Source organism: Mauremys mutica, chromosome 2 (genome assembly GCF_020497125.1).
Source record: "Mauremys mutica isolate MM-2020 ecotype Southern chromosome 2, ASM2049712v1, whole genome shotgun sequence".
Classification (NCBI taxonomy): domain Eukaryota; kingdom Metazoa; phylum Chordata; order Testudines; family Geoemydidae; genus Mauremys; species Mauremys mutica.
In genome coordinates this window covers 81,716,822-81,937,529 of record NC_059073.1, presented here as the reverse complement: position 1 = coordinate 81,937,529, position 220,708 = coordinate 81,716,822, and the positions used below count along the sequence as shown (strand labels likewise).

The following is a 220,708-nucleotide window of genomic DNA, read 5'->3' as shown; positions in this document are numbered from 1 at the left end:
CTTTCGCAGTTTATTATTATGAAGGATTTTGATGCTTATGGGTGACCAGTTTACTAACTCAATGCTGGAGTTAATGTATACTTCATATGTTTGGAGTTAATTGTCTAAAATATGCACAGGTTATAATATCTTTAAGTGAATTATGTCCAAATAATGGACCTCTTAAACATTGTCCAGGTCATGGTATGATTGCAACATTTAGAGAGTACAGTGCCATTCATTTCTAGTACTTAGATTCGTCACGTACCCAGATGTGCATTACAAACAGTTCACCTACCTCTTTAAACAGGTGCAGTTCCTGCACATTGACTTACACAACAGTTAAATCTGTTTGGAGTGAATCTGATACATCATCTGTTTCTCAGTAACTGAAAGCCAATTTATATTGGATTACTTCCAAAATCTGTCAGTTATGTTTTGAGTTGTTTGGTGTGACAGCTTTAATAATTAAAGTTGTTTGTAAAGGTTCCTTACTTGTATTCCCACAAATTGGAAAGGGCTGTGTATTTTATAAGAGGTAGGTGTGTGTGTGTGTGTGAGAGAGAGAGAGAGAGAACCTTTCTAGAAGAAATATCATTTCTGGTGCAATTAGTGAATTATAGCCATTCCCAAGTGTGGAAACTAATAATCTTGCCAATAAGAATAGGGAGAAGATAGAGAAAGGGGAGGAATTCCCATAGAGCTGTGTGAGATTGTGTTTTAATACATTTAATCCTTTGACACCTTGTGAATAGTGATTGGGTGGGGAGGAGGGGTAACTTATAAAAGCAGTTCAGATGACCTGTTACTGCTACAGTGTGCTGAATTGTGCAGGGAAGAGAGATTCTTTTGAAAAACAATAGATCATTTTGGAATTGTCAAGAAGGACGGTAGTAAAGTAAAGGCATAATTCTAAGGAAGGAAAATAGTTCACGAGAGCTGCTCTTTGCCCTGTCTCAAGTCACTTTGATTTTATTGAAGTACACCTCTACCCCGATATAACACTGTCCTCGGGAGCCAAAAAATCTTACTGCGTTATAGGTGAAGCCGCGTTCTATCAAACTTTGCTTTGATCTGCTGAAGTGTGCAGCCCCGCCTCCCGGAGCGCTGCTTTACCGCGTTATATCCGAATTCATGTTATATCGGGTTGTGTTATATCAGGGTAGAGGTGTATGTTCTCTTGCATTCTGGCACCACTACGTATCTTCTAGAATTCTTTCAGACTAATTTGCAGGTTAAATATTTAATTGAACAGACTTGTTGGTATTCTCCAGCAGAGGAAGAAATGCATGAAAACTTCACTTTCATTCCACCTCAGGTTCAATCCAGTCTAGTTCGTTCCTACATGACTCTTTAATGTTTTGAAAAATCTGTTGTTGTTCACCCTCTCCCTTGTCTCACCCTAAATTAGTGTCAGAGGAACACCAAGAGTATGAATCTGCTTGGGCTGCATCTTGGTGATGCTCCTCCATGTCCCACTGCATCAGTTGAAGTCAGCAGTAGAACCTCAGTTACAAACTGACCAGTCAGCCACACACCTCATTTGGAACCAGACGAACACAGGCAGCAGCAGAAACAAAAGGGGAAAAAAGAGGGGGGGGAAACACAGTACAGAACTGTGTTAAACATAAACTACTAAAAAAAGGAAAGTGTTGTTTTTTTTAAATTTTTTGACAAGGTAAGGAAACTTTCTGTGCTTGTTTCATTTAAATTAAGATGGTTAAAAGCAGCATTTTTCTTTGGCCTAGTAAAGTTTCAAAGCTGTATTAAGCCAATGTCCAGTTGTCAGCTTTTGAAAGAACCACCGTAATGTTCTGTTCAGAGTTACGAACAACCTCCATTCCTCAGGTGGTCCTGACTCTGAGGTTCTGCTGTGTTTTTAGTGTCAGGATCAAGGATGAGCTCTCATTCCCCTCCCCCTCCCATGGCTCTGTGTTGTCTGATCCAGGCACAGTGTGACTATAGCTCTCTAATGCAGAGGAAGGAGGGTAGGCAGAAGACCTGCAGCTGCAACATGTCCATATCTAGCTTCCTTTGAACTTTAGTTCTGTACTAACCTAAAAGCAGTGTAAACCCCTGCTCTGTAGAGTGGAGGGGTTGGGGAGGATGTTCTGAAAGGGATCTTCTTGAGTGTTTGACCAGTCCACTCCAGAGCCTTTTTTGGAGCTGCTGAAGTCCAATCATAATTTCTAATCTTTCTCCAGGTGGGTCCTGGTATGAAACCAGGATACCCAGCATGAGTAAGATGTAATTAGCCTAGAATAGCTGCAGGGCAGGTTTGAGTTTTGCAACCCTTTCCAAGGCAGGGAAAATGCCCTGGGCATAGGTAGGTGAAGGCTCACTGGGGACGTGCAGCAGGTTTCCCCTTCCTTTCTGTCATCTGAGTGGTGCAACTGGACAAGCAGAGCACAACCTCTACCCTGACCAAAGAATATACCCCCATCTCCTTAATGAAAAAACATATATTTGGTTCAACTGAAATGGTTGGACACTACTGTTCTCACTGAGCAAGCAGCAGAGGAAGGGAGGGGCTAAGGTCTTGTGTAGATGTAAACTGGCTTGAATCAGTCTTATAGTATCACATTGAAAAACGGATGGTGCCATTTCCTGTAGCAGCCAGAGATGAAGACCCTTTCTGGTTTCCACTGATTGGAAACTGCTTGTCTATACCTGTTCATGGCATGACTGGTGTTTCAAGTTCATAACCTCCAGCTCGGAGATCTTTGTCATTAGAACTCCCAGTTGATGGCTACACCCCAGAGGCTGGGTTACAGACACTGGGAGTTCTGTGTCATGGAGTGCCTAGGGCCAGTTCAGATACTCTTGCCTAACCTTGCTTTTGATGTGTAAGGATGGCCCTGTCACCTAGCAGGTGTGAAAGGTTTGAAAGGACATTTTGGTTTCTGGGAGGATAGAGGGAGAACCCTGAACTGCAGTATTACTAACCCCAAATGTTCAAAAAGGCTAATCCCAAAAATGTCCCATTATGCATGAGATTTTTTTTAAGATTCCAGTGTGGGGGTCACTCTTGATTTTTAAATTTCCCTTTTGCATCCCTCTGTCAATGAATGTGGCCAACTCTGCCGAATTTCTGGAGTAAGATTTTTGGCTCTTGCAGCAGGGGCTCTTGCTGGAATCAAAATGTGATCAGATTAGATGTGTATAAAACGCTGCCTGCTTCTTCCCCACTCCCAAAATTCTGAAACTCTTTTTGTGCCACCTCTAACCCCAGCTCTCCCCCCCCCCCCCCCGGCACACCTGGGCAGTCCACATTCCTCTCCCAGGCCTGGGAGGACAACTACACTAATTTGTCCCTTCCCTGGCCTAGGGTTGCAGGGTGAGGTGGCAGCAACACTAGCAGTGCTGGGCTCTTTCCTCCTTTCTGCTTGAGGCATGGGTGAGTGCTGCTTGGTTCCTGCAGCAGCCCTCATTGACTGGCCGCCTTCCCCACTTCTTAGGGAAGAATAGACAGCAGGGGTTTCCCCTAGGCATGGCTGAAATACATAGGAGGGTTATAGCTTCTCCAGGGTGAGACTGGCTACAGCAGGAGTTAAAAAATCATGTGACTCAATCAAATGGGGGTTTGACAGTACTACATGCAGGCCTGTGTGCAGCTGATTTATTCCTAGTTGAATGGCGTAAAACTTGAGTCTCCCTTTCCTCTGCACTCTAAGGGAGGAGAAGACACACCAGGCCTGATATCAAGTGGGCTTCTTCAGGGAGGGAGTGGAGTGGTTTGCGGGGCTCAAGTCCCCTCTTTGCCTAATGAGGAGCAGGGCCTTGGATGCTGTCAGCGCAGAGCTATGGAGGATGCAGAGACAGTTCTCTGAATCTCGGCGGTTGCAGCTGTTCTACTGTCTATAAATAATTAAATAGGGAGGGGGTGAGAGAGGAGAACTCTAGGCCAAGGCTTAGAGCCCTCCCCTGGGAGGTGGGAGACCTAAACTTACGTCTCCCTGCTTCCATTAATATTTTATATATCGTGGAACAGCCCCAAGAGTAGAGGGAGAGAAGCCTGTCCCTGCATACCCTATAGCACAGGGGCCAGGACACTGACTGAAGAAAGGTGAATGCTGAGTTTTAAATTGCTGCTCATGTGAGGCAGAGGTGGAGAATTAAACCCGGATCTCTGATATCACAGGGCTATGTGCTAGCCACTGGGCTAAAGGTGACTGCGGGGGGGTGTCTTGCTCCTTTTCACTGCAGCCTATTTAAATATTTACGCTGGGTGCTCCAGTGAGTGATGCTGTAGTTCAGTGCGTAGGACGTGGATCTGCATGCCTGGGGGAGGTGGGACAGCTGGGGCTCTGTGTGCCTGGGCCAGTTGCTCAGACATGGTGGAACAGCTTCAAGAGGAGAGACTGAAGGAGCTCTGCTTCAGCCTGTCCCAGAGGTTAGGGGTTAGAGCCCTCATCCACATGGAAGTTCTCTGTTCAAAGCCTCTTCCCTACCCCCAGCGGCTGAAGGTTGTAAGGGGGTGGAAGTGCTGCTCCCCTTCTATCCGAATAGCACCTACTGTATCTTGAGTACAAGTTAAGATGCTTCATTTAAAATTAAATTAAAATGCAGAGCCCTCCAGACCGGTGGCCAGGATCCGGGCCGTGTGAGTGCCATTGAAAATCAGCTCACGGGCTGCCTTTGGCACGCCTGCCATAGGTTACCCACCCCTGATTTATACCATCTTTTTGCAGGGGTGGGGGAGGAAATCCAGGTCACACCCCAGCCCTATACCCAGAGCCATGGTGCCAGCAGCCAGATGGAGCAAGAGGTGAGACTGACATGTGGCTGCAGTTATAACACAACTGCCCTAGCAGCCACTCATGCTCAAGTGAGTGTTGGTCTGGCTGCACTGGGAGACTAAGACTGGGCAAAGCTTGGTGGCTACAGCTATGGCTACACCCCAATAATAAAAAATCCCCGGTGCTGAGTCTTAGAGTTTCAGCCCTATCAGCAGAGGCCTGTTTCCAAGGCTGCTGAGCTAAAACAAGCAGTGCAGCTGTTGGGGGTTCAGAGTCCAGGAACCAGCCCAAGCACCTCCTGTGAGCCCCACAAGCCTCAGGGTTTGAGATGCTCTGCTGTTACTGCAGTGTAGAGAGACCCCCTCAGGTGCACAAATACAAAATGGGAAGTGAGTGCCTAGGAAGGAGTACTGTGGAAAGGGGGGGTGGGAGGGGAATCACAAACTAAATATGAGTCAACACTGGTGCATAAAAAAGCAAGCACCATTTTGGGAGGTATTAGCAGGTGTGTGGCAAGCAGGACATGAGAAGTAATTCTTCTGCTCTATTCCATGCTGGTTAGGCCTCATCTGGAGTATTGGGACCAGTTCTGGGTGCCACATTTCAGGAAAGCTGTGAACAAACTGAAGAAAGTTCAGAGAAGAGCAACAAAAATGATTAATGGTCTAGAAAACATGATCTAGGAGGGAAGATTGAATACACTGGGTTTGTTTAGTCTGGCAAAGAGAGACTGAGGGGGAGACGTAACAGTTTTCAAGTACATAAAAGGTTGTTCCAAGGAGTAGGGAGAAAAAATGTTCTCCTTAACTTCTGAGGCTAGGACAAGAGACGGTGGGCTTAAATGGCAGCAAGGGAGATTTAGATTGGCCATTAGGAAAATTTTTATAACTGTCAGGGGGGTTAAGTCCTGGAATAAATTGCCAAGGGCCATTGTGGAATCTCTATCAGTGAGGTTTTTAAGAGCAGGTTAGACAAACACCCATCAGGGATGGTCTGACACTAGATAATACTTAGTCCTGCCATGAGTGCAGGGGACTGGGCTAGATGAGCTCCCTTCTAGGCCTGTGAATAGGTCCATGTCAAGTCTAGCTGAGGCACATTACAACTTCTGCCTCGCAGATGCCCGAGGTCCTGTGAAAGAGGAAAAGGCTGCAGCTGCTGGTATTCCCCCAGCAGAGCGGCTGTAGCCAATGTTTATCTTTTATTTAGAGTGTAAGGTCTCTGGGGCAGTGACTGGCTTTTTTATGATGGTTGTACAGCACCTACCTGTGGGGGCTGGAGAGATGCTGGTCCATAAGTAGGGCTCCTTGGCTCTGCGCCTATACATGATTGCTAGGCAAAGCGGTTGTGTTGTGGGGCTTCTCTGCTGATGTGTGACTAATGCATGGCTGTTCTAAGTAGGAGGTGTTAGTGACAGACTAGCATTAAACACCTACTCCTTCAGCATAACAAATGGGTGTGGGCATCTCCTGGCCTCAGGGAGCAAGCATCAACCTGGCCTGCAAGTAAATAGGTTACATAAAAAAGACCAGCTAAGTAATTACATACACCCACAGCCAGAGGCAGCAGTAGCCTGTAAACATGCCTGCTTGCCTCTGGGGAAAGGAGGGGAGGGCTTGAAGGGACAGTCAGTCTCATTTGCAAGATCATACACAAGAACATATTTAGCTTTGCCATTGAAGAGCAGAAGACTAACATGCTGTAGCACTGAGGTAGCCCAAAGGATGCTGTGAGACTACATTGTCTAACAAGGCCACCACCCCTACTGCAGCCACAGCCCTCACCCAGCAGCAGTGCCTCGCTGGGAGATGTTCACAGGCGGTGCCCCACCCCAAAAGAACCCTTTGAGTCTCATGCCTCCATCCTTGTTCTCAAACCACCCCTACCTGCTGGGGATGGGAAGCGCATTACTCATCCTCAAGGTTCACAGCAAGATTAAATCTCTCAGCCACAGTCACACACAATGGCTGTGCTAGAGCCAGGAATTAAAACCAGCTCTGCACCCGCCCAGTGCAGGAGCTTAGGCACACGACTCTGCTCTCGCCCACTAGCCAGCAGGGCCTGTGTAGGGTTAAAGAGGCACTTTGGGCCAGCCCTAGAACGCTCTGGCTGGGGCACTAACTAATGGGGCCTGCAGCACGTGTTGCCAGGCAGCACCATGGTGTGCCTGCCCCACTGTCAGAACAATGGGCTGAATCAACAAGGCTGACTTGGTCACAGCGTGGTTGGTCATTATCAACATTCTGGCCTCAGGCTCTAAGAGCAAGCAAAACAAGTACCTATCATTATACAGGGCCTAGCCTGGGTCCAGGGTTGTAGCAGCCGACACATAGCTGGCCATTTCTGCAACACGTTTGTCACTACTTGAGTTTTCCTGCAGTTGCCTGTGCATGGTGGGGCCAGCTGTTACCCCCTCTCCCCTCCCCAAGCCCCTTGGCAACCTCCATATTTACCTAAGCCCCTTTGAAAAGCAGTGGGGGGGCTCCTCACAGCACCTGACCCATGTTCCGTCAGTGAATTGCCTTTCCCTGCTGAGCACTCCAGCAAGTTCTTCAGTGTGTTGTGAGTTTGCAACAACTGGCAGGATACTTTTAGGTGGCAGTATCTGCCCAGGCATTTCCCTGGTGGAAGTTGTATCTGCCATCTACTTACTGATGCCTCCTCCACTCCACAGGAAAGGGCGTTCAGTCATGGTTGGTTTTGCATTTGAGCTCTGACACGCCCTGGCCCTTCACGCAGGTGTATTTGCTGCTAGTGTTCAGTCATTTTACCAGCAGCGCTTATCAGCTCGATTCCACTGGGGGAAAGTGGCTTCCCTCCAACTGTAACATGTACACATAGGGCCAAAGACACCCATGGGCTGGCCTTATCAAATTTCTGCACCCCAAGGCCCTGCTTTCTCTGCTGCAAGTTCCTGCATGCAGCAGCCTGTCTGTGCTCCACCTGTTGAGCTGTAGCATAGATGCCCACACATTTTTTCCATTGTGAACCTTGCCGTCTTTGCCAACACATGTAACAAGCCATTGTTAAGGGATAGTTTGCATCATCAGCTGAGCCCACACCTGGCTTTTTTGGCTTTGACACATGCAGGCGTCACCACAGGTGCTACAGGTTTGGATGTGCGTTGTCTCCTGCTTCAATATAGGAAAGACAGAGCTATAGGCATCGGTGGAGGACTAGCTTTGGGCCTGCTCATGCCCCACTTTAGTTCTCTGCTGCCATTCCTACCACCAACCTCTTTCTGCCAGCATGAATAACTGGTTGTACCACAAAAATAGAACAGGAAACTGCCACCACATGGCAAGGCATAAGCATATTGCACCTGCTCGTTATAGCCAATCTTTTACCTCTAATACATTCTCATGATTGTAAGTATTCACTGTTGCTGCCCCTGCGTTAATCAGCACCAGGTGGCCCAGTACAACTGCCAGCAGCAGCTTTCTGGACCAGCTGACAATACTCCCTAGGTCAGATATTGGGATTTAAAGTTCAAATTAAAGTTGACTGCAGTTACTATTATCCATGTTCAGCCACTGGCTAATGTTGGCACAGAGGGGGGTGGGGGTGTTGAAGTGCATGTGGTGTGCCTCTTGCTGCCCTTTTCCCCATTTTCAAGCATACAGCGAAAATGAGAACACACCCACCCCTATTAAACTTTACAGGTCTAGTACTGTGGGTGCACTGGCCCGAGGCCCTGCAGATAATATAATGGAATACTTTGAGCTCCTTTGATAAAAGGCACTATGTATGCAATGTGCTCTCTGAACATTCATTAGTTAATGGTGGAAATTTTGCCAGTGGCCAAAACCAAAACAACCTTCACTCCATCCCTCTAGTCTTTAACTACACAAAGTTAATGATTCTGTGTGTGAGTGTAAGAGTACATTTTAATTTCAGTTTTCTTTAGATGGGAACTCTGGAAAAAAACTTAGCTCTCCCGCACACCATCTCTCCAGGCAAACTCAACTGGTAGTGACATGGCTTCTGCGCCGACCATTTTAGCTCAGCTCTGCAATCAGGGAAAACTTACTGTACAAACTTGCCCACTATATTTTGCCACAAAACAGTAAAATTCTGTATTTGAAAACTTTTGCTCCTCTCTTTCCCCCCGCCCTCTTACAACCACCATCCAAATCAGCCAAATTGTTGTGTGTGTGGGTGGCACTGTGACAAAATGCTCCCAGGACTCTAAGGTTCACTTCCACTTCCAGTTCCCCTTTCTCACCTTTTTGGATTTGGAATGAGGGACAACTGTTGTTAGTGCTACACTCAAGGCACATGCAAAGGAGAATGGTTGGAGGAGGGCACTGATTTGTAATTTGTAAGGAGAGGGGAAATACTACTACAGTAGGCAGCACCATGTGCCCATTGCCATGACTATCCTTGCTTTTGATGCCTGAAAGTTAGACTGCAGTAACATAGTCGAGGATGAGGTAACCCTTTAAAGCCCTCCGAGAAGTTCAGCTAGTGCAGGAGATAGCATGTTGCTTATTAAGTATTATTTCCCACGGGAAGCACATCTGCACTGCTTGCTCATTGACTTCTACATAACATTTAAGATATTGCTTTTTACCAAAAATACCAAAGTGGTTGGGGTCTGCCTCTTTCCGCAAGGGCAGAGGAGCAATGAGAACAGACCAGAAGTCCAAGCTGCAGCAGAACCGATTCAGCTCTCCTGGCAGTCTGACTGGCCTGGGGCAAATCAGAGGAGTTGTGGGACAACAGAAGTCATGGGGGCTATGTGCCGAAGGAGAGGTGGTTCTTCAAGTGCTTGCTCCTGTCCATACCATTGTAGGTGTGTGTGCTCGTCACATGGATCGGTGCCCAAAGTTTTTCCTCTCAGTGGTATCCATAGGGGATCAGCTCTGGCGCCCTCTGAAGTGGCATGCATATGCTGCAGAATAAGGGGTGATGCTAGTCCCCCCCACCCTCAATTCCTTCTTACCCCAGTGACAGTGCTGGAACATCTCCTTGCCTCAGCAAGCTTACTCTTCTGAACTGCTAATTGCAAACTTCATTGTTTATAGTTCTTAGTTCTCTTAGTGTAGTTTAGTATTAGTGGTAGTCCTGGATGGGACTTAGCTTAGGGATGGGACAGGCCCTGATCCCCACGCTTCAAACCTTGTGACTGTTGCAAGAAGCCCATGCCAGTCCGCAACCCCCACAGTAGCTGCTTAAAGTGCTTGGGGGAAACCCACATTAGCGACCTGTGTTTCAACCCTCGAACCAAAAACGAGTGGGACATTTGCCTCCAAGCGCTCCTTATGGAGTTGGCACTTACATCAGCCCCAGAGGTGTCCCGATCAGACTTCACCCCCATGGCCTCGGTGTGGAGTGTACCGCTGGCAGTGGCCTCGGTCCGGCATCGATCTCCATCCCTGGTACCAGCTGGAAAGCAAAGAAAGGCCAGGAGGGGATGTTCTTCTACGTCTACAAAGAGAAGGGGAGGACCAGAGGAGAGCAAAGGCCCACGAGGGGCAGATCTTCCCCTCCAGGCAGAGGTCGGGCCCCAGCTTCTGTTGACCAGGCTAGCCCACTCCACGACCCGCCCACCACCCCGGGAAATGGCAGAGGCACCCAACACCTGGTGCCATCCACACCAGAGGCCTTTCAGGCCACAAAGGATATTTTGTCTTTACCAGTACTGCCCATGTTGGCTATGGAGGTTCCCCGATCGAGGGGTAAACCTGCCTTGGGACCCTTCCAATGGTCCCCATCATTGTGGCACCACTCCTCACCTCAGGGAGTGCCCCGACACAGCTCGCTCGCTACCAGACCCTGGACACAGGTTGGCCTACCAGCCAGCGTTCCCGGTGTCAGTTCCTGTACTCCAGGCAACAGTCCTTGGGCTCGAGGTGACACTCACCAGTGCGTGGGTGCAGACCCGAAGAAGAATGGCACCTGTCCCCACAGCTTCGGTGCAGGGAGCAACCAGGGTGGGCAGAAGACCTCGGCACTGGCCTGGTCCCTCAGACATGTATCCCCCTCCTCAGGCTCCAACAGTGAGCATTGGGGAAATGGTATTGCCTGCAGGACAATAGGAGACAGTATGGCCTCAGGGCCAGTGGCGAGCCGCATGGCATCGCTGGAGCCACTGGGTGTTTCCCCGACCATCACAGGGCCATAGGTCAGCCTAGGGAGCATCCGACAATCGGTCAGCGATGGCTTCCCAGCCACCCCCTGAATCGGATGCAGGAGTAGAGCGGGCTTCTCAGGGTCCCCCAGCCTCGGCTGAGGCTACCATAATAGAGGCAGCAGAGGTGACAGACCTGCTGATACCTCCCTCATCATCATCATCATCTGATGAGGTGATAACTGGGTCCTATCATCCAGTCTCCCAGAATGATGCCAAGGCTCATCAAGAGCTCTTAAAGAGAGTCACCTGAAACTTGAGGCTGAAGGCTGAGGAGTTGATGGAGCCCTTGGACTTCCTCTTTGATGTTGTAAGTTCAGTAGCCCCAGCTAGGGTGGCATTGCCAGCACACAAGGGAGTGGCAAAGATCACAAAAACAGTGACAGATGCCTTTGTTGTTACTCCCCATCTTCAAGTGGGCAGAGCATAAATGCTATGTTCCTGCTAAGGGGCATGAATATTCGTTCATGCATCCTTCCCCAAGTTCTGTGGTGGTTTCTGCAGTCAATGAGCATTACAGACAGGGCCAACCAGCCGTGACACACAAAAACAAAGAGGCTCGATCTCTTTGGAAGAAAAGTTTACTCAACTTCCAGCCTCCAACTGCGAGTGGCCAACCACCACGCCTTGTTTGGCCGCTATGACTAACATCTGGCAGTCCATCGCCAAGTTCTCAGACTTGCTGCCAGAGGAGCCCAGGAGGGAATTCCTGACTATACTTGAGGAAGGCAAAGCAGTGACAAGGGCAGCCCTCCAAGCGGCCTCAGATGCAGCGGACCAAATCTCGGCCATCTCCATGAGGCGGTTACAGTCATTGGACCTTTCAACAGAGGTTCAGCAGTACATCCAGGACCTCCCATTTGATAGCCTGGTGCTGTTTTCTGAGCAGACATACACAAAACTGCATGGTCTGAAAGACTCCAGGGCAACCCTGCACACTCTGGGCCTGTACACCCCAGGGCCAGTGAGGAACCAATTTAAGCCGCAACAGACCCAGAGGTTTGGAATCCAACCTTGGTCAGAGCCCTTCCGTAAGAAGGGCAAGAGGTATAAGTGCCGGCAAGGTCACCAGCCGGCATCCTCTGCTCTTTCCAGCTCCACCCATAGCCAACAGATGGGTAAGCGGACATTGAGGATGTGTTCGAGGGTGACCTTCCAGCCTGAATCCTGCTACCCTGTTATTTTTTAACTGCCTGTCCCCCTTCCTTCCTGCCTGGGCCTCTATAACATCGGACTGGTGGGTCCTCAGCACAGTAGCAGGGGAATATACCCCCTGATTTATTTCTATCCCTCCCACCCCACTTCCTGTCCCTTTTCAGGGACCCTTCGCATGAGCATATGCTAGCACAGGAGGTGCAGCACCTTCTGCAGGTCGGAGCTGTGGAAGAATTCCTGCTGCATGTAAGGGGCAAAGAGCTTTACTCCCACTAGCCAAGGGGGGGTCTGTGGCCCATCCTAGACCTGAGAGACCTCAACAGATATCTCAAGAAGTTGAAGTTTCGCATGGTCTCCTTGGCCTCCATCATTCCTTCCCTGGATTCAGGAGGCTGGTACGCCACCCATGGTTTGAAGGATGCTTACTTTTGTATATCAATATTCCATGGACACAGGCGTTTCCTGCGCTTTACGGTGGGGACCGCCCACTACTAGTTTGCAGTGCTCCCTTTTGGAGGGGATTAGGAGTTCTCTAGTGCCCATCTCTCTGGAATCAGCGAGGCTGTGTTGTAACATCAGAGGTATGTGAACGAATCCTTAACCCAGTCTTTAAAGATCTAACAAACTCTATAACAGCCAGAACACTCACCCAGCAGCACGTTCCTCCTTTGGAATTGGTGGCAGGTGGTACCACCCCCTACAAGAGCCCACCCTGTTTCTCAAACCACCCCCACCCCAGCTAATTGGGAAGGGGGAGCTCACTGCAGTATTTTATAAATGTAAAAATTAATATGTAGGTGGTTGCAGGGCCACAAGCAGACTTGCCAGGTCTTACAGTTTCTTAAGGAGGGGGCTTCTTTGAGTATATATCCCTATGGGTGTTCCACCATAGGATGAGTGCAGGCCCATGCATGCTTGGCTGGAGAATGCAAAGTAGCATACACTTTGCAGGAGTGAAAGTAACACAGAAAACTTACTGGTACGGGGGCCCAGTTCTGGGGCCCTGGAAGGGGCGTGGCCTCAGGTGGAAGGGGCGGGGCTGGGGGTCAGCTTCCCCCAGCCAGCCCATCCGGCACCACCCGGGGCTCTGGCAACAATTTAAAATAGCCTGGGGCTCCGTCCGCTGCAGCAATAACGGTGGCTGGGAGCCCTGGGCCCTTTTAAATCGCCAGGCCCCAGGGCAACTGCCCCTTTTACTCCCCTGTCGGCGGCCCTGATGTTCGGGTTCCTACTGGCAGGGCAACCGATGGAGGCATGGGGGGGGGGGAGGAGAGGGCAGCAACGTTAAACTGCTGGTACCACTATTTTCCTGTACGCCGTACCAGCCTACTTTCACCCATGACGCTTTGTGTTCTGTGTTGTAATTGAAAGCAATATATTTGAAAATGTAGGAAAACATCCAAAATATTTAATACATTTCAATTGGTATTCTATTGTTTAACTGCAATTAAACCTGCAATTAATCACGATTACTTTTTTTGAGTTAATCGCATGAGTTGACTGCGCTTAATCGACAGCCCTATTTATAACACAACCGTAGTAATTATAAAGGCAGAAGTTTTGCCCTAGCTCCCACACTGAGCCAAAAGGGGCTGGGGGAGGAGACAGGATACTGCTCCTTATCCTACTGCACAGCAGGCTTGGCTGTTCTCCCCTCCCCAGGAGCTGGTTCGAACAGATGGATTTTGCAGCATGGCCTGGTGGTCAATGGGTTCACATTTTGGCCCAGGGTAGGGAGTAAGTGCCCAAGTTAAAGGCTGCTCATGGAGAATCTCATCTCTGCCAGCAGCTCCCAGTGTTAATTGTAAGAAATATCAAGCATTATGGCTACAGTTCCTCTCTGCCCCTCTATCCAGATCTGAGATGAAGCCAGTGTCTGTGTGCCAGATAGCTGGGAGGTGCTGCTCCATAGGAGAGGCAGAGTGTAAAATTCCTTAAACCACTCCCTTGTGGGCACCTCCAGCATGTTTCCTTTCATGGCACACAGTCTCTAATAGGCTTGAGCTTTGATGCCAGGTTCTTGCAGTGCCCTAAGACGTAAACTGTATTTTGGCAGATATCATGAACAATTGCAACATGCACAGCTGCTTGGGCTGCCTTGGGTCTGCCAGCCCCTACTGGACCCAGGCAGAACAGCCCACGCTTGTGTCTGATGAACCTTTAGGCATCCCATTGAACAGAGGTCCTCTTCTGATCTTGGGTCCAACTGTAGTTAAGGAGACCTGGCATCAGTCTTACAGGACTGTGGCTGGAATGCAGAATTATTCAGGCCACAACTCCACTGTCTTCTCAAAGGCCAAAGACTAAATGGCTGTGCACATTCGTGTACTCTTTTAGGGACAATGACTGTTGGAGGGATTCCTAAGAATCACAGGCTGCAAACTTTGATTTGGGAGCTCCAACAGACCTGCCCCAGCCTTGCCAAATTGCTGCCACCTCCAGGCGTAGTTACACTTCACCTGTACCTCTTATACAGGCAAACCTTCCCATAGGAGTTTTGCCTCGCAAGGAATACAAGATAGAGCTTGTAAGGAGGAATTGGTACAGTAGTGCCCAATGCACACCTACCTGAATGAGCCAAGCTGTGTTTTCACATTGTACAGTCAAGAATGTTTAATTTCTAATCCTTGTATCTCTTTAAAAAAATTATTGTAGTGAAGTTCTCAAAGAAAACATGCCACGGAAGGCCCAGATCAGTGCATCAGGAGCAGTACAGAGAGAGCAGCCCACCAGCTTTGCAGCCTGTTTGAAAAGCTCAAGCAGGTACTACTGCAAGCCAGCTATCCACACCTGGAATAGTTACATTTACTGCAGTAGTTAAGGTGTTCGCCATTCCGAGTATATGAAATATTGAGCTAGAGGTAAAGCCCTAACTATGCAGAAGTGCTGTTGGGTGCCCAATATGAGACACCATGAGGCCTGATTTTTCAGAAAGTGTTGGGCATCTGCCCTTGGACAAGCAAGCCCCTTTCAGTTGTATCAAGCTGGGCATCCAGAAAACAGAGGTGCTCACAAATCACTGGACCCTTTGAAAAATCCAGGCCAAAGCTTGGGATGGAATAAATGTCCCTGCTTTAATTGTGCGAATTATCAGTGTAACAAGAATTGATTTTTTTTCCTTCAAGACAGGTAATGACCAGCTGGCTCTTTGGGAAAAGGTTAGCTCCATTGTAAAAATGCATCTTAAAATGGCCAAGTAATTTGCAATGTAATGGGCAAGGGACTTTGGTGCTTAGTAACACACATAGGAAGACAAACACCTTGGTGGGGCTTCCTAAATAATACCTAACCATGTGCGTCTTCATGTCTCAGGTCAGATGGTATCTGCCTTACCAAAGTCATCAGCCTATGTTGCAATAAAATGTATGCGGCATCTATTAGAACCAAGGCCTCTTACTACTCATTGATGAGCTATTATGCAAGAAAATGTTCCTTCCACGTTCCTTGATGAAGCAGAAGCAGGTGTGTTACTTTGATGGTTGAATGAAATAATCTTAACTTTGCCTCAGGATATTTATAACCAAAACATACACAATTATTGCGCCATAAAGCCTGCTTCACTGAGTCTTGCTGATCTTAAAAAAAGAGAAGCTAATGTAATTTAAAAAAAAAAAGAAGACAGACAAGAACACCGAATATAGTTCAGATCTTCAGCAATGCTTCCCTTTGATTTAAATCCTAGGGAAAAAGCCAATGCTGTTGAAACACTGCAAATTAACAAAGCACTGGCCCTGCACATCACCTCTACAAGACAACCAACTCATCAAATACCATTTCTTCTCTGTGCAGAGGCACAGGGGGGAAAAACCATCATGAAAGTGAAATGGTTTCTCTCGCTCCCTGCCACCCTGGAGGCAAATGCCAACTTTTGCTGTTGTAAAAGCTACGGCAAAGCAATCTAAGGAGTTATGGAAGGAAAGCGAATACAACCCATGCTCTGGCAGGCAGAACAAGACAGAGGCATGTTTAATTGATGTGAAAAGAACACAAGGATACAAAGCTGGCATTAAAGGGTAGAGTCTTTTTCTCTTGATGCCAGGCACCCATTTAAAAAGTCTGGCTTACCTGGGCACATCACCAAAGGGCAACATGAAGTCAACAGCCCTATGGTGTTTGTCCTTGGGCAACTGCCAGTAAAACTGGTTTCATCTAGCAGATGTGTGTGCAAGCCGCAGTAATTGGTGTGTTCTTTTCTGTCCCAGATTTATCATCCCACACTGTATTTTCCCATTACCTCCCTTTTTCAATCCCTTTGTTTCTCGACAAAAAAAAATATTTACATTGAAATAAACGAATGGGAAGAGTTTCTAGCTCACATCACACAGAAACACAGATGCAGGGGAAGTCCAAAAGCAGTCAATACTGCACTGACAGCAATTTTAAAGATAACCTGGAAATCGAGGGCTTTTTCTTGTGGGACCTTTTGTAGGAAGAGAAAGGGTTTAAAGCCTAGCTTAGCTACAGCTGCCACTGTAGTTTGAGGATGCAGTGCATCCTGGCCCATAGCTGTGCATCAAACTGCAACGTTCCCCTTCGAGAGCATTTTGGATGGTTTTACCGGCATTTTTTGTGACTGAAGAAAAAACCTACAAATAATGGCATATCCTAGAGTGGTGAGAGGAATTGCTCTGCTCTTCCTCTAACAAGCTTATAAACAATCATGACAGACTGGTGCCAGGTCTACATGGAGAACGCTTTGCCTGTACAGCTACACCAGTACACTATGCTCTTCCCGGGGACACAGCAACCCTGACGAAAGTGAGCTTTTGGCAGTAGAGCTTATTGTCATTTCCCTGAGGAAAATAAGCTGTATGGGGATGGATAAAAGCAAAGTTTTGCTGCTATAGCTGCATCATACCAGGGACTTTTGTGGGCCCAGCTATGTTGGTCACAACTCATGCCTCATTACAACCCTGACTGACCTAGCTGTGCCAGCAAAAGTTTGGAGATCTGGCCTGGGATTAAAAGGAGCAGCGCTGGCTCTAGCATGCAAACAGAAAACTGTTAGGGACAGCACAACACTCAGGGAGCATCTGAGTGAGTAACTGGGCTGGAAGAGACAGCCTTTCCTGGGGCAACTGAGGGTACGTCTACACTACGGGATTATTCCGAATTTACATAAACCGGTTTAACAAAACAGATTGTATAAAATCGAGTGTGCGCGGCCACACTAAACACATTAAATCGGTAGTGTGCGTCCACGGTCCGAGGCTAGCGTCGATTTCTGGAGCATTGCACTGTGGGTAGCTATTCCGTAGCTATCCCATAGTTCCCGCAGCCTCCCCCGCCCCTTGGCATTTCCAGGTTGAGATCCCAGTGCCTGATGGGGCAAAAATCATTGTCGCGGGTGGTTCTGGGTACAGCTTCACCCCTCCCTCCCTGAGCAGCAGACAACCGTTTCGCGCCTTTTTTGCTTGGTGAACTGTGCAGACGCCATAGCACAGCAAGCATGGACCCTGCTCAGCTCAATACCGCAATCGTGAATGTTTTAAACACCGCGCGCACTCTCGTGCAGTCTATGGTGAACCAGGACCTTCAATCCGAGGCGAGGAGGAGGCGGATACGGCAGCACGGCGATGACAGTGATGAGGACGTAGACACAGAATTCTCTCAAACCGCGGGCCCCTGCGCTTTGGAGATCCTGATGGTAATGGGGCAGATTCTATCCATTGAACGCCGATTTTGGGCCCGGGAAACAAGCACTGACTGGTGGGACCGCATTGTGTTGCAGGTGTGGGATGATTCCCAGTGGCTGCGAAACTTTCGCATGCGTAACTTTCATGGAACTTTGTGACTTGCTTGCCCCTGCCCTGAAACACCAGAATACCAAGATGAGAGCAGCCCTCACAGTAGAGAAGCGAGTGGCGATAGCCCTGTGGAAGCTTGCAACGCCAGACAGCTACCGGTCAGTCGGTAATCAATTTGGAGTTGGAAAATCTACTGTGGGGGCTGCTGTGATGCAAGTAGCCAAAGCAATCACTAAGCTGCTGCTACGAAAGGTTGTGACTCTGGGAAACGTGCAGGCCATAGTGGATGGCTTTGCTGCACTGGGATTCCCTAACTGTGGGGGGGCGATAGATGGAACCCATATCCCTATCTTGGCACCGCAGCGCCAGGGCACCCAGTACGTAAACCGGAAGGGGTACTTTTCAATGGTGCTGCAAGCACTGGTGGATCACAAGGGACGTTTCACAAACATCCACGTGGGATGGCCAGGGAGGGTTCATGACGCTCGCGTCTTCAGAAGCACTACTCTGTTTAAATGGATGCAGCAAGGGAATTACTTCCCAGACCAGAAAATAACAGTTGGGGATGTTGAAATGCCTGTCGTTATCCTGGGGGACCCAGCCTACCCCTTGATGCCATGGCTCATGAAGCCATACACAGGCAGCCTGGACAGTGGTCAGGATCTGTTCAATTACAGGCTGAGCAAGTGCAGAATGGTGGTGGAATGTGCATTTGGCCGTTTAAAGGCGCGCTGGCGGACATTACTCACTCGCTCAGACCTCAGCCAAACCAATGTCCCCTATGTTATTACTGCTTGCTGTATTCTCCACAATCTCTGTGAGAGTAAGGGGGAGACCTTTATGGCGGGGTGGGAGGCTGAGGCAAATCACCTGGCCGCTGATTACGCACAGCCAGACACCAGGGAGATTAGAAGAGCACACCAGGAAGCGGTGCGCATCAGAGAAGCTTTGAAAACGAGCTTCATCACTGGCCAGGGTAGGGTGTGACTGCTGTGTTTCTTGATGAACACCCAACCCCCTTGATTGACTCAGTCCCTGTAAGCAACTCCCCCTCCCCCTTCGAGTACAGCTTACTTATGCAAATAAAGTCACTCTCATTTAAAAAGCATGAATTCTTTATTGATTCATTATAAAAAGAGGGAGAGAAGTAAGGGTGTGGTTTGGGAGGAGGATAGGAGGGATGGAGAAGGCCATTAAAAAAATTTCACAGTAATGAGAGCCTTCTGGTTGGGCTGTCCACGGGGGTGGAGTGGGCGGGTGCACGGAGCCTCCCCCCACGCGTTCTTACACGTCTGGGTGAGGAGGATGTGGAACATGGTGAGGGTTGAGGGTGGTTATACAGGGGCTGCAGCGGCACTCTGTAATCCTGCTGCCGTTCCTGAAGCTCCACCAGACGCCGGAGCATGTCAGTTTGATCACGCAGCAGCCCCAGAGTTGCATCCCGCCACCGCTGATCTTCCTGCCGCCACCGCTGATTTTCCTGCCGGTCTTCCTGCCGCCACCTCTCATCTCGGTTGTCCCTCCTGTCCTCACGTTCACTGGCCTCTTTCCTGTAATTTGATACCACGTCCTTCCACTCATTCAGATGAGCTCTTTCATTGCGTGTAACTTCCATCATATCCGAGAACATCTCATCTCGCGTCTTCTTTTTCCTTCGCCTTATCTGTGCTAGCCTTTGGGATGGAGGAGGGATGGTTGAAAAATTTGCAGCTGCATGAGGGAGATAAATATTTAGAAAGATACATTTTACAGAACAATGGTTATACTCTTTCACAGTGAACAGCACTATTCACCTAGCACATGTGATTTCCCTACAAGGTCGCATTTTTCATCTTAATAGTGAGTGCTTGCAGCTCTGGAGTTACAGATCTCACAGACACAGGTCCGGGCATCAGAATTCAGCTTGCATGCGGCCATGGTAAGCCACTGTCTTTCGGCTTCTGTAGTGATTTACCCCTCCCCCCCAACGCATGGCTAATATCACGCTAGCTCCCTGCTAATCAACAACCTTCCCACCCCCCCACCCACTGCGTGGCTGGTAGCTTGGGGAAGATCGCCGGTGACCAAACACAAAAAAGATCATCGGCATTTCACTCCTCCCCTCCCCCCGCTTCGCTACGTGCAGGAAAGGTTTTTTTTAAGCTGCTGCAGTCCACGAACCCAGTAGAAAAATGGCCACCACCCTTACTTAAATTCCTGATTTTTAACCAGGTTATCCTGAACGATATCACTTTGCTGAGGATAACAGAACAAGATAAAGAGCGGATGCTTCTTGAATGCCAGCAGTCACCGGGACCATACGCTGCTATGCTTTGCCACGCAATGATACCTGATTACTTGCTACATGCATGGCGTGGTAAAGTGTCCTACCATGGTGGGCGGAACAAGGCTGCCTTGCCCAGAAACCTTCTGCAAAGGCTTCTGGAGTACCTACAGGAGCGCTTCATCGAGATGTCCCTGGAGGATTTCCTCTCAATCCCCGGACATGTTAAACTTTTCTAAGTAACTATACTGTCTGCGAATGCATCCCAAGTCCTCAGGGCAAATCATTCATTAAAAAAGGCTTGCTTAAAAAACAATGTTTGCTATTTGCAAAGGTACACTCACCAGAGCTCCCTTCCATGGCGTCATTGTCTGGGATAGTTGATTGTGAGGGCTGGGAGGAGGGTAATTCCGTCAGGGTGATAAAAAGCTCCTGGCTGCTGGGGCTCACGGAGTGCTGTGTGCTCTCTGCTAGGTCTTCCTCCTCTTCTTCATCTTCATCTTCCCCGTCTGCATAATCCTCAGCCATGGCAGAGATTACAACCCCCACCTCGGAATCCATGATCAGGGGTGGGGTACTTGTGGCGCAGCCCCCTAAAATTGCATGCAGCTCAGCATAGAAGCAGCATGTTTTTCGACCTGCCCCGGACCTTCCGTTTGCTTCTTTGGTTTTCTGGTAGGCTTGTCTGAGCTCCTTAACTTTCACTCTGCACTGCACTGAGTCCCTGCTGTGGCCTTTATCCGTCATAGCCTTAGAAATTCTTTCAAATACTTTTTCATTTCGTCTTTTGGAACGCAGTTCTGTTAGCACTGAATCCTCTCCCCATATAGCGATCAGATCCAGTACCTCCCGTGCAGTCCATGCTGGGGCTCTTTTTCGATTCTCAGGAGACTGCATGGTTACCTGTGCTGATGAGCTGTACGTGGTCACCTGTGCTGATGAGCTCTCCACGCTGGGGAAGCAGGAAATGAATTTCAAAAGTTCGCGGGGCTTTTCCTGTCTACCTGGCCAGTGCATCCGAGTTCAGAATGCTGTCCAGAGCGGTCACTGGTGCACTGTGGGATACCGCCCGGAGGCCAATACCGTCGATTTGCGGCCACACTAACCCTATTCCGATATGTTAATCCCGATATTAGCGCTACTCCTCTCGTCGGGGAGGAGTACAGAAACCGATTTAAAGAGCCATTAAAATCGATATAAGGTGCCTCCTAGTGTGGACGGTTGTGGCGTTAAATCGGTTTTACGCTCCTAAAACCGATTTAAACGCCTAGTGTAGACCAGGCTTGAGCTCCTAGAAGAAGTTGCGGAAATCATGTCTTACCTTCTCCCCAATCTCTTATTGTGCTATATTTATGTTCAACAATAATTTGGCACGGCATTTACAGAGACTGACAAAGGATACAGCCCCTTCTCTGAAAAGTTAGATCAACATTTCCAGACCAGGACACCTACAGCTAGGCATCTAAAGCCATATTTTGACACCTACTTACATGTGGCCTGATTTCCAAAAATGGTGAACACCCACAAACCTCTTGAAGTCAATGGGAGCTGTAGGTGCTCGTTACCTTTGAAAAATCAGGAGTTAGAAGCCTAATTTTAGCCACACAAGTTGAAAATGTTGGCCTTTACAGTCTAAGAGCCAGATCCTGCTCCCACTCAAATCAGTTATCCACAGGAGTAGAGTGGAGTTCTCTGTTGGCGAACACTAAACCATGATAATAGCAAGAGGTAAGCAAGATGGCACAAGGATTAACATAATAGGATTATGTTAAAGATCCAAGAAGAAAATTGTCCAATTGTACAGGATTAGAAGAGAGAGAGGAGACAAAAGGCAAAAAATGACAAGCGAGCTATTGAAGAAGTGGGATTCCAGGAGGGATTTGAAGGAGAATGGAAGAGGGATGTAATTCCTGAAAGAGGGAGAGGCGCAAGAAAGGCTCCCAGGTGAGTGTGGGAGGAGCCAAATGGAGGAACAACGTGTGGAGAGTGTGCCAAGCATAGAGGGTGAGGAACGACCGGAGATATGAGCAAGGGTGGGGCATTAGAAAGCAGGATGAGGAGTTGGAACATCATGCAAAAGAGACAGGGAGCCAATGAAGGCTCTTGAGGAGGAGCACAGTGGACAGTTATTTTAACAGTAACATGCCTTGGTGGGGAGTGGGAGTCAGAGTAAGGAACATGAGGGTGGAGGGGGAACACAGCTGCCCTTCCTTTGCCAAAAGCAGAGGGAGAACTCTCCTCTTGTGTGACAGGAGCTGGGAGGGTGCAACGTGAAGAATATTTAGAAGTGGGAACATAAGGAAGAGCTGGTGCTTGCTGAGAAGTTTCTGGGGCTCCCAGGCTTCCTGCCAGGGGTGGAGCAGCAGCAATAGCAGGAGGAAGCCTTAAAAAAAGAGCCAGCTTTTCCAGAGGGGCTAAGCCCCTGCCATTCTCATTCAGTTCAATGGGAATTGAGGCTACGCAGCACCTCTTGAGGCTGCTTTAGTTTAGGTTCTACATATGGATTTAGGACCCTAAATTTATGCCCCCAAGTTTGAAAAGTTTGGCCATTGTCTGTTACTGGAGTCTCCAGAGAGAAGCAATACTGGGTCACGTTCTGGGGTGCTATTCAAACCAGTCAGATTGTGTCGCTGCTTCTCTTATAAAAGACGGTTACTCATCTTTGTAACTGTTGTTCTTCGAGATGTGTTGCTCATATCCATTCCAGTTAGGTGTGCGCGCGCCGCGTGCACATTCATCGGAAGACTTTTACCCTAGCAACACTTGGTGGGTCGGCTGGGCGCCCCCTGGAGTGGCGCCACTATGGCACCGGATATATACCCCAGCCGACCCATCCACTCCTCAGTTCCTTCTTGCTGGCTACTCCGACAGTGGGGAAGGATGGTGGGTTTGGAATGGATATGAGCAACACATCTCGAAGAACAACAGTTACAAAGGTGAGTAACCATCTTTTCTTCGAGTGATTGCTCATATCCATTCCAGTTAGGTGATTCCCAAGCCTTACCTAGGTGGTGGGGTCGGAGTGAGATGTGGAAGAGTGCAGAACCGCCGAGCCAAAGGCTGCATCATCTCTAGATTGTTGGACCAGAGTATAGTGCGAAGCAAAGGTGTGGACCGATGACCAGGTAGCTGCGCGACATATGTCCTGGATTGGTACATGGGCCAGGAAGGCGGCTGATGAAGCCTGAGCTCTGGTAGGATGAGCGGTGAGATGGCCCGAGGGAACATGAGCCACGGCATAGCACGTGCGTATGCACACCGTTACCCAAGAGGAGATCCTCTGTGCGGAGACGGGCAGGCCTTTCATCTGGTCAGCCACTGCAACGAAGAGTTGTGGGGATTTTCGGAAGGGCTTTGTCCGATCAATATAAAAAGTGAGCGCCCTACGGACATCTAAGGAGTGTAGCTGCTGCTCCCGTGGGGATGAATGAGGCTTTGGGAAGAAGACCGGAAGGAAGATGTCCTGATTGGTATGGAAGGCTGATACCACCTTAGGGAGGAATGCTGGATGTGGTCGCAACTGTACCTTGTCCTTGTGAAAGACAGTATACGGTGGGTCCACCATAAGAGTTCGAAGTTTGAAGACCCGCCTGGCCGATATAATGGCTACTAGGAAAACTGTCTTCCAGGACAGGTATAGCAGTGAGCAAGTTGCCAATGGCTCTAATGGCGGAATCATAAGCCTGTTTAGAACTAGGTTGAGGTCCCAGGTAGGGGTAGGGTGGCGTACTTGGGGGTAGAGGCGCTCCAGGCCTTTACGAAATCGATTAACTAAGGGGTGGGAAAACACGGAGTGGCCACTCTCTCCTGGATGGAATGTGGAGATGGCCGCCAAGTGCACCCGCAAAGAAGATATCGCCAGGCCCTGCTGCTTGAGGGACCAGAGGTAGTCCAAGATAGTGAGGATGGAGACCTCTGAGGGAGTAGCATTCCGCGTCTCACACCAGCAGGAGAAGCGCTTCCACTTGGCCAGATATGTGGACCGAGTGGAAGGTTTTCTGCTACTCAGGAGAATATGCTGTACCGGAGCGGAGCAGCGTAATTCTGATTTGTCTAGCCACGCAGGAGCCATGCCGTGAGGTGGAGGGCCTGCAGGTCCGAGTGGCAGAGATTGCCGTGATCCTGGGTTATAAGGTCCGGGTGGAGTGGCAGGGTAATTGGGCTGGCTATGGAGAGGTTGAGCAGTGTGGTGTACCAGTGCTGTCTGGGCCACGCTGGCGCGATCATGATTAGATGCGCTCTGTCCTGGCAGAGTTTTAACAGGACTCTGTGAACCAGCGGGAACGGTGGGAAGGCATAGAGCAGTCGGTGCTTCCACGACATGAGGAATGCGTCTGAGATCGATCCCGGCGAAAGACCCTGAAAGGAGCAGAACACTTGGCATTTCCTGTTCGCGCGAGACGCGAATAGGTCTATGGGGGGAAAGCCCCACTTCTGGAAGATCGAATGAATAATGTCTGGTCTTATTGACCATTCGTGACACAGGAAGGATCTGCTCAGCCGATCCGCCAGAGTGTTCCGAATCCCTGGGAGAAAGGACGCTACCAAGTCCATCGAGTGGCCTATGCAGAATTCCCAGAGTCGGATGGACTCCTGACAGAGGGGGGAAGATCGAGTCCCTCCCTGCTTGTTTATATAATACATGGCCGTTGTGTTGTCTGTAAACACTGAGACACAACGGCCGTGCAGATGCTTCTGGAATGCCTGGCACGCCAGGCGGACTGCTCTCAGCTCTCGGACATTTATGTGAAGCACCAGTTCTTGCGATGACCAAAGGCCCTGGGTGCGAAGGTGTCCGAGGTGAGCCCCCCATCCGAGGGATGACACGTCTGTCGTCAGGGATAGTGAGGGTTGAGGTGGATGGAATGGTAACCCTGCGCACACCAGGGAGGGGGTTAGCCACCAGTCGAGGGAGCGTAGGGTGCTCGGTGGAATGGTGACTATTGTGTCTATTGGGTCTCTGCCCGGACGATACACCAAATTGAGCCACGTTTGGAGGGGTTGAAGGCGGAGCCTGGCATATTTGGTCACATAAGTGCGGGCAGCCATGTGACCTAGGAGACCGAGACAGGTGCGAGCCGAGGTCGTGGGGAAGTTCTGCAGACCTCGGATGATTGCTGCCATTGCCTGGAATCGCAGCTGAGGCAGGTAGGCCTTGGCTAGAGTGGAGTCCAGGGTAGCTCCTATGAAGTCTAGCCGTTGAGTGGGGACCAGTGTGGATTTCTCCGTATTGAGCATCAGGCCTAAACATGTAAATAGGTCCCTGACGATGCCTACGTGCTGCATGACTTGCGCCTCAGAGGTCCCCCTGATGAGCCAGTCGTCCAGATACGGGAATACATGAATCCCCCGTCGGCGGAGGTGTGCGGCGACTACGGCCATACACTTTGTGAACACCCTTGGGGCTGTGGAGAGGCCAAAGGGAAGGACCGCAAACTGGAAATGTCCGGAAGCGGTGCCAGGATCTGGAACGGTGCCGAGAGTAGTGAGCCGGTGAACGGGATACTGACCGGTGCCGCGAGTCTGACTGGTACCGTGTAGCGGAACGGTGCCGGGACTGCGAGCGGCGTCGAGAGCGGGACCGCCGTCTGGACCTGGAGCGTCTGCGGGACCGCGATCGTGAGCAGTGCCGGTCTGCTGCGCCGACAGAGAGTGGTCTAATCAAGGCTGGCTTGCCAATCAATTGAATTACCCGCACCGGCGGTGCCGGGGGTGGAGGCAGTGCCAAGTCTGTCAAGGCCATCAGGTCTCTTGCCTCTGAGAACGCTTCCGGCGTGGACGGCATGGTGAGCTCTACCGTGGCAGGTGCCGGGGAGGTCACAGGCGCCGGACTCGACGGCCCTTGTGGGACCGGAATCGGCAGTGACGGCTTAGTGGGTGCCGCGGCGGGTGTTGGCGCCGGGCGGTCTAACCTAGGCGCACTATCTGGCCGCGGTGCGGGCAGTGCTGAGGCAGCAGGAGTCTTGGCTTTCCTTACCCTCGGGGACAGGGAGCGCCGCGGGGCCGACTTCGGTGCCGGTGACGTCCGGTGCCGAGAGGCCTTGGGCATACCGGTACGGTCCGGTGCCGAGGAGGTGCTTCTGCTCTCCGACTGAGCAGCGGTCGGTGCCGAAGATGGAGGGGTCAGAGCCGCCTCCATGAGGAGCTGTTTAAGCCTTATGTCCCGCTCCTTTTTAGTCTGTGGCTTGAAAGCTCTGCAAATGGGGCACTTAGCTGTTAAGTGCGATTCCCCGAGGCACTTCAAACAGGAGTCGTGCGGATCTCCTGTAGGCATTGGCCTGTGGCAGACCGAGCACAGCTTGAAACCCGGTGAGCCGGGCATGTGCTCCGGCACAAGGTGCGGGGAAGGGGCTAATCCCCGAACCCCTCTAACTATATTACTACACTAACTATACTATTAAACAAGTAAATATGACTATCTATCTATCTATATATAAAGAATTATAACTATGTACACAATAACGAACGAGAAACTACGAGTAAGCTAGGGAAGTGGAGGTCAGCTAAGCCACGCTCCACTGTTCCAACGACCGACACGGGCGGTAAGAAGGAACTGAGGGGTGGATGGGTCGGCTGGGGTATATATCCGGTGCTATAGTGGCGCCACTCCAGGGGGCACCCAGCCGACCCACCGAGTGTTGCTAGGGTAAAAGTCTTCCAACGAACGTGCACGCGGCGCGTGCACACCTAACTGGAATGGATCTGAGCAATCACTCGAAGAAGAACCCTGAGTGCCCCAAAATTCTTCTGCTACTCATGGATCTTTGCCTGGGACATGCACACAGCCAGCAGCCAGCTTACACTCTGTGTTCTGTATGCTGTCCAACCCTGATCACAACACACCCACAGCCCCAAACTTTCCCAAACTCATCTGCTCTGCAGTGTCCAGTCCCCTCCTGCAACGCTCAGAAGAAGAAGATCCATTTGCTTCTTTAAAGAGACAAAACCCACCAGTTTGCTGCATTAACTGGAGTTAACGAACATTTGAATTCAAATACAGCACTGTTGGCTTAGATTAAAAGTAAAACAAGTATTGTTAACAAAAGAAGAGAGGATTTTAAGCAAGTTTAAGAGCTAAAGTTGAAATTGTTACAAGCAAATAAGTGAAAATTTGCATCTAAAAGATTAAAACAATCTAGCAAGGTACAGGCTGTCTTTAAGATGGCTTTTCTCACTCAGCAAGATGGTGGCTGCCCCCAGTCAGGATCTCCTCCAGAAGCCACAAAGTGCTGGTTCCTTTGTCTTCTTAAGTGAGAGAGAGAACTTGGGGTTTTTTGCCCCTTTCTTTTATAGTCCAGTGAACCTTTCAGGTGGATTCTAGGTTACCCCTCTAAGTACAGTTTATTCAAGCTGTAGGGAAGCCGACATGAAGTGTGGTGGTGAAGGAAGCTCCGGGCTGTTCTCTTCCCCACATTGGTATTTGCAGGAAACAGAACAATTTGCATTTTAGCAGTCTCCACACTTTGTGTCTTGATGGTCCTGTTTACTGCTTATATGTAAACTGAAGTTAACCCACATTCCTTTGTCTAGTGCAGACCTGTTTACCAACTCCCCTGACGTGCCTGGACTAAGCACACTTTAGCTGTAATTTTAGCACATATCCACAACTTCATACACACTGCATACATATCTCACGCAAGAATATTAATGATCAGCAAGTTATTTGTTTTCGAATGATACCTCACAAGACATATTTTGTACAAGGAGTATTACAACACTGTGTAGGGTGTGAATACCTACATGCTTGGGGTTACTACCGTCTTCTCTGCTTCCCACTTTGCAGGGGCTCAGCTCCAGGGAGTTTAACAAACACAAGCACACATTTTTAGATTTGTAAGTAGGCTGAAATGAGGCAGCTATTTGTTTTGTCCATGGTGGGCAACTTAGCTAATGTGATGCTGAATTCATCTGTTTAATATACCCAGATGCTACAGCAATGAGTGCATAAAAATCATTCAATAAATAACAGAAAAGTAGATTTTTTTTTTTACATTAAAAAAGAAAATGGGAAAAGTAGTGGTTTGCTACTGAACATCAGTTATTTAACATGACGTCTAACTGTAGTAACATTCCATCAACATCCACTATTACTCATGATTCATAAAAAGGTTTATGACTGCGGTGGAGCTGTTATTGCCAAGTCAATTATATACATTTTATAATAATAAATTACATATATTGAACGGAGAATGCTGGCATGTTGATTGCTTGCATTTTTGTAGGGGGAAATGTGGCTCATGGAGTGATTCTTAGGGTACTGAGAACATAGCATCAGAGGATGCTAAATCTGCAGTTATTTTTACTTGGGGAGAGATTGAAAATAAATATTTACTCCTACGTTACCAGCACTTAAAAAACAAACAAAAACCCAAACCAAACAAAAAATCAGAAAGAACAACTAATTGGCCAAACCTTTCTGATTTCTTCTATTCCCTCTTCCTCCTGGACACGTAAGCCCCAGCTCAGCAAGGTACATAAACGTGGACCTAATGTTAGCATCATGAGTAGTCCCATTGACATCAGGACTACTCAAGTGCTTCAGTATTTTGCTGAACTGGGGCCCTATATACTAACTCTAGAAGGTTCTGGCACTAGCGATTCCAGTCAGCTTTCTAAGTCCTCTATCATTCATTCTTCAGTAATGAGAAGTAACTATGAACTACTGTATGTTCTTCAGTTCATAAAACTTCCAGGAGTATTAGCTTCAATATAGTCTCTCACAGGAAATTCAATATTGATAGCTGGCTGCGTGTTTCTAATCTGCAACTATGAAAGATTGTTGTAAAGTCTTAAGGCCCCAACCTTGGTCTCTTTGTCTAGAGGAAAAACAAACCCCAGAGAATGGGAAAGGAAGGCAGAAAAGGAGAAGAAAGTGGGGATGGTTTTGGGAAACTGCAGGACAGTTTGATGCTGCAGCAATGTCCAAAATAGCTTAAAGGTGACTGTACAGGAAGAGACATGTTTGTGTTCCTTTTTGCATCTTTACAATGGACAAGGAAGCTTGAAAGCATGCTTCTGATGGCTTTCCTTTACATACAGAAGGACCAGAGAACTAATAGGATTTAGCTGTGAAACTAAAACTAGAGATTGCAACACATTTTTAGACAGTTTAAAATACTTTGTTTTTGTGGACACCTATTTAACTCCAAATCCCAAGAAGCACTTGGGAGAAAAAGCTCTGAAGGATTCAACAACCGTATCCCTTTGCATGATGACTCAGAAGTCTTCCCCTGCAGATCTCTGCTTCCCCAAGGAGTCCTGCAATCTCCTTTGCTGTTACTGGATTTGGTATGTCTGATATTTCTAAAGCTCCGAAACACAAACAGAATAAACATTTTTAAGGGGGTATATGTGGGAGGGAAGGTCAGGCAGTCAGTATATATTAAAAAGTAAAAAAAAGTCACATTTCTTTTGCAGGTCACTTTTAAAGTCCATTACACACTTTGTTCAAAGTATAGTGAGGTAATGGTCACGCTGAAGACACACATGGTCTGTAGAGCAACATACAAATCTTTGAGAGGAGAGGAGAAAAAAAAAAGGCAAAACTTGATTTGCAACAGAGCAACTTTTCCCAGAAGTCTCTTCTTTCTTGCCTGACATAAATTTAACATGTCTGACTTGTCCCTTTCATCACAACAGGAGACATACATTTACTTTTCCCCTTCTTTAAAGAATGAAGGAATTCAATGCCAGCCACCCCCCGCCCCAGACTCCTAAGCCTGATTTAGATCATTCTGCTTCCTCCCACTATTCTGAGTTAAGGAGAAAGTACATTACTGTCTTTTACTACCGTAAGTTTCATACTTGCACACATCTTTAGCACTCCCAGGCTGCTGACTTGCCATTCCTGTTCAACAACGGACTTCAGTCCATACAAAACACTACTCCCAGAGTTGTCAGTGATTCTCAGTGCTCAGTCCATGCTATTACTGTGCTTAACTCTTTCCATCAGCATCTGCTTATTTTGACAGCTAAGGCCCTATCTGTTTGCATAATATTGCTCGTTTATATCCCCACATGCACTTCATGCTCCTCTGGCTCTGAAGTTCAGTGTGGATTAGAGATCACGGAAAGCTAGGACTAGATGCTGCAGTGTGCTGGGCATGCTGGCCCCCCATCCAACAAAGCACTCAAGCATGTGCTTAATTTTAATGTAAGTCTATAATTAGCTCCACTCTGATGTTCTACATCTGCCTCATTCTCCAAAGTTAGGCATGTGCTTAAGTGTTTTAGTGAATCAGGGCCAGCATGCTCAGCATCTTGCAGGCCCCCAAAGTCTTTTCATGTAAGGCTTTGTGGGTCTTCTCTTGCCCACTTCCATATTGCTCTGTTTAAAAACAGCTCTTGCAATGTGGTTGATTTCTCTAAAGTGGTTGCAAGCTCTGGATTCAGACTACAACTGGCTCATGTAAACTGTTGCTTTACAACACTATACAATGGTACATGGCACCAAATCTTGTCTGGACCCACCTGGACGACCAAGTAGACACTCATGTAGGGTGTGTGTCTGTGTAACCTCACTATATTCCCACCCTTCTTCATTCAGATTGTAAACCATTTGAGGCAAGAGAAAACTGGACAAATGCCAAGTTTTGCCAAAAAAAGTTGTGACATCTGGGACAGAGCTTAAAAAGGGGACTGTCCTGGCCAAAACGGGATGTATGGTCACCCTATCTTTATTTACTGCCCGTGAAGTGGCTTGCATGCTTTGAGCACCATGGCAGACACATTGGCATAGGCAGTGCTCTGGTATTACTGTCCTGGTGCATTAGAGGTCACAATGGTATAAATTCCTAAGTCCTGTCAACACTACTGTATCCATCATTGCTACCATGGTGAATTATGGGTAATTTTTATTGTTCATTTTGTGATCTTGACACTTCCTTGTTCAGATTGTCACTGATTAGCTATCACCAAGCGATATATCTCATAGTCATTAAAAACTAGACCCTTACCACCCAGGGTGATTTACCACAATACTTTTCATTTTAAGATTAGGGAATGCCACCTCTTGTCTATGGAGGGCCTAACACAATTGGGTGTTCTGTAATACAAATCAAGTAAAGCTAAACAGTGAGGTGCGGTAAATATCCAGTTTTTAATGAAACTCACTATAAGAGGCAATGTGTCATTTATCATGCCATTCTAATGAAAATATTCAGCCTAAGATATGGGTGACACTATGTACTAAAGAAAAGAACAACACAGTCAATTATGCGACCAAAAGGGCAGACAGGTCAGGGGATTCCAGAAAGTGGGAAAAGGTAACAAAGTAGTACTCACCTACCTGTAGTCCAGAAACATCTCACTTCTCACCTCCTGGCCACAGCACAGACTCGGGTAGGTGTGTAACACTCTCCTTCAAAGGAGATATTAAGAGGCCTATACAACATAGAATGGAGAATGGGAAAGATACATTTCCTAAGCATTTTACTAAAAACACTTATTTTCCATCAAAATCTGACTATATTCCAGTCCCTTTGATATATCATCTCAGCAGCACTCTTATGCTTGATGGACACATTAACATTAAAAATGTGAGGGCTTAAAATAATTTAATATACAACTTGCAGCAAAGTATTAGAACAGATCAATTTATGTTACAGTATCTTGAAAAAGTCAGCAACGTTCTGTTCACTTTATACAAAAATCCAGGGTGTTTAAATGCATCAGTGATAAAGCGTGAAGAAAACAGAAGTGAGTGGATCTCATTATTTAAACTAGTGCAAGGAACAATTTAACCTAATTAGCTTGGACATACAAAGATTGTCAGTGCTCTTGGGAGTGAATACTGATTTGCTCACAGAAAAGAGACATGGGTCTTTTTTTAAAAATGTTTCTCCAACAAAGGGGAAGATCAGTCAGAAACAAACATGAATGGATCAGACATGTTAAAAACCGAAGTTATATGGAATATACTTGATTTTTCCTAAACATTGTTTCTTTGTACTTCCCTATTAGCCTTCAAAGTACTCAAAGTCCACTGCTCATGCAGTATCTGGCAAACAGCATGGCAGTTTGCCTGAGTTGAAGAAACATTATTGAAGTCTGTATTCACAGGCGACTTTAACATTCTAAGGAAAGCGCTTGGGCTTTTTTTAGCCTGAAAGGATGTCACAAACATGAATAGAATTATAGGCTTGCTCTCCCTAGCCCTCTTTACCTTAGGATAAAATTATACACTTCCAATTACAGGGCCAGTTAAAAATCAATACAAAGGTGGGAAAAAATAGATCATTTTTCTTATGGAAGTAACTGTTTTCATTAATTTTTCATTAGTCCTGCTTTTGTTTTGCTATCCATCATTGGAGGAGCTGGTATGAAGTAGATTACATTTAGGTTATCTTACATGCTTCCAGGATTTAGTAGATATTGCCTGATAAAGCTGCAAGTTTTATGGCTTTAACTTATATTTATCAGTAATGTATCAGAAGAGTACTTTTGGCAGTACTGTTATCGCTGAGCCAACCAGTAGAGTATTTGAAAGTTGCATTGGCTAAGGTTGTTAATATGGTACTCTTTTTAAGCTATACATCCAAACACAGTACTACTGTGAGAAAGATAAGCAGATACTGAAGGACCATGTTAATGTAGAAGTTTAATCCTCATCTTTTTTATTTTGCAATTTCAGATTTTGGATTTTTTTTAAGCTAAAAATCAAGCCATGCCTGGAACAAACATATCTATTAGCACCCATAGCTTTAAAAGACTCCTGTCATTGACAAAAATCAAAACTGAACTGTAATCCCTTTAAGCAGGTATATTTTCCTGGATTTTTTTTTCAGATGGCTAATATGAATTACCAGAACTCTTTCACTTATTATACAGCTTTTTTCCCCCCATGCCACCTTAGTTCTATGGAAGGGAATTGAAATATCATAAATAGAAGATTATAGATACTAATGAAAGAACTGGCCCCGAGGACAAAGATAGAGAACCAAACAGAGGTTATTTAAACATTTTGGTTTTTTGTTTTATAACTGGAACAAGAAAAAAATCCAAGTGAATATGCAAGATTAACACAGTAATTATTTTAAAAATTGAGACCGAAAGGCAGTGGCTATAAAGCATCTATGCCACATTTGAGCAAACCATAAAGTAATACATCATAGTATATCAACGTTCCCAAAATGGTTTTGTATTGCAAATGTAACTGTGAAGGAAACTGAAAGGACAGTGATGGCATGGTGGGTTAGTGCCAGGAACACCCGAGTGTGAATCCTGGCACTGCTACTGCTTTGCTTGCAGCTTCGCACAAATCATTGCTCCCTAATAATTCAGCTTTCCCATCTGTAAGATGAGCATGCTACCACTTACCTCCCTCACAGGCGCGGAGATGTTTAATTAAAGATTTGTACAATCTTCTGAGCAGGTTAAGTATTACTATGGAGTTACCCAAATACACCCAAGCAGAACAAATACAATACAGAGGAAAAGGCAAACAGATTCACAACCAATTTCACCATTTATCTGGCAATAACTGTATTCAATGCAAGACACCAAATACAAATCTGAAATATGTTATTTATTAGGAAATTGTAAGGATTAGTGAAACAGCTGCTACAGATCGAACTAGCATCCCATGTGCGGATTTGTATATCAAGTGTAATTTCTTCTGGATTAATCAATTGAAGCATCAAACATCAATTTATTTGATCCTCAGTAATCCATAAATTTGAATGTAATAGAATGGAAAATCAGAACAAATACAACTAACAGTACATTAAGCTAGAGTGTCAATGTAGACTTTATGTATAGATTAAAAAAAGGTTGACACCCAGATTCAGGTGCGTACTTAACATGTTGCATACCTATAAATTACAGGCTGCTTAATAGTGGTGACTAGGCAAGGTCAGGCATCCAATATTACATATTTTCCTCAGAAAAAAAAATACTGACAAGCTACATAGTAGAACAGAAACAGAAAGACGATTTGGTGTTATAGATGAACTCATTTATCAGTCCCAACTCAGAGTACAGAGACAAATCACATGGATCTTTCTTTCCTCCTCCACCATCCATCCAAGAAAGCTAATCAAAGCTGTGCTCTTAAATGCAATAGAGCTGACCAGTGTAGCTCTGCAAGTGCTCAGCATGACTTGCACGTACAGTTACGGGAGCTGGTCACTTCAGGGCAAATTTTTCATACTAATGGGGAAATAGGAGGCATTGTCAGGAATGCAATGTTTAAACTTTGCTGTGAGAGAAGGTGCGTTTCTCCTACTCTGATCTGATATTAAAATGTAAACTTGTTTTTTAAAAAAAGTTTAAATACAGGATTGTGGTCAACTGATCATTTTGGCCCAGATTCTGACCTCCTACCCCCATTACATAGCACCTTACTCCATGAAATAGTCTAATCAAATCCAAAAGAGATTAATTAAGGTGTAAACTGCTATTCAATGTGAGCAATGGGGAGCAGAATCTGGTTCTTAATAGCTAACTTCAGATTTTCTTTTGATAATTTCTCTTATTTCATGGACATATGGCACAATAACAATAATGTAGTAAACTGCAGGCCAAGAAAGTTATAAAAATATATATATTTACAGAAAACAAAAAGGTATCCAGAATCTCCCACTTTTGCAAAAGAAGAAGAGGGACAATTTCAAAGTGCTAATATTAACATTAAACACTGAAGTTAGTCATTGGCTAATATGAAAACATTGCTCTAGCTCAAGTTACAGCTATAAAATGTTGGGAGGAAACTTTTGTACTATCAATTCAACTATGTATCTTGCATCTGCATTGGAAGAAGGGTGGTGATTTGATTTCAACAGCGTCTATCTCAAATACAGAACATCTTATCCAACATACTCAGTTTATTTCTGGGGGCCTGAATAACCAGCTCAGTGAGGTAATAGCCAAAGACAACACAGAGACTTAATGCAAAGTATTGATTTTGGTGCTGGTGATCCCTGCAGCCCCTCAAGAAATAATAAACCATTCAAAGTGAAGTCTGAGAAAAATCAACTGGTCTAAAGGCCCTGAGGGTTTCTTGGTTTCATTTCCACTGTAAATAAACCGCAGGCAACAAGAATGCCTGCATTCAAATATCAGTTGTCCACTAGAAATGATTCATAATATAGAATTCCTCAGTAAAGAAGTGACAGATTCGAGTAAATTGTTTTATTTCTCTAAAAAATAAACATTGGTCAATAGAATTCCAAGTTCTCTTTTTTAAAAAATGTGGACTTTAAAGTGATAAGTCACTCATGGGAATGCAAAATTTTGTAATTAAAGTATGAATCAATTTGAAAAGGTCTATGGAAAATATTCAGGGTCCACGAACAAGTTATTTCTTTGTAAATTAAAAATCAGCTCATGTTTAGCATAATAATGGGAGCAAGAATAATTGAATGGCTTGGTCAACTTCTATACCTTCGGATGGTCCTCTGTAGCCAGTCAGGCTCCACTGACGTCCCTTCTGGCTTTTATTACATCTTCAGTCATAGGACTTTTCAGCCTATGGATTAACGTCACTGTGCAGCATGACCAACTTAGTCAAATGTCAGTGTGATACAGCCCTCCCTTCCTCCCCCACAAATTGCTTCCCAATTACTCATGCCCCTGCTAGCCAACAATTGAAAATACGAGCCTACTGACTAGTGCAGTTTAAGAGAGACAATTCAGCTTTCTCCTAGATTCATGGCAATGAATCTGGAAAAGAAACTGCAGAATGGAACCGGGCGAAACTCCTGTTATAAGAGGAGTGGGGAACAGAATTACCAAGTACTTTTTGATATGTAGCAATTCTACAAATGTGACTAAAATAGGAACTTAATTGTTTTCCCACCTGACCAAATGGGAGAGAGGATTGATTAGTTCAGTTTAGGGACTCATCAGATCTGGGATTTTCAAGAGTCACTATATATAAAGACTTGCATTACACAGTGTATATTAAGGTTGAATTTGGGAAAGAACTGTACTGGGTTTCAGAAGTGAAACCTTTGAGAGCTACTTGTAAAAATCCAGTGTTAACTTTTCAAAAAGCAACAATGCCGTCACAGTTCTTTGGAAGTCAGAGTTTTCCCTCCCCCTAAGTTTTATTTTAAGGAAGAGTGTGTCACATGGCATTTTCAGAGTACATGCACAGCAGTCCCTTTGATAGTTGCTTAATCAACCTGCCAGACATGTAGAGTTGGAAGCTGGCATTCATTGCAATTTCTTCACTCAGTATAGCTAAATAAAACACACACTGATGGCATAAAATACAGTTATACTAAAAAAAATAGATAAATAAACCTATTGTACATGTAAAAATTATTAGCCTCCAGAAATGAGCTGTCCTTATACTCGTCCTTTCTGTTTCTCTTACTGGATATGTCGCTCATGTGTCTACTGATCAGATTTTCTAAGCAACATTTTAAAGACACATTGTTACAAGCGTGACCTTTGTGTGCACAAAACTAATCTGTTTCCTCTCTAAAATCTATGTTTTGTTTATTCCTGCATCTCATTATTTTGTCTGTGACCTCTTACTCCATAACTACAACATAATTGTAGTGACATTTACATTCAGGGTCTCTGAATGATTTATGACTCAATTCTTAACGAATGAACATTCAGTGAAAGCATATCTGGCCATTCAGGGATTTGGAAAGAGCAGGAAGTTATCTCTGGCTTCAGGGAGCTGAACAGGTATGTTGTACAAAGAGCCACAAAACTTCCATCGGAACAAAACCCAGAAACTTGAAAACATAGTAACAAAAATTTTTTGTAGTAGAATTTAAGATAAAGTGAATTCTTTTGCTGCCTGTTTCCCATCCACCCCAATGATCTCTGTGCTTACACAGACCAGAGGACAGGCAGGTGCACTGTAATAAGCCAGAGGCCCCAGTAGCAACACTACACTCACACAGCCTGGCAGAGAGTTTCCATAACGTATATTCAAGTTTTTCAGATTCAGTCTCAACCGTTTCAGACTACTTTGCACTAATACAAATATCAATCCCTGGGATGTTTCCTACCTCTGTGCAAACTAACAACTAACTTTTTGGGGGGTGGGAGGGAGAAGAACAAGCAATTTATTTATTTTGTAAGAGGAGTACTTACTATTCATCGAAAACAAGCATTTAAAAATGATACAGCTATTTCAAGCTTTTCATAAGTGTATACCTACAGATCAGCAGGAAACTAAAACCTTATAACTGTCTACCCAACTTAGATTTCTGGAGTTCCTCTCCCACACTGCTCCACCCCTCCAGTTCCATGACCTGCTCATTTCAAATCACAATGGGATGCATTGCCAAGAAGATATTAAATATCCCTCCCGCTCCTAAATGTTAATAAAAAACAGAAAAAATGGTTTACTTTTTTCAGTTATCAGAACTATATTAAAAACCTTGTTACATGGAGTATTTACTTTTCACAATGTTTTTTAAATAAATAGCAAGGTCTCACTGAAATGAATGGAATGCCTGCACCATTGATTCAATAGGATTTTCCATAGTAATATACAGTCATATAGTGTAATATTGCATAAAGACATACTTTGGATGAAAGATAATGTGGTTGCTGGTGCGTCTTATGTGATAAAATCATCAACCCATGAACAGTTTGTGCAGTAGTGTCATTTACGCGTTATGTTTACTTTGCAAAGTCTAATTGACATCAACTGGGCACGTGCACAATTGATTTCAATGAAATGTTGCACAATAAGAATAACTTGCAAGATAACTGTGTACAAAGTTACTGCCTAGTAATAAGAATAATAAGGTTGATGGTGTAGCCAAAGGGTCTCACTTCTAGGCAGAAGCTTATTAGCCCTAAACAAGGGAAATTAACAACATTAAAAACAAACATTCTGACTTACAGTCATCAAGGTAATTCAGAGTTACAGCTGCCAACTCCATGTTTAAAAAGGAATGATGTGACTATTATTAGTTATAGGTTTCAGAACATTTACCTGGCATTATTTTCATGACTGAGTTCTCTGGGCCAAACTTTTATTATTATTATTAAGTTTGACCAGTACTGAAAATGGTCCCGTCACAATAGCCTCTTTTCAAACTCAAAGCTTAAAAAACTAGTGTTGAATGTAAACCAGCAATGTAGGGTGCCCCAGGCAGGTTTTCCAATATAGGCCAATGAGAGCATCTATTTCCTGTAACTCACTCTACCATGCCTGGGGATTGCAGCTTGCTTACTGTATGCAAGATAACTTACTATTCTGCAACCTAATAGGACTAGAGGAAGCGTAACAGAGTGAGCTACTGACTGATTATTTTAGTTCAATTTCTTTTGCTTTTGTTGGTTTAATCCACACCTTCATTATTTTAAACAGAGTTTATTGTATCCAATACATTATAAAATTAAAAAAATTGTAGGAAAGCAGCAGATTCAAACTAGAGCAACTCTACTGTAAAGTGTTAATTCTGGTCCCATTGCAAAAAAACCAAAAAACTCAACTCATTTAAAACCAAAAAAAGTAACTTTTCACATGTGTGAGGGCAGACAAAAGTGTGTGACATCTGTACAGACTATGTTTAAAATCTCAGTCAACTAGCTTTCACTGCAATGAATGGATGTTTCCTGAAGTCCTCCTGCCTGGTTACCTCTAAAAAGACACCAACATAACCCCCCAAATGCAAAGAAACTTGAATCAAGACGTACACATGGGACAGTGGATGGATCTCTGGTAATGGAAAATGTATAGGAGTACTTTGTCTCCCCCCGATGGTAATGGCTTGTTTACCGTTAAGTGGGCCTAAAGAAGGCCTAGGACACTTAATGGCTATCACAGCACCAACCTTACCTACCCATTTTCCCCCCCTTCCTTTGTTTGCATTTCCTATCTTTTGACATATAATTACACCTTGAGGTTATTATTATTACTATTCCAAATGCTCCCATATGAATTCAGGTGTGGTCTCTATATTTCATACAAAGGCGTCTTTATTCAATTTTAGTTCCAGGACTTGTTTGGTGTCCAAACTGCACATGTAACGTCCCTTTTTTGCATAAAGAAACATGTCCATTTAGTCCAGAGGCTCTTGCTTTATTCGAATGACGGAGGGTGCACGAGATGTCCTTCTGAGTTCTCGCCTCAGTACGTATTCACTGAATTGGGAAGAGTCCACCCCTCCTCCACATGAGCCAACAATCTCAAATCCTCTTTGCTGCAACCTCTCAAGTACCTGCAAAGAGAGTAAATAAAGGTAAAAATAAACAACAACAAAACCAAGACTGCTACTACTGGTGAAGGATGATCAACTTGCAGTAGCCAAACTGTGACCACCTGTAAACTGTGATCCAGGTGAAGAACAAATAATGCACAGCTTTGCTAACAGACTTTGCTAGAATGTCTTAATTAGATTTCCTTTAAATACCATTGCATTTCCCCCCCCCATTTTCTAATGCATTTTTTAAAAAAAGAGAGGCTACTTACCTTCCAGTAACTCGAGTTCTTCAATTTGTTTTGTCCCTATGGGTGCTCCACCATAGAACGTGCGCATGCCCATGCACTATCAACCAGAGATTTGAATCGACAGTGTCCGCGGGTCTGCACCTGAGCACCTATGCGTCCTTGTGCTTCAGAGTGAAGATACATAGGGAGGAGTGAACCCACTGCTGCTACAGTTCCTTCTCAACTACAGAGTTGGAGACTCTGCAGCTGAAGGGAAGGAGGGCAGGAGGTGAAGCACGACCTCCGGAGCTGAACACCCCTTGGGAAGCCAATAGTACTGAGAGAACCTTCATGAAGACCCATGGGGCCATGGAGAATTAGAAGGGAAGGACATGGTATTGATAGTGTTCTAAGCTGACAATGTAATGTAGAAAACATTTTTGGGAAGGGTGCATAGCAATGTGAAAATACGTCTTGAATGTCAAGGGTAGTAAACCATCCCCCCAGATTCAAGGATGGGATTATGATAGCCAGAGTCACCATTCTCAAGCGCTGCAAAAGAAAGTAGGCGATTAGTGGGCTTTGGAAATGAGGGCTTGTTACTGTTCCCTCTTGTCTTGTGGCAAGTGATCAATAAAATGAGTAAATTTTGAATAGTTGTTGAAGTCATATTTTGGCATCAGGGTGTGACAATTTGTTACTCAAAACTGAAGAGCAGCGGACAAGTGACTCTTCCTGCTGAGGAGGTCTAGGCATTAAGCCTCTTTGTCAGAGGGTGTTAATCTTGAGTGAGTTTGGCGGTTTTTCTTGTTGACTGCATCCACCACAAGGAACCTGAGGGGGTGAGGGAAGAAATACTCCAGCCCTTTCACTCATACATAATATTTTTGTCTGTCCATTTGAAGGTATGTGCAAGAGTGGCAGGGATCTGCCATAATTTACAGGCTAGAAACAAGAGCGCCTTATTAACAGGCAGAACTCTCTTACTTGGGGGTCGGGGAGGGGGACACATGGAATGTCCAGAGAGGGCTGAGATATTGTACCTCCTCTGAGGAGATTTGAAGAGATTCTGCAGGTGGCTTCATTAGGTCCTGGAATACCGTAAAATTGTCTGCATAGGAGGGTGTTGGTGGTAGCAGCATCACCGCACCATTGGGGAGGAGGATTTGTGCGAGGAAGTGTCTCCTCTTCTGCAGGTAGCTCCTGAATGTCCTCCAATATTGAGGAGAAATGTGGTACCAGGGACTGTCACTGCCATGCCAATGGTTGTTGCAGCACCTGTGGGAAGCCCAAACACGGCTTTTTCTGGGCAGGAACCCTATAGAATTGGTGCCCTTAAAAGGTCCAGGGATTCCAATAAGGTGGATAAGGGGAGAGTCCCCAGGGATATTCGTGTTCAAAAAGCCCAGAGTGCCTTCTGGGCTCTGGTGATTTCTTGCTAGGGTACACTTCAAGCAGCGTAGGATGGTAAGTTAAGGAAGAGCCCTGCCCAGACATTTCAGAGTCTGAGGCAGCATCCCATGTCCAGAACTGGAGCTTTTGGTGTTGTTGCCGGAGACAGTGCTGGGGGCTATGAAGGCACTGGAAGATGGGTGAGTACTGGGAGCCCAACTCCTAGCGCAAGATGAAAGGAGGAAATAACTGGCGGACATATCGATATCAGCAGGTAACTTCTCTCAGTGCCCCTTAAGAGGTAAGGAATCCAGTTCCTCTGAGATAAGCAGATCCTTCTGCAAGAAGAACCGCTAGGGTGCCAGAGGCCTCTGGCAATGGACAGTTGGAACTGGGAGTGGCACCGAAACTCTAGCTGGGGACGAGAAGTGGGGGCTGTTGACGTCGGTGATGAAGTGGCCACCGAAATGTTCTCTACGCTCCAAGTGCACGCCACCCAAAGTTAATGGTATTGGAGAGGGAGCAGAGGCTTGAAAGGGCTCTATATGACTTCTTGGAGGGCTTTAGTACCAGTGCCTCAGATTATCCTGAGTCTTTGGATTTAGAGGAGTCCCGATGTCCAGATAGTGCTGGGGAAGGTGCTTATCAGAACTGTCTGCTGGCAGGCTAATCTGAACAGGACCTCTGCTGAGGTGGTACCAAGGCCTCGGTGCCAATGTCTGTTCGAGCCTTGGAGGTACTCATTATGGGACATGAGGTCTCCCTGGGATCCATTCTAAGGAAGTGAACTACCCTTTTTTCTGGAGGTTCTCTCAGAAGAAAGGCTCTCTTCTTAGAATGCTTCATTTCTGAAACAACCTCATCCACTTCTGAAGTACTGGGGGGAGGGGAGGAAGGACTCAGACCTCACAGACCTTAAGGAGTGTGCCCTGAGGAGAAGCTTCAATCTTGCCTCCCTTTCTTTGTGAAACATGCTTTTAATCCCTGTGCATCTTTGCACTTGGATGGGATGGGAGAGTCTTTGGGACACAAAAGACTGCTAGAAAGCTTGTCAGTCTGATTAATTCTATTATAGGTCTCGCAGGATTTGAATCCTGGAGCCACTGGCATACCTCAGAAGTTAAGCGAATGAGAAATGCCAAGGAACCTGGGGTGGAGGTGGTCACAAACACACACAAATTTGTGCAAAATTTAAAAAGGAAAGCAAATATTGAAGCAAAAACAAAACAAATACTGAGTAAATAAAACAACAGAAATAGCTTCCAGGAAGCAGTGGACACCTCAGTTGTTCCGTCTCAAGTGGTTGGCATTTGGGAAGGAACTGGAATGGTGGTGGGTCTGCTCCTCCCTACATACCATTGTTCCAAAGCACAAGATTGTGTAGTGTGCAGGCGCAGACCCATAGAACACTGCTGATTCAAATCTCTGGTTGAGAGAGCAGGGGCGTGCGCACATCTTACAGCGGAGCATCTATAGGGACAGATACTTGAAGAAGAGGAAGAAGATTTACTTCAGAAAAATTATTCCTAATCTGTCTTTAGCTGGACTGACCTCATCTGACATGGTCACTGAGTGTTACATAGATAGCATAGTGATGGGTGAATGGGAGAGGAAAATTTGTAGGCCTAATTTAGAACTTTTTGCAGATACAAAGTATCTGTGTCTAAAGCATTGCATGGGTGCATCTAAATAAAATAACAACAAAGGTATTGATGAAAATTCCAGAACTGAAAGGTACTTTACCTCCAAACACTTGTTGAATATGGTGCAGTTGTTAAAAGAAGAAAATTCCTTACTGTCACCAATCCAGGGGATGAGGGAGATAACACTGCAACTGACTAGTTTATTACAAACTTCCTCTAGATCTGCTAAAATTCATCTCCCAGGGTTCCGCAGCCATTTCATGACAGATATATTTTACACCAAGGCTACTCACTTTATGTACTATTGCTTCTCATTATTTCATAATAAAATGGAAGAAATATCCAAAGAAGAACAAGAAGAAATCAGCATGTTTCCATGGACCGTGAAATAAATATGCTCATTTTCTCAGAAGCAGACACATGTCCTCATTTCTTCACAGAGCACGAAGAAAGAATAGATCTCACATCCAACACAAAGCATATATGGCAACACAACACATGCACCAGGGTGATCCTGATCAAACACAAAAGACTTGACTAACACTGGAGAAGTTGCATAGTTTTCAAAGTAATTTGTTTCAGCAATGTTTGTTCTTTTGCAAGGATGTTTGGAAAAGATACATGTGAAATAATTTGAGGAAGTCAGCCCTAACCTGTGGAACTAAACTTATTCTCACTAGCCACCTCAAAGTCTCCAATTGCTTTTGCCCACTGAAACCTTCTAGAGTTAAGGTAAAGAGAGTCAGTCCATTGGCACAAAATCAATCATTGGTCTACTTTTAAAATGATGCACTCATGACTTCATACCTGAACTGAGTTGAGGTGACAATATCCATTCAATGGAAACCTGATGACATGGGTGGAGTCGTGATTCCAGCCAGCATTGACGGAATTACACATCACGTCGCCAATTTCTGGAAAAACTTCTTCTATCAAAGATTTATCGCCACTCAGTGTAATCCTCTCTCCAAGATCTGGGGCAACACGCACCACCAAGCACTCATAGGACCTTGAAAAACGGCTAGTCTCCCGATCCTGTTTCCACCTTTCCATTTCACCTAGCATGGGCTGGAGCTGAAAATACTTTGCCTCTTCATATAGCAAACTGTAGTCCTGAAAGATATATATTTTACTGTGCACAACTAAATAAGATGCATTGTGAATATACAGTAACTGCTTATGTGTACGGTTATTCTGGCAAAGAGGCTAGGATAGCCTGAGAGTTGAAACCCCTTCCGCACGTTTCATAATTACTACATACACAGTTAAGGAACAAGCAAAAACGGTCTCTTAAAATCTACTGACTGAAATAATACCTAGAAAAAAACTTTTTACCTTCATTTTTTTCTGAAGTGTGTATTATGGACCACATCAGATTGTCACAGTCCACCTTTCTCTAAATTTTTATCCCCATAGTGATGTCATAAAATGACGACCTCATTGAACAGATGGAACAGAACTAAATCAGGATTCAGAAAATCCATCATTAGGATCCATCATGTCTTACAGCAATACTAGCAGGCACAGTAACAGGTATAAGCATGTAAATGAGGATGACGGCAATGTTTTTAAAAGTAAAATAATTCCGATATTTACATAATGATTTGCATATATTACTGCATTTTAAAAATTAAGTATTTTGAATATATCCCTTTTTGTCTACAGTATTGTTTCTGCTATGTTGCCTCAAACACAATAGAAAATGCATTCTGAACCATAGCAAGTATAGAAATTATTTAGAACTGATGCTCTTAAGTTTACTTGCTTCCAAATTTTACATTTCTATTTTGTTGTAGCTATTTTTTTTTTTTTTTTTAGTTTAACGCATGTATTTGGGGAAAAAAGTGTCTGTATGAAGAAAACCAATGTGAGAATCAGGGAAGATAGAGGAATGTAATGACAACAAAGGAGCGGTAGTAACAAGGTCAATATTGCACTGAAATTGAGCAATAGACTTAATGCTTAATAGGCACGTGATAAATGGATAATTGTCCAGCTGCGTTTATAATTAAATGAGAGTCATCAACTAACCCGAGCATCTGTCCTGAAGAGGGAGAGGTATTCGTTTTAAACATGTGTCTTTGTAGAAGACTCAAAATGTGACTGGAAGGGACCTTCTGAACACCACAGTGAATCTGCTGTCAAGAGCTTTTTTTTTTTTTTTTTTAATTTTCAGCAGAGTTATAATATAATTATGTATTAAACTACTCTGCAAGAGTGAACTATTAATGTTATGAAGAAGGCAGCCTTTAGACATCTATGTTACTTAGGTGGGTCTATACTAGTCATGAATAAAAAAGGATAAGTGTGTTGATACCAGAGATTATTCAAAATGTTGCTGCAATACAGCTCTTAAACTGAAACTAATGTTCATTTCACCAGTCAGGCAAATTAATTTTCCTGCTACATAGACAATTATGGCCAGATTTTCCAAAGAGCTCAATATATTACATGCTTTTAAAGATGAACAAAAGGTTACAGAATATTCTAAACTGCTTTCCATGTCACCTTTCCTATCCCATCCTAATGTCATGCATCCTTATGTAAGCTAATGGCGGCACACACTGCATACTCAGATGTACATTCACAGGGAGAAAGGATGAAAAAGATCCCTTCTGAGCCAATCTATGGCCTCCAGCTTGCATTTCACTGACAACCCTCCCCGCACACAGGCAGTTCTAAGATTTTCACAATTTTCATTAAAAGCGCGCTCTCTCTCTCTCAAAAAGCTTAGTCCAGATAAATATCTGGCTTAGATAATGAGGTTGCAAGAACTCACCCTTGATTTCTCAGCTAAGACACTAAGAACTAGTCACATGTGTGTCTCTCAGGGGTTAAGGGAAAATGAAACTCTGCAGTTCACCCATTATACACATTTTAACGTTATTTACTTTTGGCTGTCAGGACTCACACATCACTCTTCCAGTGTCAGCCTGTGATCACAGGACGGAGTCCTTTTAATTGAAGGAGAAGAAGGAGAATTGATAGGGAACCCTCTGCAGAGGTCATACAGTTTAATGCATAAGCATGCATACTATGCTACGGTCAGGAAGGCAAAATTTAGCATTAATACCATTCAAGAAAAGGCCAACAGATGTCAATTTAGTGAGACAAAGCTTATTTCTGCTAAGTGACTAAAAGCATCGTCAAATGCTCCAAAACCCACTCCTGCCTCGTAGACTATTTTAATTACACTCCCAAATTATCTCCTCTGAGGAGGCGAGACATTTGCAGAATAATTTCAAACACACGCAAGTCACTTAAAATCTCACCTTGAAATCATCAGGAATTAGGAGTTTTGATGTTCGTAGAAAATTCAAGATATATCTGAACATTTGCCCATCTCTGTCAATGAAATAGTGCTGCTTGAGACTGTCCAAAACAATGGGCTCTGTGCCATCAAAAAGCCTTCCAATTCTGGAGAGGAAAAGAGGCAAACACCAAGGTCAAATTACAAACCACATTTTAGCCATTAACCACCAACAGCTACTCACCTTGTTACCGAATAAGTAGCCCTGCTACAGAAGAGAAGGGCACCCAACAGCCTGATTTTGCACCCTTTCACACTGAGTTTTCTGCATTCACATGAACAGTTCAATGGCTTCAATGTAGTAGCTCTTTCACCTCAGGAGGATTATTTTTGCACGTAACTACTACTCAGTGTAAAGGCTGCAGATTCTGGCCTTTAAGGAATGTTACTGCTTACCAGGGAGAACTACATAACAGAAATGGAAACTTCAAGACACTTCTGTTAAACTATGTAAAATTAAATACATTATAAAAATAGTAGGTGAGGTGAGATTTCATAGTAGAAATTTAATGTGATTGTAGTAGGTGTCTATTAGCTCTTTCTAAAGTTATGGGCACTTTTGTCCACCTTTAAGCACATGAGATTTGGGAGAGGGAGGGTGTTATCTTTCTGCAACATTAACCTTTACGTCTGAAATTTTCTAGCGTGACCAGACAGCAAATGTGAAAAATTGGGATGGGGGTGGGAGGTAATAGGAACCTATTTAAAAAAAAAAAAGACCCAAAAATCAGGACTGTCCCTATAAAATCGGGGCATCTGTCCACCCTATCTAGGTTTGGTGTCTTAAGATTTTGGGGGGGGGGGTGGAAGGTGTGTAAAGTTTGAGCTAAATCCCTCATGCTGTTTTTGATTTTTTTTCAAAAAGAAAGAGAGAGTGAGTGCACATGTCCATACATTTAATCATTAAAACTCACCTAAGGGCACTTTTGTGAACAGGGCTGTATCAAATATTGCATAAGTCTGAAATATCACATGGACAGTTTTCAAGGAGGAGGTCGTGGCTTTGCTTGATTTGGGATCCCACAATTTTAGAGCCTTGTTGCAATTTGCTATACTGTATTATGCAAATTCTACCTTTTCATTTTCTTAACTGTCATACCAGGGGATGACGCCAATTGAAACAATATTAGTTTCTAATCAGTATAGTTAAATTGGAACAAAAACTCTGTACATCTGGCCAAAATCTCCTTTTCCAATTGGAACATACCACAATGTAAACTACAGAGACTGTTTTCATACTAAAATAGTAATAGAGGGAACAACCCCCGCCCCAACTATTAGAACTCAAATAACTTCCGTTGTTGCATGCAGTGTTGTTTTAGATGTGTTCGTTCCTGGATATTAGAAAGACAAGGTGGGTGAGGTAGTATCTTTAACTGGACTAACGCCTGCTGGTCCAATAAAGAAAAGGTCTGCATAAGCTCAAAAGTGCATGTCTTCCCCAACAGAAGTTGGTCCAATAAAAGATATTTCCTCATTCACCTTGTTTCTCTAGATCACGGGTGGGCAAACTTTTTGGCCTGAGGGCCGCACCGGGTTTTGTAAATTATATGGAGGGCTGGTTGGGGAGGAGGGTCGTGGCTCGGCCCCCACCTCCCATCTGCCCCCCCCATCCAACCCTCCCGTTCCCTGAACCTCCCCCCCCCCAGACCCCCGCCCCATCCACACACCCCTTCTCTCTGTCCCCTGACTGCCCCTGGAACCCTTGCCCCTGACTGCCCCCACCACCCCAGCCAACCCCCTCTCCTTCCTGACTGCCCCCCCCAGGACCCCTGCCCCCATTCAACCCCCTGTTCCTCCCCCCAACCACCCCAACCCCTATCCACACCCCCACCCCGTGCACCACCCCGAACTCCCCTGCCCTCTATCCAACTTCCCATGCTCCCTGCCCCCTTACCGGGCTGCCTGGAGCACTGGTGGCTGGCGGTGCTACAGCCGTGCTGCCTGGCTGGAGCCGGGCCACGCCGCGCAGCACAGAGCACCGGGTCAGGCTGGGCTCTGTAGCTGCGCTGCCCCAGGAGCTCACAGCCCCGCCACCCAGAGCACTGTGCTGGAGCAAGCGAGCTGAGGCTGCGGGGGAGGGAGGACAGCAGGGGAGGGGCTGGTGGCTAGCCTCCCGGGCCAGGAGCTCGGGGGCTGGGCAGGACGGTCCCACGGGCCAGATGTGGCCCACGGGCCATCGTTTGCCCACCTCTGCTCTAGATAATAAATAAGACAGAAACAGAAGCATTTCATGATCATAACCCACATTTAAAATCTGTATCTATTCCATTTCAAAATTATGCAAAGAGCAATAAACTGACTTTAAAATGAATCACATACCAGTACAGAATAAGTAGCAAATACCTCAGTAACATACACTATATTCAGGTTAGGATTCAAACTTAACCTACTCTTTCTGATCAACTTGGGAGATGACAACTTGAGAAAAAACAAAACAAAACAGAGGACCATTAACTTCAGATGGTCATGTAAAATTCTGCAGGAAATGCCCGAGGCTGAGGTAATCATTGTTATTACAGTTGGGTGAATAATTTGTAACAGATAATTTACTGAATGCATTTTGCTTCTCTCTCTTTGAAGAAAGATTGCACGATGGGAATAAAATTAAATTATTGTTTAAAAATTATATTTTAATTTAAAATCAGTTTTCTAATTTAAATTGGATTTTTTAATTTAAAGTAAACACATTTTTCTTTTTTAAATTAACTAATTAAAATTACATTTGAAATTATGGCAAATCTATATTAATGCCTAAACTTATTATAATCTATTAAAATCACAAATTAAATAAAAAAAATATTCAACAGAACACATTTGCTGGCAAAATTTTAAAAAAAGTCAAACCACTGAACTAGTAGAAGCTAAGCACCAGAAACCAGAATTTACCGAAATGCTCAACAAGCTTGTGGTAGCAGTAGCTCTTCTGCAGGCATACAGAGAATATTTTCTTCATTTCAGTTTATTCAACTATTTCAGTTTAATAATTAATTCATTTAAAGTTGAGAAAGCAATTTGGAGCTGAGAAAGCAGGAAAGTGTGCTTTCCTTTTCTAATCTATGAATAAAAACTAGATATGAGAGGGTGAGATCTACTAGTTCTAAAATCTTGAAGGACATGGTGACCAGAAACAAATCAGTTCAGTTTACTAACAAATACTTCCTTTATTTAATACATCAGTTTTAAACACAAAATATGTTTTGATAAACACTTTCCCCCTTCTGTATCCAGCAGATTTAAGGTAGTTTTACTTAATAAAAAAAAAATTAAAATACTGTTTTGCATTTTGATTCAATTTCAGTTTCTACCAAATACAGCTTAGCATAAATCATGAGTAAAACATTTAGTCATTATCTAGTAAATAAGAAATGTGTCATTCACCATCTTTTAACACAATAAAATTGTGAAAGTTAAGAATCTGAATAAAATATTAAGGAATATAATTGCTTGATATAGCGTGCATCCTCCTGGTTAGCAAAAAGTACCACCAATTTAGTTTCAGAGTAGCAGCCGTGTTAGTCTGTATCCGCAAAAAGAACAGGAGTACTTGTGGCACCTTAAAGACTAACAAATTTATTTTAGCATGAGCTTTATTTTAGCAGGAGTCTGTGTGTTCCATTCTATGCATCCGAAGAAGTGAGCTGTAGCTCACGAAAGCTCATGCTAAAATAAATTTGTTAGTCTTTAAGGTGCCACAAGTACTCCTGTTCTTTTCACCAATTTAGTATAAGATCTATATTTAGTTGCAAATCAATATGTTTGAATAATTATAACCAAATGAGAATCAACTTTTGTTTCTGAAAATAGCTACAAAGTACAAATGTAAAGCAAGATTTGATTTAAATCAATCCACCCTGGGCTGCACACAGCAATTTTCTAGTCACAATTATTCAACAAACTTTTTCATGCATTTCATTTACTAAATGGCTCACTATTCAAAAGTTCAAGTTGCGACTGGTCACACAATGTAGATTCCGTTCATTGATTTGATGAGCATAATTTACAACCAAGTTTGTGACTCTTGGCATGAAAGTATATTGGTGAAAATATGCCTTTACAACTCACTTTCATCAGCATTTTGAGCCTGTGACCTTAGTATTCACACTGGAATGCACAGTGTGTTTAAACATGGCTAAGTAGAACTTGTTTTTATCAATCAAACTGATAGTCATAAACAGCTTTTTGAAGAATTATTTTAATTAAATATTTTAAACTGTAAGGTTTTATTTCATTATTAATTGGTTAGGAAATTACACCTGGTAGCAGAGGACAGAATCTGGCCTGCAAAAATGTTAAATACTGACAATGACGACCAAGGATTAGAAACAGAGACCCCGGCTTGATTTTCAGTTCCTAAGTTGAGTCTGACGGGTTAGAAAGGCTATATTATTTACTTAGCACGTTTGATCTACAAGTCTCTTAGAAACAGTAAGCATGGAACCCCAAAGTGCCGTTTTATAATTACTTTCCAGAACAGAACCAGACTTTAATATTAATAGCGTAGGACTGCAAACTCCAGTCAGATATATTTCTGTAAGCATTAACAGATAAAATTTGCAAATTTTTCAACTCCCCTCCCTCAAAAATCAAATCAAGGGAGGGGCTTGTGAGCATTGATCTGATAACGTGTGGAACAGGAGCCACGAACCAGCAACTGCAGCAGTTGTGACTAGAAGGAATGCGCTGTGCTTGAGATCAAGGAAAACTCTCTGTCCCCTTCCTCCTCCCTCTGCATTCTAGCTTCCTTGGAAGCTGAGCAGTAAAAATCTTTGCTGTGTCTTGCTTTGCAGGCACTGCCACCTCCCACGCCACTTCCTGCAGCCCCCATTGGCCTGGAGCGGTGAACCGCGGCCAACGGGAGCCGCGATCGGCCGAACCTGCGGACACGGCAGGTAAACAAACCGGCCCGGCCGCCAGGGGCTTTCCCTGAACAAGCGGTGGACCGGCTTTGAGAACCACTGGCTTAGAGGGCCCCTTCTAATAAGATGGCTTACAGGGGAAGGGGGCAAAGAAGGAACATTTATTTTACAGTCTTGTCAGCCAGGCCTCCTCTGTTAGTGAATGGTAATGGACGGCTCTTCATCCTACACACACTTTAAATATTAGACGTTATCTGCATTCTCCTTGGAAGCTGCTCTGACAACTTCTGCCCAAAGTTATTTGTAATGCGGTAGCATCTAGGCTCCAAAGCAGGATGAAACACTCGTTGTCTAGGCCAGTGGTTCACAAACAGGAGTCCGGGGTCCCCTGGGGGGCTGCGAACAGGTTTCAGGGGATCCACCAAGCAGGGTTGGTATTAGACTTGCTGGGGCCAAACCCCGAAAACCAAAGCCCCACCACATGGGGCTGAAGCCCGGTGACCCAAGGCCCACCACCCGAAGCCTGAGCAACTTAGCTTTGCTGGGTCCCATGTGGCATGGGAACTTAGCTTCACAGGGTCCCCTCTGGCTCTTATATGCAGAAAAACAATAGTTATGAGCCGTGGAGTTTTTATAGCATGTTGGGGGGGAGGGGGGCGCTCCCGCAGCCACCCTAAGTCTCATAACAGAAATTGGAAATTTTACTGTAAAGTAGTAATTAAAATTACACACACACACACACACACACACACACACACACAACATTAAATACAGAAAGAGTATAAGTAAGCCAAGAGCCATCCTTTAACAATGCTGTGAAGTTTTTGCACCTAAGGTTTTGAATGTAATAGTGTTTGAATAAACTAACTCTCCTTCACCCATAATGCAGCTTCTCCTTCTGTTTGGTCTGACATTGAAATTATAATGCTTAAATGATATCAGTCTGCTGGCATGAAACACGATTGTGAAGTCATGTTTATTATAATTTCACTTCCAAAGAAAGATTGGAAGATATGGTTTCCTCCCCACGCTCCCTGACAACCTTGGTTTAAAAACACACAGATGATGACCAGCAAAGATAGCAAAAATATTATGACAAATTTATAACAGATGAATGGATTTCAAAATACGAAAGTGGTTTGAAGGTAGCTTGCAAAGCAAGTTGATAATAATATACAGATATACAAATAGCAAGGATAAAGGGTAAAAAAGCTGTAGTACATTTAGAGGAAAATGTGCTTAAAATATATTTAATTAACAGTTAGACTGGAATTTTCTGTATATAAGGAAAATTAACATCCCTGGGGTTGAAAAGGTGACCTCCAAAGAGCAATAGTTAATGTCTCTGGCTTTAAGTATCAAATTCCACAGTCAGCAAACTATTGCTTCTAAGGCTGAAAAAAAAATAACTACTCTAAAACTCAACTTCAATCAGAGAATGTTATTTTAAGAGCCTAAAACAGGTACTATTATTTTTGGAAAGGAAGGATGGGACACAGAAGAGACCAATCTTTTACTCTAGTACATACTTTAGAGGACATTTCCCCCATAAACAAGCACACAACAGAATTTTCAGTCTGATTCTCGAAAGAAAATCCAGACATTTGAGCAATGGAAGGTGACATTACTAAAAGGAACACCTGTCTTCTTCAAAAAACAACCCCCAGTTTGGCTGTCAAATCAAAAGCCTCGCTGATACCCTGCCTGCAGAAAAATTATAAAAAAATTGATTTTCTGCTAGTGTCTTGTGCCTCAGTAGAGAATTCAAGGAAGAAGAAAAAACGGCCAGTGCTAATGAAAAACAGCGTATTCCACAGATTAAGAACATAAGAACATAAGAAAGGCCGTACCGGGTCAGACCAAAGGTCCATCTAGCCCAGTATCTGTCTACCGACAGTGGCCAATGCCAGGTTCCCCAGAGGGAGTGAACCTAACAGGCAATGATCAAGTGATCTCTCTCCTGCCATCCATCTCCATCCTCTGACGAACAGAGGCTAGGGACACCATTCTTACCCATCCTGGCTAATAGCCATTTATGGACTTAGCCACCATGAATTTATCCAGTCCCCAATATTTCCTAATATGTATAAATAACATAATATAATCCTGCTGATTGATGATTAAAGACTTCACTGGATTACAGGTGGCAAAAATTCCTCTATTCTAGATAGAAACATAGGCTGAAACAGGAGCAAATACTGATTGTCTACAAGTATTTGGATCATTACATTACTTTTGCTCTAAAGTAGAATGAAAACAAAACAAGGACAGCAAAAAGAAAGTATGACGTGCAAGTTTATTACTGAATATATTTTTGTTTCCACTGACACTATTAACTAAAAAACAAATAAATCAATCTGACTGGAAATTTTATATGTACTATTTTATAGGTAGCAGCGAAGATTATTATGACAAAACAATAAGGGAAAAAATTATTTCTTTTGTGTATTTCACAAAAAATTTTTATATAGTCATCATCACTGTTTCCCCTTTCCTTTGTAACTTGCACAGAGAATGGGGAAGAGGGAAAACTGCAAGTCAGAAATGCGACTGTTTGAGCCACAAAACTGGCAGGCAGAATCCACAGGCAGGTGAATACAATGAACTACTTGCAACTCTTTTACAAACTGACTAGATCTCAAGCTGACGGTGTCCCTTTACCACAGGTTTTCCCTTCAGAGCCTATTTTCTCCTTTTGCTTGCTCCAGCAATGAAGTAATAGTCCTGTGTTTATGACACCACAGCATGCTGATGGCACTGACAGAGAAATGCACAGCTAGACTATTTAAGTTTGGTACAACCATATGATCCTGAGTTTTTAGCTGTTTTACAGTGGACTGCTTTCAGATTAACAATCTGCTTTTCATCTCACAGACCTTGTGTGAGACATTTCCAGAATCACTGAATGCAAAGGGAGATTTGTTTCAATCTGCATGACAAAGTTGCCATGTAAACATGATACAACCACAGAAATGTGTATTTTTCAGTGACAAAATATACAACATAACTTTAACCAACCAGATAGTCAGTTGTAACCCTCACTGTGAATACTAAGCGAACCCTTTCTATTTTAATCATCTCTGCCTCTCTATGTATAACTGAAAGTTAAGTTTGAGAGTCCTGGAGATCTCCTTGGAATAGATAGGTCTTACATTATTAGATCGACTAAATCTTAATAGAAGAGGCGTGAATGCAATGAGTATAAAGAGACAGAGTAGTGAGGGAACAGTGTATTAAAACTAGCTATCCTAGAGAGGAAGTTTTTATAAAGAAGCCAGCAGAGAGCAAGCAAGCATTAGGTACAGCAAGTCAATTACGGATAGGAAAGGAGTATTAAACAATGAGATACATGGGTGCTGCCTCACTCCCTGGCTTGAAGTGGTTTCCATTATATATAGGGCTTACAGTTTGTTTCAATGGCTCTCAGCACCCCCACTATACAAATTGTTCCAGCACCCCTGCTGAGATATATAAGAAAACGTTATAGGGAAAACTCAGGGGGAGTTTTTAAAGAATTCTCTACAGAGACATCTTGCTAAAGAATATAAGGGCATAGAATACTTTACACAAACATTTTAGGATTGGTATATAAATGTGGAAGCAAAAGTAGTATGAAAATCAAAGGTCAACTTTAATTCTCATTAAAAACTGAGATAGATGAAAGGGGCAAGTAGTCTTACACGCAGAGTATAATTTGTAAGCACCAGATTGGGAGATCTGAAATGATGAGCAAGGTGGAATCATTAGGGGACACATTAGAGACAATAAAATGAAACAAGGCATTTGCTATAAGCTGCCTTATCACAAGCAGCACCTACAGGAGACAAAACGCAAACAAAAAAGTTTTATAAAATGAACTAGCAGAACTAACCCACATGGACAAACTGTCACATTAATTGGAAAAAGAATAAATTGAGCAACACATTTGTAATCACAACAGAAGAATGCTCCGTATCCTAGAGAGAGAACAGAAAAGAAGGAATTTTTCATTAGTTGTGGGTAATAAAGACAAGACTGGAGAGGTAGAGGTGAGCAAGTAACTAAAAGTTATACAAAATAGAGAAGGAAAGTTGGGACACAAGACTGGAGCAAATGTTGGGGAGAATTCAAGTGGAATAAAGCAATAATGGGAAGAGGCCCCCAAAAAGAAAACTGAAGCACCCTAGTTTCTAGCTGCTTGATAAATAGCTTGTTTTCCTTGATAGGTCAAATTCTTAGTGTCACCGTTTAACACGTGAGCTACCAACGGAGGTGAAAGTAAGCCGGTATGCCCCGGTATGGAGTACTGGCAAAAGCCGGTGCCCCGTACCAGGGCGGCCCAGCTTCCCCAGGCGGCAATTTTAAGGACCTGGGGCTCCCAGCAGTGTCTGGAGCCCCAGGCCCTTTAAATTGCCGCCAGAGCCCTGTTGCTGGAGCTCTGGAGTAGCGGTGGGGCTCCGGGAGTTATTTAAAGGTCCGGGGCTCCCGCTGCCTCTACTGCCCCAGGCGCTTTAAATAGCCGCTGGAGCCCCGCCGCCGCTACCCCAGGGCTCCGGGGGCTATTTAAAGGGCCAGGGCGGTAGAAGCAGGGGCGTCCTGGGCCCTTTAAATAGCCCCCGAAGCCCTGGAATAGCAGTGGCGGAACTCTGGGGGCTATTTAAAGGGCCCGGGGTTCCTGCTGCCTCTACAGCCCCAGGCCTTTAAATAGCCCCTGGAGCCCTGGGTAGCAGCGGCAGCTGGGGGCTCTGGCAACAGTTTAAAGGGCCCGGGGTGGTAGCGGCAGCCGAGCCCTGGGACCTTTACACTGCTGCCGGAGCCCCCGGTTGCTGCTGCTACCCCGGCAGGGGGAGGGCACTTCCCGGTACAGGGCGGGCCGGGGCTGGCTCTGACTTCCCCATCCCCACCCCTTCCGCCTGAGACCCCGCCCCTTCTGTGGGCCAGAGCTGGCCCCAACCCAGCCCCGTACTGGTGAGCCCCTATTTCTACTTTCACCCCTGTCTACCAACCTAGGACACTGACATCACACTGGGCAATAACCACCTAGCTATGCCTTTATTAAGAGCTGAGGCTCTTGATTCAGAAATGTAGATTCAAGCATCAGTGTTGAATGGGGGGGAAGTCCTGCTATGTCAGGCTGTGGCTACACTTAGCACTTCAAAGCGCTGCCGCGGTAGCGCTGCCGCGGCAGCGCTTTGAAGCGCTAAGTGTAGTCAAAGCGCCAGCGCTGGGAGAGAGCTCTCCCAGCGCTGTCCGTACTCCACCTCCCTGTGGGGAATAACAAAAGGACATGGTGGTTGTTACTAAGTTAATAAGAAGCCTCCCTCAAAAGACGGTTACTCACCGTTGTAACTGTTGTTCTTTGAGATGTGTTGCTCCTATCCATTCCATGTAGGTGTGCGCGCCGCGCGTGCACAGCTCTTCGGAACATTTTTAGCCTAGCCCCCTGGAGTGGCGCCGCTATAGCGCTAGTTATATACCCCAGCCGGCCCGTCCGCTCCTCAGTTCCTTCTTGCCGGCTACTCCGACAGTGGGGAAGGAGGGCGGGTCTGGAATGGATAGGAGCAACACATCTCGAAGAACAACAGTTACAACGGTGAGTAACCGTCTTTTCTTCTTCGAGTGATTGCTCCTATGCATTCCATGTAGGTGACTCCCAAGCCTTACCTAGGCGGTGGGGTCGGAGTGAGACGTGGCAGATTGCAAGACTGCAGAGCCGAAGGCTGCATCGTCTCTGGATTGCTGCACCAACGCGTAGTGGGAGGCGAAGGTGTGGACAGAGGACCAGGCGGCCGCTCTACAGATGTCCTGAATGGGGACATGGGCCAGGAAGGCGGCAGACGAGGCGTGCGCTCTCGTAGAGTGAGCGGTAAGACGGTCAGCTGGCACCCCAGCCAGCTCATAGCAAGTTCTGATGCATGCGGTGACCCATGAGGAAATCCTCTGAGAGGAGACCGGCTTGCCTTTCATACGTTCTGCAACCGCTATGAACAGTTGTGGCGAACGCCGGAAGGATTTTGTCTGATGTATGTAGAACGCAAGGGCCCTGCGGACATCCAGGGTGTGCAGCTGTTGATCCCGACACGAGGCATGAGGCTTCGGGAAAAAAATGGGAAGGAAAATGTCCTGATTTACATGGAAGGCTGACACCACCTTAGGGAGGAAGGCCGGGTGAGGCCGAAGCTGGACCTTGTCCGCATGAAAGATGGTGTACGGAGGACCGGCCGTCAGGGCCTGGAGCTCGGAAACTTACCTTGCTGAGGTTATTGCGACGAGAAAAGCTGTTTTCCACGACAGGTGGAGCAGTGAACACGCAGCCATGGGCTCAAAGGGGGGTCCCATGAGCCTGCCCAAGACCAGATTCAGGTCCCAGGGCGGAGTCGGGGCCCGCACTGGCGGGAACAAACGCTCAAGACCCTTGAGGAAGCGGGAAACCGTAGGATCGGAGAAGATGGATCGGTGACCGACGGGTGGCCTGAAGGCCGATATCGCTGCCAGGTGCACCTTTAACGATGAGACCACCAGACCCTGTTCTTTAAGCGACCAGAGGTAGTCCAGTATCGTTGGGATAGGGACGACGAATGGATTCAGATCTTTCTGGTCGCACCATATGGCGAAGCGCTTCCATTTGGAGAGGTAGGTCGAGCGAGTGGAGGGCTTTCTGCTCTCCAGCAGGACCCGCTGGACCGCCACCGAACAGGTCCGCTCCGCGCGGGTCAACCACTCAGGTACCAGGCTGTCAGATGGAGGGAATGCAGGTCCGGGTGGCGGAGCCTGCCGAAGTCCTGCGTTATCAGGTCCGGCCATAAGGGCAGAGGGATGGGATCTCGTACCGATAGCTCGAGCAGCAGAGTGTACCAGTGCTGTCTCGGCCAGGCCGGAGCGACGAGTATGAGGCGGGCTCTGTCCCTCCGAAGCTTGAGAAGCACCCGATGTACGAGCAGGAACGGAGGGAAGGCATACAGTAGGTGACCCGTCCAGGGGTAGAGGAATGCGTCCGACAGGGAGCCCGGGGCGCGACCCTGGAGCGAGCAGAACTGGTGGCACTTCCTGTTCTCTCTGGAGGCGAACAGGTCTATCCGGGGAAACCCCCACCTCCGGAAAATCGTATGAACCACATCTGGGCGGAGGGACCACTCGTGGGTCAGGAACGACCTGCTCAGACGGTCGGCCAGCGTGTTCTGCACCCCTGGAAGATAGGACGCCACTAGGTGAATGGAGTGGGCTATGCAGAAGTCCCACAGTAGCATCGCCTCCGTGCACAGCGGAGAAGATCGGGCTCCACCCTGCTTGTTGACATAAAACATCGCCGTTGTGTTGTCCGTCAACACCGCGATGCAACGCCCCTGGAGACTGGGGCAAAAGGCTTGACAGGCGAGGCGAATCGCTCGGAGCTCTCTGACATTGATATGGAGGGAGAGCTCTCGGGGCGACCAGAGGCCTTGGGTGTGCAGGTCGCCTAGGTGCGCTCCCCACCCCAGCTCTGACGCATCCGTGGTCAGAGTGGCCGATGGTTGAAGAGGGCGGAAAGAGACTCTGGCACACACGACTGCTGGGTCCAGCCACCAAGTGAGCGAAGCGAGTGCTGGCTTCGTGGGCGTGACCACCATATCGATGGAGTCGCGGTGGGGCCGGTACACTGACGTGAGCCAAATTTGAAATGGGCGAAGGTGCAACCTCGCGTACTGAGTGACGAACGTACACGACGCCATGTGGCCTAGAAGGCGGAGGTCGGAACGCACTGTTGTCCGTGGGAAAGCTTGTAGGTCTCGAACTAGAGAGACCAGAGACTGATGCCGAGGTTGGGGCAGGCAGGCCCTGGCCAAATTGGAATCCAGGACCGCACCGATGAACTCCACTCTTTGCGAAGGGGTCAACATCGACTTCTCGGCATTTATCATGAGCCCTAGACGCTGAAACAGGGCTAGGACCGTGGCCATGTGGGACGCCACCAGTTGGCGGGATGGTCCTCGGACTAGCCAGTCGTCGAGATAGGGGTAGACATGTATCTGACGACGGCGGATGGCCGCGGCCACCACTGCCATGCACTTGGTGAATACCCTCGGCGCTGTAGAGAGGCCGAAAGGCAGCACTGTGAATTGGTAGTGCGTATTGTTGACAACGAAGCGCAGGTAGCGCCGATGAGGAGGGTAAATGGTGACATGAAAATACGCGTCCTTCATGTCGAGGGCGGCAAACCAGTCTCCCGGATCCAGGGAGGGAATGATAGTCCCCAGGGTTACCATGCGAAACTTGAGCTTGATAAGGTATTTGTTGAGCTCTCGGAGGTCGAGTATGGGTCGTAGGCCTCCCTTCGCCTTGGGGATTAAGAAATATCGGGAGTAAAATCCCCTGCCTCGCATATCGCTCGGCACCTCCTCTATAGCACCCAATCTCAGCAGAGACTCGACCTCTTGTAGGAGGACTTGCTCGTGAGAGGGGTCCCTGAAGAGGGACGGGGTGGGGGCGAAACAAACTGAAGATGGTAACCAGACTCTACCGTGCGTAGCACCCAGTTGTCCGATATAATCTGGGACCACGCCGGGAGGAAGTGGGAAAGACGATTGAAAAATAACGGGGAAGGATCCAGAGGAGAGACTGATGGGCCGTCCTCGGGCGTCCCATCAAAACGCCTGCTTCGGCCCTTGGGGGGCCTTGGAAGGCGCCTGGGACTGGGTACGCCGATTGCCCGATGGCCTACGGCGGTTTAGTCTGCCCCTGCGTGTATTATCCGGCCGAGACCTGGACTGATTGAACGGCCGAAAGGGCTGCTGCCTGAAAGGCCTCCGTTGTGTCGCAGGCGTATGCATGCCTAGCGTACCGATGGCAATGCGCCCATCCTTAAGGGTCTGTATCCTGGAGTCCGTTTTCTCCGAGAATAAGCCCTTGGTATCGAAGGGCAAGTCTTGCAGAGTATACTGGACCTCTGGCGGCAAGGTGGACGATTGCAGCCAGGAGATCCTTTTCATTGTCACTCCCGATGCCAAGGTCCTGGCTCCGGAGTCTGCAGAGTCCAGTGAGCCCTGAATGGAGGACCTTGTAGCTTTCTTGCCCTCTTCCAGCAAAGCTGAGAACTCCTGCCTGGAGGATGTTGGAACCAACTCCGTAAATTTAGAGAGGGCTACGAAGTTATCGTAAGCATAGCGGGCCAGGAGAACCAACTGATTTGCTATGCGTAGTTGGAGGCCGCCAGCCGAATATACCTTCCGGCCCAACAGGTCCATTCTGCGCGCGTCTTTAGACTTAGGAGCCGGCGCAGGTTGCCCATTTCGCTCCCTGTCATTCACCGACTGTACCACTAGGGAGTCCAGGGTCGGGTGGGTGTACAGGTACTCGTACCCAGTCGGGGGTACCAAGTACTTCCGCTCCACTCCACGGGCAGTGGGAGGGATGGACGCCGGGGACTGCCAAAGTGTGGTGGCATTTTTCTGGATCGTCCGAACAAACGGTAGGGCCACTCGCATGGGGGCCTCCGTTCCGACCACATTAGTGATCGGGTCCTCGTCCTCGATGACCTCCGCTACCGGAAGGTTAACTGCTTGTGCCACCTGACGAAGGAGGTCCTGATGGGCACGTAAGTCAATCGGTGGGGGATCGGATGACGAAGATCCCGCCACCGCCTCGTCGGGCGAGGAAGACGAGGACTGGGCCTGACCAATAGGCAGAGGCTGAGGCTCGTCCATGGGGTGTGAGGTCGCCGTCTCCACGGGATGTTCCGTCTGCACCGGCGGCGGTGGAACCTCAACCGGAGGCGATGGAGGGGGCCTGCTGACGGTGGCTTCCGGCACCCCATGGTCAGAAGGCCCCTGTCGCGGGAGGAAGGGAGTGCCTTGAGCCTCGTGACCTGCCCAGGGGGTCCAGAAACCCCATTGCTGGGGACCCAGGTCTTGTCCTTGTGGGCCCGCGCGGTAATCTGCACCGCTGCCGTCGTGTGAAGCGACCGACGGTTGGCGGGAAGGCCACGGGGGGGCAGAGGAGCTCAGAGACTGCGCCGTCGATGCCACCAGTCTGTCCGTGGACGGTGCCGTGTACCGGTGCCGATCGTCTCGGTGCCGGGAGCGGGACCTTCGACCGCGAGAGTAGCGGGAGGTCGACCGCGATCTCGATCGTCGTCGACGGGAGCGGCTTCGAGAATGGCGTCAGGAGCGGTGCCGGGATCCGGACCTCCCTCGGTGCCGACGGTCCGGAGAGCGGGACCGGGACCTGGAACGCCTCCGGGAGTACGACCGGTACCGCGATGAACAGCGGTACCGGGACTGCGACCGGCGCCGAGAAGGAGAGCGGTACCGTGATGGAGATCGGTGCCGTGACCTTGAACGGCGGGAAGGTGACCGTCTCCGGGATCGAGACCGAGAGCGGGACCTGGATCGCCTCCTATCCCGTTTGTCAGGGGTGGCCGGTCGTACCATGGCCGGTTTACCCACTGACGGAACAGCCCGCAATGGCGGTGCCGGGGGCCGGAGGCTCGGTGCCTCTTTTAGCTCTATGAGCTCCCTCGCCGTCGAGAACGTCTCGGGCGTGGACGGGAGAGGCAGCTCGACCACGGCTTGCACCGGGGAGCGCGGGGGTACCGGACTCGACGGCCCAGCCGGTGCCGGAGTCGACGGTACCGCGGACAGTCCGTGCGCTGTCACGGACGGTGCCGAAGGCGCCGCTGCTGGCTGCTGGACCGATGGTCTCGGCGTAGCAGTCTCTACAGCCTTGGGCTTAGGCTTCCGTTTCCCAGATGGTGAATGGGAACGGTGCCGGGGCTTCGGTGCCGGCTGCTTCTTAACAGTCTCGGTACCGGACCGGCCGGGGACCGCTGGAGCACTCCGCACCAAGGACGACGCCGGAGCCGGAGGAGTCGGCACCGCAGGGGTAAGCGCCGACTCCATAAGGAGCTGCCACAACCTAATGTCCCGCTCCTTTTTAGTTCGCGGCTTGAACGACCTGCAAATGAGGCACTTGTCTGGTCGATGTCCCTCGCCGAGACAACGAAGGCAGGCGTCGTGGTGGTCCCCAACGAGCATATGCCGCTGGCAAGCCGCACAGGGCTTGAATCCCGGTGTCTTTGGCATACGCCCTCACCGGACGGGAAAAGGGGGCTAAGCCCCCCTAATTCCCCCTAATCTAACTACTAACTACTCAACTAACTCAGTTTAACAACTAACTATATACACTAAATACAAACTAGAACCAAGGTGAGCTAGGTAAGTGGAGGACGACAAGCACTCCACAGTTCCAACTGCCGTCACGGGCGGGAAGAAGGAACTGAGGAGCGGACGGGCCAGCTGGGGTATATAACTAGCGCTATAGCGGCGCCACTCCAGGGGGCGCCCAGCCGGCCCACCGGTGTTGCTAGGCTAAAAATGTTCCGAAGAGCCATGCACGCGCGGCGCGCACACCTACATGGAATGCATAGCAGCAATCACTCGAAGAAGAAGTTATATTCTAAGTAACACACTTCAATGGAATTGGATTTGAGTTTAGTAAAATTCTCTTGGCAAGCAGACTATATGTTAAAATTTCTGTGAAATGTTGTTGTAGCCAAGAGAACTTGATTAAAAAAATGTGGCTGGAGAAAGTATTTGCATGATTGATCAGTTTAAGCAATTTTATGAAAAAAATGTTTTGATATGTTTTAAAACCTGAGGAACTTATGAGGCATATTTGCAAGATAACAGATGTTATAGGAGATGTGGACCTTTTATGGTTTTGGTTCTGTTCTTCTCTTCTTTGGATCCAGTGTGCAGGAAACCTGAAAAATTAGTGGGGATGGGGACAGAGCATGAGAGCTGATCATAGATAGCTGAGTATATAGAATGTGCCTCTAGATTACTTACTTGCCTGGTTTATAGAGTAATCGTATATGTTCAGGTTGCATATAATGTATCAGGTTTATGAAACAGAAATTCAGATGGTCAAGTTTGTTGTGAGTATACAGTACAGAGGATGGTAGGGAAACACAAGTGTATATTGTACAATTACTGAAAATCACCAAGCGATTGAGTCACTAACAAATAACATCTCTGTGCTCTGGCTAGCTGAGACTATTCTAGCCTGTGTATTTTAGGATATTGTGCCGCTTTTGCAATCATTGATATTATAACACTGAACTGTGTTTCAGAAATCATATTAAAAAAAAATCTTGGTCCAGTCCCTCTCTCATTTTAGTTCATAAAAAACTTTCCTTTAAAAATGTACACATGACTAACGTCTATTTTTAACTAGCTTCAATTCTTGCACACTTAACTTCTACATTGACTGGGGAGTTAAAATTACTAAAAATGAAAGTTAAGAGAGAGTAACAGTTATCTCTGAATCAGCAAAACCACAAAAAAGGCTAAAATTCAAGAACAGTAGATAATGCAGAGTTAAAATAATGCTTCTCACACAACATACACAGACAACCCTGACGTCTGCCCCTTTCGAGGCGGATATTAAAGAACTGGATGTCACACTGCCTTAGGCAGGAGTTGTGCTGGACACATAAAATGACAACATTGGTAAGGGAGGCTTAAAGAACTTGACTTTCCTTGTTCCTAGTGCCATGCTTCTGTTGACTGGGGCTGCCTAGCCACTCAGCTAGAAATTCCATCTATTACTATTTAAGTAGCAGTTTCCTCTCACTAATCATTGCTTCCTCCTTTCCCCTTCTCTAAAGAGAAGCTTCTACAAATATGGCAAGAATGCACATTCCTTTCCTGTTGTAAGAGTTACACAAACTGTGTCCACAGTTAAACCCATGAGGGTAAGATTTTGCAACCCCTTAGCTCTGTACAATTGATCACAAGCTTGATTTAGCAGTTTATCCTATAGGATTACCCCATACTGGAGGAAAAAAAGCCACCTGCTGAATTAAGGCTGCAGCAAAGCCTCTCACTACCTAGCAGATCAAACCAACAAGAAAAGGAACTTTTAAAATCCTTCCCTGGTTAACAGGGGCGGCTCTAGGATTTCTGCCGCCCCAAGCAGGGCGGCACGCCGCGGGGGTGCTCTAGCGGTCGCCAGTCCTGCAGCTCCGGTGGACCTCCCGCAGACGTGCCTGCGGAGGGTCCGCTGGCCCCGTGGCTCCGGTGGACCTCCCGCAGGCATGCCTGCTGATACTCCACCGGAGCCGCGGGACCAGCGGCCCCTCTGCAGACACGTCTGTGGGAGGTCTACCGGAGCTGTGGTCCCAGCGGACCTTCCACAGGCATTCCTGCGGGAGGTCCGCCGGAGCCGCCTGCTGCCCTCCCGCTGGGACGCCGCCCCAAGCGCGTGCTTGGCGCGCTGGGGTCTGGAGCCGGCCCTGCTGGTTAATTACCAAACCTCTGCTCTAGTACTGGCAAGCAAGCGAAGAGGATATTATTACTCAAAGAATTGTATCTTGTACAGTATAAATTACAACAAAAATTATATACTTCAGCACAAAAATGGCCAACCAGTTTAAAGGTCACGCATTACACAAATTCTTATTACAAGCAGATCTGGAGCACTGGCAGCAACTTATTAAAGTTATCCCATACTTCTCATTATAAGACCCTGTTTTCAGTTGCTCATAATTTTGCCACTTTTAACTATTTAGGCTGAAATTTTCCACACTAGGTGTTTGCCTCCAACTGTTTTTTTTTTGTTTGTTTTTTTTAATTTAATCCATTTCTTCAGCATTTCTGAGAATGAGGCTAGGGAAAAATATGTTAAAGACTCTGGCAAACTTTATTTGAAATGCTCTAGTGCCTGCGAGCTTTGAAGCAAGGAGCTGAAATTTGGCAGGAGTATGGCCTTACTGTCAGGGATGTGCCTTTTGCCATTCTTATGAAAATCCACCCAAATCTGGCCAAGTTGTAAGCCTGGGGTTGGAGAATCATAGTTTGCACCAGCTTAGTAGAAACTGATTTTCAGCAGCTAAAATCTCTGGATTCTGTACTCACTGAGGATGCTCCATCCTCTTACAGCTCCTAGTGCTGACCAGACTGCACATACACCATTCCCACAGAGCAATTGAGCAAGCTCCAGCCCAGGCCTATAAGGGTGAAGCCAGACTTCTCCTAAAATTGCTCCCAGCTACTCCAGGCTGGGATAGGACCAGGCACTGTCCTCCTGTGCTGGCCTCCTTGAAAATAACCACTTCCCACCCCTTCCAGTAGCAGCCACACAGTGCAGAGGAGAACGCCATCTGAGTTGAATGCAGACAGGATGAAAGCTGGATCTGGGGAGAGAGAAAGGAGTAGACTGGGACAAGAAGCCTGGTGAGATGAGGAGCCAGTTGGCTGGTGGTGAGATTGGACAAGAAATGGGAGGGAGGAAGGGAGAGAGGGAAGGAAGGAAGGAGACTGGGACTAGGAACCAATGGGAGGAATGGGGATCAAGGAGTGAGAGGCAGATATGACAAGGAACTGTAGTGCAGGGGGAGAACTTGGACTGCCTGGGCAAAGAGATTGGAACAAGAAGGCAGTGAGGGGGAGACCAAGATGGGATGAGGTCCCCAGGGAGGGAGGGTGAGACTGGAAGCCACTGGTGGAGGAGGAGAGAGACATGTCAGACACTGAGATGAGAAGGGGAACTAGGACTGGCTGGGGAAGGAGACTGACTGTGAGGAGAGGAAGAAGAAACTAAGTCTGGCAGGGAAGACTAGGACACTCTGGGCAAGGAGACTGGCACTGGGATGAGACGCCTGATGAGTAGAGACTGCGACTGACTAGGTGAGGAGAATGGGATTGGGATAAGTGCCACTGGTGGGGAAGTGACAGGACTGGGACTTGGACAAAAAGAGGAAGAAGAGTCTGTGCCCCATAGAACACACTCCCCTCCAGAGCCTGGAATCGAACCCAAAATTCCCGAGTTTCACCATTCCTCCGCTGTCAGCAAATATCTGTGAAACACACTGGCAAAGCATGTCCTCCCCCACTACTGCAGGTCCACACAGAGGATGACAATCTCAGCTACTCTGTTAGTTCAAGTAGCAGAGGTCTGGGCAGTGGATCTAAAGGTTCCAACCTTGCTGATGACCCATGTGGGTGTCAATATGCCGGCACTGGATGCAATTTGTTTTTTTAAAACCTAGGAAAATTATACCACCCCCCAATCCCCAGTTAGAACATTAAGATTGTAAAATCAAACACTCAGAAGTTATAAAATACCAGAATTAAGGATTGTTTGTGCAACCCTAATTGCCCCCGCCCCGTGTGCCTGCATTATGATACAGCGGGGATCAGCAGCCTTTGGCACATGGAAATGGAAGCAGCGCCAGCTGAGGGATGTGCTGGCCACCAGTGGGAGCCGCCCTCGGCCGAACCTGCAGACGTGGCAGGTAAACAAACCGGCCCAGCCCGCCAGGGTGTTTACCCTATTTTGCATACTATTTTTTCCACAGGACCCTGGCCTCCTTCAGTGCACAGCACGGACCTATTCTGGGGATGAATCAGGGGTGTGTAGTGAAGAAAGCTGTTTTCTGTAGGACCCCTATAGAACCCATTGGCCTTCAAAGGAGTCAGTGGATACTGCCCAGAACTCTGCACAGATGAATGACTTCACAAAGGGTCAGAAATAGGCCCCACAATTGCAGAGCGCTGCCCCCTACCCCCTGTCCAGCTTCCTCCTCCTGGAGTGATGGACCGTCATCTTGGCCTGCACTAAGCGGCTGACAAGGAGTCTCACAACTTTGGGGAGCCATGGGTGGGGTGTGCACCAGTGAGATGCGGGGAGAAGTGCACAGCCAGAACCTTAGTAAGCTGAAACAGGATGTAACCTGATGCACCCTACACAGAGGTGCACCAGGGTCTCCCTCTTGCTGTAGAAAGGGCAGGTGCTGAATTAATGAATCGCACCAGGTACACACCTGTGCTCATGGCTCCATAGAGGAAGCGTCAACTAATATCCATGGCAGGTCATTGAACCGGAGTAGAGTACAGACTGGCCCACCCGGGTCCCTCCTCAGGTGGCAGCAGGGCCCACCACTTGATTGGACATGAGGCCAGGGAAACAGGTGGAGTGAAGCACAAGTGTGCACAGATATTTTCTGGGTGCAGTTCTGAGGCAAACCAGCTGGATACTGTTCAGCCAACTTAGGGGGCATGTCAAGTGCGGCTAGGGAGGCTTGCGGGGCAGAGGCCCAATGATGATTTCAGGAAGGTCAGGGGTGAAGGATAGATGGGGAGCACCCTTCCACAGGACCCACTTGAAGAGAAAAAAAAAAAGTAGGGGGAGGCAAGACTGCTCTCACCTCCTCGAGCACATGACAGGGGACAGTGGGGGACACAGGGTGGGCAGCCCTATGCACTGGCTGAGTCCCCCCAGGGCAGGGGGGAAAGAGGTGGGCTCAGTTCCTCTGACTGTAGTCTGGGAGGTCTCAGATTCTGCTAGCACCAGCCAGTACCACCCTGCGGTGCACTAAAGGGGACTCTGCCACCTGCAGAGGCAGAGGCGTGTTGGAGTGAGGTAGGGGACTTCAGGAAGAGAAAGGAGGGTCTCCTTGTTAAGGCAGTTGAATGCTGCACTGGAAAACTGGATTTTATCCTTGCCTGTGCTGTAACATTTGTGTGTGATGCTAAGCATATCACTTAAACTAAACTTTTCACATGTGGCCAGTGATTGTATGTTTTCCATTTTTGGGTATCCAACTTGAGACCCAGGGGCCTGATTTACAGAAATGCTGAGCACTTACAGCTTCAGCTGACATTAGCAGGAGCAGTGCTTTGAATATCTAAAAGTGCTATATAATATTACTTAGACTGAGCAATCACATCCTCATTATCTCATATTGGGCACCTACAATTAATGGACATGTTTTGGCCTTAATTGCTCTCTATCTCAGTTCTCCTTCTGTAAAACAAAAGTTTTACTCTCATCTCACAGAGGTGTCGTGAAGATAAATTAATTAATTGTTAGTAAAGCATTTGGCTTTCTACTGATGAGCACATGAGGAAATTAATAATTCTGTCTTCAGAACAGGGGTTTGAATAGTGTGCAGTAAATAAGGCCTTGGGCCACATAAAGAACGAGAGAGAAAAACAAATATTGAATAGCTGCTTATTAATTGATCACCATCCATTCTATGCACCAATGAAGCAGAAGTCCTACTGAAAAAAAAATAGTATGAGATCAGGTAATTAAAGATTGTGTCATAATGCACACACATAAGGGCACCAAATTAAGGTTGTAAAGGCATCCTTAATACTGGCATTTCCTAACTTTTCAGTGCTTAATTTTGCAACCTTAATGATGTTTTTGATGTACTAGTGTGTATAATTTTATTGAACAAGCTGTAATGTAGTGTACATATTTGTCACCCTTTCTCACACTCTTATAGTGTTCCTTAACTTCTCAGGGCCACAGCATACCAACTCCTACTCATGCTGTACAGCAGCTTACTCTACTAGAGTGTAAACTCTTTGAGGGCAGGAATTACTTCTAGGTAACAGTATCTAAGAAGGGGGGAGGGAGAGGGAAAGGGGAGATATTACTTATACACAAGTAAGCAATAGCAGTTTAAGAGTTTGTCTACACTGTGTATGTACTGCTTTAACTATCTTAGTTTGTACTCATTACAGTGAAATTTACATGCTCCCTAGCAAGGGCACAGCTATGCTGGCATGAAGTTGCATAGATGTGAATAACTTATGCCTGTATGCAGGGTAGCTCTGACTGGGTTTGTCCTAGGATATTAGAGAAGGAAGGTGGGTGAGGCAATATCTTCTATTGGACCAACTGCTGGTTGAGAGAGAGAGAGAGAGTTCTTTGAGCCACACAGAGCTCCTCCTCAGGTCTGGGAAAGGTACTGCCAGCATCAAGTAGTTATGGTGCTGTACGACTGGGACTACAAGCTTTGTGTGGCTCGAAAGCTTCTCTCTCACCCCCAGAAGTTGGTCCAATAAAAGAGATATTACCTCAGCCACCTTATCTAACTTATTCCTGTAAATTTACAGAAATATGCTATACTGATAACTGCATTCACACTAGAGGTTGTACTGCTTTAACTACTTCAGTTTAAAAAAAAAAAAGTCACCCTCCTAACCAAAACTTTTAAGTCAGTACAAAACCTGTGTAGACAAAGCCAAAAAGTTTCCAGACACAGGAAATTCCATGTCAGAACAGGTTATAGAGCAGTTACAAGCAGTAAGTAACAACTAATGCATGCGGTAGAAGTGTTAGTCACACCTGCATCCTGCTTATAGGGGAGGTGATAAATATAATTCTAAAAAGCATATAGGTAAGTGTTTCAGTTGACAAACATACACAAAACAATAGTTTTATTGTTGATTAGGTTAGTTGCTGTCATGTGTATAACCCCTACAGCAGTAGATTTTCCTATTGAACTAAGAAGGTATTTGTGTGGGGGAAGGTGAAGACGGAAGAAAGTTATTTAAAATAGGAAAGAAATGAAGATACAAATTATGAAAGCAGTAACATGATTCATAGAGAAGTTACTGGACAACAGTGAGTGGCCAGATGAGCTGATATCATTAAGGGCTTGTACGCAGGGAGTTTTATTCAGGAAAACTGTTCCACATTTACTCTAGAATAAGAGCATCCACAGATGGCATTAGAGTACTTTATTCCAAATCAACTTTATCCATTTTGAAGCAGATTAACTCAGAATCAGGCACTCTGATTCCAGAATAAGGGTACCCACACAGTCAGGGCCGGCTTTAGGAAGTACGGGGCCCAATTCGAACAGTTTCGATGGGGCCCCGGCAGGGATGACTAAAAAAAACCAAAACAAAACACACCACATGTAAAAAAAACAAACAAACAAACCACGTGGGGCTTGTACTCACCGGACGGTGCTGCGAGTCTTTGGCGGCACTTCGGCGGCAGGTCTTTCACTCGCTCCAGGTCTTCGGCAGCACTGAAGGACTCCACCACCGAAGTGCCACCAAAGACCCAGAGCAAGCGAAGGACCCATCGCCGAAGTGCCGCCAAAGACCCAGAGCGAGTGAAGGACCTGCCGCTGAAGTGCCGCTGGAGACCCGGAGCACCGCCAGGTGAGTAAACATTAAAAAGGCGCCTCTAGCCAGGGAAGGAATTCTCACTGGGCGCGAGGGCCTCTTAGCCGTGGGGCCCGATTCGGGGGAATAGGCCTAAAGCCGGCCCTGCGCACAGTTAATCCAGAATAGTTAATCCATTTTAAATTTACTCTCTACCTTATTCCAGATTAATGTTAATGTGCAGACAAGCCCTATATCTACTGGTCACTCACTAGCTTTCCAGAAAATGCCACATATCAAGTCACTGATTATTACCCTAAAATATGTTTAAAATTTAGGTGGCTCACATGACTTTCAGTAGCTGGAAAACAAGTGTAGTGAAGTATGCATATTAACTACAATACAACATTGTATTTTGATGGACATCAGCATCTGGAAAAAAAGAGAATGGATTTACCTGATAGAAAATGTTAATTTAAATACAAAACAAACAAGCTAGTGGCATTACTAGCTAAGAATCAGTAACATCCCTAAATCTATGCATCCTCTTGCCCTGCAGATCTTGTCCTCAAGACTAAGAACTGATTTTTTTATGCTCTTTCGTAAATCGGCTTTAGCAGAGGCAATTATATAAAAGATTACCAATATGAGTAATATGAGACAAGCCCATTATATTAATCCCATATTTTGTAAGTGTGTGCACTCATTTTTGTGTATGACATGTACACACTTAAACGGGGGACATGAAAGTGCATCAGTATGATCAAAGAGGAGAAACATTATAGGTCAATTGTAATCTAGCAACTAAAAAGGATTAATGAATTTTAAAATGTGAGCACATGGGCCAGGTATTCAGTTATATAGCTCCATTACAGCCTATGGAGTATGTGAATTTACACCAGCCAAGTCCTATATATCTGCTATTTTCTTAGCGGCTGGAAACCTGGCATGACTGAACAGCCAATCACAACCACCTCTAGATTCTAATTTACTAGAGATGCTCGAGTGCTATGCTGAAAGCTGCTTTAAGCAGACTGAAGAATAGTGGTCATGGAGCAATCAGATTGCTGTTTTAACCTATACTATTCCTTGGAAACAAGAGTTAGAGGGGCATTCCAGGTTCTTCCAAATTTTCAGATTAAGAAAACAACTGATTTAACTAGACTTGTATCAAACAAAAGAGATTGTCTAAGGTCTTGTAGACACTGCGGGTTTGCCCAGATCCAAGCTATTTGTGGCTGGATACTGGTGTAGCTGCAATACTGCTAAACCCTCATATATAGACAAGCTAAGCTCAATTTGCACTGGTATGGTTTATCCCAGTTTCAGTCAGGGATAATTTGCATTGGTGCAAGTCTACACTAGGAGTTTATTCTGGTGCACTAATGGCTGGTCATTGATAGTTGGAATATGCAGCAAAACCTGAGCACAGAGAAGGCCTTAGAACAATAAAAATGGTTAAAGAACGTAGAGTAAAGCTTACTCAGAAGCTACAATCTCCTACTAACAGGCAGAAAAAGAAGAACCCCCCCCCCCAAACCTTTGCACCAAAATCAGTGGGAAAAGGTCAGGATTTTGAAGGCCAAATTAGAACTAGGTAAATTTCCAAGAGTTTTCAGGTAAATCAGGTTTGATCTAAAAAAAAACAAAAAAACGTTGTGGTATTTTTACCACTAGATGGTGTCCAGCATTTTCAGAAGATGATAGGATAACCTTGCTCCTGACTTTTTGAGAAATGGTGTTTCCTAGTCTCTGTTCTCCTCCTCTACTTCTTCAGTCTACTCTGCGCAGGTGAGAATCCCAGCCCATCCTTCCTCTTGCCCTGAAGCCTGAACTCTGCACTAAACTCCACGTAGATTTTTGTCTCCACTAGAATAGTAGTAACAAGAAACACTCATGATTCACAAGGAGTGAACAGGCTCCTCATTCAAACACCAACATCAGTTGTGCCACTCCATGAGGCAGCCACACACTCTGAGATATAGGGCAAACCATGAGTTAGTTTTGCTTTTTGCTAACTGCAGTGAAAGTCGAGCGTCAACCAATCATAACAATTGACAAAGCGTCCACTAATCCCTTTCCACAAGCCCCTAGGATACCCAATTCATGTTCCCTATCTTGCTATCTACCTGGAATCTGTTCCCTGACCACCTATCTTCATTTGGTTCTACTCAGTGTCCTTGGTCCACACCGGTTGAAGTACCCTCATCTTCAGTCATCTCTGGTATCCAGTATAGCAGAGAGAAGAATGCCCGATGAGAAGCCCATGTATCAGTGTGCAGCCACTGGGCTGGAGCATGACACCAAAGACTTGATCAACTACTGTGCTGAAGTGAGCAACGCCAATCTCTGGGTCCAGAGAAGTCGCATCTAGCAGCACAATGGCATAGCTCAAACTGCTGGGGACCAATTTGATGAGACAAATGCGTAGGGAGAAGATAAAGGGGCTCAAGGTGAGCTACTAGAAGCCAATGATAACAATTCTGTCCCAGGGAAGTGCTAGTTTTATGAGGAGCTTTACAGCACACTGAGTGGCACCATAAGCATGGATCCCCATTTCAGTCTGTATCTGTGGAGCCAGGAGAGGTGCAAATTCAGAACCTGGTTTTCTGCGAAGGCACAGATCCCCTCAACTGTGAGCATCCAGTCCAGAGAGGAGGACTGCCCAGAAACTCAGGATGGTCTCTTCAGCAACAAGCAATTCAGGGTGGAGGAGTTCCACATGGAAGAACCAGAAGATAGCATCTCAGCTAGGGTCATTAATATAAAGGATGTGCTATAAGTGAGCCGGTGTTGGCCTCTAATCCCAGCTCTCATTTCAGCTGCAGGCAGATGAAGTGTCATTTCCCCATATCCCTCCATTCCTCACTCCCTACCACACTGTTCAATGGGGCAGACAGGCAGGGAGCAGTTTACAGTGGCTGATGATAGCAGTACTTTATTAACAGAAAATCACAGCATAGAATCATAGAGTTAGAAGGGACGGCAAGGGTCAGCTAGTCTAACCCCCTGACAAGATGCAGGATTTGTTCAGTCTAAACCATCCAGGACAGATGGCGATCCAGCCTCCTTTTGAAAACCTCCAATGAAGAAGCTTCCACAACCTCCCTAGGTAGTCTGTTCCATTGTCCTACTGTTCTTACAGTTAGCACAGGGGTTCTCAAACTGGGGGTTGGGACCCCTCAGGGGGTCACAAGGTTATTACGTTGGGGGTCGCGAGCTGTCAGGCTCCAACCCAAACTGTGCTTTGCATCCAGCATTTATAATGGTGTTAAATATATATAAAAAGTGTTTTTAATTTATAAGGAAGGGTCGCACTGAGAGGCTTGCTTTTTGAAAGGGGTCACCAGTACAGAAGTTTGAGAACCACTGAGTTAGCAAGTTTTTCCTGAGATTTAATCTAGATCTGCTATGCTGTAGTTTGAACCCATTGTCTCTTGTCTTGCCCTCTATGGCAAAAAAACAACTTTTCTCCATCTTTTTTATGGCAGCCTTTCAAATATCAATAGACTGCTATCATATACCCCTTATTCTCTTCTTTACCAAACTAACCAGTTCCTTCAGCCATTGCTTGTATGGCTCGCATTCCACCCCTTTGATCATCTGAGTCTTTTGCCTCTGTATCTTTTCTATACATTGGTGACCAAAACTGGACACAGTACTCCAGCTGAGTAGAGTGGTACTATCACCCATGACTTCCATGCTATGAAACTTAAAATTGCATTTTGCTTTTTTTGCAACAGCACCGCATTGATCACATGTTATGGTGGATCACAACCTCAACTCCCAGATCCTTCTCAGCAGCGCTGCTGCCAAGCCAGTTTTCTCCCATTCTGTATTTTTATATTTGTTTGTTTAAGTGTAGCACCTTAATTTGTCTTTGTTGAAGTTAATTTTGTATCTATAGCCCAGTTCTCCAATTTATCAAGATCCCTCTGAATTTTAGCCCTATCCTCCAAACTATGAGTGGGAAGGACGTAAAAATTAAAAAGCCTGCAGCCGCAGTGACAGCCCTGGCAAAATGTAGCCTGTGTTAACACAGTGCTTAAAGGCACTACCAGAACCCCCCAGGGCTGGACAGTACGTAAAGACATGGATACAACCTTTTCACTAGTGTAGTATATCGGATGATGGATTGCAGATCCTATTTTGCTACATTCTTGGGGAGTTATGAAGCCTGACTTTTTCAGTCAGGAGGTCTGTTAGATTTCTGGGTAAGACAAGCCTCTCCTGAACTCACAAACCCACTCCAGTAATTTATCAGCTGAACAACCTGATGGTCTCCACACCAAGGCCTGGAATAACTGCTTTCTCTTCTAGGCTGGGATTTCCATCAGAACCACCTCATTTAAGGGCACAGCAGTCTGGAATAAATTTGTAATAATCACAAAGCTGGTGCTTCCCAACCTTAAGAAGTCTCCCCCATTAAAGCAAATCACACAGCACCATCTTGCCTTCAATCACTCTTAGGCATGTTCCCCTACCATCCTGCACTTCAGTGAGTAGCTTAAAACTGTCTCCTGCCAGGTTGGTGGAAGTCAGAATGATCCTTCATCATCCACGGCTGTAGAGGGTAAGCCAGGTCAACTGAAAGGGGCACAGAAACCGAAGTGAGGATTACCACTAAGAGAGCATAAAGTACCAGCTTGCCTACACTGATTGGACCTCCAGAATACTCAGACATTGTACACTCTACTGTCCTACATAGGTGCCCTCAAATCTGCCACAGTTATCCACAAAGGCCTGCATAATGACAGCAGTATCCTTTCTTGTTTACGTACTCACTTGCTGCAAACAGTGGACGTAGGTTGGGTACATGCATGCCATCAATAGCACCTGTACAGCTCGGGAACCCTTTCTGCTCAAAACCTGCAATTATTTGGGGGATAGTTCATAGTTTAGCTATCCTGGGTTGAAGTTGTAGCAGTAAGTGCACTGCAAAACTTCCAGACTGAGCCAACCATGGAATTGCCAACCACAAGCTGTTTACCCACAGATCTGTAACAATCTGGGCTTGTCAGGTTACACAGGGCAATAGCAACATGGTTCTAGATGGTTATTGCCTCTTAGCTGCTTGTTCTGGTGCTGAAGGGCGAGGGTGAGCTTCTCAAGCAGCTCCAGGAATGTTGTTTTCCCTCACATGGAAGTTCTGGGCCCAATAATTGTCATCCCACATTTGTGTCAGGATGTTCTCCTACCACTCTGCATTTGTCATCCTAGTCCAGAAGCGGTGGTCTGTCATGAAATACAGGGGTGGGAGGTCTGCCATGAAATACAGCCTCAGTCCATGTCTCCCTATCTCCATGGTGCTGACCTTTTCTTCTTCTCCTTGTAACAGCAATCCCTCTGCTGTCCTCTCTGGGCAAAAAGCTGCCTCTTAAACACCTGCCACTATCACTTGACAGGAGCGTCTCCGGAGGCATGCTATAGAAATATGCCTCCATAAAAACCAGAAGCTATGAGTCAGAGATAACAGCACACCAGCTTAGGTCCTACCAAGAAAACAATTTCTTCAACCAAGACCATTTTCACTCAGAATCCCTAAACGAGACAGAGAAATTGTTCCACAATAAGCGGGGAAAGTGAGAACAGACGAACAGTAAGTTGTAGGATATGCACCAAGAAGTCTCTGCATCTCTCACAATTGACCACAGTGCCAATGGGGACTTCACTGCTGTTCTGCAGTGCGGTAATGCTATATCAATTTAGTCATCTTGCTTTAGCCTAACATGTGATTGCACAATTCGAGGCTTCACTTTGAAGACAAAGTCTCATACTTGGCTCCTGCATCCTGATCTTTTTTAAATCCTTCCCAGTCTCTGTAGGAGTGGTTTGGCCTGGTCTAAGAGTACCAAGAAAGCCCAGCGATTAAAGTGAAAAAAATTCAGTAACAAGTTTCATAAGATGGCTTGACTGGAGGGAGCAAAAGAAATGGGTGCAGCTTTACTGGCTAGAAGTATCTACATAAGTTACCTTTCGGCCTGCCTTTTCATGGATTAAAGAGGCAAATCCATTCTCTCTCTCGTTCGTTTTCAAACGTGTTTCTATTGAGAGACATTTCTTAAGAGACTCTCTTGTGGACCACTCATTCTCATAATACTGTTCCTACATCTTTCCCTGTCCCTATGGCAGTGTTTCATTAATACAGACAAATAATATTAGGACTATAATAAGACAAGATGAAAATAAATGTCCACTGATGTGGTCGTGAATGTGCCTCCATTTCACATCCACGCTGTTTACATCATCACCCTAATGGTATTGATTTTATGTTTCTTAGCACTAGATTTCCCTTGCCTGCCTATAGTCCTCACTGCTCCTTTCTCTCTAGGTCTCATGCCAGTTTTGTTCTGGCCTGAATTTCTTTGCTACCTCTCCAATTCTGGTGTCATACAGTTCTTCATGACTGTTACATTTACGTGGAGGAAATATCTTTCTTTGTTGGCTGTTAAGGAGCCAATCAGAGTGCAGAGAGGTGCTCTATTTCTGTCTTCCACATTCTGAGTTTAATTTTTTAAGTAAAACAAAAAACCTGATTAGAAACCCTTAAAAAAAGGTTCTGGACTCAGCTCAGCCAATAGAAGAACCACCGCTTGAAGACAGACCTAATGCAATAGGAGGAGTTCTGAGGGCCACCAGCAGGATTTTGAACATAATGTGAGAACAACTGCCCTATTTCACTTCTACAAAACAGAAGTGTGTTATAAGCATTGGATTTTTGTGTGGTACCAAACATCAGCGTTTTCCATCGGTTCCTGGATCCCTTATATTTGTCACACTTTCAGTGTTTAAGTAGTACACATAGGAAAGGATGAATTGCCTCTGGGATTGATCTTAGATTTTTAATAGAAATAAAACTAAAGTGACTTGGATGCGGTAGTGCCACTGAGGCAGCAGTCAGGCCAGCTGTTCTATTTTCAATCCAATGCTTTTTGCCTTGTAATGGCACCAGCCAGGCAGCAACTTTCAATAACATCCTGTTTAACTTTAACTTTCAGTCAACAGAAGAGAGGAACATGAAACACACCTGAATTAGGCTTTTGTTTCTATTTTTAAAGTAAAAATAGAAACATTTACCTGAACCCAGGCCTCTTCAGCTCTTAGAAAGCAGCAACCATTCAGTTATGGAAAGCTATTCCATTAATCCAAAGAGAAAATCAAAAAGTGATTACAGTTTTGTTGCCGTTAGCTAGCCAGCTAGTAGCCTGATGACTAAAGCTATTAGCTAGAGGCTTGTATGAAAGATGAGCCCCGCCCAAGGCCCACCTTTGTGAGAAGACCAGCTACTGGGATTTGGAAGAATATGGAGATTCTTATCAGGTTTATACCTGCATTACTCCTCTTTTCACATCACCGTCTAATCAGTAGGTGTCTGATAAATTTGAAACTCTCTGTATTCTTCTCTTTGGCTGCTGGAAAGCAGCAGCACTCTTTCCATTCCCTTCCAATTCCTGGGTGTTGGGGTGGGGGAGTTTGGAAAAGGTGTAGATAGGCATCTCTGCTACTTTAGCCCTCCTGCAACTTATCAGCTCCTGTGACCAGAGTCATCTCCACTTCTCTAATATTGCATCCTTTTCACCACTGATTAGGTCTAATACCTGCCTCAGAGCTTTCCTCAGCAGCAATACAGTTTCACAGTAGCAGTAAAAATTGACAAGGTTTTTTTTTGGGGGGGGGGGGGGTCGGAATTATCTCTGAGCAGCAAGATTATGAATTGGTACTATGTATGTCAATGAAGTCACTGGGCCAAGGAAACCATGAGAATGACTCTATAGCTGGGTGGTTAAGGCACTCATGTAGGATGTGGGACACCTAAGTCTCAGCTCCAATGACTATTTATTTATATACAGTGGAACATGTTCAACAACATGAGACCCACATCAAAATATCCCATAGCCAGCTGGATAGAGTGCTCTCCTGTAATATGGGAGTCCCAAATTCAAATCCTTTCTCCACATCAGGCAGAGGGGAGAATTTAACTTAGATCTCCAACATGACAGCGCCCTCACAACTGGACTAAAATGTATAAGGAGGGTATTACCACTTGGGAGGAGGGGGAGACACCATACAGTATTTTTTGGCAAATAAACAACTTGTCAAAATTTTTGTGCCTAGCTCTACTCAGAAGTTACCATCACCATATCATCTCACTCCCACCACCAGTGGCAGATTCTGAATCACGTCACTGCAGATGTAGCCTAAAATTCCATGTCAGAAGTGTATCTCCAATTGCATCTGGAAACTTCTAGTGAGAAGAGAGGCTGAATACTATTTGATGAATATTTGAAAGGCTCTATCATTCATGTCAAAGAGACTATAAAACACTTAACTAGTCTAAGACACTTGAGGGTGTGTGTTATTGGGTAATAACTAATTAGATTTGTTGACAGCATTCTGCCTTTGGAATCATCATGACCAACAATGCTCCCCGGTGCGTATTATTGTGCAGAAAGCAAAACAAACAGACAAAAAAAAAACACCCCACAAAAAAGAAAAAAGAAAAAAAAAGAAAATGAAGATCTTTTCATGCCAATATCTCTGATTAAAGAAGAAAGAAACCCAGAATAGACATATTTATTTTTAGAACAGAATAGTTTTCAAAACTTTCCTTATTGTTTAGGTTGTAGCATGCTAACAACAGCCAGGAAATTCATCGGAGAGGCCTAAATCATAATCCTATATCTAACGCCATAAAACTTTGCCAGCAAGAGCTAAAAATGCAGTGACAGTCAGTTTCCTTTTTTTCTTTCTCTGCTTTATCTTTTATCTATCTTTATCAATTTAATCTTGTAAGGATGCATATGATAAAAATATGAAGGAAAGCAAACAAGGTGTTCTGATCCAACACAACATATGTGTTGTTATAAATACTTAACTATATTTTTCATACTGAAAAGAAATGCTTGTAATGCTTCCGAAACAATTACTGTACATTTCAAACATGTAAAATGTAACATGGTTAATTACAAGAAGAGAACACAGTATCAGCTTTCCAGCTCTCAATTCCCTGCTTTTGTTGAGTTTACCCTACTCACTGTGGCACTATATTTAAGCATATTGCAGTATTTTCTCTGAATTTCACCCTCGAATACCACCTAATTCCTTCTGCAATGTATCGTCAAGAGGATGATGTTTTGATGAAGTATCACACATGGGGCCCTCAAGATAATGAATTCAGTGGAATACGCTTAAAAGATCATTTTTCTCTTCTGTATTGACTGCTCACACTGCTCCAAGACAGGAAGGGTCTTCATTTTTTATGTAAGCTGTAAGGCCCCCAGGATCTCCCAAAGTGTTTAAAAGAAATCAATTTTCAGATGGGTAGAAGGGGCCTAAGAAAGCCTAATGAGCCTGGGCAGCAGTTTTGGAACTCATTCAGCTTGAATCTCAAACAAGTTCAGGCAAGCTTAAACCTACCTTTTAGCCAAGTAGCTCTCCAGCATGGAGAGCCTCTCAGCTCTCAGTATTTGGTACTGTTTAGAACAACGGTTCTCAAACTTTTTTTTTTTCGTGGACCACCTGAAAATTGCTGAGGCTCTTGGAGGACCACTTAATGATCTTTCCAAATGTTGTTTGTACCGTTATATATAAAAACGTATTAACATTTTTGTTCTACAAATAAAAGCACACAACTCATATTTTAATATCAGTAGTCTTACCTTTCTAAGGCAATGAATGTGCCCTCTCTCCCTCGCCACAGCAGCCCCTGAACTGGGGGCTGGGAAGGAGCGGGCATCTCTCCCTGTCTCCCCAGCCACGGCAGCCCCCGAGCTGGGGAGTGGGGGGGGAGCGGGGTCTCTCCCTTTGTCACCTGCCATGGCAGCCCCCGAGCTCTGCCTGGGAAGGAGATGGGTCTCTCCCCCGCCACAGCAGCCACAGAGCTGGGGCTGGGAAGGAGGGGTGTCTCTCCCCAGCAGCCGCCACCCTGGAGCTGGGGAAAGTCACCTCTTTCTCTGGCCGCCACAGCCCTGCGTGCCCCAAATTCTAACACACTAACAAGCTCCATTGTGCTCTAGTAAATACACACCTAAGGTGGGTTTGCAGCCAAGTGCCTTTATATGTTAATAGACCAATAAAATATGCTCCGTCACATTTAATATGATTATGCTTAACTGTTTAGATATTAAAAAAAATCCTATCCTTTCACTATAAAAAAAAAAAAGATAATAGCAGCCATTCTAGCATTTTCTGCAGGGACAGTACAAGCTAAGGAGGGTTAGCTCAGGTAAGTACTTAGATGGAAGATCTTTAAAGCAGTAAGTTTCCAGGTTTGTTACCTCATACTATGGGCTACTTAACAAAACAAAAAACAAAAAACAAAAACAAACAAAGTGTCTATAACAGTCCACCTTCCTTCCCAACCTCCCCAATGCTTGGTTCTTAAAATGACCTAAAAGAGCTCCGTGGACCTCAGGTGATCCAAAGACTGTAGTTTGAGACCATCTCTTTCAACTCTGACTATCTAGTTTCTATAAGAAATAGTGTTGATGATTCAGAAGGTTGACACCTTTTGAACCAGCATGACTGTTAATGCAGAAAGCGTACATGGCACTTTACAAAACGAGCTTTTGTCAAGTCACTGCTCAAAAGCAGCTTACAATGAACAAAACTAAACTAAAGTCTAAAACAAGGAGGTGCTGGACAAAACTGGTGAGGAGATCAGCACAGGAAGCATTCTTGGAACAAGCGGGTTTTCCCAAGTTTTAAGGAGGCCACTGAAGGCGCTTGGTGTATAAGAGATGGGAAGCTGTTCAAGTGCAGGAAACAGCATGAAAGAAGGCACAAAGCAGGGAGGAGATGGAGTAAAATGGAATGCTGGGGAGAGCAGACAATGAAGAATACATGGATCAAGAAGGGGAAGAAGAAGAAATGAGAGCAGAGAAGAAAGCTCATCTTGAAGTCTTGTCCTCCATTGGTTTCCATGACACAGTCCTCTTCTGCCTCTTTAATCAATTTCAGAATCTCCCTTCTCTCCTCATTCCCCCTCCAACTTTCTGTGTGGGTTCTTGGTCCCTCTCTCTTCTGCCTTTATGCCTTATTTCCAGGTAATCTCATCAGCAAACACAAATTCATGTCTATGCTGACAACTCACAGATCTACCTCTCTACTCCAGATCTGTCTGCTGTAAAAACTAAAATCTCAGACCGTTATCTTGTGTCAGCTCAAGATGGTTAAAACAGAGCTTCAAACCCCCAACCCTCCTCATTAGCTCCTCTCTTGATTGTGGACAGAACCACCCTCCTGCCCGTCACTCAGACCCGTAATCTGGGCATCATCGACTCAGAGCTCTCTCTAGGTCCTCACATCCAGACAATGTCTACATCTTGCCGATTCTTTCTGTGTAATATCTTTAAAAATCAAGCCTTTCTAATCCATTCCCACAGCTAAAACTCTCATCAAGTCTCTCATCACCTCACATCTTGATTACTGTAACATCCTTTTCTCTGGCATCAACAAATGCAGTCTTGCACATAGCCATTCAGAACGCTGTTGCAAAGATAATATTCTAGTCATTTCTTTGACTATGTCACCCCCTCTTTGCATCCCTCCATTGGCTTCCTCTCCTCTATTGTATCAAACCACTGTCTTCACTTTCAAGGCCATTCACAGCATACCTCCAGCCTACCTATCGGCTCTCATTCAGTATCATGGGCCTATCAGAAGTGGGAGTCGGCACCATTATGATAAACTCCATAACCCACTTGTTAGATTTTCAAACAAGCACCTTTGGGCTTTCTCCCATGATACACCTTGCTCTTGGGAGGAGCTCCCCATAAACATCTGCAAACCTAGTTCATTATCGTCCTTCAAATCCTTCCTCAAAACTCTCCTTTGCCATGTCTACAAATAACTTGATAGTGGTTAGGTTGCTGGTGTGTTGAGAAACATGCTGACCAATACTGTCTCATTGCTTACTTCTACTACTCTGTCTGTACCTATCTGATGCCTCTTGTTTTGTACTTAGACTGTAAGCTCTTTGTCTTTTTTCTGTTTGTACAGCACCTAGCACAATGAGGTCCTGGTCCATGATTAGGGTTCCTAGGCAGTATAGTACTACAGATGATAATAATAATAATAATAATAATAATAATAATAATAATAATAATGAGATTAAACAAGCAAAGAGATGATACTGTGTATGGCCTTCAGGCAATAGGCTGAATTTGATACAACAAACTACAAAAATTTTTACAGGCTTCTTCAGGCGGGGATCAATGTGGTCAGAGTTGCAGTAGAGGAAGATGAATTTTGCAGTAGTATATTGGACAGGCTTCATTGAAAAGAACTGTATTATAGTAACACACGTTTCTTAGATTTCGAATTCCTTGGAACAGAGACCATCACTCTTAAGTGCTTAGAAAAACTCTAGCACATGGTGCCAACTATGATAAATGAACAGTAATGGGGAGTTCAGAGAGGCAGTGGTCACAGTCATTACAACAAGAAATGGTCACTGCTGGTTTTATCAATATGGATGGGCAAGGAAAGAAGTGGATCATGTTGATGTTACAGAGAAAGAGAGAGAGAACATTGCCTGGGTATGAAGGGAGAAGGACAGAGTGAAAAAGGTCATTGGGAGATGAGATAGTAGAGCTGTCAAAATGGAGATGGAAAAGGGAGTAGGGAAAGAGATGAGAAGTGCAGTTTATCTAAACTGGGCTGAATTAATATCTTGTGTTTAAGGTGTGTTTGTACCTGATAAGTTTGGCCAAATGAACTTGAGATAGAGGTGGGACATCCAGAAAGAAGTGTCAGAGAGAGATGGAGATGTGTGGCTAGACTGGGATGGAAGCTGGGGACAAGAAAAGCGGTAGATATGGAAACCAGCTGCAAGAGGACATAGCTGAAATTATGGAAGCAGAGTGTTGATGGAGAAGAGGGTAGATGGAGAGGAGATGACCAAAGTCGGACCACTGAATGATGACGGGGAAAACAAGTTGTCACCAGAAATGGCCCTGAAGGAAAGGTCAATCAGAAGACCTAGGAGCACACAGCTGAATAACCCCGGGGATTGGGGAAGAACAGCTGATAATATTGTAAGCAGCTAACCAACAAAGTACAACATGAACAGATACGATTCTTAGATTCTGCTAGGAAGGAGTCACTAGTGACCTTGATAAGGGTGGTTTTTGGAACAGAGAAGTAAAAATCCAGATGAAAAAGGGATCAAGACACAAGCTGAAGTAAACCTGGACAGCAGAAATAGGCGGCTGGCGGGGATCAGGAAAAAGATTTTTTCCAGGATGAAGAACAACAGCATGGATGTAAACTATGGAGAGATTACAGAAAAGAGCGAGAGAGAGAGACCCATAGAAGAGTGGGAGAAGAGGATGACACTTGGCACTTCGGGCCCCACGCCTTAGGCGACTTTTTAATTTTAATTTTTTTATTCACCCGGCACCTGCGCGCAGAGGGTGGTGGTGGTCCAGGTCTTCGGCAGCATTTCGGCGGCAGCGGAGGGGGGCAGGGGAAGCGCTGCGGGTCTTTGGCAGCATTTCGGTGGCGGGGGGTCCTTTGCTGCAGCGGAAGACCGGGAGCAGACTCCCCCACTGCCAAAGTGCTGCCAAAGCCCTAGACCGCTGCCAGGTATTCAAATCGGGCCCTGCAGTTCATAAAGCCGGCCCTGATTGGCAGCAAGGGATGGAGCTGAGTGGGCAGACAAAGCAGTTGGAGATGGACAAGGGAAGGAAACCTCAGAGTTGGACACGGGTGAAGAAGGACAGAGTAGAAACTAGGGATAAGGGAGTATGAAGCTAAGACTCTACCTCATTTAAGAAAATAACAAAACGGTAAAGTCAAGGGCACTTGCATACTACAGGAATAGACAACATTCCATTGGCTAGTACCTATGCATTAGAAAGTGTGGTTACCATAAGTCCCTGAACAATCTTCCCACCCCACTTACCCTCTCTTTAAAAAGAGTTCTGCAAAAGGAGTCCCACGAAATAGGAAATGTAAATGGATGCTACTGCAGCAGGAAAGCTGATTACTGCCAGAAAGACACACTCCAGAATTTGGCATCTATAGCCTGAAGCTCCAAACACACCCTATGGGTGGCTGGTGGTGTTGACTCCAAAGGTGGAAGCAGAGTGTGTTTAGATCTGCAATTATATACATAACATATGCCAATTTGCTTACCAACTACACTGCAATTTAGAAAAGACCAATATAACATAAGCCAGTTATGTGGGAGTAAGATCATACGCTAGGACAAATGTACAGAATTTCATGAATACAGAGACTGAATAGCATAGGGGTGTGGTGGCGCAATACAAAATATTTAACCTTGAGATCACTGAAAATACTACTTAGCAGTTATCTGATGACTCTTCAGTGTCTTATGTGAAATCATGAGTCCAGTTCCTAGTGGACCTTCATCACATTTCCTTTCTCTGAGTTAAAAGGGCCACAGAGCCAACCCTCCCTTGTTTTGAGCATTTTGTTGGGCAGTAGGATAAAAAGTCTTATTTGGTTCATTCAAATGGGTTCATAAAGTTATACTGTGCAGTAGGAATGAACAGTTTGTTGCTGTGGGAAAATAATGCAGAAGAAGCTTTGAACTATGCAGGATTAAAGTATTTAGTATAATCATCATAATTCAGCATTCCAATGCTTACCTTTTATAACTATATATTACTGACAATACCAGGTGTATAAGAGGTTGAAAGTATTTTAGATCCAAAATGACAACGAGGAAGGTATGTTTTGCATATTATAATCCTATTGGTTTAAAAAGCATATAGTTTTTTTTAAGCTACGTTTGCACTCCACAAGTTTGACAAGAGTCATCAATTGCTCGTCTCAACTATTGGCTTCTTAATACAGTATTTGCACTTACACACTTGCATGATCTCAAAGCACTTTACAAGGTGGGATTTTCCATTATCTTACATAAAAAGAAAAGAAAAGACTCCATAGTTACATAACATGTCTCAAGTCACAGAGCAGGTCAGCGACAGACTCAACAAATAAACAAGATCGCCAGCTTCTAACCTTTAAGTCATGCTCCCTTCTAAGCCAAAGAACCAGCCAGGAGCCACTTAAAATAAAAGCTAAATAACTAGATGAGCAAATCTGGTTCAGATACACAACCTGAAACTTTGCCAAAAATTTGAATGAAATAAAAAATGTAGAAAGTTAAAAAAAGTTTGACGAGTTTTTTGCCTTCAACAGTCATAGTAGAAAATGCTGAAAAACTATAACCTAGACCATTGCCATGATATTACACGACCTGCTGAAGTCCAGCACTACTGGAAAGCTCATGAGAAAGTCTGATCTTTTCAGAACCAGAAACACTTGTGGTTTGCCAATCACTAAACGTAAGACGACTCCTCAAGTTCTTAGCTATTAAATTGTTGTTGTGATTTAAAACAGCCTACAGACTAGACACATGAATGTTCCCATTCTGCAAAGGGTCACCAAAAGGTTTCATAAATAAAAAAAAAACACAAGTAAATATAGACATCTGTTGAGGTTAATTCTAAAATTTAACCGAAGAGGGGAATGCGGACCAAGATTAAAAAAAAATCCATGTTCACGTTGCAGGAAAATGAAATTGGATGTTGACTGAAAACAGTAGTTTAACATAAACTAAGTTAATTTTTCCCCCTCTCTTTGCTGGCATCTCTTTAAAAATAAAGATTGACATTAGCTAGCATTATCTCATCTTCACCTGAGAGAGAGAGAGAGAGAGAGAGAGAGAACACGAGAACAGTTACCTACCCCATAGCAACTGGGGTTAGAGAGGTGTTGTCCACTCAGACTCTATTCTTGGTATGCATGAGCTCTGTGTACACAAGATTGGATTCTTTTGGTCAGCGGTGTCTGTTGGGACTGCACCTGCCCCATAGAGGTTCTCATGCCTCCTCCATCTGAAGGTATAAAGGATATAGCAGACCCAACCCTTCCTCAGTTCCTTCACCAATATAGAACTTCAGAGCAGGAGGAATCCATAGTAGTGGGGAAGGAGAGTGGTTAATGAAATCCATGTGGACAGCACATCTCAACGAACCACAGATGTTGTAAGGTAAACAACCATTCTTCTTCAAAGTAACTGCTCACATGGATTCCATCCTTGATGACTAACAAGCAGTTATTCATCTGCTTGGAGGTGAGTACTAGGAGCAGATGAATAAAACAATGAATTCAGGACAGTCCTATGAAATGGATACCTGATTTGGAAGCTTCTACCAAACAGTAGTGTTGGTAAGTGTGTAAACTGAGCTTCACAGAGCTTCTCTCTGCAGTAGAGATTTCAGAAATAGGAACATTCTTCAATGGGCAGAAGAGGCTGCTTGCACTCTAGTGAAGAAAGCTCTAACATGGCTAGATAGATTTAACCCAGCTAACTCCGAACATGCTCTTCTACAGCTGAAGATCCACTTAGATAACGTGTGTTAAGATATGGGTTGCCCCATAATGATCAGCAAAGCTCACAGTCTGGACACATTCCTGATTAACTTTGTCCCTCAGGCAGCGCTCTTACTACATGAAGTATGTGATGTTTAGCATTGCCTGGGGTTGAATGAGGCTTGGGAAAGAAAACTGGGAGATAATGGATAGGTTCATATGGAATTTTCAAAACTCTGGACAGAAACTTGGGGTCCCTTATGAAACACTGTATAAGGAGGACCTGCCGTGAGAGATTGAATCTCCCTTACCTTCTTAGCTGATGTCAGCTCAGAGTATAGACTTCATAGTAGTAGAATATAGTATTTATCAAGAAATGGTACAGGGAACAGGTTAAGAGCACAGAGGGAGGTGGAACCCATCAATCTTGTGAGTATTATTTTGAGATCCCAAGAGGAAGGTGTCTCCTGAATTGGGGGGAAAAACACGAAAGGCCCTTAAGGAATATTGCCACTGTAGGATGAGAAAATACTGTGTTGCCTTGGATAAGATGGCAGTGTGCAGATATTGCTGCTAGCTGAACCCTTATGGAACCAACAGAAAGTGCAAATTGTTTCAGAGCTAGGAAATAGTCCAATAGTACTGAAATTGGTGATGTCCAGGGAGACAGCTGGTGTTAAGATACCCAAATAGAAAACCTTTTCCATTTAGCTTTAAGTCAAATCAGGCTGAGGGTATCCTGTTTTGGAACAGAATGTTTTTGAACCTCAGTTGAAGAGCTTCTTCAAAGGATGTCAACCAGCCAAATGTCCAGGATGTCAGATATAAGGAAGTTGGGATGAGGTGTAGGATCTGACAGTTGTTCTAAGAGACTGATGCAGTGGAGAACTGTGTTGAAAGATTCATCATCAGATCTGAATACCAGAACTTCTTGGCCCATGCTGGGATTATCAATCATCAGTCCTTTATCTTGCCTCAGTTTCCACAGAAATCTTTGTATCCTGGAGATTGGCGAAAAGGCAGATATCAATCCAGTGTCCAGCGGGTGAGAAAGGTATCCAGCAGGGATCCTAGGCTTGCCTCCCCCAAACACAATGCCTCACACTTCTTGTTCTGGTCTATGGCAAACAGGTCTATTTCTGGAAGGTCTAACTTCTGAAAAAGTTTTGTAGGATTGCATCTTTGACAGCCCACTTGTGGTTGTCCAAGAACTGTCTGCATATTTGATCTACCCAGGGTGCTCTGATGGCTGGGAAGATACAGAGAGCCACCAATGCGATTTGGACGTGAATGCACCAATTCCAGCACCACATGGCCTCCTGATAGGGCAGAAAAGATCTTTCTCGCTCTTGCCTGTGGGAATAATGCTAGCTGTCATGCTGTCTATCACCACTTGTATTGTGAATACCTAGAGATTGGCAACTGGCTAGAGATACAGGATATTTATGGGAGGCAAACTTCCTGAGGAGACCATAGGCCTTGATTTTCAAATCATCTAGATGCATCCCCGATGCCTGAATAGAAGCATCCATCACGAGAGTCTTGGTAAGTACAGGTGCAGAGAAGAGTACTCTGTTGCACACTGGAAGAGGATCTTTCCACCAGACTAACGAGAGGACTTCTTGTGGGTCTGTGACCACTGTGTCTGTGCAGTGTCTGCTGGGTAAATACACTGATTTCAACCACTTCTATATGGAGCTTGGTGAAGTCTGACAAACTGCAACGCATAGGTGCACGAGCCCATGTGTCCCAGAAGTCGGAGGCATGCTCTCAACGTTTTTGGGTGAGCTTGAAACTGGTTGATGGAGTTCACTATTGTCTGACATTTTTCCTGTGGAAGGTAAGCACTTGCTGATCTGAAGATTAAACCTACTACTATGAAGTCTATACTCTGAGCTGGAGTCAATATAGATTTTTCTTCTCTGTTGACTTTGGGGCTCAGCAAAGCAAAGAATTTGAGAGTTACCTGAATCAAGTTGTTCACCTGTTGGGGTGATTTTCCTCAGGTTAGTAAACTGTCAAGGTACTGATAGGCCTGAATTCTTTGTAGTCTTGGATGAGCTGCCATGATTGCCAAGTACTTGGTGGATAACCTTGCTGTGGAAAAACCCAAAAGGCAGGGATCCTGTACTGTAGCAAAGTTTTTAACAGGCATCTGAAGTATTTCCTGAGGGCTAGACGGATTGAAGTAAGGAAACAGGTATCTTGTAGGTTGAGAGCCATAAACCAGTCCAGAGGCTCTAACAAGAAAATTGTGGAGGCTGGAGTGACCTCTGAACTGGAAATGTTGGATAATGATATTGAGACACTGAAGGTCCAGGATGGGCCACCAATTCCCTTTCTTCTTCTTTAGGATCAGAAAGTAACGAGGCTAAAAATCCCTGCCCTGAAATCTAAGGGCACCTACTCCACTGCTACCAAATGTAGAAGGGAGTCCACTTTTTGTTTTAACGCTCTTGTGAGAAAGGTCCCTAAAAAGGGACAGGAGGAAAGAGATGAGAAGGGACTGGAACTGGATAGCATATCCCTTGCCTACAATCTCCAGGACCCCACCGCCTGAAGCAATCCCAGTCCAAGCTCCCCCAAAATAAGAATCAGTTGCCAAAGGGTAAGCAGTTAGAATGGGGGAAAAAATCCTGTGGTGATTCTATCAGGCTCTCAACGTTAGCATCTAATCTGGTGCTGCTGGGAACCCTAGACTGTGGGGCAGAAGAGGGCCACATATGGTGGAATCTGTGTCTTCCTCAGTGGCTCTAGCTGATAATATTGGGCAAAGGTTCACTGTCTGAAGGATAACTGCTAGCATGTTTGCTTCCTCCTTGAGACTGGAACATAAAGGCCCAAAGAGTGTAGAGTCACCCTTGATTCTTAAGGAACAAAGGATCTGATCCCTTCCAGAGTTAAAGTTTGTTACCTTCAAATGGGGGGTGGGGGTCATCTCAATTGTGTGGATCTCCCTGGGGAACTCCAAAGTCTGACGCCATGATGACCATTGTTACTGTTGTGGCCATAGTAACTGCAGCCCTGTCAGACACATCAAGCATAACCTGCAAGACAGTGCAGGCAGTCAGCTGATCTCTGCCATAATAGTCTTCATCTCTTCCCGGTGTTTGAGAGCTTGTCTTTAAACAAACAACTTATCCCAATTTAAACAGTCACATCTGGAGAGGAGAGTCTGGTGATTCACCACCTGTAGCTGGATGCCAGCTGATGAATACACCTTCCATCCAAAAAGAGTTCCAATTTCTTCAGGCCCTTCTTTCTTCGTGTGGGTTGCTGAGGTCCCTGTTGTTTTGACCTCTCCTGAATAGCAGCCACTACAAGACAACCAAGTGCTGAATGTGAGCAAATATATTCGAATCCCTGGCAAAGAACCTGGTACCTCCTGTCAGCTCATTTCAGAATGGCTGGAATGGATGATTGTGCGTGTCATATGTTTTTCACTGGCCTCAAGAGTCACTCATTTATGGGCATGGTGTGAAAGCATGTAGAATCTCCAAGAGTTTGATGTCATTTTTCTTTAACTACCTCCAGGGGTATACCCGGGGTCTCTGCCATGTGCGTTATGAGATCCTGGAACACCTTGAATTCATTCACTGAGGCAGATGTGGTCATTGCCTCAACTGGGAAAGGAGGAGGAGATCACAAAAGGGATAGTTTTTCCTTCTCCTTGCAGCTGATGCTTTTCCTCACTTTCCTTCTCCTTCCTGTCCAGCATCTCAGGCTGTACCAGCTGCTTTTTTGAAATAGTTAACTCTCTCTGTGGGAAGGGTGATCTAGTCTGAGGGTACGTCTAGACTACCCACCGGATCGGCAGGTAGTGATCGATCTATCGGGGATCGATTTATCACGTCTAGTGTAGACGCAATAAAATCAATCCCTGACTGCTCTGCCGTCGACTCTGGAACTCCACCTCGGCGAGAGGCGGAAGTGGAATCCACGAGGGAGCAGCAGTGGTCGACTCGCCGCCGTCCTCACGGCCAGATAAATCGATGGCCGACTTCAGCTACGAGAGTTGTGTATCTTAGGTCAACGACACCCCCTCCCCGCCCCCCAGTGTAGACCTAGCCTTAGAGACAGTGGATAGTGCAGGTTTTCTGGAGTACTGTTGTGCCATAGGCAGCCAATAGGGCATTAGATAATAAGGATATGAATATTGAAGTGAAGAACACCTGGAGGGTAGCAGGAGAGCTATATCTTTTCCTGATACCTCTCATTGAATCTCTTCCCAACTCTCACTATGCTACCTAGGAAGAGGTAGGAGACTAGTCCCAACTATGCCCAGCAGAGGAGGAGAAAAAGGTGTATTCTTCCTCCCCCCACGACAAGCTATATTGGGAGGACCTTGTGCCCATATGGAGAAGTCACTACTGGAGACAGGATGCCTCTTTAACCTGACATACAGAAGATTTATGAGTTAAAAGAAAAAAAAAAAAAGAAGAAAAGAAAGAAAGCTAGTGGTTTCGATACCACCACCCTCAATCTCTCAAGGAGAGATGACTGATACTGGGCCCACAGTAAGTCACTCTGTCCTATGTATGGTTTAGATACCAAGATAGCTGGTGCTGAGATACTAGGTACCACAAGACATTGTTCCAAAGCTTCAAGTATTGAAGCACTCTTTGTCAACGCCCCTGGTACCAATGCACTCTGCGCTGGGGTCTGTATCAAGAGAAGCACAGTCCACCAATTTAATGGGTACTGTATGTGCTCTCCTTGCAGTTGGTATGGAGGCACAGGCTGTGCCTTTGCAGGCTTCTGGCTCTTAGAAGATTGTACATGAGACAAATCGTGTCTGGTGACTCTCGTGTCTCAATTTGCTAGGTGCCAGAGATGGTGACCTGTGCTTGGCTCATCCCTGGAGCAGTGCTCCTTTCTGCCCCTGTCAGAGGATACAAATACCAAGATAGTGGCAGATGAACAGGGCCTTTGAGGAGATGGGGTTACTCCAGCTGGAATCTCAGCTCTCTGAAGCAATACGGGTATGTGCAAAAAACCAAAACCAAGTTGTGGCAGCAAGTCTCAGAGCTTGGGTCAACTGAGTAGGCTCATGCGATGGGGCCAAAAATAGCAGTGTAGGTAGAGTGTTTCCACCTGGGCTGGAGCCCAGAATCTGAGGCCCACCCTCCCTTGTTTGGTTTCAGAGCCCAGGCTCCAGCCTAAGCAGGAACACATATACTTCTATTTTTTGCCCTGTAGCACAAACCCCATGAGCCTGACTCATTTGACCCAGGCTTTGAGACTCATTGCTGTGTTTTTTACTTTGTTTTGTTTGCAATGTAGATGTACCCTAAGGGAGTGACTATATGACTAAGGCCTGGCTGTAGCCTTCCTCTCGATGTTCAAGGAAGCTTGCATTGATCTGTCAAGGAAGAACAACTTCACGTGAGCTTCCCTGGGTCAGAGTGAGTTTTGAGAAGAATGACATGCCAACATTGCTATTGGATGTGTCTCTCGTCTAGGCAGAGTAGGAGCATCAGTAGCCATCAGGCATAGAAGCATAACGCAAGAGACAGGTCCTGAATCTTGGAGATTTAGCTTCTGCCCTGTTGCTAGTACATGTCTATAGGGCGAAAGTAGGATCTATCCTAATTGAAGCTTATTTAAAAAGCAATAAGTATTTAGCCAATAAGCTATTAACTATACAACTAATTAAATAAAATAACTAGTTAGGATTCTAGCCAACTAACAGTGTGCAAAGAAAGGATGGACACTGCACAGCTTCCATCTCACAGTTATAGGCAATAAGAAGGAACCAAAGGATGGTTAGGCTTTATGCCCTTAGGTGGAGGGGCTGGGTGAGAAGGACATACGAGGGTACTGTAGGTCCAAGCATGGCCACAGGCACTGCTGGCCAAAAAAATCCGATCTTGCGCGCATGTAAGCCCAGAGTGGAATCCACATGGACAATCATTCAGAGAAGATCTGTTGAACCATGTCAGTTTCATGGTTTATTTTGGGGAGATGTGAAACTGGTACCATGTGCCTCCAATAATAAACAAAACACTGGGCATTTAATAAATAAGGTCCACATTTTTACAAGAATCATGCCTTCTCTCTGTTGATTTCTGTTTTCTACCTTAGCCAAAGTAGAGATCAACAGTAACACTAGTTCAAGTTCTGGAATTTTGCCACAAAAAACTGCTAATCCAAGGGACCAGTTATATATGTAAAGTTGAATATCAGGTTCTTGTCAACTGCTGGGGCTAGAATTTAATGTAGTGTATCACTGGAAAGTTTATATTCCCAACTCACCAATAAATATAAAAATAAACGAGTGTGCTGGAAGACGGAGGTATCTGACCTTAAATAAAAATAAAAGTCACATCATGATTACCATCTTATCACCTCACAGCTCTTGACTTGACTTCCAAACTGATTTAGTAATTGCTCTTTTGAGGCTGCCAATGCTAAAATTTGTGTTTTAAACTTTCTAGAAGTGGCTGTGAATCCCCACTATCAAGTAGTTTAATCTGTGTAACTCACTCATCTACTGGTTCAAGAGACATGGACTACTGAAACAACAACAAAAAAAACATTGCAGACTTGAAACAAAAGAGGTTATCATAATGACATGAAACAAGACAGCTGTTACCTAGGGGTTGTGGGGTGTTTTTTTTAAGTCAGTATTTTTATTACATTTTAAATTTATTAAATTCCTGATTCTAACATGTCTGTTACAGCTGTCCCCCTGCTGCATTCCTTTTTTTCCCCTCTCCTTTCTGTTTTTGCTAAGTGGCCGCCCCCCCGGCCATGGAACTGACTAGTCACAGCCTGGCCCTGCTTATAGGAATGGCCTGTGCAGACTAACTGGAGCCATTGCTCTGCCTAGGGAGGGGGCTTCTTGCTTCTTTGTTTGGCTCCTTTGTTCAGACCCGGGCTCGGTGTAGGGGGCGCTGCCCAGAATGCAAGACCTAAAATGGCCAAATAGTTGAGTGTATGAGACATAACCTGTGGCTCAAAAACTTGCCCAGACATGTCCTGTGCAGACCTGACGTCTCCTCTCCTCCCCTCTAACAAGGGGAACCAATAAGAGTTACTGGTGGGAAACTGCCTGAGTTTGCCTTTAAAACCAGACATTTTCTGATCAGACCTCGGAGAAGGTCCTTGCTTTGCCACCTGGTCTGATCAGCTAGGGGTCTTTGGGGGCCCCTCTCCCCGCTCTCGTTTGTTTTTGAGCGTACCCCCATTTTTAAACTCCCCTCCCATGAACAACGAATTTGTGCCTGGAGATCTCCTGATTATTGTAAGTGAATCGAGTCCTCTCTGCGTCCTCTGATGCTGCTGCTGTTCCTGTCTCTGTGCTTGCTGCTGTCCTGGGGATTGGTAAGAACTCCCTCTTGCAAACTCCCCCTATCCTAGCTGCTGGCCTTGTTTCCCCAGCAGACAGACCCAAGCTAACTCCTTGGTCTGTATCTGTAATCTGCTTCTAGCTCCGCAGCGCCTTTGCTGCTAGAAATAAGCCTGTGCCGCTGCTAAGCTGTGCCTTCTGCTGCAGCCACCACTAGTTAACCCCCCCGGCCCCCCCGGGGCTGTACCCTGGGCACACACCACTCTGCCCTCTGGAACTACCCCTAGTATAAGGTGCACCCATTAGGTTAGGTTTAGCCTTTAGTCTAGATAAATTGTAATTTCATTTTGCATAGCTGTGGTTAAGTTAGGTTTAAAAATTGTTTGCATTGTACTCTGTAAGTTAGGCTTAGAGAATTGTTGTATTGTGTTTTGTTACTTGCTAATTTGTGTAGTCTTGTTTAAGTTAGATCATAGATAAAGACCTTGCTGTGTTCTGTATAATTGTGTTTTCCCCCGTTCTCTCCCCCCCCACCCCCCCGGGCTTCCGCAGTCTCTTTGCTGCTTAAACTTACAGCCTGTCTGTTCTCTGTGTCTCCCTGAGTTTAAATCTCCCTCCGCAGCGCCTCTGCCTTTGGTCTCCACTTCACCACGTGCTTCTCTTCCCCTCTCTCTTTTAATCCCTTTCCCCACAGGGTTCACCCCGCTCCTACTGCTGCCAAACCTCAATTGTATTGCTGAAGTCTAGCATAAAACCCCATTGGTTACTTTTTCTCTCTGATACACCTCACATTCTACATTTACACCACTGAGACACATTTTTACCTAGAATTGTTTGCTATTTAACATATTTTATCCATAACTGTTAGTTGGTTATATGCTGTTGTGACACACCCTTTACATAAAAATTGTTAGCTACCTGTTACATTTATACTTCAGTGTTAATTGGTTACCAACTGTATTGTACCCCACTATTGAAACCCCATATACTGTTCACCAAAAGAAACCCCTCCCCAATTGTCTACCTTAACAAACCCCATACCCCTCACTATTGAATTTTCCCTGTTTTTGCATTTTCTTAATAAAGTTTATTTTGCACCCCACCAGTGCAGTAATTATCCCCCAAGATCCCTTACCTGCTGGCAGGGTCATAACATAGGCAGCTGCCATTTCCACTTTCATAAAGTGTTACAATGGCACATTGAACTGAGAGGAGAAAAGATTAAGCTGAAATTCTGTCCCACCATATGATTTTTTATTTTCTTCACTTAAATTCACTGGACCAGCATATTGCCTCTAACTTGGAAACATTAGCTGCATATATTAGCAGAAATGGCTTCTCAAATTTCCTAGAAGAGCAAAAAACAAGAGGAGTGCAAATATTTCTTTAAAGCTTCCATGACTTTATCAATAGCCTGATCCCGAGACATGCGGAATTGTCCCAACTCCACTTCATATGGTTGTTCTGCACTTCCCTAAGAGAGGTTCCCAACAGGGCTAGAACCAGTTTTGCAGACCACTACAAATGCTTTCTGGGTTAAACTTTTCTATACACTGTTCCTGGACCAGGAGAAAAATTTTCAGTTCTTGTTGGATGAATCACACTGCTCGTATTGCTTTTGCCTCGGTCTCCCCCTCCTCAGACACACAAGAGGTAGTGCTCCTTGTTCTGAAAAGAAGTGCCCTATCAAGTGGGTTAAACATTTTATTTTCTGTTTTTCTTTCTTTCCATAAGCATTCTCTTCTCTCTCTCTCTCTCTCTCGGTGCCTTTAGTATGTATTATAATACTATTGTCACTCTAAGACTATAAGCTATATTGCATTAGCAGAGGGAGGGGAAAAGAAGTGTCATTGCAGTGAATTGTATGCTCAAAACAGAACCCTACGCTTTAAAATGGACTGTATGTTATAAAAAAAGGGAAGTACAGCTACAGAACCTGAAGATTTAAAAAAAAAAAAGATAGAAGCAAAGAGCTTAAACTGCTAAATGGTTTAACTGCATAATTGTTCTAAGGGTTCTATTATTGTTGAACTAGATGAACAGTAGGTGTGAAGTGTGACACTTTAGAGCAGTCACGTGACAGGACTGTGATCAGGAAATATGGTAATTTGCAATGCAGAGGGAACTCTATCAAAGCAGAAGCAGTAAATTGACTTGTGCAGTGAATGCACATTTACAGAACTTGTGAAATGCCCCAATTATACCTGTGATTTAAACAGGAGGGATATGATGCCACCAACAAGAAATACTATAGCAGAGGATGCTTGAATAGCCCAGCTGTGATGTTCTGTATAGAACTGGTCCAAAAAAAAATTTAGTCAATGATTTACCGACAAAAAAATGCCCTTTTGCAAAAATTTTCAGTTTTACTGCAGAATTTTCATTTTCTCTGACTCTCCAGCTCCTGGAACTTGTGGCTCAGGTGCACTGTGCAGCCAGAGTTTTTTGGTTCAACAAAAGCTGATTTTTTTTTCTTGAAATCCCTTCCTGTGGCAAAATTCATGTTTTTGATGTTTCATCCCAGTTCAGGACAAAAATGTTGCCAAAACTGAAATGTTTTGTGGAAAGGAATTCCCATTTCTTGGCCAGCTTTAATTATGAACATCCCTTTTGTGCATAGCTCCTTTTTTCTGACTTTGGGGGGGCGACTTTTTATTTCTTTATCTGTTAGAGTGAGGAATTCAAATCTTGTCCATGTAAAGCTCACCAAGAAAGAGTATGTTCAGTGCTCTTAAAAAAAAAAAAAAGACGAATAGACCCCACCCCCACCTCTGCGATGGACCTTTACTCCATTGACATCATATAATTTGTCTGTGGATGTGAAAATTTCCTAGCACTATTTAATACTCATGATCTACAGGGATCCCCAACTCATTAGAGTATAATTGGGGATATAAAAGAAGATTTAGGATTCCACAGATAATTGCAATGGTTTTAAAAATACAAATTATCTAATAAGGTTTTAAGTTAGTGCTATTAGACATAGGTTACAATCTTAACTGTATTTTAAAACTGTGTTGTCTGGGATTACATGTTGACAGTGTGGGAAAGTAAATGTTGCTCAAAATTTTGTTTTCAATTGTATGTACATTTGTAACCATGCCATTAGATTTTTCATATATGAAGTCAGAGAAAATGAGTGCATATTAATGAACTTTATGCAAGGGTTAAGAACATCTGCCTTGGTGCCAACTTTATTTCAGGTCATAAACAAAGGGATTTGTCAAGATGTGTCTTTAGTCTGAGGTACACGGTAGGAGAGGAAGAAAGATCAACCTGCCACCTCCTACCTACTCAGAAACACTAAGCTCATTTTAAAGCAAAGGACAAATCTAATATTTTGAGAATAGAGTTCCATAATGTCTAAGCACAAAACTGAATCAATGAATGGCAAAATACATGCAATGCAATCTTTACAATTACCTGGAGTCAGGGTATTTAGTAAGCGTGGCCAAGCTGCTGGTGTACATGTGCCCACCCACATCAATATGAACTGGTGCGTTGGATTTTGTGAGCTGTGCTGGAGTGGGGATGCCTTGATTGTTCAATGGAGATGCAGGGGATCTAGTGATCAGAGGTCTTGACATATTTGGCCGACTGTCCTGTAAAGAGACAGACATGAGTCAGGAATTTCCTTAAGGCTGCCCGGCTGCCCCAAAGACACAGATGCCCACTGAACAGTGAATAGACACCTATCACTAATCTCATCTTCAGCCTGCAACTTTAATTTTATTACGTCAGAGACTGGTATTAAGTTTTTTCTTTAAAAATATCAGTTCAACTTTTAAACTTAAATATAGTTATGCTGAATAAAGTATAATTATAAAACCCACAAAAAAGAGACATGAAACCATTAGTGTTGAATAAAAAAGGTTGTTTCTGAATACTATTCATTATAAAACTATTCCACATAAAATAGGAATACTCACTTATTTAAGAGCTATACTAATAGTTTTTATAATTTCTGACTCCTTTAAAACAATACACACTTTTTAAAATTAAAAAGCACACAGGATTTGGGTTTCTTTCCAAATCCCACTCATTGCTATGCAGTTAGGACAGATAAATACAAACCCTCAGCTCTTCCATTCTGCAAAGGCTTCTCTTGAATTTCCAATCCACATATCACGAAAACAAAAGAGGAAACACCTGGACTAGCCAACTGTTCATGTACTGTAAAACAATGGGCACCGACAGCCTTTGAGAAAGACATTTTCCATTAAAAATTACACTATAATGACAAGTGCCTCTATGTGACCCAAACAGACTGCTGTTCTGAGCAGCTTCCCAATCCAAAGCAAGCTCCGAAAGTAGAACAGATGCTGATGAAACAAACTTTTAGTCAGAGGAGGAATAAGTGCAGTGCAATCTGTGCATGCAATAGGGTGGGGCAGGGTGAAGTGCTTTGCAGAAGCCAGTAAGGCAGGCTATTTTCAAAGCTCTGGGATTCAAACAGAAACTCGGTCTAGATTTGTTTTGAGACAATTTCACTTCTTACCTACAGGCAGGATACATATTCAGTGGAATCCTATTAATACATGCTGAGAACTAGTAATTATCGAATTTTTCATTTAAAAAATAAGCAAAATAGTGAGAAATCAAAAAACATGCTTTGTTCGTTTGGCAAGTCATTTAGTTATAAAAGGTAATGGATTCTTAATACAGCACTATGATATTAAGTCTTTGAGAAGCAGGGAGAAAGTACAGCTGAGTGCAAGAATTATGGGGTATTCAGATTACTGAGGTTCTTTTGTGTTTAAAAAAATTTATAATTTTTTACATTGCTCTTAAAGACAAACTATAAAGGCAGCGTGAGATAGATACTTCTCTAACTGAAATAATACTTCTCTAACTGTTGCCAATAAATTCAAACACAAGGCTTCTATAAACCATAATATATTTAAACAACTAATTTTCTCTTTCATACACAAAATTGAACTTGGGTCAAATATAGACAAGAGGGGAGGGGATGGAGTAAAAAGTCTGGCTAATTTTTGCTTATAAAATACACCTTAACATTTGCAGAACATCAATCTTAAGAACTAGAATTTCTTAAGGACCTGCTTGCGGCAGAATGAAGACAAGTCCAGACAAGATACCAGATATACACGCTACACAAAACTCTGGCATCTACTATAAATGTGGTGTGGCACAACCACCACCCCAAGATCCTACCGATCTGCATAATGAGATTGGGTTAAAAGTATTCAAAATAAAAAAGGCTACAGGAAAGTAGCTGGAGAAGTGACAGGGAAAGGAAAATGCAAAAATGACACAAACTGGAAATAAATGTGATAATTAATAGCCATGACAGAAGTGAAGAAAAGCACATTAAGTAAGAGCTTTAAAAATTAACTAGAAAAGGTGATTAAAACCAAAAACAAATTCTGTGCGGTGTATGCAATGCACTATATTACCTCCCTTACTAGTATCTTTTTTTGTCCAACACGCATTCCTCTTACAATTTAGCACACTGCAGCTCCATCGAGTCTGAAATAGTTTTTCAATTGGACATATTGTATTGTATATCCTGCCTCGGGGTTCTCAGGAGAAAATGAACAGATTTGCAGGGTTAATAATGTAGTTAGACTGGGACCTCATTTAGCATAACTGTGATAGTGCAAGGTGCACAAATCGTAAAAAAAAGGTACAGCATAACAGACCATTGCAAGGGTGGTAGATTAGAATGTGGAATTACCACAGTTTTTAGTTAAGTCACAAGAGGAATGAAAGTGGTTTCCAGGTGTAAGCTATACCTGGTGTAACCAACTAGGCTATCATTCACAAATAGTTTTTACCTTAAAATTTCATGAAATAAAGATGTTTTCCTACAAAACTTTGCAATCCTGTTTAACTCTAGAGCATTCTTCCTTTCAAGCCACCTGAATCTGTTGTTCCTGAAGAAAGAATGCCCATAATCACAAAATTTAGGTGTTAAATACAACAAAAAGTTAAAATTTACTCCACCCTTAGCTTACTATTTGGCACATCTCACTGACATGTGTAGTTAGCTACAGTTTTAGGGCCACTCTGGAAGAGGACAATATGACTTGCAGTATGGTAGTGCCTAGAGAACTTAAATCAGGATGGGTTCCCATTGTGCTACATGCCACAATAAACCGTTTATAATCTTAATAGGTACAACCCTCAAGCATGACATGAAGCAACACTGTCCAGTGGACAGAGCACAAGACTATTTTAATAACTGTTAAATTGTTCAGAATTAAAAGGGAAATCAGTGCATGCCATGGGAGAAATGAAGATGCAGATCTGATGACCAAGTGACCAGCCCCTTATAATAGTTCCCCAAGAAATATATTACTTGTACTGGATTAATGAATGAGGAATTGAACAATGAAAGGCAAAGGGGTTGACTGGAAAAAATGGTCATAGCCAGAAATTGTTAAGAAAAAGGAAATTATTGATCAAACAAGATGTTAATTTTGGTATTTGTATTGTGTTTGTGCACAATTACAATTCCCATTGTTTAAACTGCTTACAAATACAATTGCGTTTAAAAATAAAACACAAGAGGGGAAAAAACAAGCAGGTGGTAGAAAAGATCTGAGAACACTGTGAGCCTGCCCCCACTTCTGTAGTCTCATGTGGCCATTTCGGACACAATGGGGACACAATGGATGGAACAGTTACTGTTTTAAGACTGGGGATATTTGGACATTGTTCTTGAAGCAGACAACAATTTGGTTTATAAAACTGAGCCCATTCATTACAGGGGGTACTGTTAAGCACAGCTACAGCTCCCCATAGACAGCAGCTCCCATTTTTTTTTATCCTCTCGTCTTTCACTTTATTCTTGTTCCTTAAAGTTTTTTCAATCCTGTTCCAATTTTAAAAGCCAATGCATATTTCAATTATTTTGATTCACTGAAATATTGTTCAACATGCCTATTTCAGATACTTGTGAATTACTGATCAGCAGCAGAGTGTTTGAAGGGATTTCATTCCAGGCACATTTCAAATGGTGACATTGGATCCTAAATCCAGAAACACTTTTTAACTGATATTGGGATCAAAAGCACTACGGAAGCCTAGAATGATAGGCAGATCCATTTTTTATAATTTAGCCAAGTTAAAAAAAATTGCAGTTTACAGTGTGCCTTTAAAGGCTGTGATTGAGAACACTGAAATTAAAAATATTTAAAACAGTTAAGAGTGTTGCTGCTTCCTTGCTGAAATTTACAGGGATCTTCTCAACAAAGGACACTGGGTTGTCCAAGAGTTCCACTAAACATGCTTAGACCTGCCCTTCTCCCTGCTCCTCTGTGCCCACTTCTGCCTGCCTATTCAACAACAGCCTAGGATGTGAAACCGTGCAATTTCTAATCTCTCCTGGGACTTACAGAAGTTCTTGGCAGTGAAAAGTCTTTTCCCCAGGCAGGGGTTTGAGGAGTATACAGAAGGGAGTCCGTGGCTCCCTCTTTCTTCTCCAATTCTTGCTGCTCCCCAACTCCAGAGGGTTTGAGAAAGAGAGGATTTCCCTGGCCCAGATTCAGAAGCAGCAGCAGCCCTTTTGCAGGGATTGGGGAAGAGTGAAGTGAGCTCCCCATCGGGGAAGTACATGGGAGTGATGTCAACATGCTGATACATGACAGAGGAAATGCAATTATCATCCATAAAACAGGGAAGAACTATACACAAAGATTGCCAAATGCATCAAGCTAAACCAACTGAAAGACACCGGTTCCCCTCCATCTTGGGTAATATCCAGACGGAAGCATCATTTACCAGTTGACTGTAAACTCCTTTAAGCAGGAAACTGGAATTATTTTACTCAAGTCAGAAACAAAAATATTATGCATCTCACTGTTAAATTCTGATAGAAACAGACTGAGGTAATTCACTGGGGGGACAGACATCTAGAGATAAAATTCTAGCAGAACCACAGTAGGGATAGATTCAGCATGTCATTTTGAGTATGCCAAACCTAGCTATAATCTAGGTAACATTACACATGTTCCACATATTCTTTGTAAACCTTTATTTTCAGGTCCCTCTGACTTCCTTGAAAATATCATTTGGCCTTCAGTTTCATAAATCTGAGACCTACAGTTGCACTGTCTTGCTGTTAAACACGAACATAGGTAACTTTTTTTTTTAATATTAACCAAGCAGACGATGTTGTCTCTTGTGGGAGAGCTCCACTTGCCAGTAGAGGGACAAAGACAGGAATGGATGGACTGACAGAGCGTTAAGGCTTCCCCACCCTAACGGCTGATCTCCACCAGCCCTGGCTCAGTGAGTCTTTGAGCAGCTCTTCTAGTTTATGCCAATGATATAATGAATCTTATGTAACAAAGCTCTGCTCTGCCATATTCCTCCCTGTCCATTTATTTCACTGGCAGACTCCTATTCCAGGGAAATTCCCTGCTGGCTATTTGTGGCCAGATTCCAGCCCTTTGCACCACAAAGAAGCCAGATATCATTTCAGAATCCAGCCCGAAGTTTCTTTCCATCTGCCATTTTTGTTTTCTTAACTGAAAGAAGTTTCAGTTAAGAAGTTTCAGTTCTTGCATCCGAAGAAGTGGGTATTCACCCACGAAAGCTCATGCTGCAAAACGTCTGTTAGTCTATAAGGTGCCACAGGACTCTTTGCTGCTTCTACAGAACCAGACTAACACGGCTACCCCTCTGATACTTGAAAGAAGTTTGAAGACTTTCAAATTAAGTTTTCCATGGACTTGGTCCTCATTCAAGACAGCTGACTCTGACCCTCTGAAGAAATTTCATTTACAAACAAAACTGTGTTTGGAATTTGCACTAGACTGCACACACAAGTCAGATTTCGCATGATCAAAGGCCATATGGTCAACAGAATTTTGTAGCCATTCTAGAGAAAGCAAAATTTAGATGCACCAGGCATAAGGTGTCAGAGTAAAGACCAACAAATCTGCTATGACTATTCCAAGGATGTCTAAGTGGGGGAAGGACACCTGTAATTTCAAACCATTTATTCTGTTAAAATGCTTATCTCCACTCTTAGCTGGCTTCTACTGTTCTGATGTAAAACTGTGCTTTTGGAGAGATTGGGAGGATGTCTGGTTTGCTTCATCAGTTTGATACTTCTGTATGATACAAACTGCCTGATGCAATAGGTTTCAAGGAGTGTATATTCCCAATGATCTCAATTAAGCTACCACCACCAGCAAGGTAAATGAAGATAAGATTCTGCCAGATACAGCAAGAGAGTCAACATTTGTCAACAGATCTCTCATTCTAAATAGGGATACCACTGTATGAAACAGTTAACATTAAGCGCTTTAAAAAAGTTAGAGCCTCCAGAGAATATCACTTTCAGTATCAAAGACCGACTCAATAGCAGCCTATGGCCACCATAGGTACAAGACACTTTGCCTCTAAGCTCCTGCCATTAGAAACAGCTTTCCTGTAAGTGAGAGAAATTACCCGAGTTTTATATGAAAGAAGATATACAAGACGTTGTGTGCAACACGCTTTTAGAAGTTTTTCTGTTGACAATAGGACTGAAAGTACTGCATGCCTACTAAGGTCAATTTTCCCTTCTAAGCACCTATCACTGATGTCAATGAGTAGCAGTGCTAATCTGAATATCTTGGACAACTGAACTTGTTGTAGCAGGTGCAACTTGCAATTACTTTAATAGATGCTGCACTTCGAAACATCAGGGCTGAATTTAGTCCTTGGTTTTTGGATGCCAGCATTATGTTGTCACTGCAGCAAGACAGTGGACAAAGATTAACAATATTAAAGCTTCTTTCAAGTTCCTCTTAAAAATCCCTTTTCACTCTGTACTTGGAAGAAAATAAAACCCTTCCTCTTAAACAAATAATTTTTTTTTAAAGAATCCTTAAATCAAGGATTTAGATTGCCCTGATTTATCAACTCCAAGTGGAGATTTCTGCCCTAGCAGGAAGTTCCTATTCAATGTTTGTAGTGTCTTCACAAGCAGGGGAATAACAGTCTATTTCATTGATTTAAAAGGGAAGAATTAAAGGTCTGAGTTGTGTTTGTGCATCTTGAATTTCTAGAAAGATCACTAACTTCCTAAACATGGTGTCAAAATTTGATTAAATACTGGTCAGGCTATTCTTGTACTGATCTTATAGTCTTAGCCTGATACTGCTCACCAAGAGGATTAACAAATACCCAAAACAACAAGAGCTACTAATTTTCCCCCTCTCCAAATTAAAATTCTCTTTCTTTGCTGGTACGTGAAGGAAGATTAATACCACTTATAAAAGTCATGTCTGAAGAGTTAGGCATGTCTATTTTTAAAATCCACCTCTGCTATAGAGAAGTCATCTTCTTAGGAGACAAAGGAGATGAGGCAGTATCCTTTACAGAACCAACTTCTGTTGGTAAAAGGAAGAGAAAGCTTTCACTGAGGAAGAGCTCTGTGCAGCTCGAAAGCTTGTCTCTTTCAGGAGCAGAAGAAGCTGGTCCAATGGAATATATTACCTCACCTACCTTGTCTCTTTCATATCCTGGAACCAACACAGCTACAACACTGCAAACTTCTTCTAAAGAATCAGTTAACTGTTCATTTGAACAGGATTTTTTTTTGTAAATAAAAAACCCAGTAGAGTTTTTTTTGTTTTTGTTTTTTTAAAAGCACAACAAAAATATATACAAATCAACTTTGCATGAGAAAATTTCTACTATAGTTTCTGGAGTACCTCCCCTTGGGAGTGTTCCAGAAGACTGTCTACCTCTTTACAAAGCGAGGCTAACACCCATTGTAAAACTGCCAGAGGCACATTAGATGTTTGTTCTCCCCCTAGCACTTTCAGCCTCAGAAGTAGAAGGAACACTGCCAGTTACCATCTCTGCTGAGAAAGCACGAGATACAATTTCACCCTGGGAAAACTGCTGAATGGGGATGTTCTGGAGTGGCATAGGCCTTGCCTGCACAATCCAATGGCTCTTTTGAATCAGAGAGGCCTGAAACAGTGCTGATGAAAAACATAGCATCTCCCTTAAAATCAACCAGGTTCCTGCTTCCCTCTGTACTTAAATATGTTTCGTTAATTTGCCCAGCAATAGAAAGAGATCATTCTAACTCATTTATAGAATATGCATTTTTGGCAGCAGCAAACAAGACATTATCAACTTGAAGTCCATACAATTAAGAAAGGGATTAGCTGTACAGGAGAAACAGTGAAACTTACTATACAGAAAGTGCTGTCAAATGCAAAAATTGACCACACTGGGGGGAAGGAGGGAAATTTTTTTTTAATGTTTCTTGTAACGATTGTTGGTAAAATCTTTTCAGACTGACATGCAATTTTAAGTGGATTATATCCCTTTAATACTCATGGGAATAAAAAAAATCATACAGAAAAAGCAGCAAAGAGTCTTGTGGCACCTTATAGACATGCATGACATGCATCCGACGAAGTGGGTATTCACCCACGAAAGCTCATGCTCCCAAACGTCTGTTAATCTATAAGGTGCCACAAGACTCTTTGCTGCTTTTACAGATCCAGGTTAACACGGCTACCCCTCTGATACATCATACAGAAGGACATTTCTAGCAATAATAATCCAATTACAGAACAACAGAAAGGAAAAAGAATTGATCACAAGTACAGGAAGAAGGTATTTATAATATACATATTTTGAGGTGAAAAAGATAAAACCAGTACCATGAGTAAGCAACTCCAATTCAGAATCCGGTGCAGAATTAAGGAACAGCAGTGTTGAAGAGCAAGCCTGTATTATAAACTACTCATACCAGCATTAATACAACACTACTGTCCATGACCAGAAAGTCTTCTCTGATTAGAGGGTTTTATTATTGTTTCTGGCACCGCCAACCAGATAATGTATAAATATAAAGGAATGCATGATCTCTGTCCCAAAGGAAAATACACTAAGTGGATAAAAAGTGGTGGAAAGGGGATAAAACATAAGTAAAGTGATCAAGATATAGCAAAATCACCACCTTGACAACACTTTTTGTGTGTGGTTTTTTGTTTATTTGAAGTTCTGGTTTGATTGTACAGTTTTGTAACTAGTAAGTGTGTTCTAAATTCAAACTGCATCTTTATGCTTTGATAGTTTGAAAAAAGTTTTGTTTTAACCATGGGACAGTATTCCTGCCTTCATCCCTAAATGTACCACACATATGACTATTAGGGATCGTTTGGGGAATAAAGCAGCAGGGGAGGAGGAAATAGGGTAGAACATAGTTATTGGCTTACAGAACAGAATAATTCTGTGCTTGGCAAGAAGGAGACCATCTGGCATATGAACAAAGAATATTTTATATTTGGTTCATTTGAATCCATTATGTGTAAAAGATACGTTGAGATCCAAGGCTAAGAAATAGAGTTTTGATGATTACTGTTTTCGGATTTCTTTGAGTGGCTATAGGAGCTGCCAAATGGGTATTTGTGTCACATAAGCTAATTTTAGCATTTTTGCCCACAAGGGTGGATTAACCGCAGATCCATATACCCATGCACTATATAAGGGGGCCACTGCTGATCCCATGAAGCTGTGAACAGCTAACTAGTTTAAGGCAGAATTATCTGTCTGAAACTAACTTAGCTACCTAATAATGAGGCATCCTATGAAAATGTCACAGGAAGCTCTTCCCACTCTGGGATTTTATTTGAGAAAGGCTTTTTGTTGATACCATAGAATGATATATCATACACATTTTCTTGAGAAGTGCAGACAACATTTTTATTCTATAGAGAATTGCAGGTGAGATATGCAATCCAAGCACTTCTTGATCTGGTTCATGCTTCTTTGGTTTTAGATACCTTGTGAAAACAGACGAAAGAGATTCTATGTTTGATTACTTAGTGAAGATTTAAAATGGTCAAGCCTGGAGAAGAAACAAGTAGATTGGCATAAGAGAGACATACAAGATAGTGAACAGCATAAAGAAAGTAAATGGGGCATTTCTATTTAACTCCTCTGGTAACTGGCAAGGCAAGGCAAGAAATAGAGAGACTTAAAAACACACAAAAAGACATAACTCATTGCCACAATATTAGAGGGCAAAAGCGAAGGAAGAATCACATGAGGATTAGACAATTTTGAGGAAATCTTAATTTAAAGAAAACCCACAGCAACAGGCAGTACCAACAGGAAGGCTAATGTCAAATGTAAAAACACAAAGATTTAATTAATGTGCCTAATTTAAACTTCCTAGGATCCTCACACTACAGAGCAGAAACCAGCAGCTAGCAGAAGCCAATCACTAACTGGTAGGGGTTAGGAATAAATTCTCAATCTGAGCCAGTTACTCCTTAACTGCCACTTCAGAGGAGCATGCACAAGAAACCCTGAAGCATCTGGTACTGGCCCTTTTCAGGCACAAATTATGGACTCGATGGACAACTGGTCTAAACTGATACAGCAGACATAGGCAAAATTCTCTTTATGTGATAGAATGGTCTTAAGACTTTATAAAAGCTAAACAAAAGTTACATTGAAGCCTTGTCTCATTGATCCGCAACTACCAAAAAAACCACCCTAAAAACAACAGGCCCCCTACTACATGTATTTGAAGTCAGAGTAATCACAATTACATTGGTGCAAAGCTAGCAGTGTATGAATTTCTGCTAGGAGCTGTGCAGGTACAGATTCTCTCCAAAGGTCCAAACCTGACAGCTCTGAACTGCCCTTAGCATCTCTGAAGGAAGACACGCTACAAAAGAATGGGGAAATAGACTGACAGAAGCACTGAAAAATACAGTAATCTTCTTAATACTAAACTTAGGTGCAGATACTAAAATGCACCTGAGCTCCCAGATCCTGCTTAACATAAAAAAATCAATTGTAGTTCTGAGACTGAAAAAAATGACATTTTAAAGGAAGACTGTATACCACATGTGGTAGTTCATTTGTTATCTCTGAAAAATTCTGCTTGCTCTTCAGACATCTCTTTATCCTAGGTGTAATATGAAGCATGCCATACTCTCTCATGGAAAGTAGTTAAAACACAATATATTAATAGGAAAATCAATTACAGTACAGTATCTTCACACAAGTAACTAACTTGAACAGAGGAAATACTTGCCTCACTCTTAGAAAGAAGAGTTTGATATTTCTCTTGCAAAAATACTATGCTATAAATCCATTATAGGTAGGCTGTACCAATATCTACTCCATGTTCATAAATTACAATAGAATGACATGTTCAGACCTGATTTTTCTTTAGTCAAAGTTGGATTTTAATTCTATAAAATGGATGCTTTAAATAAAATAAGGGGAAATTACTTGGCCTGTAATTATGTTTCTTTGAAGCTACCTTACAGGATTCTCAACTCTTGGGTGTCATGCTCCCAGCATGAGAGAGAGAAGAGCTCCCTTCACACTAAGATCTGTCCTCTGAGGTAATGTAGGCCAAGGAACCAACAGTGCCTTCTCTGGAAGGGAGGAGACAGAAAGAGCAGAGACACTGAAGTGCTGCTGCTCCTGCAAGGTGAGGAGGAATCAGAGGCATCAGGTAGTGAAAGAAATGCTGTGAAGCAGAGGGCCTCCTGCAGGAACAGCAGAGCCCTAGGAGAAAGGATGGGAGGGAGGGGATAGTTAATGCTCTGCCCTCTACAAATTAAATCTAATTTGACTGGAAGGTGGGGGGAAGATGTACCAATGGAAACTAAATAAAGGTGAGCGTTCAGGAATTCCCCCCCACACCCCCGTACATATCGTATGCAAGGTATGTAACAATGGCCATAGTTAAGGCTGCACAAGAATTTCCTTTTGAGAAGGCACTCTCTATTTCTTATTACTTTGTTCAACTCATCTTTCAAGCTGAAATTTTTTGTCTCACTCAGCTCAGGAGCAAGTATTTGGAAAGCTTTACATTTAGCAGTAATTCCTAAGTCACAGATTGCTTTTGGTGGTCATGTTTGCCCAAGTTGGTTTTAGACACATTTTGAGCACGTACATTGACTTTTGTTGAATGATATAAAAAAACCTCACAACCATTAAACTAGTGGGAAGCACTAAATGTCATACCACTTTAGTTGGCACTGCCATGCAAAGTAAACATAATTTCTATCACAAGGATTATCTGGAAGGGTATGCATATTCCCCATTTTATATAATATTTGAAGGAACTATGGCATGAGATGTGGCTAATAGAATTTATAAATCCAATCCCAACTAGAAATAGCTACATGGCAACCAGGCCAAGGGGTCTTGTCATCCAGATGTGACAAGAGGCCCTTTTCTTTTGATTCCTCTAGTAATTCAGGAACCAAATATATTTTTATATGGAGGTGTGCCATAGGTAATAAAAACACTGTTGCAGCTAGAGGGGTTAATAGTCACCATACAGCCTGAGCTGCTGCTTGCTGGCTCTGAAAAACCTCTAGGCAGGTTTTCAAAAGTGCTCAACACTTAGCAGCTTCATTGAGAATATCAAGTTCCTGTAAAGTGCACCTCACCGGACCACAAGCAAGAACAAGCTGCCTGGGAATTTCTAGAAGGCTGAGGTAATGGTAGCTGGTGGAATGCAACCAACAGGGGTGGGGAGGTCATCCATAGCCGCTACCTTTGGAGCCAAAGAGATTTAAACAAGGGGAATTATGCACTGGGACCATGAAACCCAATAGAGAACACAGCAAGTATGGAATGCTTAGAGCAGTTTAAGTTACATGGAAAAGCAGAGTTTTATTTAAAAGAATTGAGCAGAACCCCGAATTAGCTATAGCGTATATGTACAAACTGGAATCAGTGGGTCGTGTTTTTCACTGATACGCATGACAAAGAGTCTAATGATTTACTGCAAGCCACTTCCTTCCATCCAAAATCTGGTGCCACTTGGTATCTTTAGCTTAAGAACTTGAGGACCCATTTTCCTTCCCTTCTGGCTTCTTTGCCACTCTGGTGCTTGGTTGTATTATTCCTGTTTTGAGCTAAATTAAATAGGAGAAGCAAAGCTTTAACTCAGTAGTAGTAATAAATGGGGTTAGCCTGGCATTGATCTGTGTAAAGGGGCCAAAGCTAGGACTGCTAGAAGCAAAATGTGGTCAGTGAACTCTACTGCACCAAACACTGACCTGCAGCTGAATTCTTAGCCCAGATTACAACAGCAGACTTGCTTCTCAGAAAAAAGGATATTTCAGGCAGCACATTAGTAAGTGAAACTGTTTTTATAACAGCAGATGGAGGAGACACTAACCACTTAAAAAAAACTAGTATATTTTAGAAAGGTGACTAAGGGCTTGGCTACACTTACAAATTTGCAGCGCTGCAGCAGGGTGTGAAAACACACCCTCTGCAGCGCTGCAAATTGCGGCGCTACAAAGCGCCAGTGTAGTCAGAGCCCCAGCGCTGGGAGCCGCGCTAGCGCTGTCGCTTCAAAGCGCTGCCGCGGCAGCGCTGCCGCGGCAGCGCTTTGAAGTGTAAGTGTAGCCAAAGCCTAAGTAATACAGCACACACCCATGTATCTTGTTCTGCATTTCTGTTGCACTGACCAAACACTAGGACCACACTCCAAAGAAACATCATTATTCTTCATCTTTGATAAATATCTTCAGTAAATGAGTACACCACTGCAGGAGTTAAAAAGCAATTATTTTAAGTGCAGCATGTTTTAAATTTTAATAATTTTGCAGAGTGAGGTAAAACAAATCTCAAAACCCTACAGAACCAGGAGTCTCAAGTTTCCTACAAGGGAAGGTCCTTTTTACATTTATTACTTAAAATTCAGTCAACAACATTTACAGAATGCAGTATTCCCACAATAGTTAAGAAACATGGTCCAGATTAACTTGGTTGCTCTGTGCCACTGTACAATGCAAAGCAGCTGGAGGGTGCTGGTGAATCTGGCCCCATGACCATCAAGTTTAATCAAAGACTACATATATGGTTTAGAACAAGATGCTTCTTACCCACATTGTGCTGTGATCACATCTGAGATCAAACCAAGCGGGGTCAGTCCAGGTCAGTATTTGAATAGAGAATCTAACACCTAGGCACTACAAGAACTGGCACAGGCGAATTGGGTAGTGGTATTCCAAGTCTGTACTGAGTCAAACAGGCATGACATTAGGCATTAGACATGACGCAATATTTCTGGAAAGGCCAATAAATGAGGTATTGGCCCCTTGTAAAGATCCAAAGAATCACCTTTGGCTCTTTAACCTTACAAAATGTGGTCAAATTTGCTGTTCAAACTCCTGTAGGGAACAGTGAAACTGTCAAAAATCACCGTTAGTTTCATACTGATGTTTGGCAAAGCTAAGAGATGATGGCTTGTGGACAACCTTTGAATTCACAGCATTTGTTTTTAGACACAGTACCAAGTACCAGTCAGTGCTCATTTGCATGATTTAGAATTAGAGTCTTAAAGCTCAATCCAACGTCCACTGAAGTCAATAAGGATCTTCCCATTAATTTCAATGGGAGTGGGACAAGGCCTATTGAGAGTTTCTACCAACAATAAAAGGGAGAGAGGGAGAAAAAAAATGTCCCCCAGGGGTCTGTACTGGGACCAGTCCTATACAACGCATTCATAAATGATCTGGAAAAAGGGGCAAACAGCGAGGTGGAAAAATTTGCAGATGATACAAAACTACTCAAGATACTTAAGTCCCAGGCAGACTGCAAAGAGCTACAAAAAGATCTCTCAAATCTGGGTGACTGGGCAACAAAATGGCAGATGAAATTCAGTGCTGATAAATACAAAGTAATTCACATTGGAAAAACATAATTCCAACTAGACCCCATCATTTTACATGTATGAGTAGCTGTTACCACTCAAGAAAGATCTTGCCGTCACTATGGATAGTTCTCTGAAATCATCCACTCAGTGTGCAGCGGCAGCCAAAAAAGCGAACAGAATGTTGGGAATCATTAAAAAAGGAATAGATAGTAAGACAGAAAATATCATATTGCCTCTATATAAATCCATGGTATGCCCACATTTTGAATATTGCGTGCAGATGTGGTCGCCTCATCTCAAAAAAGATACATTGGAATTGGAAAAGGTTCAGAAAAGGGCAACAAAAATGATTAGGGGTATGGAACAGCTTTCATATGATTAATAAGACTGGGATTTAACAGCTTGGAAAAGAGACGACTAAGGGGAGGATATGATAGAGGTCTATAAAATCATGACTGGTGTGGAGAAAGTAAATAAGGAAATGTTATTTACTCCTGCTCATAACACAAGAGCTGGGAGTCACTAAATGAAATTAATAGGCAGCAGGTTTAAAACAAACAAAAGGAAGTATTTCTTCACACAACGCACAGTCAACCTGTGGAACTCTTTGCCAGAGGATGTTGTGAAGGCCAAGACTATAACAGGGTTCAAAAAAAGAACTAGATAAATTCATGGAGGATAGGTCCATCAATGGCTATTAGCCAGAATGGGTAGGGATGGTGTACGTAGCCTCTGTTTGCCAGAAGCTGGGAATGGGTGACAGGGACTGGATCACTTGATGATTACCTATTCATTCTCTCTGAGGCATTTGGCATTGGCCACTGTCGGAAGACAGGATCCTGGGCTAGATGGACCTTTGGTCTGACCCAGTATGGCCGTTCTTATAAAAGACCATACTAGGTCCCAGATGTTTTAATTTTTTAATCAAATCAACAGGTCCTACAAAGTGCTGTCTTTCTCTGATCAATTTTCATATTTTAACACTACGTGCCAATTAACATGAACATTTATTTTAGAATGACAATAGTAAAATACCCAACTATTGTTGAAACCTTATAAGCAAATTGTAACAGTCCTCCTTCTCCATGCTGCCCAGGAAGCCTCATTCCAGCACTATTTTTAAATAAAAATTTTGGAAAAAACAAAACAAAAAATATCCACCACAGGGGGACGGATAGCTCAGTAGGGGGACGGATAGCCTGCTAAACCCAGGGCTTTGAGTTCAATTCTTGAGGGGGCTATTTAGGGATCTAGGGGCAAAAATCTGTCTGGGGATTGGTCCTGCTTTGAGCAGGGGGTTGGACTAGATGACCTCCTGAGGTCCCTTCCAACCCTGATATTCTATGATAGAATATGGGAGGTCAAGTATAAGTTACCTTGAAAAACCATATGGCTCAGATTTGAGACACTTTTGAACTACACTTGAGATATAAAGCTGCAATACTGCACTACACACTTAAATGCCACTTGTTTGACCCTCCTCCTCCAAGCCCATTATGGTTTGGTTCCATTCTTCAGTGGTGTTTTGTGGTAGCTATGTCGTCAGAGCACGGGACATGCGGTTGACACAGGAGTGGAAACAGGCCAACTGATTCATGAGTACTTATATCGACAAAACCAAAAGTTTTTGATTCACTTATATGCTGAATGCCCCTTTTACCTTCTCCACATAGGGAATTCAGATTGTAACCTTACATTTAAATAGTTACATTTATCTGAAGGTCAGTACTCAGCTCCCTTCAAGGGAAGGGGTAACTAATTCAAGAAGTTATGTTAAATTTCGTATTCTGTTAAGCAAATCACATTTTCTTCAATGTTCAATAGCAAGATATTCAATTTCTCAGTTTTGTACACCTGTAACAATGTGGCTCTAAATTACCACAAAACTATTAACTGAAACAGTAACAGCAAAAAGTGTAGGCCAGGAGTTCTCAAACTGGGGGTCGGGACCCCTCAGGGGGTTGTGAGGTTACATGGGGAATCGCGAGCTGTCAACCTCCACCCCAAACCCTGCTTTGCCTCCAGCATTTATAATGATGTTAAATATATTTTTAAAAAGTGTTTTTAATTATAAGGGGGGTCACACTCAAAGGTTTGCTATGTGAAAGGGGTCACCAGTAAAAAAAAGTTTGAGAGCCACTGGTGTAGGCCCTTAAATATTTAATTTCATTTCATTACTTAAAGTAGTACATACACCTCTGCCCCAATATAACGCGACCCATTTAACACAAATTCGGATATAACGCGGTAAAGCAGCGCTCCGGGGGGCAGGGCTGTGCACTCCGGTGGATCAAAGCAAGTTCGATATAACGCGGTAAGATTTTTTTGGCTCCCGAGGACAGAGTTATATCGAGGTAGAGATGTATAACTATATATTTAGTTCACATTAATTCTATAAGCTTTACATATGTAATGAACAGAGGTCAGATACGCATTATATAAAAACATCTTAAGTCTAGCATTTTAATTTCTTTAGTCACCTTCCACATTAAATATTTTCAGAAATATTCTAGGACACATATGAAGCTATAGCAACATACGCAACTAAATGCATGGTCATATGCAACATAAAACTAATGCTATTTCTTCCCCTACTCCAACTATAGAGCTTGGGAAAGGGGGAGGGAGACATGCAGTTTGTATTTCTGTGATAAGTTTGTTAAAGAGAAAGCAGTCATGAAGGAATGCAAGCTCCTAAACATAATTTGAATCCAGCTGCAAACAACGCAGCAGTGTAAGTGTTACTCAAAAAGGCTGGTCAAAACATTACTCCCAGTGAATAAATATGTTCTTGATATGGTAAATTCAGCACAGGATAATTTACCTTTAAAAGAGTCACCTTAATCACACCAATCAATTTAGAAGTGTCCTTAGGAGGGCAATTTTGACAGTGTATTGAACGCCACTTACATGTCTCAATCATGTAATATTAAATAATGAAGATTCAATATTGAAGATTAGTGTTCTTACGTTTTAGTATAGTACCTCTTCTTCTGATATAGCATCAGAAACTTTCCCCATTAAATACTTATATTATTCTTTTAAACTAGAGTTGTATAAGATTGTATAAACAAACAGTAAGGTCTCCCCCCACCCCCATATACTATGTGCCAACATAATTATGTAATACAATGCACAAGGTTTATATACCCCAGATGGAACTCATTAAGGCCAAGTTTTTTGTTGTTTTTTTTAAACTAATGGTTTATCTGGAATTTTGAAATCACCAAGAAATGCCCTTGAAATTACACAAAGAACTGGTCTACACACAAACACATTGAAATAAGCAGATCTGTTCTAATTCATCCTGCATTATTTCAGTGCAAGTTTGTGCATCCTATTTCTATTTATGTTACACTGATTTCTCCCCACGCCCCAAGTTAAGGGTACTTATTTGTGACACAGCCAATCCAATTAAACTTTTCATTGCAATGCACTGTTACAAATAAGTCACATCTACTGTTGGCAAAAAAAAAAAAAAAGATGCTACTCTATTAAAATTGATGCATAAACACAATTTTAAGTGACAAGAAGACTGGAAAAATATAAATAGGAAAATATTTTGAAGGAACCTTGGATACTGTTCCCTAACTAAAGATCTAGACAGAAGCCCAGTTTTAGGCATCACTGAGATCCACAAACTCCCTGCTTGGCTGACGCTTAACCCCAGAGGCACCTACATTTTGACTGTAAAAGTTCTCTAGCATCTAAGTTTCTGCCTCTGAGCATATGCACTGCTGCATCCCTCTACACATCAGGATACCTAAGCTCCAGTGCAATTTTCAAACCAGGGAAAGACAGACACTCCTCCTCCTAATCGGTATGCAGGCCTCAACAAATGGATTGCGCCTCATTCAAAATACTGGCAGCAGTGCAGTCTCCCATATACAACTTTAGCCCAGCAGTTAGAGCACTTACCAGGTATGTGAGAGAGAGCAATTTAATCCCGTTCCTTCCCCTGGCCTGATGAGAAAGGATTTGAACATGGATCTCTAACCTCTCAAGAAAAGTACCTTAACGACCAGACTATGGGACATTTTTGTGTAGGCCTCTCCTGTTGAAGCGGCTGTTCCACTTTGGAGAAATACTTAGAGTGTCATTGGGCCAGAGAAAGAGAGAATGACTCTATAGCCTAGTGTGTATGGCACCCACATAGGGGGTGGAGGGGAAGACACGTGGATTCAAGTCCCTCAGTTCCAATGACAAATTATCCAAAGTGAGATAGTTTCAACAAGAAAGACTGAGGGATCCACCCATCAGAATATTCCATAACCCAGTGGTTAAGACACTTTCCCTGAGAAGTGAGAGACCCCTGTTCAAATCATCTCCCCATCAAGCAGAAGGGGGAGGGAATAGAACTTGGATCTCCCACATGCCAAGAGAGTGCTTTAACAGCTGGGCTAAAATGTTTAAGGTAGGCACCACCATCTCCTCTATTTCTTGCTCTAATGGCTTAGACAACTATGTTGTCTGACTCTAAGGCCATGTCTTCACTACAGAGCTAACCTGGCGCTGCTGCAATCGAAGATTTAGTGAGTCTGGTCAAGACATGCTAAATCAATGGGAGAGCGCACTCCTGTTGATTTCTGTACTCCACTTCCCAAGAAGAGTAAGACAAGTCAGTGAGAGAACATCTCTCATCGATACAGCACGGTGTAGACACCACTGTAAGTGGATCTAGCTATGTTGACTTCAGTTACGTTATTCACGTAACTGAAGTAGCATAGCTTAGATCGATTTACTGCAATAGTGTAGACCTGGCCTTCGAGAGGGATTCCTGGTTGTGGCTGCAAGCAGACATAGGTAACTTCCCTGCAACCCAGATTTAGGTGCCTAACTCCATGAGAGGGGCAGGGATTACAACTCATCCCTCTTGTCAGCATCTGCTATTGGCTATCTTAGGCTGCTTCCCACCTCCTGTGCTGGCTTTTGAGGATCCCAGTCTCAAGTCTCTATCTCTTCCCATTCACTATAGAGAGAGTCTAGGCCAGGGGTCGGCAACCTTTCAGCAGTGGTGTGCCGAGTCTTCATTTATTCACTCTAATTTAAGGTTTTGCGTGCCAGTAATACATTTTAACATTTTTAGAAGGTCTCTTTCTATAAGGCTATAATATATAAACAAACTATTGTTGTATGTAAAGTAAATAAGGTTTTTAAAATGTTTAAGAAGCTTCATTTAAAATTAAATTATAATGCAGAGTCTTCTGGACTGGTTGCCAGGAACCAGGCAGTGTGAGTGTCACTGAAAATCAGCTTGAGTGCCACCTTCGGCACACGTGCCATAGGTTGCCTACCCCTGATCTAGGCACTTAATTCAGGCTTTGTTGATCCCATTGTTGTTCCACTGATTTTCTAGGTGCCTAAAACTAGGTGTTACAACACTGAGCATTGCAACACCTATGTCCCATTGTAGTTCTGGGCCTGAGAAACCAATTGATGCATGAACCCTAAAAAATAAGCAGTAAGAGAACAGGATATTTTAAAATTGCAGAGGATGTGCCAATAAAATTGACAAGGAAGATACTCAAATTTTGCTACCTCTTAAATGGGCTCGTGACCTCTTTGCACAGTAGGCTATACCAGCTGGAACAAACATTCGTGTTCAGTCAAAAGGCAAAAATTGTGATTGAACGAGGCAGGGAATAAATATAAAAAAACCCCTTTATTTGTATATTTGATTTTAATTACTGCAACTTAAATAAATCGTGCATTACCCTGAGTTTCTTACCTGTGGGGAGGGAAGGAACTTTATAATTATTATTAATGAACAAGATACAAACAAAACTAAGTCTAACTATTACAAACCATTTCTATAGTATTATGATGGGTGTGCCAATACAAGGAACTTAAGAAGGTATTAAAATGCTGTTATGACATCTTTAAATAATTTATTCTTCGCTTTTACCCTTTTTGAAGATTCAGCCTCACGTGTATGTCTTAGACCACAGAAAGAAACTAACACATTTGCTCTGTCTACCTCAAGTTCTTTTATGGCACCAATTACTGTAGTATCTGAGCACCTCACAATCTAGCCACACTCCTAAAAGGGAAACCAGAATACTAATGGTAGCAAATACATTACAAGCATTTTTTCATTTGTTTGTTTTAATCTATCAAAATCTGATTTCTAGATGCTAACTTGACTCCTCCGAGTCAGGTTAGAAGGGGCTGGGCACACTGATGTGAAAATATTCTTTGCTCCTTCAAATGTCTTTTATGCTATCTCTGTCTATCTGCCTCTATGGAGACTCATTTACTTCCGCTCTGGAAGGAGTTGCATCCAGCCCTCCTTAGCTGGAAATAGTTTTTGCCCAAGGCAGGAATCAAAGGGGCACAGGGAAACAGCAAAGATTCTGGGGGGCAAGAGGACCTCACTCCAAATCCAGACAAATCCCTAAACTGATCTAATTAAGTGATGAGTGAACAAAAACGGTTATTAAAATCAGGTCAATTACATTTCCGAGATGTCAAAAACAGAGCAGGGAGCAATGATGCATGTTTTTTCCATCACTGCCATCAAAAAGTGTAAGGAAAGAGTTAAGATTTGGTAATTAGTCTTAGACTCCCTTAAAAAAGGGAAGGGAGTCTGCTGTTTTTGAAAGGTATCACACTGACAGTCCAGGAGACCATCAATAGAACAAATACACCATGGGCAGAGCAAGTTTCCTCACACTGCTGTCAGTGTGCCTTGACCTGAAGAAACAGACCTCTAGGGATGAGTGTGGTTTATTCTCTATGCCCATTTAATCCTTTAACTCTCTACCGAGACTGCCATCAAGAGTGACAATTAGTGTCAGTTGCGATGGTTTCTTTTGTAGTGTGTCCACTAGGAACGGAACTAAGACCACTCATTCTTTCACGTACACCACCAAACAGCTTTCTGAATATCTAACTACTTTCAATCACTACATATCTTGACTTGCGTTTGAACCAGCAATTAAGAAGTGAAATGCCAGGAATCCCATTACCAATCTCTTAGACCAGCAGTTCTCAACTGGGGATCAATGTCCCCCTTAGGGGCTGCGAACAGGTTTCAGGGGGTCCACCAAGCAGGGTCAGCATTAGACTCACTGGGACCCAGGGTAGAAAGCTGAAGCCGGAGCCCCGCCGCAGCAGGGCTGAAACCGAACCCCACGCCCAAGCAACTTAGCTTCAAGGGGCCTCCTTTGGCATGGGGCCACGGGCAATTGCCCTGCTTGATACCCTCTAACGCTGGCTCTGGCTTTTATATGTAGAAAAATGGTTATTGTGGCACAGGTGGGCTGTGGAATTTCATAGCATGTTAGGGGGGGGGTCTCAGAAAGAAAAAGGTTGACAACCCCTGTCTTAGACCACATGAATTATTCCAACTTCACCCCAAATGCTTCTAATTTCCTGGTTCTATGAGGAACTCCTACTTTAATCCTAAAACATTAAAAAACAAAGTTTTTACTACATTGTTCACTCTAGTGACAAACAATGCAAGACTCGTCCACTTTTATAGCTTATCATAAAATTTTTAAACTCTATCTTCTATCACAACTAAATGGCATCTTCTACAGCAGAGGTTCTCAACCCTTTTTCTTTCTGAGCCCCTTCCCCCCCAAAACATGCTATAAAAACTCCACTGCCCGCTTATGCCACCACAGTTTTTCTGCATATAAAAGCCAGGACCAGCATTAGTGGGTAGCAAACAGGGCAACTGCCCGGGGCCCCATGTCATAGAGAGCTCTGTGAAGCTAGGTTGCTCAGGCTTCAACTTCAGCCCCACGTAGCAGGGCTTGGGGCCCCAGGCTACAGCCCCATGCAGCGGGGCTTTGGCTTTCTGTCCCGGGCCCCAGAAAGTCTAATGCCGTCCCTGCTTGACGGACCCCCTGAAACCTGCTCATGGCGCCCTCCCGGTTAAGAACCACAATTCTACAGTGACACCTTATTATTTTGCCAGAACACGGTACAGTTGTTTTACATGACTTTACACACAGATCATAAGCACTGTCTGATTTATTACAAACTGTAAATAAAAAAAAAAACAAAAAAAACCCTCGCTTCAATTGCACTTGTAAAATGAGAGTTTAAAAATACATTGAGTCATGCTCTATCTTTGCTTATGGTATGGAGGCAAGTGTGATTTGTAATGAATTTTTATTAAGGACTACAATCTTGAGAAGATGACTTCTCATAACTGAGATAAAAGGAGGGTTAGTTCAGAGTTTAAGAAATGGTTTACAAATAAATTATTAGAAGATTTATACATCATATAGTAGTTATCCTTAAATAATCAGTTTGATAAAAATATTTTATCAAAGATACCACTGTACCAACTGGAAACTAATATTTCCTTAATTCTAAGACTCTGAGTTTGCTTCTCAAGGTACAAATAATCAGAATTCTATATTTAATAACAGAACATACCACTGAAGCATGCAAAGTTGCCACATACTATATAATTGAATGCACAATGAAAATACTGCCTTAAGACAGAATAGCTAGAATACAAAAGAGTTTCTAGAAATAAGCATTAGAAGGAATAATCTAACAACATTAGCATTTCACTAAGAGACACTGGAAGGTGTTTGACAAAAAAAAAAGTGAGCGCTCAAAGAAAATTGCATATCTTTCTTTTCCCTAACACCACTGACTCCATCAGTCCTGCCCCCGCCATACTGTCCCCATCATACAACCCCCCCCCCCCAAATAACAAGTGAAAAAGTTTGTTCAACTATCCAGAAGGAATAAGGCTTACTCTGAAACCAGGAAATCACTGGGTTCTTTTCAGGGATGTTACGAAGCAGCTTGAAGAGTAATGGAATAGATCACCAGTTTATACAGTAGTTTGATCAAAAACATGTTTCCCCTATTTCCTTATGGAGTTTACATTAGATGTGAATGAGAAACTGATCCAGACACCACTTCACAGGAGATATTGCGAGTAGCTTAGGGAAATTAGTTTACTGTGCTTTAGAAGTAAAAACAGTGTTGTCCTTAACTGCCACAAACTACATTATTGAAAATTGATTTCTTATTCTTCAGGCACTTATTCAAGAGCCCAGATTTGAAATAAAACTTTGAAATAAAAAACGTTATGGTGATCCAGTGGTTTAATTTCAGCTTTGTCTCAGGTAGGAGAAGACACTCCTTCAACCACACTTTCACATGGAGGATAGGTACCCAATATTTCAGTTGGTTTTGTGACAGCATCTCCTAACTGCTTTGATAGCTGAAGGAAATAAATCAAATGCAAAACCTATTTCAAGTAATCAATTCACTGTTCAATTTTCCTCTTACGCCTCCACCTTAAAGACAACAATTTGCTCTCTTTCTCCTTCCTCACAACCCATTACTTATCTCTAAATCTTCTCCACACCTTTGTTTCAGGGTATGGTCTACACTACAGGATTATTCCGATTTTACAGAAATCAATTTTTGGAAACAGATTGTATAAAGTCGAGTTCATGCAGCCACACTAAGCACATTAATTCGGTGGTGTGCGTTCATGTACCGAGGCTAGCGTCAACTTCCAGAGCGTTGCACTGTGGGTAGCTATCCCATAGTTCCCGCAGTCTCCCCTGCCCATTGGAATTCTGGGTTGAGATCCCAATGCCTGATGAGGCCAAAAATTTGTCGCGGGTGGATATGGGTAAATGTCGTCAGTCAATCCTCCCTCCGTGAAAGCAATGGCAGACAATCATTTCGTGCCCTTTTCCCTGGATTGCCCGGGCAGAAGCCATAGCACAGCATCCATGGAGCCCATTCAGCCTTTTGTCACTGTCACCGTATGTCTACTGGATGCTGCTGATAGACGCGGTACTGCAGCGCTACACAGTAGCATCCCCTTGCCTTTTGCAAATTAGCAAAAGACTTACCAGCCCTACTGTACCGTCTGCTGCGTTGCAAGTTGGCAATGACGGTTACCGGCCCTACTGTACCGTCTGCTGCTTTGCAAGTTGGCAATGACTGTTACCGGCCCTACTGTACCGTCTGCTGCTGTCATGGGTGCTCCTGCCCGGCCTCAGTGAGGTCGGTCGGGGGCGCCTGGATAAAAATGGGAATGACTCCTCAGGTCATTCGCTTCTTTAAGTTTTGTCTAATGGAGAGTCAGTCTTGCCTAGAATATCAGGCAAGTCTGCCTCTCTGGTTCTTTAGTAAACGGCCACTCCGGGTCAGAGCCCCAGACATCCCGCAGAAATGATGAGCTGCATGCCATTCTAGGGGGTGCCCCTACAACAACCCCACCCGTTGCTTCCCTCCTCCCCCACCCCTCCTGGGCTACCGTGGCAGTTATCCCCCCATTTGTATGATGAAGTAATAAAGAATGCATGAATAAGAAACAACACTGACTTTATTGCAAGCAGAGATCAAAGTGGGGAGGGGAGGGCGGTTGGCTTACAGTGAAGTAGAGTGAACCACCATTCTGCACTTGCTCAGCCTACAGCTGAAAATGGGAATCTGTGATAAGCACTAGGATAGAAGCACAGGCAGGACTGAATCTCCATTTATGTGTGAGCCTTCGGTTGACACTGGTAAAATACAAAAACGTCCCAGGATATGTATGTTGGGAGGCAGTTCTAAAACGGCAGCTTAATTTTTTTATTTGCAGCAAAATGTAGAGGTCTAAGTATCTGATTGTGAGCCCTGGTAGCAAGGAGTAGGCTGGGGTAAGTGCAACCGCACGGTGCTGCTGACTGGGAGAGAAGCCTGAGGCAGAAGCCTCCAGCTGCCATGATATTCCAGGCAGGACTTGAATCTCCATTAGACAAAATGTAAAGAAGAGAATGACCTGGAGTCATTCCCATTTTGCCCAGGCGCCCCCGGCCGACCTTACCAAGGCCAGCCAGGAGCACCCATGGGATGATGATGATGACGGATATCAGTCCTACTGTACCGTCTGCCGTCCGCAAGGCAAGGCAAGGGGATGCTACTGTGTAGCGCTGCAGCACCACGTCTGCCAGCAGCATCCAGTAGACGTACGGTGACAATGAAAAAAGGCAAAAAACGATTTTTTTCCCCTTTGCTTTAGGGGGGGTGGGGGGAGGAAGGTGACGACATATATCCTGAACCACCCGCGACAATGTTTTTGACCCTTCAGGCTTTGGGAGCTCAGCCAAGAATTCAAATGGTTTTCGGAGAGTGCGGGAACTGTGGGATAGCTACAGTCGTCAGTCGCCCCTCCCTCCGTGAGCGTCCATTTGATTCTTTGGCTTTCTGGTACGCTTGTCTCAGCTCCTTAAGTTTCACGCAGCACTGTGTTGAGTCCCTGTTGTGGCCTCTGTCCATCATAGCCTTGGAGATTTTTTCAAATGTTTTGGCATTTCGTCTTTTGGAATGGAGTTCTGATAGAACAGATTCATCTCCCGTACGGTCCATGCTGGAGCTCTTTTTTGATTCTGGGACTGCATGGTCACCTGTGCTGATCAGCGCTCCACGCTGGGCAAACAGGAAATTGAAATTCAAAAGTTTGCGGGGCTTTTCCTGTCTACCTGGCCAGTGCATCCGAGTTCAGATTGCTGTCCAGAGCGGTCACAATGGTGCACTGCAGGATAGCTCCCAGAGGCCAATACTGTAGAACTGCGGCCACACTAACCCTAATTCGAAATGTCAATACTGATTCCAGTGCTACTCCCCTCGTCGGGGAGGAGTACAGATATCGATATTAAGAGCCCTTTATATCGAAGTAAAGGGCTTCGTTGTGTGGATGGGTGCAGGGTTAATTGGGTTTAACGCTGCTAAATTCGAGATAAACTCGCAGTGTAGACCAGGCCTCAGTCTCTGCTCAGTTTATATTTGGCTGATTCACACACTTCTCTTCTCTCTCTTTTCTGGTCATCTTTCTCCTATTATACTCTCACCTCCCCCAACATCACACTTGCACAGATACTCCAGCACATGGTGCTCAACCACAGGATTGTTTTTATGGTTTTTGGGGGTAGCCAGTGACCCAATTCTTTGGACTCTACCAGTAAGTTACCTAATTTAAAATAAAGGGAATGGAGGTTGGAGAAGGAAGAGCAGGAAGGAACTCACAGCGACAAAAATCTCAGCTTTATTTACTGGATTTGTATACATGTTGAAGGTTATTTCAGAGAAAGAAATCTGAGATTAGCATGGAGTCTAAGGATACATCTACACCAGAGGTCGGCAACCTCTGGCACACTGCTCACTAGGGTGAGCACCCTGGCGGGCCGGGCCAGTTTGTTTATCTGCTGCATCGGCAGGTTCGCCCAACTGCGGCTCCCACTGGCCGCGGTTCGCCGTCCCAGGCCAACGGGGGCGACGGGAAGTGGCGCGGGTGAGGGATGTGCTGGCCGCGGCTTCCTGCCACCCCCATTGGCCGGGGAGGGCAAACCGCGGCCAGTGGGAGCCACGATTTGCCGAACCTGCTGACGCGGCAGGTAAACAAACTGACCCAGCCCTGGTGAGCCGCGTGCCAGAGGTTGCTGACGCCTGGTCTACACTCGGGGCCGGCTCTAGCTTTTTGCCGTCTCACGTGGTGAAGCAGAAAAAAAAACCAGATAAAGCCGATCGGCAGCACTTCGGCAGCAGCTCAATCGCGCTGCTTCATTCTTTTGCGGCAATTCGGTGGTGGGTCCTTCACTCCCTCTCTTCCTCTTCGGTGGCACTTCAAAGAGGAACAGAGGACCCGCCACTGAATTGCCGAAGACCCGGACATGCCGCCCCTTTCCATTGGCCGCCCCAAGCACTGCTTCCTTCGCTGGTGCCTGGAGCCGGCCCTGCTACACTACATTTTAAAATCCACAGCAGCAAATCTCAGAGCCCAGATCTACAGACTTGGGCTCACAGAGATCACACTACAGCACTAAAAACAGTATTGTAGATATTGTGGATCAGGCAAGGAAGACCCTCTCTCCCTGGGCTCCACTAGCCCAAGCTGCAGCTTCTACACTGCTGTTTTTAGTGTTGGAGTGTTTGCAGACCTGCGCTCTTACACTCTCTGCCATGGGTTTGAAAATGCAGTGTAGACATATCCTAAAGGCCTCAAAATTCAAAGAACCCAGATCTACAGGTTCCATAACCTTTAATGTAGTGTCACAGAGTTTGGGTCTACATTTGCACTTCTAATATTTCTATTTGTTTGTGTGAGCCAGAACAAAAATCAAGATCATGCTCTTATAGCACTGCAGAAAGACACAGCTAGAAGTAATAAAAATGTACAATCACTGAACTAGGCAAATATAACTACTACATAGGAGGAGCATGTATTGTAAATTGAATGATAAGATGCTATTGTTGTGGAGTCAGTTTTTTGACCATAGCTACACTAACAATTTGTGACTGTCCCCATCTCCCTATTAAATCTTAGCTGCAGATTTCCTAGTTTATCATCAAGGTCACTGACATCGCAACCCACATAAACAAGCTATGAAAGAAACATTCCCCTGCTTTATAGTACTTCAAATATTCGGATAGAGAAGTATGTCCAACCACCAAATTAGCAGTGGAAGTTGGGGGAAGATTTTTAAACAACGATTTGGGCATAGTCTAGTGCAGGGGTCGACAACCTTTCAGAAGTGGTGTGCCAAGCCTTCATTTATTCACTCTAATTTAAGGTTTCACGTGCCAATAATATATTTTAACGTTTTTAGAAGGTCTCTTTCTATAAGTCTATAATATATGAATAAACTATTGTTGTATGCAAAGTAAATAAGGTTTCTAAAATGTATAAGAAGCTTCATTTAAAATTAAATTAAAATGCAGAGCCCCCCGGACCGGTGGCCAGGACCCAGGCGGTGTGAGTGCCACTGAAAATGAGCTCACGTGCCGCCTTTGGCACACGTGCCATAGGTTGCCTACCCCTGGTCTAGTGTAATATCTGATACATCATTTGCGGAACACCTGCGTTCTACCCTTGCAAGAGAACAGACTTCATCTGATGGCTCCGTACCTCTAAATACTATGATCCTAAAAATCTCTAAACAACTGAAATAGTATGCAAAACCAGCTGAAATTTTACAGTCAAATACTGTGCATCACTAACAATTACTACAAATTCTGTGTTCAACGTGTCAGGTCTGGGACACCTTTTGTATTTATAACACTACACGTACCCATTACTTGTCAGGAAGTGAGTATATTTATAGAAATTTAACATTACTATAACTATTCATTTGTCTCAGTTTATATTTTGAAGAAACTGGGCAGGCTACAGTCACATTTTAAAAGGGTTACTAACACCATGTTCCTGAACTGAATTTAAAAAAAAAAAAAAACAGAAACAAAAAAAACCCTGTTCTTTCTGCTAGGTATATTTTTAGTTCCATACACCAGCACAATGCTTGGGTTTAAATAATTAGTGAAAACATTTCTATTTAATATAAGATTTAGTAACATTTTGAAATATATCTAGTTTTAGGTCCAAGCTACTTGATAACAGCAAGTGGGTAGCAGCCTATTTTGACAAATTACATTGCTACTCAGCTATAATGAACCTGGGACACTTCTTAGCTGCTCCTCAACATTCTCTGATTTAGATATTTTTGCAAAATGCTTTAGAATTAATGAAACAGCTTATGTTTAAAGTGCTTTTAATGGAAACAGTCATAACAAATATAATCAGTTGGTGTCACTCATTTTGGAGAGAGATATCAATACAACATATGACTAGACAACTGAATGTTTTAATTTGAGGAAGTATTTTTTGGCCAAGATGACAAAATTGAGAGGCTTTTTTTTTTAAATAATGCATTATTTATGCTGGATATCCAATGGAAGGTAATTTCTAAAGGTTTTTGAACAGATAAAAAATAGGACTGCTTTAAAAATGTACCAAATGCTCAAAAAAAAAAATCCAACAAAAACAGAAAACCTAGGATGAAGAGAAGGAAGCTTTCAGCATGTGTTTAAGTGTCAGATTGGAAGTTCTGTTTATTCACAAAAAAATTCCTTGGCTATACTACAAATACTTTGGATTGCCAGAATTAAACATCTTAAAAATCTAATTTGTTTTATCACTAGATCTACTATTGCTAAAGACAGTGACATGAAAAAAGGTAATAAAGCAGAGTAGTTAGTTTCATTTTTGTTTATAACTGATATCTGGAAAATTTTAATTGTAGGCTCTTGGGCACCATGTTGCAATGTTTGGGTTGCAACCACTAATGGAGAATGTTTGTTTTAAATGTTTCCACTGGAATTATTAAAAAATAAAAGCAGCAAAGAATCCCGTGGCACCTTATAGATTAACAGACGTTTTGCAGCATGAGCTGTCGTGGGTGAATACCCACTTCTTCAGATGCACGTCTGTTAGTCTATAAGGTGCCACAGGATTCTTTGCTGCTTTTACAGATCCAGACTACCACGGCTACCCCTCTGATTCTTAAAAAATAAAATTAACTCATGGAAACACTGGCCTTTAGTTTGACAAAAAGCTTAGTTTTTACATAGCTGTAGGGCCAATTTAGCTTCACAGGGTCCCTTTAACTGCAAAAGGGGACTTTTCATCATCATCTTGCAGCCCCATTTTTGCTGGCTACTATTTGGTGCAACATCACAGCACGTGTTCTGTTGGTGACATCACACTCAGTATAGAACCCCATTGTAAACGAAGCATGTTCTTATATAAAATAATGCTTTAGTGTCTAAAAATTTAGGGTTTGCAATATAGATATTTTAAAAGTCTTTCGAAGCCCGTGAAATAGTATACAGAAAATACTTAGTTATGGGCCTGCTTCAGTGCACAGCAGAGTCCTTGTAGAGTAGGACATCACCAGAAGAACACATGCCGTAGTGTCACCAACTAAAAGCCAACCAACAGAAAAATACAAGATACGTTAAATGTAATGCCCCTATTTCTTTGGTAATTTAGCACATAACATTTAAGTAATTTTAATTTTTATACTCCAAAACAATCTCTGCAAGTCATCTTGTGTCTTCAAATTCTTTATAAAAAGGTCTATTGGAAATGTAGGAAAGAGGGGGAAAAAAATCAGTTATAAACCAGCTATGGGTTCTAGACAGCGCATCCACAAGCAAATTTTAATCAAGACAGATGATACATTATAATAAAATTCTTGTACCAAGATCACAATCACAGTTCACAGAATCAAGTTTAAACCAATAATAAAAATCTTTCCAAAAAAGGTCCCTATAAAAAGTGAGATCTTACGTCTATTACAAACTTTTTAAACAGTAGAATTTCTAAGCCAATGACTTGCAATGAATGGCAGACTCAACAATGATGGGCACTGAAGAAAAAACAAACCTTAATTTTCCATATCAACATATCAAATATTTAATCATTCAGCTCTTGAATTTTATGAAGACAGAGGAGAACCCTTAAACAGGTAACTAATTTGAATATATTCTGCATATTATTATATATATGCCATTCAGTGCCTTTGATTCTTTTAGCCTGTGGGGTTGTCTACTATGACAGCTAAACCCCCATCATTACTTTCCAACTCATCTGCAGAACTATCACTACTAGATGCAACCTCCCCAAACTAGATTTCCTTCTAATTATGCATCAAGACTGTATGTGATAATTACAGCACTTACCATCACTTACACATTGCTAAATAGCATGTGATCCTTCCCTTGTATTACAGCAACCACATGAAAAGTAGCTATTTGTCCCTTATTAAAGAGGCAAAGGAAGGAAGGAAACTACCATACTTATCCTATATTTGAAATACAGCGAAGGCTGGGAGAGAGGGGTTAGGTGTAAAACAACCCAAACCAATCCCCCAAACAAAAACAGATCATCCCAGCTGAATTAAATCCTTGACAACACTGAAAAGTGAAATCCTCTGTTTATGCACAGGTTTGGAAACCTCTTCATTAGGCTAAGCACATCACATTCCACATGCAAAGACAAAAACAAAAAATACCAGGATAGGAAGATCTGAGCTCTCAATGCTTCTTTCCCAGATGCTCTCTCTATAACCCTGCCATAACACTTAGCAATGTACCCATTGTCATCAATAGGTATCACCAATAGGGAAGTTTCCTGTTCTAGAGGATGCTTTTGATAACCCTTAACTACCACAACAGATACTCATGTGCATGGATAGCTTACTAATGAAATTAGATTCCCCCCCACCCAAAAATCAATAACTCAAATCCAAGCCCCCTGTTAGACAACACAGAATGCTATCCATTAAGAGTCTAATAAATATTCTTTAGCCTACCTCTAGCAACTCAAGACCAAACAACAAAAATTTGACACACTGTTCTTCATTCAGACCCACTGTGCTTTTTTGCTATTTTAAGCCACACTGTAAGAGCACATATTTAACATTATCACACAAAGTAAACACATTCATAAAGGTAGTACAAACTTAAGGATAGAATGCCACTGAAAGTTATGGAGAAATCCTATTTGGAATTTCCCCACAAACTCTTAAGGATTCTGAATATGGAAGAGTGATCATGCACAGATTAAATGTAAACATCTTAAAACATGTTGAGGTTATAGATGCACATGAACAAGTTATGTTGTGATTCTCACCGAAATTGTGGTTCAGTCCCCATGTGCATAAGCAGTAGTGTGTGTACTGGAGGGAGGAGGGAGAAGATGAAACCTTACTAGCGAAAGGTTAAAACCAGAAATTCCCTTCCACGTGAACCCTTGTGTCTTGTCTCCCATCTACAGAATATCTCCTATCAGAGCATTGCCCTCCTCCAAACAGACTGCAGAGCTCCAAACTTTGGGACCTCCCTTATAGGATCAGCGGGAGAAACTTCACTCTTATCCTCATAGCTGCTCAGTATTGAAAAGCTACACTCAAATGTTCTTCCTCACCCTACAAGCTACCAGGAGAGGAGGTTGGGAAGAAGACACAATTGTTTCCTTCCTGTACCACTAAAGGATTTTTGGGGTTTAGTGTCATCAGGGAAGTGAGTTCCCTTCCGCCAAAGTTGTGTGTTGTATTTTCTTTTAATAAATAAAACATTATGATATAGCACATGAAAGAAAATAAAGTTATTTTCTAATTAGTGCATTTAATCTTTAACAAAGATGAATTCATGTAGTTTTGTATTAGGTTCCCTTATTTTTAGAAAGGGGGACTGCAATTGAAATAAATGTGCAATGTGAAATTGAACTGTGTTTTCATGTGTTTATGTAATCAACATGTAATTCACATAAACATGGAATGTCTATTTAATTAAAATGCATCTGTCTTGATTACAAAAATGCACAGCTGCAAATAGGTATGCATATTTCTGTGCGTGCATGTGCCCGTGTGTATTACAAGCACCGTGTCTTGGTAATCACAAAGTTTAGTGAAAAGTTATATATTCCATACATAGAAAAGGAGTTCAGTTATTTCTAAAACTAAAAATTGCATTCAAACACATTAGAGGTACTTGCCTTCATTAAGAATTAAGTGTTTGGCACATCTGAAGTTTCAGATTAATTTGTTTGAGTTGTCAGAGTGCAAAGATGCATGCAATATTGTAAAAAACATGAAAGGGGTGTTTTCCATATGGATAGCTGAAAAACAACCAAATGGGATTATATACCTCTCATGTCTGCCCACTATTCCCCCAAAATACGTATAGATTTCATTAGCATTAAAAAAACCTCAGGCACAAGAGAGTGTCCCTCAACCATAATTATATACATTTGCTATCACTAATAAATCTATTTTATATCAGAGACAATTCTGTTACTGACATTTATTCACTGAATCCAAAACATGATAGATAGATATGATACAGATATATATAAATAAAAAATTAACTGGCACAAAGATATGTTACCATATCATTAATTATTTCTTGGGAGGTGGGGGAGTTTTTGCCTTTGTTGTTTCAGAAGCACATAAGGACACCTGGAAGAGAGATGATGAACAAAAGGTCTTCTAAAGTCACTGAAAATCTACAACATAGCTAATTAGGTTCCAGCTTCTAATACAATAGTGGGTGTACCATGGTCTGTTATCAAGTATATAGCCAAGGGCACCAGACAATACAACCCCACATTCAATTTAATTACAGCCCATGGCTTTTGCAGAAGTGGTGTGTTTCAAAGGGTTTAAGCACTCATTTATTTCTAGACCTACATGAAATAAGGCAGCTCACTGTCATACAGACTCACCAATTAGACTGAACAGTTTCTGATCTCTTGCTCTCTGGAAGGAGAACAGTGGGCAACAAGAAGCCTTTTACAGCACAATCCCACAAGCTTTTTTAAAAGCTTTCAGCTTCCTGTAACATTAAAAGTTTGTGCATTTCAGCTTTGATGTTCATAGAACAAGAGTACTGACTTAATCATTTCAGATTCTGTAGAATACTAAAAAGAGCCTTGTCAATGCAACACTCCAGTCATGATGCTCTTTTCTTTCCTTGATTGTATCAAAAAGGTCATCTGTCTGATTTATACAAAACTGATTTCTTGTTGCTTCTTATCAAAGTCTTCTGAAGGCTTGCCCCATGAAAGTCTACAATAGTTTATTTTGACCAAATGGCATGATGCAATTAGCAGAAAAGCCTGGTCAACTCCCCATCAGTAACTCATACTTTTAACGGGGCTGTCGATTAAATCGCAGTTAACTCACATGATTAACAAAAAAAATTAATCGCAATTAAAAATGTATCACGATTAATCACACTGTTAAGCAACAGAATACCTACTGAAATTTATGAAATATTTTTGGATGTTTTTCTACATTTTCAAATATATCAATTTAAATTACAACACAGAATACAAAGTGTGCAGTGCTCACTTTATATTATTTTTTAATACAAATATTTGCACTGTAAAAATGAGAAAAGAAATAGTATTTTTCAGTTTAGCTCATACAAGTCCTGCAATGCAATCTCAAATCATGAAAGTGCAATTTACAAACGTAGTTTTTTTTATTATGTAACTGCACTCAAAAACAAAACAATGTAAAACTTTAGAGCCGACAAGTCCACTCAGTCCTACTTCTTGTTCAGCCAATCGCTAAGACAAACAAGTTTGTTTACATTTATGGGAGATAATGCTGCCCACTTAATTAGTCACCTGAAAGTGAAAACAGGAATTCACATGGCACTGTTGTAGCGGGCATTGCAAGATACACCTCTACCCCGAAATAACGCAGTCCTCAGGAGCAAAAAAAAAAAAATCTCACTGTGTTATAAGTGAGGCCTCCTCTTTGCTTCTCCCTCCCTCCCTCCCAGGCTTGCCTCGCCAATCAGCTGTTTGGCACGGCAAGCCTGGGAGGGAGGAAAAGCAGAGCTGAGCAGCGTGCTTGTGGGAGGAGGCGACGGAGCGGAGGTGAGCTGGGGCGGGGGGCAGTTCCTCTGCGCCCCCCCTGCTTACTATGGCCCCACTACCCCAGCTCACCTCCACTCTGCCTCCTCCCACGAGCACACCGCAGCTCTGCTTCTCCTCCCTCCGAGGCTTGCAGCGCCAAACAGCTGATTGGTGCAGCAAGCCTGGGAGGGAGGAGAAGCGGAGCTGCTGCATGCTCATGGGAGGAGGCAGAGCGGAGGTGAGCTGGGGCGGGGGGGCCCCGGCGAGGGCCGCAGCAAGTAACAGGTGGGCACAGAGGAACCACTTGTGGTAACACGAATTCGGATATAACGAGGTAAAGCAGCCCCGTCCCCCGGAGCGCTGCTTTACCACATTATATCCAAATTTGCATTATATCGGACTGCAGGAATATTTATGTGCCAGATGTGCTAAAGATTCATATGCCTCTTCATGCTTCAGCCATCGTTCCAGAGGACATGCTTCCATGCTGATGACGCTCGTTAAAAAAAATGCATTAGTTAAATTTGTGACTGAACTTCTTGGGGGAGAACTGTATATCCCCTGCAAGTAAAAACAGAGCATTCTGCCATATATTCCATGTTATAGCAGTCTTGGATGATGACCCAGCACATGTTGTTCATTTTAAGAACACTTTCACTGCAAATCTGACAAAATGCAAAGAAGATACCAATGTGAAATTTCTAAAGATAGCTACAGCACTCGACCCAAGATTTAAGAATCTGAAGTGCCTTCCAAAATCCGAGAGGGACGAGGTGTGGAGCATGCTTTCAGAAGTCTTAAAAGAGCAACACTTTGATGCAGAAATTACAGAACTCAAACCACCAAAGAAGAAAATCAACCTTCTGCTGGGGGCATTTGACTCAGATGATGAACATAAAACTATTACACACACACCCATGTTATTTACCGAGCACTCTTCACCCCATTTTTGTGTTCCTGCCTTTGAGGCATGAATCTTGTCTTTGGAGGGGGGGGGTAGGAGGGGTATTAAAATGGTGCCTGGAGTCCCAGGCCCATTGTGCTATGCACTGTATGAACATATACTAAAGCAAGGGCCCTGCTCTGAAGAGCCTACATTCTAAGTAACTTTGTCATCTTATATGCTTGTACAGCACCACGCACGAGACTTTGGTTTTACTATGGTACAAACATAAATGTAAAAGCAAAACAGAATTCTTTTTCCAGTTTTATAGTAGTTATATTTCTAGTTTCAAGAATTAAACTAAGTAGAAAAGTTCTTACCCCAAAATGAACCAAAAACCCCAGACAGTCTTATCAGCTGTGTCTGCTGCATACTTAAGGAGATAAAGTACTTTTCTTCCCCCCCCACTCCCCACCTCTTGCCTTTTCAAAACTTGAAATCAGAACCAGCTTTCTCATTCTGTCAGCATATGGCTTTTCTTTGAAGCATTTAAGGCAATGAAAACTCACATGCTCCGTAACAGAAAGTTGGCCCTGGTTTCAACTTCGAACACTTGCAACATAGAGTGATGACAAATGCAAACACTGCTCATGCTTGAACTATTTTAAGTTTGGTAGGTATATATTTTGCTATTTATGGAATTCTTCAGAAGTACCTAGAACACAACTATGCTACAGAACCACCATAGCAGAAGCTTTTTCTGAAACTATGGGTAATTCTTTTCCCCCTGGCAGAAGCTGGTCTGTTTTCTCAGACCTATTTTTGGCTATTATAACTGTACTAAGTTCAGTATGTATCAAGTCTATAAATCTCAACAGCTACCACATTGCAACATCAAAAGCTTAAACTTCAGCTATTATTCATCTTTCAATAATACTAGAGATGAACAACGGCTAAATTACATCCCTCTGTCATCAACTTCAGCTGAAGTACTGTTCTTAGTGGCAAGAAAATTGCTACACTTCAGAGCAAATAAGGACTGAAGGGAAGGTGGTGGCACGATGGTGCAGTACTATATGTTTAAAATATACTGTATAATGTCTCTCAAGACTGCAACCTAAAGCAATAGCTGGATCAAAATGTGTCAAGATGAACACTTATGTACCTTTCCCTGGCTCAGGAGGAGGCTTCTACAGCAGTTCTGCAAACAGAGCTAGAAGACATCAGGGTTAAGAAGAAAGACGAACCAGCAATGATAATTCGTAAAAATCAAAACCCTTCTCAAATTCTCAACTAAATAAATTAAATAAATCCAGTTAAATACTTTTGTTTCACTCCTCTTTTATACCTTGCTTAAAGTCACTAACGCCATGAAAAATGTACATATACACAGTGTAAACACACTATGTAACCCAGTTTTCATGGTGGGCCAGATTCTGCCACTTACTCACACTTAGTCATACCTTCACACTTAGTCGTACCTTATGCCATTAGGGAGGCAGAATCTGTCCCTTTATGAATAAACTCATAACAGAGGTCAATAAAATCACCAGTCTGCAATTGTCAAGTTGACAAATATTACTGATTTCTTGATAACAATGGACTTCAGTGTCACATCGCTTGAGGAGATCTAATCAGTTAATAAGGCCTAGAAAGTCTTTTTATAAGCAATAATGATGGAGGGCCAGGGCATTTCCTGGGGATTAATGACCAGCTGGGAGAGCTGATGGCTTGAAGCAATGCCTCGGGCCATTAACCCAAGCCAGTCATTAATTTCCCCAGGAAATGCCCTGGACCTTGATCATTATAGCTATATTATACAAAGGTAGCTAAAGGAGAAAAAGTTTAACATTGACTTTCTATTTAAAAAAGGGAGAAAAAAAATCTATCCAACATTTATAAAGCAAAGATATTTTCATTCTGTGATATGTCCCATAAGAAAAAAAAACAAAAACGCACTACTGTTCCAACTGATGCTGGAATGAGCAGTTAACTTCCCCCAACTATCAGTAAGGGTTTAAATTAATCAGTTTTGTAAAGAAAGCACTTCAGAAGTGAGTGTGTAGTTTGTTCACCATTAAATGAGCTAAACAAGGATGAATTGGATGTTCCCATATAATTACATCAAAATCCATGCTAACATTGTCACTGAGTGCTCATTTTCTTTCTTGATAAGGTCAAGAAAGAAGACATCCTGTCTCTCTTAAAATCTACTTTATATATTTCTGTCTTAATAGCCTGGCTTTTTGTCTGTAATTATCATTAGTATTAAAAAAAAGATGTAGAGCACTTAAACTTCTCCTTAGGTAAACTTTATGTAAGCATTGTAATAAGTATTAGAAATTTCAAGGTAAGGCCTGGTATCAAACCATACAGTATTATGACCCAAGGAGAACTACATTAATTAAGATGAATAAAGTGGCCTATCTTGATAAAAGTAAAAGTGTGTTTATTCATACACATCTGTCTATCAAGCTCAGTTGCCTTATTCCGTCTCTTCCTTACTCATGTACACAGAGCTACTCTAAACTAAGATACCTTAAAAGTTTTAAAAAAATCTTTCCAAGTCATAAGCCAATGAATGGGTAAGTTTACGGTTAAAAATATAGTAAAGAGAGTTAGCTTATATCTGAAATAATAAGCTAAACAAAAACACTTTTTGCTTCATCATCAACCCTCTAAGCTATTCAAAGACACCAGATATACACAGCAGGAGATCAAACTACAGTACTGCACTCAAGTGACCAAAAATCCCCACTAGTAAGGAGAGGTCACATGTATTTTAGACAACATAAATACTATAATTCACAGAAAGATTCTTTTTTCAATTAGCCTTCAGGCTGGCTGATTAGCTGACAAACAGTTTGAAAGGGTCAGTTTGTCCAGAACTGGTATTTCCACTTTGGAAACCGCTCAGGCATGTCATATACCTGTGTTCACTGAACAGTGCTCTTTCAGGCCTATGACTGAGATGATTATTGCTTGACACCAGAATGTCAGAGGGTTTTTTTGTAATCACCTAACATTCAAAGTATTGCCCGAAACACGGAGTGCAACATAACTGAGGAAAGTTTTACAAATTTAGTTAGAATGAATTCCTACTTCCAACTCAACAGTAAAAGTGCTCTTCAGTATATCTTTTAATTAAGTATCCTAAGGTAACTTTGGGTTTAAACACACACAAAAAAATACCCTACACCAACAGGAAAGGATTGGGGAAAGGGGGCATGTGTACAGGTGGAAAGGTTGTTGATGCATACACCAAGACCTATACCTATTCAATGGTTTTGACAAGGCTACTTTGCTTACATGAAACATACCTACCCAATCTGATCTCATTCCACAGCTACACTATGGTTAACTCAAGGAATTATGCTGTTACTATATATTTTTACATTATGGGACACGGTCTACTTTGATGCAATGGTAACTAATGCAACTGTGCAAATAAAGCCAATTTACCTTTTTTAAAGAATGGTTGCCAGGAAACAGAGCTTTTTTAATAAACACACAAGATGAATGCAACTGTCACATTAACTCTCTTGCAAACTTCTACAGTTTAAAATTACACCCTCCTGACTAAGGCATAATTGAGTATTTTCTTGGCTGTTTCCTGCATTTATGAGGTTATTTAAACAACTCATTAGCACATCAAGAACACCATGCATATTAATTATCTTTCAAATTCTTATTTAATAAATTTGACTTGATTTACATAACTCTCCGTCTACTGTAAAAAGAACAGGAGCCTGCACAGTCCATTTACTAATCCTATTATTCTGGGACCACAATTCTAAACTTTTGCTTAGCAGTGATTTGGGATTTCATACTTCCTTCTTCTTACAAAGAAAGTGATTAACTCTAAGCTTGCTGTAAGTCACAGAGAGCCCAAACTTGCAGCTAACACCAGTGCAGTTACTTAGAGAACTCTGGGAAAAGAGGGGGCGGGGGGAGGGAGGGGGGAGAGGAGAGCACGGAAGTTTAGTAACTTGCAACAAGACTATTTCATGCCTGTACAGTGAGACTTGCACTAGAGGGCCAAAGAGGCAGCAGCTGCCTGTCTGAAGTGCGGCCGCTCTGGGACTGCTGCCAGGGTGTGCAGTGTGCTTTGGTCCTTGCAAAAGGGGTCTGGTGTTGGCTGGAGCAGGCGGGGGAGGGTTTGGGAAGCGAAGAGGGGGTTGTGTATAGAGATGGGTCGGTTTTCTTGTTACCTGTGCGGGGGAAACAATTGCAGGTGAAACTACTGTGGGTGAGTTGGTGCTTCTGTGCCCATTGGCTTCGGGGAGGAGGAGAGGCAGGGGGTCGTGTTTCACTGACACCACCACCACGGAGGCAGCGGCAGTAGCAGCGTCCAGGGGCTCGGCGGGGCGGAGGCAGAGTCTTTTGGGGGACGAGGAGGGGCCGCAAGCATCCCCCCCGGCCGCGGCCGCCCCAGTGTACACAGCCTCGTAGAGGGAGCGCTTGGCCGGGGTCAGAGCGGCCGCTTCTGCCTTCACGTGGGGGACGTCGCTGTCTTTGGGGAGGATGTAGGTGTTGGCGGGGGCGGGCGGGGGCCGGTGCCGGTGCCCGCCGTTGAGGATGGCCTGGGCGGCGGTGTAGCAGCCCCCTGCCGCCCCGGCGGGGTGCGGGTGGTGCCCGCCCAGCTTGGTGCCGATGCCAGCGATGCTGTTGAGGGTAGCGATGGAGACGGCGCCGATGCAGTGGTTGGTGTAAGTCTTGGAGAGCTTGGCCGCCTTGGAGAGCATCTGCATGCGGGTGCCCAGCAGGTTCTTGCCGATGGCCTTGTTCTCGTACCAGGTGACATCGCCCTCGCTGCAGTGGTCCCGCGGCCGCTGGAAGAAGGCCTTGCACAGCGGGTTGCGCTTGGCCAGGTACTTGACGAAGCTGGAGTAGGGGCAGAACTCGGTGCCCGTCTCGTACATGCGGGGCAGGTTCTCCTCGTCGCTGCTCTCCGCCCGCTTCTTGCTCCAGGAGGAGGAGCGCGACTTGTGGTAGGGTCCCAGGGACTTGAAGTAGACGAACTTGCGGCCGTCCTCGTCCATGGCCAGCCCGAAGGAGTCCTCCTCCAGCTCGCGCTGGTTCTCGCGGCCCCGCGTGCAAAAGTACATGCAGGTCTCGAACCAGACCTTGTTGAGCAGCCCGAAGGGGCTCTGCGTGCTGAACACGCTGCAGGTGTACAGCTTGCGCAGGTCCGCCCGCGTGATGGCTTGTTTCTGCACCACCGGCCCCGCGCCCTGCTCCTCCAGCTTGCGGATCACCGCCGCCAGCGTCAGGTTGGCGGCGCGCAGCTCCGGGTCCTTGGTCAGGTCCAGGGTGCGGCAGTAGGGCGGCTCGTTGAGGTAGCGGTTGAGGGAGCTGCGGATGCTGATGAGCGAGGACTTGGAGTAGAGCTGGCCGCTCTTGGAGCGGGCCTCGGCGTAGAAGGAGCGCAGCACCCGGCACAGCGCCCCCTTGTCCATGGTCTCGAAGTCCGGGCTCTGGGACTTCTCGCTCAGGTACTCCCGGAAGATGCGCACCGCGTAGCGGGTGGCCAGCCGGGTGTTCTCGCTCAGCCGGGCCCGCTCGGGGCGCTGCAGCAGCAGGTCGGTCTCCGGGTCCGAGTCCTCCGCGCCCCGGGCGCTAGCGGGGACTGGGGCGCCCCCCACTGCTGCTGCCCCGATGCCGCCGCCACAGCCGCCTCCAAGGCGGCCGCCACCGCCGCCGCAAGAGGAGTCCAGCCCGCCACTGCCCCGGTCCATACTGATCATAAGGACCGGCTCGGGCTCCAGCGGCTCCTCCTCGCCGTCCCACTCCAGCCCCATTTCCTCCTCCTCCTCCTCCTCCTCTTCCTCGTCCAGTAGCAGGAGCCCCCCATCGGCGCCGTCCTCCTCGTCCCCCGTTATCTGCACCTCCTGGATCTCATCGTCGTCCTCCCCGTCCTCGTCCTCCCCCGCGCTGCAGTAGTGGTGGGGGCGGTGGGTGCCGCCGCGGCCCGGCGGCCGGTCCCCCCCATTGTTCTCCCCGCCGCCGCTGCTGCCGGTGTTCCAGTCGCCGCCGCTGCCAGGCATTCTCGCCATATTGCCGTCTCCCTGCCAGTCCTCGGGCAGGGCGCATGCGCTATATTGGACCGCAGCGCTGGAGAGCTTTTGTGTTTAATGACCTTCAGCTACCGGGAGGCAAAGCTGGGCTCTTAAAGGGGCCGCGCGCTCCCAGCGGCGGCGGGGGCTGCCGCGCGGCGGGAAAGGGAAGGGAGAGCGGCGGGGGGGCAGGGAAGGGAGGCATGCGGCGGTGCGCGGTAGAGGAGGGGGGACACCAGCGGAGCGAGCGCCGGCCTCAGCACCTAGGCTGGGGGAGCTACTTACCCTCACTCCCTGCCGGGCAGCCCGCGGGCTCTAAGTGATGCCTGGAGAGCAGCACAGCGGCCCCCGGCCCCTCATCGCCGCCCTAGAGCCCGGGGGTCCCGCCCCGTGCTGGGCGCCCGAGCAGCCTCCCGAGCGGGTAAGGAAGGGAGAGCGCGGGGAAGCCTGCTCCCCGCCAGCCCCGCGGTGCAGCGAGAGCGGCAGCAGGTGAGGCAAAGGGGGGCAGGCACCGCACACGGGCGGCTCGGCTCCTCCCTGCCTCGCCGCTCTCCCAAGCCCCCAGCAGCAGCAGCAGCGTGTAACTCACTCTCGGACTCCGGCGGGAGTGAAACTTCGTGGCATCACTTCAGCCTGGCTCCCCCTTGCCCTCGGAGCCGCTTCGGCCCAGGCTCGGGTTCCTTGACACTACAGCGGCCGGGGAGCAGAGGCCCGGCAGGCGCAGAGGCAGAGCTGGCTGTGCAGGCAGTAGGTACAGGTCCCGCTCAAAGTCCTTCCCTAGACCGAGCTGCTCTCCCCCCACTGCTCGCTGAAAACCGGCTCGCAGCCTGGCTGTGTCGGGCTTTGCAAACAGCCCGCTTGTTTCCTGCCTTCTTGTTAAGACACCAGCAAGTAGCACAGGAAGCCGCCGGGGCTAGGAAAACCCACACAACACTCCGCAGGCAAGAAGGAGTCCAGATCTATCCGGACCGCGGGGACAGGCAGCTGCACACACGCAAAGCACCGCGTCAGATTGCAGAGCACAGGCACCAACATTTTCCTGCACTGCAGCTTTGCAAAAAGCCTGAAACTTATTTTCAGCGTCATCATTTTAAAACTAGATCCCACAATGGCAAAATCCACCAGTTTGGTACCCTCTAAGCAGCTCCGAGTCGTGCTCGGTTTTCCACTTCTATCATTCCTTCTTTCTGATGACATGTTGAAGATTTCACAATCTTATCTCCCTGTTATTCTGGTTATTTTTCTCCCTCCCTCTCCCTTTTGTTTTCTACATTGTAAGCTTTCAAAAACTTTGTCAAAGCAGCACGAAAAACATAAGCAGCATTTTTTTTTTACAACCACCACCCCTCCCCCAACAATATGGAAAGGAAATGATCAGAAACCTTAAACACCATCACTACTTAATATCACAAATCCGGATAGATTAATTGAGGTTTACTCGGTGCTTTTGCTCCTCCCCTATCCTCTTCACTGACCAAAAATACCCTTCCCCCACCCTTTTCTGTAGTTGGTGTATTTTCAACTAGAACAAAGGTGGGAAGGAATCATGTGAAGACACAGACAAGTCAGAACAAGTACCAGAATAGGCCAGCTATGATTCATAGATAAAAGGGGAGTCTGTGGATATTGTGATCCACAAAGGTGATGGAAAGTTATTGACATTCCCCAGGTGAACTTTGTTTTTATAATAAGGGGTTGGTTGTAGAGCTATTTTGTTAAACCAGAGCACCTCTTTCTGAGATGGCACAAATGTCAGAAAGAACCCATAACATTTTAACTCTAATAATAATTTTCATTTGTTTTAAAATGCCCACCTCAGTCTGTTTGCAAGAGTCTATCACCCTGTTGGCTTACCACTAATAATCCTCTCTTTTATAAACAGGTAATGTCTGGAGCCTTGGTAGGGGGCAGTTTATATGGAGTTCAGTTCAGCAGCACAATGATCCATAAAAACTATGGATGAATAATACAAAGCTAGTCTAAGAGGCAAAATCTGAAGGGGGGGGTGTGTGCACATTCTTTAGTAATAAGCCAAGATGGTGTTTTGTGTGTGCTTCACCACCAGAAATATTCAGCAGGCCAAATGATGCTTCCAATTACAGTTGTGCGACTGTATTGCCTTCACTTGGGCTGCATAGATAAAACAGAGGGCATAATTTGAACAAAATGGAGATCCTATTACAGGGCTACCTGTCTAACTTAGTTAACAGTTCTGTTAATCAGTCAGAAAAAAAAATCCATTATTTTCTTATGCTGCTGTGTTTTTGCAGTAATGAGAGGAAAAATTTAAAAAAGTCAGAGAAACTGAATACTCAGAGAAAGCAGATCTGTCTAATAAAGTTTTGGTCACTTTTTAGACTACAAATTCACTTTTACAGACTTTTTAGCCTATTTCTAGTTCTATTTCACTGCATGTAACACATACATTTATATTAGAGAATTACTGTGGGATGAGCGCCCCCCCCCCAAAAAAAAAGATTACCATTATTATATTCTCTGACCAGAACTCTCTTTATGCTCAACGGAAAGCTGTTTTTCAGCCCACCCTCCCAAAATAAATTTGCACCTCCCCTAACAGGTTAGTTACACGCATGTATGGTGCAGTTCAGTTTATATTTCATCAGTAAGAATTTTCTAACTCCAGCTAAATATTTGTAGACAAAGCTTGATATTTCTCACTGTACTACTAAGTTCAAATAGGGTAGCATGTTCCTGATACAGATTCAGATTCAAATACAAATTTAAGTTCCTCCTCCACTCCACCTCTAGTACTGTGGGAGTTTTGTTGGCTGTTGAACAGTTTGCTGCTATTTTTTGTTAGTTTTATAAATTGAAAAATATTTGCCCTAAGCTGCTACTATGGGCAGTCATTGCACCTGAAATCAATCTTAATTGCAAAATTGATGATTGGTGATTAAAGCAGGCATACTAATCTGTAGGAAATTCTTTAATGCTGAGAACCAAGGATTTTTAATCTTTAAGCCTTCTAAAACAATTTTCAGTTTAAGTAATCCATATGAGTCACAGACCAGACAGCCAGTTATTTTACACAAGGCTAAGCTTCAGTATAGCCACTCGAGGAGGAACACATACCTGAAGCTCGCCCAAGCGATAGCACTCTTTCTGCTGCTCTAAAATTATTAATGATAATTGCAATAGAGACAAATTATGTAGAATTGATGTGCAAATTTTAGAGCAGATTAGACAAATTTGAAATAAGCACAACATGATGCTACAGAAAAAGCGCTTAACTACCATGCCCGAAATATAATTGAAAGGAGTATTGTGTTACACCAGAGTAATTACACAGGAGTCAAAGAAGTTACTGTGCTTACACTAATGTAACAGAGCAGAGTATTAAAGGCAGTCATCATATAGGGAGATTTTTTTTTACTATCCAAATAATCTCCTATCATCTGCTATTTGCAGCCCAGTTCTGAGCCAAAATCTAGGAGACTGTACACTGAGGAAGACTAAGTCAGAACAGACATTTACAAAGCTGAGACACTATGCTATGGATAAGACCTGAAAGACACAATGAGAAATTCTTCACCTTCGAAAAACTCAGTCTCAAGGTGATCTGTGAGTGTCCTAGAATTTATTTTTAAATGTATTTCTCATATGTGCTAAAAATGATTAGCTAATTAACAACTGACTTCCATTTTTAAAAATTGTTACTTTTATTGTACAGGAGGATCACAGAAAACATGAATGCATGTATCTTTAAAAAAAAAATCAGTACCCCTGAGGGCAAAAGGAAATAAAACTTATTTTTAAAATTTAAAAAAAAAAAAGCCATCAGCTTGACAGCTTCTATGTCTGGATGTTCTTTCAATCATTGATTCCTGATTACAGGAAATATACAATGTTGAGAGACCTGGAGTTGCATGTGGAGTCAAGTACATAATGAGTAAGTAAGTAAAAGAACTTTGAGTGAGGTTGGAGAGGAGAAAGGACACACCGGGCAACCTTAATATAAACATCACTATACATTTTAGATACCTCAACAAACAGGAGGGAATTTGGAAAACAAAAATAGTTTATAAGGGATTGTAATTGGGGAGAAATTAACAGTTCATCTTGAATATCAGGTAAGAAGTCTTCTTGGAGGTCAGACTTAGCCTACACATGTGTATCCCAAAAGAACTGGAAGCCCTATTGCTCAAGACATTTAAAACTAGATTGGACTGTAGAAAATAATTCTACATTGCCCAACCCTCTTTGCCAAAGTCATCTAATTCTAACTGTCATGGTATTACTTAAACCCTAATCAACGCATCTACTCCACCTTCCATAGAGCTCAAAGCCCCAGTTCTGCAATGAGCACTGTGAACATTACAGGACTGGGGCCTATTCTAACATAAGCCCTATGCACACTGATAAAATAAGGTATATTCCAAGCAGCATTAAACACATTTTAACGAACAGGATGTTAAACACCAAGTAACACTATCAAAGTACCTGCCCCATTGATGTTCACCACTGGCCTCAGTTTCCCTTTTTTCCAATCCCCTTAAATATTCATATGCCACAGAACTAGTATTCCAAATTAAGATCTCCTCTCTGGGTTCTGATTTATCAATGGTTTTACACTAAAGGTATTCAACTCTTTACCCTTGTATCCAGCTCCCCAGCCCTTTGAGGCCTTTTATCACAGCTTCCTGCTAGTCTTGCTCCTGTCCCGATCCCTCTGCACAGGCAGCTCACCAGTTCCACAATTCTTCCCCAGGCAGCTATCTTTTTGTAGGCTGCTGTGAAAATCTTTTCCAGTTCCTAATCTCCTTCAACCTGAACTCAGTCTACTTCTTATATAGTCCTAGTAGGTAGTCACCAGTCCCCATTATTCTTCCTGGTCATGTGTCCCTTCTAGTCAGGTGCTTCATGGGGATTTTCCCAAGAGCTAAAAATACCCAGAAGTCCATCCTTAAAAGGCCAAGTGGTGTAATGGACATGCTAAACCTATTTGAGCCCTCTGTAGTGGATTCCATTTATGGAAACACCAAAATTTTCCCCCTTAACAGAGGCTGGGGAGAAACAGAACACAAGGATGACCTAAGTGGCTTGTGGAAATGAAGAACAAAACCAGAGTGGGGGTGAGGAGATCAAGGTTCAGAATGAGGGATTTGGAAGGGGTCATTGAGAAGACACCCACTATTACCAAAAAAAGGGTGCCATCAAACACCACCCAGAAGAATTCTGCCCAGAGGTGCAATCCAACTAGTGTAAGGGAATAGGTCCCTCCTGCACTGAGAAATGGCTGTTTTGGGAACTGCTAAAATGACCCTATTTAATCCTTGAGAAGAAGTGAGTTCCTCCCAGAAAAAAACAAATGATCATCCCTGAAGGGAAGGAAGAGGTTGCAAAACAAAACAATCAAAAAAATCATCCAGGATCAACTACATATGGAGGACAAATAATGCAAAAACAGCGATGGGATTGAGGTTACAGAGTAAAAACAAGGAATTTAGAGGACACTGAACAAAGAACCACAATGCCCACCACTCAGAGAGCAAGTCCTAGGAGTCAGAGGATGCTACCCAGAGAAACTCTGCTTGAATATATGAACAAACAGGTGACAGGAAACAGGGCCCACAGTCACAGATAATCCACCCCCTTGTCTAGCTTCCTCTTCCTGGATTAATGGGACGCCATCTTGGACAATGCTAGAAGCAGAGTGATGAAGTCTCTGGACTTTGTGGGACCACAGATAGGATGTACACAAATAAGGGGTGTGGGGATATGCAGAAAAACTTTAATAAAAGATTGTGGAAGAGGCAGAAAAGGGCCTGCGTACTCCAGAGTCTCCCTCTGACTGCAAAAAGGCCAAGTGTTGAGGACTCCATGAACCAAACCAAAAACCACATACATGGGTCACAGCTCCATGGAACAGCCACCAACCCATATTCCTGGCAGGCTATGGAACTAAGGTGGAATGCACACTGGCTCACCATGGATCCTCTCCTTTGGAAGGTAGTAACAGGTCCGGTCACTAGGCATCTGGGTGGGGTACGAGGGTGAGGAAATGCATGGTATGGAACTATGTGCATAGAGTAGTTTAGGAGGCATGGTTCATTGACAGACTGTCTGGATGTCATTAAGCCAGCTCTGATAGTGCGCTAGAGGGAGCCACTGGAACAGGCACAATGTGATGCATGTACGCAGTAGAGCAGTGGTTTTCAAACTTGTTTTTGGAGACCCAGTTGAAGAAAGTTGATGCCCATGACCCAATGGAGCTGGGGATGAGGGGTTTGGAGTGTGGGAGGGGGCTCTAGGCTGGGGCAGTGGGTTGGAGTGCAGGAGGGGGTTGGGGCCAGGCCTGAGGTGTTTGGGGTGCAGAAAGGGCTCTGGGTTTGACGGGGGACTCAGGCTGGGGCAGAGGGTTGTGGCGCAGGCTTACCTCCAGCTGCTCCTGGTCAGTGGAGCAGCTGAGGTGCAGAGCCACTGCGTCCCGGAAGCGGCCAGCAGCAGGTCTGGCTCCTAGGTGGAGGCGGGAGCAGCACATGGAGGCCTTTGCCTCCCCACCTAGGAGGCCCACTTCTGGGGCACAGCACGGTGTCAGAACAGGTAGGGACTAGCCTGCCTTAGCTGGGCGGCACCACCGATGGGACTTAACAGCCCGGTCAGTGGTGCTGACCAGAGCTGCCGTGACCCCGTGCCTTCCATTCTGTGACAACCCACAGTTTGAAACCACTGGTCTACACATTTAACATTGAGAGAATTAAAAAAATGTTGTGTTTAAAAAAAAAAAGTTAAGACTTTGAGATGCTTCTATTTTCAGCTGTAAAAGAAGGGGATGCATTTTTGCTCCCAAAAATACAGAAGAGCTATACTCTGGGTCTCTTGAGCCATTTGAAGTAATGTTTTATTGGTGCATTCCCATTTATAGAAGTTTTAGCAGCTTTTTCAGAAGTTGTTTGAGGTTACTATGGAATGCATTATTATTTAATGTTTAAGTAAATATTAGTATTTCAGCTTATATTTTTCTTTGGTTCTGTGATGCTGACTGCAATTTAAAACAGCTAGCTGGTTTCTAGTATATGATAACAGTTTGTTTAGTAATTATAAAGCGGTTGTCTTTGTTTTGTTGTGCACTTTAAGAGTTCCTTTTGTGGTGTCATTGTTGTGAGGAGTGCACCACTAAGTAGTGTTGCCAACTTTCTAGTCACACAAAACTGAACACCCTAGCTCTGCCCTTTCCCCAAGCCCATGCCCCTACCCTGCCCCCACTGACTATATTTCCCCTCCCTCAGTGGCTCGCTCTCCCCGACTCTCACTCACTTTCACTGGGCTGGGGCTCTAACTGGGGGGTGTGGGCTCCAGGGTGGGGCCAGAACTGAGGGACTCAGGGTATAGGAGAAGGCTCCCGCTAGAGATGAGAAGTTTGGGGTGCAGGAGGGGGCTCCAGGCTGAGGGATTTGGAATGTGGGGGAGACCTGCTGGCCGCTTCAGGGGCACAGCACAGTGCCAGGAAAGGTAGGGACTAGCCTGCCTTAGCCCTGCAGCACTGCCAACCAGACTTTTAATGGCCTTGTCAGCGTTGCTGACCAGAGCTGCCAGGGTCCCTTTTCAACTGGGCATTCCAGTCAAAAACCGGGGTATGGAACAGCTTTCATATGAGGAGAGATTAATAAGACTGAGACTTTTCAACTTGGAAAAGAGATGACTAAGGGGGGATATGATAGAGGTCTATAAAATCATGACTGGTGTGGAGAAAGTGAACAAGGAAGTGTTATTTACTCCTTCTCATAATACAAGAGCTAGAGGTCACCAAATGAAATTAATAGGCAGCAGGTTTAAAACAAACAAAAGGAAGTATCCCCCCCCACACACACACTGCCCAGTCAACCTGTCGAACACTTTGCCAGAGGATGTTGTGAAAGCCAAGACTATAACAGGCTTTAAAAAAAAAAACCACCTAGATAAGTTCCTGGAGGACTGGTCCATCAATGGCTATTAGCCAGGATGGGCAGGGATGGTGTACCTAGCCTCTGTTTGCCAGAAGCTGGGAATGGATCACTTGATGATTACCTGTTCTGTTCATTCCCTCTGGGGCACCCAGCATTGGCCACTGTTGGAAGACAGGATAGTGGGCTAAATGGACTTTTGATCTGACCCAGTATGGCTGTTCCGTTCTTAAAGTTCTTTAACTTGCTTGAAAACCGCTCCTCACATTTCTGTAGACACATTTTAACCCCTTTAAAATTGAATCAGCTCAGATGATACACAAAACATTGTCCTTAAAAATTGCTGTAGCTTCCCTCAGACTGATTTAGCACAGAAAATGTAGATATGGATTGTCATGACTGACATTCAAATACAATTATTTAGTTTCTTTTTTCTGTCTTAGCTTCATTTAGTATTGTTTTGACAAAGTAGGTTTATATAATTCCTGCACCTACATCTGCTCTTGGCCAACTCAAGAAGTTTCTGGCATCATAATAGTGGAATGACAATTAATATTGCCTTCTCACTGCAATGTCAGATATATAAATTTCTAGTTATGCTACAAGATTTACACACACAAACTATATTAGTAGAGTATGCATCAAGGATTACACCAGGATATAAAGTTTATCCTTTGAAAGGGAAAAAAGCATAGCCCCTTATTGAGCAAGAATAAACTGCATATCCTTTTTGCTGTCCACAATATAATATTTTATTCATATCACTAAAAGTTTTAGACTATTAGTGTTAGGCAGTATATTAATGGGAATGAAAATGAGCAGAATAGTTTATCTGCCATCACAATTTGGTTTGGCTGGCACTTGAGAGGGACTATGACATTATGTTGGTGTATATAACTATTCATGTGAAGTTTATGGTGAGATCTGGTCAGAATTTCAGTGCTTGAGTTTTAAAAGGCAGAAGCCAGGATGTAAGACAGATCTTAAGGCATGTAAGATGCAGCTGAAATATATTCTATGTTATTTAGGTTAAAGGCTCAAGACAGAAAAAAAACCCAACTGAAACAGTTCTACATTTTTAAGTAAAGAAATCACAGAGAGAGACTGAGCGCACGCACTTCTGCTAAAAGCAGAAGAAAAGGAAGACTTGCTGATCGTTGCAAGTGCATTTTTGTTGAGCATATGGTATGTTTAAAAAAGCATAGTAAATTATATTTTTTAATATGCAACCCTGTTCAGACATCTGTTTCATCATCAGTAAGCTGCCCCTTGTTTTAGTTAGCTGCTTGCTCATCGGAGTGAAAGATTAAGGGCCTGATCCAAAGCCAATCAAGATCAGTGGGAGTGGGGTTTTTTTCATTTGAACATCACAATTTAGGTTCCTTTTACGACATTTAAATTGCTGATAAAATAAATAAATTAAAAAAAAAGACTCACATTAGTTTGGCTAGCCAAACTATCTCAGAGCCATCATTTTGCACATTCCAGGGCTGAAATTGTTATAGAAGTATTTGATAGCGGAGTCCTTGGTTCTTAGGACTTCTGAGCTTTGTTAAAACAAGCAAACAACAACAAAAAAAACAAGGTCACAATTAAAATGTACAAGTGCACAATCTCTCCATGAGCAGCCTTGGAAAATGGTTATCAAGTTATTTCAAATATTTTTCTCCAAGTTAATGTGGCAGTTACCCCATTGTGGAGCTGTTCCTACAATTTAGCTTATTTATTTGTGTACTGTCAATTTCTTTCTTTCAGAATGGTGTCAAAGCACCCACTGCACAGAAAAACAAGTTACAAAAATCAAAGCCCCAGTGTAGCAGGATATAAAAGTGTGAAATTCAGGCCCATTGCTTTCATTCTGGTTTTAATGATCATAAAAACCTGCTGTAGGGCAGGACTAATCTGCCAGAAAATTATTATTGAGCCCTGGTAACTCAGTTGTATGTGAAGACTTAAAAATGTTGTTTCTTGTGCCAACTGAATGTTCTACAAGAACTTCGTGTGGTGTCCTGCACCTGGCTGAGAAATATGAAGCATTACACTGTATAGGAAAGGAAGTGTATTAATTCCTAGGCAGCTATAAACAATTTAACCACCTCTGTCCCAACAACCTGACATTTTATATCAGTCTGGTTTTCCAAATTTAAGTAAAGTTTCCCAGGGAATGGATGGTTTTGCAAATTCATAAAATGACAGATAAAACCTTTTTTCACTGGTATGAATGCGGCCCATGCAGTAACATCCATGACAGCGTTGCCAACCCTTAAGTCTCACAATTGTGTGTTTCTCGTAAAGCTCCATATGCTGGAATCAAGAAATTGCATGAAAATTTTAACTTGACTTTTGTTTAAATTGAAGCTTCTAGCTCTCATGGCTGCAGAGACAACCTTGAAAATGTGAAGTGAGTGCACCCTAAAGGCAAAGAAAAAGAACCCACATTTTTAAAAAAAAAGCCCTCGTGATTTTTGAATGCTTGGGGTTGGTAATGCTGTGGTCAAACGATACGAGGCCAGTGTGAAATAAATTGTTGGTTTGGGCCTATTTCCTAATGGATAGGTCCCCACATCACAAATAGACATCTTGGCAACTTTGTTGACAGTCTCAGAAAAGGGGTCAAAGAGAATGAACTGCTTTTGGCCTCAGAAGGTTTAGGACCAGATTTTCAAGAGTGCCTAGCCCCAATTAGTGGATGCTAAGACCTCTGTAGCCAATACTTTCATTTTGGCACCTAAATGAAGTGGCCAGTTTTTCCACAAAGACTCATCTCCCAGTAGTTACCAGTTTTTTCCAGATGGGATCTAACAGTTAGTGGGTGCAAAGCTCTTTTGAAAACCTGGACCTCAGTCATTTAGGCACCTTGGCAGAACAGCATGAGAACACTTGCAGAGATTTACCTATTTCTCTGTCTTAGTACTTGTATCTAGTATTATTCACCTGGTTACCTTTAACAAAAAAACCTCAAAACTTATTTTTTTTCATTTCTTCTCAGGGAGGCCTATTTGATATTGATATCTTCAAAAAGTTTAAAAAATAAACTAAATCCAACAGTGTCTGAATGTTTATGGAAGCTTAGTAATATGCATAGCGCAGAGATAGAATTAGTTTTGAAAGCAAAGCAGCCATAAAAGACTCCCTCAAAAGACCAGAATTAGTTTGGGATGATTTAGAGATGGGCAAAACTCTTGCATCTCAAAATAGGAACTAGCTTGAGTTTGTTCATCTCTCCTTCCCAAATGAGCTTGTCAGATCCAAGACAGTTAGGGTTTGTTTTTTAAATAGCTGCTTGACTCCTACTGAATTGTTCTGATTAAGTCAAGGGAGAAGGCTCCTCACTACACCACTGAATATACCAGGGAAAACCTAACATTCCTTTGATGTAATTAGTAATTAACATTCCATTGGCAGCAAATCAATTTTCACATGCACTTCCTAGCTTTGGTCACATCTGAAATAATACAAGAAGAGAATTCTCATGTCATATTTTGGCTCAAACAAGGAAGCAGTGCACATCTCATGAGCAAGCTTGTTCTTTATGGTTTTTGTAATCATCCCCACCTGAGGGGGTTGCTGAAGTGCTGTGGCACACTATCCCTTTTTAGTACTTAGAGTGTCAAGTGTACCACAACTCAGAGGCACCTCAGTGTCATCTGGGGGGTCCCAATAAGCATTCAGACACATGACTGGACTAGGGCTGGAGAAAAGGTTGCCATTAGCTTCGTTTCCCCTCTTAGTTCATTTCAGCCCTAGAGGTACTTGGGTATCTTGCAGGTCCCCTGGCCAGGGCTAAGGACTGCCCAACATATTATTTGTGGCCCCTTCATGTTGCTGTTCCACTTTTACACAGCTCCACATCTAGGTCGGGAGGAGCTTTTCTAGCTCCTTACCCACTGGCTTTCAAACATAACTACCTTGAAATACCACACTGCCTCAGCGAATCACTCTTGACCAACTGTCGTCCCAACTGCCAAAGAATGTTTTCCTTTTCTGCCAACCTGTGACTGCTCAGCAGATTCATCACAGCTCACTCTTGTACAGTTTTTTTCGTGCACATCATTTTCTTCCAGCATGCCACTATTTCAGCAAGTACAGAGGGGTTCATTGCTAGATAATCACATTAACAACATGGCAGAACTACATAGGCAGCTCCCATATTCAAGAGGAAAAAAATGCTTTTTATAAAGGAACGAGCAGTCATTGCTCAAGGCACTAGTTGGAACAGATCAATAACGGCTCTCCTTCACGCTGCAAAATACATTTATAAAATGCCTATATGTGGGGGGGCGGGAGGGAGGTAGATGTTAGCTTTTTGTATGGTCTCACCATGAACACAAAGTTCATGGAGGAGCTCTCAAAATCCAAGGACAGAGAGCATCACTTCCCTCTCTAATAAGCCAGAGAATCATACTATCTTCTTTTGTCATACTTTAATTTTAGCACAGGTATTCTGAACTGGACACCACATTTGTAGGCAGAGGACTGCTATATCTAGAGCAGGCTAACATGTTTTCTATTAAAAAGTGTCAACCAAAAAATCATTTAAAACAAAACAACTTTAAAAAAAAAACTGGGGGAAAAAAATCTATATTTAATTTTTAGTTTCAAAATCATGGGAAAATGTCCACCTTTTCTCACTGTTTTTAGTTTCCTCCTCTCACCCCCCCTTCACACTGGAAAATGTGATACAAAGTTTTTAAAAAGTTAAGTGAGAGAAAGTAACACTTTTTCTTCTACTTTTCAACTGGAAAGAAGGGAAAAGTGGTGATAGGGGAAAAAAACAATTTTTCACTCCCGCCTTTCCCCCCCCCCGAAAAAGGTGGTCACAAAAATAATAATAAAAGGAGAGAGAAAGTTGGAGAAAATCCACACACACACACACACTTCCCCCCACTCCTTTTTCCCCCCCAACCTTTTCCAATGGGAGGGGGGAAAAGGAAGAGATGTTAGAGGAGGGAATAATAATAAATAATTATAATTTGACAACAGAAACAAAGTGAAGATGAAAATTTTCATTTAATTTTTTAATTCTTTTCATCAAAAAAATCAAATGCTCAAATTTTTAATTTTTTCCACCAAAATAAAATTAGAAATTGAATAATCTTATCAGGCAAATCTGTGTATGGTACAGTGATAATCTCCATTCACCATGTGGCTCTGTTTTTTGACCAAAGTCAGTAATATAGGCCAAACCTCTGCAGAGTAGCTGGTTGAAACGACATTAACAAACAAGTCTTCACTGATGTAACAGACAAACCAGCACTTGATTTGCCATCCAGTCATCCTCAGAGACCCATTCCTTCCAATAAAAGACATTAATTTCTATTCCTTCTCAAAAAGGACAATGTATCAAAAATCAAATCCCAGTCATCTGGTACCTATTCATGCTGGGGTGGGCTTATGTTTAGGAACTTTTGCCCACTTTTTAGAACTGGAGTAAAAAAGAACCTCCAAAAGTAACACAATGTGGAGTAGTTGGTCAAGAAAGAATCAGGCACTGTATAGCCAGCAATACCTGTAGCGGAGAACACATGCAATGGTGCAATTCAGTTTCCTACACCGTGTTAAAAAAAGACTTCTCCAAGTTCTCCTGAAATCCTATTCAAATAAAAAATGACAAGAAATTGACATTAGTATAGATATTAATGATGTAATCAATCAGTTTTGAAAGAGATTTGCTGGATAATGAAGTGGCTAGGTTTTTCACATGGGCATTACAGACCTACTGCTGATGACTGCAAACCAACACTTCATGAACAAGTCAAAAAAAAGAAAAACCCAAACAAAATCCCCTGGATCCAAATCTCCAAGAATACTCTCTAGCCCAGTGATTAGGGCACACCTGCAGAGAGAGAGCTGACCCAAGTTCAAATTCCTTCTCCACATCAGGCGGAGCAGGGAATTGAACTCTGGGCCTCTCACAACCCAGCTGAGTGGCCCCACCCCTTTCTGCTCCTCCTGCTGCCATTTTAGACAAGAGAGTTGCTTTAGTTCAAACAGGAATTATTTGGTCAGAGTCCTGTGGATGTGTTTTACAGGAGGTCCCTTCTGACTTTGGAATCTATGAATCTGTGGAAAAATTCTCTGTTCTAATAGGACCCATTCTTTCCTAGCCCCACAAGAAACACCACATCTTTCCATCCTCAGGTACATAGTATTGATCAGCTAATACAACCCAAAAAGGGGTATTCCACCTCAGATGTTTGCAGTCGTCTGAGAACTATGATCCATGCTATGCTGTTTATATTCACTGCAAAATGCATAAGCCTTCAGGGAAAATCATTGATAATCTGGGCACAGAGCTAAATGCTTTCCAGTAAAATCAGCCATATCAAATATTTGGCTTTGTTTCTTCAGAGGTTAGACTGGGAAACACGAGACTCCCTCTTGCTCTGCACAGTCATAGCACAACAACTACTTTTTTTAGGTCGTTGGCATTAAGCCTCAATAATACTGGTACTGCTGCTGCTCTAACAATATCTGTATCACTTTCATGCCAGAATTTACCATTCCACAGATGAGAGATTTGTTTACTAGAGGTTTTCCAAAAGGGGCAAATACTCTAAAAATCATCCAACCATATATTTCTAAACTGAACAATACTGGAAAATGATGGCTCTTGACCTGTGGAAAACTCAACTGTTGCAGAATATGGCGTCCAAAGGCTTTCAGTGTAGCTGTGCAATATAGTTTAGCGTGCGCAGCTCCATGCTTTCCATTTCTCACTCTAAATAATCACAAGATACTCTAGATAAAAACAAGTCACTATTTTCCCTCAGCTTCTCTCCGTCATTCTAACTATAACCACAATGGAGCAGGGTTGGAAAGGACACAGGACCTCTATTCCTCAGGCCTCAGAAAGTCAGTGTGGGGGTTGGGTTAGCCAGGAGCGACCATGAGAGCCAGTGACAGTAAGAGGCAGGTAGCTGAAGGGAGCCTGTGGTAGCTGGAGGGGCTGGGGGTTGTTGAGGAGGCAAGGGATTGGAGTGGGGCTTGGAGATTGATAGACTGAAAATAAGTGTTACGAGATTCTAGAACAGCTTTTCCCATTCTGTCCCTGCCTCCCATTTGTCTTCCTTCTTATGTCCCTATCCCCTTTCAACCCATGCTACTCATTCTGCCCCCCAGTCTGCCCATTTCACCTTCCAACTGCTCCCTGACCCGCAGATCCACCAGGGGAGCATAAAATGGAGGAAGAGGCAGCCTGGCTTCTTGCAGTTTCTCTATCACTCTATCTCTGTCCTCTAATGGACAAGAGGGAACACCATGGGAGAATTCTTACAGCCCTGCTGGATGTACACCTCTACCTCGATATAACGCTGTCCTCGGGAGCCAAAACATCTTACCGTGTTATATCAAACTTGCCTTGATCCACCGGACTGCGCAGCCCCGCCCCCCTGGAGCACAGCTTTACCACATTACATCTGAATTTGTGTTATATCAGGTTGCGTTATATCGAGGTAGAGGTGTATGACATTCCTGCGGCAGGGAGACACAACAGGGCTGCCAGATGCATGTGTCTCACCCGAGATGCGTGCCACTTAGCAGCATTGTCTTAGGTCCAAATCCTGGTTCCACAAGCAAAGCCTAGGTAAAGGAGATTTGCTAGCAAAAACTACCAGTGCCCAACTTGCTGGCTTGTAGTGATTCCTCCTTTTCTGCACCCCTCTTCAGCATCTGTACAGTTTCTGCTAGCAAGACTATTTTGTTTTGGCTTTGCCTGTAGAACCAAGATTTGGACCTTAGACAGGGCTCTCAAGCAGCGCACATCCAACATGACTCATGCCTTATCATGCCTTGGCAACCTTATCCAGTCGAGTAATTTTGCCCCAAAAGGGGATGGAGGACAATAGGAAGATCCCTCCAAAAGCACCATAAGTCCACCCTGCCTCCCTTCACTGCCACCCTAAAAGAGTTTCAGCACCACCAGTTTCTATCTGTCTGTCCGAATTGAAGGAAAAACAAACAAACAAACATCTCCCAAGCATTTACTGTGGCCTTCTCCTGCCTTTCCTCTGATGGTGCCATCTTTAACTGGCTCCTGTTTTGCATGGCAGCACTCTTCAGATAACTTGCTAAGTTCTCACCTTCCCACTAAATGCCCAGGCTCCTCTCTTTCCCCTTCCAGACTTCTACATGAAGGCCTTCCAGGCTCCTCTACTTCCCACCAATTCCTTTGGAGATCCTCCTACCAGTCTCTCCTCAGTCTTCCTCAGACTCACCTCATTCTCTTTCACCCCCCAAACACCTACAACTCTCCTCCTTCTGCAATAGTGGAATCTTTTGGAAGGAGGCTGCAACTGCAGTTTGCTCCTGCTTAGTGAGCATAGCTGCTAAACACACATTAGGCATGGGTTGTCATGGAAAGAAAAGACAGGGAGGGGTGAGAGAGAGAGAGAGAATCCACTGAGCTGTTGCTCAATGTACCATCAGACTTTACTCTTCTCTCCTCCTGTGTCGTCTCTTCCCACACCCCAACAACCAGCCAAAACTTGGTGGAAGAACACTGTTGTCCACAACCAATTTGAAAGTTGTGAAAAGGAGATATTCCCCCATTCCATCACCCAGCATAAATCTATATCCCTGTTGCACCTCCTCACGTCCCTGCTTGAATGTCACAACAGCTGGCTACTCCAGTGCCCCAATGGCAACTTTGGGCTCAGAGAGCCAGTTGAATAGACACTGCTGGTGTGTATGGGAAAGAGATGATGCAGCCCATAGTCTCCCCTTTTTCTGTGGGCTACATCATTTGAATACAGGTGTACAGACCCACCTGCCAAGTCCTTTCCAAGCCACACTTCAGCCTCCCTACCATGGCAAATGGCATAAAGCCACTGCAAGAGGTCTAGTCAGGGATAGGCATATCACTGCATCACCTCTTTAGTCCTGGTTCCCCTAACCCTATGAAGCAGAACTGCATAGGGTGGTGGCAGCAGGGCCGGCTCCAGGCACCAGCTTATCAAGCAGGTGCTTGGGGCGGCAACTCCAGAGCGGGGCGGCACTTTAAGGTATTCGGCGGCAAGTCCCTCACTCCCACTCGGAGTGAAGGATCTCCTCCTGAATTGCCACAGATTGCGGCTTTTTTTTTTTTTTGGCTGCTTGGGGCGGCAAAACCCCTGGAGCCGGCCCTGGGTGGCGGTGCTGCTGGGGGACCTGACCCTTAGAACTGTTCTAAATATTGCCAGCCTCAAGCATTCAAATATGAGTCAGACCCAAAGAAATCATGAGATTGGCTTAAAAATCATAACTTTAAAAAAAATACATTTTGGGTTTTTGTTTTACTAGGTTGCATCTACTTCAAGTTTTTCCCTGAACCCATGAGAGCTAAAAAAAACCTCACCTTCCTTTAAGTAAATCTGAGATGCTCTTGATTCTAGGGGCTGGGGCTCTAAGAAGTATACCCAAAATCATAAGATTCGATAAAAATCATGAGAGCTGGCAACACTGAACACCACTCTCTTCCCTCCCAAGGCTAAAATTCTTCACCATAGACATTCCTCATCTTTATGATAGTCTAGTCAAACAGTGAGATGCTCTGAAAAGCATAGGGTGAGTTCCTATGTTTTAACACTGCTACGTTGACAAGAAGCCAACTGGGTGCATTTCTTCCTCCTGCAGCAAACTGGGTTAGCTGAGAGCTTGACGGAATGAGAATAGCAGGTTTTTTAAGTACTGCTTCAGCACTTGTATTGCCACCACCAATCAGATATCAGAAGCAACACACACTATGGGAAGTGTATGTAATCTAGACAGGCCCATGCAGACCAGAAGTAGGGAGCGAAAAGGAGTACTGTATGTGAGGGGAAAGGAGACAGAGAAGAAATCCATTCCCAGGAACTTTTTGAAACACTGACTTCAATTTCCTGCATTTTAGAAAAATCAAGTTGCTTCAAAACAAATTTTTATTAAAAAAAATGGAATTCTGTGCTAGGATAACTTACCAGAGGCAAGTTATGTTCTGTTAATTGCCTTGCACCAAAGCCACAAGTCTCCAAATGCCCTTGCACGTTTCTCATCAAACAAGCACACATACAAAGATCAACATTCAAGCTGTCATCAGAACTGTCAAAACCACCCATAAAACCAAGACAGGTTAGCTCCTTCTCTTTCATAGAAACACTGGTCTCTCATTCCCCTGCGTCCGATCATCTGCCAGGGCTTCGGAAAGTCTGTTGAGCTGCCACTCTCTGTCTGCCCTTGCTTGAAGACAGGGAGTGGGCTCCAGGGACAGCCCATCAGGACCGAGCATACACAGTATTCACACACTGCAAGTCATTAATGAAATTGAGTAGTACCAGACCCAGGACTGACCCCATGAGACCCCACTACATATGCCCTCCCCATTTGAGAGTGAATCATGGATAACTACTCTGAGTTTAGTCTTTCAGCCAGTTGTGCACCCACTTGATAGTAATTTCATCTGGACTGCATTTCCTTAGTTTGCTTATGAGAACATCATGTAGGATGGTGTCAAAAACCTTACTAAAAATCGAGATATAAATGTCCAACTCCAGTCCACAAGCAGTTTTCCCAACTCTGCATCCTTCTATATTACAGTATGCTCTGGACCAGTCTCAGGCCTGGTCTACACTTAATTTTACTGACTTTTTTTTTTTTTTTAACCAATGCAGTAATACTGGTATAATACTTAGCGTGGACACTGCTATACCACTATAAAGGGGACATATCTGTATAGCTTGTTCCTCTTCCCATATGGAAATAACTACACTGATATACATACTTCTACACTGCTATAATTGCCACCACATTGGAGGGGAGGGAGCCGGGAGGTCATACCACTGTAACTATACTGGTATAAAACTTTCTAGTGTAGACAAGGCCTTAGAATCTTAGAGAGACTCCCACCTTGAGAAATGAGCTTGAGACTTCAAACATCTAGGTTATAAAAATATTCTGTGCAAAATATACATACATGCAGATCAATATTCACACACACAAAATCCCTTCCATTTCAGTAATGTTCGATTCTGACAGAACTCCATACAAGCTAGGGAAGGTTTAGGTCACACTTACAACAATAACATAGGCAGTGTGTCTGGGTAATGAGATCCAGTTTCCACAAAGATTTCTGCATTCTCACATGCCTTTGTTTCTGAAGTCAGTTAATCATTAATATGGATTAACTCCTGTGCCCTATGGACACTTTACTAGGGTATTAATAACATGCAAGGATATACAGATATGCAGTGAGATTTTTAAAAGTCTCTAAATTTTTAAAGACTGTGCATAATGATAAAAGTCAAAGGCCCTATGGAATATTAAATGCATACAATTCTGGTATTGCTGACAAAAATCAGCATATTCTTCTTACATGAAGTTTCTTGATATTTTAGGCCATGCATATAATATAGTAGATCCACACAAACGTGTAAATGAATGGAAATATAATAAAGCAGTGTGGTAGGGTGACAGCCCATCCCAAATTGGGTGGACGGTCCCCAAATGCAGAGTTCAGCCCAGAACCAGGGCTTGAATGATTCCAAGACAGCATTTGTCCAAGATTCCCTGCAGCCCCACTCTGCACTCCTGCCTGAGCCTCAGGGTAGGGTTGCCAACTTTTTAATCCCACAAAACTGAACACCCTAGTCCTGCCCCTTCCCCTGAGGCCACGCCCCCTTCCCTGCCCCTTCCTCGAGGCCCTTCCCCCCCATTCACTACCTTTCCCCCTCCTTTGGTGGCTCGCTCTCCTGCACCCTCACTCACTTTCACTGGGCTGGGGCAGGGGGTTGGGGTGTGGGAGGGGGTGAGGGGTGCAGGAGGGGGCTGTGAGTTGAGGCGGGGGTTGGGGTGCAGGGGGTGAGGGCTCCATCTGGGGGTGCAGGCTCTGGAGTGGGGCCAGGGATGAGGGGTTGGGGGGGGGGGTGCTCAGGGCTGAAGGTTACCTCCGGTGGCTCCCGGTCAGCAGCACAGCAGGGGGACTAAGGCAGGCTTCATGCCTGTCCTGGCACCGCAGAGCACCCCAGAAGCAGCCAACAGGTGGCTCTGCATACTGCTCTCACGTGCCGGCACCGCCCCCACAGCTCCCATTGGCTGCGGTTCTGGCCAGTGGGAGTGCAGAGCCAGGGCTCAGGGCGGGGGCAGTGCCCAGAGCCCTGTGGGGCCCCGCCACCCACCTTAGCACCGCAGCACTGCCAACCAGACTTTTAATGACCATCAGCAGTGCTGACCAGAGCCACCTGGGTCCCTTTTCAACTGGGTGTTCTGGTCAAAAACTGGACACCTGGTCATCTTAGCTCAGCAGCAGCCCCAGCCTCTTGCCAGTGTGTGTGTGTGTGTGGGGTGGGGGGGGGGGAGGTTGGGGGAAGATGATGGGAGGGAGGGGCCTGAGGTAAGCCTTAGCTCCCTTTTGCACCAAGGCCCCGCCCCCTGCTCCGCCTCTCCCCCAAGGCCCCAGCCAGGCCAGAACTAGAAGCCGTAGTCAGGCAGTAGTAAGAGCCACCCAGGGAGATTGGGCCAAGCCCCAGACCCTACAGCTGCCCATGGCAGTGCACCCCAGGGGGTGGGGACACAGGCCGGTGGCTGCTCTTGGGCACCCTGGCCCCCCACCTGGGGCAGGTACAGAGTCCAGAGCACCCACAGTGGCCCAGGTTCCCAATGGGGCTCTTACCACTGCTTGGCTCCAGCTGCCCGCCTGGCCAGGGCTTTGGAGGAAGAGAAGGAGCAAGGGAGGGGCTCCTGCATGTGTCTCACTTTTGCCTTTTGAAAAGATGGTCACCCTAAGCGTAGACTGTGATTAAGGTGAGACTTGGGGCTGGATTCTGCTCTTACTGATGTCAATGAGTGTGAGAGAAGCTGAATAACAGCATGTTGAATTAGATTCTATCCCCTCCTCTGCCACAAATACTTGCACAATGCTGAACAAGTCACTTAAACCAAAACATTTTACAGGTGGCCATTAACTGTATGTTAATTGTGCAGCTGTCCCACTGTGGATAAATAGCTGTAGATTAATTGGAGCAGGGGGACTGGAGCCTAAGTCTAGGTGAGCACTAACCACTAGGCTATAGAATCACTGTTACTTGCTCTCTGGCCCAATAGCTCTTTAATTTTTTATCCAACATGAAACAGCTTCAACAGTAGAGACTAAGGCAACCCCACATCAGAATATGCTGTATCCCAGTGGCTAGAGCACTTACCTGAGAGATGGCAGATCCCTCCACCTGAACAGAAAGGCTTTGAACAGGGGAGACTTGAACTGCAGTCTTCCATATCCCAGATGAGTTCCCTAACCACTGGACTAAAAGACATGAGGGAGGTCATCCTTATCACCACCAGCCCCCTCTTTTGTGAGAGCTTGCATATGGGGGCCCAATCCAATAAGTGGGCTCCAATCTTCCCAGTTCATGCATCATACCGAGGCTTAAGAGTCTGGACACCTAGAGGGAGGCAGCAGCAGACATAACCAGAGGCAGAAACATAGGCACCTAGGGAATTTTACTGCAAAAATTTAGGTGCTGAGAGAGTTTAGGTGCCTACCAGGTTCAGCAGCAGCTGAGTAGGGGTTTTGTGAATTCCAATAGTGCCTGACTCTGTGATTTAGGCACTTAAGTACCTTTGGGAATCTAGCCCTAGATCTGCAACAACATATCCCACAAGACACAATGCTGGAACAATTTGTATAGTGAGGGTGCTGAGAGCCATTGAACCAGACTGTAAACCTTGTATATGAGGGAAACCACTTAAAGCCAGGGGGTGCAGTAGCACCTCCCACACCCCTAGTTCCTACACCTATGACAAGACAGATTCCAGACAATATTCACAAGGACTCAAGCCCCAGGCAAATCCTCGGACAACTGTTAGATTTTGTCTGTGTGACTGTTAAGTAACATGCATCCATGAGGCCTATCTGGACAGACACTGGTGCAAGGCTCACTAAGAATAGTGCGCCAGTCCCCCTAGCCAAGTCTCTGTCCCTTGTGAGGTTGTCGTCTCTCTTATGATTGGTGAAACCAAAACATGCTTGCAAAGACACCTCCTTCATTTCAGCTCCATCATTTGTTGTACCCATGATGGATGCTTCAAAACTTCAAGGGAGCTCAGATGGCTCAACTCACAATTCAAAGCCTCTGGACATGGGTGGAGACCAATCTCCATATAAATACTCTAATTCAAGGCAATCTAGCCTGCAAGGGACTCCTACCTCATCTGAAGTACAGTTCTGTTCAGATTTTAAGTGGACAATACAATTGTCCTCTAATATTATTTCAGCTAACAGACATGCTGAGCAGTTCAGCCATTCCAAAGCTTTATAGCCTCTCAGCATAGGTATGTCTATCACTACATTACAAATGCAGCAGCTCTCCATTTTCCAGGGAAAGAATGTCTTTGCAGAAAGCACATCACCTAGCATGAGTGGTCTCTCCAAATCACTAGCTACCATTCTGTTCCTGAGGTGGGGAACCCCTCTGGTGGGCCTCTTTGGCATGGAACACAAAACTAAACACAACCTAATCGGATCCAAAGGCAAGAGTCATCTGGGACATCCAACAGATTCATTCCTCTTGGACAATAGCCAGATGTTTCTATGTGTCTTCCTGCCAACTCCTCTCATCATCAGGATACTGAGGAAGATCAGACAGGATGACCAACATGGTGGAAGGACGTAGGTAGGTTATGCATGCAATCCCAGGAACTGCTATCCGAGTCCTGATGTTTTGCGCACAACACCTACAGTATGGATTCATGCAAGCAGTAAAAAAGTTACTGTGATAATAGTTATTTTCTATGATAGGTTACTGATACTACATGGGTGAGTGTGTCAATACCATCCATCTGTTGTAACTGAGTAGATATTTGGGCAGGGTTGCTGAAAGGGACTCATTTATGTTTGTTTCTATCTTAATCTGCAGGAACTACAGGGTCAGTCTAGTAACGAGTTCATATTTGTCTTTTTAACATACTCTATATACGTATTAAAAAAAAATCAGTAAACTTCACAGAGCGGGGGGGTCTTCCATGCTAAAATGGAGAGACTTTGTTCCCATTTTCTTTTTTAGGCAGTTTAGTGGATAGAGCTCTGGTCTGGGAATCAGGAGACCTAGGTTGTCTTCCTGGCTCTGCCACTGACTTGCTTGGTGACCAAGGACAAGTCACTTCACTGTGCCTCAGCTTGTGCCTGTCTTTCTGTAAAATGGGGATAATGACAGATACCTCTCCTTTGCAAAGTGCTTTGAGATCTGCTGATGAGAAGTGACATCTAACAGCAAGGTTGTATTATTATTTTGTTCTTACTGTGTTCTGATGCCCAAACAATGTATGGTTCTACCTGGATAACATTGGTAAAAGTGGTGTCCACATAGATTATTGCCAGAGTTCAGACAGGAGGACATGCACAACTCAGTCCTAGTTCCTGCTGCTATTAAAGTCCATGGCAAAATTTGCATGGCATTCAGTGGAGCAGGACTGGGTCCTACAGTTTTGTCTTGTTGCCCCTTTGGCCTGAGCAGGTAGCCAATATTCAGGGTCTTGCAGGATTGTTTCTCTTGGAGGGGAAAAAAAAGGATGATGTGAGACAAGTGTATTAACAATAACTTTCATCATAGCCTGTAAAGGTGCACATGAGAAAAGTTCCTCCAGTCATGCACTACACTCTCCCTTATATTTCATGGGCTTCTCTGCAGGGCACAGCATGTTGGCATGGTCATTGATTAGAAATTTAGTGTTCAATAGTCTTGGTCCATTAGAACTTTCAAATGCTGCAGCAGAGCAGCTGCACCACTATAGCGCTTATTGAAGTCGCTATCTATGCCAACCAGAGAGCTTCTCCTGTTGGCGTAGGTATTCCACCTCCCCGAGAGGCAGTAGCTTTGTTGATGTCAGAAGTCCTCCCGTCGACATAGCGCTGTCTATATCAGGGGCTAGGTCGGTATACCTGCATTGCTCAGGGATTTTCCACACCCTTGAGCAACGTAGTTATACTGACATAAGTCTGTAGTGTAGTCCAAGCCACCAAAATACTTTGAAATTGAACAGAGGGAAGTATAGATCAGTGCACAATCTGAAAAGACCAAAAGGTAGCACAGTGTCCCCCTGAGTAGTTAAAGAACTACAAAATCTAAACAGGGAATATAATCTTAGAAAAAATAATTTTGTTAATAGGAGCGTAAACTTTAATTATAGGGGACCTAGTGGTCCACTATAATATTACCCACTAGAATTAGAGGGGGGTTCTAGGAATTATCTCCTCTTCAGTTGTATGTGTGATTTGATATGCATTAGTGTTAGTCAGGTTTTGATTTTAACATGTGAAATAAAACCCACATGCTGTATGTGGAAGCACAGTTCAATCTAATGTCTCACCATTGTGATTTGTGTTGTTGCAAGCCTCCTCATTTTAGTTTTTCCTTCTCTAAATAATTTCCCCCCTACAATTTCCATTGGTGAGCTTTGGACCTTGAAATTCTGATTCTGTAGCCTGCAATAAGATCAGTATTTTGAACTCTGATTATTCACAAGCAACCTGTAATCCTCACATCCCACAAACATCATATTTGCTGCAAGATTAAAGGAGCTCATTCTGTGCTTTAATCATATCCTATTCCTTCCCATAAACTAGCATTTCTCCTAATTCATGCTTCCTCTCAAATTCTTTCTTGGCCAGAACATTAAAGATTTCATGTTAGCACATTTTTACATGAAAATATTTGTTAGCAGCAGAATAAACCTTCCAGTAGAAATGTGACTACTGTGGGAGCAAGGATTTAAAAAAAAAAGCCATTGGAATAGGAAAAGTAGCCTCTGAATTGGAAAGTCTCCATAGGGGGACAATGTGTAGGGCTCAATCCTGTTCGCTTTGAAATCCATGGCATCTTTGCCATTGGCTAGTAGGAGGTAAGATCAAGCTCATAACAATGAACTGGAAATCTGCAGGGAGGTTATCCTTTACCAGATGGATTTCTGACTTCATTATTGCACTGACATGGAACATAAAATACATATCATGAGAACAAACTAGGTTTTCACAAACAGCACATGAACTTTACTTCAAAGTCATAAAATGTATACAAGCTCTTCTCCCTGGTTACTAGAATCTTACACCCTGGAATTATTTTGACAATATTTGCAAGTTTATTCAACAAATCTAATATAGTTGCATTGGTTTATAGCTCCATGTTTTGTTGTTTTGGAGATCAGTAAACAATTAAAAACAAGTCACATTTAAAAAATCAACTAACTTTCTGATTGTTTTACCACCACCAATTAGTGGTTCCCAGGCTTCTTTTTGTGTGAAATCTCCTAGATCCTTAGGATGGCTTTGGGTAAGGGCAACCCCTCTCCCCCCCCCCCCCAACGCACCTCCACTCACACCATATCCTGATGCAGTTGTGGTCCTCTCTCCTTTTTTGGTTCATTTTCTCACTTCCACTTGTTCTCTATTTCCTGATCTTTTCTATGCATTTTTCCTTCCCCACTTTCTCTCATTCTTATGTTTGACAACTTTTATAGTCTTCTCTCTCTCCCATTAGCACCAATCCCTTCCTCTGTTCATCAGAAGGCTACACACTGCTTCTTCTAGTGTATGGAGTCTGATGGCACAATGAATTAGATGCTGGGTAAGTGATGTAGCCACTTACATGGCAGCATCATGCGGAGACATCAAGCACATCCATCCACCAAGATGCTAAAGAGGGCAGTCCATAACCAAATGGCACGCTGTTTGTTCTTGAGCTCCAAGGGGCAGGAAAGGAAGCTTAAGCAGTCCCAACAGTAAAGATGTAAGTTAAACTGCCTGCGACAATGTATCCAGTTGTAACGAAGAAGGATCTTTTGGTTCATGTGGCTGTTCTAAGGGGTTCTAAGAGCTAATTCAGAGAGACTAGGGGACAAAAGTCTAAGTAGTCCAACTACTAAGAAATGAGTTATTGATCTAACCACAGGTTGCTGCTGATCCTTGGAAAGGTTGTGTATGATGTACTGTCTGAGAGGCTCAACTATTTCAGAAAAGGGGCATCTTGACTTTAGCTGGTGTTTTTGGTGGGGCTTTAAGATGCAATCATGAAGTAAGCCATCTTGATAGCTGACTGTGCAATAATGCAGCCAGAGTCCTGACTTCATGCCTAATAGCTTGGGGAGCAATGCCACTCAGCCTTCTGGTCCTGGCATGCTGCTGAAGATGGGTGGCATCCATTGAACTGAGTGAATTATAGTAAGCTCTTGCCCTGAGTGGCATCTGTGTCCAGGAGATCCACAGGTAAGTTATGAAGTGGGTAAGATATATATTTACTTGTATCAGTTTTCAATTTGCTGACATTCCATTGTACTAAATGTCCTCTTGGTGAGAATGTCAACTGTTTCTTTAAATCTATAACAAAGTCAGATTTGGGGGTGGGAGGGTGCGTGTGAAGGGGTGAGTTCTGGACCGAAGTTTTTCAGAAAAGCAGAGTGCTTTTGGGATAATACTAGTTTCCATATTTTAATAAAGTTCATGGTCAGAAGAAAGCTACTCTTTAGAAAGCTTGCCCATTGTTACCCCACCCCTGTTGTGGTGTTCTAGGAAAGATAAAATGAAGTGCACCTCAACACCATTTTTTATTTTGTACATATTTGTATGTCCCCCCCCTTACAGTCTCCTCCTCGCTAACCTTAACAGCCCCAATATTTAGACTTCCATCTGAGTATTCCTGTGCTTCTAATTTTTTGGGTGGTGCCTCTTAGGTGCAGCACAGCACTCGCAGTCCAGAGGGAGAGCCCTGTGAGAAAAGTGCCAGTGCACTTTTGGTACTTCTGGCACAGAAGTACTGGCATGCCCCCAAAAGTGCTACAACCATTTGAGCCCTGGCTTTAAGCTACCTTTGTACCCTCCCAATCCTAGGCTGCTCCAGGGACTGGAGAGGCTCCCAGCATCACTTAGACAACTCTGGGGCCTAAGTCACAGCAGCCACCCCAGGCTGCCCTGGGAGATGCAGTGCTATTCAGAATCTCCACAGCCCTGCCAGCAGCACTCCCCCTCCCACCTGCAGCCAGGTGCTGGCAGGTCCCCTACGCCAGAGCTTGCAAGAGGTGCTTGGAAGGCAGCCTAACAGTTGTCTACCTGCACCTAAGAAATCCTCCCCCAGCTGGAACCTTGGCTTTGAGAGCCTCTTTATGCCCATCTTCCCTCTGCTCCGCAACCCCTCCCCACCCATGGCACTCCAGCCCCTTAACCTGGCTCAGTGGGGCTGGAGCAGGTATAAGGATCTCACTCCAGGTGAGAGCATATAGTTGAACTAAATTGAACTATTTTCTATCCCATTCTTTATATGCCTTCATGTTTTGTTTGCTTCCCCCCACCCCAAGGAGAGGTTTTAATTGATTTGTTTACAATGATGCCCAGGTCTTTCCCTCATTCAGTACAGTTTTTTTAGAACCCAGTAACATGTAGGAATAGTTCAAATTATTTCTACTTGTCTGTATTACATTGCATTTGTAGACACTGAATTCCACTGTGCTCCTTCACCAAGCTTTGTTAGGTTCCTTTGAAATTATCCAGTTTTCTCTGGTCTTGACTAAATAATGATGTCTCATTTGCAAAATTTGTCACCTCACCATTCAGATATTTAATAAATATATTAAAAATTAGTCCTAGAATACACTTTTTTGGATGTCCATCTAAAGAATTTATAACTCCATAATTATTTCCAACCAATTTTCCTAGTCAAAAAGATTAGCACCTTCGTAAAAGACAACATTTGTCGTCCTCCTCCCATTCTCTCATACAGCAAGATAATGGATTTTAATGAGAGAGAGAGAGAACAATTTTGTTAGCAACTACCAGCCACTTCATTCCTAAATTTCTTCAGACTCTTTGGTGAATGTCCCTGGCGCTGGATGTCTTGGTACTTTATCATTGTGATCCTCCACTTCCTCTTCCAACACCTCAATCTTAGACAGGGCCCCATTTTTATTATCTGAATAGAGCTGGTATGGGGTGGGTATCTTCCCAGCATCCTCCCTGCTTAAGACCAAAGCAAAGAAATAATTTAGCCTCTGCAATGTCCTTGTCAACTTTAATTGCACCCTTCAGTCTCATCTAGTCTAGCAGACCCACCAATTCTCTTGAAAATATATATATTTTTTAAAAACTTATTTTATGTATTTGGCTATTTGCTCTTGAAAATTTCCACCTATATTTCCTACTTCCAATTTTACATTTTTCCTGCCTTAGTTTATGTTCCTTCCTGTGCCAAGGCTAAATTTCCATTTCCTGAAGGTCACTTGTTTGGTTCATCACACTGTTTGTTTGGTCTTGCCTTTCTGCTTCCTTTTTGGTTTCAGGGTATGCATACCTTCTGTGACACAATTATGGTATGCTTAAGTAGTTCCATGCTGAGGCCAAGGGTTTTATTAAAAAAAAAAAAAGCTAGTTTCCTCCTCTTGCCAAAACCATCTCTTTCCTCCAAACCCAGGGCATTTATTGGTTTATATTTTTACTTCAATACAGTGCAGGTGTTAGTTGTCATGCTTCTCTTCCTGCCCCAAAAGGCTTTCACTGGGTCCTACTTTGTCTATTTGGCTTTTTTCTTTTCTTTAATACTAGCCCAGACACAAGACTCTGAAGTTTCAGTTGTTTGTCACAGTTGCATTTCACACAGACAGCAAATGCAACCTTAAGCAAAGGTCTTTGCAGGGCATTTAGGGGGGAAATGACAAGTTATTTGGTGCTGAAACATGCTTCACAAAGGTCAAGGACACTAGCAGGATTCTAGAAAAGAGCTGGATGTGTTATCAAGCTGACATGCTCCAGGGAGAAAGTGGAAAACAAGAGAGAAAAGTCTTGGTTTAAAGCCTAAAAACACCACATGCTTTGTTTTATCATCTCACAGCTATTTTAGGACAAACCACTTTAATCAGTTTAAAAACCAGGTGCACAGCATTTAAACCTGGAGAGAGAAAACAAGTATTGAGAGAAAAATGCCAAAAGCTTGAGAGAAAGGGGTTGAGAAGGATGGGAGGATCTTTTCCTGTTCCCATTGAGGCCAATGAGAGCAGAGGGACCTGAAGTGGAAAGAGAGAATAAAGACTAGGATCTGAACACGAGCAAGGTGTTTCGATTTGGAGGCTGAGGACTGACAGCTTTACTAAGTGAGAGACTGAAGGATTGAGGCTCTAGAGCTGCAACCTACCAGATCACTATGCATGTACACTCACTGACTTCACTGGGGCTAGGGACAGGGTTTGCCTGCTTGTGGCCTGCAGAAGTGGAGGATGAGGGGCCATCTGCTCTGATACAGCTGTAGGCTTGGAATCAGAGTTGGGGGAGAGAGGAAGAAACAAAGCCACTTTTTTGTACTATATCCTGTGTGGTCCAACAGCATGCATAAGGAAGGAAACGTTACATTCAAATTAGCTGTTTTACTGGGAATCCATGACAGGGAAACATCACAGATTATTTAAAATTACTCTGTGCCCTAAAATGTATATATACACATTTCTGAATATACCCAGCAACTGACCCTTGGAAGCCTGTGTAAAAGAGCTTCAAACTATCTTAACTATACCAAAAGAAATAAAAACATGCCTGCTAGGGCTGAAAAATCACTTTGGCAATAGATGACTTTTAAATTTATGTCAGAAAATGTTTGGAAGGCATAATTTTAAAGTGTTAGGGAAATGTGTGTGATAACTGCTTGGGTGAAAGAGCAAATGTAGTCCATGGTTAGATTTACATAATAGTCACAGCAAGTAGTGAGAGGCTGGCAGAGCCAGCTGCCCATCAAGTGGGGGCAAAGGGAAGCATAGATCTAAGCTTTGAAAATCTGATAGAGTCCATTGATTTTCACAGGAAATGTTACACACACACACCCACCAAGCAGCTTCATCTGTAGTGGAGGTGGGAGGATAAGAAAAAAAAAACACCACACCACTGGCTTCCACTGCTAAACAGTGCAGTCCAACCTCCTCTTCTTTTAGAGTTGCAGAGAAGAAACCAGCCTTGGGGCCAGTTCTGATACCCTTAATCATAGAAGTAGTCCTACTGACTTCGTCAGGCTCATGTGAAAAATCTTGCAGGATTGGGCCCCTCCTTAGCATGCACAGAACAAAGACCAAACAAACCAGTACGTGTGGGGGGTGGAGGGGTGAGATATAACCCAACTAAACAGGATCTGAAAGCAGTGCCACTTGGAATTTTTTTGTGAGTGCTACAGGAGAAGAGAGGTGCCAAGGAAGAAGGGAAAGGAGAGAATAGGCAAATATAGAGTAGGTGAGATACAAAATTTTGGTCATACTTGAGATATTCAAGTCTCACATTAAAAATGAGGTTGTGAACCCCTTTTGTTGTCCCTAGCATCCAACTAGTTTGGTCATCTCTAATAGTGCTTTTGAAGAGCTTGATGTTAATTAGTCAGTCTATTTAAACTAGGGACAAGCCAGCAGTCCTTATGGCCTCATCCTGCAACCTACTAAGCAGGAATGGGAGTGGAGGGTACTTAGCACCTTACAGGATTGGGCCCTGTGCTACTGTATAGGGGATCAAACTACTCCATATTTCACTCCTAGCAGGACTTAAATGGGGGCTCTCTTAGGACACATTAAAATAACAACAGGTTTCAGAGTAGCAGCCGTGTTAGTCTGTATCTGCAAAAAGAACAGGAGTACTTGTGGCACCTTAGAGACTAACAAATTTATTTTAGCATGAGCTTTCGTGAGCTACAGCTCACTTCTAAGTCTACTTGTCCTGTCCAATTTGTAATTCAGATTTTCCATTTGATGTTCACCATAAACACCAAAGAGAAAATGACCTGACTCAACGTATTTGGAACCTAATGTTGCAATAGTGTAACCAATACAAAACATTCCTATGACATACTATCAAAGAGTTAAAAATTGCACACCTCAACAGCCAAACACACAACTGCATCTTGGAAAAACAAATTAAATTACTATATTTCATATGCTGCACTTCTATAGCCCCTTCCACCCACCCAATGATCAAACAGCACTTTACATTAATTAAGCCTCAACACCCATATGTATAAATTATTATCCCCTTGTACAAATGGGGAAACAGAGGTACACAGCAGTTAAGCAATAAGCCCATGGTCACATAGCAGGAGATCTGGGAATAGAACTTTTGGCTCCCAGTGATGTGCTTTAGCCACAAGACTATCCTTAAGTCTCCTTCCCAGTGATGGCTTTTGAACTAGCTTTAAAAAAAGATCCAATGAGATCCAGTGAGAGGAGGAGTGATAGATAACTAGATTAGATAGCTAGAGGCAATAAAAGTGATTAGAAATGTGTAGGGGGGTTTCTAAACAGAGAAAGATTAAGACTAGAACTATTTTATTGGGAAAGAAGAGTAAAAGAGGACAAAATTGAGGTACATAAAATAATAAATGGTCTGAACAAGGAGAAACCAGATGCCTTTAATAATAGGAGGAGTAGAGGGCACCTGATCGAATTTAAAAAAAAGGCATTAGCATTTAAATGAGTAAGAGGTTTAGTTTATCTATACATAAACTGTGCATTTACATCTGTATTATATTATTGAGGCAAATAGCTTATTAAGATTTTAAAATAATGTAAGGTTCATGTGAATCTGCAGTTACACTAGCTGGAATAATAGAATAAATGAATTACCACCTAACTCTTACAAAACACTTTTCATCCATAGAGTTCCAAGTGCTTTACATTTTACTGATGGGAAAACTGGGGCACAGGGGGAAAGTAACTTGTCCAAGGTCACGAGCAGAACCAGGAATAGAATCCAGGTATCCTGAGTCCCAGTCCAGTGGGAGAGCTAGGGGATTACACAGCCCTTTCCCTCAGCTTTTCACAAGATCCCTTCTATACCTTCTTTCACATGGCCCCCTATATTTGGTACAACCTTCCTGACATCATCCACAAGACCCTACAAGGTCCAGCCAGTCTCATATTTCAGACCATACTGATCACAACTTGGATCAGGAAGAAGTTTCCCTCATTACTATCTTGGCTCATGACACTATAGTGCAAAAGAGCCACTATGGTAGTGTAGAGAAAGCCACATTGGAACCTTCTCTCACAAGTGGCACAAGAATCCTTCTCAAATGGAATAAATGCCTCTCTGTGAGCAAGTTATAGCTATGTTTCAACTCAAATGGAGGCTCTTCCTTAAACACTCTGGTCATCTGGAATGTTGGGATAGGCAGCATATAGTTCTATACACATTTAAGAGCAAGAGCTAAATTAATATAGAGAATTTTAGCCCAGGAATAAATCACATACATACCAAACTCCACTTTGCACTATGGAGAAACCCTCTCTAAGCCTGGAATCTTCTCCTATAGCTACCAGCTCTTGCTTGAAGGCATCCAGCCCTATTTCTGAATGCCTAATTGGATGATGAGCCTCACCTGCTCTGAGTACTCCAGGTTCAACAGATAACTCAGGCCCAGATCCACAAAGGGATTTAGGTACTACTGCTATACACAAAACATCCACTCAGCTACTACCTAACCCTGTAGTCACCTAAATTCACTAGGTGCATTTCCCTTGTAAAAGTTCCCTAGGCATCTCTGTTTCTGCCAGTGACCATGCATACTGCTGCCTCAGGTAAGCATCTGAGCCCCTATTTCACACCTAAGCCCCAGCTCAATCTTTAAACCAGGTGAAGATAGGCACTGCCCTGCCTATCTCACCTGCAGGTGTGCTCAGAGCTTACCTAACTCCACCCAAAACAGGGGAGGAGACTCAGGAACTCATCTGGGATGTGGGAGATCCCAATTCAGTGCTTAATTTGTAATGAAAGAGGTGCAGAGGCTCAAGAAATTTTTTTACATTCAGAATTGATGCAGCAAGTCTAGAGGTGCTCAGCCCTGGCACAAATTAAGCACTGTCCCAATTCACTACTCCCTTCTGCCTGTTCAAATCCCTTCTCAGCGGGCAGAAAGGGAAACTGAAACAGGGTCTCCCATATCCTGGATGAGTACGTTAAAACCACTGAGCTAAAGATAAGAGAGCACCCTCTCCAGCCCTAGCTGTATGTGGAGGTAGGCATGCACATAAGCTGCTTTTGCAAGAATGGCTGAGGCACCTGACTCAAGGAGAGCATTGCCAGTTGTGGACAGTAAGCATTGCCAGTTGTTTCTTTTCAGCTTTGACTTAAGTACTTAGCTTGGTGACAGGGGTGGGACTTATGACTCATCCCTCTCATTGGTATCTCCCATCAGCTGTCTTAAGCAGCTCCATGCCTCTTGTGCTGGCTTTTGTGGATGCCACTCTCAGGCACCTGTCTCTCCCTATGCATAGTATAGGGAGCTTAGGTGCCTAACACGGGGTTTGTGGATTCTAGTGATTTTCAAGGCACCTATAAGTTAGGCATTGCAACACCTAAGTCCCTTTTGACATTTGGGTCTCAGCTGTTTTCTCTCACATCCACAGAACTGAAAGAACTGCTCACACACATACACACACACACACAGCTTCTTTTCAGTCCACACAAAACAGAGCCACTAAACTCATTTTCCTTGCTTGCCAATTTGATTGGGTAACTTCCATCTTGGAACCTCTCAGCTGGCTCCCCATCTGCCATTGCATATTAAAATTTTAACCACCCAGAAGGCTCTACGTAACTGTCCCCATCCTGATCCTGATCCCTTGTCAAGCTTCAGGTTGCTCCCTGTCTCCTCTGCCCTGCCAATGTTCATAGCTTTGTTTACCCCTTTCTCAGCTTTCCCATGCTTCTCTATGCCTTCTTCCACGTGGCCTCCTATGTTTGGTACAACTTTTCTGACATCATCCAGATTTAAATCCCTCTTAAAAACCCTCTGTGCCATGCTGCTTATAGTGAATCAAGCTGCCATATATAAATTAGGCTTTGTCTGCCTTTTATTGTTCCCCTTCCCTTTTCCTCTTGCCTCTGGTAAATTGTCTGTCTACTTGTTAGTCCAAGAGGTCCTTGGAACAGGGACCATCTGTCTTCACTGTTTGGAAAGTGCCTGGTATACAGTGGGCACATAGTGAGTTAAAATATGTTTTGAGGCATTCAAGCTTGGTCACTGATAGAGGCAAAATGTCAGATTAGAGATGGATCATTGATCTATTCTGGTAGGACAATTTACATAAACCTCTAGTTCAATTCACATGGAGAAATAAAGCTGCTCTGACTCTACAATATTGCTTTACCCTAATTTTGAGCTCCTCTAGTAAGCCCTAAAAGTCTTGGCCTCTGAGGATTATCAATATTTTCAATGTCTGCTACTCCTCCCTTCTTTCCCCTCCCTGCCTCTGGCAACACTGGTTCCTGAGCAGCAGCGGTTATTATTATTAATTACTTGTTGAGTGCCAGCAGTATGCTCTGCTTCATGCACAACAATGAGAAGGCTTGGGCCCTTCCTCAAAAGAGTTTATAATCTAGTTTTACAAATAAACCAGTTCTCACAGAGAGCATACCAGGTGATCAGTAGATCAAAGGGAAGTTCCGGCTGCTGAAGGTTTGGGAGGCTGGGGCAAGAGACTTTTTGTTTATATTTCTTGATTAAATCTTTATTCATTTTTTACAGAGTAAGATGGAAATGAAAAGAATACAGACAAATAAACCAAAGAAACATCAAATAACATAACTATGTAATCAACAGTAATGTTATATTGCAAGAAGGAAGACAGAAAGAAAAAAGTCTAGAAGAAAATAAAGATCCTATCAATGGGGCAGATTGCAAACCTCTTGCATTGGTGAGCACACGTTCACCAAAGCAGTTCTCTTTATTTTAGTGGTAGTGCTGATCAGTATTTTTTTTGTTGTTGTTTGTTTTTTTTACAGTGAAAAATGTAGACAAGTGTTCCTGTTTTCATCAAATTCTCTTTGAAATTGTTTGGGTTGGTGCCTAAATGAAATTTAAAACCGGAGAATTTTGGGGGGTTACGAAAAATTGTGGTTTTCAGTTTGATGAAAACCCAAAACGTTTATTTGAAAAATGGACATTTTTCATGAAAATTTGTTTTGTTAAAGAAGGTATTTTCCATTCACAGAATGGTTTGATAGATAACTTTGACCAGTTCTATTGAGTGAGACTGCTCAGGTGAGTAACTTCTCACCAATATAAGGGGTTCACCATGTGGCCCTGTATATTTATTTTGTGTAACACTTCTTTGTTGAGTAGCCTAGGTTTTACAGACTTGCACGAAGAAGAATATTTTAAGGCTGTAAACATCCCACAATGAGCTCACAATGCCACATCTTTTGGATTTCATGACAGAAGGCATTCTTTGAAACTTTATAAATAATGTTATTGATAGGAAGGAATTAGCTGTGGGACTTATACAGTGTTACTTCACCGTGTCTCTCCATTTCTACATCACTTAAAACTGACTTAACTGACAGAAAACAGTTTGGCCCAGATCTTTGGAGGTATTAGGCACTTCACTCCCATTGATATTAATGAGTTAAACATCCAAATACCTTTGATAATATGGGATTACTTTTGTCAGTAATAACGCCCCAATTTTCAAATAGGTTGCTCTGTCCTAGATAACCTAACAACTGTTGGAGAACTCAACTGATACCTTGAGGTCCTGATCCAAAGTCTACTGAAATCCATATTCTCAAAGGTTTGAGACTCAGACTGAAAGAGCCACTTGATTGTCACAATTCTGGATATAAGCGAGAATCCCCTTCCCCATCACATGGAGGTGATTATGCATTGCAGTTTTAATTTAGTTTTTAAAGGCCCCTATCCAGAAGGTGTATTAATTCCCATTCAAGTTTGTTCAGTATAGCGGGGAGGAAAGACCAAGAGGCATAGAAGAATGTCAGCATTAGAGAGTTTTCTCCTTCATAATAGACTTGAACTGCACACGCATCACCTATCTACATAGCTGCATTTCCAATAATGTGCTAACCATCTCTAGCTCCTAACTTTTGCTGTAAACTGGAGTATCCATATGAACAGTATTCAGAAAAAGGATATTAGGTGAGCGATTTATTCTGCATTGGCTCACAGCAACTGAACAGGCATCAAAAGCAAATTTGGGTCAATCTGATATAGAGTGTTAATTGATTTTTTGAATCAAAAGCATGATTAAAATTAATACTACAAAACCTAAACATGTTAGTATTGTATTAGCATACATCATATATGCAAAACTGGCTTATGACATTCATAAGCTTGCCTTTTAATTTTAAGGTATCAGTTTAAAAAAGGAACCAGTTACAGCTTTTTCTCTCTCTATATATATAAATATACACACAATCATATCACCAGAGAAGTAGAGCAATGAATATTACTTATAAATTGCACAAACAGCAAAGCAGATAAAATTAAAATAAAATGAAGATGTGCATTTTATCTGTTTTTCTTCCAAACTGCAAAAGTGAGATTATATTCTACAGAAAGTAGGACAATATATATTTTAATATAGTAAGGCAAATTAATTCTTGGTGCAACTGCACAGAAGTCAATGGAATTATCTCAGAGCTTAGTTTTACCCAATTGTAAAGATAACAAAATAAAATGCAGACCAACAGAAAAGATTTATTAAACTAAGAATTGTGTTTTTTGAAAACACTCCCCTCCCTCCTTAAATTTGTTTCCTGGAAGGAGATCCAACTTGGCTATACTGCAACTGTACATCAGGGTTCCAAAATAAGGCATCTTTGCAAATAGTCACTTCTGATTGGCATCTGGGAGCAGAGCAGTTGCACACATTGCAAGTGAGGCAGTGTTGTTTACTGGATTGAGCATGAAACTGGGACCTAGGACTTCATTCGTTTTAAAAACTAGCTCTGCCACTGTATGCAGTGTTGTTGTAGCAGTCAGTCCCAGAATATTAAGAAATACCACATGGGTGAGGCAATATCTTTTATGAATTTATTGAACCAACTTCTGTTAGTGACACAAGCTTTCAAGCTCTACAGAGCTCTCCCTCAGAGTGGTTACAGGCAAGCCACATACATTCCATGGGCCTGATTCTGTTCTTTCTTACAACAGTTTTATAAGTATCCATTGACTTCAGATAAATTACTCTTGATTTACATGGCATAAAGCCTTCTGTATGTTTTCTGACCTTACAAAAGTGTTAATCACTGATTAATTATCAATCCCTTGAAGATGTAAAATGCTACATAAGTGCTAAGTATGATTATTAAGGAAGTTTTAGATTAACTGATTGTTAGGTTTGTGAAATTAGAAACTTTCCAATATATTTTGGTGATGTCATGTTGTATCTACTAATATATAATAGTGACAAAAAATTAACAGTGAAGACATTAGTCAAAACCCAAATGCATGTATTTTGCAGTATCATGACATTTTTTAAAGCAGTAAGGATGGAAAATGGACAAAAACATCACTCCTGTCCATTCTAGCTCATTTGAAATGCTGTCTGAGAGTGTGAGTGGTAGCTATGATATTCTTGTAATTGTGAAAGATTCTGATTTTAAATCATGCGCCCAGATGTGTTATGATCGGTGGGTATTTCCCTTCACATTACATTTTCTGCATACATAAACTCATCCTAATCCTATCAATGAGAATGTGTATGTGGGTCATTTGCATGTTGCATTTCCTTTGTGAATGAAATGAGCAGGCATTTTTGTACCCAATAAAGTCATTTAATTTTTCATTTTTGCATGAGTAAAATTTTTAATGAATGGAAGTCTTGATCTTGCAAAATAATTTGTTCCCCATTTCCTCCACCCTAAAACACAAGGTTTCATCCAGTGAAACCTAAGTGTTACTTCTGAGAAACCAACAACAAAAGCAACACTAGACCTGAGCAATTAGTTCATTTTAAAAACAAACAAAACATCCCAATTTTTTAATCATGCTGATACAAAAAACTGGAACAGAAAATAAAAAAAAGTCTTGATAGCAAAAGTAGTCCTAAAGTTTCAAATGTTTATAGTAGAACACAGTAATTTGTCTTTTCAAAAAGTACTTACAAAAATCCACTAAGAACCACTACTAAACTTTTACTTCTAATTTGGCCCCATTCAAAACTGAATGTCAAATCAGAGGGGATTGAGCACTGAGTGGGCATCTGAATCTGATTTAAATCGAGGTAACTCTGCTGGAGTCAATGGTTACACCATCTTAAACTGGGAAAAGATTAGAATCTGTCCCACTAATCCCAGCTCTATCATTTACATGCTAAGGGGCCTCTGGCAAATCATTGAACTAATTTGTATCTCAGTTTCTTCACCTGTAAAATGGTGATAATTCTTGCTTACATTACATGGAGGTTGTGAGATTTAGTTAATGTTTGTAAGGTTTCTGAGTATGCAGACTGATAAAGGTACTGTTATTTTCATCACCTAATCTTACTTAATACTCAGCCCTTTACTCGCTTTAATATTTCAATATTTTTTCCCTTATTAACCATGAACCAAAACCTGGGATCCTTATTTATTTGTAGACTTCAGTGGGAGTTTTACCTGAGTAAAGATTAAGCAACACTAAGAAATTTAGGATTTGGGACTGACATTTCTTGGAACAAAGATATTTAATTCATAGATATCAAATCACTTTTCCCTTCTCTTAAAATCAATGCCTAACACAGGTTCTCAAACTGGGGCTCATGACTCCTCAGGGGGTTGCAAGATTATTACATGGGGGGTTGCAAGCTAGCTGCCTCCACCCACAAACCCAACTTCACCTCCAGCATTTATAATAGTGTTAAATATAAAAAAGTGTTTTAAATTGGGGCGCGGGGGGTGTCGCACTCATAGGTTTGCTGTGTGAAAGGGATCACCAATACAAAAGTTTGAGAACCACTGGCCTAGAATTAGTTCCATTCTAATCAGCGTTAGAGCTTATTTGTACATTATCTCACTCATAAGTGCCCAAATGACAAAAAAGTAGTTGACTGGAGTCACTGCTTCATTATTGTAATAAAAATACACTAAGTTGATATTGCAGACGCAGTTGATGTTATTCAAACACAGAGACTTAAAAGAACTGTAAACACGCTAACAATCTTACAGCTATAAGAGGGACCTCTAGTGTGTGCTAGAACATTTCCCTGTTATGCTTCAGGCATAATTAATACACCAAAATCACTGCAGTCATTTTGAATATGTGGTATTAAATTTCACTAAGTGTCTCTCTGAGTGAACTAGTTAAAAATGTCCTTAAGTATGTGGTTTAACCTAATTAATATAAATTGAAGATTCATTTTTATGAATCACAAACTTTCCTACATTTGGAAAACTTCTACGCTGTTTGATCACCTTCATTGATATCACACTGTGCAATTACCAAAAATCCAGCAGTGTTATCACTATAATAACTGCTAATCGTTTACATTCAAATAGCAGTTGGAGTTGGGATCAAGATAGTTTTAGCCAGCATGCAATTCTAGTGAACTAATAGCACCATCTTACATCATAACAAAATATAAACAGATTTCCCTTCAACTATGAATCAAGAATAGCATATATAAAATATTAACTTAGAAATGGCTGAAATAGCTTTGCAACTTATTTAATAAAAAGGGATAGATAAAATGTTTAGTTTTAAACTTTTTACTCTAATAGCAGTTTACTAGTGAAAGGGGACTATTTAAAGAAAACTCATTTGTCTTTTCACACATTCAGAGAGGTTTTGGGTATATTTGGATTTTTTTTTCTCCCTTTACCTCTTTTGCTTAAAAACATGAGGTCTCTTCAAAAGTCTACTGCTGAGAAGGTAAAAGCATTTTGCTCGTTTTTAATTTGCTAAAACAATCCAAGCATGCTTGGTACCCAGAGGGTATTCTCAAATAAACTTGTATCTAGCTGCCAGCTTAGTTGATTGAAAACAGAAGGGGAACATTTCTTAAAGAACGAGTATGTTAAACCATCCCCTCTCTACCGCGAAGGGGGAGGGAAGCCCACACACTCACAAGATTTATTTGAATGTGGCTACTTTGCAGTATCCAGCAGACTAAGCGCGCTGCGAGGGCAGCAGGATTTTACACCCCCGAGACAAGCCAGGGCGCCAAAGCCCCAGGGATACCGGCCAGTTCCTGGGCGCTGCTGCCCCCCAACCTCTGCAAGCAGCAGCAGCAGCCCCCCACTGCAATTCGCGGTAACTCCGCAGGTTGCCTCCGCCCCAGCCGCTCGGGGCTGTCGGAAGCGGCTTTGGCAGGACAATGGCTACGTGCTCGCCAGGCGCCCCGCGCCCAGACACAGGGGGCCCGGGGCACGTGCCGCAGAGCGGCATCAGCTGCTCGGCGAGAGGCGCTCAGCCTTGCCCTGGCCCCGCGGCAGCGCCGCGCGGGGCTTTCCGGGCACCAGCAGGTTTCTCCCCGCAGGCAAAGCACCGCGCGCCGCTGCCCCCGGGGCACCCCCCACAGTGGCGGCGAGGGAGCCCGGCCCGGCGGGAAGGGAGCGAGCCCGGCCCCGACCATTACCGCCCCCCCCGCTCCGCCCAGGGGGACATGGGGGCCCGGGCCGCGTGTGCAGGGAGCGGCGGGGGGTCCCCGCGCGGGCAGGGGGAGCGAGCTGCTGCACCGCCCGCACAATGGCGCCGCGCCCGCCAGCACGGGCCAGCCGCGGAACAATGCGAGCCCGGCCGGGCCCGCCTGGCCCCCGGCCGCGCTGCGGGGAGCCGCTTGCCCCCCCCCGGACACACACGCACCCCGGGAGCCGGTTCGGCAATGCGCAAGGGAGAGCAAACGGCTGCAGCAAGCCGGGGCGAGCTCGCAGGCAGGGCTGGGCGGGGGACGCAGAGGGAAAACCCCGCCGCACCTCCCTCCCCCGCCGCCCAGTCCGTTCCTGCACGCTCGCAGCGGAGCTCGCATCCCCCCGGCCCAGCGAACTAGAGGTGGGAGATTTGCCAGCCCCGTGTCTCTCCCTCTCCCTCTCTGTGGCTATAGGAGGGTGCAGCGCTCTCCCATTGCCTGGCACATGCGTAAAAGCGAGTTGCGCCCAGAGTCCCAGCCATACCCTCCTTAGCAAATAATAACAATCCCAAACAGCCAGATCTTACCTGAAACATTGAAGCCACAAAGTCTCTCTCTCGCTCTTCTCTCCCCAAGTCCTTTCCCCCTTTTTCCTCCCCACTTCCGATATTTCTCTCTCCCAGCAGCGATCTGCTCTCCTCGCTACACCAGAGAGAAATGCAATAGCTTGGCTAAGGTAGACAGAACAAAATACAGAGAATAGTTGCTCCAGGGCTTTAAAACCCCTCAAGGCAAGGATCAGGATACAATTAGCTCATGTCTCTACCTCTAGTCTAAATCAATCTCCACAATAAAAGTTAAATTAAATTAACTGATCACACAGGCATAACATTGATCTCCTTCAAAACGTGCATATATATAGATAGATAGATATAGATATATCATGTAATTTTTTTTCAGGTTTTTTTGTGTGTGGAAAAAAGAGACTCATTCCAGCCTCCAACTTGCGTTTTACTCTCCTCTTGCACAGAAAAGCTGATTTTAATCGTTGTGATTAGTTTTGATGTAACGTTTCCGCGGGCGATTTCTGCAAATGGATGGAGTGTTTCTTTGCCAGAAGAGGGAAAAGCAGCAGATGATGATAATTATAAGGATTGTTGGTTGTTTCTTTTTTTATTATTATTATTATTTGTATTTAGATTTGCCTCTTCACTTTCCCAAGTTGACCTGACATTGCCGTTGCACTAAGGTCGCACAACTTGTTGACTAGGATCACCTCCCGGTTTGATCAAGGGATATGTGATAATTTGGCAATGGAGCAACACATTTTCTGTTCCCGTGGCTATATAACTTCCCAAATGACGTGTATAAAAATAAGCACATGGAGTCTGCTTTGCCCCAATCAAGTCTGAATCAATGCCTGGGGGTAATACACAAACTCATTTCAAATGCTCAACCATGCAGAATTGCAAAAAGATTGAAGGAGTTTCACTGCATTTTTTTAAACAGCGAAATTAAAATAAAACAAAATCCATGTAAGCAAATCCAGGAATTTACCATTTAGATTCATATGACACTGCTCACAAACGCTGCTAACTTTCTTTCTCCAATTAGCCATTTAAAATGGAACCCTAAACATTTCCTTTACTTGTCTAGTGAGTTTGCCACCCCTCTTTCTCTGAAGAAAGCTAAACCAGGATGACTGAAATAATGTTAACATCCATTACTTGATGGGGGTTAGTATATTGCTCCCTTCTTAACCTAGACACCCCACTATTTTATACACAGTAGCTTTGAACAAAGCCATATGTAGTCATATTAATTCCTTTTTAGTTACAATGGGCTATTTTGTCAGAAACCCATTGGTCACCTCCCATTAGTGTCACATCCTTCCAGTATACTTTTTGAAACGGTATGTTTCTGAGCACTTCACAGTCCATTAATTCAAAGACTTTGCTGACATTTCTTATGAAAAAGACCAGGCTGTAAAGCCAAAGATGCTCAATAAACTCTTGTATGGAACCAGACATATCCAGCAAATGCCTGCAATTCGCTTTTGATTTTTTTATGCTTTAAAGTGTAAATAAAATAAAAGCCATCCCTTTTTCCTTAAGGCAATTGCTGCAACACACACAAAAATAAGGAACGACAAATTCGCTTCCTAAACACTTTCAACAAAATCAATACATTTTTTGGAATGGTAGTGGATAGCAACTTGGCAAGATTTCCCACAAAGAACCAGACCATTTCCCAAATACTTTGTCATTACAATATTTAAGACACACATGCCTACAGACTAACTAATTGGGCGTGATTGACTACAATCAAAGAGAAAAAACTTTGTTGAGGTGACTGGGCATCCTAACTATCCTAAGAAATGCTCAGTACCGTGAAATTCCTGGCTAATTCAGTTACATTTTCAAATTAAACCTTCCACTACCTTCCTAATTATTAATACTATTAAAGAAAAACTCCATTCTACAATACCCTTTCCCATATGGGTTTGTGAAATCTGGGTATTGTAAATTCTAGTGATGTTATATATTGTCAGGTTTCAGCTTTGGTAGTTTAGTCATTTTCAAGAAATCAAAGATTGGTTTATATTCTGAAAGAATCTTCTGTCTCTGTCAATAAAATATAATAAACTAAATTTTAAAGTCTGCCATTCACCAAGTGGCATGTTAAAGGGAAACTGTGCAAAGTGTGATAGACCTACATTCTGACCTTTTTTCTGTTACTTTGTGTCTTTTTGCAGATTCTTTATGGTTCTTTATGTGTATCTATTTTAAATGCTTCAGTGCTCTCATTCTAATAAATAAATAAAGCAATGCCAGCAGCCTGGCACTCATTATCAACGTGCATAATGGAGGGGAAATAATTCAGTAAAGAAACAAATTTAAATCTTAAACTTGCAAATGGTTATAAACAAAGGTAAGGAAAAAACAATATTCTTTAAAAGGTATGAAAAACTTTATCAAATGATGTCAGTGTTTGATAAGAAAAATACATTTTCTTAAGAAGCAAGAGCAATATAGTTATTGCATCCAGAAGGCTCATTTGGTAACACTTTCAGCTCTGAGTCAGAAAATCGTAGGTCTCACATCAGGACTTGAATTCATACCCAAAGTTGACACTCCAGTGTAGTACCAGTGATGGTGGTGTTTCTTTCTAGAAATGTCATCCTTTCAGTCAGATGAGGGGCCAGCTTTTTGGCTGTAAATTGTAAGTTTTGGGGGGCAGGGACTGTCATTTCCTGTATGCCAGTGCAACCTAGCATTATTGGGTTCAAACTTGGTTCTCACCTCTAGGTGCTACCACAAATGTTAAATAAATAAAATCTACATAGCCCAGGTGAAAGAGGAGACTATTCTGAGTCACATCAGAGAAGGATCTAACCTGACATATGAAAATGAGGTCCCTAAGGTCTCTAAATGGTTGTTCAGATTAAAGTTAAAAATTCCATAGTGCTTTGCTTTCCAAAAAAAGAACAGAAGAAAAATCCCCAGTGTTCCGGTTATGGTACTCCTCCCTCTGGTCACAGCTTCTAATGTCCATGGCTCTGTGAAACTATTGCTAAGAACACAGGGCCAAAATGATTGATCCCTGGTGTGATTTTGTTGGAGATCTAGGCTTATATTACTGAAATCAGTAAAATCCCATGACAGATGAATTGGATCCATAATAGTTGCCACATGTATCTATACAAATTATTGTGTTGCCACAGTTTAACTTTATTAACTGCTTGGGGATATTTTGCATACAGAGGGCAGCATGTGAAACCAAATTCTATTCTATTTTATTTGGGCAAATTTTTAAAATAAATTCACATAAAACTATATTGTGTTTGTGAATTATGAATATGTTACTGAAGCTGAATAGCAACATTAATGAGCTCAGTATTTGATTTCTGAAGTTGTGCTCAAACCATCACCTGTTTGTAATTAGCCTCTGGAAAACTACAATAGTTTTTCTATATAATTGTCAATGTTAACCGTGTGGAAAATTGCAGCTTTTTGAAGAGGCAAGTCTTCTAAAGGCTGCAGATCATATGTGTCCGCTTACCCCAGGGCATTATTTTTGATTTAACTGTAATCCTGTCTGGAAACAAGTACAGAGGCCATTCTCAGGAAGGCCCTTCTGTCAATTTGACCTTATTTTCAAAGTTTTCCAGAACAGTTACATAACTTCCATACCTGTTGTAATCTCAGATTAAAAAAATACATAGCAGCTAAAAGCAGAAATAAAAGCTAGCAACAGTTGCATGTATTGGTCATTCCATATGGGATGGATTTTTTTGAAGAAACAATCAGAAAGGAATTTAAGTAGTGTTTTGAGACAGGAGATTTATGGATGTGGTTCCTCCATATTCATTATTCCCTCATGAATGACTGAAATATGCATTTGTGTGCTTCATCTGCAAAATTTCAATACAGTACTTTAAGAAATAGATTTCCATGGTTATATTTTTTTGCAAAACTGGTTTGTACTTAAGTAGTATGAGCCATCAAAAAAGAGCATTGAGAAAAAAAGCCTCTGCTCAAAAGTTCATCAAAAGGAGGTAGGTAAGCTTGTACAGCAGCATCTTCCATTACCCTGACCCCGTACATTCCAACTTCACGCAATTATGACTAATGCTATGATATAGTCATGGGTATTTTGCCCCCTTCAGAAGTCATGGAGATTGCTGACAGTCAAGGAAACTGTGACTTGCACAATCTCAGTGACAGACACGGAGTCCTAATTATGACTCAGCAGTTCTGGAAAGTATGGAACTTGAGTAGTGATGTTCTCCCCAGGCTCAACTCTTCAGACCTTCAAATGTTTCTCTACATCAGGTTACACTGTCATATTCTGCATGGCAAACAGCCACAAAGAAAGAAGAGGTACAGGCAGGGGTGGCTCCAGGCATCAGTGCACCAAGCGCGTGCCTGGGCCGGCAAGCCATGGTGGGCAGCTTGCCGGTCGCCGTGAGGATGGTAGTCAGGCTGCCTTTGGCGGCATGCCTGCGGGAGGTCTGCTGGTCCCGCGGTTTCAGTGGTAATTCGGCTGCGGGTACGCCAAAGGCGCGGGACCGGTGGACCTCCCGCAGGCGCACCACCGAAAGCAGCCTGACTGCCGTGCTTGGGGCGGCAAAATACATAGAGCTGCCCCTGGGTACAGGCATGAAAGTTCTAGGCCTTTTTGGCTGCCCTGAGACCTCTAGAAGATCTTGGAATATCCACAGGTTGGGAAGGCCACAACTGTTTGTTGTCTGGTATACAAGGAGGCATCCCCTTTCTCTGCACCATAACATGAATCACCAGAATCTGTGGCATTAAAGTTGTTGAGTTTTCTACGCAACTTTAACCTTCCTTCAGAATTTTTGATGGGTGTACGCTATGCTACTGATCTAATGAAGAAATTGTTGCTTATGTTGTCATAGCAGGTGAAGCTTATTTAACTCTTCATGGTAGATATCATGGTATTACAACACCTCCTCATAATTATTGGTTAAATCATACTCATCTCTAGAAAAACATCAGCGTTTCCACATGGAATTTCTGACATTCCTGACAAACATTTAAGACACTTCATTAAGTGCCCCAAAAGCCACTATCCCACAATTGAGGAATAAGGCTATATATTGGTTTAAAAACTGACCTGGTTCAGAGGAGAAATGAAGACAGCTATAAACAATTATAATACATAATAATGGAAGAAAGGGAAAATTAATAGTAATGAATATAAATCAGAAACTAAGACCTGTAGAAAATTGATAAGGGAAGTAAAGGTACAAAAAAAATCTACAGCCAGCAAAGTTAAGGACAATAAGGACTTTTTAAAAAGGTATATTAGAAGCAAAATGAATCCTAACAATAGTATTCATCCAAATGGATGGTAGAATAGAAGTATCAGTCAAACAAGTATGTTTCTAGGGGACTCCCGCAAGTATAAGTTTTTGGTCCTATGCTATTTAACATTTTAGTAATAACCTGGAAGAAAACAAAATCATCAATAAAGTTTGCAGATGATACAAAAATTGGGGGACTGGTAAATAATGAAAAGGACAGGTCACTAATACAGAGTGATGTGGATCACCTGGTAAGTTGAGCACAAGAAAACAATATGCATTTTAATATGGCTAAATGTAAATGTATACATCTAGGACACGGTGGGCAAACTTTTTGGCCCGAGGGACACATCTGGGAATAGAAATTGTATGGCGGGCCATGAATGCTCACAAAATTGGGATTGGGGTGCAGGAGGGTGTAAGGGCCCTGGTTGGGGGTGTGGGCTCTAGGGTGGGGCCAGAAATGAGGAGTTCAGAGTGTGGGAGGGGGCTCCAGGCTGGGGTGGGGGAATGGGCTGTGGGGGGGACAGTGAGGGCTCCAGCTGGCGGTGGGGGCTCTGGGGTGGGGCTTGGGATAAGGAGTTTGGGGTGCAGAAGGGTGCTCCGGGCTGCGACGGAGGGGTTCAGACGGCAGGAGGGGGATCAGGGCTGGGGCAGGAGTTGGGGCATGGGGAGAGGCTCTGGGGTGCAGGCTCCAAGTGGCACTTACCTCAAGTGGCTCCCAGAAGCAGCAGCATGTCCCCGCTCTGGCTCCTGCACAGCCAGACAGCACTGCGCACTGCCCCATCCGCAGGCACGACACCCAGAGCTCCCATTGGCCACAGTTCCCAATAGGAGCTGTGGGGGCGGTGCTTGGGGCGGGGGCAGAGTGGAGCCCTCTGGCTTCCCCTATGCATAGGAGCCGGAGGGGGGACATGCCGCTGCTTCCAGGAGTCGTGTGGAGTGGCCCCCGACCCTGCTCCCCGGCTGGAGCACTGAAGTGGGACAAGCCCCAGACCCTGCTCCCCAGCGGAAGCTTGAGGGCTAGATTAAAATGGCTGGCAGGCCGGATCCGGGCCATAGTTTGCCCACCCCAATCTAGGAATAAATAATATAGTCCATACTTACAGAATGGGAGAATCTATCCTGGAAAGCAGTGACTCTGAAAAAGATTTTTGGGGATGGGGGTAGGCGGGTAATGGTGGATAATCAGCTGAACATGAGCTACCAGTGTGATGTTGTGGCCAAAAGGGCTAATGCAATCCTTAAATGCACAAACATAGGAATCTTGAGCAGAAGTAGAGAGGTTATTTTACCTCTGTATTTGGCAATGGTGCAACTGCTGCTGGAATCCTGTGTCTAGTTCTGGTGTCCACAATTCAAGAAGGATGGTGATTAAGTTGGAGAGAGTTTAGAGAAGAACCACGAGAATGATTAAAGGATTGAAAAATGTGTCTTATAGTGATAGACTCAAAGAGCTCAATCTATTTAGTTTAACAGTGAGAATGTTAACAGATGACTTGATTACAGTCTTGAGTACCTTCACCGGGAACCAATATTTAATAATATCTGTAGAGAAATGTATAACACAAACCAATGGCTGGAAGTTGAAGCTACACAAATTCTGATTGCAAATAAGGTGTAACTTTTTAACGGTTAGAGTAATTAATCATTGAAAGAATTTACCAAGGATCGAGGTAGATTCTCTATCACTGACAATTTTTCAACCAAGATTGGCTGTTTTTCTAAAAGATCTGATCTAGGAATTATTTTGGGGAAGTTGTATGGCCTGTGCTATACAGGAAGTCAGACTAGATGATCACAATGGTCCCTTCTGGCCTTGGAATCTGTGAACCCTTGAGGGGAAAGTGTTTGTAGGCCCATGGAGAGGACAGGGGGCAGAGCTTCCCAAGGACCCAAGGACCATAGAGAAATTCCACAGGAAGCCCCTCTCTGCTGCTCCTCCTCCTGGCGCTTGGTACGTTATGGAGCCATGGGGCAGTATTTTAAATTTTAAATTTTCACAGTTTTCAGAACTGCTCAGCTCACAAATCCCATTGACATCAATGGGAGCTGCAGGCCATTTATAATTCAGATGCCTAAATACGGATTTAGAAAGCTAACTTTAAGCACCCAAGTTTGAGAATGTTGATCTGTAGGAAGAAAAGTAAATATGGCAGGCGACCAGCTTGGCTTAACAGTGAAATCCTTGCTCGTCTTAAACACAAAAGAACAGCTTACAAGAAGTGGAAGATTGGACAAATAACCAGGGAGGAGTATAAAAATATTGTTCAGGCATGCAGGTGTGAAATCAGGAAGGCCAAATCACACTTGGAGTTGCAGCTAGCCGGAGATGTTAGGAGTAACAAGAAGGGTTTTTTTAGGTATGTTAGCAACAGGAAGAAAGTCAAGGAAAGTGTGGGCCCCTTGCTGAATGAGGGAGGGAACCTAGTGACAGAGGATGTGGAGAAAGCTAGTGTACTCAATGCTTTTTTTGCCTCTGTCTTCACAGACAAGGTCAGCTCCCAGACAGCTGCACTCTGCAGCACGGTATGGGGAGGAGGTGACCAGCTCTCTGTGGAGAAAGAAGTAGTTCGGGGCTATTTAGGAAAGCTGGACGAGCACAAGTCCATGGGGCCGGATGCGCTGCATCCGAGGGTGCTAAAGGAGTTGGCCGATGAGATTGCAGAGCCATTGGCCATTATCTTTGAAAAATCATGGCGATCGGGGGAGGTCCCGGATGACTGGAAAAAAGCTAATGTAGTGCCCATCTTTAAAAAAGGGAAGAAGGAAGATCCAGGGAACTACAGGCCAGTCAGTCTCACCTCAGTCCCTGGAAAAATCATGGAACAGGTCCTCAAGGAATCAATCCTGAACCACTTAAAGGAGGGGAAAGTGATCAGGAACAGTCAGCATGGATTCACCAAGGGCAAGTCATGCCTGACTAACCTAATTGCCTTCTATGACGAGATAACCGGCTCTGTGGATGAGGGGAAAGCAGTGGATGTACTATTTCTGGACTTTAGCAAAACTTTTGATACAGTCTCCCACAGTATTCTTGCCAGCAAGTTAAAGAAGTATGGGCTGGATGAATGGACGGTAAGGTGGATAGAAAACTGGCTAGATGGTCGGGCTCAACGGGTAGTGATCAATGGTTCCATGTCTAGTTGGCAGCCGGTATCAAGTGGAGTGCCCCAAGGGTCGGTGCTGGGGCCGGTTTTATTCAATATCTTCATTAACGATCTGGAGGATGGTGTGGACTGCACCCTTAGCAAGTTTGCAGATGACACTAAACTGGGAGGAGTGGTTGATACGCTGGAGGGTAGGGCTAGGATACAGAGGGACCTAGACAAATTAGAGGATTAGGCCAAAAGAAATATGATGAGGTTCAACAAGGACAAGTGCAGAGTCCTGCTCTTAGGACGGAAGAATCCCATGCACTGCTACAGACTAGGGACCGAATGGCTGGGCAGCAGTTCTGCAGAAAAGGACCTAGGGGTTAGGGTGGACGAAAAGCTGAATATGAGTCAACAGTGTGCCCTTGATGCCAAGAAGGCGAATGGCATTTTGGGTTGTATAAGTAGGGGCATTTCCAGCAGATCAAGGGATGTGATCATTCCCCTCTACTCAACACTGGTGAGGCCTCATTTGGAGTACTGTGTCCAGTTTTGGGCCCCACAATACAAGAAGGATGTGGATAAATTGAAGAGAGTCCAGCAGAGGGCAACAAAAATTATTAGGGGGCTGGAGCACATGACTTATGAGGAGAGGCTGAGGGAACTGGGATTGTTTAGTCTGCAGAAGAGAAGAATGAGGGGGGATTTGATAGCTGCTTTCAACTACCTGAAAGGGGGTTCCAAAGAGGATGGATCTAGACTGTTCTCAGTGGTAGAAGATGACAGAACAAGGAGTAATGGTCTCAAGTTGCAGAGGGGGAGGTTTAGGCTGGATATTAGGAAAAACTTTTTCACTAGTAGGGTGGTGAAGAACTGGAATGGGTTACCTAGGGAGGTAGTGGAATCTCTTTCCTTAGAGGTTTTTAAGGTCAGGCTTGACAAAGCCCTGGCTGGGATGATTTAGTTGGGTTTGGTCCTGCTTTGAGCAGGGGGTTGGACTAGATGACCTCCTGAGGTCCCTTCCAACCCTGAGATTCTATGATTCTATGATCTTGGTGTCATTGGCACCTATCTGCACCTGTGCCCTACCCCAGCCTAACTAGAAGTTGATGCTTGAAATAATATAACTAACTGTGGGAAATTCCCTGCATTTTCTGGGAACTGATATAGACAGCTGGTATTTCCTAGTTCCAGACTCCTTCAGCCAGCCATTCTTCTGGAAAGCCATAGAGGCCCAATTACCCAGTGTTCACAAAGAGGATCCTTCTGAAGGCAAATGGGGGACAATGCCTCCTTGTTTCAAGTGTCTTTTGTAGTTACTAAAGGTGGGATCCACAAAGGTACTTATGCCCCAAAGTCCTGTTTTTAGGTGCCACTGCAATTCATAGAACTCCTCCTCAGCTGCCACCTTACCCTGTAAGCTCCTAAACTCATTTGGCACCTACATTTTTGCAGTAAAAGTTTCTTAGATGCCCCTGTTCCTGTCTCTGAGCATGTGCACTGCAGCCTCACTCTAGGCACCTGGGGCACCTATCTCCCCCCCTAAGCCCCAGAGTGATCCACATACTAGGGGAAAGAGAGGCAGTCAGCCACCTAAATCACATGTGGGCCCTGATCTGGTAGGTGGGCTCAGAGGTCACCTAACTCCACATAAAACAGTCCAGCAGGAGGATCACCTCCCTTATAACCTTTAGCCCAGTGGTTATGTTACTCACTTGGGATATGAGAGACCCCCCCACCAATTCAAGTCCTCCTCTGCCTGAGGAGAAGGAATTTGAATCTGTCCTATCTCAGGTGACTGCCCTAGCCACTGGACTATGGAACATTCTTATGGAGGGGAATCTCAATCTCTTCTGCTGGAGTTGAATTTAAAAAAAATGAATAATTAAATATTAATTGGGCCAGAGAGTTACAATGACTCTATAGCCCATTGGTTAGGGAACCCACCTGCGAGGTGGGTAGTCCCTCGTCACATCCCTTCTCCTCAGGCAGAGATGGGACTTGCACTGGGGGTCTCTCACATCCCAGATGAGCACCCTACCCTCTGAGTTAAAGTTTAAGAGAGGACGTCCTCCCTGTGGCTGCTTTATGTGAAACTATGCAGTTCTGGGCACATCTACCAGATCAAGCACTGTTACCCACACAAAATTATCTGTTATCCACACTCTAGGGCACCCATCTTTACCCTTTCGTGGGCTCAAGGCGTAACCCTGTTAACTTAGGCACTCCCACCCTTGCCAAGTTCCTAAGGCTCCGGGTATAAGGCACCCAACTTTATCCTAAATTTGTTGCCTGAACACTCTAGGACATCCCACCTTTACCTAATTCCTGGGGCTCAAGGTGTAACTCAGTTGATTTAGGCACCCCCACCCTTTCCCAGTTCCTAGGGCTCCGGGGGAAAGGCACCTACCCAGACCCAGGTCCTAGGGCTCAGGGACACCCTTACCCCTTTCCTACGGCTCAGGGTGTAATCTTCTGTGGGGTTATGGGGTCTTTTACCAGTGAAAGAGCCTTACAAAGTAATATCCTTAACCTCTATTTATTAACAATCACCAAAACAAAATGCATATGCTAAGCATACAATGCCCACCACTCCCAGTAAGGCAGATGAACTTTTCTTGATGGCCAGTCAGGATCAGGTCATCTGGGGACTCCAGCTTCTGCATGGTGTGATTGGCAGGGTGTTGAGGTCTAGCAGCTCTGATCTTGGGGCTGTCTCCTGGAGTTGGTTCCAAAGAACTTCCTTTTGGACCCCCATTTATACGGTGAGTCTTGCTTAGCTGTACCGTAACCAATTATTTTACTAAAATATTACTAAACAATTTTCTAATCAATCCTAACATATTGTAAAACAATTCTTTAACCAAGAATTTAACCCCACCACCATAGTTGATTTACACCTAGCAAAATTAGTTATGCAACAGATAGAAACAATTAAAGAACTGGACAGAGATCATACAGATAAACAATAGGGAAGTGGGGACCATAAAGACAAAACAGTAAAGAAATGAGGATTTCACAACCACAGCTGTTGATAAGTGATTTCTTACCAGACAGAATGTTATCAAAGTTTTCTTTAACCATTTTAAGATCTGTTTCTTTATCTGGTGATGGTGGCTACTATTAGGACAGGACTGCCTTCTTAACAGCCTGGTATTACATTGTTTTAATGTAATTTAGGTGGAATTTAAGGATGTGACTTTTTGCTTCTTGGCTCATGGCTGCTGCTCTCTTAACATGGCTGCAGAAAAATGCCTTAGACCCTACAGCAGTACATATGACTTAGGTGGAAGAGCATCTATTTTCTCCTGATTCATGGATTGCTAGCAGAGCGAGGTGCCTCCCTGCTGTCTGGACTTACATGCCTATCTTTAGCCTGGTCTACACTAGGCGTTTAAATCGGTTTTAGGAGCCTAAAACCAATTTAACGCCACAACCGTCCACACTAGGAGGCACCTTATATCGATTTTAATGGCTCTTTAAACCGGTTTCTGTACTCCTCCCTAACGAGAGGAGTAGCGCTAGTATCGGTATTACCATATCGGATTAGGGTTAGTGTGGCCGCTGATCGACGGTATTGGCATCCGGGCGGTATCCCACAGTGCACCACTGACCGCTCTGGACAGCAATCTGAACTCGGATGCAGTGGCCAGGTAGACAGGAAAAGCCCCGCGAAGTTTTGAATATTTCCTGTTTGCCCAGCATGGAGCTCCGATCAGCACGTGTGGCGATGCAGTTAAAAATCAAAATAAAGAAAGAGCTCCCGCATGGACCATGCGGACGTGATCGCTGTAAGGGCAGGCAAATCTGTTCTATCAGTGCTCCGTTACAGAAGATGAAATTCAAAATCATTTTTTTAAAATCTCCAGACAGACGCCATAGCAGGGGCTCAGCGCACTGCTGCGTGACCAGCGTAACGGAAAGCCAAAGAATCAAATGGACGCTCATGGACTGGAGGACTCAAGCTATCCCACAGTTCCTGCAGTCTCTGAAAAGCATTTGCATTCTTGGCTGAGCTCCAAATGCTTCTAGGGTCAAAAACAGTGTCCGCGGTGGGTCAGGGCATAGCTAGGCAATTTACGCACACCCCCACCCACCCCCAGAAGTGAAAGGGAAAACAATCCTCTCTTGACTCTTTTACATGTCACCCTATCTTTACTGAATGCTGCAGATAGACGCGATGGTGCAGCACTCAACACCAGCATCCTTGCTCCCCGCACGCTATGGATGGCTGATGGTACAAAACGACTGGTATCCGTCCTCATCATCAGCCTATTGGCACATGGGGCAGTGCAAAAGGACTGGTAACCATGCTGACTAGCATCTGTTAGGTCGATCAAGGGCGCCTGGCCCTAATTTTTCCTGGTAGATGGTACAATATGGCTGATAACCATCGTCATCATAGCAACAGGGGGCTGAGCTCCATCAGCCCCCACCCTTCATGTGTAAAGAAAAGATTCAATTGCCCCTGAACTAGCAGAAGGATGCTGGGCTCCTCTCCTACACACTCCTTACTGTCCTGTCTGGACTATCATAGCAGCTGGAGGCTGCCTTCCACTCATATCTCACTAACAAGTCACTGTGTCTTATTCCTGCATTCTTTATTACTTCATCACACAAGTGGGGGGACAATGCTACGGTAGCCCAGGAAGGCTGGGGGAAGAACGGAATCAACAGGTGGGGTTGTTGCAGGAGCATCTCCTGTGAATAGCATACAGCTCATAATTTCTGCAGGATCTGACACAGAGCAGCTGTGCTCTCTGGTTCTCTGATACAGTGGTTCTCTAGTACACTTGTCCATATTCTAGGCAGGACTGATTCTATTTTTAGATACCAAAAAGGAGGGATTGACTCAGGGAGTCATTCCCAATTTTGGCTTTTGCGCCCCTGGCTAAGAGCAGCCAGGGGCACTTATGACAGCAGCAAATGGCACAGTGCAAAAGGACTGGTAGCCACGATCATCTTATTACCAATTTATGGTATGGTAGATGGTACAATATGGCTGATAACCATCTCTGCTATCGTGCAAAAGCAAAAGCATGCTGCTGTGTAGCGCTGCTGAATCGCCTCTGTGAGCGGCATCTAGTACACATACGGTGACAGTCACAAAAGGCGAAACAGGCTCCATGATTGCCATGCTATGGCATCTTCCAGGGCAATCCAGGGAAAAAAGGCATGAAATGCTTGTCTGCCGTTGCTTTCCCAGTGGAAGGAGTGACTGACGACATTTACCCAGAACCACCCGCGACAATGATTTTTGCTGCATCAGGCACTGGGATCTCAACCCGGAAATTCAAAGGGGCGGGGGAGGCTGCGGGAACTATGGGATAGCTATGGAATAGCTACCCACAGTGCAATGCTCCAGAAATCGATGCTAGCCTTGGACCGTGGACGCACACCACCGATTTAATGTGTTTAGTGTGGCCGCGCACACTCGATTTTATACAATCTGTTTTGTTAAACCGGTTTATGTAAATTCGGAATAATCCCGTAGTGTAGACGTACCCTTTGTGAGAGGGGCAGGGTGTATCATATACCCGTCTTGTCAGCATCTCCCTCTGGCTAGTTTAAGCAGCTCTCCACCTAGCATGCTGGTTTAGTGGATTGCATTCTAAGGCATGGTCTACAATACAGGGTTAGGTTGAATTTAGCCACGTTAGGTTGATTTAAAAATGAATGCATCCACACAACCAACCCCTTTCCGTTAACCTAAAGGGCTCTTAAAATCAACTTCTGTACTCCTCCCCGGCGAGGGGAGTAGCACTAAAATTGACTTTGCTGGGTTGAATATGGGGCAGTGCGGACGCAAATCGACGGTATTGGCCTCCAGGAGCTATCCCAAAGTGCTCCATTATGACCGCTCTGGACAGCACTTTGAACTCCGATGCACTAGCCAGGTACACAGGAAAAGCCCCGGGAACTTTTGAATTTCATTTCCTGTTTGGTCAGCGTGGCGAACTCAGCAGCACTCAGCAGCACAGGTGACCATGCAATCCCCCCAGAATTGTAGAGCGTAGAATGTTTCTACGCTCCCCCATCATCCCCATCTTTGAGGTTATCGCAGATTAGAAGGCGAAAAAGATGCACTTGCAATGACATGTTTTCTGAGTTCATGCAATCCTCCCGCACTGATAGGGCACAGCTTAATGCATGGAGGCATTCAGTGGCAGAGGCCAGGAAAGAATGAAGTGAGCGCGAAGAGGGGAGGCAGGACGCGATGCTGAGGCTAATGGGGGAGCAAACGGAAGTGATGAAGCATCTGTTGGAGCTGCAGGAAAGCCAACAAGAGCACAGACCCCCACTGCATCCACTAACCGCTTACCCTCCTCCCCATGTTCCATAGCCTCCTCCCAATATTCCACACCCACGAACGCAGGGGGTCGGGGCGGGGGTGGGGGGAGGGAGGCTCCGGGCACCCAGTCACTCCACTCCAGAGGATGGCCCAAGCAACGGAAGGCTGTCATTCAAACAGTTTGATTTTTAGTGTGGCTACAATAAGCAATGTGGCCTTGTCCTGCCCTCCTCCCCCACCCCACCCAGGCTACCTTGTCCGTTATCTCATTATTTTTTTTAATTAATAAAGAAAGAATGCATGGTTTCAAAACAATAGTTACTTTATTTTGAAGGGGGGAGAGTGGTTGGTTTACAGGGAATTAAAATCAACAAAGGGGGTGGGTTTGCATCAAGGAGAAAAACATACAACTGTCACACCAAAGCCTGGCAGTCATGAAACTGTTTTTCAAAGCCTCTCTGATGCGCAGTGCACCTTGCTGTGCTCTTCTAATCGCCTTGGTGTCTGGCTGCTTAAAATCGGACACCAGGCAATTTGCCTCACCCTTCCACCCCAACATAAACGTCTCCCCTGTACTCTCACAGATATTATGGAGCACTCAACAAGCAGCAATAACAATGGGAATGTTGGATGTGCTGAGGTCTGACAACAGCGCCAATGAGCTTTTAAACATCCAAAGGCACATTCTACCACCATTCTGCACTTGCTCAGCCTATAGTTGAACTGCTTCTTACTACTGTCCAGGCTTCACGAACGGATCCCCTGAGCTTGTCACTGGGGATCAGGAGTGCAGAGTTGCAAGGGAAGTGATGGAGCCATACACCAGGCCCTGGAGGTTGCTAGGAGCCGGGCAGGGAAGACGTTCCCAGAACCCCCTGCCAAGCTACATGTCCGATGAGGACAGTTACCAGTCCTACTGCACCATCTGCTGCCAGCAGCACCCAGGAGGACCAGAACTGATCCCCCAAGCTTGTCGCTGGGAAGCAGGAGAGCAGAGTTGCAGTGGAAGTGGTGGATGACGACGGTTAGCAGTCCTACTGCACTGTCTGCTGCAAAGGCAAGGAGCTGCTGCTGTGTAGCAATGCTAGCTGCTTCAGGTGCTTCTGTGCCGAATGCTTGGAGGTCCAGTTAGAGCAAGGTACCTCGGCCAAGGCAAAAGAGCAAGAGCCCTGGAGCTGTTACATGTGTCAACCACAGAAGTGCCATGGGGTGTTACAGCGCCAACTGGACTGGAATGTACGGCTACAAGACTTCTTCACCAGCGACAAAGGACAGGAATATGATGCACCTAACATCTAAAAAGACCCGCACATTTCCCAGAGTCACTATCCTTGATAACAGAACGTCAACGATTGCACTGGCTACTTGGATCACAGCAGCCCCCACAGTAGATTTGCCCACAACAGCAGCGGTGACGGTGAGCTGAGTGGGCTCCATGCTTGCCATGGTATGACATCTGCACGGGTAACCCAGGAAAAAAGGTGCGAAACGATTGTCTGCCAATGCTTTCACGGAGGGAGGAGTGACTGATGACATGTACCCAAACCCACCTGCGACCATGTTTTTGCCCCATCAGGCATTCAGAGCTTAACCCAGAATTCCAATGGGTGGCAGACACTATGGGAACTGTGGGCTAGCTATCCACTGTGCACCGCTCCATAAGTCGATGTACTTAGTGTGGACACACACAATCGACTGTATAAAATCAATTTCTAAAAATCGACTTCTATAAAATCGACCTAATTTCCTAGCCAGACACCTGACTCAGGCTTCATGGATCACAGTGCTATTCCTGTGATTTTCTAGGTGCTTAAAAGTCAGGCATCGCAATGTTCCACATCCCATTGCCTAATCCCCTTTGTGGAGCCAGGCCTATAAGCCTATTAGGGCCTGATCATGTGGGGTACTCAAAGGACTGGGTATTTAAGAATGGTCAGTCAATCAGGTTAACAGATTAAAGGCCAGATCCAAAGCACACTGAAATCAGTGCATGTATTATAGTGAATCTCATGCTTTAAGAATTGATCTTAGATTGTTCCAGTTTATCTGCTTGGCTGTTCTAATTAGAGGCTACATGGAGGCACAGAGGGGTGTGTGTGAGACATGTTTGGGAAGAGTAAAATAAAAGTCATGGTTAGTTTTTGATATTTCATATTTCAGTGCTTTCCAACAAACTACAGAGTATCTGAAGATAGAACTATTTGCAGCACAGTCTGCCTCATTCGCAGTTCATCTAGTTATAGAATTACTCGGCTTTGCTTTGCTGTTCTATTGCCTGAACCAAAACAGTTCATGAGAATCCCTATAATACAATAGAGTACCTTCAGGGCACCATATACATTTATGTAAGTGTATCTCTTTGTGCCTCCTTTGGGTGTCAGAACCTCTCGGCTTTGCTAACCATAAAAAGTACTCCCTTAGCTTGCCTCTATACATACAGAGTGTGAATACAGATGTATTTGTTTTTAAAAGAAGAAGAACCTACATAAAAATTTTTTTTAAACCACCTGTTCTCCAAAATTTATCACACCTGTATCATGAGTCATCAAAAATAAAATACATATTGAGACTATAGCTATATTGTAAAACTTTTCCAGCAAGCATGAAACATTAGAACAATGAACATTGAAGGCTGGGATTTGAAGTATGAACCCCAGCCAAACATATTTTGATTCAACTGAGAAAACAGTAGAGTACAAAAGAGACTAGAGTAAGAAAGCTGTGGAATTTCAATCCAAATCTAGATTTAGAATGTTCCAAAATTTGGGGGGTGGGACACAGAGCTCTGTGATTTTTGCGGGTAGGGGTTAAGTGGGAGGTCCTTCACCTGTTATAAAAATAGGGACAATTCACAAAATATGGATCTGGAGTTGGATTTTGAGTAGCCGCAAGGTTCAGAGATGTTCAGCTTCAGGGTTCTAGTTTTGCAAATAACTATAGTGTACTGTTATTGAGGGAAGACCCAGGAGTTTTGGAATCACACATGTATAATTCCAGACTCAATATTTCCAGCTAAGATTGATTTTTGTAGCTAATGTGTATCTTTAAAGAGATCTTGTAAGGGATACCCATTGCACAGAACCTCTCTGTAATATTTACTATCCACAAGGCTGACTTTTGTACTTATATTTGGACAAGGGAAACCTAGGGGGCTGCTAGCATTACCTTCTTCATTAAAGTTGAGTATGAGAACAGGAAAGCTATCACTAAGAACCTTTCTCCTTCTTTCCATGAAGAGGGATCCAGGAAACATGGTTATATCTTTCTGTATGGAAATGTCTGAAGAACTCCCTGTTTTAGCTGACTAAATTTCTATCCCGGACATCCTACAAAAAAACAGACTTTGGGCTGGATTCTGGTCTCACAGCAGTTTGACCCCACAGTAACTTCAATAGACTTATGCCAACATAACTAGGAGCAGAATGAGGCCATTCATGTTTATACAAAAGGTGAGTAATGTGCCAGTGTTTAACCACAGTGGGCTTGATTCTGGGTGACACGTAAAGCGAGCACTGCAGCTGCAGTTCTATGGGTAATTCTCATGTAATTGTAGCACCTTAAAGACAAACAAATTTATTTGGGCATAAGCTTTTGTGGGCTAGAGCCCACTGCATCAGCTTATGCCCAGATAAATTTGTTAGTCTCTAAGGTGCCACAAGGATTCCTAATTGTTTTTGCTGATACAGACTAACACAGCTACCACTCTGAAACCTCTCATGAAATTAAGTATCAGGGGTAGCTGTGTTAGTCTGTAACCACAAAAACAACAAGGAGTCCAGTGGCACCTTAAAGACTAACATTTATTTGGGCATAAGCTTTCGTGGGTAAAAAAACCTCACTTTTTCAGATGCAATTGACACTCAATTACACCTTCCTAATGCTCCACGAGTTGGTTTTTACACCAGAAATGCACACGTGCTGACAGATAATGGTAAGAAAGCGCCAAAGGTGTGGGCCTTGCCTTACAGCCATAGCCCTTTTTTTCACTTATTCATCCCCGTAGCAACAGCAGCAGCTCTCCAAAGGTATTTTAATCTGCTGCTCTTGTCATGACTGCTAGGGGAACATGAAGAGCATCACAAGGGTAAGAAGGATTTCATGGGGTCAATGTGAAAATAGTTGCTGTCATTTCCTAAGGCAAAGGTGGAATAAATTTGGAGATGAAAAATGCCAATCTGGAAAGCTCTTCCTTCCATGCCCCAGGCACAGGCTGCACTGGTGCAATACTCCTATGTCAGTCTGCAAAGTGACCCTTCCCACTCCTGACAAGCACTGGCCCTACTCAGCTGCTTTGTTTTTTAGTCTCTCCAATCTCCTGGGTGAACAAATCCTGAGTGACCTCTCCAAGCAAATGTGTTGGGTGTAAGTGATCATCCATAGAGGAAAAGACAGACAGATTGCCATTTCCACACTCTGTATGCTATCCATACAGTTGAATAAAAAAGGCAATACAGGAACAGCAGCATGAATGGGACATCTCACCAGGGGACAGCAGCAAAAGGGCATTGTTTCATGCTTCTACTGAGTGTTGTCAGTAAACACCAGTTTTATACTTGTGATTACAGCAGACTTCTGACTCCTCTGGTTTTCCAGCAGCCACTTACACTGCCTCTACTCAGATATCTACCTAGAGAACAAGAGCATTGTGAAATTCTGCTAGTGTTGTCCCCTTCTGGCTCAGCTACACCCTTTTTTGGAGTTGACAGCACAAAGCTCCTCTTCAGCCCACCTTCTGTGCTCCCGAGTCAGCACCTTGGGACAGAGCCCTCACTCCTAGCCTACTTCCCTAGAATCCTTATAGATTCCACTTCAGTTCAGAACCTTCCCCAGGAGCCCAGCTTGCTTCCTGTGCTTCCTCAGAACACATCCCCCGCAGCACAGTTACTGCTCTCCTGCAGCTCTTTCCCTCAGGCAAGTTTCCACTGTGCCTTTTGTCTCTCCTCTGTTTTCAAATAGCTCCCACCTGCCCCTTCATGACTTGCTCAGGCTCTGTCCCTCCAGGCCTTTGAGTCACCTGATCGCCTTTCCTCTAGAGCTCAGGTGCTCTCTTTCAAGCCCAACTAGGAGTCAGCTGATGAGTCACAAGGGCACGGGCCTCTTCTCGCTTAGAGGGCTAGTGCCACCCTATGACAGGGAGGATCAGGTCAGCAGTCTTCCAAGCACTGTATACACATCAACCAATTGAGTCACAAAAACTCCCCTACACAGATGGGACACAGAGTCAGATAAATTAAACAACTTGACAGGCAGAATCCGTGTCAGAGTCAGGCTCTTTATGGAACGAGTCTATAGACCAGAAAAAATAAAATTAAAACTCAAGAGTTCCTGACTCCCAGGTCAGTTTTTACAACATAAGATCATGCCTTTCTTTAATCAACTTTTGTTAGGGACCTAGCAAAAGCTTTAAAAAAATCCACAAACATTATCTTAACTAGGCTATACACCTGGAGCTGACTTAACTTTGTTGAAAGAGCTTGAATATTTACCAGCTTTCAGTTAGAAACAACCTATGTTTCATACAGACTTTATATGATCACACTAGCCTGGATCCACAAAACCCCCTCTCCACTGCTGCCAAACTCTCTGGGTGTCTAAACTCACTCGGCATCCAAATTTTTGCAATAAAAGTTCTTGAGGCACCTATGTTTCTGCCTTTGGGCTTGCACACTGCTGCCTCCTTGTAAGCGTGGGGACGCCTATCTCCTGCTTAAGCCCCAGAGCAATTCATGAACTGGGGGAAGATAGGCAGTTCTCTGCCTAACTTGCACATAGGGCCCTATCTGGTAGGCAAGATCAGAGGCTGCATAACTCCATGCAAAACAGGGCAGGGTAAGAAGAGTTCCTTTAGTCCAGTGGTTTGGGCACCTACCTGTGATGTGGGATACAAATCTGCCCTCTGTCTACTCAGGAGAAGGGATTTAAACAGGAATCTGCCATGTTACAAGTGAGGGTCCTAACCACTGGCCTATAGAGTGAATCTCATATTTTTTCTGGCCCAATTCATATTTTATTATTCAATTATTGAATTAAAGTGTAACAACTTCAATCAGAGAGACTTAGGGAGCCCCACAGCAGAATATTCCACAGCACAGTGGTTAGAGCATTCACCTAAAAGATGAGAGATCCCCATTTAAATCCTTTTCCTCATCAGAGGGGAGACTTGGTGTTTCCTGCATCCCAGGTGAGTACCCTAACCACCGGCCTAAAGATTATAAGGGAGGGCCTTCTTCTTCCCCCCCTATTTTGTGTAGCATTAGGTGGTTTCTGAGCACATCTATTAGCATGGATTGCTAGTAGAGATAGGCATCTTCCTGAAGCCCAGATTTAGGTGCCTAGCTCTGTGAGAAGGGTGGGGCTTACGACACATCAATGTAGTTGGCATTCCCCATCAGTAGGCTTGGAAGAATTAGATTTTTGTTGGTGAATGTCGATTTTACTGTACACACAAGATGAGGAAAAAATATTTCCATCGATGATAATCAACATTTACAGAGAAGCAAAGTAAGAAAAATGCTGCTATTCTATTAGAGTTGGATTTAAGGATATTTACTTTTCATATTTTGACATGTGATGTTGGCAATTTGTGTTTTAATAGTTATAAAGCTTTTAACATTTTGAATCTTAATGTCTATCATTAAATAATTACTGTCTGACCCTCTCGATTATGTGCTATTACAGTGCGTTACTTGCAAAATAGTGTGCAATCATGTAATTAAAGACGTCTGTTCTATTTTGTTTAGGTTCTTATACTATGCCCTCCACCATGGTATCTGAGCACCGTTGTATCTTAATGCAAACGGGCAGAGTTAAGGTTATGCATGCAGCTTTAACTTTAGGTTTTCCTGACTTTTAAGTGATTAAATGTGCAACTTGAATATTCTATTAATGAAGGATTTTTCCTATTGAATCGCCTAGGCTTTTTTAAAAGACAGAAATGGGGAAAAAAAGAAAACATTAAAAAACAGCACTTTCCAGGACTTCAAAGCTCTGTGGGTTACTAAAGAATTTCAATAAGATATGTACATTTCATCATCTGGAACTACTATATATGGCTAGATATAATCAGTATGCCTTAGTATGTCTGCAAGAGAGAGCTCCTCTCCCACACACCATCGGAGCTCCACAGATGGCATTTGATGTATTAGCTGGATATCTTTTGACCAGGGTTTCAACTTTTGAAAGAATATTTCCTTAGCTCTGATTAACTTGCAGACTTTTTGCTTTTTATTTTTCATGCGTAAGTACACCAATCATCTGCTCCTCCGAGATGGTGCTTTGAAATAGCTGGAAGCCGATTCCACGGAACTTACGTTCCTTATTTAGCCCTTCAGACTGCTAATTCCCTCAGAGTTTTAAAGTTTGCACTTTAAAAGTTTTTCTTCATCTATTCGCATACCAAACCTACTTACAGTGTGAGCATTCTTCCCCAGTGGACCATCCGTACTCAACTTCTGTACTTAGGCACTGATTCAGTAAAGCACTTAATCATACGCTTAAATCTCATTGTCTTCAGGAGTTAAAACTTGCCAGTTGAAAAATGAGTCATTTATTGCATTATTATTATAACAAGTATTTTTTTGGACACACTTTACATGGTATAAATTGAGACTAATTAACATTACTCAGGTATAGCCAGCAAACACAGTCCATCCCCCCAGCAGCACAATGGCTTAAAGGATAGAGACAGGGAAAAACCTGGCCTGTAGGCTAAATGCCAGGGATTCCAGAGCTAACAGCTAGTGGAAAGTCTGGACAAAGATGTATCGATTAACTGGTTCTCTAAACTGTACTATGACATACTAGCCAACAAGCTAAAATGGGGTAGCTAAAATCATGTTAGTAGTTGTTAGTATTGTCACATCAGATTTTGAAGATTCTATAGTTTCTTAACCTACTACCTGTCTTATTGTTCTTTGATACTGGGGTTTGCAGTATACTCCTACACTTAGATCTGCAAATCTGGCACAGGGATTCTTAGGTAAATAAATTCCATCACCTTGGTCTTTTGATAGTTTCTATGTTCTTAACGTTTGATTTACTTCCTCCATTTCTGTGACCTAACTAAAATGATGCCAAACGCATTGCTTTGAGTTTGCTGAGTTGTGTTTCGGGGAATCTAAAAACTCAGGTTAAACTATGCAAACCCTTAACAAGTTTTGCTGAAACTGACACAACTTGCTGTGACACTCAAGCCCACAAATCAGTCATGGGCCTAGCCAGGCTTGCTACTCTCTTCCGACTTCATTGGGGTGGGAATTGCCAGCTGGCTCACAGGTGCTTCCTAATAATAATAATGATAATTCTTGGCACGTCAACTGGTGAGGCCTGAGCTGGAGTACTGTGTCCAGCTCTGGGTGCTGCACTTTAAGAAATGTATGGCGAAATAGGAGAGAGCAGAGAGGTGCTGGGGCTCAAGCAATTTTTTACTTTCATAACTGACACGGCAAGCCCAGAGGTGCCAGGGTTATGAACTGCCAAGCCTAGAGGTGCCACTGGGGCTCAGCCCTGGCACAAATCGAGCCCTGGGAGAGAGTCCAGAGGAGAGCGATACAAATAACACAAGGTTTAGAAAAATCTGACCTATGAGGAAAGGTTAAAAAAAATTAAGGCATGTTTAGACTTGAAAAAAGAAGACTGAGTGGAGGACCTGATAACAATCTTCAAATATGTTAAGAGTTCTTATAAAGAGGATGGTGATCAGCTGTTCTCCATGTCCATTGAAGATAGGACAAGAAGTAATGCACTTAATCTGCAGCTAGGGAGATTTAGATTAGATATTAGAAAAATCTTTCTAACTATAAGGGCAGATAACCTCTGGAATTGCCTTCTAAGGGAGGTTCTGGAGTCTCCATCATTGAAAGTTTTTAGGAACATGTTAGACAAACTTGTCAGGGATAGTCTAGGTTTACTTTGTCTTGTCTCAGAACAGGGGGCTGGACTAGATGACCTCTTGTGGTCCCTCCCACCTCTACACTTCTATTGTCCATGGCACCTTCTATCCAAAGAGCTCAAAATGCTCTGCCAGCATTAATGAATTAAGCATCACACTAACTCCGAGAGACAGATATTACCTGCTATCGGCATTATCCCCATTTTACAGGTGACGTGAATCAGAACTGACTAAAAGTTGAGTAAAGACATCAGAGAGTAGTCCTAAGGATTTACCATGTGATATAAGAAAGGCAGTACACCTAGTTTATTTTTGATAACTTTATTCAACATCACTTAGTATCCTCTGCTATTCTCTACGTTGGTGTCTGAGGATCATGACAATTAAAACCAAACAAGGCCTGTTAGATAGTGAAGTGCATCCCCTCACAAGAGAGTTTGCAATGGGGATGGATCTGTTACTAAGCTGACATTGCACTTAGTTTCGGATGGTGTCTCGCTTGTAGAGTTAAAATGCAGCATGTAGCTGCAGAAGTGTTATTTCTATCCCGGTTCCTTCACTATTTTGATTTCACCAACCTCTTCTAGGCGTAAAGGAAAGTTTGTGAAAGCATTGTGAGGACTCATGAAGCAAAAGGCTTAATAAGGTATCAAGACAACAGCATTAGAAGCCTTGGGGTCAACTGTCCTTTCACTGATGCTTTACTTTCATGAGAGACTGTAGATAGCTATACACTGATGTTTTTGGCATCCTTTTCAATAAAAAGATGAAAGCAAAAGGCAGCTGCTTTGAAAATATTTCAAATGACTGATGCATGATTACTATCACTTTAAGGGCTTGATCCTCCAACGTGCTAAATGCCCTCACCTCCCACTGGTATCAGTGAGAATTAAAGACTCTCAGCATCTCCAGTCAGCAGCTTGCAGTATCAAGCCAGAAATGAGAGACTCTTCCATATTGTGAGATGACATTCCAGTATGCCAGATTTGACCATTCATCTATTTACCTTTCTGATTCCTTGCATTGTTTTCATTGCCCCTTTCCCTAGTGATCGCAGACAGTTGTGTTTAAATAGGTGTTCTCTCTCACCTAGCTTTGCCTTCTGCTTGACCATATGAAGTGACTATGCTCAGCTGCTGATATCACAGTTGTTTCCTTGGCTACATGGGTGTCACATGCACAGGGTTACAAAGTCACTCTAGGATGGAGCAGAAGGAGGAGCTGGCCTGGGAGTGAAAATCTTGCAAGCCTGTTATCTGCAATAATAGCAAGGGAAATATCAAGGGTACAAGAAACAGATGTTCTTGTATCAATTAGAGATTAGTCAGAATCAGAACCTCTGATCCAAACCCTTTCCATTTTTAGGAGGTGAGACGTTCATATTTGAACCCCAGGTCTGAACCTTCTCTTCTGGGCTGGATGCAGAATCGCACAAGAAAAGCTAATGGTGGAAGATGTTCATAAAATGGTGGAAACTGCACAATATCTGTTGACTTTGCACAATTTTTGCCTTTTGGGGCCAAAATTTCATGAAGTTTAGGCACCATCAAATTCAAAGCCCTGATTTGGCCTCAGACTGGAACCCCAGCCATAGACCTACTCTGAATGACACTCTCTCCATCCAGCCCTAGCATTAATTTTTGAGGGAGGGGCATTTTACCCCTCAGCTGGTGTAAATGAATCACACTGTTCTGAAATATGCCATGTGATGATCTGGCTCATTGTTGTTTGGCTCTCTTAGAAAGTTCCACTTGGACAGAATTCTTATTTTTTGAAAGAGGAAATAGAATGAATATATCACAAATCGTTTACAATAGGTGTTTCAATTGTCCACATTGTGAGGAATGGCTGGAGAGTCTGTCAACTGGTTCCTTTGTATTTTAGTCCTCTCTCTTTCTCCCTAGCATGCTTAGCATTGCTGCTTAAAGAAGAAACAGAATACAAATCTACTATAATCTTCCAGTGGAATCTACTGTACTGCTACTGTACAGCTTTATAATGGAATCTACAATATGATCATAATTCAGTCTTGTTGTGTCCTAAATTTTATGGCACAAAGATTGCTTGGAGGAATAACCCCTTTTGTTTGGCACATTGAAGCCCAGATTGCTCTGACTGCAGCTCATGTTTTGTTCATGTATATACATATGTATATATTTTCACTCTCCGCTGTTTTCATTTCTCTTTGAGCAGTGAGGCTTGTGTGTCTGCGTGTTTTAAATTTCTGCAGCAAGTGACTGCAGGAGTTTCTTCTTCTGTTTGTTCCCCCAACTCTTCTTGCAGTTTAACAAGTCAAATACAAAACACGGGGGGCGGGTGGTGGTGGAATAAACATCCACACGATGGTACTGTGCCTGATATCGCATCATTGATTGGATATACTGCATTGGAACATCACACAAAAGACCCTGTAACCAAAAAAAAAAAAACCTCAGTTGCCTGGAGCTTTGAGCTTTCAAATTAGGCTAAGAGGTTCCCTTGATAACCAGCAGTGTTGAAGCTTTCAGTATTATTTAGCTGCCCAGATATCAGTAATACTTTTCACTTAGAAAGGTCCGGAGAGCTCTAACACCACTAAGGTAACCCACCTCAACACTTTATGATCAAACAGTATATCTAAAAATCTTCAGTTTACCAAACATAAGTGGGAGCAAATGCTGCTCTCCATACCTCAACACTATCTCAGTCTGTGCAGCCTATTTTGCATCAAAAGATCCATTTGAAAGTAGAGATCCCTTAGAGCTAAATATTCTGAACTGACAGAAGAATTTCTAGTGGCACACCAGCCTTGAGCCATATTTTTATGAGGACATCACTTTCTATTTCTAAGCTTCAGCATGTACTCACGCTTTCTCATTGCTAGGAGCCATGCCACATCAAGTTGCCTCCTTCCCAGCTTTTATGTTTTTTTTTAATGGTGTCCAGTTTTCTGCCTAAGTTATGGCTATCTTTTTGCAAATTGCTAGACACCTAAGTAACCACAATGGAGGTGTCACAAGCAAAAAAAAAAAAAGAGACAGATTAACTCAGGACAAATCTGGTTTTTAATCTGGTTTTTAATCTGATTACTTTTCAAAACAGAGATTTAGGAAATAAAAAATTAACAGACAATATATAGTTCTAAACTGTAGGCTATAAGGTAAAGATAGCCAAGGCACAACCCTTTCTCTGCAGAACTTACAATTCATAGGCCTGTTCCTGCAACACTCCCCTACTCATGAGAGTAATTTTTACTTGGTCTCACTGACTTCAATGGGACTACTTGCATGAGCAAAGGTTTGCAGGATTGACCCTTACATTATAAACTCCTTGGGGCAGGGACCAGGACTCCTTGTGCATCGTGCGCACCATTGAGCACACTACTGGTGCTTACCTAAACAATAATTATTTTGGTATATGGCTTGAATATGATATGCTGTACTGTCATATTCAACAGAATTCCCTGATTTCATTACAAGAGGAAATATTGCTTTTATAGTAACAAAGCTAGTTTTTCTAATGAAAAGGAACAAGGGTTTTAGCAGGTCCCAAGCATTGCAAGGGCGTTACATTTCTCTAAACAAATGGCATACTAGTTTCAGTCCTAAAAATTCCAAATCCAAAGAAAGTAGGAATTTTTTAATGTTAAAAGAAGAAAGATGTGCTGTTATAAATCAGCATCTTAAATGCCTTTATCTATACAGCCTGCAAGACATCTGCAGAACATTCAGCAATTAAATATGCCTCCAGCTGAACAATAATTTTACTGCTTGGTCTGCATATAAATGAGAGTGAGTTAAAGGTGGGTGTTCAAGCTAGTCTCGCTTGCTGTCAATATCCTGTGCCCTAAACTGCTCATAGAATCACCCTGAAGTCTGACAAGGCCACTTGTAAGGTTTTTGTTTTTTTTTTAAACTTATAGCAGGAAGAAGTGCTAATTGTTCATCATCTTGGATAGCTAATTGCTATCGCTGAGGCTAAATACCCACATAGTCTGCTAAAGAGCAGTTGTTTGGGAGGACTGGATGGCTCATAGGACAGGAAATGGGTGAGGGTGCAGTTCACCTTCAGGTTCCTAGCTCAGATCATGCCAGGTCAATCTTCTTCTTTCTTGCCACTTTCCTACTTTTATAGCCTTCTTCCAAAACTCATGATTGTAGACCTGGTTGTTGTGCAAATTAGTTTCTCTATGGTCCACTTATATCCGGTCCATGTACCGAGTCTTTGGCCTTCCCCTTAGCTGTCTTCCATTCATGATCATTGCAAGGGCTACCCTCCCAATATAACTCATGGGTCTCCACTAGACATGTCCACACCGACGTAGCCTAGCCTCCCTCAACTTTGTCTTCAACTGGAGCAACTGCATTAGGCCACTCACAACCTCATTTCATTTCCTATCATGGAACGTCCAGCCATTTGATCATCTCAACATCGTAGTGTAAAACAAGCAAGGTCAACAAATTGGTGCCATCTGAAGGCTGCACACATGATGGCTTTTATGAAATGAAATTGTGGTTGCACTCCAGTTTTCAGTGTACTGATGTCCACCCAACTGATGGAACCCTGGTTGACAACTTCAGAAGAAAACCAAAGAACTATGTTTGCACCCCTAAATAAACTCTTCAGATCAGGCATGGAGCACATTAGTGGAGGAAAAGATGCACTGCTTTGGCCCATTCTATTTCATTTCTGAGGACAGAGGACCTTAGTCTCTAGCGGGCCAATGGAATGCTGGTTATAAATAATACTTTGAATTTCTAGGGTGCGTTCTGTGAGAGCATTCCAAAGCATTTTACAAATGTTAAATTATTTAATGAAGCCTTACTGCAGTCCTGAGGTGGATAAGTCTTTTTACCCCCATCTCACACATGGGGAAAACTGATGCACAAAGGACTTGCTTCTTGCACCTGAATACAGCATCTTCTACCTACACTAAAGTCACTTAAGATAAAAACAAGTGTTTATCTTTGACTAAAGTTTACACTGTAGGGTCCTATCCTTCCACAGAGCAACAAAAGCCAATATCTGCCCTGAACATGAGCACCATTGGCCTCAATTCATACTTCCAGGGGAGCCCCTCTGTGTATACCTATGCATAGAACGTAGTCCTTAATGTTAGAAGGCCAGATTCTACTTGGTGCTGAACACCCTTAACTTCTACTGAATTCAACACCATGCAGGATAGCTGGGTTCAGGAAAGTGTAGGTTTACAGCATGCTTCTAAAGAATCAGTAGGAACCCAATTTTTTAGCCAATGCCACACAAGTCATATCTCACCCATGAAAGGACTAGTTACCCTGGGACTGGAATTTTTGTTGTTGTTGTTGTTGTTGTTTTAAGCACACATCTGTCTTCTTTCAGAAATATGACAACAAGAAACCTCCCTTTCACTCTCATTGTTGGTTTTTCTTTTGACTGTTTAGACAGAAGTTGTGAATCCAGCTCAGTGGGTAGGGCAACGAACATATGAACATTCTCCTTCATTTGAAACTGGCTCTGTGTTAGATGCTAAGGGAAGAAGGGATTAGCAGCTGCCTTATAGAACCCAGTCTAGCAGACTTGCTTATCTTGTTAACCATGTAGGCTTATGGGAAGAAGATACAGGATTAACTGGATATGGTAAATACAGAAAGATAGGCACAGTGCTACCAAAGACAGTCAGCTAGGGCTCATTTATAGAAGTGCTTTTCTGTACTTCTATACAGAAGGCTTTTCTGTTTTATAGTTTTTATGACAGGTCTGTAACCACTGTACTTCGGCACTGCTAAGTTTCCTTTTTATCTCTTGGGCTATTCCAGTAGAATGTAATATATGGAGAAGAGCAATAATTGCATAGTAAACTACACATAAAAAAGTCATATAATCAATTGCTCTGATGTCATAAAAGTCACAGTTCACTGATCTGATGTCAGAGTGATGGACTGTGATTTTTAATGCCAAATACAATCTGGGTCTAGCAGGGGAGATGGGATGCGTGGAGGAGGAAGAGGGTTATTTTATTTATTTATTTTACTGGAGAACGGCTGATGATCACATTCTTATCAAGAAAATTGCTTTTAAAACACTTTAAAAGAATGCATTTAGATAAGTTTACAACAAAAGTCCAAAACCGGCATATGGGAACAATATCCAAGAATGATTAACAGTGTAAATCTAGCTACTTCTGTATGTGTTTGTAAAACATTGGGCCAGATCCAGCAGCTATGCAAATTTACACCCACTGAGGATCTTGTCCAGTGTTTCAATTAATAAGATAATTAAAGGCTCAATCACGGTTTTTGCCCCAGGGTAGGGGCAGCACACTGTTGTGCTGCCCAAGGAGCAGACTGGGAGGCAGATTGTCACTTTAATAATCACAATCTGTCTCCTGGTTTCCACATGCTCTGTGAGGGAAATACCCAGCCTATTCCTGGTGCAGTATTCTTGCCCTGGTGTGAGCACACTGGGGAGAAGTGTGGGGGTGGAAGCAGAGGGAAGAAGGGAAGGGACATATCACCCCACAGAGGCTGGTCTCATCTCTGCACTGCTATCCACAATCTAGGTGGCCAGCACCGGAGAGGAAGTTATGACCTTTTCCTCCCATGTGTGGTTGCACGAGCTGGGGTTATAATCTGGCCCTCAAAGCCAGGGATATTTAGACAGTTGTTTGTGTTTGCCCACATTTGGATTTCTATAGGTCTCATAGCAGTACAACTAGAGCTGGCCAGGAACTATGATTCCTGTCCTGTGGGAAATTCTGAAATGAAAAAACAAACAAACAAACTTGTTCAGAAACAGAACAAAAACTTTACATTTAGAAATCCCCCCAGAGTAGGAATTCAGATATTTAGTTCAGAAAAAGTCCCTTTCGACCTTGTGAAAACATTTCCCTGCCTGTAGCCCCAGCAGCCCACCAGGCAGGGAGCCAGGCAGCCCTGTGGGCCTTGACTCTGAAGTTGTCCACTCGGCAGGCTGCCCTGGAACCGGGGAGCCGGGAAGCCTGGCTGCTGAGGAATGGGGGAGCTGTGAAGCAGGGAATGGTTTTCTAATGGAAAAATCAACATTTTCTGTGAAATTTTCCTGCAGAAATTGGATTTTGTGGCAAATGAATTTTCCATTGGAAAATCCTTCCTGTGGAAAATTCCTGATCAGCTCTAACAACAACAGAATTGGATGACTAACTTAAAAACAATGCAATTGCCGCTACAGAGTTTCTCTTGTAAGACAATATCTTTACCTGGCAGTCCAGTTTGGTTTGCTTTGGTTTGGTTGGCACTTGTGAGGCCATAGAGGCATTTGGCAGTGGGGTGGAGATGCAGCTTTTCTTTCAGTCCCACTTTTTGGCATGGTCAGAGATTACTTTAAATGTTAACAGGGGGACTTGAACTTTTCATTTCCCATCCTTGCAGACAGCTGCCTTTCTGTATCATATATCTGCAGATAGTCAACAATGGTGGACAAGCACGTTAGCTGGAGTTTCTGCCAAAACAATCAGCAATGAAATAGTTAACAGTGTTGGCATTTGAAATGCCATTTTTAGGTTTCAGAGTGAACATGCAACTGGCATGAATGGGGAGAGTTCACAGCTCCCAGAGCTCAGGCCTGGTCTACACTAGGGGTTAGGTCAAGGTAAGTTGCCAGAGGCGACGCAGGTGCGGGGGCATGCCGGGTCACGTTTCCCTCCCCCAGCCCCGTTTTGCTGCTTGGCTTCTACTGAGCATGCTCATATGGACTGAGCATGCTCAGTAACACTGCTGAAGCGGCCTGCTCTCACTCTGCTCCCCCACTATCGGCAGGCACGGGTTGTCTCTATGAGCTGCTTGTCCTTGTTTCGACCAAGCTGTGGAAGTGTCTTCATTTAAATTTGACTCCTGCTGTCGTAAATGCCTCTCTACGTCGATTTAGTAACACCACCTCCCCGAGAGGTGTAGGGTTATGGTCAATGTAATTAGGTTGATGCAGTGTCTTTGCTTACCTTCACTGATACTGACTTTCAGGAGCCATCCCACAATGCCCCATGCCGACAATACAATCAATACAAGCACTCCTGGTGAGGACGTGCAGTGCCGACACAAGGAGCCCAGTGTGCACACACACACGTGATTTAATAACTATGTCGGCATACAGCTACCATAAGTTAGGTCGACATAATTTTGTAGTGTAGACATGGCCTCAGACTTTCAGCCTGTCTGTTTTGCAGACAGGACTACACTGGTTTATTTTTGGTTCATGTTTGGAAGATTTTCTTTACAACCAAGAGGGATACAAATATTAAGTTATTCTTCAGCAAGTACCACAGCCATAAAATCACTGAATACAGGGTGTTTTGAGTATGAAGGCTCCTACCACTACATCAGCAACTGTTTGTGAGAGTTTTGCACCTGGCCAGGCTTAAGTCTGGAAAAAAACAACTCGAGTCCCTCTTATTATTCACATTCTTGATAGTCCTGGCTGAACTTAAAATATGATCCTTGTCACAGATAGAGATATTATCAGTAGCCTCTCCCTGCCCCCACTCTCTAGCCCGAGTTTTGTTTTCGCTCCTCAGGCCAGAAAGGCTGCACATCATAATGATCATCCCTTTGGCTGAGGAAAACTAAACACAATGCCCTCCAGAGCATATCAGGCCAGTTCTCAAGAGGGCCAGAGGGGTCACTGCAGAATAATAACAGGGCTGCTACTCCGCAAAAGGGATTGAGCACAATCCCTTTGCATTCCTAGCTCCTGCCAGCCTGGAAACAAAGGACTGAGTCTGAGACTCTAATGTGGCTCCTCCAATTGGTAGCCCATCGTGCCCCCCCTTGGACAAAGGAAAACACTTTATTCACATCTGGTGATGTGAATCATTTGAGCTTTGAAACTGTGGCTTAGGTTGTCACCAGAAACCACTGATGGAATTACTACCTTGTATTTCTCTGCAACCCATCCATTATTCAGTGTATTTTCTCCTCCTAGAAGGGGAAGTTGAAGGAGAAATCAAATCAAGGGATCCATTCCAGGTATTTGTACTAGTGCTTATTTTTCACCATCATTTTTTAAATCTCAACAGTCCTTTCTTTCAGTGTTGAAAGCAGAGTAAGAGAACTCACATTTCATGCCCTCAGGCCTGAATAAAAGAATAAAAACAACACAACATTTGCATCTGTTTAACAGTCTCTGTTCTAAGAGTCCCCACACAGAAAAATTGGGGGGAAACAAAATCCCTATATCTCCAGGTTAAATGGAGCTGTTCAGAGATATTTGCAAAGAGCAAAATACAGGGGGAAAAAATCATTGTCATAAAATGACCTAGGAATTCACAGCCTTATGATTGGAAACACAAAGTCTAAAAAAGGTTGCTTCTCTGCCTACCCCTGATATCAATGAACATCAGCTAAAGGTGGCTGAAGAACCAATTTCATGCATCTACTGTAGAAGGAAATGAACTGAGCCAAGGGCAAAAATAAAATTATACAAATGTTATTATAGACTAGCCTGCTTCTGTCCTAGTTTAATTCAAATTTCAGTGCTACAGGCTTTGCTGCGGGCAGTAGCCTTCCTGAATAAATCAACATTTGCTTACATCTAAATTATTAGAGAAACATGTGACTTTGTTTATTGTATAAATTATATGCAAGGTTAAAGCATTAACTGTTCAACTGGCTTTTATGCAGCCATACAATCAACCCCCTGCACCCAAAAGAAAAGAAAATCCACCCAAATATTATTTTCAGGGCAAGGCATGTAGGAAAATATTTATAAAAAGCACCTGGCTGCAGCATATTCAACAGGAGCACTGCTAAAGGGAGAATTCTAGGACCATGTTCTCCAGTGCACTGCCCTTTGGGAAATCATGACCCTTGTGCCAAGCACTGTCATCCTGACTTGGTAGCATTCCACACCTACTATGCATGGGTGTATAAGTGACTGCACCAGGGACAAAACAGTGGGGCATGAGGCCTTTAGAGTTTACAGGAGAAGACATAAAATAGAACAGTCCTAACCACACTGTTTGAGTTAAGTTATGACAGGCTACCTTCATCAGCTAACAGGCCAATGTAACAAGACTAGGGCCCAATCCTGTAGACACTTACTAGTGGGGATAGTGCTTACTACCAGCAGTAGCTCTCTTGTTCAGTGAGTCCGGTCTACTCATAGTAATAAGCTCTACAACTGGTAGTGGGTGCAAGACTAAGTCCCAAGAATATATCCAATAGTTGCCCCAAACATTCATAGTAGATAGAGCTGAACCCCAGCTGTGATATTCACTATGAAATGGAGGTAACCCTCTCAACTCTTCAGTTGCATTTCCCAGCCCATTAATCCAGAGTTAAAGAACAAGAGAGGCAACAGGGGAAGAATATATGTGGTACTTAGCCAAAGCTCCATCCATCCCCAGTTCTGAAACAACAGGTGCACTGTCCTCATCTTTGACATACCCATGGCAACCATTGATATAGCCAGGGTCATAGTCCCAATCTCTGTTAGTGGTCATGCTAAACCTTTTTGTGGTTCATTTTCTATGGCTTCATCCCTCCTTCCTTCCCAGTCTACAGAGAGCACTTTGCTTCCTGCTAGGAAAACAAGCCTACTGAAAAAATATCATTGAACTCTGCAGTAACCATCCAAAACACTGCAGTAATTTTATTGTAAATTGGGGTATGGGGAATCATTGCTGCAAAGTACTGTAGTGCTCTGTTTTAAATAAGGAATGTAAGCAGCTCCCTTCCAAAAATCAGTGCCATCTCAGACTACATATTATAGGTACCATGCTTTTGGTTAGAAGTACATGCCATGTAGCAACTGACCAAATCATCACCACAAAGCTATCAGATGCCACTAGCTAATGGTCTAGGATACAGAATTTAAATGTATGTCTAAACTCCTGGGTTTCTACGTTGAAATACTATCAGGATGTGTCTGCTGCCAGACAGTACTGAATGTTTTATTTACATTGCATTTCCACTTATAAACTAATATATACGTTCAGTGCTGTTAAAGGGCCATTGAACGGAGTTGTAGAATTTTATATTCAGCAACAGGATGTAATTTCTCTATCAATAAAATTGTTGTTTGTTTTTCTCTGCTCTAGATTATTATGGAAATTTCACAGTTCCTTGGCTACAGTGAAGTCTAGTGAAATGAGCAGGCTACTTATGTGGGATATTTTTTTAAATGTCCTGATTCTTTTCTATTTATGTTAATGCTATTTCATGGTAATAGCCAACTATATTTTGCTTTGATACTAGCAAAACCTGCCTGGTTTGAGTAAAGAGAACATTTTTATAATGCTTTTGCAGGGAAACTGCAACTTATTGAATATATCCCTGTGAAGGAGCATATCCTCACTCCAATAGAGAGGAGACTAAGGAGCTCTCTGGGCTCATTCAGCACTAACCGGGCGTAACTTTCTCTTCCTGGAGGGGAAGAGCTTAAAAGGGGGAAAACTGCCACAGGCCAGGGTGGCAAACAGGAAGACTGCTGTACCTCAGAGACTACTAACCACGGAGACAGATCAGTCAACAGGGAGACAGTTGTAGACCTCACTGCCCCTGAAACTGCATGGACCAGCTGTAAAGCAGGGTGCCGCGAGAGGAGGGGTTGGAAGTAGACCCCAATTAGAGACACTAGACTAGCTGATAATTGAAGCCCCAAAGAGGTGACCCCAAAAGACTCTGTAAGAGACAGATCATCATTGCCTTTTTTTATTCTTATTCTGATTCTCCTCTCTCAAGGGAGAGAGTGGGCAAAGGACCTTTCTTTCGTTTGTGCGTTTTATATGGAGAACCTCTTGTGTGCTACGAACAGGGAAAGGACATTATGGGGCTGGGGCTCCCATGATTCCCCCCCCTAATTCTCAGCAAGACAGCAGTTTTGGAGAAGACCCCGTTTCCACATGGAAGAGGCTGCCCTTTAGTCCAAAACCCGAGAAAGCCTTTTGGACGCAAGTTAATTTAGCTGATTTCTTTGTTATTTCTATTCTTGGTAAATGATAACTTGCTGTGTAATTGAGCTATGCTGCAAGGAGCTCTTCTAAGGGGAATTCAAGAAGCACATATTGTTTATATAGCAACCTGTGATTACAAGGTCCTATTAACAAATAATGGGATTGGAATTTCTACTTCACATCCCTTTGAAAAATGTGTCAGACCCATTGAATAGCTGAGATCTTCTTTCTTCTAGACCGGGCTCTGCTTTGTAATAACCGGTCTACATTTCCTTGCCTGAGAGTGTGCCAGAGATCTCACTGGGCTGTGGCCACTGAGCAAGAGCACAATCTTAAATGAAATACTAAAAATGAATTCACCTCGAGCCTGAAACGGAAACTCAGATGAACTCCATCTCCATTGCCTGAAATATATATCAAATCTATGAAAGGGAACTAGATGATTGAAAAGGCTCAATGCAGAAAATATAATTAATATTTAGGCATTCCTAACTACAGAGTAAGGCTATATTTGATAGTCATTCAGCTTCATGCCTGCCTTCTGATCATATAGTCCAGACAGGGAAAAAATAAAATCAAGGAAGCCTGCTTCAATTTCCCTGATTGGACATAACCGAGGGGAGTGGGAAGTTTATCCATACATACTCTGAGAAATGGGTTCCTGCTGTATAATCACAGAATCATAGAATATCAGGGTTGGAAGGGACCTCAGGAGGTCATCTAGTCCCACCCCCTGCTCAAAGCAGGATGAATTCCGAACTAAATCATCCCAGCCAGGGCTTTGTCAAGCCTGACCTTAAAAACCTCCAAGGAAGGAGATTCCACCACCTCTCTAGGTAACCCATTCCAGTGCTTCACCACCCTCCTAGTGAAAAAGTTTTTCCTAATATCCAACCTAGACCTCCCCCACTGCAACTTGAGACCATTACTCCTTGTTCTGTCATCTGCCACCACTGAGAACAGCTGAGCTCCATCCTCTTTGGAACCCTCCTTCAGGTAGTTGAAGGCTGCTATCAAATCCCACCTTGCATAGGTGCCAACTCCATGGGTGCTCTGGGGCTGAAGCACCCATGGGGAAAAATTAGTGGGTGCTCTGCACCCACTGGCAGCCAAGCTCCCCCCACCTCACCTCACCTCCTCGCCCCCCTGAGCGCGCCACGTCCCTGCTCCTCTGCCTACCTCCCAGCGCTTCGCGCTTAGGACTTTCCAGGAGGGAGCGGGGAGGAGCGGGGACGTGGCACGCTCAGAGGAGGAGGCGGGAACTTTGGGGAAGGGGTGAAATGGGGGCAGGCAAGGACAATGCAGGAGCGGGGCCGGGGCAGAGCTGGGATCAAGGACCCACCGGGAACAGTGGAAGTTGGCGCCTATGCCCCCTTGTCCTCCTCTTCTGCAGACTAAATAAGCCTAGTTCCCTCAGCCTCTCTTCATAAATCATGTGTTCCAGCCCCCTAATCATTTTCATTGCCCTCCGCTGGACTCTCTCTAATTTGTCCACATCCTTTCTGTAGTGAGGACTCCAAAACTGGTTGGACTACTCCAGATGTGGCCTCACCAGTGCCGAATAGAGGGGAATAATCACTTCTGTCGATCTGCTGGCAATGCTCTTACTTATACAATTCAAAATGCCGTTAGCCTTCTTGGCAACAAGGGCACATTGTTGGTTCATAGCCAGCTTCTTGTCTATTGTAATCACCAGGTCCTTTCCAGTCAGTCCCCAGCCTGTAGCAGTGCATGGGATTCTTCCATCCTAGGTGCAGGACTCTGCACTTGTCCTTGTTGAACCTCATCAGATTTCTTTTGGCCCAATCCTCCAATTTGTCTAGGTCACTCTGGACTCTATCTCCACCCTCCAGTGTATCTATCTCTCCCCCAGCTTAGTGTCATCCACGAACTTGCTGCAAACCTTCTCATCATCCAGATCATTAATGAAGATGTTGAACAAAACCGGTCCCTGGGGGACTCCACTTGATACCGGCTGCCAACGAGACATCAAGCTGTTGATCACTACCCACTGAGCCCGACGACCTAGCCAGCTTTCTATCCACCTTATAATCCATTCATCCAAGCCATACTTTTTTAACTTGCTGGCAAGAATACTGTGGAAGACTGTATCAAAAGCTTTGCTAAAGTCAAGATATATCACATCCACTGCTTTCCCCGTATCCACAGAACCAGTTATATCATCATAGAAGGCAATCAGGTTGGTCAGGTATGACTTATCCTGTTGAATCCATGTTGACTGTTCCTGATCACCTTCTTCTCCTCCAAGTGCTTCAAAATGGATTTCTTGAGGACCTGCTCCATGATTTTTCCAGGAACTAAGGTGAGACTGTAGATATGGATGACAGGAGAATTCCATGGCAATTGTATAAGAAATGGCCCATGCTGGACCAAATTAATCTCTGGTGTAACTCCACTGTATCAGTGGCATTACATCTGGGATAAATTTGGCCAGATGATGTCTTTCTTCACCTGGAAAATTTTCCTCATCTGCCTGGCAAGACTAGCAATGGAGATCAGCTGGAAGCCCTGGCTTAACTGTAAGCAAAGACATTTTCTCTCTCCTGGCTGACCTCTTCCAGCAGATAGTTTTAAATAGCTTCTCCCCAGCTGACAAAGTAAAATACGGGCAAGCAAACCAAAACAAAGATCAAAGGCCTACTCCATCTATCCATGTAGTTATTTATAAGGTCACCCATAACTGTGTTGTCTGAGCACCTACATCTCTCCAACAATAGGGACAAGTTCTCTAGTGGCAAGAGACTAGGGTGTTTCCCCACATGACATCAAAATAGGGTTCCAATTTTTTACTATTTGGAATTTTCCTCCATTACTGTGGATCATTGTGGAGGTTAAGGGGAGGAAGAAATTAGCTGAGCAAAAGGTTTTGACTGAATTTGCTTCAACTTTTGGCCTGCTCCTGTGCTCCAGCTTATGATCAAAGGCAGAAACACTTATTTTGGAATAAGAAAGTGGTTTGACCCAGTACTTAAGTCTTTAAGCACAAGGCTCATGCATAAGGGTCCTGAGAATTGACAGAGACAAAACCACTATTTCAGGACCCAGATTAGACATGTTTTACATTTACAAAAAAAAAAAAGCATGAAATGCAAAATTTTCACATAAAACACAGCATTTCATGGTTTGCCTTTTGCTTCCTTGTGATTTGTACAGGGCTTTAATTATCATGCATATGAAAACAATAACTCAGTGCCACCAGCATTAAGAAAACAAAGCACAACATTGTACATTAAGTGAGTAGTTCACTAAACAACTTTCGCCAGACAGATTCTAGTGGCTATGGGCCCAGATCCTCAAAAGTACTTAGGTGCCTAACTCCCATTGAAATCAATAGGAATTAGGAGCCTAAATATTTTTGTGGATCTGAGTCTAAGGTATATAGACAATAGGATATATATCTAAATATTTTGGTCCCTGAAAAGGAGGATCAACCAGAGTGTAAATCTGCTCACACTCTGGTTTGTACTACCCCTGTTTTGCAGATTTTCAGCTCATCAAAATAATTCAGGCCAAATGCTGGCTGTGTATTTTGCTCCTGTTCAGGAGACAGCACTGGCAAACGCAGACAATACTATATCAGCAGTTCAACTTTCACCAAAGTCCACTGTCTTGCCAATGCAAGACGCAACCACGCTGATAATACGTCTTCCAAACCCAGCCTGCAACCTTTGGCTTGACTCCAAAGCAGCTGGCTCAACAAGCCTTGGATTTCTGCCCAAACTGCTCATGTTCACCAGAGATGAGCTGTACCTGCCAGTAGTGGGGGGGGTGGGGGGGGGGCGACATAGGGCAGTGGCTTCAGCAGATGTTACTGAGTGTGCTCAGGTCATAGGAGCATGCTCAGTAGAAGCCAAGCAGCAAATCGGGGGGGGGGGGCGTGACCCCACATGCCTCACCCCCACACATCACCTCTGATGTTCATCCCCCATTGATTAATTCCAGTAATTTAAAGGTTTATGTTTTATAAACTCTGTGGATGACAAAAGCTATTGAAGAAATGCAGTGCCAACTCGTGCAATTTTATCGCAAATCTTGCAATATTTGGTGTTTTTCTTAAACCCCTAGCTCTTGGACTCAAGTGAATATGTGAGATTCTTGGCTTTCACGTTAAAAAAAAAGTTTCTAGCTCTTATGGTTGCAGAAAAAAAGCTTGAAAATACAAACTCTATGCACCTTAAAGGCTCAGAAACCAGAAGGCAAATAAAAATAATCCCTTAAAAAAATCACATGATTTTTAAGCCAATCTAATGATTTTGGGGGCCTGAATCATGACTTTTGAACACTTGGACTTGACAGTACCATAAATAACAATGTATAGATATCGACAACCATAGAGTATTCAGTGGTAGGCCTGAACCCGAAGCTCAGATCTTAACATCACTAAGCTCTAAGAAAGTTCAGTTGAGATTTGAATTTTGCAGCTGGTCGCTACTTCTAAAATGGGCTGACCCCCCAAAAAATACACCCAAAACCTGAACTTTGGGGCACTTTGGCTCCTGAGCCGAGTTTTTAAGACTCTGGGTCCATCTCTAGTGTTAACGTGAAACCAGGTAAAACTTGGCCATTTCAGCTGAGTTTTGTTTTGATGTTTGGATTCATTTGAACCTGAAACTCCAAGTGAAACTGGAGGGGGATCCCTGTAAATCCTTAAGGGTTTTAGTGCATTTGCTTTGGTTTTAACCCTAAAATGCACTAAAGCCCTTCGTGCCAATAAGGATTTACAGGGATCCCCTGGGTCTGATGTCTTCATAATAGTGCACATGCGAGGTCTCTATCAACAGCCAGTAATGCACTTGTTGTCCTAATCATTGCGAGATGTATGTATGGATGATATTTGAGGAGTTATATATCTATACTGAAAACTATGTTCTTACGATATGGGAGTTCAGACAGATCATCATTAGGTGGCAAACAGGTTCTGTTCAGGCAGGGAGTAGTAGATGCTTAACTCTGGCCCCATATTGTGTGGCTTACAATGTAAGTCTATTTGCATTACTGAGCCTGTTGCTAATGAAGAGATTGTGAATTCACATGCGATAAGATCTGCAGGAAAAAATAAAAACAAAAGGGGGGTGAGGAAGTGTCCTGTTTACCAGTAAAGACAATAGATTTTGGGGGTATTTTTTACTGGGCATACCGAGTGACACCTGAAATGCTCCTTGAGAATACCAACTCTCAGCATGTGCTGTTTTATGAAAAAAGAGGGTCAGCACCAACCTGGCTGGAAAATGCTGTGTAGACTTTGGGTGAGATGAACTGCATTAAACAAGAAGGTATCTTGTTAATTAAGTCTAGGCCAGTGATATTCAGGAGCCAAATTAGCAATCAACATTACTCAAAAGAACCACAGAAGTGTGAATTCATTGTTTCATTTACTATATATTCATATTTAAACACTATGACAGGGTAAATATTTAGTTATATAAATATTTCCAGTCTCACAGCAAAATGACTGACCAAGTATTAATATTTTATCAACTACAATTGTAGTGACAGAAATCATAATGTTATTTAAGCCATGCTTATTCAGAATGATGTGTTATCCAAACTTCAAATGATGATCCTTACCTGTGTGGCTGTCAGTTAGATACGGAGCACTCCTTCTCTGAAACAAGCACTGTGAAGTCGGGCTCTATGCTAGAGACAGCAGTTCAAAGGCACTCTTTTGTGTGTTGTGGTTAACTGGTTAATAACATAGTAAACACATCTGGATTGGTTAATAACTTAGATTGGTTAATAATGAAATCACACAGTGTTTTAATAGCATGTGCTACGAAGAGCCATAGGAGACACATTAATAGCCACTTGGGGCTCCTGGGCCTTGGTCTGAGTATCACTGGTTTAGGCTTTAGAAGGCACATTATGATTTTCTTTTACATGCAACCGTTTGTTTCTAATACTTTGACTTGCTACTTCTCTAATCCCTATACTTTGTTAGCCCCCTAACTCACACAATCAACCGTTATGTAAACGTTTACTTGTTTTCACTAATACCATCTCTAAGTGATGTGTGCTAAATGAAGTGGTGATCTGAAGGAAAACTGTAAGCTAGGATGCACTGCTTCTTTGGGAGCAGCTAATCTGTGAATTCTGTGAGTTTCCAGTAGACCAGAGGCCGGACACTCCAGAGAGATGGTCAGAGGGCTCGGAGGGGAGTGCTTGTGTTGTCTGGGCCTATTGGAGTTGGGGAGCTGAGCCCTGGCAGGCACAGACAAGGGTTCCTCACCCTAAGGGCAAGTGGTAGCGAGGTGCCTGGGTACCCCTGGAAAGAGTCACACCCTGTGACACCAAACTACTGACTGTCCGCTTAGTAAAAAACCTGACAGCTTCCTAAACGTTACCGCAACATAAAGCTTGCAACAGCTTATTGTTATCTGGTTATTTCATTGTAGTTGCAAATGTAATTTAAAATATAGGTGAGACTAACACTTCTCCGCTTCCACTTACTTTTAAACGTCACCTGCGATGTGTTTTACGTGGTCAATAACAGAACCAAAACCAACAAATCTCTAACAAGACACCTAGGCCTTGCTCCTCAAAAGATACAGGAGCCTACCTCCCATTGATTTCAATGGGAGGTAGGCACCTACATACGTTTGAGGATCTGCCGAGATCCTTGCAGAGATCATTTCTAAGGCCCAAGTGCTCATTTCTACTCAGGTTCTTGTACACAGCTCT

General features: G+C 43.8%; 1 protein-coding gene across 10 annotated transcripts; it reads right to left on the bottom strand.

Moving 5' to 3' along the window:
• Positions 1-32,897: 32,897 nt before the first annotated feature.
• KCTD1 (potassium channel tetramerization domain containing 1) lies at positions 32,898-178,748 on the bottom strand. 10 transcript variants are annotated; one of them, XM_045004485.1, is made up of 6 exons: positions 169,929-170,001; positions 97,150-97,248; positions 96,499-96,677; positions 45,672-45,816; positions 43,207-43,512; positions 32,914-39,155 (listed from the first exon to the last, which is right to left on the bottom strand). In XM_045004485.1, exons 2-6 carry the CDS (start codon positions 97,162-97,164, stop codon positions 38,997-38,999), a joined length of 804 nt encoding a protein of 267 aa, XP_044860420.1. In that variant the 5' UTR covers positions 97,165-97,248; positions 169,929-170,001; the 3' UTR covers positions 32,914-38,996. The 10 variants fall into 10 exon arrangements, with proteins under 10 accessions (XP_044860416.1, XP_044860420.1, XP_044860425.1 ...); XM_045004490.1 differs by lacking the exon at positions 97,150-97,248 and adding an exon at positions 129,741-129,850 and having other exon boundaries at positions 169,929-169,999; XM_045004481.1 differs by lacking the exons at positions 97,150-97,248; positions 169,929-170,001 and adding an exon at positions 135,978-137,843 and having other exon boundaries at positions 32,898-39,155.
• Between the last annotated feature and the right edge of the window lie 41,960 nt (positions 178,749-220,708).

Bases quoted from the DNA above. Each gene is read 5' to 3' on its own strand.
- KCTD1 (XM_045004481.1), bottom strand. From the start codon at position 137,822: ATGGCGAGAATGCCTGGCAGCGGCGGCGACTGGAACACCGGCAGCAGC. The intron at 45,817-96,498 runs GTAATTGTAAAG...TTTCCTCTCCAG, and splicing joins ACTAAATACCCTGACTCCAG to AATTGGAAGGCTTTTTGATG. The intron at 43,513-45,671 runs GTGAGATTTTAA...TATATCTTTCAG, and splicing joins TAATTCCTGATGATTTCAAG to GACTACAGTTTGCTATATGA.